At 41.1% G+C, this 245,628-nt stretch overlaps 10 protein-coding genes and 1 long non-coding RNA gene across 35 annotated transcripts; 5 read left to right on the top strand and 6 right to left on the bottom strand.

Moving 5' to 3' along the window:
• Positions 1-6,834: 6,834 nt before the first annotated feature.
• On the bottom strand, positions 6,835-14,232 carry cntf (ciliary neurotrophic factor). The gene is made up of 3 exons (XM_038713429.1): positions 13,788-14,232; positions 11,050-11,364; positions 6,835-10,949 (listed from the first exon to the last, which is right to left on the bottom strand). Exons 1-3 carry the CDS (start codon positions 13,905-13,907, stop codon positions 10,776-10,778), a joined length of 609 nt encoding a protein of 202 aa, XP_038569357.1. The 5' UTR covers positions 13,908-14,232; the 3' UTR covers positions 6,835-10,775.
• Positions 14,233-16,548: 2,316 nt separating this feature from the next.
• si:ch211-113e8.11 lies at positions 16,549-18,088 on the top strand. Its single transcript, XM_038713433.1, has 3 exons — positions 16,549-16,567; positions 16,676-16,820; positions 16,977-18,088. Exons 2-3 carry the CDS (start codon positions 16,738-16,740, stop codon positions 17,650-17,652), a joined length of 759 nt encoding a protein of 252 aa, XP_038569361.1. The 5' UTR covers positions 16,549-16,567; positions 16,676-16,737; the 3' UTR covers positions 17,653-18,088.
• si:ch211-113e8.10 (E3 ubiquitin-protein ligase ZFP91) lies at positions 17,928-24,674 on the bottom strand. Of its 3 annotated transcripts, XM_038713431.1 has the most exons (13): positions 24,463-24,666; positions 23,759-24,226; positions 23,446-23,483; positions 23,141-23,257; positions 22,661-22,700; positions 22,181-22,291; positions 22,005-22,097; positions 21,689-21,874; positions 21,343-21,393; positions 21,014-21,092; positions 20,287-20,401; positions 20,068-20,167; positions 17,928-19,968 (listed from the first exon to the last, which is right to left on the bottom strand). In XM_038713431.1, exons 2-13 carry the CDS (start codon positions 24,169-24,171, stop codon positions 18,969-18,971), a joined length of 2,343 nt encoding a protein of 780 aa, XP_038569359.1. In that variant the 5' UTR covers positions 24,172-24,226; positions 24,463-24,666; the 3' UTR covers positions 17,928-18,968. The 3 variants fall into 3 exon arrangements, with proteins under 3 accessions (XP_038569359.1, XP_038569360.1, XP_038569358.1); XM_038713432.1 differs by having other exon boundaries at positions 22,661-22,697; positions 23,759-24,674; XM_038713430.1 differs by having other exon boundaries at positions 23,759-24,665.
• Positions 24,675-26,704: 2,030 nt separating this feature from the next.
• Positions 26,705-63,550, bottom strand: rbm47 (RNA binding motif protein 47). Of its 11 annotated transcripts, none has more exons than XM_038713441.1 (8): positions 63,244-63,550; positions 59,925-60,096; positions 33,886-34,744; positions 33,467-33,794; positions 32,962-32,985; positions 32,037-32,246; positions 30,299-30,489; positions 26,705-30,046 (listed from the first exon to the last, which is right to left on the bottom strand). In XM_038713441.1, exons 3-8 carry the CDS (start codon positions 34,711-34,713, stop codon positions 29,801-29,803), a joined length of 1,827 nt encoding a protein of 608 aa, XP_038569369.1. In that variant the 5' UTR covers positions 34,714-34,744; positions 59,925-60,096; positions 63,244-63,550; the 3' UTR covers positions 26,705-29,800. The 11 variants fall into 11 exon arrangements, with proteins under 11 accessions (XP_038569369.1, XP_038569370.1, XP_038569371.1 ...); XM_038713442.1 differs by lacking the exon at positions 63,244-63,550 and adding an exon at positions 60,703-60,874; XM_038713443.1 differs by lacking the exon at positions 59,925-60,096.
• A 5,866-nt stretch (positions 63,551-69,416) lies between these two features.
• LOC119899215 (putative methyltransferase NSUN7) lies at positions 69,417-91,240 on the top strand. The gene is made up of 12 exons (XM_038713704.1): positions 69,417-69,459; positions 71,105-71,287; positions 72,839-72,897; positions 75,158-75,294; positions 75,744-75,896; positions 76,629-76,812; positions 77,272-77,482; positions 77,643-77,786; positions 83,229-83,330; positions 83,578-83,695; positions 87,197-87,317; positions 90,087-91,240. Exons 1-12 carry the CDS (start codon positions 69,417-69,419, stop codon positions 90,954-90,956), a joined length of 2,325 nt encoding a protein of 774 aa, XP_038569632.1. The 3' UTR covers positions 90,957-91,240.
• Positions 79,238-82,500, top strand: LOC119899055. Its single transcript, XR_005443698.1, has 3 exons — positions 79,238-79,362; positions 80,531-80,624; positions 82,091-82,500. It is a non-coding gene; the product is annotated as an uncharacterized LOC119899055 (long non-coding RNA).
• A 599-nt stretch (positions 91,241-91,839) lies between the features above and the next one.
• Positions 91,840-146,371, bottom strand: apbb2b (amyloid beta (A4) precursor protein-binding, family B, member 2b). Of its 9 annotated transcripts, XM_038713448.1 has the most exons (20): positions 146,226-146,371; positions 125,255-125,361; positions 123,947-124,013; positions 122,494-122,550; positions 118,926-119,999; positions 112,105-112,349; positions 111,400-111,531; positions 110,745-110,804; positions 109,914-109,964; positions 108,792-108,877; positions 108,275-108,335; positions 105,347-105,493; positions 104,655-104,782; positions 101,832-101,837; positions 100,892-101,006; positions 99,499-99,586; positions 98,556-98,639; positions 98,299-98,414; positions 97,162-97,341; positions 91,840-95,524 (listed from the first exon to the last, which is right to left on the bottom strand). In XM_038713448.1, the coding sequence occupies exons 5-20, from the start codon at positions 119,977-119,979 to the stop codon at positions 95,354-95,356; spliced, it is 2,724 nt and encodes a 907-aa protein (XP_038569376.1). In that variant the 5' UTR covers positions 119,980-119,999; positions 122,494-122,550; positions 123,947-124,013; positions 125,255-125,361; positions 146,226-146,371; the 3' UTR covers positions 91,840-95,353. The 9 variants fall into 9 exon arrangements, with proteins under 9 accessions (XP_038569376.1, XP_038569373.1, XP_038569377.1 ...); XM_038713445.1 differs by lacking the exon at positions 122,494-122,550; XM_038713449.1 differs by lacking the exon at positions 122,494-122,550 and having other exon boundaries at positions 98,556-98,636; positions 146,226-146,370.
• A 4,875-nt stretch (positions 146,372-151,246) lies between these two features.
• On the top strand, positions 151,247-168,347 carry haspin (histone H3 associated protein kinase). Its single transcript, XM_038713454.1, is given in 17 exon segments — positions 151,247-151,693; positions 155,037-155,204; positions 155,329-155,481; positions 156,406-156,495; positions 156,670-158,737; positions 161,536-161,680; positions 161,848-161,990; positions 162,220-162,342; positions 162,344-162,403; positions 163,077-163,162; positions 163,329-163,391; positions 163,483-163,574; positions 163,789-163,868; positions 164,473-164,561; positions 165,206-165,348; positions 165,451-165,553; positions 167,962-168,347. Coding segments are annotated over 17 exon segments (3,969 nt in total). The 5' UTR covers positions 151,247-151,532; the 3' UTR covers positions 168,164-168,347.
• Positions 168,348-169,869: 1,522 nt separating this feature from the next.
• fam184b (family with sequence similarity 184 member B) lies at positions 169,870-194,935 on the bottom strand. Of its 2 annotated transcripts, XM_038713455.1 has the most exons (18): positions 194,326-194,935; positions 187,443-187,631; positions 183,473-184,150; positions 182,715-182,850; positions 182,097-182,248; positions 181,181-181,714; positions 180,128-180,235; positions 179,702-180,000; positions 178,715-178,859; positions 177,155-177,274; positions 176,779-176,911; positions 176,350-176,480; positions 175,906-176,021; positions 174,378-174,734; positions 174,137-174,251; positions 172,616-172,723; positions 170,976-171,373; positions 169,870-169,991 (listed from the first exon to the last, which is right to left on the bottom strand). In XM_038713455.1, the coding sequence occupies exons 1-18, from the start codon at positions 194,473-194,475 to the stop codon at positions 169,919-169,921; spliced, it is 3,942 nt and encodes a 1,313-aa protein (XP_038569383.1). In that variant the 5' UTR covers positions 194,476-194,935; the 3' UTR covers positions 169,870-169,918. The 2 variants fall into 2 exon arrangements, with proteins under 2 accessions (XP_038569383.1, XP_038569385.1); XM_038713457.1 differs by lacking the exon at positions 172,616-172,723.
• A 6,418-nt stretch (positions 194,936-201,353) lies between these two features.
• Positions 201,354-211,968, top strand: ncapg (non-SMC condensin I complex, subunit G). The gene is made up of 22 exons (XM_038713462.1): positions 201,354-201,419; positions 201,731-201,843; positions 202,901-203,152; positions 203,339-203,567; positions 203,766-203,911; positions 204,068-204,152; positions 204,406-204,598; positions 204,695-204,844; positions 205,668-205,808; positions 206,374-206,497; positions 206,831-206,920; positions 207,714-207,902; positions 207,987-208,097; positions 208,839-208,958; positions 209,171-209,401; positions 209,504-209,685; positions 209,851-210,016; positions 210,291-210,458; positions 210,802-210,925; positions 211,208-211,255; positions 211,371-211,440; positions 211,555-211,968. The coding sequence occupies exons 2-22, from the start codon at positions 201,736-201,738 to the stop codon at positions 211,679-211,681; spliced, it is 3,054 nt and encodes a 1,017-aa protein (XP_038569390.1). The 5' UTR covers positions 201,354-201,419; positions 201,731-201,735; the 3' UTR covers positions 211,682-211,968.
• Positions 211,969-212,242: 274 nt separating this feature from the next.
• Positions 212,243-238,928, bottom strand: lcorl (ligand dependent nuclear receptor corepressor-like). Of its 4 annotated transcripts, XM_038713458.1 has the most exons (9): positions 238,775-238,928; positions 237,761-237,826; positions 233,840-233,928; positions 231,900-232,026; positions 230,212-230,436; positions 229,460-229,570; positions 229,002-229,083; positions 214,857-220,324; positions 212,243-214,749 (listed from the first exon to the last, which is right to left on the bottom strand). In XM_038713458.1, the coding sequence occupies exons 1-9, from the start codon at positions 238,866-238,868 to the stop codon at positions 214,742-214,744; spliced, it is 6,270 nt and encodes a 2,089-aa protein (XP_038569386.1). In that variant the 5' UTR covers positions 238,869-238,928; the 3' UTR covers positions 212,243-214,741. The 4 variants fall into 4 exon arrangements, with proteins under 4 accessions (XP_038569386.1, XP_038569387.1, XP_038569388.1 ...); XM_038713459.1 differs by lacking the exon at positions 229,460-229,570; XM_038713460.1 differs by lacking the exons at positions 212,243-214,749; positions 214,857-220,324 and adding an exon at positions 225,104-226,396.
• Positions 238,929-245,628: the final 6,700 nt, after the last annotated feature.

Below are 245,628 nucleotides of genomic sequence, written 5' to 3' on the forward strand. Positions count from 1 at the left end.
GGAAGAAGTGTTCAGATTCTTTATTTAAGTAAAAGTACCAATACCACACTGTAAATATACTCCATTGTTAGTAAACATCCCACATTGAAAATGTTACTTAAAAGTACAAAAGTATTATCAGGAAAATGTATTTAAAGTATCAAAAGATATACAGTATATCTAATGATATACTATATATACACATACATAATATTAGTGTATTATTAATATTTTTAATAAATATAATTTAATTAAGAAAACATTTAGTATTATCATGGATAATTATGCATTCATTTTTAAGCAGTATTTTATTCTTGTAATTGATTGAGGTGAACCTCAAAATGATTCTGTTTACTGCAATTTAAGACAAGGAATTTGAGAATCAAAAGTTTCACACTAGGGCTGGGTAATGGGTATCGTGAAAATGTTCAATACCAAGATTTTATACGGCAGCTGAGTTTTGGTCCCAAAATGATGCTATTTTCAGTACCTTCATTTTCTTACAAACACATTTCATTATTTATTACAATATGCCAAACCTCTCACTACATCTTTGCTTGAAAAGTTATGATTTAGATAAGGATAGATCTTAAAAAGTAAAGAAGACTACGAATCTGACACTTAATAGTTTTCGATACTCGATGCTATATATATGGACACATTCTGTTCTCAGAAAGTATTAAAGTCTGATAGAAATCTTTATTTGACACCAGAAGCGTGTTTTAAGTTGCCTTACATAACCATTACATTTTGAAGGCACAGTTTTCGCTATTAAATCTGGAACATTATTAGGTCTTGAAACAACCACTCAAGACTCCATTCAACCTAGTCAGGTAAACAGAATGCAATTAGATGCTCCCCCAAACTCCCCAATGTAATAACCATCTACTAAAATATACATAAAATGATACATGACTATACAACCTACACCTATTTCTTGTCCTATATATATTCAGAAATAGTTTTGGTGGACAATAATAGAGAAATTTGCTGTTTTTTAGATGGTAAATCAGAAACAGAGTTAAATGACAGTCCAGCAAATACTTTCGTCCAGTCAAGAAAATTCACATTAAAGGGTTGACAAAACTGTCAAAACTCTGTGGTACAGCCTTTCTGAAATGACATCTATCACAAGCTAATTCATCCATGGCATTGTCAGACAGCTTTGTCAGGCTGTAGCTATATTGTTGTAAGGTCTTACAATAAATGAAAAACACCAAATACATGTATTTGGACTGATGCCTGTCAAATGAAATTTAATCTTTCAATTAACCTAGTAATCTCCAGACTGGTCTCCAAGCTGTTTGATCAGGGAGCGTCTCTGAATCCTCATCTGGAGAGCACCAACTGGGGAGGGTGAAAACCTGCAAATATGTCAATTATCTATAACCACTTATCCTTACAGGGTCGGGCTGGAGCCGATCCCAGCCAGAGACTTGAGTTTGCAATTGTCCACATAAGGAGGTGGTTGGCGTGAGTGGATGTTTGGTTCAAACACAAGACTTTTACTCAGGAGGCCGAGGTCCCATGTGAAAGAAAGTCAAAGTTGATTTATTTGAAGTTTTTTAAATAACGTTACATAGGGGATTTATATCACTTGACTTACATAATGTATTTACTTTAACACAAAAAATCAGCTAAGCCACAATCTTTTCCTAAACCCAACCAAGTAGTTTTATTGCCTAAACCTAACCTAAATACTACTGTGTTAAACATCATGTGACTTACGTAACATATATAAGGTCCGGTAAGCCTATCACTGGACTGGTACTTTCTAACTGTTGTATATGTTGTTTTAGAACTAATGACAATAGACCTACTTTGTTGTTTGGGTCTGAGGATGTGTTGAGTCTAACTGTTATTGAAAAATAGCATTTATACTTTTTTGTATTCCATTTTGAAACATACAAATAATACTGTAGCCACAAATACCAGTCCATCGACTCTGGCTCTCTACCAAACATATTTGGGCCCCCAGTGGAAAATGATATTTTAATGTTGGGCCTTGTAGACTATCAAAGCAACAGGGGTTATTTCAGGTTTTCTGTGTTCCAGAAATGAAAGTCCCATTAATTTTGTGCATATATAATCGTAGGTGACTGGCAGCTGGAGCACTTCCAAGCCTTGGATGGACATGAAACTCTCATGAATCATCAGTAGAAAAGATGAGCAACTGTGCTCCTTTAAAGAAAGTCAAAGGTACAAGCTAGAAGGAAGCATGTCTGTAAGAAACACAATCACTAACACTTAAAACTCTGAAAATTATGCTTTGTGGAAACCTGGGAATACATTCAGCAGTTAAAATCAGGTCATTTTTGATTCTGTGTCACTTTCGGATGAATCCAGCAGATATGATGTTATGTTTTCTTCCCAATTGTAAAATCAAAGCAAAGAATTTTCTACAGCTCTATGGCCCCCTCTTCTTAGCAAAGGCTATTCATGGCTATTGTAGTATTCAGTTGTACTGATGTACTGTATCTAACCGATGGAAATGTTTGGCTTTGTTTCTGATTATTCAGACATTCAACTTAATTTTAGATTTTTCAAACTTGAAATAATAAAACTCATGTCCATAACATAAACCTATAGCATGCTCCTTTATCTATAGGAGACTCAAGTGTTTCTGTAATGAAGAACATTGAGGATATCAATAAAATAACTTCATTGTAAATTTACAGTGGTATACTTCCAGAAGCAAGTTTCTGCACTATCAGAAATATATTGTAGCTATAAGGACAAATAAAAAATCCCAATGAAAATGACACAAATGTACTCTCTTATAATCAGTACCATCATGTGGGAAGCAGACTGATACTGTTTCTTGTTCTGTGCCATGTGCTATAGGCTATTAAATCGGACAAACTAACTACTGACAATGGTTGCCAAAATTAAGTCAAATAAACGTACCAGATGATTGACAGATAAATGATCAAAGAAGATTTGCATCTTACAAACAGAACAGTTTAGTGTTGCAATGATGACCCTGATGTCTTAAGGGTTATTTTGGCTTGGACTTGAGACTTTTATTTAGAAGTGAGTCTGCATTACAAACTGGATGTGTGGAGTTTGAAAGATATTAAGGAGGTAGACGGAGCTCCTGAGTTGAGCTATTAAAATTGTACCATCCACTATATTTGAAGCTTGACGTAAACATATGTTTCCGAGCAACATCATCAGTGAGACACGCACAAGGAGGGTAGAAAACAAACCAGAATTTTTGTCTGATTATGAAATGAACATGATGTGAAAATTTTGTGCCTTAAACCACATGAATAACAAAAGTAATGGGTGGAAAACGTTCATTGTGCCAGGAAAGATACCCACCATTTACTGCATGATTAGCCATTAGCTCCAGTGACAGCCCTGGATATTATATGTTGCTAGTACTGGAAGGTGGTGGACCGTTTGAGGACAGGTGAGGAAGAAAGGCCTGTTTTAATGTAAGACAGCTCACACCGTTTTGTGCGATCATTTGTCAGGCTCTGTGATCAATGCTTTGGTGATGAGTCTGAAATGTATGCGACTTGGTGACAGCAGTGGAAACTGATGGAAAGGAAAAGGCATCATGTTCAATCAAACAGGTGCGCAGTCTTGTTTCATGATCTTATGTGGCTGATAAATAATACTTAATTAAATCTTGTACTGACATGAGTTTCTTGTGAGTAAAGACTTTACACACAGCAGGCATATGAGTTTTTGTACTAATGTAACAGATCTGCACTGGTTGCACCAGCAAGTTCTCACCTAAGTTAGGGTGTAAAGCCGACCCTGAAGGCTTAGTAACTATACTAGTTAGTTTAGGTAATTAAATCAGCTACTAAAATTGGTTGCACCATGATTACTTGGGGCAGTTAAAGTCATAACTAAGGCAAGTGGCCAATCAACGATCAAGAGTTTCCATCATAATGTTAACCATGCGCATTAGTTTTCTGGGTGGCATGAGCCACAGGTATCGTAGCACATGATAATAAGCTAGATTGATAGTGAAATACCATGTTAATAAATTAGGTCTCTATTGGATCACTGTCTTGCAAAATGGCATGCAATCAATGAAAAATAATGCTGTGGGGCAGAATAACTGACATGCATTTTATGATCTACACCTACCCTGCGGCATGTGTAAGTATTTAGTTGTTACTTCAAGATATGTTGTAACTTATATATCCATTGTGCAACCGCTTTAATTTCAGTAATAAATTACAACTTTTTGAACTTGCATACAGCTGGTGCAACAGGCCACTGGCATATATCTAGTGTCTGGTATAGTTTACATTGTGCCTGTGCTCTAACTTGAGTCAAATGGCAGGAATTTCATATACGCTAACATATGCTAACATTACTTGTGCGAGGGAGGTTGCTTTGCTTTTAACCCTTCTTGGCTTTGCCCGTTGATGTTTAGTGACAGTTCATTTGTCACTACCAGTAGAGCTAACTTTGTGTTGTCTGTGTTAGCGTTATCACTGCTACTAGCTTCTCCTGCGTACAAATCTTTGGTTGTTGTAAATGGGAAACATGTCTATACTAGAGTTAAAGTATCTCGGCCTATGTTATTTTCATTCTTTTTCATTCTTGTTTAATCTGTCACATGTGAGTCCCCCCAACTTTATAGAAGTGCTTTTTGACAATTAACGCCTGATTTTATTAAACTTTGTTCTTTTGCAAGGTTTTGAGAGAAACATTATTTTATCTGGAGTAGTAGGCTCCAGCTTTGATTGTAGCCTAGTTTGACCTAATCAATGGATAATATCTGATCCCTCCATACCTGTCAATTACAGCATACTACAGGTCGCAGACGGGCTACTCGTACCAAGCTAACATCAGCCAAATTGTTCTTTTGTTTTTTAACAAATATATATAATTCAAACAAACAAGAACATTTAAACCATACAGGATTTCAGCTGTGTCTCCACTGCAGCTGTTAACCAGCACTGAGCACCGCTGAGAAAAACGGCCTTTGGCTGAACCTAACTGCCGACCCCTGCTGTAGGCTTGCTGCATATTTTTCACCAGGCTTACTACAAAACTTCTTATAAACAACATTTAAATGAAACTCTATATTTACCGATAATGATGTAGATCTGAACTGCTGGTAATGTGTCACCACTTGACGAATAGTAAAGTAGAGGTCGGGATGCACACAATTATCAAGACGCTGAGAAATGATGCTCAGTTGAGATACGACAGATGAAGAAGGATGTGAGAGAAAATATATGGAGATCTAGGAGCTGCTGAATGGGTTCGGTTTAATTGTAATTCTGCTCTCTTTGCGTGTACGCACTATCATGAACACTTCATCACCCGCACCAATACCCCCAATATGTGTGTGTGTGTGTGTGTGTGTGTGTGTCTATTTGTGTGTGTAACACACAAATAGACACACACACACTTGCACTCATAGTCACACACAGCTACACAATCTTTACTGAAGACAAACATCCACATGCACGTGCAAGCAGTGCACATGTACAGCAACACACAATTATACAGTCCTCACAAACTACACACACACACACACACACAGTTCCAATAAAGGACACACACCCTCTTCCACAGCACACACTCAGTAACAGACACACACACACACACTGCATTCATTTCCCTTTCATTCAGCACAGGCACATATTGTGCTGCTGTAACACACACACACACACACACACACACACACACACACACACATACACACACCATTTGCAGAGCTTGCTCCTAGCTCTCCCTGCACACACACACCCCTCCCCCTCTATCTCTGTCAGACACACACATCACACACAAGCATACACACACATACAGTCACACAAACACACACAAGTACACGCGCATTCCCTCCTACGCAGGCGCGCTCACACACACACGCATACACACTCGCACACACATTCCCTCTTTCCTTTCACACACACACACACACACACATCTCCCTTGTACACCCTTCCCCCACTCTCTCACACACAGATACACACACGTACATGTCCTCTCTCTCTTCCTTGCTTGCTCATTCACTCGCTCTCACACACATACGCACAAATAAATACACACACTCCCTCTCTTGCTCTGCTTCTCTCACACACACACACACAGTAACACACACACACACAGGAACACACACGCCTGCGTATTCACAGGCACACATATACACACATTCTGTCTCCTGCTTGCTCACCCCTCCCTCTCTCTGTCTCTCTCTCTGTCTGTCTGTCTCTCTCTCTCACACACACACACATACACACAACACACTCTTCCCTGCCCTCTCTCCCCTTCTCTTTTTTCATCTCTCTGTCTCTCTCAGACACACATACACCCACATGCACACATGAATTTTCAAGCACACAGAGACAGACACACACCCATTTTCTCTCTCTTTCTTTCTCTCCCTGTAACACACATGCATATTTTCTCTCTTGCTCGCTGCACACACTTTCTCTCCTTCTCACACACACACACACACACACACACACACACACCTCCCCCCTCTTCCACAGGCATCCTGGCTGCCACTCCTTCCCTAACAACCACATACACAAACGAAAAGATGCACACACACATGCACATATACATAAACACGTATAAACAAACATGCATAAACACACACATGCACACACACCCTTTTAAAACACACACCCCACCCCTTTCGCTCAAACACACATCCTGTCTTTTCTTACAGTTAAACATAAACACACAATCTCACTGCTAATATTCACACTCAAAATGTAAAATAAACCACATTTTATCTCACATCATTTTTTCTTGCACCAAAAATAAATAAATAAAAAGCATCCTCCTGTCTTTCAAACACTCTATTGATCACCAACACTTGGGAGCCAATCTGTTTTTAAGTCACACAGATACAAGAGACAACTCATATTATAGCCAAGATCAATTTATTTCAACCCACTCACACACCCTCTGAAATACAGTCAACAATAAATAAAGTTTTTACATCATACCAAAGTTTCAGACAAACATAAAAGACTGTACATTCTTTTGGTGTCATATTCACAATGCATTCACCAGTGCTCTCGCTTATATATTTTGTAAGCTGATTAATGATAAGTAATCATTTTGACCTTAAATGAAAACAATAACAGCATTTAAACTATGAAGTTAGAGTTTAAAATGTATGTCCTGGTTGCCATATTGGCCCTGTATTATATTCAATACGTCACTATAAAATGAAACTGATGGGAGGGCTTTAGTGCTGGTCTGTTTTGTTTACATTGTTTTAAGGCACTTTTAGACATAAAATACTGCGTAAATATTCTAGGTGGCTCAAGTTTGAATAAAAGCGGTAACATTGCCAGTAAAAGCAAAGTCAGGATTACAGTGTTCTTACATACGAAAATTTCAAATATATAGTGGGCAAACCAATCATCAATCAAAGTGAATGCGCTTTGATCATGCAGGACATTTTGAAACAGCAGATTTGAGACACTTCTGCAAGCTACATTTGTAAAAAATGATATTTGAGAACTTCTTTCCATACTGATAAAAAAAAAAAAATGACATTGTACAATACTCGTAAGTTACAGCATTGTAGAGCTGAAATGATTAGTTGATTCATCTGTCTGCAGAAAATTAATTTAAAAAATATTAATTTTATGATCAACTGCTTGTTTAAGTCTTTTTTTCAGCAAAACTGCCTAAAATTCACTTGCTCCAGGTTCTAAAAATAAATATTTACTATATTTTTAGTCTTCAATGATAGTAAACTGAATGTGTCAACTTTCTCTGGGATTTTACCATTTTCTGAGATTTTATTAAATCAATTAAAAACCTAATTAAATAATTGGTTATAAACGGTCTTGAAAATATTCGTTACTTGCAGCCTTATATATTTCCAATATTGCAAAAAAGATGCCAACTATCAGGCACTGCTCTATCCATTTAGAGATACTTCTTCATAACGGAGCCCTACAGTGTGTTTGAAAGTTGAAAAGCCAGCCCTTGAACAGAGAGAACAATGTGACAGATTCCATGTCAGAGAGGGGCTTTACTTGAAAAGCTCAAGAGAAGATGGTTTTCATTCCAAAAGACAGATTTAATTTGAGACACCAACGAGATCTTTGGACTACAGTGATGTAGTGTAATACAAAACAAATTTGTCAGCCGAAAGATTAAATCTAGCTTTGGTGTCTGGTGTCTTGCGTTAACATTTTATCGAGGGACAAGTGTATCCGGCAAGACAATCATTGCACCGATAAAGCCACATTTGCAGGATGGGGATTATTGCCGCTTGACTATAAACTATAAAAGATAAACAATAATGACAATTCATCAGTACATCCAAACATTTGGTTGACCATCAGGGATAACATGGGGTCAATCATACAGTCTTTACAATGTGAAAATCCAGCCACTGTTGTGACAACTCTAATGAGTGTGGCAGTTTCCTACAGTATGACTGCTGCTTATATAGACAGATGCGGTGGTAACATAATCCTCTCTTTCTGCTTCGAGCCATTTGTCTACAGCTTGCTCTCTCTGCCCAGAGGTCAAAAGTGAGAGCACCTAGTGGTGTAACAAACGACACTCATAAAGAACACACACAGTAAAAGTTAGGAAAATCAATCAATCAATCAATCAATAGCACATATGCAAAAAAAACATTTTGTTTGCCAGGAATGTAACCACGGTGCTGTACTTCCTGGAGTCTGCAGGAGGAGGACAGTCTAAAAATGACTGTATGAGTCTTGTGTAGGTCAATCCGTGACTGACAAATGATATGTGTGGCAAAAACAGAAGAACGGAGGGCTATAATATGAAGCCATTGAAACCTGTAACTACTCAGTTGTGCAGGCAATGAGGCTGCATTCAGACCAACAATAGCACTGCGTCAAAGATATGCAGCCTCATTCACTTCAGTGAGACCAATGCATTGGCCCAGTGGTCCCAGTATTGGTGGAATACTTTTTAACAAGTACAGCGTAATTCTAGTATTTACCTTGCAATGGTCAAGTCAGAGAATAAAATAATTGCCACCATGATAACTTTCCATAGTAAAATGCTCCCACATACAGTTTTGTTTTGAACAGTGTTATTCAAAATTCCTGGTTCAAGCTTTTCCTGTAGCAACATACTTGCATTTTTTAACCCAATGTTATTCTTTGTCTACAGCCAACAGAGCCAGAAAAGCCTTTTGAAAAAATAAATAAAATTTTATTAGATGTATGCGCTGTCCAGTTCATCATCCTGAAGATGTAAATACTACAAAGGTTTACTTGCTTTTTCCATAAAAGACCTCTTGCTATATTTTTTACTCCCATCACGTCCCTTTCTGCTAGTTATCATGGATCTTATTGGTTATCTAGGCAAGACTTCTATATGTAGGATTTAATCCCATTTGTAGTCTCTTCTCTTTTTCTTAGCCTGAAGCTTAATGCATCATTAAGACATTCTGGGTCTAACTGTGATGCTACTTTAATTATTAATGCAGCCCAGGTTAGACTCATTGAGTTAAACGTTGAGGGAAATTTTTGATTATTTTCTCTGTTCTGATCACTGATCACAACAAGTTAACCTATCGACTATATGTTGATTATTGCAGTGCAAGCTGCAACTGCCCAGTGGAAAGATAATGGATCACTTCACAGACAAAAATCCTTACTTTCAGCTGACTGAATTCAGGCCCTGTCAAAATGGGATATATTTTGACCATTGTAATGTAGAACATTGGTTTTGTTCCCCTCTTGCTGGGCTTTTTAACATGACCTGGTAATAAATAAATAAAATCAAAATCTTTAAAACTTTATCATTTAAATTAAATGAAGTACAAAAAATAGTTTTATGTTATTTTAAACAATCAAACAATTAAAATTAAATCAACATCAAATTTTCTTTCATCACATAAGTTTGTAGATTTCTTCTAATTAAACTGTACTTTCACTACAGTCCCTGCTTATGTGCCCATTTTTATGCCCACTTGTTGCTTCCTAAACCCTGTGACATGATTTTACATGATTTCATTGCTACTAAAGTGCCCTAAAAACATAATAAAACTATAAGAACAGGATAATTTAACATAAGCATTACTGAGGAAAACCAAGAAAGGACTATATGTAATGGCACTGTGTAAACACTAGAGGGTGCTGTTACACAGATTTCTTTTTCTGTTCACACACCGACCATCCCCAGATGAGAATCTATGTGGAATGATTTACAGCCACCTTGTTCAAAAGTACACACATCAGAGCTACAGACTGGTGATGGCATGAATTCAAATGTTCTCATTTCCATCAGAATGTGTCCCTTGCTGACTGCTTACTCCACCAGCTGCAGGGGATCCTTGCAGTATATCTTAATAATAACTTCAGCTGTGTCAAAAGGAGTGCAAAACCGTGAATGTGAGTTTGATGTTAGCAAGTGAGAAAAGTAGCTACATGTCCATTTGCATTTTGAGTTGGACTTAATCATGTTATGTTTCCTCAATGCCAAAATGTGAAAGAAAGAAAGAGAAAGAAAGAAAGAAAGAAAGAAAGAAAGAAACTGCTATATTTTAATTCAGAATCTAGATGCATTTTTGGATGTCATCTTACAATGGTAAACAATAAATAAAGTTGTATTAGACTAACATACTTAAAATAATCTTCCAACAAATGTTATTAGCTATTATAAACATAGTTATTGTCTCTTGGTACCTCTCTGTCAAAGGCTTTAAGTCTGTTCATGTAAAAGGAGTCTTCAAGCCCAATAATAACCCACCCATTCATCTCCCTGTCTCAGTAGGGATCTGTCTTTATCAGTGGGCTATTTCTCTCCATACATGTCAGCGCACACACACGCACACACACACTTCTCACGTTTCTATCTCATCTCCGAGCGCTCCTCATGCTCCTGACTCGCGTGTTCCTCGTTCGCTCCTTGGCAACCACCGAGGGCATGGCTTGCAAGGTGGTGATGGCTGTCTTGGTCCAGTAGTCCACCTCTTTGAAGATCCGGTATACCCAAAGCTTCAGCTCAAACAGAATGGTCGGATCGTCTAACTGCCAATGAGAAGGGGAGAGATCACCAAGCTCTGCCTTAATTTCAGTCCAGCACTTTCACCATCATCAGAACACCTCTGTCGACCTCATCAGCACCTACCTCCAAACCCTCCGAGCTGGGAGTCAGGACTGCCGTACCGTCAACAGCTTTGAGGAGTTCTCCAGTGTTGATTAAGAGAAGCGACAGCCTGTCCTTCACCATCTTCCTCTGGGTCTCATACTCACCCTTTTTCCCATCGCCCAGCTCCTCTTCCTCTTTGGCGATGGCTCGGTCCAGCAAGCTGCGGCACTGTAGCAGAGCAGAGTGGAGACGCCAGAGCTTGTCCCTGGTGTCCAGCTGGGAGGAAGGAGGAGGGACGGACACCAGACGGCCGTCAGCCACCGCAACATCAGCAGTGAAATTCTCCTTCTTTCTCTTGAGGGGGAAAAGAGAAAAAACAAAGAGGGTGGAAATTAAGAACACAAGTGAGATTTGGGAGGGTGTTAATGAAAAGGACAAGGAGGAGCAGTTGCGAAGTGAAGTGCATAAGTTGAAGATTGAGAAATGCTTACTATCAAGTACTAACCACACTGATGTCACTGTTGACAGCAATTTATGAAGATCATTGTCTGAGAGGCATCGGGGATTTTCTCCTAATGTGATAGGAATTTGTTCAGGCTCATTCACACTGCTTCAAAGAATAAAATATACGCAACAGAGGACAAGGTCTTCTAGGACAAAGTCTTCAATAAGAATGTGTGTTCCCATGTCCAGTTGAGGATGTATTAAGTCAACATATGAAAGGTTAAAATGAGCCAGTTAAAATAACACCAAAGCACCACAGAAGCGGGAGGAGTACTTTTGTAGGTGCAACACATGCAATACCTGACTATATAAAAGACTATGGTGTGACCCGACTTTCTAGTGGAAGTCAACATCTGAAACTCAAAATCCTTAACACATACTGTATGCTGAAATTAAGGAAATAGTTAAACATTTTAAGCTAATATTGTATATCACTTTACTGCAGAGTTAGATTGATATCTCTGATATGTCTGCACGACGTAGCTACAGTCAGACTGAAAACGGGGAAACAGCTAGCCTGGCTAACCACAAATTGTTGTTTTTACACTTTTTGTAGGATTAAATAAAGGTGATATAACATTTTGATTAGTGAGCTTTAGAGGTGCTAGTAGGGGGAACCCGCTAGCCTGGCTCTGTCCTGATATAGTAAAATCTGCCTGTTTCCGCTCTTTATGCTAAGCTAAGCTAACCAGCTGCTGGTGGTGACATCGTATTTACCATACACAGCTAACAGTGGTATTAATCTTCTCATTCAACTCTTAGCAAGGAAAACGAATAGGCCCATTTCCCAAAACTATTCTTTAACATTGATATAAAATCAATAGGCCTACAGTATATCTATGTCTGATAAACAGCACCTCTGAACTCTTAGAGCTACATTATGACATATCTGACGTGATGTTGACGGGACACTTTACTGGCATGATTGTATCTGGCATCAGTTTCAGTACTTCGGTGAGTTGTGAATCCCAGAGGCCTCCTTGTGACATTATACTGAGGCGTTAATGTTGAACCCTGCATGCAAGTTAGAACCAGAGTGACAGAGTGGCCTAATGTGACCTGTATGCTCTGAGAGTCAAGGGAAGGAAGTTAATGTTTACTGCTCAGCCTGCAGAGGAAATGTGATTCAGGCAGTTATGGATACCCCGGGAAGCGATACTGTAGCCAGAAGCAATATTCTCATGGATCATTGTGAATAATGATAACGTGGTAAGCTCTGAAAATGATTTACGAGGTATCAAATGGATGTTGCAAATGAATGTTTTCCCACCCAATGAATAGGCAAGGGACAGCCCGCCTGGAAAAAATAATACTCTGCCTAAAAAACATTCAATCTGCATTGGATTCATTTGAGACCAATGTGCCAGAGACTAAACTAAATCCTATATCAGAGACAATCCCCCCTTCCAAGGAGAGAAAACATGTACATATGCATATATCTCTGTATGACAGGCTATGACATATCTAATCACTTCATGGTGTGATCAATGGAATATCTCCAAAACAAAACCATATGCCCACAAAGTCAGTGATGAGTGCACATACAAAAAAGTTTCAAGAGAGAAGAAAATTGCAGAAGACATGAAGGTTAGAGGAAGGAACGGTCAAATCCTGGGGAGTGAAGTGGATGAAGTTATATGCCGCTCCCTTGCTCCTGGCAAGACACATGAAAGCAAGGAAGGATGGGGCGGTGAACTGGCAGGAAACCAAGAACATTTAATAGCCGGTAGCTCTCACACCTATAGGCAAAGAGACTTGTGGAAAAGAGACAAGGCTTCATGCCCAGGCATTGATGACATTGTGCCAGGAAAAAACGCCCACTTCTGTCATTCCAAGCCCCCACCCCACACACACTGCATTCCTACCCCCTGCTGTCTTAGACATAATTTATTTCTCTTTCACACACACACACACACACATAAGCACACACTCCTCCCTCTTATCTTGCTTTTGCATGCATCCCTTTCATCGTTCAATTCTTATCCTCTCTTTCTCCCACTCTCTCTCTCACAAGAAAACACACACTTTGCCCACGTACTTCTTTCAAGCACACACACAGTGACATGCACACAAAGTTACAGACATGCTTGTACATAGGACACCCATGACACACGCACTCAGGAGGGAGGGAAAAAAATCTATTAATTTTCCATTTAACCTTGGCCTATTTCTCACTCTCCTTTATCCACACACAGTCTTTAGCTCGGGACTATGCGGGACTGTGATCTGCTGGCAGGTTGCACCCAGTGGGAAACAGTAGCTCCTTTACTCACATAAAGTTCCAGCAAGACAGAACACTCATGGTGAAGCTGCTCCGCTATAGCAGCAGCTCGGGCCGCGGTGGTCCTGCCCAGATCCGAGCCGGTCATGCCTCTAGTCCGCCTGTCTGCCATTGGACCTCCAGCTGCCTCTGCCGGGAAAACACGCTCGCAGTTGGAGCAGTAGAGCAACAGACTGTCCCCACTAATATATGCCCGTGTGCGCCTGCCTCATCCCGACAACACCGCGGTTCATGGTTCACTGCCCTTCCGCTCCCCTTTGCTGAAACTCAGTCGGCGTGAACTGGAGCCAGAGACGGCTTCTCCTCTCTTCGGTTTTCGGTAAAACGAGTTTCCCAGTTTGTCGGACCTTGTCTGCTTACTGTTACTTACGTTACAGAGTTTGTTGCCAACTCTCCGCCCTTTCCCCCGGGAACCTGATGCCAGACAAGAGGAATTTAAGGGGACATGCTGGGGCGGAGAGTGAAGGAGGGGAGGAGAGGGGGAGGAGGGAAGAGCTCATCAACTTATTCATGGGGAGCTGATCTGACTTACTGGTAGTGACAAAGATGTAAGCAGGATGTTGTCTGGACTATTTCAATCTGCTTCGGTAGGTGCATGATAAAAGTAGGCTATACAAAAGATCACAGCAAAATCACAAATAAACTATAGGCTACTATAAGTGGCTGCCTAAGTACTGTTTTGAGGTAGGCTACTTAACTTTACTTGATTAGACCAGTATTTCTGCTTTATGCTACTAAATGTGATCAGTTTATAAAATTTGACCATAACCTCCCTTATAAAGCACTTTGAATTAGTTTCACACTAATGAACTGCTTAGGCCTAGATTAATGCATGCATTTATAATTATGATCCAATAATATGATAATACAACATTAAATGACTTATTTTGATACTGTAAGTAATATTTTAAATGCAGGACTTTTACATCTAATGTAGTTTTTTTAATACTGTGGTATTTCTATAAAACCATACCATACTGTTAACAATCTGAAAGTACCAATACAATGGATATAATGGTGATTTGAACCATGTATTTGCTTCATCAAAATAACTCTCAGTATGGCACAATACAGCAAAGAAAAGAAGCCTTATATGGAGTATAAATAACTGCATATGTTGGACACCCTCATAGTAGACATTTTTACTTGTCATAGTGGAAAAACAACAGGTGTAACCAATGACAGGAATGTTAGTGATGGGTTTGTTACATTTAGACTGCCAGTAAGCCACGTTAGTAAGCCAGCATGCCCTCTAACAGAAGAAAGGAAGCAAGAAGTTATTCAAAACATTTACAAACATAATACTAAAAACTATTCCACAATGCCTTACAAACATATAAAATGTATAGATTGTGCTGATTTCAGTAGCCTATTTGAACAAATGCTAAAAGTAATGTGTAAATGTGTAATGTGTTAAATTAACAACCTCTGACAATATATCACATCCAGTGGTGGATGAAGTTTTTAGATCCTTTTCTTAAGTACTAATACCACACAGTAAAGTAAACTTTCTGTATTGAAAATGTTACTTAAGTAAAAATATGTAAGTATGATCAGGGAAATGTACTTAAAGTCTTGAAAGTAAAAGTGTTCAAAGCAGTAAAATGTTCCTGTGACTGTTATTGTACTATTATATATTCTATCATGAGCTAATTATTCCCCATGTGTTCATTTAAAAGCAGGATTTTACTAGTTTTTGAGGTGGAACTCGTTGTGAGGTATTTTGTATTGGACTGCAACTACTAATTATTTTCATTCTGGAGTCATCTGCTAATTATTTTCTCCATTAATCGATTGTAAAATTTCTGAAAATAGTGAGACATTACATTTATATATGTGTATATATATATATATATATATATATATATATATCCAAAGTGACTTACAATTGTTATATATGTGAGGGGTCGCAGACCTCTGGAGCAACTAGAGGTTAAATGTCTTACTTGGGGACACATTTGTGGATGGGTCTCTCACACACGTGTGCATTATCCATTATTAACACCCTTATAATAATCAGAAGACATTTTTATTGAATGGGCCAAATATCCCAATTTGGACCTCTGTAGTTTACCCACCCTAGGATGAGGAGCAGTAAAGGGGTTCAGGGACTTGCTAATGCTGCACCAACAGTAATGCGCCCAACCCACGACCCTGAGATTAAGAGTCTCATGCTCTACTAACTGAGCTAGCCAGGCCGCACTGCGTGAGCAATGCTGTCACAGTTACGCAGAGCCCAAAGTGACACCTTCATAATGCTTATTTTGTTTGTTTAATTCAAATAATCAAAAAGAAAAGCAGCAAATGTTCATATTTGTGAAGCTGGAACGATAAAATGTTTTTGTATGAAAAATTACTTTTTCTAGATCAAAATAGTTGCACTGATTAATTTCTGTGAACCGACTACTAGTTTCAGCCTACGTGTATAAGCTGGTGGGTAGTTTTATTTATAACAAAACATCATATTTGATACACTCTGCATGTTTTGTGTGTAAAAAGCTTAATTTTTAAGGTAACACAAAGTAGGCGACAATATTTCACTTTGAGAAGTACCTCAAATATGTACTTACGCACAGTACTTGAGTAAATGTACTGTCCACCACTGATCACATCCCTATACGTGCAAAATATACTTAATGTTGGTTGCGTAGCGGTCACGGATCAGTGTTTGTGGGTGGGTAATGATTTAAAGGTGTAATACCCCGCCTGTGCTGCAGGTGTCAGTGCAGGCGCCTCTAATGTAAACACAGAGCAGCGGCTAAATGACACCAGGTAATTGTTACTGGAAACCTGGACGTTTCATTTAGAGAGGAAATGGGAATGATTTAATATTTCCTGCTGTACTATGTTAATACTTTCAACTGTTTACTTGCTATCAAGGAACAGCGCGCTTTAATTTGGAGACCAAGCCTACCAGCCAGCTAGCTTAGCTTCAGGTGAACATGAACTCTCTGGTTGGATACGGGGTGTCCTCGGAGTCCGACAGCGATGGAGATGTAGAGGACGTCAACGACGACAGTGTTGGGTGTGTATTCATTTAAAAAAAAATGCATATATCACAAAACAGGTTTAGATTTTCAGATCATTGCAAATAATACTAACTTAGCGTACATAGGCTGTGTTAACGTCTCTCGTGTAACTCTTATTCTCCGTCTCTCTCTGCCCCTTTTCTTCCTTGAAGTTCTGCTAATGAGATAGGTGATGAAGCATCAGCTGTCACAAGGACCCGGAACTTTTTGCTAGCGCCTGGCTCTGGTTCAAGTGAATCAGAAGCAGAGGAAGAGGACCCAGATCCGTCTCCCTCACCGTTACAACCCCAAGCATCTTCTGCAGCCTGTCACACCACCCTGCCTGCTCCATCCCTGGGCTCCCTCGCCTCCAATAAACTACCTCCTCCTTCTCTGAATACCTGCTCTGACAGCGGCGTGTTTGCCAACCCCTTCAAGGCTCAGGCAGACCAGAAGCTCAGCGCCTTGCAGAAACACGTCCCCCTCACAATGCAGGCCAAACCCTCCCAGATAGGAGGCAAAAGGATATGCGTGTCATACAGGAAAGACGGAAGGTGCAGGTTTGGGATCAAGTGCAAGTTTGCTCATGACAGTGACCTCCAGACCCCGGTCACTCCCACTGACTGCCATCCACCTGCGAGTGAGGAAACACCTGCGTCAGATAAAGCCGAGTGCCACGCAGGTGGCTCAGGATCCCAGAACCTCCAGCAGGAGACAAAAGAGGAAGAATCAGGAGGGCAGAAAGCAAAGAAGAGGAGGGTTGGACTGAGTAACACCTTGATTCCTCCTAAACGAGCAATGAAGCAGTATGCCATGCATAGGGACAGAGATCGGATCAATATGTCCTGATGGATGTTTCAGGAGCTGTTACACTGCGTCATAAAGCAATAATAGTGATAACATATGTTCTCTCAGCGTGTGTGTATGTTGTAGAAATTGTGTACTGTACATCAGTAGGATCAATTAATAACTCAGGCATACTTTACATTACATCCGGCAGCCTCTGCCACCTGACTGAACCACCAACCTCACTACTAACGGTTGATCAACTTAAGGACAGCTGCCCCAGTTGAAGACATTTGTCCCCCCCCCTGTTGTCAGACTCTCAGTGAATAGACTTTGGATAAATGTTGAGACATTTATTTACATCATAGAAATGAACAGTTTTTGTGTTTGCTCTACCACACATCCTAAATCACAAATCAGAGAGGTGCAGATTTAGTATTGACATATGCTCCAAGGTTTCTACATACCTTTGCTTATTAAATTACATTACACTTCAAAAGTTATTGACACACTTTGAGTTTGTCTTATTCAGGGACTGTGCTTGCCGTTACGTTATGGGTGCAATGTCAAATGTCACTATTTGGCTGACTATAATGACCGAGGACTTCAGTGAGTAGTACATACATTATAAGGGTTATTATTCCTTTCCAAGTCTACCACCAGCCAGGCTAAACAAACATCTGCACAGATGTCATTGAAACGAATAATGACACTGCCAACATCACTAAAACGTGCATATTTTGTGACTTCTTACAGGCCTGTGAAACATCTTCTTTGTCCATGCTTTCCATGTTTTGAAATGTGTCTCTTTAAGAGCTTAGATCTTTTTCTGTTAAGTTTTTCTTTTAACCCTACCTAATAAAGACTTTACAGTAGATCTGGACAATAAATGAAAAAATAGCTGCCTGTTTATTTAAACAGAATTTACTCACTCCACACTTATTTTGGAGGCTGTTTATAGCTTTCTAATGTGGCTTTGTGTTAATCCACAATATAAATAGAGTTAATTTGTTCCAGTAGGAACACTGATGCCACACCAATAGGCATTTGATGTGCTGTATTTTACAAAGAGGTATGCTATATTATTGCATAATCGCAACAGCATTGCAACATAACCTCAGCATCATATACACACACACACACACACACTCTCACATAAAAGGCTAGTTAAGTTTACATGACTTATGTACAAAGGCAACAACTTACACATACAGACACATACATGGTTTCCCTGATACAGATATTCTAAAAAGCTACCAAATATGACTATGAGTGAACAGTACGTAATATATTGGTGATCCTACATTTACCTCAAATATTGTTATACAGTATATCAGGTCACTGCTCACATAATCGGTTTAGTGTGCACTCTCCTTGTTCTACATGAGGGCCTGCTGCACATGTCTCCCACTGCTGTCTGACAGAACGTCCCCGTGTCCTGTCTGCTCCCAGACTACACCATCTGCCCCTACAGCTTCTGCCTGCTGAAGAGAGCTGACTGAAGGAGAGGAAGACGAGAGCACCGCATTGTCCACAATAAAGCTGCCCCCGTTGGTGGAGGCTGTATCCTGGGACTGGGGATGAGGTGCGGACAGGAGGGGAGGGCTTGGGCCGGCTGTCTGCAGGGTCTGGAGCTGCTGAGAAGTGGCTAGAATGGGGATCTGCTGATTGTGGGTCTGCGACTGGCTGACCGGCTGGAAGGTCATTTGAAGAATTTGTGTCTGCCCCTGGCTCTGCTGCTGAGAGGTATATGACTGAAGGGGCTGGGGTTGATGCTGGGTCACCACTGAGCTGGAATGGAGGGTGAGTTGCTGGATTTGGGGCTGCTGTGGCTGCTGAGCGGCCTGCACAAACTGGACGGGCATCTGGAGCTGGAGGTGAGTCTGATGCTGGTTGTCAGCCGGTGAAGGGGGGTCAATGGGCGATAGGGCAATCGTCACTGGCACCTGCATGGTATGGAGGCTCTGGTCTTGTCCCAGTAACACCACCTGGTGACTCACTTGTTGGGTCATGTGACCCATCTGGGACACCTGAACCACTTGCTGCCCAACTTGCCCTTCCTGGCTCAGCTGGTCCATCTGCCTATCCTGCCCTACTTGGCTCACATCCAGGCTGGTGACCTCTGCTTGCATGGGGTTTCTTGGCAGCTCCAGCAGGGAGGCGGGAGTTGTGATGAGGGCGCCGGCGTTGGCTGCCAGCGCCTCAGCAATAAGCACCTCAGGGTGACTCTTGGCCTTATGGGCCACCACACAGTCCTTCTTCTCAAACTTCTTGCCACAAATGGAGCAGGAGAACTGATAGGTGGCATCAGCATCGTGCTTCTTCATGTGCCAGTTGAGAGACGCCTTCTGGCGACATGTGAAGCCGCAGATTTCACACCTGTAGGGTAAAAAATGGATAGAAAATGCTTTCAAGTGTTGCCAGAAAATGTTGTGTCCAAGTGAAGAGAATGAAAATTGTGAACAGAGAAGTACTAACTGTAGGGGCTTCTCTCCCGTGTGAATCATGCGGTGTACAGCGAGGTTGTGGGAGCTCTTGAAGGCACGAGCACAGAACTCACAGATGTAGTCCCTCTGGTCTAGAATCACACAACACTCAACATATAGATGTGTTCTCCATACACTTTATCAAATATAACAAGAAATAGTCACACAGATCGAAGCTAATGTATGCCGCATGTATATACACTATGTGTACCTGTGTGGTGCTTTGCATGACGCAGCAGCTGCTTCTGTAGTCGGAAAAGTCTTCCACAAGACGGATGAGGACATACGTACTTCTTCTTGAGTAAGTGTTGGTACTTTATATGGTGCTGGGGTGCAAAACAAAGAAAACATTTAGAAACAGATCATCACTAACAGGAGAACGGAGGGGCTAGCAGAATGAAAACTGAACTTAAATAAAAAAAGTTCATGTTGCTGCTCTGATGTTTTCGTTTGAGGCTGTAACAGTATGACTTCGATGACAGCTTGTACAGTCAAATTGTCAAAGAAAAAGTATATTATGTTTTATCACAATTATGCTTATATCCCCTGATATGGATATTAAGCCATATTAAACATCTGCCAGAAAAATACTTGGACCCCTTTTAGTGCAAAAACTATTTGTTGATTAATTAATAAGTGATCAACAAAAGTCCAGCAATTTGAAGACGCCACCTAGGAACCTTTGATGGACATTTGTCACTATATTCTGGCATTTTGTGGACTGCAATATAATTTAATAAAAAAAAAAAAAAATTAAATTGACAGATTATTCTATAATGATTGTTAGTAGAAGCTCTTTTGTAGTGTATATGTTTGAAAATTAAGTGGTCCACAGCAAAGTTTGGAATAGATCCCCAGTGATTACATTTGAATGGCAGTAGCTCAGAGTGACGGATGTAAATAACCCTCAGTATGACTGTGTAGCTGCTGAGGCAGACCTGTAGGTAGCGAGGATGAGCCAGGACTGTCCCACAGCCTTCCATTTCACAGCGCACATACTGCACCGGGGGCTTCTTCCTGTGTGGGTGAAGCATGCATGTACACACACACACACACACACACACACACACACACACACACACAGCAAATGTTAAATGGATCTCAAAGTCCTCATTTATAGCCCACATACCCGAATGTGCTGCTCATTATGTGAATTACCAATCACTACCATATCCTTTATTACTGGACATAATTGTGACAAGATAATTTTCATAAAATCATATTATAAAGTTCAGATTATGATGGCCTAAAAAACAGACATCTTCACCTTCTCTTTGGCAGCCGAGGGGTTTTATCATCTTTTTTCCGCCGGCCTCTCCTAACACAGAGGAAAAGAGAAAAGAAATAAACCAAACTGAGTTGCAATGGAAAAATCTTGTTATATTATTGTATTGAACACAAAGTCGTTTAGAAAAGGAGTTTGCTCCCATTACATTCAGACAGAAACTGAATAATACAGTCACAGGAGAACAACTGCTTAGTGTTTCACATGCAGAGTTTAAAATGAGTAAATGAGTAAGTACAATTGTAGCTAATTAGACATATGTGTCTATTGTTACACTGACTGGCACGCTTCAGTCAAAAACTGATTTTAAAAAACTGGCACTACTTACTTCCTGGGTCCATCTGGGTCCTCCACTATTTCTTCTTCTAGCTTTACTTCCTCTTCCACACTCTCCAAGTTGTCCAAACCTTCTATCTTTATCTCAGCAACCTCTTTCTCTTTTTTAGGTACCCTCTCTTTCTCTTTCTTCTCCTTCTGTCTTGGAGCAGCTCTGCGCTTTGGTTTAGGGACATCCCTGAGAGAAAGAAAAAAAAAAAAGAGAGACATATTAAAACAAAACAAAAATATGTTGCCGATTTCTAAATATGTCAGACACACAGCGCGCGCACACACACACACACACACACACACACACACACACACACCTTTCCGCCTTCGGGTTGTAGCTCTGGTCATTTAGGTCATCTCTAAAAGGAACATCTTCATCACTGCTGAGGCCCTCCTCCTCCTCCGCACCACTGAAAGCGAAACAACAAATCACTGAAACAGAATTCCCCACTTTCTGTACTGGGTCAAGTGACTGCGCTTGAGGTAAGTGTACCTCTGACTCTGTGGCTGGTAGCCGAGGTTGTTTGGGTCATCGTGAAATGGAACGTCGTCATCATCCACGACTGGTTCAGCAACATCCTTTATGTTGTCCTCTTTCTTTTTACTGAGACAGCATAAAAACACAGCAGTCATCAAAACACAGCGCTCTCACTCAGTCACATACTGTCACTATATACACACACACACACACACAAGTAAGGCAGTACGCGCAAAAAGCCATGGGCTCAGTGGGCCATAAATAGCAGAACAAGATCTATGCTTATGATGTATGATATGTTATGAAGCCTCTGTTGTTAAAGCTAAAACACGTCTGATGCTTTTTAAATAAATTTTAAAATGATATTCCATGACATCACAGTTAAAGCAAGTAAATCCCAGAGTGTGTCAAAGATCAGCTGTTGATAACAGCCTACAATACCTTTAATCTTTAACTTAAGGAAACCCTTAATAAAGGGGCCAAACTTATACTTACATTTCACACTTCTCTTTATTGTTTTCCTCTCCTTTCACTGCTGCGCGACAAACACAGAATGAAAGACACCATGAGTTCGAGAAAGGAAGCAAAAGCACTCTTAGCCAATAGAGCCATACAATTTCTATATATGCACACATTTGTTTAAATGATGCCAAATAGGAAAAGGCATGAAAGCGTAAAACACAAAAACATTTATATTGTAGTCTACTAGGTTCGCTCTAAGTGAGTTATTGGAAGTAGAGGGAAGAAACCACCCAGATTTTTAACTCAAAAGGCAGCACTGATCCCATTAGTTACACTACAATCACAAGCATCCCATGTCAACTGAACAAGATGTCACTGAAGGTTTTCCACAGAATGAATAATATCCTGAAGAACAATGGTGGGCATGGTGCTTCTGTGTGCTGCGCTTTTTAATTTGGGAATTACAGGCCAACATGCTAAATCATTGTGGCTTAGTGTCAACAGGTTGCTCACCAGCTGGATTCTCCATTCCAGGTTCGGTTTTACACACAGGCTTGGAAGAGCCACGGGCAGCCCTGCCAGATGGGGGCTTGGCACGAGTCTGGGCTGGGGGGCGTCTGGAGGGAAGAGCTGGAACGATGGAGCAGAAGCATGCCATCAAATACGCCATTAAGTGTGGTACAGGCATATGCAGACTCAAGCTAGCGCTCTTTGAAATACACATTGCACATATATAGATTCCGATTTAACTTAAATGTTAGCAAGATAGATATCAAACAGGGTATCAAAGAGGTTGTTCCCAACACTTCTCTGATTACCTTGAGCATCTGTGGCAGTTTTCTTTGGGTTCTCTGAGCTGCAGGAAGGAGGGGAAAACACAAGCCATCATTCGTGATATCTCTCAAACGAAAATGCATTTCGAAGTTGTAATAATATGACAATATCTTTACAGCCAGGTAAGTTTTACTCCACCCTCCCCATGCAGAGCTGTAGAAAGGGGGACGAGCTATGCTGAAGGCGTGCTTTTGACAGGAACTGACCCCACCGACATGAACACACAAATTAAAAGTCTAACGTTAGACAAGCTCATTATAAACAAATGTGGCGGGGACTGTTCAATTCAAAACTTACTCTGTGCCTTGAAGGCTGTCACCTGCGACCCCCCCTCCAGCGTCAGCCAAACCCGCAGATTCAGAATTTTTCTTCCGCCTCGAGTTGGACACCTTCCTCCGCTTGGTCGCACCGGTGTCCGGGCTCGGTTCGTCGTCTTCGTCGTCGCTCTTGGTGTCCTTCAGCCAGGCCGGTACTGCCCTCGTCGACCTGTCTCTTAAAACCCTCCCAGAGCTCTGCGGGCTCGACGCTGCTCCGTTGACGTCTGTTGATGAAGCGGAGACGCCGGACCTCGGGCGGCCCGCTCCCCGCTCTCTGAGACCCCTCCGCGGTGTAACGGTCGTACCGGTGGCCGCGGTCTCCTCTGCGGCCTGGTCCTCCGCCGGCTCGTCACCTTTATTTACACCCGTTGTTCGGTCGCAGGCCGGTTCCATCACCGTGAAGACACTTCAGGCTACCTCAAATTCCGCTTAAAGTCAAGCAGGTTTACTTGCAATTTGAGGAAAAACGGACATCTAGTTAAAAGACGTTTTGATTGCAAGCGGCCTTTATCCAACAGTGGGACATTTTCTGTGACTGCGGTGGGTTCGTCGCAAATTAAATGCATGCATTTATTGATTAGAAATTGAAAACTTTTCTTAATTATCTATTCAGCAATAAACCGACATAATTTTAAAGAAGCAGACACTATTTTTGCGTTCTTAAAGCTATAGTAGTAAACCTACTTATTCAGCCGGGCCTGGAGCACAACCATTTTGTGCGCTTTGTTGCGTCTCCTTTAAGCCAAATATAAACTGAGTTTACGTTCAGGGGCGGCAACGCATTTTAGCAACTGTAAGAAATATCTGGATTTCCCTCCCGGCCTGATGTAGATAGAGTAGGCCTAGCCGCAGTGTTTATAAATCTGCAAATACGGCAGCAGCTGAGAGCAGGAGCTCCGCGTGCACACACATGGCAGCCGAGGCATCATGGGAACTGTATTGAAAGTTAGATAAAGGATTGATCATAGTTCCGTCTTTTTTTTGTCGCGCATTTATAGATTTAGGATAAACAAATTGGAATATTAAACCTGTGGAGAATAAGCAAAGGAATTTATATTTCTGAAATGCAATAACAGTAAAAATACAATATTAATATCGATTATGTGAAAATGTCATGCATGCAGAAACCTACACTGCTACACACATTAACACGCATGAAACCATTATTTTATCTATTTTATTCCGTTTCTGAAATATTTTTTGTGTTCTGTGCTGAATAAATTAATAAATGACTATTATTTTACTTTAGACCTTATGGTAAAATTCTTCATATAATGAGTTCATATTTTAACCCCAACAATTACTAAAAGTGATTGGTTTCCTCCAATATTGCATTTGTGACTCGGGAGCTAACATGGCTGCCAGTGAAAACTTGCACTGTCTGGTCTGGGCTGTACAGCTCTGCTGCAGGCTGTTCTGATGAAGTGCATTTACCACCAGATGGCAATATTGTCTAAAATGTCTTCTCTGACAGCTAAAGTCTCTTTCACTTGGTTTAATATTCTTCTCTGGCCATCAAGTGATAAAGTAGGTTAGAGTATGTTGGTGGCAACTAAACTCACTTTTGCCACTCCTTTGGCAGATTGTATAAAGGTTTTAATTAACATACACTGATTATGAACACAGAGCTGCCATGGATGGTCAACATGGGGTTGTAATTAGCAGGGGAGGGCAAAACCAAAGAACCTTGAGGCACTTTGTGATATTGGGCTATATAAATTAAATTTACTTGACTATTCAGATCCTTCGATAACAGTCAAAAGTGAAAATTCTCATTAAAAGTAAAGGTCCTGCATTTCAAGTATTACCCTAGTACATGTACAAAAGTTTTATCAGCAAGATGTACTTAAAGTATCAAAAATGAAAGTACTTCTAATGCTGAAAACTGACCCCTGTGAGTGTTTCACTCTTACATTTTGGATTCTTATTACTGATGAATTCATGTATAATTGGCATGAACTTATAACATGATGCATCGGTACAGTGTTTTTTCATGTTTGTAACTTAATCTGCAAAGTGACTAGTACTAACTATAAAGTACAATATTTCCCTTTGAATTGTAGTTGAGTAAAAGTACAAAGTAGAATAAAATGGAAATACTCAAGTAGAGTGCAAGTACCGCACATTTGTACTGAGAAAATGCATCATGCTACTTCTGGATACATTTTCATTGCCACTGACTGAGTGATTTGTACATCACATGCATGTTAAAACAAAACAGTCACCAACGGTAAATGGCAAATGTTTATTGTGTGGATTCTGTTAATGAACAAAGTGATCCCTGCACTCATGTAGGCCGACACGCTCTAAGAAGAGTGAAGGATTTCTACCTTAAGACAGGTCGATTTCTTGCTATCTATCCTACTGATGCTACTATTTAAACTGAGTTAGGTAAGCAGGTTGTTTTTTCTGTAGCCTGTCACCACATTTTCATGGTAAAATGGTTGGCTGAAAGGTGGTGACACTGTATCCATGCACCTGTGATTGCCCTCCTTCACATGGTGTACTGCATGAAGAAGGCTATTTATGTTCTTAAAAGCCTCCCTGAACTCCTTGCTGGGGTACAACATGTTTCTAGAGTAAAGTTGACCCACCACAGAGAAGTTTATGAAACATTCTCCAAACACTGTGCTCGCTCTCGCTCTCTCTCTCTCTCTCTCTCTCTCTCTCTCTTTCTCTCTCTCTCTCCACCACTACATGTTGCTTAATAGTAGCTGATGTATGAGGTCAGGGATGGGTTTCCATTCACAGGGGTCAGAGTCAAAGTCCTCTGCCTGGACCTTTCAATAAACTTCTGGCCCTTTAAGCAATTTATGCAGTTATGTGGTTTAATCTAAAACTAAAGCTCGCCGACTTGGTTTAGACAGTTAGTGTGTTTCAGCAAAGGGGAATATGCAGACAAACAAAAACGAATGACAGCACTGCGTCCTTTTGAAAATGCTTTATTTGTCTACTTTATCACTATAAATATAACAATACCGAACAACCTTTTTTTAAACAAACCTTCAGATAGAAAACAGTCTGCATATGTCTACAAAGTTATAGCAAAGGGCACATTTTGGCAATAAGGCACACACTAGGAAGAGTTTAAATGGTAACACCTATGTTAAACTAGGCATGCGTAGCTCCACACCACTGACACAAGCCGCAGGAGGCGTTCATCCAACTGCTGTAATGTGGTTAAAATGCAGGCAATAGAAAGTAAAGTAGGTGTTTTGAGCGGGAGGCCGAACCAAAGTGACAAAGTTTTCTGCCGTCTAACAAATGAAGTTTGGACGGCTGTTGATTCCTGATTAGACCTTCAACAGTTTTGCCAAAACTGACATTTGGGGTTGCAACACCAACAGCTCAAAGTGCTAATGGGTTGTAAACACACACAACGTTCCAGTTTGGTCTTTGTTGTTGAAACTGATTTAAAAAATGTAGTTGAACGAGAAGGCCTTTGTGTTCCCACTCATAACACCAAATCCAGTTCAAAATAGCAAGCAAAATATTACACATAACAAAAACAATAACCTTGCATTTTTAAAAACTAGTGGACACTTAAGCAATAAAATAAAACCCAGATTATTACTACTTTTGTTACTCTGACTTTTTATCCCTAAACAAGGTGTAAATAATGAAAAGAAATATGTTTTAGAATATATTATACCTTTTCTTCTCACTTCATAGACAACACACGTAATGCATATATTAAATATATCCTGACTTATTGTCATCACACAAGAAAATAAAAAGCAGTTATCAGCAGTTTGTTTTCCAGTTACAGAGGGGAGAGGGGAAGCAAAACATGTAGATGATGGAATGAGATGAGACTTAAAGAAATATATCTTGTTAGCTGTGGATAATCAATGTTTTCATTTAACTTCTTGGACCAAAAACTTTAACGAAGTCATGATCTTGTTCACAATCTCAAAATCCAGGCTAAGTCAAACTTAGCGTGTTGTTTTATGTGTAAAACTTGTCTGAGTAGTTGAAGGAAAATGAGCAAATAAAATCCCCTTTAAACGCTGAGAGGAAGAAAAAGTGGATTGGAAAATTCCATACTACTGGTTTACAAATACAAATGTTTTGCACGCTCTCATATAAAGATGGCTGTTGTGGAGTGTGACTTCATGATGGTCTTGCATCCGTTATGTTTGTGTGTTGTAGTACATACATGCATGGCTACTTTTATATTTGAGCATGAGGTATTGCTCCAGTTATTCCCAGTCCAATATTACAGTATACCGAGTTTAAAAAGTGCCTACTAAACATTCAACAGGGTTATTTTATGTTTTATGCTTTATCCACACTCATACAGACACTTGCCCAGTTCACACATTTATTCATCTCAGTTATTTAATATCTCTTCATCTGAAAGTCGCATTCTCTTGCCTTTTATAAATACATTTTAAGTGCACCTCGGTCAAGCACAGTTTAGAGGACGAGAAATAAAGAGGAGACAGACATACGGAGTGTTACTGCAGGCGCATTCAAAGAAGACACTACAGAAGAAAGGTTGCCTTGTCACATCTGACTGCATAGACTGAAACCTACTTGTCTTACCACAATATAGTAATACCACAAATTTGGCTTATTGGAAATATGAATGGACAAAACTCCAGTGCTACGCACAGATGTGAGTCTTTCCTCTTTGTGCCAACCACATGGGCTTTGCTTTGTTATGAAAGGCACAGTGAAAAGCATAGGATAACACATAATACAGTCTGCAGATGTAAGGCACTGTAGTCAGGCACAGAGAATCCTTCTAATATCATGAGACTGGAGTGTTTGTAGCCTTATATTTTTTGGTTAGCATTGGCAAATGCAAGAGCACTTTAAGTGACAGAGTGCTCCAGTCCATATAGAAAAATGTCTCTCATTTCTGTCCATATTTGTTCACCTTTCAAGAGTCAAAAAAACCAAAAACATAATAAAGACATACATAAATGATAAGGAAAAAACAATTAACATCTATTCAGTCTTTGTCCCCTGTCAGAGCAGTTTATGAAGATGGAAAACATCTCCACATACATGATGTCACTGTCTATCATGCTTATAGATAAAACCATGTTGAACATCATTGAAAAAGCTTTCCAGTTTTCTTTGTCTGTTTTTTGTTCCCCTAGGAATCTCACAATATTATTTAGCTGGCAACGCGTCTTCAAACAAACCAAGATATGTGTTTCCAAAAGCAAAAGAGGAGACCTAAAAACAAGCAAACTAATTATAGGCAAATGAACAAAACACATAGAACCTTCATTTTAAAATACCAAAACACAAATAAAAAGTACCAAACAGGCATGTTTGATGCATACACATTCAACCAGCGTGGACGGACAGCATCAGCTACAGCATGTAGAATTGACTAAAATACTATATATTAATGGAGAAAAATTCTAAAAAAACATTAGTAAATTCAAAAACAGTTTTCTTCAGTGGTATCCTCTCTTGTCAGTAGTTCCTGTTTCTTTCAATTAACCTTTCTTTCTTTTTACCCCCAAGTTTTTACAGTTTAAAAATATTTTAGACATAGTGTAAAGGTCTTTCTTTCCTGCTTTAGAGAATAGATCCCACCCTAATAATAAGAGAAACCTACACAGAATAAAAATTTAAATATGTATTCTCTCTTCATAAATACTTGAATGTACCTTCAGTGTTTCTGTTGCCATAGCAACAAGGTGGCAGGGGTCAGAGACACAGACGGAGAGACGGGAGTTAGTTTTATGAGTTATGCTTGTTGTTGGGGGGGGGTGTTGCCACCGCATACAGGTAGTTTCAGTAAGTGGACTGTACTTAATGTGTGAAATTTTCTGCAGAAAACAGTGATGCTGCATAATTAGGCCCGTCATATGGGTGCCTTGGGTCCAGGATATACTGAGGCCAGTGTAGTTTCACTGTCTGTTTTCTAAATATTTGCTTCAAACAAACATTCCTTTACAGCTTTTGGATGTTCAAGTGATGTTTCTGTATGTGCGATGTTCGTCCAGTCACAGGCAGGGTAACTTTGTTGTTGTTTCATGTGGTCTGACCCTCCACATCAGTATGTCTGGTAGACATCGTGGATGGGCAGCTGGAAGGCTGTGGCGGGGAAGGCCTGCGGCATTGCATAGCCTGTGTATCCCCCATATGCTGCAGCCACTGCATTCTTCTGCAGAGCAGCCAGAGCTGCTGTGTTGGCAGTGTAGTTTGTGATGGGGACGTACCCAGCTCCATACAGGCCACCGGCTGCTTGGATACGCTGTACGTTGTGGGCCATGGCATAGACAGGAGTGATTGGACGGCCCTGGGAAATGCAGGAAAAATAGAAGATTTCTAAAGTTCTCAATGACCAACTCATATTCTCTAATAGTACAAATATGTTATATGTGTCATATAATATAAAAACCACAGCTAGGCAGGTTTTTTACATTAAACTCAGTAACATGAACATTTATGTTATTGTAGGTGAAAACAACATGTCATGAGATGAAGCATGAATCAAATTCAAACATTTTTATGTCTGTGATGAGACACACAACAGTGTCACAATGCACACCTGAAAAGGTGGAGGGGTAGAGACCGCAGGTAGGACAGCGGCAGCAGCCGTAGCGTTGGTGTGTTCAGGGTGTTGCATGGCCAGAGGGTTGATAAGGTGCTCCACCGTGTGCACCTTCCCCTCCTCCATCAGCTTGGCTGCAGGAGCCGTGCTGAACACTGGGTACTGCCCACCCAGAGTCGGCAATGCCACTACACATAAAGAGACACAAGGATGAGAGCTCGGATAACAGAGTGGACCAATGCAGACAACAACACCATCGCAAGAGATACAGGAAAACAGTAGCAGGAGACAAGCACATACATGCACCCATGCTCAACCAGGCATACTTAGATCTGATGGTAATATATGAAAGGAGTGATGCATGCTAAAGCAATGAGGGATAAATAAGACAAGAAGAAAAGAAGGAAACATTTTTGCAAGAATGTAATTGTGTAATTATATATTACACAAATTGGGGTGTGATTCGGATTATGATGGTGCTCAACTATGGATTAACCTCAATGTTCCAACACACACACACACACACACACACACAAACACACACAAACAGCGAACACAACATCAGTCATTGTTTCAGATGGACAAAAATGCTTTCTGGTGGTGATCCTGCAATTCCACGCAGACCGGGACTAAGGCCGAGCTTCAGATTGGGGTCAAATCATTCCAGAATAAACATCCAGTCCACTTTACAAAATGGACCAATTACATGACATTAACAAAAACAACAAATAGCACAATGTATAATTTATGATGGAAAGCTATCTGGTAGGTTTAGTAACTTTTGATTTTAGTAATAAACTTGAAGATTAAAGAATAATACTAGTGTGCTTTTTTTTTTACTAGTTGAAGTTTCTACCTTTCAGCCACTTTACAACTTTACTGTCACGGTCTTATTTGCTGAGACAGCAGCTAATTTTACACAGTCAATTTTTACAAAATGAAACAAAAAAGAGTACATGTCCAAATCCATTCACATACAGCATGCATTGCAAAATCATGACGATCTTGATCACGTAGACTAAATTTATCCAGCAGTAGATGGTGTACAACCCTACATAACACACTGGTATTATCCTTTAAGTAATCACAATAGAAAAGCCATGATAGAAAAGAGATAATAATCTTTAGTTAAGTAAAACAAAAACACAATATACTGTCAGGATTTGGAGTGGACATGTAAAAGGAGATTGTGGAAGCAGTGGTCCCCACATAACTATGGCCATGTTCAGATAGACAACAGCACTGCATGAAAAAAATATGGCTTCCTCATTTAGTTTAATGAAACCACTGTATTGGGGGTGCCAAAAAACGCACCGCCCCTCCCCCATCTGGTAAAAAAAGTCATCTTTGGCCTCAACACAATGTCTTCTGGCAAAGCACAGAATTGGCCAGTAGAATATGTTTTAGGCATACAGCCACTTGTGTTCTCACAGTGCTGTTCTTGGTCTGAACACCCGGTAAGACACATTTCTGATATGAGGGAAAAAGGAAAGAAAGAGGAACAAAACAGCAGTTACTTTCTGGTCATGCTAGAAAGGACAGATATTTAGCGCCATTATTATTTACTGTTAAGAGAAGGGAAGTCCTTTTGCGCCTGACCATCCAGCAACAACCATAATCTTGATTTACAAAATGTTCCTCAAACCATGCAGAGAGACAGAAAATTATGAGCTGGAAGTTATAATTAAAGGTTTTTGAGATGGGCAAGGATATGGGATATATCTATCTCACTGACTTGTGCCAGGTTTGATGCCAACGGGGTTGACAGAGGCAGCGAGCTCCAGAGTGGGCATCAGCTCATAGGGCTTTTCGGGCTGCTTGGCTTTGCCCTCATGGTAGCGGCTGTAGATGCCACGACCCGCAGAGTAACCCCCCAGGTATGACCCCCGTGGTCCAGGGGTACGGTTACCTGCAGCAGCACGACCACGACCTCGCACAGTACCTGCTTAAAATACAATTAAAGTAATATAATGACAGGGGTTGTGATTAAAGCTGATGATACACAGGGCAACTTTTTGAGCAATGTTGCTGGGCAATCTTGCTGGTGGCAAGTCTGACTATGTTTTGAACGGATAGCGGTGGCGGAGTGATGGAGGAAGGGGATTATGGTAGTAATCTTTACTCGTTACCATTGACAGCAACATTGCCCAGCACCACTGCTCTAAAAGTTGGTCCGTCTATCATCAGCTTTAGGACTTGGGCAGCAGGGGCAACTTGCACTGAAAGTTTTTGTTGGGCAACATGTAAAGCAGTATTTTATGATGGGTTTTCTCTTAAGATATACGGACTGGGGTAGCAAGAAGGGTAATTTATATCTAATTTAAGGCAAAACTCTGCTCATGAAGTGCAGTTGCTACTGGACATTTCTCAGCAATATCTATTTGAGTTCAGGGTTTGTTCTTTTAGTTATTTGGGTCCTGTTCGGTGTTTTTTCCTGATCACTTTTCTCACTCTTAAATTAGATGCAATGTGCAAGTTCACGACACTGTCATATTGTATTCCTAGACGACCTTAGCACTGTTGTGATCTCTGCAATAACCCAGCATGAAATGGGAGGTGACAGCACAGAAGGAAAAGGATGGTGTTAGAAAATTGTCACATGGCAAGAAAGCTCATTGTTCATTGAAGGAATAAGTAGGAATAAGGATGTGAGAGATTACCATTGTTCTGTATCATTGGGGATCCTTTGGAGAGAAAACCAAAACACAATGATTGTTGAAAGTCAAATAGATTTTCCTGCTACCACCCAAAGACCATATATAATCAATCATCAAAGGTAATGGGATTAGCATTCATTGGTCCAACACCTTGTTGGGTCTTTTAACAACGAGTATCTGATTTTAAGCCACAAACCTTAATTAAGTTAAAGATTTAAATACTTTTGTCAAATGAAATTGCATCATCATCAAAGATTAAATCATTATTCTCTTAGTCATCACGACCATTTAAAAATCATAGCTTCCTATTTTGATGGGGTGTGTTTGTCATTGTTTCAACAATAGCAATAACATCTTTAGGATGTCATTATGAGATCTTTAGCAGTGCATTGGCCCAAAGAGTTTCTGCTGCCACCAACTTTTACAAAAACAGCTGGCTTACAGAGAAACACTGTGGCTTTTGCAACTGATTATTACTGGTACAAAAGCAGAAAGAATTAATTCTAACCTTTGACAAAGTATTCCCTGTTGGGTCCAATGAGGGTGTTGTAGGGATAACCATAGTAGGCCAATGTGTAGGGATCGCACTGGTAAACGTAGCTCTGCGGAGTAGCCTCTGGAGTGGCAGAAGATCCCTTGGAGGCCTTCTGGCGTGAGTACTGCTCTTTATCAACTGGCTTGGCAAGTGTCACCTCAATGCAGGACCCTTCCACCTCTGTGCCGTTGAGGTGGTCCATGGCTAAGACGGCATCGTCCCGGGAGGTAAAATGGACGAAGGCGTAGTCACGAATTTTCTTCACACGTTCAACAGATCCAGGATTCCACTGGCTGAACACCTGATTTACAGAAAATGGGCAACTGGTTAAGAATGGTAGGCTGTAAAACCTCTTAATGTAAGGTATATTTTAACCCATTAAAGAGTCTCACCTGTCTGATCGTCTCCTCACTGGTCTCCATCATAAGATTCCTGACGTAGAGGATCTTCACTGTCTCCATAACGTCTTCGTCCACATCAATCTCTGGCTCAGCCCAGTCCACTGCGATTTGGTGGCCCCAAAGCTGAATGCGTCCAGGCATCAACTTCCTGCGAGCCATGGCAGCTGCACGGTGCGACTCATACTCTACAAAGGCAAAGCCTCGGTTCTTCATCTTGTCTGCAGCACTGGCATAAACTATGACGTCAAGTACCCCTTCCGTCACCTTGGAGACCTCCTCCAGGATCTCCTCACGCTTTTTGGTCTTGGGGATGCCACCAATGAAAAGACGGCAGTTGTCCACAGAGGAGCAGACCCCCAACAGCCGCCCGGGCCGCACTTCATAGTTGTTGAGCTCCCGTACAGCCCGCTTGGCTTCATGTTTCTCTGTGTACATTACAAATGCGTACCCTCGGTTCTTCCCGTCAAAGTCCATCATCAGACGCATCTCATAGATGCGTCCTACGGACTCAAACACTGGGACCAGCTCATCCTCATAAACATCCCGGGGGATCTTGCCCACAAAGATTTCACATCCCCGTGGTGGAGATGCACCATTCCAACCAGGAGGAGGGCCATATTTACGCTGACCGTTTTCCTGGACCATAGTGTAGCCAGTGCGCTCCATCAGGGTCACCAGTGCAGCCTCATTGGGAGCACCTGCAACTCCCTCAGGGATGTTGATCTGTCCATGAAGAGAGTGGTGGGAGGCACCAGAGGGTTTGGAGGGGGTAGCGTTATTGCTCATGGTCGAGGAGGAAGCAGGATCTTCGGCTGTCATACTGACAAAACCATCCAATCCGATGTGGGGCCTGAGGAGGGCAAAGGCAGATCAAATTACAATAAATTGTCTCAACCCAAGAGAAAACAGAAAACACAAGAAGTAAAAAAAAAATAAGACAAACAGAGTACTGCTCATTTAAAATGTGTCTGACCAACATTAACTCATAATATGCCTGCTTGTTGAAACAAACTGAATATCAATTTGCAGGCACAATCACATGCAAGATTACCTGACAAACACACATTATGCACATTATGTGACTTGGACAGAATGGTGAAAATATAGCATCTATAAATCTCCAGGGCGCCTTCCTCTATCAGTGGTTTTACAACCTTGTTTTGTTGAGTTGCTCAGAACCCTTGCTGACCTCTGACCCCTATCAGAGATCATCAGAGAATGAAGGGCTGTAAACCTAAAACCTCCAGCTCAAGGTTCACCGAGTACGATCACATGCTCATTATGTGTGTGTCAGAGGCAAGTTAGATAAGTTGAAGTTAAGCTAAATAAGGAATTTTGTGTTACATATGACCCCACTGACTAAAAGCAAACAAAAAGTCTATTTTACACATGAACCTGTTGCGCACACACACTCACCACAAGAGGGTGTTGGACTTTAACCCTCTTTATCATGAATCTTATACAGTGTGTGTGGGTGCAGCTTTTTCTGTGTGTGTTTCTATGTGTGCACTTCATTAAGGGCTGCAGCCCTATAAAAGGAACAGAGAACAATCCGAAATCGGCTTCCCAAGCATAAACCTCTTACTCTGTTATTTTCTAACACTGCCAGCATTCAGAACGGAAAAATCCAAAGCATTTTAAATCCCCAAATCTCCACACTGTGTACAACACTAACACAACCAATCGCTACAAAGCAAAACACTTTTTGTCAGACTATGTCATGTAAGCAAATAGGCCAAATAAAAAACAACCTCTTGCTAGTTAGGCACGCAGTGTGTGTGTGTGTGTGTGTGTGTGTGTGTGTTTATGTGTGTCACAAGATTGCCTGGACTCTGATGGAGATAGGTGAGGTAGTCAACAAAGGTAAAACACTACTAAGCCAAGCAACCATGGTAACGCACACACTCATTTGACTTGACCCAATATCCCACTCTCACATACACACACACACACACACACTCACACACACACCTGTTGACTTGTTAATTCGCCCATGGCTGGAGGGCTTTGAATTACGTGAAAACTAGCTCACACCTCGTCCACAGATAAACGAAAATGATGCAAATGTAAGCTTGATAGCATAAAAGGAGAGATTGTATTCAAATAATTTTAAAAAATGCATAGCGAACATATGCAAATTTAACTCGGTAGCTTAATGTCTTGAGAAGACATTAAGCTCAAAACAAGAGTTAAGAGGAAAACAAAATTCCAAGAGCAGGGAAAGACATGATGTTTCCTCCTTCTATCTTTAGTCAGTAGTTGGCTTACTGCATGTTGACTGTTGCTGATTGGTCAAGATCACATTGGAATATATAAAAACATCCATTTTGACAAAGCTATGTGGGCATCCAATACGTAGAGACGCTTTCTGATTCTTCTCAGTGTGGATGCAGTTCTATTTATTGCACAAGAAAAATCAAAAACATCACTCAAGGTTTTCCCAGTAGCCTTCTACATTAACACAACCTTTTTGCTACTTATTTCTGTCGCTTTTCCTCTGCTTTCACAGCTCGACATGCCCTCCCTATGTTCCTATTATTGTGTGAAGTGCTAACATGACTCCATTTCTTATCAGCCTTATCTTGCCAGGCTGATGACAAAGGGAGGACAATATTCACTTTGGGAGTTCTGCTCTCTGATAAAAAGAAGCTATATGAAACTGTGAGGGCAACACTCTGTATAACATACTGAAGTGAATTTAGGACTATTTTTTAAATTAACTCAAACTGGACATTTTGTGTGTGTCACAAATCTGATATATTCAGTTTTACAAGATAAACTACATCCTGCTTTTCACCACTTGGAGATATTCTTAACTTCCTCAGTGCTGAATACTATTGTGTGTGTGTGGGGGGGGGGGGGTTTCTTAGAAGGGACTCAGGAAATCACAGCACTCGGTAAAGCAAAACTCAGATGATCTGTTATAATCTGTCTTCCTTTGCATAACATTACAAAAATGAGAATAGCGAGTCTGTATGTGGGATCTTTTAACATCGAAGTGAATCTGAAAAAGTGTTTCAGCAGAACAATAAAGATAACAGGAATTATAGAAGTATGGAAGTAATTCAACATAAAAGAGGAAACAGAGACAATTATTTAAAGAGAAAAAATATATAATTTGCTTGAAAATGTGCAGCTTTTAGAAAACGTCATATGTATGTAAGCGAGTGTGTGTTTGCGTGTGTGTGTGTGAGAGAGAGAGAGGTAGAGAGCAACAGGTAGATGATTAACCTTGATGAACACAAATCACAGCCTTTACTTACAGAGGGCATAAAGATTTACAGATATCGCCTCAGTTCATTTTTAGAAAGAACACAAAGTTATGACAATCTAAGCATGATTGTTCTATCCTGATTTTACATCTCTTTGTTGCAGCGCAACTAGCAGCTATTAGGTAAAACATTATCTACACGGACATTCAGAGAACACAGAGTTCCCCTGGTCAAAGGTTACGAACCCAAGTAGCACAGGAGGGAGGAGCTGGCTGGCCTGCACACTGCAAAGGAAGTTAAAGAGCAACGTTTTGATTGGCTAACACTGCCAACCTGCTGTTAAAGTGTTCCAGTTATTGCGATGGAGATTGCCTATTACATTGTGTTTATGATTGATAGAAGCACCTGATTCTGTATGTATTAACAGAATGTTATTGGCACCTGAATTGTTTTATAAGCAGACAAAAAGGGCTTTTGCGGGCTTCCTCCGGATTATATCATAAACACAGGTTGATGACTGCTGGCAAATTCCATCTTTGTCCTCAAATTGGCAAACGAGGCACAGCATTATTAAAGATTAGTTCCTCAGAGCTAGAAAGAGGAAGGAGATTTCATTCTTTATGTCACTGACCTGTCATCAACGCTGCAATCATGTGTTCCTCTCGGGAGCATTTGCAGATCTTATTCAGAAGTTTGTAAATCAACAAGCCTCTCAATGTATTGCAGATTATGGAGTAAAGAAAACCTTTGGAAAAGTGTGTCTTCAACAGTAAGGAACAATTTGTCTTAGTTTGCTAAGCGTGTGACACTGATCCAGTGGACTGAAGAAAGCAGGCCTAAGGACGCCGTCATCTTAACTGTACGCACACACACACACACACACACACTTGGATACATGGAGGCGACTGGCTCATAGCATCTTCCCAGCACCCCCTAACAACAGTGTCACAAGACAGCAGAAGAGGATCATTTTAACACCAGCGCTTACAAACACTCCAATCCTGCTGTGTTAACATGTAACACACCCAATAGATAACATTACAGCAGCTGAAGCATGCAAATACTATTCAAGTATCCCTTCAAATATGAGACAAATCCATAGACGTAACTACTTTACACTGTCTGCACTCACAAAAAGTTTTCATTCAAGGTTGAAGAATCCATATAAAACCAAAGACAACCAGAGAGAGAGAGAGGGAAGTGAGACTGAAACAAAGCAGCAATCTTGAGAAGGATATGTGAGCAGATGGGATGTTGGTGGAAAGAGAGAAGAGGAAGCAAAGAGTGGTCAGACGGGAGGATAGCTACCCCTGTTGCTTCACAGCGCTCCGCTGCTTGGCCGCCTGCTCTGGGAGTGTTAGTCCACCTCCATTAGAGACAGGTACAGCAGGGCACTGAGCACAGAGGCCAGCCTCCTCTACACACCCACACCCACCCACCCACCCACACACACACACACACCCACCCACACACACACACACACACACACACATACACTCACACATTGAACCAAAGCAGCAAGAGGGTGGTGCTAAAACAGGAACTTTGTGTGTGTATGTGTCCGTGGGCAGATCCCACAGACACAAGAATTTTAGTAGGATGTTTTTCATGTGTGAAATACACAAACCTACACATAAATACCGGTGGTGGAAAGTAATTAATTACATTTATTTTGCTACTTTATACTTAGTCCATTACAGTTATCTGACAGCTGTAGTTACTAGTTTCTTTTAAGATCTTACATTTCAGAAATATAATAAGATTATTTGCTCCAGCCCAAACAAGTGTTTTGCAACCTTCTTTGGCTTATGCGTCCTTACTAAAAAAGCAGTGTGTGCGTTTCAGAAGTATAGCAGTTGTTAGCATTTACACCAAAAAGCTCTTTCCCTCCAAATGTCTCACGTGGTTTCATTTTAATAATTGATTTAAGCTCAAAGAGGTAAAACTCTCTTTCACAAGAAAAACAAAAATGAGAGGTCTAAAAAGTCCAGAAATGTCAATAAACATTTTTGTAGCAGATTTATGTTGTTTTTTTTTCTTCCCTATAATCATCTCACGACCCCTCAGATTTATTAGGTTGGAAACCACTGGATGTAAATACCTATAAAAAAAGTTAAAACTAGTCTCACCTCAACTACAACAGTAACGTTGTTATGTCACTATTAACAATCTAATAATGCTATTTATAATAATATATCAGTCACAGGGGCCATTTCTTTTCTGTATAACGAATACTTTGACTTTTGATACTTTAATATAATTTTGCTAATAATACTTTTACAATAATATAGTGGCGTTTACAGGATCTGAACACTTCTTCCATAACTGATAAATCAACACACCACGGTAGCTGTTGCACAAACCTACAAATCTTCACTCTAATAGTAACTAATAAAGACGGCGATGTTAGCGAGGAGAGAGGGGGCTGATGGGAAAAGTAGTTGTTATGGTGTTTTAAGGGTTTTTTGCTTAGAGGTGCAGAAATTGCAACACAAAAAGACAGGAAATGTTCAGACTGGGGTTTGAATACTTCCTCATGTTTTTGTCTTACTCTGAGAGGACATTTGGAAATTCTGACTGGGAGTTACCACTAGAGTGCTTTATGTCATGTCAGCACAGGACTACAACTGTGTGTAAGTGTGTCTGTGTGTGTGTGTGTGTGTGTGTGTGTGTGTGTATTTGGGAATGTGCATGTGTTTTTCTGTACATAACAACGGTGAACATGTTCCTAGCACAGCTTAACTTAAGCAAACAACACACACCTTCCTGGGCAGTCAAGTGAGCAGATAGGGAAAACAGCCTGATGAGAGAACGTCACTCGTTTAGAAAGTTTCTGCCTAAAAACTCCCCTCAGTGCTCTGAAAAGAGCAAAGAAAAGAGGGAGTAAGGGACAGAGAGCGCAGATGGGGTGAGAGGGAGAGAGAGATGAAAGTCACAGTGTGTGGTCAACAGTGCGCTGAGTTTCAGCTGCAATTGAAACCAGTCCCACTCCTCAACGACTGATTAAACAGGCAACATAAAGTCTTTTTAGCAAGACTGGAGAATGATGGATAGATAACAAAGCACAAATGGTAGAGAGCTGTATGTGAAGTGTTGGACCTTTAATTTGATTGCATAATCGACTAGAAACTGTCAGATTAGCATGACATTGGAATGAGTGAACTGAATATAAAATATAGCAAAAAGGTGTGTCCTTGAGAGAGCGTGTATAAAAATAGTGGTATTCTGCGTAATCATTTGAAAGAAGTTTGTTGAGGGACAGGATCACAGATCAGTAACATCGGGGCCTTCCTCTAAGCTAAGGGGGTCAATCTAAATCAAAGATTAACTGTCAGTCATTAGTGGGAGCCAATCAGGGCAAGTCTCAGAGGGATCAGGTGTTCTGGTGACCGCACAGCCGGACCATCAGTCCATCAGGTCAAAGATTAATCGTTGAGCCCCACAGGAAGAGTCGCGAGATGGAGGAGAAACATTTACTGTCTCTCGCCCCGTAATCATTGTGCAGGTTCACGGAAACATTTACTAAGTTAAAATTTTGTTGTTAGGGACTATTTAACAGATGCAGATTATTACACATTTGGTGAATTTCTGGCAGCAGGACAGTATATTTGCGACAGATCAAAATAAACTACAGTGCCCATGTTCACTGTTACAAAGGAACATGTCACTTAGGAGTAATAAGGTATATTACACTTGCTAGTTTAATTAATTGTTTGTTTTGGTATTTTAATGGCATCTGTTGACAGTGGGAAAATTTAGAATATTACCCACTTTAAACTGATGTAAAGTACACAGGGATAGTGTTTGTTACATACGTTGGTGCTCATGGGGGATTTTTGTTCATGATGACAGAATGGAAATCATACTTCACTGACTTTATATTTAAAAATATAACCCTGCCACTGACATTGGCTTAAAGCTGGAACACAGTGCTAAATCATAAGTAATCACACTGAAGAGTGCTTATAAGACGTTGTTGGTAATCTGTGATAAGATGGTTCTCTGTAAAGGCCACAAACACATACATACACACTGGAATCTGCCACATAGGCAAAAACTGTGAATAAGCAGGAATAAAGTCAGCATAAAGCACTGCTGGTAATCAGTCTCTCGGCCAGAGAGCCTGTATGAACACCATTTATTATTATCCATATAAGTAAATGAGTAGCATGTCACAAGACCAGAGGTCCTGCTGTTTATTTCTGTAGAGCAATTTGACCTGTAGGAGTACACCGCAGTGTTTAGTCCCACACTGTGCTTTCCTGGAAACCGTTCCTCTCAGACAAGTGCAGAAACTGACAAACTGCGTTTAAAAAAAAGGTTCCTGCTGTGTTTTTTGTGATCTCCAACTGCCTAATTGTTTCAGTTATTTTATGGTGTCCAAAAAAATACATCAAAGATTCATATCCTTAAAAATGTGACGCAGGGAATATTAGAAAGCAGATCATGTTTACAGATTATAGCCTTAACACATATGACTAAGAAAATGTAGTCCCTGTGTATCTTGCACACATGCATGAGTCGGCTGCAGTAAACAACCACAACCGAGTAAAACAATGAACCTGACAGAAGAGAAGTGAGAACTGTGGCTGACCCTTCAGGACACATGATGTCCTCATACTGTGGTTCACACAGATCAACTGTCAGCATGCTGACTAGAACAGGATGAAGCATTAAGTCACACTGAGGGAAGCGCCGTTATCATGGTGTCTTACGATATCTGTTTTCTGTCCCTTCACATTGTTTTTCAGGGGCTGTTGTCTTTAAATGAAGTGTCACAGCACACTGAGTACCAGATATCACCAAGACAAAGTCCTGTACAGTTGTGGTACTTAGCAAGAAACATTAGGGCTGCAGCTAACTGCAACTAACATTATTAATCAATCTGCAGATTATCTTCTCTATTCATTGATGAATCATTTGCTGTGTAAAAAGAGTGAAAATGTAAAATCACAATGTCCCAGACCCCACAGAGACATCATAATCTTTTCAACTGCTTTCAACACACATCAGCTGACAGTTCCACTGCTTTTAACTAAAGTTCATCTACTTTCAGTGATACACTCCCGGCTCAATTTATCCCACTTTCACAATTTCAGTTTTTTTCTGGACTTTCACTTCAACTGACACTTCAACTTCACTCAACACTTAAAATGGCTACAATCAGTATTATAATAACAGCACTAATGTATCAAATGTTGATGTGAAAAAAGGGGGTTGAATTATCACCTGAATCTGCAGCTCGTCTCAGCTATACGATACTTTTCAGTGAGTTTCAGTTCGTTGTTTTGTTGTCCAGCCCTGGTTCACTCACACCGCTTAGCATAGTGCAGAGTGCAGAGTGCATAGTGCATAGTGTCGTTTCTCAGTGATTGGTAGAGACCAAAAACAGAACTAAAAGAGAGTTCTGTAAAGAATATTGAATGAACAGAAGCCTAATGAATGATAATGTTGCTCTGTAACTGCTGGATGGTTGTATATCGACTGGCTAAAATATTTTACAGGTTAAAATTAACACTTAAACTTTACTCAGAGCTTACATTTAAACTGAAACTTTAGTGTCTTTCAGCACTTCCATTCCACTGTCATTTAAACCTCTTCCACTAATTGTATTACATCTGCCACTTCAACTTCTTTCAGTTTTTCAGCTATGTCAATTGTTTTTAACTGCCCATTTTCATCTGCAACACTTAAAATGTCTCATGAAAATGTAGTCTCTTCTGAGTGATTATCAAAACTGTTGTGGAGTAGTTTTCTGTTGACTGACTAATCAATAGACCCCTTTTTTCCCCTACATAATTACAATATCATCTGCACCACATTTTCCCATATCTAAGCCCCTTCATTTTCATCTCTGCCTCCGTTCTCTGTTGCTTCCTAACTTTTCTTCCCCCTTTTCTCCCCTCTCATCCATGTACCTGTCACCCTCATTCCTCTGGTTCACTCAAGCTTAAAGAAGAGCAACAGGGAGGGGGAAGGAGAAACGGGGAAGGTGTGGAGAGAGTGGCAGACTAAGAAGGAGAAGGGGGAAGAAATGTAGAAAAGAGTAGGGAGAGAGGAAAAGACGGACAGATGGAGAGGAGATAGAAAGACTAACTAACAGAGAGAAGGGAACCAAATGTTCAGGCCTCCCTCCCTCAGAGCTAAAAAGCCCTTTAAAGTGAAACTGGCCTGAAGAATTTCAGGTCAGACGGAGTGCGTAAGTGACCGCCTTCAGCCCACCCCAAATTCACCACGGAGGGATGATTCCAGTTCACTTACTCTGAGAGCCCCCCTGCCTTCAGGACCTTCACATTTGTCCACTCAAAACATCACAGTTTTACTCAAACACTGACTTTAAGCAACAACAACCTGCACCTTCATATTTCCTTTAAACTCCCATAACAGCATCAGCATTGATAACGACTGACTCAACCTTTAATTCATTATCAGCCATGCACTAATTATAGAAGGGCTTTGAATTCAGTCTTACTATGAAGCACAACAGGATAGAAAGGTCAATTGCAGCCGAATGTTGCCACATATGTCCCCTCACACAGCTACATAGTCATTACTAATCATAAGAGCTGTTTTAGCTTTACCGCTAGCTGAAAGGGGCTTTGCTTCCTTAGGCAAACACATTCCTCAGGGTAATCAGCTAGCCCATTCAAGGCCATAGAAGACATTGTTTCAGACAATTACTACTGACGTTGACTGTGTCACACACTCGTGATAAAGGCTTTAGTGGGCCCCTATGTGTGTGTGTGTGTGTGTGTGTGTGTGTGTGTATAAGGAGAAACCAGCAAAATTTAAAGCTGAAGAATAGGTGATATTTGACACACTGAACAACAGTGTAAGCATGTAACTTTTGTTCCTTTTGTCTTTTTTCCCCGCATCTCTCACATCTGTACAAAAGAGCTTACATTCATGCCCACTTTGATAACCAAACAATGGCCCTCCCTGTTGACAAACACAGTTAAGAAATTGTGTGTCAGACGCCTGCAATGACACACTTACAGAAACATGCAACTGAAATAACATTTCTGTCAACACAAAGAAAAAAGTGAACTGAACCATAAAAAATGTGAATATTAAGTCATTTTTTTCACTGCCTCTTTAGACTTGAATGCAATTTAAATGAATTAAACATAGCACCACATCAACGGATTTTCTGTCCACGTCTCTGTCACACACAAACACGCACACACACAACAAACAGCTCACCTTACCAGGGTAAAAGTCCACATATTATATGACGAAGAACCCGGAAGTCTATGGCTGATAATACCAGCCTCTCATTGTAGTCACTGAAGCATTTTTTATCCCCCACCCTTAACACACACACACACACACACACACACACACACACACACACACACATACATACATGCACACATACTGTATTGTGCCACTCCACTGGTTCCACTGGTTTCATTGTAAGGACATTTGAATCTCCATTCCAGTCACTGGTTGGTTAAGGAGCCTTTGTTGTTTTCAATCATTTTGGCTCTGATAAAGCGGTGAAACAGGGAAGTCTAGTTAACTGTAATTAATACTACTACTAAGCAGAATGCCAGAAGAGAGAAACCAGGCAACAACACAAACTCCAACTTACTCAAAAAGGTCTCCATCAGTAGACCGTAAAGTTTGGTCAAAGAGAGTTTCATAACATCAGACAAATGTACATCTAAACATTTTTACATGGAGGGCCGAGGCACACTAGGAAGAGTTAAGGTCATCTGTCTTGAAGAAACCCGACAGTTTCATAACTTCCAACAATTCCCCACAAGCTAGAGAATAAGATCTTTTAAGGCTGCCCGATCAAGATTGGGGTCAAAAGCCATTTGTTGAATGCAGAGACACACCAACAACAAGGAGTGACGACATGTTTTTTAAATAGGCTTAAACAAGATATGTTTTCAGTGCAGAGACCTTCAAAAAGACAGACACACACTTGAGGGTCGACGTTAACACCATACCTGTATCCCGAACTGAGAAGCCCAGATATCAACAAGCTCGCCAAGAAGATGCAGCCGGTGTGTTCACTTTGCACATTCACACTTGTCTAAAGCTCACTCTCTGTCTGTCCATTCAGTCTCCTTTAAAGGTGACAGGCTGCAGCAGTAAGAGTCTCCTGCCTACCTGTGTCTGGGTGTTTGAGTGTGGAGGTAAGCAAAGGTGGTTTGGTGTTTACTCAGACCTGGAAGCGAGAGGTGGGGCCACAGTACAGGTAACCCCCCACCTTTTTTCTTCCTCCTTCAATCCCTCTCTCTCTCAGCTGATAAGGAATAAGACAAAAGGTAAGGGCTAAAAGGGCAGAGGGTGTGACGAAAGGTGACAACAATCAGGGAAAAGTCATGAGCTAGTGTTTAAGTCTGCAGATGTATTTACAGACACACTCTGTGCATTTGGGCTCACTTCTCACTATTAAATAAAATGGACCCGCACAGAAAAATCCAACCTGACTAAAAATTTAAACACTGAATAATAATTTTGAAGAGGCTTGGAATTCACTGTTTTTCAGTGCTTTCAGCCAAATGCTAACTTCAGCAATGCTAACATGCTCACAATTACAATGCTAACATGCTGATGTTTATCAGGTATAACGTTTACAATGTTCACGTTCACTCATGGTGGCGCAAGAGGAAAAGTCACTAAAATCATCCAAGGCACTAGTGTGGCTTAGAATATTCCCTTGCCCATTAACAAGTGGCAACATTTGACCCCAAATCAAACAAGTATAGCTAACAAAAAAAAGATTACCAAAGGGCAAGGTTGATCAGAGTTACACTATCCGTCACTTCAGCTGTCAGAATTTGCACTTACCCAGAGAACCACCATGTTTCATCACACCAAATATTTACTTTTTTGTATATCTTCAGGCATATTAGTAAAAAAAGAATGTGTAGGTCAATGTAGACTCAAAATAATCCAAACAGCGCCTAGAAAGACACTGCAAATCACTTTTAATTTAATTTAAGTCATCTCTGCCTGAAGCACTTTAGGATAAACATGCTGAAGGGTGAATTTGACAGGCTTTTTGTGATCACTTAGGATTTTTCAGCTGGTTTAAAAGCCCCAGTGGTTGAAAATCATAGCATTCTATCAGCATGATAGCCAAAAGTTTCTTTGATTTAAATCTGAAGTTTGCTTCCACGATCTAGTCTGGGGCAAATGTCCATTAGACATGTATGGTTTTGCCACAGTTTCTGACCAATCCAGGTGACCTGAAGCCAAAATGAATATGGCAATTAGTTTCAGCTGACAAGTGCTAATAAGCATTTGTTCTTTCAGATTGCATTTTAAGGATTTTTTTGTAGTTTTTAAACCTGGGCCCTGTCTTCACATATTTTGGTGTAAAAATGACCAGCAGGTATAAAATGTTTTGGAATCCATGCAGCAGATTGCTTCAGCCGGCAGCCACAAACCAGCTACAGTGACTGCAACGTATTCCTACCGGGAAATTGCACCCGGCATTGCCTACAACAACTTGCCTCTCACAAGATTTCAGAGCGAGAACTGTCCTTGAGCGAGACTTCAGTTTCCTGTTAAAAACAAAGGGTGTCACCGGGAGTCATGTAATTTCGATGGGAACAATTGCCCCGAAGGAATACGTAGCAGCCACCGCAAGCGGTTCACGGCTGCCGGCTGAAGCCATCTTCTGCATGGATTCCTAAATTTTTTGTACCTACTTGTCATTTCCACCCCAAAATATGTGAAAATAGGGCCCAGGTTAAAAAATATTGAGATTATCCTTTAAGTGTGAATTGAAAGTGACTTTGCTGGCAACACTGATAAACACAATGGAGATAAAGTGAATACAAAAAATGACTAAAGCTATCACATTCCAGTCATATTTGCCACAAACACAGATGTTTAGAAAGAATAGGAAGGAGAGCACGTTGACAATGTGTGGAAGTGTACATAACCTTAAACAGCCCTTAAAGAGAACGGGGCTTATATTCTCTTATCGTACGGGGTGTCGTTCCACTCCAGCACAAGTGCGTGTACATGTGTGTATTTGTGTATGTGTGTGTTATTGCCATTGTACAAGTGACACATTAACCAATGACTCTGTTAATGAAGGACATGTAATCACTGATTCTCGCCTTTCTGCCAGCACACACACACACACACACACACACACACACACACACACACACACACTGGATATGTAGATAGCCAGTTCAAAGTTTACAGACGGAGAAATCTAGTCTCTCCTAAACAGCGTGTAATAAGGTTGGAGTGAAGGCCGTGCACCCATAAACCTATTTTGAACGTGGGGGAGAGCAGGAGTCAAAGACCAAGATGACTTTATTACCGGCACACTGTATCACACAAACACACTCTCTCACGCACACATGTAGAAAATCAAGTGAAGACAAGTTTGTTTGCGTAGCCCACACAATGTTTCTCAAGCTTGCATCGTTCCTCACCTAGTTCAAGGAAAAAACCCTTCTCAAAAAACACATTGACACATGATAAAACTTGGTTTCAAACACACTATAATGTAATTGTAAGCAGCTAAATAGGACATTTTAAGCATTTATTAATACTGTATTTGTCAACAAGTATAACTTGTCCGATGAAGACATTTATGCACTAAACACTGTTTTACTATATTGTCATTATCTTGCACACTGTATTGTATATAGACACATACATATACTGTATGTATACATACATATACATAACCACCCACTTCATGTACATAAAGTAATCTTGTAATTTACCCATTCAAAATGAATTCCTTTGCACTATTTGGATTTGTTTACAATTTCCTGAACACTTGACTTGTAAAACATTGTATGCGTATATACAGTAGACAGTATATACAGTATATTTAAATAACTAATCACCTTATATTTAAGTGTTGTATGTAATAGTAACAGTTCTATATCTAGTTTTACCTGTCTTTGTTCAGCTGTAAATTGTGTGTAACATTGAGAGCAACCAGCAAAACCAGAGTCAAATTCCTGATTCTGATTACCTGCATCAAAAGACACGTCAATCAACTTACAACTATGTGTGTAACAATTTTTTTAATTTATATATGCTGCTTATAAATGCTAGAGAGGGATCCCTTTTGTCAGACTGACCTCTGAATGTGTATGTGGGAAGACAAGTACAAAAAATACAAAGAGAAAGTTGTAACAGTAGAACTTAAAAAAACAAATCCAACAATGGTATTATAATAATACGAACAATACTTCTGTGGTAAAGTCACAAGTCATGCACTGAAGACAGCAGGACACAATGAAGATGGCCATCAGCTTGGTGTGCACAGAGACAGAAAGAGAGACATGCGGGAACTGGCCCAACAGGTCTGATAAGAACCCATGCACAACAGTAAGAAGCTGTACACAAACAGCTTTACAACGGTCAGTGAGACAGATGGCGGGGGGGGAGTCTGAAGAAGAGTCTGCTGTGTTTGTGTCTACTGTCTTGTTGCCAACCAAAGTGATGGTGTGTTTGGACTACTGGTAATAAAGCTACAAGTCATTTTCAATGGAAGCCGAAGACATAAAGGTACAAACTTGTTGCTGTGTGATGGGCATGAAGTGCTCCAAATCGAAATTCAGCTGGCATCAACTTTTTTTAGCGCTCCAAGGGGGAAGCCTCAACCAATCCTATGTTTTCTTTTAACCATTTCTGGTCCCTTTCTCTGTCCACACAATTCCTGTTCCCTTCTGTCTAAAAAATGGAATAAAAAATGTTTTCTTGCCTTTAGCCACTTCCCATTGAAGCCAACCCTTGTTTTTACCACGGCAGCTATTACGGGAGTACCAGTTGTGTAACGCACAATTTATAACACAACATTCTCACACACAATAGCTAGCCGTGGTACTGTGTTCTTTAGCTAAGTTAGCTAGTATGCTAGCTTTCTGTGTATTGTGCAAGCAGCAACCTCCGGGGCTGAAAAGTGAAGCCAACATGAAAGTGTCAAAAACTGCAGTTCCTCAAATGGCCACTTGAGACTGGCTCCAAAAGGCTCCATGTTAAAATGCCCAACTTTAAATATGATGTGCGAAATATTGTTTTAATGTTCCCGGACACACACAAGCCCATGAAAACATAGCTATGTCGCTGAGCAACACTTGTATAATGTAGCTAGACATGTGTGGCTGTTTTTTGGGGGGGGGTTTATTTATTTTTATTTACCAGGGACAATGCACATTATTGCGTTTTACATGTCAATTTAAATGTACCAAAGTTAGCCAATAAGCAAATTAGTGCCCAATTTCATTAGTAGCCTACAGTGCTTCTACAAGTACTGCAAGAGAACTACAATCCAATATAATATATATTACATTACATAAGTGACAGAAGTATGTAAAAACAAATTAGTGTCCAATATTTTGTAGCTTTGTCGCTCATAGTGTGACCATAACATGAGAGTAACATTTTTGGGTCATACTCAACACACACACTAACATCCAGGTAATCAATATCATATCTCTGTGCAGGTTAGATGTACACAAAGAGATTACAGTACAGTAAATTGCAACAACAAAGGTTTTATTAACAGATATTTTTGTATACTTGACTTATCAATTGAATTTTCAGTTTAATAAAGTTTTATTTATTTTTAAGTCATGTATTTTTTTAAATAAATTGTAATGTTCAAAACAAACTGTTATCTTAAATTTTTTTCTTCATCTACAAAATTAACATTAATACTTCAACAGACATGTCTTCCTCACACAATATTCGTTTATATTATGTGTTTGTGTAAGAAATAGGACTGGGCACGTTATCGCGTTAACACGTTAATCAATTAACGACAACAACAATTATTGTATCGCACGTTTTTTTTGACTGTATGTGTATCCTGAGCTGTTGGTCACTGGCTCTGCAGACTACGCTGGATGCAGTGTGGGGGAGAATAAGACAGAAGCTGCTCTATTGAGAGTAACCATGGCAACAGCTTCTGTGCGCTACACAGCTGTACCTAGCCTATTTCACTTAAGTTAAAATTATAGGCTACATAACTTTACCTGATAGGCCTACATCTAGTTTTGGGGATGCTCTGCCATGCGAATTCCCTCCTGTTGATGTCCTATTTAGTAAACAGCAACAGATTCTGGAAACTCATAAACAGCGGGGATCAGTCTCTCTTCCAATTATTTGTGCTGCGTGTCGCAAACAAAAAGTTCAAGACAATTCAATTTCGGCAGCGGGCGGGCGTGTGCGTGAGACCAGCACCACTGAGATAGTGTCACGGGAACGCACCCGCTTGTCCCTACACCTTTTGCTCGACCACTTCACCTTGCTACTGAACATAGACCGTTTCTGCTGCTCCCTGATAAAAGAAAAATGTTTCTGCTGATACCTGTTCAGACAAAAACCCCAAGAAAACTGGACTCTGATGGTAACTTGTTTTAACAAGCTAGATAAAAGGTAATGCCCTGGCAGTGGCAAATAGCTTTGGTTTAATATTTGATTTGATTAGATTAATGTTTAAGTTGAGATTTACAAGAAATATTTTATTGCTACTGTGTTAAGGGAACACTGCTGGTAAAAAGCACCTTATTTGTTTAAAGTGTGTGCAAACGACATGTTATTGCACTTTTGTGTACATAGCAGTACATTTAAATTAAAAGTGCGCAATACACTACTTTAGAAGTCATTATTCAAATTTGCCCATAACAATGTGATTAATCGCAATTAAAAATTTTAATCGTTGCCCAGCACTAGTAAGAAAATAATACAGTAGCATCCACTCGCACTTGCGTGTCCACATACTGGAGCACATAAACACACACATTTGTGGTATATTGTGTGGTAGTTTCCATTTGGTATCAGTAGCTTTTCAAACTGATAATTCTGTTTAAAGAGGTAGTATTATGCTCTTTTTCAGGTTCAAAATCTTAATTAGGTGTTGTACCAGAACAGATTTACATGGTTTAATTTTCAAAAAACACCATATTTTTCTCATACTGCACATTGCTGCAGCTCCTCTTTTCACCCTATGTGTTGTACTCTCCGCTCTTGAGCTACAGAGTGATGCATCTTACTTGTACAAAATCTTTGTTGGGAGTTGCACATGCGCAGTTCCCAGGTAAGGACTACTAGCCAATCAGAAGCAGAGAAGGTCGGGTCGTAAGAAACAAGGTAGTGTGATTCAAATAAAAGCCGCTTCAGACTGCGACCGTAACCTAGCAGATGGTGTAAGTTATTACCAGTCCACAACCACACAACATCATTGTTCCACATCTTACCATTAGGACTAAATGTTGAACTGTTGATCTATGCTGCCTTGCCGAAAAATGCTACCATAGCGCAAATCGATAGACTCAACTCTACTCGGCCCTGCTCCGTTTTCCATTGCAGGTAATACCCATAGACTGTATATAAAAAGTAGATAGTACCCAGAGATAGTATGTAGCTTGTCGTCATAGCGACGGCACACACAACTGCCGCAACATAATGTTCAATGCGACACACACACCAGCGATCCAAACAGCTTTCTCTTTTTTAAGTTAAACCGTTTCAACCTTCCTCAGAATGTAAAGACAGATAAGCGGTATGAAAACCTTCCAGCTGTGTTTTCCTCTGCCGTTGTTGCTGCAGCGGTCTGTGTGACGGCGGGAGCAGAGGGCTCTGTGAGCGGGCGGCTGGCCGGCCTCACACGCTCCTCCCGCGGGTTGGCACAGGCTTCCCCCGCAGCCACTTCTCACTCCTCAACTGCGAAAATATTCAAGCACATTTTTGTTCCGCCATCCCTTCTCGTAAAACTGTCAATATTCAAAATCTACACAGCTGATTTCTCACCTCAAAGCTCCTCAGAAGTGGATTTAGTGATGAAATTCCATACGAAAACTGTAAAATATAAAACTTTCTGTTGCTGGCCTCTGTCTGGTGCACGCAATGATGATGCAGTGAATAGTGAATATTCTCTCTGACCAATCAGCAGTGTTTTCACGTTACATTTTAGTATCCCTCAGCTTACTTGGAACCTCGAGGGAGGTGAGGTGATACGAAAAAAAGTACAGGTACAGGTAAAGGTACAACATTTCTACAATGGAAAACCAAACAAAGGCAAGTGGAGCCAAAGGGCCTCCGCTCAGACTAACTTGGTTTGAAAAAAGATATATAACTCAATAAAGGAGAGGGGGAAAGCCAAAAAGCATAATACCACCTCTTTAAAAGATTATTAGGATCTGGGTCATTGAAATTTACTGCCTTAACTGTATGTGTTATGTTCTACAAGGTGGCCTTCATCAGCACTACATTTTTAGTACATGTGAGATTTAAGCATTGAGTCAAAAATTATCCCATCACAATCGCAAACAAATTTCAACACAGATGTCTGCAGACAAATTGAATTTAGCAATGACACTGCTCAGAGGTACTGTTCTGTACTGTATATCTGGTGACCATCTTTACTGCTAATGGAAACGTAAACCTTACACAAATATAAACGACCTGAGATGAGATAACAGAGTCACCCCGCAGGGCGTGTGAGGCAAATAAATGCAGGGTTGTTGTTTTAAGGTCTTGTAAAGTTTATGATTTAAGTTTAACTGTAAACAAAAGTAAACGATGGGCACATTTCTTTTTACAAAACAAAAATTTAAACTAAGCCTGCTAATGTTACTGAATTGAATGGTATTTAAATCTAACACTCACAATTCAATAAAAATTAATTGAAGACATATAATTAATAATACTGTACTCCATCGATCAGAGTAGGGTAAAGGGTAGGGTGTTGAAAGTTGAAATGTAAACTTATCTAAACAGTTTCTACTGACACTCAATCAAAGTCCCAACAGAGGGAGCAAACACAAACTCTCAGGTCACAGTGTATGTGTGTGTGTGTGTGTGTGTGTGTGTGTGTGAAGGGACAGACGGATGTAAGCTGACCAATGTTGAGAGCTAAAATGCTGGTAGCACAGCATTTTAGCTCTCAACATTGGTCAGCTAAAAGTCCTCAGACAGCAAGACAACAACAGTTGTGCCGACAGGGTAAAATCTGTTCTGCTGTAAGGTTCACCTCTCATCCTGTATTGCCAACCAATCCTACTTATGATTAACAAAAATGACTCAGCACAAAAAGAGAGCCTTCCTGCCCCCCCCCCCCCACACACACACACACAGAGCTGACATTAAAGTCCTACTTATTTTTTTCTTCCATCCTGATGAAAGAAGTTTCCCCTTTTGCCTAGAATTTGGTCAGCTGACACTGTAGTGATGTGGCCTGTCACTAACCAATGGCAGAGCAGGGGCATTGTGTGTTTAGGTGCTACAACCACAGCCAAGGTCAAGGAGACAAGGGAGGACAGAGAGGGAAAGAAGGCGACATGAAGAAAAGAAGGTAGGAAACTAAATTACAATAGAAGGAGAAACAGAGTCATGCACAATGAAACCACTTATTATCTGACCAGTAACCATTGTAACGTCAACATGGGTGACTGTCCTCTCTCCTAACACTCGGACACAACACTAACTATCATGTGACAGAGTGTAACCAGCATGCAGTTGAAATAATAGAACTGGATAGAACACAATATGCTTATATCTGAGATGACTACTATAAAAAGATTTTTAGCGTATGGGTGTTGTTTTTGTGGCATCTGGTTGTGTAGAGACGCCACTAGATCAAGTTTACAGAGAAGTCCATTAAAACAAACTCAACATTCCAGACAGAAAGCAAACCCACTGTTAAATTCACACTTCAGCCACAGTATGTAAATGACTTATCTGGCAGTGAAAACAAAGGTGAACGCTCAAATTATCGCTCAAATTGTCTTAGTGTCCATTCAAATCCAACTATAACTGCAGTAGATTTTACCTTCTGTACTGCACACATGCAGCTTTACAAAACAGTGGGCATTTGATATGAACATTTCAGATGTGTTCCTCTTTGTTTTGCCTCTAAATTATTTGACAAATTATATGGTTCACATTCACCAAATAAAGCTGCTGAGTGAAATGTTAAAGAAACAAATAGATGTACGACGACCACAACTACATAAATAAGAACCTGGTTGTAACAAAAAAAGGATTTTCTATTAAAATCTGGTCTAAAGGTGTCAGTATACTTTCAATGAGGTGCTTGTCGGATCAAGTAACAGCATCTGAAAACGCCTCCCCGCACCCTCTTTCCGTCAAAATTGACAATCCAGCAACAGTAGAGTGCAACACCATGAATGCCTTTGTGGAGAGGCTGTACAAAAGTGTGCATCATTATCTCATTTTGTACAATTTATTGTGTCTCACTCCTTTTTGTGGTGGCGGGCGTTTCGTCCCACTGTGCAGACATTCGAGGCAGCAATGAATACTTTTTTAAAATATATTAATCCACCCAGTGTCACCAACTACTTGTGCAACAGCCTACACCAAGTCTAAACATTCCTATTAAATCCTTAAAGGATATAAACAAATCTTGCATCCTACACATGTTGTTTCCTTGTCCTACTGTAAACATATGAATAGTCCAATGAGAGCTCCTGACTGCCCTTTTTCATTTGCAAGTAGCATCTCATTAAATGGCAGGAAAATCAAGGATCATAAAGTTTTGACTAGTGATTGCAACTGGAATGCCAGCTTCATCAATACCCATGTACATATCTGTTCTAATTGTACAGACATTTCACTTTTCCTACGTTTCCTGGAAAAACAAACCATTCTCTAGCACACACACACACACACACACACACACACCAGAGAAGGGAAAGTAAAACAGGCAGATAAGAGCTGAAAAGCTGGAGGAATTCAGCGTCGGCCAACTCCAGCTAACGCCTTCTAAACACAGATCCGTGAACACACAATGGCTAAACTGCTAAAGAGTTTCACCCACACCAACCCGAAACAGGTGTTTTATGACAGGGAGGAAAAAGAAGTCATCTGTGGTGGGAAAAAGCATGAAACTAAAACGCTGCATGTAATTGACCTGTTCACCTGATCTTGCACTGAACGATGGGCTGAACCTACCCATGAGACAAAAAGAAGGGAGAAAAGGGGAGAGTGAGAACATTAAGGAGCGAGGGAGGATGTATGAAGGACAGACGACAGAAAGTGTGAGGGGTGAGTCTGATTGTCTGCACATGCGTGTGTGTCTGTGTGTGTCTGTGTGTGTGTGGCCTTAGTATGGTTACTCTGGGTCAGTTTTGTGAATGGGAGAATCAGTCTAGGCCCATGGAACATTCCATTCTGGTTTTGCGTGTGTGTGTGTGTTTTCATGTGAGTGTTCACATGTGTATTTGGGGTTGGATATTTTCATGAGATGCAGTGTAGCACCTGTAGTTCTGTCCCCCAAAACTACTCACTTCCACACACAAACACACACCCCTCAGCACCACTTGAATTTGCTTGCCTTCCCTGACACGCACACACACACACACCTTGCTTCTTGGCCTGCTGTCCAGACAACTAGTCCATTGTGTGTAGCACCAGGTATGCAGAGAAGAGCCTGTTTGAGAACAAGCAACTGGATGCTCTGTGCTAAAGGATAGATTCACATATTTTCAAGTTTATTTAGAACAATACCAGAATGCAAATGTACATTTTAATAACTATTTTAATGTACATTAAATGTACATTAAAATAATTATTAGTCGCTGTAATTGTTCCTCTTGTCCATACCAGCCATGAAGAAGAAATTCCAATGAAAGTGTCCTGGTTCTACACCGTGGGTTTTGTTCCCCATCACTCACACTGGTATTACATTAGGAAGGCATCTCATCATGGACAATTACAGCAATACATAATTTGTTTAATGTACACACAGTCTGGGCATGTAAGTATTGTTTAAAGTCTTGAAAAAGCCTGTCCTTTAATATACCTATGTCCTCACTCGAACTAGGAGTGAAATGAAGAAAAATAACTGCATTAGCGTATGAGCAGGTTGAAGGACAGAGGAGGGAAAGAGGGAGGCGAGCGGGATCGGAGGAGAGGACGGAGGGTTCAGCAGTGCCTCCACATGGGGGTGGGGGGGGGGCTTGGGGGGTTGGGAGAGGTTACAGAGGGGTGAAAAGGTTGAAAGGCGGAGGCGGGGGTGTAAGGAAAAGGGGGGAGTCGGGGGAGTGTTGATCCAGCCTTTCACAGTGAGTGGATGGCACCTGTTTACACACTCAACAGTGTGCATCGTTCCTGCCACGTTCTCAGAAAGAAGGATAGTTGCACAATGTCTCATCTCATCGGCTTGCTCTCATTACAAACAAAGGTAGTTTTGGTTTTGAAATCTCTGTTCGAATGGGACTTGAAATTTGATAAGAATGACATTTAATACTCCCCCTCTTACTCTGGAACTACTTTCAACTAAAGAAATAGTCCCTATGGCAACGGTTTACAGTGAGGTCTGTCCAACCCTGTCTCCAAGAAATTACATTAATACAGTAATAATTTCTTTTCCCAATTACACCACATCTGCGTCCAACATGGCAGTCATAGGCAGGCACTCGGGTGGATGGATGTGTGTAAAAGGTTAGATTTAGGCAACAGGCTAATAAAAAGACTGTGGTTTTTGGATTCATGTCGGTAACATAAAAACGTGTGCTTCAAGAGATTTTAGACTTTTGCAGTATTGTCAATTCAACATAAACATTTTTGCTGTTAATTAACAGTGTTTTCTCATGTCGATTAAAAAAAATAATCCTGGCGGAAATATGCTTCCTTCAAAACGTATTTGCTGTTAGCTTGATATAAAGGTAATTTCTAGGAGACAGGGTTGGATCTATGGGCAATGATTCTGGGAAGAGATGTTTCATTTTTCAACAAAATTATTTTCAGTCCCAACTGTATTGTGGTGGAGGTAAACAATCTCAAGATATCTCAAAACCTGGACAAATTGGAGGCTGTCCTTAACAGAAAACCGCATTGGTCATCTTTTCAAAAATGACATATCAATTGAGGACCTCTTGTGGTCTTGTGGTGTGTCAATAATGACTGTTGTCTGTCAGGAGCAAAGGCAGAGCTAGCGTGACGTCATTATACCGATTAAGGAAGGAGGTTGGTGTTGGTGGTTTGGTCAATAAAGCGTGTGACTTTGACATGACCGAGTCTTTGAGACCGTTTTACTGCCAACAGTTGCCTAAACTTGACCAAGCTTTTAACATAAAGGCGGAAGATCAGACAACAATAATATGAATCAGTCTCATCATTTTTAACAATTATTGAGGACTTGCTAACAAATTAAACCAAAATGGCACGACAGCTTGAGGTTGTTCTGATGGGTCAACAAAACGTAGCACTTAAACAAGGGAGGGCACTGTTTGGTTCCTACCAACAGTCAATGCTGGTTTCTTTTAACGGAGAACATGGTCATTCCCTAACATTAACAAAGCAGTCATTTGAACCCAAACCATGATTTTTTCCTTAACCTAGCCAAACCATTTTTGTACCTGAACCTAACCAAACTTTAACAATAACATTGTTAGATGATTAAACAGATTTATTATTCCTAAAGAAATTTGTAAAAAAAATTTGGAAGACGCAATATAAATAACGCTGTCGTTGTAGATAGAGACGTACCATCAAAAATGGTTGTATATGTCGTTTAGGAGGGCATTTTTGACATTTAATAAGAAGGACTTGTTGATAGAGAGTTTTTGTAGTTAGGGGAGCCAACAATTTATCTTGAGGAGATAAAGGAAAGCTGACTGTTGTTACCGGACCTAATAAACACCCTGACTCTCTTTATGCTGTTCCTTTTTTCTACATTACATTGTTTATCTTTGCCATCTGAGGAAGAGCTCCAAACTAGTACCTGCTGGTCCAAGACTTTTAGTGTTCATTCTGCCTTTTAGTGCTTGCATTTAAATATCTTTCACTTTTCTCCAGTGAACGGCTCCTTTATTTCCTCCTCTCCTGTATGTGTTACCCTAATTTCTACCTGTTTCAGCTTCCCCCTCGTCTCGCTGCCGATCAGAAGGGAGCTAATGGGAGGGGGGAATGAGGGGAAGAATGTGGTCATTGTGCTTTCCAGGTATGCGTGTTTGTAACAAACAGAAGGAGAGAGGGGCGAGAGGGAGAGAGCGGGTGATCAGATCTTGTTACAGGTGTTTCATAAACAACACAATAGTGCTACAGGTTCCCCTCTCACTCTCTCTCTCTCTCTCTCTCTATCAGCTGCATTTGTCTCTTTACGCTGCAGCTTTACATTTCTGCTTCAGTGTTGGTGGATTAGGCTTATGGCTTTGTCACACAGACACACACACACACACACACACACACACACAAATGAATCTGTGCTTCCCTCTCATGAGCATGAGATGATCATGTGACAGTCATGTGACACGACCATTTACTGTGTGTGGACAATTCATGCCGTTTAAGCTGTTTCTCTTCCTTTAGCTTGAGGTTTTCTGAATAATAATTTGTCGTCAGCTTCCTGCTTTTAAAAAAATCAGCTTAACTTTTGTCAGGTTGAAAAACAAAAGAGATCTTTTATTTTTCTTTCTGTCGCCCTCTGTTTCTCCAATGTTGATTGACTTGCTGAAAGTAGAGCGGGCCCAAACACGATACCACTAAGGTCACGCTAGCAGTCAATGTCTAGTTATAAATTCCTGTCTTGGATAACTATTTGTCCCTTTTTGCAATTGTGGAATGTGATACAGTGGGCTGAGAGCTATGGCTGAGAGATGAGTATCATTCTGAAAAAATGGTTCACCCCTTGAAACCTCTTGCACAATCAGCAATGAAACCAAAGCCACTGTCAAACACACATGCGTATGTCGATTTGAACAGTTATCATCATATACTAAACATTTGTCACTAAACATTTAACTGGGATACTCTGAGGCAGTTGGAAGAAGAAACTGAGTGTCACCACTTCATCAGGTTTGACCAGCACTTTGACACACTCACACCTTTACCACACCTTAAAACTCGTGGAAGTATTTACAGTATTCACAAGGAAGCCGGCCACCTTTTTGCAATGGAGGACACACGTCACACACACACATCCGCATACTTACTGAGGAGTGTGTTACAGTTGTCACACTGCACGTCCCTGTCCTCCATCTCCATGTGATTGTCAGGAAACAGTAAGTTATTGAGAGTAACAGTAAGTGAAACTATAACTTTTGTCTCACGTTACAGCTATATAGAGCATAATTTTACATAAAATTAAGTCCTCTCCAGATTACATTACTACAGCTTATTTTGTATTTTTGAAATTTAAAAAATACTGTTAGCTTTAAAAAAGTTTGGCTCCTAATTTTTTTTTTTTGTGGAAAATTGCAAATTGGTTTAAATAATATAATATTTTAAAACTGTAAAATTTTTTAGAAAGAGAACACTTATCCACAATATAATGAGTCTGTAGAGACACACATGAGCACCTTCAAAACATCAGCGGTCGCCAAACAGTTGAAGAAATGACACTTCTATCTAATAATCTGGTAGATATTGTAAAGTAGTGTCTGGGCTGACTGTCAGAGGACTGGACACGGACACAAATACTGTAAATGCACACAAATGCGCTCACACGTACATGCTCACAAAACTAAATCTCGTTTGCACAACAGGATACCCAAGGCTAACTTGCACCCCGCTCAACCAGTTTCTAAAAAACACATGCACGCACACACGCGCATACACACAATGACTCGATAGCAAATGATCAAACACACACACATCACCATACAAATAAACATTGAGTCCCTGTCCCATAACCTTGTAGTGAAGGTTATAGCTGTCAGCTGGGTCAGTGTGAACACTGGACCAGCTGTAGAAATGTCCTTCCAGATACCCACTGTGCGCGTGTGTGTGTTCTTAGTCCTCCAGGTGAGAAAACACTTTACTTAAAGCAGAACTGTCAAAAGTTTAAGATTAAAATGAGAAACAGACAGAAAGGAGAGACAAAAAGTAACACATGACGGGTTCCTGGCCAACCTGTAGGATGATGGGATGTGTAGTCACTGTGTCGCTGTAGGTTCTTGTGCCGCCGTTCAAAAGCAAGGATCCAGCTTGTCACTTTCTCATCTTCCCTTTCTCTTCCTCTCCTCCTTTGTGCTGCCTGTCAGGTTCTCTGCTGCCTCTTGTTCGCTGTCAAGACGCCTCCTGCCTTCAATGACAGGTCCCCCAAAGCACAATCAGAAGTTATTGCAGACGCATCTAGCGCATACACTGCACACACACTGAGAGACACAGAGGACAAGTCAGAGTTTCTGTTCTCCTTTTGGTGTTTTTTGGATTCTGACTCAGATCCTCTCTGTTTGTCCTCTCCTCTGCCCCAGTCACGACAGCGCTTGTAGACGCAACAGCAGGAGACGATAGAAGAGAGAGGAGGGGCGGCGGGTAAAATTGTGTGTGTGTGGGGAGGGGGGGGGCACACAAGGTCTCGTAGCGGAGGCGAGAGGAGAGTGAGGGAGCGCTGAAGGTGGCGCAGATGAAGAAAAGAGCTAGAGAGAGAAAGGGGGAGGGAAGGAGAGATGGAGGCAGGAATGGCAGTGGTAATTAGTGAGTCTGTACCTGACTCTCACTGACATAAGCCCCACATTCCTCAGAAGCGAGGAGGGGGAGAGAGGCGAGGGAGGGAGGGAGGGAGAGAAAAAGAAAGGAAAAAGTTGTGAATGCACACACACCAGCGCACTAATGATCCCAGGCAACACATCAGAGAATACCCTCTCCACCCGACAACAAACAATAACCTGTCTTCCTTAAAGCACACCATAGCTGACGCGTCGCTCCAGTCAAGGCTGCATGAAGCTGAGGGAAGCGGCTTCTGATGGAGCTTTCACCGTCCGACACCTAAACCCTCCAAAGACCTCCTCGCAAGTGTTTAGTCTCCTCTTCCGTCTCTTTTCATTTCAGAAAATCTCTCTCTCTCTCTTCCCGTCTCTCTCTCTCTCTCTTGCATGTGTATGGTGTACACACTACCTGCTCCTGAAACTCACCAAACCAGAATCTGACTGCCCAAACCCCCAACACACCTCCCTCCCTCCCTCCTATCATTCCGGATAGGAAATGCTATCCTCCAGTTGCCCTAGCCAATCTGTGTTTTTCTATGTGTGTGCGTGTGTTTTGTGTGCGCGCAAACAGCCAGACCTGAATCATTTCAGCTACAGCAGCATTCCTCTAAAGGAGTTTCCTGCACACCTTGTTCATACCCTCACACCGCATGACCAATCACGTCCACCGCATGCTTATTACCGATGATCAAACACAGGCAAGCTTTTTGCCCCTTTCACAAATGTAAACACCCCTGATGTCACGATGACACGCTGTCTTTACGCTAAAAGTGTTCACTCCTTGACGTATGCAGATCCCTCTGTAATTACAACTTTCAATAATAACAACTCACTCGCTTAGATTTTTTGTGTTTAACTGTCAGCATGTAGATGACACACTGCCGGAGGGGAAATCTGAAACGTTCAATGTCTAATATAAACAGTTTCTCACTTTTGATATTGAGGTTGCTGCTCTGAACCTGAAGTGAAGGTATAACAGTGAAGATTTAGGGGTGTGATGGTAGGCTACACCGTTGTGTACCTTGGTTTTGGGGTCACAGTTTGGTACAGCAGGGAAAACAAAAAAAACATTCAAAAGTGGGTCATAAATTAAATAAAAATAATTCTTACTGTAACAGTTAAGGCACTCAAATTAAGACATATTGCCATTAAGAAATAATAAATACCCCAGATGTCAGTGATTATGAATTAGGTGTAGGCTGTATTTAAAATATTTTCACAACTTTACCTTACTATCAGACATCCCTTTCTGACAGGGGAACTGAATCTATGTTCTCTGCAAAGCCACCTGACTCCTTTGACAGAAACAATAGCTTAACCTCGCAGAACACGGGAGTTGCTGGTCTCCCACTGCCTCAGTCAGTTATCACGTTAGTTCGAACTAACCCTTTAAAACACCTATGTCACACAACAACATAAACACACTAACCAATCGAGCCAGTGGTAGAACAGCAAGTCCTAACGTAATGGTTTCTGGTCACAATGCAGGCAGCACAGGGGCAGGGAGAGGCATACTAAAAGCAGTGGTCAGACAGGAACATCATGCTCTGGAGATACAGACAATCAGGTGAGAAATTGGAATCTGAGACTAAACAGCTTGATCACATAAGTTTTAACCTAGGCCTTTGTGTCCACTGTAAATAATACTAGTAGTAACAGCAGATTATCCAAATTAAAACGATCATCAGGGTCAGTCATTATTCTTCTGGGAGAATCTGGTCACAGTGCAGTTGTCTAATTGGTATGTTTAAAGTCAGCAAACAGTACGCATGTGACCAAAAACAAATGGTGTGGCGGCCACTATCTCAGAGAAATCACACACTATTCTTTTAAATGTGAATTCAAATGGTCAATGTAGTCGTCAAAAGTAGCGTATACATTCTCAATGTGCGAATTTACATAGGCTATATAAAAATCATTGAATTGTGGGAAATGCATTTTCAAAAACAAATCTGGGGTAAGGCTCTAATTTGTGCACATTGTAGTAAAATTAGATCGGTATTGAAATATCATATCAGTCAATAAGGTCTCTCCTGGAATACTGTGTTGAAAAATGATGCTGTGGAGCTGATAAACTGCAGTTTTTCCATTCTAGGCTAATTCTGTGACATTTTAGACGTTAACGTTACACTTGGGCATGTGTAGCCTACACAGAGTTACTGCAATAGCTTTTATTTTTGTAATACAACTTAGCAATAATTTACCTTGTAACTAGGCTAAGTCTGGACTTCCAGCTGGTACAACAGGTTGCAGAGGTCTCTTATTTTTCTTTGCCATGTGGAGGCAGCGAAACTGCAGGAACTTGTCTAACCAGGCTAAAGCCTACAGCTGATTGATATGACAGCAACTGGTGCACTGCCAAAACTTTCCGAGAAAAAAACTCACGCTCTAGAACTTCCGTGTGCACGTGACAGTATTAGACTATTTTGACAGTAGCCTAATTGTTTGGGTCACATGACGTCCCGAACCGAGGGAGTCGCCTACCAAACCTAACGGTGCTACCTCCTGTAGCAAACTTCAGGACGGATGCACGTAGGCCTACAGTTACACCGCTAATCCTGGATCCCCTGGTGTCTCTTATTCTCCTCCTCCATATTTCTTTCCCTCTTTCTCTCCCCACCCACTATTTATTATTCCTCACTTCTGACAATGTCATATACTTGTTTGATCATGTACAGCAGTTTCAACCCTTCAGATCTCCAGCATTCACCATTCATTCAACATTGTGTGTGTTTGCCTACCTGAATTCCTTGCACTTCCTTCTTCCTGATATCAGGTCCTGGTGAGTATGTTGTCTTCAGTTGTCAATGGGACACAGACAGTGAGAGAGGTAATAATCTTCTGTAGGCTCCTGCATTGGCAATATAGGTTTCTGCTCTGCCAATATAGGTGATTTGATTTGATCTGAAAGAGAGAGACAGAGAGAGAGAGCTGTACTGTAGTCAGCCAAACTGACACACAGAAGAGAGAAGTGAGGAAGCTGGATTTCTGTTTAGAGTAACAACACACACACTAACAGTAACACACCAGCATACATTCAGATAAAGTCTCCGCACATACTGCACACACAGTAGGGAACTTGCGAGTTTGTGTGTGTGTGTAGGAAACTGAGATTGAGTCAGACGTGCTCACACAGAGAAATAACGTTTCAACACAGCAGCTCAGCTCTGGCTGGGAGGAGGCCAAGGCCGTTGGACGTGTTGCTCAATACATTTCACTTTAATGCTTACTTAACAGAACGCACAAGCCCTGAATAACGTGTGCAGAAGCATTTATAGTTAAGTTTTAATATCTGTACATGTTAGAGGGAGGCCGCCCAGTTCACAGCTGACCTTCTAGTAATCTAAACACATCATGGAAAATCTTTCACACGTAACTTTTCTTACTTTATTTTCACAGGTGGAAGCAGTATAGTTGTTTATTTGCGTCATCATTATTAGATTATGGGGTAACAGTGTGTAGGCCAGTCATTTTCAGTCACCCCCCCGAAGCAAAAGAATTTACATGTGCGGAACATCAATATCCAGTGTTTTACTATATTTTATCTTATTTACAACTCACATTTACTCATTGTTACTGCTGACAGTTATCAAAGATAGACCGACGTGCTCCTGGTATTCAATAATTTTCTTAGTGGTATGAAAATGCACGTGCGGAGACTTGCTTAGGTTTAATCCATCACAGTGAATATCAGAGTTTCTTTTAAGTTAAGTTATTGTTGCATGTTTATACAGTGCAGCCTTTTGAAAGTCCTCTGCACTAAGTTCTAAAAAAAACACTGACACTACGATAAGTTTGACACGAGACATCTGATGCACTGGTTCAACAGAAACATTTAACAGTAACGTAAGATTTTTCTTGACTATGTGTTTAGTTCTGGTTCAGTGTAATACAGGCCTACAGTAACTGTGTGGGCTAAGTCACATATCAGCGCTTGTTTGTACTGAAAACCTTTAAACAAACCACCAACAGGATGTTTTTGTATGTCATACTTCATTGGACGTGTGTTAAAAATACTACAGCTTGCATGTAGTTTTTAACATAATAGACACATAAAAGTTGGAGCAAGACTACATTTCATCTACATAGTGTTTGTGTGCAGTCAGTAATGAAGTCACGCTTTTTTTGTACTGTTTCCTGTTGAAACAACTGGTTGTGTCATGATGATTAATGAAGGGAGGGATCATTCACAAACCAAGGGGATATCAGTTGTAGAGATAAAGGTAATTGTATTTTCTGGGAAGGGACAGGATTGTTAAAACATCTATGATTGTTTTATTGACTAGAGTTTCTATACACACGTCCTGGCTCAGTATGAGGTCGCCAAAAAGCAACAAATTTTTCATTTGTTCATTTATGAGTACACACATCATCAAAAGTAATTAAATTAGCTTACATACAACAATAAATAAATGGGAACATCCTATGTGTTCATCAGAAACAAAACCAAGCTAACGGATAATTCTGGTTTATTACACCTCAAAACCTACTTTTGTAGTTAAGACCAATCAACTTCTTTTGATTATGATTGTACTCACCAAAGTCACTGCATACATCTGGAAACATGGCACCTTATCTAAACCGCTTTATTTGTTTGATGTTGACTGCAGAGGAAAACTGCTGCAATTACGGTAGGTCAAAGTTTAACCGCAAAGTCCATCTGTAACCTGTGATGCATGTTTCCGACGGACAGTGTGGGTAATACATTTTTCATTGTTTGTTGCCCTGCCAGACTCCTTTTTAGTGATGTTGCGATTGGCCAAGATCTCTGGCAATTACTTTGGTGGGTATAAAGCCATTAAAGGAATAGTTGGACAAGAGCTAGCTCCGTTTAAAGGTGAACATACTTGTCTACCAGCACCTCTAAAGCTAACTAATTAACACTTTGCAGCTTGTTTGTTTAAAAAACTGAAGGATGTGCCAAACTAGTTCATGGTCTGGTGCAGTAACATCGGTTCACAACAAGACTCCAGATGTTGGGTGATATCTCTTCAGCAAAAAAGCAAATAATGTATTTCCCAAAATATTAAACTATTCCTTTGATAGTTTAATTTAGTCCATAATTTATGTAACTAATTAAAAAAGGGCCCAATTGTAATAAACTGCAACTATGCACTAATGATAGCTTCATGCACGTTTAATTTACATATAAACACAGAGACCTGCAGACGTGCATATGCAGTCTTTTCATAGCGTGTAAACAAAAGCAAAGTCTTCCCACAATAAGCAGCTCAGACCCTGCCCTGGTTGCTACACAATGGACAGAGAGACCTGAGACACAGACAGCAGAGATTCCCAGGAAAACACTCCACTGCTGCTCCGAAGGGCTGACACAAAGACACACAAAGAGACAGGGCCGTGTTTCTATTCACCTGGAACAAGTGGGCCCAATCGAGCCATCACACGCTGCGAGGAAAAGCTGAGAAAGGAGGCAAACTTGGGTCATGTTACTTTTGTATCTGCTGGCAAACTGGATTTATGATGTCAGATTGTATCAAGTGTGTGCTTGTGCGGGCTTGTAATCGATGTTTGTGGCCTTGCTGTGGGTCTTGTTGTTTTTAATCCGCTAGACTGTGTCATTTACTTTTCTCTCTCTCTCTCTCTCTCTCCCTGTCTCTCAAGATCATTTATACACTTGGCTGTGATGTAGCGACAACGTCGTCCTTGTCAAGTTCTGACCTTGCACTTGTACACAAAAGCAGCATTCTCCACTTTGCTACAATAGTTAAAGCCTAGCCTTATGTAGGAGAGTGTGTTTCATGTTTTTGTCCCGTATGTCCATGGTTTTAGTGTTCAGGTTACAGTTGGGTTAAGGTTAGGGTAAAGAGCTAGGGAATGCATTATGTCAATATGCATATATGAAATGTGTGTGTGTGTGTGTGTGCGTCTGTGCATGCGTGTGTGTAAGAGAGAGACAGAGATGTGGGTCTAATAGATTCTAATTGGGTCTTGATGAGTGAGAGATATCAAACCTAACCTGATGAGCTCCACTCCACTAAGTCTCTCTCTCACACACACAACGACATCAAAGACACTGTGTGGCTAAAAGTATGAGGACACCCCTGTCCATGTACAGGCTATTTTCCAAGGTTTGGCCTGTAGGCTTAGTTGTTTTTTGCCTTTTTTGTTAACAATGTTGTAGACAGTTGAGTTTTTATTGATTTTAAAGAAAGGGTTTGGTACATGACAACAAGTGCAAACTATAACAATAAATGGCATGGGGTAGAAAATAAAGAATTTCAAGAAGTTCAGTGAATAAAAATATAAAAGAGAGAGAGACCCAGTCCACACTAAAATAAAAAAGTAACCTGTCACATTCAGATGACGTTCTTAGCTTGAAATATAAACAGACACTATTCACAGGTATTTTCTTTTTAGATGGTCCCAGGAGGAAGTCCCATCTTCCAAACCTCGTTTTATTCCCCTGAGCATTAACTCACAGGATGCTATCTCTACCACCACATTCTCCCCAGTCCTTTAAAACTGGACATTTCGATATTTGGGCCCATAAAGAAAAGAACTTGACTGTCCTGCACAGAGCCTTGACCCCAACAACAACATCTTACACCTTTCAGATGAACTGGAACACCAACTGTGAGCCGGACGTTATTGCCCAACCTCAGTAATGGTGGCCAAAAGGGAGCAAATCTCAGAGAAGACAGAAGACCCAGAGCTGTATAGCTTAAGCTGTTTGGCAGCTTATTAATGCAGATGGATTTGCAATGAGCTGTTCAGTAATGTTTGGGTGTCCATATACTTTTGCTCACATAGTGCAGGATACCTGGCCATTTTTTTGCAGTAGATCAACTCAAGGTCACTCAAGTAGACAACACACACACACGTACGTAAAAAAAAAAAAAAAAATGTAAATACTGAATGTGACTGAGTGGTGTTAGTTTGTGAAGGTAAATTGATTAAAGAGAGAAGAGAAACTCCTTCCAGCACTGCACAGCTTCCCGTAAAGATTAGACCTTTATTGAGAAAATTCCAGGTCGGCTTATGGCCGCACGACCCGCCGTCTCCAACTGGGCCGATTATTGAATACGCCATTACACACACACACACACACACACAGCAAGTGGAGCCCTGTTGTGAGGCGACATTGATGACGCGTGTTGGATGGGATAATCTCTCCAGCTGTACTCTCACCCGTGGAGAAGTGAGGCTCATTTGGCCCCAGAAAGCTCACTGAGGTTTTTCCACACACACTGATAAACTCCCCCCTCCCCCTGCCTTTTTTCTGGCAAGTTCTGAAGTGTACCAAGTAAGCTACAAAAAATACCCAAAAACCTTTGTGTTATCCTTCATGGTCCATTGCTTCTGGGTTCAGCTCTGCTTGTGTGGGTGCAGAGGTTAGTCTGCACCCTGTTCATGCAGTGGAGAGACTGATATGAAAAGTCAGGTTGATATATTCTTAATGGTCAAGCACTCAGATCAAAAACACAAACCAGAAAGTGGCTTTGAAATGGGTCACACAAACTACAGGAATAAGGCTGCACTGCATCTCCGGCATAACCCAATAAAATGTCTCCCTCTGCTGGTCTGATGCAGACATTACATCATTTTGATTTACAGTATACTGTATATTTAAAGGAAGATCCCCAGTGAATTCTCAAGACAGTCATTATTTATACAGAGTATTAGCAACTGTTTCTAAAAGCTAGAAATCAGCTTGATTTCTTAACAACAAATACATTCAATGGTAATTACCTTTCAATGTTGGAAAATAAAATACAGTTAGTTGAGCTAACCATGTCACAACGTGTCAAAAAGTGTGTTTTCATGATGCATAAACTGCCAACGCATTGACTGACACACAGTGCTGACAGCCAAACAGTCATAGTGCAGAATGGATAAAGATACATGTAACATACTGCATGTCCAAGTGTTTTGTAGAAAGTGTTTAGATTTAGCATTAGGTTGATTAAGGTTTTTTTCATGGCTAAATGGGAAAAACCTTTATTCAGAGGGGAAACTATATAGCGCAAGAGGTCACAAATAACAACTTATTTGGCCTTTTTTGTTGCAGAGAGAGTCGTTTTGTTTAAACTAAGGATGCACAACCCGTTTTTAAACTTTCTTTTAGAGTTTGCGTTCAAAGAGATGTAAAGGGTATGCAAAATTGGAATCTGAAAAGTAACTAGTAACTAAAGCTGTCAGGGAAATGTAGTGGAGTAGAAGTATAAAGTTGCATAGAATGGTAATACTCAAGTAAAGTACAAGTACCTCGAATTCATACTTTGTTACTGGAGTAAATGTACTTAGGTACATTCTTGCTGTGTGAAGCGCTGCAGTGTCCAGCAGGGGGCAGTCTCAGTCTGATGCGCCGGCCTGATGCCTCCCAGTTGTCATTCATGACAAGAAGGCGCAGTGTGAATAAAGTTTACAACAAGTCCAACTGGTCAGACATGGTACTGTGTACTGGCATCACATGCTATTTGACGTATATGACAACACATTACTCCAACATACACATATACTCACATACACGCGTAGCTTTTCTTTAACTGCCTCTCAGAGCAGGTGCTAAGTTTGATCCTTTTGTGTTTTTCCTCATAAATGGATCCAAACATGAAAGAGCAAGTCTTTACAGGAGGTCTTGCACTGATGATACATGATGGTGATGTCTAAATGTTAAAAGTTGTCTTATACAGAGTATATTATGTATTTTACTGTCACAGAGGGGAAAGGCCTTCTTCATTATCATATTGTTGCCATGGTGTTTCAAACTCAGGATAGGAGGCGGCAAGCTCCAGAACAGAACCAGGCGTGACAAAGAGGTAGTGAGTATGCACCAGCTCACTGGGACACTATATATGGCACCCAAGGCAGAGCAGGAGACGACCTTTAGAGCAGAAAATACCCATTTGTGGTTGATAGTTAATAGTCGCTCAGGCTGCATTTCTCTGAGACGATGAGCTGCGTTGCTCCCGCGAGGAGGATTCTGAATGACAAAGGTAAGATCTGCTATGCAATTTTAAACAGCCCATCATCGTCTATGCAGATTACACTAAGCTGCTGTAGCCTTTTTGTCCTGTCCACCTCTTCTAAAGTGGACTTTCTCCTGCGGAGGACAGGAAACTGCTTCACACTCATTAAATCACTGCTGTTTGATATTCATTAATTTATTCCATTTGCCCTGATGGCCTTATTGGACACGTTGCGCATTTCTGGTCCAGTCAGACTTTGTGCTTAAACATTGATGAGCGCTGTAAAAGCCGATTACACTGTCTGTGTTTCTCTCTATTAATCCAGTTTAATTAGAGGCTAGTGGTCCCTGCACCTTTGGGTGTTAATCCTTATGTGCCAATTCTCCTTGTCAAGTCAAGAGATGTCATCCGAACACGTGTGTGTTCGGATGTGTGTGTGTGTGTGTGTGTGTGTGTGTGTGTGTGTGTGTGTGTGTGTGTGTGTGTGTGTGTGTGTGTGTGTGTGTGTGTGTGTGTGTGTGTGTGTGTGTGTGTGTGTGTGTGTGTGAAGCAGTTGCATAGAGATGACTTAAGCAGGTCAGTGAGAGGTGGACCTTTGTCCAGGGTCGGACAGCAGCCCATTATTTATTCATGCTGATGTATCTGACCTGCCGCCTAATTGCACCAGGAGGAGCCCAATTACCCACCGCGTCCTACTCACATTTACAGAAACTGGAAGATGGATCACATGTCAGCCATGACTAACACTACACGTCTTATTTACATTTGCACAGCTCAGGTTCAACTCTATAAACAAACAATGTTTGTGTCTGTTTAGATGCTAGTTGGGTGAACAGGCAGGAGTGTGAAAGAGAAAGAGACATAAATGTGAGCGATATGCTGAAAATTGTTCACAGAAGGGTTGGACAAGTGTTTGATTTTGTTGCTGTGATCATGGCAGACAAAGGCAAGGTCTCTATGCTGCTGTTGTGTTTGTTTTATTTGTGTGTGTGTGTGTGTGTGTGTGTGTAATCGGAGCTACACACACTTTTCCCCTCTCTTACAGTGGGCTCCAGCGAGGATGTGAATACGAGCTCTGTGACGGAGGAAATCCTCAGTTCACATCAAGAGCACAGCCAATAGACCAACATGGAGCCCGCCTCATTCCTAGCTCCTCTTCCTCCTCTTCATTTATCATTACCTTCACAAGATGAAATGCAACTCTCAATCAATATTTTATCTCCTACTGAGGATATTTAATCACATTCATAAGTATTCAACCCTCTTTTCTGGTACAGTGTTCTTAATATTCAAACTACATCAAGCAACTATTAAGAGAAGTGTGGCTGTACACTGATCAAACATGCTGAGTGATGGTAAAAGCAGCTCTTTATTCCTGGACAATGTGAAGGCTTTTATTGTGAAAAGACAAGGCTCTCAAATATACTTATGTGGCGTCAGGTTGGGGCCACCTATAGCTGAGCTGTACGCACCAGTTGAAGCCAAAACAAAAAAAACACCCATTCAAAATGTGAAACTGAGTTCAGGATAAAATGTAAGCTGTGAAAAACACAAATGACCAATCTCTAAACCTTTTACTGTTTTCGTTCGCCTCTCTCCAATTGTCAAAAAACAATCTGCTTTAACATTCCCATAAACTTCAATAATTTTCCATCAATCCCTCTTCCGGCAGACTCCCCTCCATCAGATCAGACCTACTTGCAAGCAGCAGCCATTTTCCAGCAGCTGCAAACAGAGAAGACAGTCACGCAACAACGTCTGCATTATGGGAAGAAGACAGACGCACCACTACCAAAGAGCGGAGACAAAACCACAGAGAGACAGGCCTACCAGCTCGCCTTCAACACACTCAAATGTATGGATTACTGAAGTTTCTCATATGGTTTTCCGCAGTTGTGGAAACTCTTAGCGTACCTTTAAACAAGCCGAGATTTAAGTGGAACCACAAACCCTGCCTGGTGAGGACGGACTGATGGTTAAACATAAAGTCAGGGAGAAATTAATTTGATCTACTGCAACGTCTGCACCTCACCTTCCTCTTATAAGGAGGCCTTATCTCTGTAATGAATAGCAGTGAAGCTGCAGCGTGTTTCAACTCCAATATTCACTTTTGAATAGCAGCTTCAACTGTAGCCTGTAGATTAAATAATATATAGTCATACATTTCATTTCTCCATGTGACTGCAAATTACTTGAGCCGAAGTTACAGCAGATGTCTGTATGGGAGGTGATAAGGGAGTGCATGCCATGGACACACACACACACACACACACACGTACACACTCATACAGTGAGCACACACTGTTTTACATTCAGTATTTCACCGCACATGTGGGGGGTGGCTAGTATCTAGCTATGAAAATAGTTTCGCTTTTCTTTGTCCAGGTGTGGAGACATTGCTCTCTGAGATGTCTGCCTCTTCCTCAGTACGATGTACTTGAATGGACTTGTAGGTCTGTGTTTGCTGAAAGCAGTGGGAAAAAATCATATTTAAGGCTGTACTGATATATATTAGTGATGAGCCCACAGAGAATGATTATTTTACTCTGCTGTTACCCCCAGCTTTATGGAGCATTTTGACATCTTTCATCTCAATGTATTGGTTTTATGACCTGCAAATTTACTGTATTGGTTCACCGCTCTCACCAACCTTATTTCCAGCAGCAGCAGGCAGCTGTTTTCAGCAAAAAAAAAAGCTCTGATAAATACACTGTACACAACCAGCAAATGGTTTACAGACAAAGTAAAGTAAAGTAAACACAGTGGAGCAATTAGCAGCGGAAGCAAAACTGGTGGAGACCAAAAACAGAGGTAAAACAGAGCGAATATTGGCCCTAAATAAGTCAGATGATCAGAAACATGACTCCAAATGAGTGATAATGTTGCTACGTGTCTGGTAGTTGTGAAAATAAGCAACTGCTTGCATGCATATTCGCCATAACAACTTTATGAGATAACGTTATGTCAGTGTTGTGTGTTCTACTGCCCCAAAGTGCCCATAAAAAGTCAAAAAATGCTGTTTTAAAAGATTCAGCAGCAGCATCTCTTGACAGAAACAGTGTGTCCTTGTTTCCCCAAACAATCGTCAGACTTTGCTGTAAACAGGTTTTCACTGGATCTAATTTCTACTTAGAAATAGTGCCTATGAATACGGGTGAAGGTCTATGGATTATCTGGAGTAAGAAAAACACGTTAAAAAAAGAATAAATTATGCCATCCAAACTTTTAAGAAACAAGAACCACGAATAAAATTGCATTTTACTTTGATTCTACTGGTGTGGATGCAGAAATCTCAGAGATGTCTAATTTGGTTTAACCGAGGCTTTACATTTTCTCTTCATTAGCTTTAGAGTGTCTTGTATGAAATCCAGCTGATGTTTTGATACTGACATTGTTTTTATCCTAGACCGAGATTTACTGGAGGACATCATTACGGACAGCTGCTTCCACACTTCTCAGCATATTGTGAGTCCCACCAGGTTTGACATGAGCGTTCACAAACTCAAAACTGATTAAAAACACTTCAGCACTCAACTCACCAATGGTTAAACTGTCTAGGAGTTTTCTGTCTTCAAAAAAAGAATCTTGCCTCCCCTCTGTCCATATGAACGTACTCCATCAGAGTATGGTATAATCGTGGTGATGGGGAGGGGGATGCAGTTAAAGCCCATTTGTATTCAGATGTGTACCTAGACTGGCTGGTTATAGGTGGCAAATGATGCACATAGGAGAGAGGCAGGCACACTCTCCAACTGGGAGACTGTAAATGGCACTATAAAACACTGTGAAATGGCACATACATGGACAAAGAAACACGCCTATGCATGTGAATGTGTGTGCGTGCGTGCGTGCGTGCGTGCGCGTGTGCGTGTGTGTGTGTATGTGTGTAAAGGATGACTTTAAGGAGGGATGGGTGAAACAGAGAATAGTCTGACAAGTCATTAGGTTGCAAGTAGGACTATAAAAGCTGCCACACAGCTCTTTGTAATTCCACACACCTCTTTACTGCATATTCAACCTCCTGCGCACACAAAGGATAGTGTGTACGTGGCTATAAAACATAGAAAGGGAAGTGTGAGAAAACAATCTGCTTATCATTAGTTTTCCAAAAGGCAGTTATGTTATAATCAATACTTTGGATGGCGTGACTCATATGTAATGTAAAAGCTTGAAGTGACAAACCCATAGATGCAGCAGCCATCTAAAAGCACACTGTGCCACACTACCTGCTCAGCACAGCACACAGACACAGTTAGCGACGAGCTGGTGAACTTACAGTAGAGAATTTAGCCGTTACAGAGCCGGATATTTCCCTCGGGAGTTGGTAGAGACCAAAAACTGAGCTAGAAGAGAGTGAAAATTGGACTTACATTCATCAAGTGGATGGAAACACACCTCCTAATGAATGCTGTTCCATATCTCCTGGACATAAATAAGCAACTGTTTGCTGACACATTCGCCATATCAACTTAGAAAGGTGATGAATTGTCCGGGTTCACAGTGTGTTTCTGCTGCCTCCAAGTGGCTGAAGATATTAATGCAGGTTTTAGATGAAATGGGCGGTGACAGTATCACTGAAGTCGATTATAATCGACATTTTTCACGGCAGACATTGGCTGCAGTCGAAAATTCAAAAAAATATTGCTCTTCCTTGACCTCGATGGAAAACTCAAGACAACCGCAGTGCTGAGAGAATCCGACTGCACTTGGGGCCTACTCCAGGCTTTAAAAACCATTGTCTACAACACATGGAAGATAAGTACAGGGACAAAAAAGTAAGGTTTCCTGTCCAGCACAGAATCTTAAGGAAGGATGTTTTCAGTGTACCCTATACATAGGGTACATTTAACCATCAATTACTCTAGGAAGTAACAAAGAAATAGATGGTCGTTAAAAATAAAAACAAAACAAAAAGGATTGAAATGTTGAAATGAATAATATAATGGGGAAGGCAATCTAAAACAAAAATAAATAAATAAATAAAAATAAGGAATTAAACAAGAGGCCAGAGTAAATTATATTCAGAAGTAAGTAGCCTATATAGAGTTTCCTGGTATGGGCGCTTCGACCTTAAAATTTTTAAGTAGAGAAAATAAATCTTTTTAGTGCATTCCACCACATTTATGTGTATAGTATTTTGTTATGATGATGATATTGTAAACTACAAATTCAGTATGCTTGTTTTTCAAGACTCTAACTGGATGGATTTGATCTATTTCCCTTTATGGTTTTGGAGCTTATCATGCAAGGAATTCTATACTTTAATGGATCACGTGTCAAGCATAAAATAGGTGGTCTGTTGTTCCTACATTTGGGTGGGTCTGCCGTGGTGAAACTACAATGCTGGGTCGCTTTAAATGTTGCTGCTGGAATTGTGGGATGGCATTATCTTCTTTCCTTTCTGAAAGGATGGTCTACTGTACCCTGTGCTAAAGCTGAAAAGAAAGCACCTTTCCTTAGCTTTTAGAGAACTCAACCGGCTCTAATCATGGTTGCCACTTCCGGGTCATTTCAGTCAGTTAGGAACCTTCCTAAGCAAAAAAGACTATTCGGCCACAGTCATTGCTTACTGGGACACTTGCTAAATTTGTTTCACCTTGGCTTTACCTGATAACAAAGTCAAAGACAAGTCAAAATGTCTGCAGTGAAAAAGGTCTGATGAAACAATGATTATGACTATGATATACACAATAATGATGATGGTGATGATGATGTTGTTTTGCAGTCTGGCGACTTGTTGCCTTTGGCGATGGTGATGCTGTTTGACTTCCAAGACCGAAGGTTTTTGTTGCGCGAACGTTCAACAAAGGAAGGGGAGGAGCCTCTGCAGGAAGTCAGGGACCTGGAGGGCAGTCTGCAGAGGTGCGAGTGGGTGCGGCTGTCAAGTCTCAATGTCATGCATTCAAAAGTTTATTTCTAATGCAACTTTGAAATTGTTTCACAAGCTGTATGTTCTCAAATCAGGTAAAGTTAAATCTGGACTGGAAATCACCAAAACAGAAGGTTGAAGACATGTAAATGTGACATGAAGTATGTTCATGATAAATCCGGCTAGGGGTGGGTGGGGTCCAAAACCAGGGTCCACTCTAGTTAAGGAGTCAGACAGCTTTGTGAGGACCAAATTGCTGGATCCCAGAAGTTTAAAGGGCTGTTTGAAGGTTAAGACTACGAATAATAGGGTTAGAATTGGGTTAAGGTTAGGCATGTAGTTGTGATGGTTAGGGTTAGGGGCTAGGGAATGCATTATGTCAATGAGATGTCCACACGGGGTCAGAGGAACAAACGTGTCTGCATGTGTTTGTTTATAACAGGTGTAAGACCAAGCTGGCAGCATCTCTTGCTCGCTGCAGAGTGAAACAGAATCTGCAGAGCGTCTCCTGTTTTCTGTCTGACCCCGTCAGGATGAAACAGCACAGAGCAAAACGTCTACCACTTTACGCATGGGTCAATACTCTCAAGACCAGGTACGCACTCAGGAAGAGGGCCATGTCAGGCCAGGCAGTCATTGGTTTATTTCACATTTGTTTGCAAATTTATTCTGCTCTCGTTTTCTATTTGCCTTCAATTTTGCAGAGCTCAAATATTGTGAAATATTATTCTTTATTCTAAAGGTCTATAATTATTGTGGTTACACACTCCAAAAGATGCTGCCTGAGGAAGAGCACCATTCTTGAAACAGGCTGTACTCCAGGGCAGCTGCCAGTCCAAACCTTTTTGTGTTTTTTGTGCCTTCATTTAACAACATGTTGAGCAAAAATTTTTCTACATTCAGCGGTTCCCTTTTCTTCTTCTTTGTGGCACACTCCGGACACCACACATATAATCTATTATCTAGTCTATCTGGGTGTAAACCAGCAGGGGTTATGGATTATCTTGTGCATGGGAGCACATGATGTCAGTATAAACAATAGTGTTAAACTTTAACAAAGTGTCTGGGGGGTTGCAGTATGAGGTTTATAATGAGTGAAGTTCACTGGGGCCTATCCGAAAGGTTCAGCATTCTTACAGCTTGAGGGTAAGAAGTGCTCCTGTGGTTGTTGATGTAAAGCTAAATGCTGCCGCACCCTTGGAGTAAACACTCACTTGGTTTGATCACTGATGCATTTGAGTTCCAATATTTGTTGTAAGTATCCTCTTCTGCATGTGGGGGAGGACAGTGTTGATGTTTAATCTAATCTCTCCCCTCTCCTCTGTAGTGTTGAGGAAGTGTGTGAAGCGTTACAAAGCGCTGGCTTGTGTGAAGTGGAGAACATGAAGGACCTTGGGGGGTCGACGTTCTGCAGAGACCCTCTCTGTCCAGACACACTCGTCTTCTCCCAACAGCAACATGCTCTGCTCCAGCACAGCAGCCTCTCAGTTACACAAGCACTTTACATACAGGTACACATGAATTTGTGTGTGTAGTGAAGTGTGTAATTGAGCTAAATGTAGGTAAAATTCACTAATGAGAAACATGCTTTCCTCTCTCAGGGGCATGCTTTTCAAGATAAGTTTAGAAGACAGGTACAAGACTGACTGGTGGGAAAAGTACTGTCCAAATTATGTAGAATTACTAGTACATTACTAATTCTTTACATACTTAAGCAGAAGTGCAAGTGCTGGTTTATAAAGCTCAGATTAGATCATTTTCAGTGGGGAAAATATATATCAAACAATAAACTACACCAACAAAGCAAATAAAGATACTCTTCTAATCTTTGCTGGCCAGCCATTCATCATAAATTGCTCCAATGTCCTGGTTCCTCTACTTACGGAGCATCACACAACAAGCTTTTAAGAATATGAAAAAGTTTAAATAACGTGTGTGCACATTTGCATGTGTGTCTCTTTGAAGGACAGGAGTGTGTGTGTGTGGCAGTGAGCGTGTTACGCCCCCTGCTGTTTGAAAATGCCGACGTGCTGGTGGTGGGGTCTTTCTCAGCAGTGACTGTGGCGCACATAGCTGTCGTGGCCGCTGCTCGCTCCGGCCGAGTGCTGGTGTGTGGTGCTGATCACACACCTTTACACATAGAAGAGATACAAGAACTACTCACACAAATGGACATCAAAAGTGAGTGATAAAAGGTCCAAAAGGGACAAAAGCTCTGTTGCTTGACAAAGGATAACGTTTACGCAAGTGTGTTATGCGTATTATGTGTATTATACATTTTTGGAGCCTTGAAGGAACATTTCCATTTCAATCGACTTTCTTGAATTCATGTCCTATGTAGATGTGCGAGTCCTGACAGAAGCGTTCTGTGGTCTGGATGAGAGGAACGCCGCTGTCCATCGTTTAAAGGCCATCATGGTGCTGCCTCAGTGTTCATCCTCTGCCCTCAGTGACCCTGTGCCCACCATCCACAGTGAATATGGAGGTACGTAACATCAGGGAGGAAGAGATGGAACAATGTCCACCATGAGCCGGCAATAAACCCTCATAGACTTGACATGACGTGATGAATTTGTAGTTAATTACTTCCCAAAAGATTTATGGAAAGTCTGCAGAGAAAAGGCTTAAAAGTACACGTGAGAGCCCTCCAGCACAGTGTGGCACAGTCATGTATGGAAGATTTAAAATGCCCAAATTAAAACAAATCAAACAAAGAAATCAAATGAAATACAATATACATGTGTATTTCCTTTTAATGTATGCAATTATTGTGGTATTATTAAGTATGTGATTTTAAGGAATAGACTGTGCTGCAGGAAGCTGTACACTTAAAGAGATCTTCTTGGCGCGTTTCTCTGTAACGAGCTATCTTTCTTTCCTCCTCCATTAAGACACATATCTTTGGCGTGAGAGACCCAGGTTCCCTGAGCAAGACACTTAACCCCTAGTTGCTCCAGAGGCGTGCGGGCTCTGATATATACACAGGTGCTGGTCATATAAGTAGAATCTCATCAAAAAGTTGATTTATTTCAGTAATTCCATTCAAAAAGTGAAACTTGGATATTATATTCATTCATTACACACAGACTGATATATTTCAAATGTTTTTTTCATTTAATTGTGATGATTAAAACTGACAACTAATGAAAATCCCAAATTCAGTATCTCTGAAAATTAGAATATTACTTAAGACCAATACAAAAAAAGGATTTTTAGAAATGTTGGCCAACTGAAAAGTATGAACATGAAAAGTATGAGCATGTACAGCATTCAATACTTAGTTGGGGCTCCTTTTGCCTGAATTACTGCAGCAATGCAGCGTGGCATGGAGTTGATCAGTCTGTGGCACTGCTCAGGTGTTATGAGAGCCCAGGTTGCTCTGATAGTGGCCTTCAGCTCTTCTACATTGTTGGGTCTGGCGTATCGCATCTTCCTCTTCACAATACCCCATAGATTTTCTATAGGGTTAAGGTCAGGCGAGTTTGCTGGCCAATTAAGAACAGGGATACCATGGTCCTTAAACCAGGTACTGGTAGCTTTGGCACTGTGTGCAGGTGCCAAGTCCTGTTGGAAAATGAAATTTGCATCTTGGTCAGCAGCAGTAAGCATGAAGTGCTCTAAAACTTCCTGGTAGACGGCTGCGTTGACCTTGGACCTCAGAAAACACAGTGGACCAACACCAGCAGATGACATGGCACCCCAAACCATCACTGACTGTGGAAACTTTATACTGGACTTCAAGCAACGTGGATTCTGTGCTTCTCCTCTCTTCCTCCAGACTCTGGGACCTTGATTTCCAAAGGAAATGCAACCACTCAGTAGTTTTATTTATGCAATTGCCACATGTTTCAGCCTGATTTCCAGAAGTATGATTTTTAAAACATATTTTTTAACATTAAAATATATTTTTCAAAAGATAATAAGAAAAGAACACAGAAGAGAAGAATATCGGTCAGCTCCCTGCAGAAGTTAAATGTGAAAAGAGCTAAAGAGGCGTGACTGGCAAGTTACAAGCAGGAGAGGACAGACGCAGAGACTGCCAGCAAAAATCGTCTTTCTTGGTAAGTTTATTATTGTTAGCGAGACAACACAATTGTGTAAGTTAGCTAAAGTTGAGCTCATTCTGGGTTTGGAAATATTTTACTTGGTGGATAGCTCTGGTGTGCATTAGCTAATGCTAGCACGTGGATTAATATATTTGTTAGCTAACGTTAGTTAGCATGTTAATAGCTTCATAATCGAGACAGCAACTTTCGTCTGCCTTAAACAGTGTTGGGAGTAACGTGTTACAAAAGAAACGAAATTACTTACAGTAATGTATTGCTTTTTGCTGAACGGCAGTTTTTAATTTTACTAAAATTTCGGGAACAATCAACAATCTCAGTAACCTGTTGCTGGAATTTGATGCATGAGATTTTAACAAGGCAGGCCTGTGCATGTGTGTGGATGAGCCCTCAATTCTGCTTTTGCACTGTTAAAATGACCAGTGAAGTCTTTATCAGAGTAATAAATGCAGCTAATGTGTTGCTGTCTGTGTGCTTAAGAATAGGTTCACATTTTTATTGTCTACCTTAATACTCACATGTCCATGTTTACAGTAAGTTATTGGTCACTAATCATTATTCCTGCCCATATAGTCTGTAAAGACGTCACCACAGTTGTCATTTTTGTATAAATTCATTCTAAAGTTTAGCTGAAGTTACTATGAATCATCAGCTAAGCATCTGCGTTAGACTATTCAAAAGTGGATATCTTCTAAAGGTACACTGTTTTTTTTAGAGATTTCACTTCACTGCAACCATGGAGGGGTAATTATTACAGTGACCAATAACTCAGTTATAACAGCAATGTTAAAGTGTACACGGGTATGTGAGAATTGCTTGAAATAATGTTTTTAATGCCTGACCACATGATATAATCGCTTGTGATGTTATGTAAAATACTGCTCAACTTTCCATTTGTATGGTCATAGATCCTGTATTCAACTTTTAAAGTTGAACCTACCCTTTGCCAACTTTAACCAAGTTCATGCTAAACCCAGAGTTGGAATTTGCTGCCTTAGCTCAAATAAAAAAAAAATTAAATAAAGAATAATAATAAAGATTTGCTATAAGTATAGAATTACAGTGTTTAGAATGAAACGCAAATGAAGAACTAAACTAGGTGGAAGTACTGGCCTAACTGAATATTTATGATATCTCATTTGCAACTGCATTTCTTTTATTTTAGAGCTTCCTGGGATCATTGCCTCACTCAGATGGCTCAGAGGCTACGAAAATCTCAAAGGACCAGCTGGACCCTCACAAGCTCAATGTGCTCATAGGTATGTCTGGCTCCTGCACGCGATCACTGGTCTTGCTCTCAATACATGTCAGCAGGGTCAGACTTTCTTGTGAAAAAATATTTTTATTTAAAATATTGTTATACATTAAGTAATTGTCTACTTTTGTACTTCACAAATTGACTGCTGTGTTAATGTGAAATGACATGTAGACAGAACAGTTGTTAAGCAAGTCTGTATGTTTGTGTTATTTGTTGTACCTGTTTAATAACATTTTATCTTATACAGCTCCTTGGCTGAATGCATCGTAGTGTTTATGTAATGTTTTGATTATGTTGTAATGGAAAAACTGTGCATTTACTGGGACGGGTCCCTTGTGGAAAATCATTTCACCACCTCAGTGTTTCCCACACATAAGCTTTACTTGGGCGGGCCGCCCAGGTAGATTAACAGCCGCCCAAGCAAATTTGGCAACCCATTTTAATTGCAGTGCTGCACAGCACATATTCGCTCCCCTCACTCGGTCACTCCCACTGCACACTTTAAAAAATTTATTAGCGAGCATGTAAGGAGACTTGCCAATAAGGATAGCTATGTTAACTTTAGAATGGGCCTACAGCTATCGAAGATAGCACTCTATTCATAACTGGTATTCAATAGGTGCGTTCGAGATGACTGCGGCTGACTTTCGCCAATTTGATAGGCTAGTCTAATGTGAGATGCAGGCGACTGCGGGGGCGGGGTATAAAAACAGCACCGTCAGACATAATCTGCCTCCGGTAGACTGCGTGAGTTTAATGTGAGCTTAGAACAATGATCAGGCAAAAGGTGGTTGCAACTTTGTGCAGCCAGAGAAACCGCGTGCACCAGACTCGGCGCCTGCCACTGCCTTGCTCCCGCAAGGTAATGTTATGTAATGGTGATGTTTTGCAGTGCCAGGTTTTGGGACGAATTCTGCCTGCCTGCCGAGAATTAGATGATGTGTGGTAACGCCCTTTTATGCTGAGAAAAGAGGTGGACTCAAATCTCGGCAGGTATATTAGCCTACATCATCTGTTCTGCCAAATTATACATCCACCTGTATAGGACCTTTTAAGACTCTTTGCTGTGCTCATTGATCAACTTCGGTTATCACCACATATTTATTGCTAAATCTCAAGGAATGCTGCTTCGACTAACTGTAGCTAATAAAATATCAACAGCTCTAAACGTTCATGAAACATTTTGAATCATTTACCCCACAAAGAAAATTATAGTGTTTAAAAGCAGTATTTGGAAGTGCATGCAGTTCTCGGCAGGCAAGCGAAATTCAGCATATCGCCTGCTAAAGCCGCCCCCTCCCCCGCCACATTTACGCTGTCATTCTGTCAGCATCAGAACAGTTAGACATGATGTCATATTGTGTTTCAGCAACTTTAAACAAAATAAAAAATCTGACAATGGTTGTTAATTAATTAGAGGTAATATTGCTTTGATATAGACAAAATATTTCCTTTTCCCTTCCACAGATGCTGTGTGATAAAGCAATTTCGAAATCCCATAGTGAAAATGCAACGAATCCTAATCAAAGATACCCATCCTCCGCTCCAAGGATAAGGATTGTGACATTTTTGGCTCCACCATTTGTACTGTGTGCTTGTGACGGAGTACCTTCACTACAGTTGAGTAAGCGCTTGGACTGCCATACCAGCGAGCCTGGCTTTTTGGCATTGCTGTCGAAGTTGCATGTTTGGAACTCTGTAGATCTGTGTTTGAATCTGGGTAGGATGACTGCTCTCACATTTGGCCGCATATGGTGTCAGAAGTGGGATGGCTTGCCGTGAGGTCATCTGAGCCGTGCCCAGAGTCCGAACCGTATGAAGGGCCCTGGGTAACATTAATGATGAGATGTGTATAGTGTACTTTTCAGTAATACTGATCATATGTCATCATTTTACTGATTTTATTTTAATTTGAAGGTATTTTTGTCAATATGTGATACATGCTGCTGTACCTTTTAATGTACAATTTATATTTGTAATGTACACAAAATTAAAGTTTTTTCCTTCCCTTCGCCTCTCTATTAATGTGCTTGGACACTAGCCAGCCTCTTTAGCAATGACCTTTTGTGTCTTGCCCTCCTTGTGCAAGGTGTCAATGGTCGTCTTTTGGACAGCTGTCAAGTCTTCCCCATGATTGTGTAGCCTACAGAACTAGACTGAGAGACCATTTAAAGGCCTTTGCAGGTGTTTTGAGTTAATTAGCTGATTAGAGTGTGGCACCAGGTGTCTTCAATATTGAACCTTTTCACCATATTCTAATTTTCTGAGATACTGATTTTGGGGTTTTCATTAGTTGTCAGTTATAATCATCAAAATTAAAAGGAATGAACACTTGAAATATATCAGTCTGTGTGGAATGAATGAATATAATATCCAAGTTTCACTTTTTGAATGGAATTACTGAAATAAATCAACTTTTTGATGATATTCTAATTATATGACCAGCACCTGTATATATAGCAGCAAGTCGCTTTGGAGAAAAGCTAAATGAATAAATGTAAATGTAAGAAGATCTCTCTCAGGGCTGGAACTAGTATTGATGGTAATATGAAGTGGTAGTTTCTTTCCATTATATTTCCCAAATATGATTTTTTTCTGTTGACAGACTGGGATCTGCTGCCAGACTTGTCCTACGGTTCTGTATCCCAGAGCAAAATACACACAATGGCCACCCAGCAGGCACGACTACTAGCACACACTCTCTCCTGTAAGTATTTATTCATAGCACACACAGACACATATTTTTCAAGCCACTCTCCAAGCAACAAAAGACAATACATTCAACATTTCAGTGAACAGAGTCATACATTTGTTATGTCAGGTCAGGGGAGATCATACACAAACACAAGAACTTTGTCTGTATTACAATTCCTTCTGTGCCTACTGTTGATAAGATGCCAGTGTTAAAAGGACAGAATAGAGGATTATTCTTTGCACATTGTATTCTCTCCTAGTCCCAAAGGTTCAGACAGTGGTCTACTGCACACGCTCAGTGTATCCTGAGGAAAACGAACAGCTGGTGAAAAGTGTGTTAGGGAAAACACACAGTCACCCCAAACTGCTGCCCTTCAGGTACACACACACACACACACACACACACACACACACACACAGACGCACACAAACATCTGCTCTCTCTTTGTGCAGGTATTTGATATTGCAATCAGATTTTTCATTACTCGTCCACTGGCTCAAATGTTATGAGGAAACCGACTGAAATTAGTCACGTAGCGTACTGTTTCTACTACAGATCATACATAAAGCAATAAGTGTGCATTTAAAGGAAAACAGGAAGCTGAAGAAATTTAGACCCAGTTTTTGCCTTCCCTACCCAACCAGCCTGTGTGAGAGCGGCAGGTGACTGTCAGCTCACAGTGATGGCACCTGCTTTAAAGTTTACATCAACTGGACATTTACTTTGAAGCTGAGTAATTGTGCTCTGACTGTCACTGTGATTCAGTCAGATTATTGTATTCATGTCCATCCATCAAGGTGATTACTTTCAGTGAGATCAAACAAGATGTCAGCTTATAAAACCAACCCGCATGGCTTTAATCTAAATAAGATGACTAAGAATCTACAGCCCTGCTAGCAACTCTGTAAGGTTGTTCCTGAAGGCACAGTGGTGCTTTAAACTAAATGCTAACTTCCACATGCTCACAATGACAATGCTAACATGCTGAAGTTAAGCAAGTATAATTTTTTGCCATCTTCACAATCTTAGTGTGGCATGCTAACGTTTGCTAATTAGCACAAAATACAGCTGAGGCTGAGAATGTCATTAGTTTTGCAGGTATTTGGTCATTTTTCACATTTTCAAGTTACCTTTTATTGTGGCCAGCCTACGGTGACACCTGCGCAATACCAATGCTGTCTGATCAGCATCTTGATATGCCACACCTGTGAGGTGGATGGATTATCTCAGCAAAGGAGAAGTGCTCACTGACACAGATTTTTACAGATTTGTGAACAATATTTGACAGAAATAGGCCTTTTGTGTACATGGAGAAAGTCTTAGATCTTTGAGTTCAGCTCATGATGAATGGGGGCAAAAACAAAAGTGTTGCCTTTATAATTTTGTTAGTATAATAAAGGTCTGTCCTACGGCATTTATTAATTTATTAAGTGAACATGAGAAAAACTGTAAAATTCCCCAAATCTATCTCTTTAACCAAATCATACACATTTAGACTATTCTATATCCATCCATCCATCCATCAATCATCAACCCCTTATCCTTAACCATAACCCCTTAATATTTATTTACTGAGCCTCCCGTGAAACTGTTTGGAACCCCCCCCCCCGGGGAGGCCTGCCTCTGGGGACATTGAGTGTCTACAAAATGTCATGGCAATCCATGTAACAGTTAACAGCAGTTTAGCAAGTTGCTCTCGCACTCTTATGATGCTGGACGACATAATTTGCTGTGCATCATGCAATACATATAATGTAAATCTTAAAGAGTATAAGTAATTATGACAAGGCATCTCATATCTCCGCATATACGCTATATACTGTATGCACAGTGTGGGAGAGAGAGAGAGGTTACAGTCACCAGGCTGATGACAGTATAAAGGATCAGCAGCGGAAACCGTGGGGACAGTGGTTAATCCTACAGTTGGGGTGAATCAGGTGGATAAGATTTCTATTTCACGCTCGCTGCTCCACACAACTCACAATTTTCTACCATCCACCCACTTAACAAAATCCAAATGTTATATTTGGTTTAATAGAAATACAATAATAAAAAAATAATCTTTTATTAACTTACCAATGTGCGATGAGATGACCAGCAGCTGTTTCACATCTGTGTTTACAGTACTAGAATTCAATGAAGTTCAAAAACACCACTGCTTGCATCAGAACAGGTGGCACAGGTGCACAGTAACTAACATACATGCTAATCTTCTAAACTGCCACCAAATTGCTTCCCTTGTATATAACAAGTTTGCGATCCATCAAAACTAAGAAATATAAGAAAAGTAATTTCTTCATTCTTGAGTGTGACAGCCATTTTTTTAAACATCAGGGAAGGAAGAATGGGACAGGGAGGAACTAAAACAAACATTGTGTGTCTTTAAACAGAGTAAACTGTTCAGTTACCTTTATGAATAATTATGTGCGTCATTGACGCTTTATTTCCTGATATTTTTGCCTTCTTCAAAGTTGTATGGTTTAAGTACAGCGGTGAGCCCATCTACTCATTAACAATATGTCGACAAAAACCGCTATCATATGCTTTAATTGTAGCAAAGAAACTTATTTTACAGTTCTGGAAGAAATCGGAGGCCCCTTCTGTTAAAATATGGTTGGAAGAAATGGTTAAGAAATGGTTGCACCTGTGAAAAGAGATAAGATTTGTCTTATAAAACAGAATGGGACACTTTAATAAAACCTGGGATCCCCTTCTCCAGTACCTTGAAAGAGTAGGTTGAGTTGATCTTGACTACTAATTATTGCCTCAACAATATTACACTGCAGGAAGTCCTGGGACAGGGTGCAGAGTGACGATGTGTGTTTGTATTGTTTTTTTTTTGTTTGTTTGTTTTTTGTGATTGTTTCCTAATTTCAATCTGAGGACGTCTGTATTCATTTGTATAGTTTCTCAATAAAAAATAATTATTAACATTTAAAAGAAAACACTTTGGTGACAAAACATTGTTTTTGCTTATCTTCTCACCTTGGTGCAGTGATGTAGAAGTGTACACTGTCACATCACTGCTGTTGGTTCTGTTCAGAGGTGCAGCTGATGGGAAGCTTTCAACCAGAGAGGGCAGGCCAATCCTGCTTTTCAGGCTAGTGTTACTTCACTGCAACTGTTTAAAATTATAATATTTTAAGCTCATCAAACTCATTAGAATAATCCCACAAGTACAAATTCTGGACCTCTGGAAATAATAATGCTCTGGGTTGCTTTTTTAAATGGTCACCCCACTTAAAATGGCAGCAAGTGCACTCTCAACAAATGTGCCTTGCTTCCAAAAAGAGCTTTTCATTGAGAATTGTAATGCGAATGAAGGTCGTATCAGAACATCCTCTCCATATTTTAACAGAATTTAGAGAGCGTTTGGTCCGCTGAGAATTGTTAACCAACGTTTGCCAACATATACAGTATAATGCTGAGGACACTCACACCAGATGTACAATATACAGGAATCAGCAGTGACAGCTGGCAGTGCAGGGGTGCGTAAACATGCTTTTCCTGAGCCTAGAGATAAACTGATGGACCAACTCGCCCCTCCCACTTACACCAAGAGTCAGTAGTTGTGTATAAATACTATTGCACTGAAGTTGACCCTGAACTTCTAACATTATTGTGCCTACAATTTAAGTAAAAACTGTTTATTTGTAGAAGAACTGTGCATCAGTTTATTAGTTTAGTTACAAAAGTTCTCACCAGCTGCCTTTGGTTGTCAAAGGAATTTATTGTACCCTATTATTATTTCCTGAAATTGCCAATTCCTTTGTGCGATACTGCCATTTGTTTACAGTAATACTTCTCTGAATTAATGTGGCAGTCATGAATTATTGTCAGCAACAACTTTTACACAAGCCGCTCTGCTGCTCTCTCAGGGTGAACGGTCCGATTTTCCCAGACAACCCCCAGGCAGGAGACACGACTGACTCCAAGTTCTTCAGGCTGGAAACATCTGAGTTCACCAACGGCTGCTTCATTGCGCGGCTTTCCCGACAGGTGAGAGAGGAAGGAGGGAAATGTGTAAGACGTGGAGGCTGAAAGGAAAAAAAAAAAAAAGAGTGAAATGTAGGGGGTGAGGTTGTGTTTAGAATGTTGAGAGGGAACAGCGATTTTGTGGTGTGTGTGTTTGTGTGTGTGTGTGTGTGTGTGTGTGTGTGTGTGTGTGTGATTGCTTTGCAACGAGACCTTCCAGTAGTGCTGAGGCTGCAATCTTTTACTGTCTGTCTGCTGGGAGGTCGGTCGGCTCTGCTTGTCTGCACACACACACACACACACACACGCGCGCTCCCTGAAACACTGCAGCATTATTCCAATGCTCCATAAAAAAAAGAGACGAGTTAAAGATGAAATACACTTGAGCCCCTGAAATATTTCGGTATTTTACAGCAAAGATGAATGGATAATATCCTGTTGAATTTTTCCATCCCCCCTTCCAGTCTTGTTGCATCACCTCGTTGCTACATCTATTTGCCCCCTCCTCGTTCTTTGCCGTTGCTCCACTCATAAAACGAAGAAAAATACAACACAAGGGAATGAGATGCTGCTCTCCTTTGATCCCCTGCAGCTCGAAAAAATGGTGCAGGGAGGGAACTGTGCCTGTATGTGTGTTAATATCAATACACACACATATATACACACACAGGGGGCAGGTCTTGCCCACCTGTCCGGTGGCAGTGCAATAATTTTAAATCTAATGATCATCATGTCTAATTAAATTGACATTTTACTCTTACGGTGAGCCAAATCACATCAGAGCTGCGGCTGCAGATGTAGTTACAGTGACAATTCTGGGGAGGTTAACTGCCGCTCTCCAACCCAGTCAAACTGCGCTAGAGAGGATCATTAAAAGGCATCTGAAATAGACAACATGGCAGGATAGAGAAACAAAGAGAAAGAGAAGGGGCATAGCAACAGGAAGCCTCCTCGAAATCAAAAAAATCTTATCTGTAAACAGATCTGACAGGCTGCCATCTTTCATGCCTCTAGTATATTGTAATCTTCACCCTTTCCATTAAATGACTCATAATGCTGTTACAGTAAAAAAAAAAAAAAAGAGAAACAAAGTTTGTACTGCTAGCACAGCGATGCTTTGTGCTAAATGCTGTCAGCTACATGCTGATGTTTAGTGGGTATCTCTGTTTAGTGTGTTAGCATGCTAATATTTGCTCATACCGCTGAGGCTGATGGGATAAAGGCATTAACCAATGCAATGTTTTGAGCAGTGAGCTGAACATCATTCAACTTCCATTAGAGAAGAGATGTTGTATGGAGATTGAGACAGAGAGAGGGAAGAGGAAAGCTTAGAGGAGATTTAAAGGGATTTCTACTGTTTAAATGTCACAACAGATTAAGACGTATGCACACATAGAGAAAGAAGTTTGGTGTTGAAGAACCTACTGGCCACATCTTGTTTTCTGACTCAGTTCATCTTATTAATCACACTGAGCACCCTGTAAAACATAGACATATTATGAGTACTCTCTTCACTTCTATTTATTATGCAGCAACATGGCTTTGAATGGCAGTGTTGGTCTGATGGTTAGTGCCCCATTTCAGCCTGAAATATCCAGTATGATAAATATGACCATGGGTATGCCCGCTTTTCAGCCACAGCCAACAAATTATAAGCGGCGTTACTTAATAGGGATGGAAAACTTTGGTCCACCAAGCATGTTGTCTTTTATTTTTTTTGTTTATTGCTTTGCTGATGCCACACACTGAATTCAGCAACTATTTGATGGATTGGGATGAAATCTTCTACAGGCATTTATGGACCCCAGAGGATGAAGCCTACAGATTTTGGTGATCCCCTGAATTTTCCTCTTGCTCCACCATGAGGCTGACATTTGTTGATTTCAGTGAAATGTCTTGACAAGTATTGAATGGATTGTCATGTACCGAAGCTCTAAGAGGCCATACATACATACATACATACATTTTATTTACTCTGTTTTCCCATGATAAAGAGTTAATTTAATTTGTTTTCTCGAGATCTCAAATTATTCATGTCATTATCTCGAAATAAAAAATGTTGTTTTCCTGAGTTAATAGGATAATTTTCTTTAGATTTTGAGATTAGGAAACTGTGTTTTCCCAAGATAATGGCATAAATAACTCAAGAAAACAAACTTGTTATCACAAGAAAACGGAGTAAATACTACTTATGAATGTATGGCTACAGGCATTCACGTGTTCCTCTGAATGAATTGTAGTCACATTGCTTCTCTTTACGATCATCTAGTGTTATTTATGACCAAATACCTGTAAAATGACTGATATACCTTTCAGCTTCAGCTGTACTCTCCATCTAGTGCTAATTAGCAAACGTTACCATGCCAACACGCTAAGCTATGATGGTGAAAATGGTAAACCTTACACATGCTAAGCATTAGCTTGTTACCATGCTGACAATGCAGTTAGCATTGCCTAAGTAGGCTATGGCCTCACAGAGCTGCTAGCGTGGTTGTAAAGTCTTGTTTTCTCACATAGAAAGAGGAGAAGAAAAGATAAGTAGGTTGTGACAGTAACTATTGTGTTGCCTTTCAAATGATTTCCTACACTCTGCTCCGCTGGGATTTAAAAGCCATCAAAACCCCTGCGATCTCTCCTCTCTTCCTCTGCAGGTTAGTTTAATAACTGTGGATCATTTCTACAGCCTCAGTGTTTTGTTGTATAGATCTCCGTGGTGCGATGTTACTCTAGAGGCCTGTAATTTTAATGTGTTGTTTCTTCACATCAAATCTTAAACTGGCCTTGCTTTTTTAGGCAGATCCCACCAAGGTGGAAACAGTCCAGGATGTGCTGGCAAGGGCAGCAGCAAAGGGCCTCCTGGGTGGAATAATTCCTGAACAATCAAAACCTGGTAAAAAGGGAAAGAGCAGGAAGAATCGCGTAGCTTCAGCCAGCAGCGAACCTTCATCCACCCCAGACCAAGCGAGGCAGGCAAGAATCGACTCTTCAGAACAGGAAGAGAAGAAAGGTGAATGTAGTGAGGAGGAAAAAGATGAGGTACAGGAGGAAGATTTGGGGGGTAAGGGAGGAAAGAAGAGGAGAGGGCTTAAAGGGAGTAAGCGAAAGGTCAAACGACAAACCAACTGGACCACAGTCTCAAAGCATAACCCTGAAAGCCACAAGAAACCAACAAAGAGTAAAGTCAAACAACCGCATCACAAGAGGCGTCTGACAAAAAGTAAACTGCGAAGAATACCTCGTCTCACACTGTCATTAATGTCCTCTGCAAAACCCTCCAACTACTTGTCACCAATCACAGCCCTTGCGCACAAGATAAGTGACAATCCAGCAATTAAATCTCAGCAGACTGTCTCTAGCACCCCTTCCCCTGCCCGTCCTGCTCCACCCACTCCCCATGCAGCCTCCAAGCAGGTGCAGAGACAAAACACAGAGCCTGAGAGAGCAGGGAAAACACACAAGGATGCAGCTCAACCACAAAGCCTGTTTAAGGCCAGGGGAAAGGTGGTCAGACCTAAAACAGAGGTGGAGACACAGATCATGTCAAAGCATGCAGATTTTGTCCTGCCACCCATTTCCTTCCCATCCTCCAGCTCCCCAAGCAGCAGGAATGGCAGTTCTCCATCTCAGCGTCTGTCACGGGCCTCCCCCTCTCAGCTCACCTAAATATGTGCATCTTCCACCTCCGTCTCTCTGCCTGGATTATAGAAATGTGGAGATCATGCTCACTGATGTGGTAAATTAAACTACTAGCATGTTCTGACACTACAGATCATAAAGGACCCCCAAGTACATTATTTAAAAAAAAAAATTCTTTTTAAATGTAATTATTGTATTAAATGTATTCTTAGAGAAGCATGTTTTACTTATTTGACTGTGTACTAGATTGTATTTCGTTTTTTTTCCCGTCATAAGATGGCAGCTTAATAGAAATAAACATGTGAAAGATCCCACGGCACAGGGTATGACTTCGTCATACAACACACATAAACACTGCTGAAGTGATTAGTCAGTTAATCGATCAGTCAATCAAAATGAACCTGAATTATGGTTCTTAGTAAGAAAATGCCAAATTGAACTGAACTGAAAAGGGGTTAGGGTTTTGTATTTTATTTTTAGCCCAAAGTAGGGTCACCTAAATTGATGGGGGGAGCAGTGGAGGGTCTTTTATTTCATACTCCCCTTGTGAGACATACTGGGAGATTAAAGGCTCAGGAAACCTTTACATGTTTTGTGTTAATTAGCCGATTAGAGCTCTTCTCAGGTCGACGTTTCTGTATTATTAATCAGTTATTCTAAAAATCTAATAGTTTTGAGATATTGGCATTTCAATTTCCATGAGCTGTAAGCCATAAGCAACTACATTAAAACCAAAAACTGAATTGAATTGCACCTGTATACATACTTATATTATCCATTATCTTAAAATCTTTGTACTATTCTGTCCATCTGAGAAGGATAGAAATCACTCTTGGACAGACTGAAACCTGTGAAGAGGGCTCATAGGCATAAAAACTTTGCACACACACAGATGCACAAAAGCCGGCTGTTCTATTTTATAATGCTGTTTATTCTCACAATTGGTTACATTGATAAAGTGTACAAATCGGTGAGCAGCAAACGCAAGCCGACACATCCATCTGTGGGAAATGGGTGTGTTTGTTGTTCATGTGTGTGAGCTTGACAGAGATGCTGGGAGTCCTGTTACCACCATCCTCCTCCTCCTCTTCAATCCTGTTAACTGTTCAGACCAACAGTGGACTCCCAGCTCTCAGTGCACTGTACAAGGTGAGGATATATTCCTTTGTCTACCTGTTCCTACAAAGCGGCGCTTGTTGTAGCATTGTGAGTTAACCAGGGACTGAGATAATGACAGAGAGTCAAGTGACTTTACTTGCCCCAACTAATAAAATCAGTATATACCTTTATAAAATAGAATAAATAAAATAAAAATATTTCTGTTCAGTACATACAGTCGTTCTTTCAACCATCCAAGGGCATGCAAGGCTTTTTATGACTTTCTGTTTTTCGAGATCAAAAGAATGCATAGATAATCACTTAGTTATATTCAGTATCAACTTAATTGACAACTGTGAACATTTCCAATCACCTCTCCTTGTTTCATTATTTGCTCTCGTAATTTTTTTTCTTATCTACAACAATGTATATCACTATTTTACACTTTGGCCATTTGGTGAGTTCTCAAAAAAAGGCATTTCATTACAAGAAAATAACAGAAAACTACAGACATTCAAAATGAAAAGGTAGCTTATAACAATGATTAATGCCAAATCTTACATTACATGGATATTATGTACACATAGATTTTGTCATCTCATTCACATTTCAACATCCTTGTGACAAAAGAAGGTGATGTGGCCGAATCTTCTCATCAGAATCTCAATTACACTCCTGGTTCCTTCAACCTGTGTGTCAACTGCGGAGTTCAGACGCTAGAAGCAAGATACGGAAACAACGAGCCAGATGCACCTACAGCTGTAACAATTTCACTGTCCGCTAAGCCCCGCCTCCCCTTTAGCTATTCTTCACTCACGCCACACATGAGGTCTGCAGATCTGTAAGTCGTTAGTAATTATGGTTCTTTGATTTCATGTAGAAATAAACGAAAGCAGCTTCTCACTGTCATTCTAACCGGCGACAGTCGATTTTGGCTAATTAAGCTAACGTTAGCTCCATGAGTCCCGTCTCTGGCTGACTTTAGATTATGGTATATGCACTTGATGGCTACATACAAAATGTGTTGCTAAAATACTGAAGCTAAAGCTACATGTTAGCCTCCTCACCGGTTGATGATCCATATAGAAGACTTGTACATTCTTGTAATGTAGAGCTAGTTAGCCCTAGCACTAGTAAATAACTATAAAAGAAAATAATTTCAGACTGTTATTTCATTTTATTTTATTATAACCCTCTTTGCCTGCTTAAAGTACATACTTTGACAAGCAAGACCGATTTTAGATTATACTTAAGTGTTAATATTTTCAAACATGAACATTCAACATTTCAAAAAACGAGATCTTCAAGGTTTTAGGAAGAGGGTTGGCTGGAGTTGCTTGAGTGAAACATCCTCAAATCCAATAAAGACCAGGACAAAGCTGCTAAAGTTACCCTTAACTCTGATATAGTAGCATCCATACTATAGAGAGAACTGAGCTGTTTTCACTTTTTTTTTTTTTTTTTATTAACATAAACTGCAAGCTAGTTAGCCGGACATGCTAACATTAGCGTCTTATGTTAAAGCAGAAAAACACATAGCTGTGTTACTGTTTGGGAAAGGCTATTAAAAAAAATAAAAAATAAAAGATACAACCCTTCCTACCATCCCTGCACAAGCTTTAACATGTGGAGCAATTTAAGAGCTTGACAGGGTGGCCCATGCATAGTTACGGTTCAAAAACTCTGATTAGACAATCGCTGTCCAGTGGAGGAGGGTTTAGCAAAGGAGGTTCAGTATTAATCTGCTGTCCTACATCAAGAAAAGTGCCAGGGGGTAAAATGTGTTTATGATTTTTGTCGTAATAAAGGACTTTGTTAGTTATTACCATACATCCAAGCTTGTCTTGTCAGATATGCGATAATAAGGAGCTAGCAGTGTAGAATTGAGATTTGTGTGAGAAAAACTACAGAAAACCGACGAGTGATCTCGTGGTACTGGACAAACAGCAAGGAAGTAGGAAATGAAAAAAACAAAGAAGATGCATTCAAGTGAACAGAACCCTGGAGACAGAGAGATAGCAGCCCAGGACAGTCCTGTTGGGTTGAGTCAACATATCTCAGTTGGCTTTCCTCTCAAAAAACAGCTGAGGGTGGAGGTGAAACCCACCACTCTCCTTCTCACCTCCTCACAGTTCAGATCTCAGCTGTGGACAAATCGCCACATTCCTCCAGTCTTCTCCTCTGCATGATTCCTCTAGCCTTTCTTTAGTTAGTGGACATGAAGTTTCTGGGGACTGATGTTGAGGTGGGATTTAAAGGAATAACCTGTCAAATCTTCTCCAGCATGTGTATCAAAGAGCAGCAGCATGCTGATGTCTCCTGTGTTTGGAGCAGCAGTGTCTACCAATCCCTGCATGTCTTCCTCCGTCACGCTATCATTTTCTGAAGGATGACAAAAAAATAAAGACAACAACAGGAAGTATATGAAGGGGTTTTTTTTGGGTGAAAGGTCACCACTCGTCGATGCCCAAGCTGATTCTTGCACATTTGACGAGAAACAAAGAAATAAGAAAAAGAAAAGTGGCTTCGGATTTCTTGCCCCTTCAGTCTCTGAAACCAGCAGCAGTGTATTGATATTGTCTAGAATGGTTCACTTTTCTATAAAAAGTACATGCAGGATCAGTTGAGCAGGTGTGAGAGTGGGTGGACTGACAAATCTATTTATCTATCTATCTATATCTGAAAATCAGACACGATGGCTTTCATGACTCCTTCCTTCCATCCACCTCACGTTACAGTCTACTGAGGACAATGACAAAGAAGGACGGGGGGGTGGGGGGACTAACAGGACAACCAGGTGAATGACTGGAGGGTGTGGTCAGGTGTGCAAGGTCATGCTGGCAGCACGGGCACAGACACAAATACAATTAGAGCATGGAGAGATAAGCGGTTTGGGCAGCAAAGAGCTTGCTTATCACACGTGCTGTGCTTGAAGGAGCATTTCCTACTTCTTCAGTTGTTTGTTTTTTTTGCTCTCTTCTCCTCACTCCTTCTCTGCGCTGAGGGGGGTAAGAGTTACTTCTATGTACACTATCACGTTTACGATCACCCTTCTGGTGTTTCTCTGTTCCTTCTTCATGTCAGATAAGAGTCTTTATACATCTTAGTTATTTTTAAAAGGAAACGGATTCGAGTTGTTTCTCGAGCTGATGAACTCTTGAGGTGAAATTCCAATTTTACTCCAGAAAAGCGAAGGAACTGTGACAGGGTTTCCCAAACCCTGGGGCTTTGCTGTGTTTTCATGGTTACTTGGTGACGGGTTTTGGCGGCGATGCGACCATGGTGACTGGGGGTTGTGGCAGGGAGTCGGTAGAGCTTAACCACATTTACTGCTGCAACTCAGTGACGGGTCTCTTCTGTTTGAGGGTGTCGATGAGAGACAGGACGCCCCTCTTTACGCTGGTCGAGACCCGACGGGACACAGAGTCACCGGGGGGTGACGAGGCGCAGGCCTTCTGGGAGGGGGGTCGAGCCACCAAACACTTCTGATACCGCAGCTGACAGAGAGAGAGAGGGAGAAAGAAAGAAAAAGAAAGAGTCATATTGTAAATAATAGAGAGTTACAGCTGCTGAGTATACGACTAGGTGTGTGTGTGAGAGAAAGAGACGGGAAAGCTCGATTGGTGCAGGCTGCTAGCTGTGATCAATAGTAATGACTGATTATTCTTGACACCGTGAATCAGTTTTAGTGTGTGTGTGTGTGTGTGTGTGTGTGTGTGTGTGTGTGTGTGTGCACGCGTGTTTGAGTCCGTATATCCAAAGTTCTGATGTGTGATCAATATCCCGGCCAGCAGTCGACTAATCTTGTGACTCACACACAGCAGAGAGGAAGATGAGTAACCTCCACTAAATGGGCTGCATTAGAGCAGAAACACCACAGAGGGCATTCTGGGTTGCGATTATGGACATCATAATGATAACGTAAAAACACTGTAAAGGTGTTACAGGTTTATTACAGTGGTTTGTAATTCAATATACATGTGTCCTCTTTGGAAACTCAACAGTTTAATGCAATGTTAAACACCTCAAACAGGAAATCTTTACTGGATGACTTGCAAGGGCGTTCTCTTTCAGAGACAACTGATGCTCAACACACACTATATTTTCACTTTAGGTGGTTTTTCTTGGTGTGAATGCATGTTGTACACCAACAGTGCTTTGACAGAGGGTCCCATTGTAACCTGAATAGAGCTGATAGGTTTGACAGTAAAACACTAAAATATAGGCAAGGACATTTACTTTCACAAAGAGAGCGTCTAAATGTCTTTGCCTGTCTGAATTTTAAGGGGTGCGATGACCTTAGTTTAAATAAATGTCCTAAATGAAGCACTACTTCAGTTTAGCTGAAGAAAAATGTTGCCTAACGCAATGTTTTCCTTCACAGAATTAATGTACATTATTTTAACCTGTTTTAAGTACTTTCAAATCCCCTACACACCAAAGTGATCACTAGTAGAGACCCGCACGAGACTGTTTACTTGATCCCGCTCCCGCCTGCTCCCCCGGATTTCGTGACCATTACCGCCCGCAACACGTGGATCCACTCCCGCCCGCAACCGCAAACATTGTGACATGCAGAGTTAAAAAAAGGACACAAATTGCATTCATTTTGTCAGTAACAGCTCAGAAATTTTTCAAATTTCAGACTTGCCTTGCTTTGGTCTTGTATTGTATAAGCCCGTGTGACGGAAGCCAGCGAGGCTGTGCAGTGTGTAAATGGGGTTTAGACTCCGCGTCAGTGTGTCCGCCTCCCATACCCAAAGTAGCCGGTTCGAGTCAGGCCCGTGCAGTATGTTTTCAGAAGCAGCCGCATACACTTACTGTTATCTTCTTTTCAGCTTCATTTGTTGACTCCAGCGCTACTGCAGGACCCGCAGTATATTTTTTAACCGCCCGCTCCCGCGTGATTTCTGTTCCCAATCCCAATGCAGCTCTCTAATCACTAGCATTTACTGTTATAATTTCCCAGAATTGAAGTACTGTACAACTACAGACTACACAACTAGAATTTGAAATTTCAGCACGCATCTATGTGCACTGTGGGAGATTCCTTAATTTCTTGACTAACCTAATCAGAGTTAGCTTGGTGTAATTTAAGCCGTGTTGTCAGTTGTGGTGTTGCTCGGTGACTCACCATACAAGCTGCCTGTACAGCCTCCGACACGTTCCCAGCGTTGGGCTCACACCAGAAGACGTGACAGTCAAAACGATGGCCGCCGGCATCCATGACAAAGGCAAACGTGTGCACGTCACGTCCCACACCCATGAAAGACAGGAAACGAACACGACACTCCACCAACACTTCCTCTTCATCCTGGTCAGAAACATCAGAAACTATGTTTTTTAGGATTTAACTATCCTTCCTTCAACAGGGAAGAAAATTAATCACAAAAATTTAAGGAATTTAGAACTTGTAGGCATTCAAATAGTTACACATGTTCATACAGCAGAGCAGCTTAGTAAAACTGCAGCCCCCTATCAAACAGGTCCACTGGAGCTGCTGGGCTTTAAGTGCCTTGATGTTACAGCTTATTTAAATGAGGAGAAAAAAAAGTAAATTCAATGTCTTCTGCATGCTCGAATGTTAGCAGGGTTGCGGCCTCTAAGCTGCAATTTCTTCTCATTGCTCTGGGCAGCTGCTTGCTACCTTTCTGGATGACAATGTCAATAAAGTCTGTTCAATCCACAAGTGATGTGTTTTCCACCATTTAAGTGCAAGTAACAATTAAACTTTTAACTGTGGTGATTGCTGAAGGAAATAAATGGCAGGCTCGACACAATGTTCTGCACCAGACAAAATAAAGAAGCATCTGTTTGAGGCAAGTAAAGCCAAACGTGAAACACACTGTTCGTTCAAAGATGACTCAAACTCACTGGCCATGTGTCCATATTTTGTTTGGATAACACTGGTGTTGGCCACTCTGCCTTAGCTGACGAAAAATAACGTTACTCCTATAATAAAGTCATAGTCTGTACTTTTCTCCAGCCCTTTATCTGTGAAATCTATTCAATCCAATCGAATCTATGTCATTTGCGCTAGTGGCTACAGCCATCTTGTGTCCTACTACCTTTGAGTGCAAGCATGTAGAGAATCTTGTAGTGTCAAGAGAATTGTAGTTATTTACTTTGCCTATGAGGCAAGTTGCATCTATAAATCCCATAACGCCAAACCTCTCAGGCTGGCACCACTTTGTCCTGTGTTTGATTTATTATATTTCAAACCAGGGGAGGTTGGGGGCAGACGTTCAGCAGGGGCAGATGTGTGTTTGACCTTTTCCTTGCTGATAGTGACAGTAGCATCGGCCACATTGAGGGCAACCGGAGTCCAGTCCTCTCTGTTGGAAGAACCGATCAGACTGTCTATAGCTCCGTTCAGTATGTCCATGCCTGGAGCAGAGGATGTTAAAAAAAAACAAACATATAAAAAATAAAAATCATACCTGAAGATACACCATCAGCATCAACATTAACGCCAACCATGTTCTTTGCATTTTATTATTATTCGTTCAATAATTATTATTGTTATACCTATTGGTCTAGCCACAGGCAACATCCCAAGGTAGAGCACTTGAAACTTCTGAACCAGCTCTTTCTTTGGTGTGGGGAACTCTGCTAGGGAGAAGCCACACACACATTTAACAGGTGCTCACATGAATAAATATTTAACTACACATAAACAGCTAACAATGCACATTTACAGAGGGATTTGGATCCTGACCACTAACTCCTTTTATATATAAATGTCACAATTTGATGATGATTTTATGAAAGGTTTTAACAAGGCTGCTGACTGAATAATGTGATGTCGGGTCATTCCGGTCCTTGAGTGTGTTTAATTTAACAAAGTTTAAAAGATGCTGATGACAGAATAATTTACTCCCTTCTGGAATAATTTTTCAAAAGCAGAATTGAAGAATATCTCCAAGTTAAAGCACTTTCATATCTATTTGTTAATTACTGGGTGTTATATTTGTATAATAAGACACTGTTTTGGACACAGTGGAATATAATCCTACATTCTCACACTGCACCTCCTGTTTGAAAAGCAGATGTCAGGTTTCTTTATTTTGAGCAGACAGACACTGCAGATGTTTTATCTGACGAGCTGTCAGTAGCAAGCCGACTGTTGCTGCGTCTTGTTCAATCACATTTGTGTGTGAAGATACTCTAAGTGACAGCAAACTGTTTCTTTCTCTGACAAAGTGACTGAGAGCTGAAAACTGACAGCAGTAGCTTGTTGTTATCATGATTACGACTGGGTGAGAGTCCAAGTTAAAAATACGTGAGTCCTTTTATAAGGAAACAGCTATTTGTTATACATACACACACACACACACACACGAGTTTAAATGCATGCAGTGTGCCACGGAAGTGATGTCTGCTATGCGCCTCTTGATGCCTACTATCTCTCTCTTTCTCTCTCACACACACACACACACACTGAGGGAGGTACTGTATGTATGACTCCTACCTTGTAAAGGGAGATCTAATCCTGCCTGCATCCTGTCCTGGAGAGAGCCTCCTGCCATCGCTTTGGCATTCTTTCGCTCTGTCATTATCTGGAGGGGAGCGAGAGCAGAAACAGAAGTATGAGGAAATGCAGAGTGAAGGCAGACCAGAATTTGTATACCGCGACAGAGACATAGGGGAGGAGGGTGAAGAGACAAAGAGGAGAATGTGTGAAAGTGAAAGAGGATGGGGGGGGGAGATGAAAGAGTCAACACGAAAGAGCTCAGGAAAACCTGGAGCAGTTTCACCCCTGATACTGTCATTCTGTCTACCCGTGTCTCCTGGGGAGCGAGCGAGCGAGCGAGTGAGCGCGCACGCATGCACACACGCACAAATACACAATCAGACTGCCAAAATCATTCATATACACACACACTGTCACACACATGATACACCACACATAAACATCTTACAGGTCCTTAATCAGAGAGTTTGTCACAACAATTCTGCATACCAGCAACCCCTGCTGTGGCCAATTCTCTCTTTCCTTATGTATCCTTTTTTGTGTGAAAGCCTGTATTAAACAGACTCTTTGTTCTGTAATATAGGTTGACTGAAATATTTGGGACACTTAGTATCAGCATGAAGGATGACAACAAGGACAAAGGGCTCCATCTCCACCTTTCTCTTTCAGGAAAACACTTTGTTCCAGTCAATGGTCATAACAATGTAACAGACATTAAAAAAAAACAACAACTTTAAAATGCTACATAGAATCAACTTCAAATCCAAATTATGAGTCTACATAAACAAATAAAGAATTGAAATATCTTTTCCAAAATTGAATTAAAGTTCTAAAGCTATAAATGTGTTTTATTTGGACAACAGAAAGCCCATTAATTCCAAGTCAGTTCAGTAAATAACGCAAACACAATAAAAACATGGTTTGAATGCGGTTCTTCTAAATATGTATTCATCCAAAGGAAACTCACTGATAACTGTGTTTTGGGTGAATAAAAATTTGTTGGGCCTGAATATAGATGAGTTTAATCTTGTTTTTAGACTTTTTGAGGACTGCAGATACTTAAAATGTGTGCCTAGATTGTGCCGTACTAAATATGATTAAAAAACTCAAGCACTCTTGAGGGTGGGCTTTTTAATGCATTGAGTGAATGTATTGTCCGGTGCCACAGCTATCTGTGCTTGAGTAAATGCTACGAATAAATGTGTTGTTTTGGCTTTTGGAAGTGGGTGCCACAGCACGGTATTTTTCTAGTCCCCTAGCATTCCCTTTTGAGTGGTAGGGGAAAAACTCTTCCAAAGAGTTGGAGCTTCATCTGAGCCTATTTGCCAAACTGGGCTTTGTGTCTCTGGGTCCCCTCAAACCGCCCCCCGCTCCTGCCTGAAGCACTTACCCGGGAGCAGATTTCATGCAGGCTGGTGGCGATGGCTTTGGCTGGTGTGTCACAGCGGAACACATGACATTTCAGGATCCTAGTGTTTTTATCCCGCGCCACATATGCAAAGTCCCTGTGAGAGAGGAAAACACACAGGGTCAATGAAGACAGATAAAAGGAGAAAAACACCAGGAAGATGAAGATGAGAGGAGCGACTAGTTTTGGAGACAAGAAAGATTTTGAGGCTTACAGCTCTTGAAGACAAATGAGATGAACTGACCTTAATCGGTCTGATGAATACAGGACACACACACACACACACACACACACACACGCACACACAGGTCAATGGACCCCAGAGATCAATAGAGCAGTGTGATGCAAAGGGAGTTAAATGAGTGACATCAGGGAAGAACTTTCCCCTGGGCCCACTGGAGCCGAAAGTCAACTGAATAGCATGGATGAAAAGAAGAAGGAAAGTAGAAGGAGGGAGAGAGGAATGAAGACGTATGAGATGAAATATAGCCGCACCAAATTAAACCCAGTAGCACACACACGCACGTTGATTTACGTCATTCAGAAATGCTCATAAAACCAAGCTAAATAACTTCCTACCAGCTGTCTGCTTCAATATGGTATGCAATAGCAAACACAGGCCTGAGGGTTAACAAGATTTCTGAGCCCAGCCCCTCAGGGGAAACTCTCCACAAAAGACTCCTATTTGTGTGTGTGTCAGTATATGTGTGTGCGTGCTTTAAAAAAATGTCTGGAGACAGAGAAGGACAGAGGAGGTCACCTTCAATTCCTACATCTTTGAGTGTGTGCGCAAACAACACTCCAGTACATCAAGAGCCACAAAAAATGAGACGCTGAGGAAATTAAACAATAAGGAATAACAGAGATGATGGAGAGATACTGCGGGAGGGTCGGTGAGGATGAAAGGAAGGAATGTGTTTACCTCTCTCTGTGTCCAAGGAAGCAAGGGAGGAAAGGAGAACAGTTAGTGGAAGAAGAAAGAAATAAAATCCATTGTATCAACCTTCTACTGAGGGACAAGAGGTGGCAAACACACCAAGTTAAATACTCAGTTTTCTCATTTTCTTTGCTTGACAAAACTACTTCCCACAAAACCGCTTCAAGAACAGTGCAGAAAATACGTGTGTGTCTGAGAGACAGAGAGTGAGCATGTTGGTTGAAGGGGTGTAGCAAAGGTCAAAGCAGCAATTCAGGTCATTTTTACGAATAATTAACCTTGAGGTAAAATACAAAAAATTGACAGACACTGAATCAGGAAGGAAAAGAGAGGGGGCAGGAACAGCAGGACATGGAGATGTTCTGGATGGGCCCAGTTAGCTTTAATAGGCTGCTCATGGTTTGTGTTTCCTAAAAAAAGATTAAAGGAAATAGGCTGGGAGTTTCTGTGAAAGCCACATAAAATAGTTACAAAGAGGGAGAGCTAGAAGAGTAAAGATTATAATGAGAGGAAAGGTGAAATACTGGGAGAGGAAATTGGAAGTGAACAGCAACAATGTACATGATAAAGATAAAAATGGGGGCAGAATAAAACACCCAATTGATGAGAGAAGATAAAAGTCAAAGGAAAGAGAGGGAGAGGGGGAAAAAGGAGTGATATGTCATTTTGAATATAATCTTGTCATCATGCCGACGCCACTGAAAATGTCAAGGTTGCTGTGGGAATACGTAATCTCTATGGTTATAATGAGTTTCATGGCACACGGGGAGAGAGGGAGGCACCGGAGTAGAATTCCTATACCGACACAACCACTTCAGTCCATCACAAGGGTGTAAGTGTGTATGAGTGTGTGTGACAGGAAGGGAGAGCAGGGAAACCCCTGCTCCAACCAGAATTTGATTTCCATAGTATATCTCGGCCAACAGCACAACAACCTATAAGAAAATAATATTAAAAAAAACTAAATGTAAAATGGGCAAAGATATGCAGCAGATGACCACAAACAGCTACTGGTATTTTTGCATGAGTGAATTTAGGATGCACATTTTTTCTACTAAGAATTTTGCGCTTATGTCTTGGTCTTGAACTGCTTCACATTTTATTGTTTTTCCTTTACCACATTCAGATATCATGAGTCCTTCATCACATAATCTATCTGCAATTAGCACTGTTTACCGTTCAACCACCCACCCACAAGCAAACCCCAACACATGCACCCACATCCGATTTTTACACTCCAAAACTCAAACAAATTGTGCTGTGCACACCTCACACTGACTGTAAAAAAGAAATCAACCTACAAACTACCTGCTCAGCAACATCTCCTACAGACTGAGGCCTGATCATTCATACCTGTAGCATATCTTTCTTTTTTTGCTACTTTAGAATAAAAAAAATAAAACAGCAGAAGTGATGTTCCAAAAGTAAGAGGTATATAAAAACATACTCACGGCTGTTTTTCTATCTTTGCAGGTGATCCTGTGTACGGGAGCGTCGTTAGACACTCACACCATCTATTCCTGGTGATGCTGCAGGCATGCACACACTCCTCAACCTGTCTGCTCCACACCCAGTGAGCACTAACCATACCTCCCCCTCTGGCAGCTTCATCCCCCTCTCTCCCTCTCTCCTGCCAAAACCCTCTCTCCTCCTCCCTCTAACCATCTCCTCTCCTCCTCCTCCCTCTGCTGCAGCCGAGGTTTTCCCACTGCTCTGACTCTCCTGCTATATGTAGATGTGGTCGGTATAAATAAAGGCTTGTGAAAACATACGTTTGTTTAATCTGGCAAGGTGATCTTAAGTTATAAATATACTGTAATATACACCGCTGCATGTATGTGTGTGTGTGTGTGTGTGTGTGTGTGTGTGTGTGCGTGATGAGAGACAAGATAGATCCCTGAGGCAACATAATTTTGTATTTCTGCATATGCCAAGAGCTCTTAGCTTTGCCTCTATCCCTGAGTGCACTCATGCTTATGTGTGTGTGTGCGCGCTAGAATTATATGTGCCAGCTCGAATTATACAGCAGCTACCGACCTCTCCAGTCACCCGGCTGTGCCTGATAACCTACATTGGCGCTACGCTTGTGCATTCAGAAGCAGTGCAGAGCGCCCTCTACTGGTTGCGCGGCATCACTACCACACTGTGTTTGTTTAAAGTTTCATTTCAGCCTTCACATGAGCAGCAACTGGTTGTGAAGCACATTTGCTTTTACTTACTCTTACAACTTCAGGAATATCAACCTGGGAGCGGTGAAGCTGTGTATGAATTTGTCTTTTCGTGAAGCCCACCGTGCTCAGCTGAGGTGAACGCGAGGGACGGATAGTCAGGTGGGGATTTGCGGTGATAGAGAATAAAGGCCATTCTCCCTCTCACCCTCTCCTTTGTACTGATGAATTAATCATTCATTAGCATCCCTTCATCATCAATCATTAACTCCTGTCTCCTGCCTGTCACCACACCACCCCTCTGCTGCCCTCAATTGTTACCCTGACCTTTTACTGAGTGTGTGTGTGATGCATCATTGACTTCAATTACACTTGTGACTAACCTATCAATTAATTTAAAAACTTAAGTAACAAAAGAGTGAGTCAATAGTTCGTGGTCCAGATGACTGGTTAACAACACTGGAATCTCAGAATATTTACACTGCAGAAATGTTAAAGAGGATCTGGAGCGCGGTCTGAGAAATATCACGACATGACATCTTACACACTCACCATTACACATTAATCATGAAGACAAGCAAGAAGGGTTTAATCATTAAAAGAAAAAGAAAAAAGCAATGTGGTTGCCACAATGACTAACCTGCCGTTGTCCCGGCCAACGCCCCAGACGCGGATACTTGCGATTGGCTGAGAATGAAGCACGCTGCGATCCATGGGGTCGACCAGGTTCAACATATTATTCTCCAGCACCAGGTACATGTCCTTCCCCTGAGCAAAAACACACGCGCGCACACACAAATTCTTCAGATCTCATCACAAAAACATGCAATCCTTATTTCCTGAAGCTCAAAAAGTAGTCCTTTAAAAGGTCAAGGGATTTCTTTCACATGCCTATAAAGTGTTTTTGCTTGTGTGTGCACGTATGGTGTATAAGCACGTGCGTCCGTGTGCGTCTCTAAATAAATTATTAAACCTTACAAAGGGGTGGTGGGAGATGAAAGGTTATTGAAAGAGATTGAAAGATGAAGCTCTCTCTCCCTCTGTCGCTTCACATTAAACACAACCACCGCAGAGAGAGGGAAAACTAAACATTGCTCCACTTTCCTCCATTCATTCTCCCCCTCCTCCCTCCATCTTTTGACAAACATCTCAGAAGACTGTTGCCCTGGCTAACTTCTGTTGCTCTTTTCTTTGCTCCGCCCTTACCTTTTATTTAATCTTACTGGCTTTCTACGAGCACTCCTCCTCTCCAAATCCTTTATGTCCAACAGCTACAAACTTTTTTACCCACAACAAAGTGCACATACAGTTTGACTATGCTCTCTTCCTCACCTCTCCCCAGATACCAACTGTGTCTCGGATGTCATTCTTGCAGTAGGATAGCTGTCGGATGCAGTTGTTAACAGCAACACTGCTCTTTCCAGGAGCCAAGTCCTCCTCAGCCATCTCCACCCATCCCAGAGAGCGCACTGCAAAACACTGGAAGACACACCAAGTGTTACATACAGCACAGTACTTACAGACACATCCTGTTTTTGTTTCAGACTCTAATAAGGTTTTATTTTATGAGTGACTTTAAATGATGATACAATCATGTTTAAAAGCTTTGGGTTTTGGGAACTGGCACCAACAAAGATTTAAATTTAGATAACCAGGTGAGGACAACAGGACAACACAGCTTGTTGGTAGATAAGGAGAGACCAGGGGGAAAAAGAGACCTATCCGTCTGTCATCATCAAGTATTCATTTGATTTCAGCAGTCCATTCCAAAGCACTCTGCAGACCACAGGGATCCATGATGAAAGAGGTCAGAGAGGGAAAAACAGACAGTGACAGACGTGAGTCACTATCATGCTAACCAGTGGCATCGTAGTCTGCTGTGGGAAAAACTTGGACTCAAGTATACATGCATGTATGCAAGTATGAAGTTTGTCTTGTGAGTAGTAGTAGTACAGAGCGCTGTTTAAAAGGATTGTGCTATGAAAAACACACACAAACACACTGAGCTCAAGTATTTTACAGGAGGAAATTCAGTTAAATGATGTCTTCAATGTGACGATGAATAGACTGCAGACTTGAAGCTGAGTGCAGCTGACAAGTGACTGACAAGGCACACACACACACACACACACTATTCGGGTTGGAGGAAAAATCCATTCTTAAATGGATTTTCTAAATGTTAACTGATAACCAAATGTTGACAAAACGCAAAAGGCAGAATTTGGAAGTGCAGAAGTGCAGCGCCCTTATGTGGCGTGCACATAACAGACCAGTGTTCCCCCTATATTCGGTGCACTGCAGCTGCTGAATGAATGAGCGCTACAAAAATTTCACGCAATCATTTAAAATCAGTGCACAACTTATGACTTTCACTTGCACACTGTGTGAGTACTAAATGCTTGACTAGCAAAGAAGATCTACGTGACAGGTACTCTTATAAGAGCAGTGTAAGTTAGATATTTTAAGGAACAGTGATGTGTGTGTAGATGTAGATGCGAGTGTGTGGCAGAAAGTGATGGTGAAAGCTTGCAGAGGAGACGCAAGGATGGCGAGAAGCTGAGGTTAGTCAAGCAAATTAGGGATGCAAAGTAGTCCTTTAAAACTAATGAGGAGAGGTTTCTTTTGGACTTTAATGTGCAAATGAAATATTTGGTAATTATCCAAAAATCCTGTATAGAAAAAAAGATTCATGCCCTCTGAATCGTAATCCATTCGAAATCGTGAGGTGCCTAGAGATTCCCACCCCTACACTATATACAAGGATTCACACACATGTGCAGACATGCATACCCACACAAAACTCCCACAGTGCCTCTCTCCATGCTGCCAGGAGTCTGGTGAAAGTTGCGTCACAGCTACAGACCAGCAGGTGGTAGCAGCTACATTACACATAAACTGTGTGCTGTGTCACACCCAACATATAGTTTAAAAAATGTTTCTTTATAGTGACTGCTAGATTTTTATACACATATTTTACAGGTTTGGTTTAGCAGAATGGCAGCTGTGCGTGCCCTGCAGTTATCTGGTCAGATTTCCACACTTTGATAGATAGAAATTGCTTTTAAGTGAAGTCTTGTTTGCATTCAACTACTTTAATGGATAGAAAGGGACTGTCCCAACCTTGATACTGTAGTCGGCTATATGCTTCAAGTGTGTGTGTGTGTGTGTGTGTGTGTGTGTGTGTGTGTGTGTGTGTGTGTGTGTGCACGCGCCTGAGTGTGCTACCGGACCTGGGTCTGTGTTAGTGTCTGGTATTCATCAGAATTTCACTGTTGCTAAGGACTGTGAATTTCTGCCAGACAAACAGACAGAGGGGAACAGACGCTAGACAGCCAAATCAGCACCACGTCATCAAGCTGAATGTTGGCTTTCAACTCTCATCTGCAATGCTTCAGATCTAGTCAGCCAACCATGGAAAGCCACACACACACCTTGGTATGTATTTTAGCTTTCCTGCAATCTGCTGCAGTTTGTGACAGAATGCAATGACTATGTATCAGATCAGATAAATAATTCATCCATTCTTCGATTTAATTAGTGGGATACTAAATTCATTTATACCTTTTCGCTGACATTTGCTGTCTCACAACAACAACAACAACAACAACAGTATCAACCGGACAAGCATTCTACTGAGTAACAGGTTTTCCTGAGCTTAACGCCTTCATTAAGAACTTTAAGTGTCTCATTTGAATCTGAGCTTATGAGGCCTGGGTAATTAATGTAATGCACCAATGTGCAGCACTGAACTGTACTTCTCGGTCTCACCACTTGGAGGCAGTATTGCTTAGATCTCTCTTCACTGAGCCCAGAGCACAGACAGCCAAACATAAACACCACCAGTAAACAAACAGGCAAAGGAGGATAAACAGAATAAAACATACACAGAACATCAATCTCTTATATTCTAAGAGATTGTTTTTAAGTGTTTAAGGATTATATAATACATAAATAAGTCTGGAGTAAGTAAATTTAGATTCTACAAATGATAAAATGTCAGCCTCTTAAAGTTTACATAAAGGCAACACAAAGATGTCACCATGTAAAAGGCTGCTTTTTTGACACATAAAACAAATTCTAAAATTAACTTTTAAACCCTTTAGAAATTTAAAAAGGCATCTTTTCTAAACAGATACATTGCAATAGCTGCAGAACAAAGTGAATAAAGACAATCTGTCTCGTGTCTACGACAGATTATGAAGATAGACGTGCATCATTCAGGCTTTGACCTGAAGTCAAGTTTAGGAAAAGGCTCCTGACCTTTGCTTCTGGGTCACTGTTACTACCGCTGGACTCTGTTTCTTCCACTGCTGGACGGTTTCTGGAAAAAAAAAAATGCAGGATGTAGTTATATGATTAGCAGTGTGCCATTATTACCATTGTAACCATTAGCTGTTTTACTAACAAGGTTCCCATACAGCGTGTGAAGGCTCCAGGCAGTCATTACACTAATAGAGAACATGGAGGCATTTCCTGAATGGAATAGCTAACTTCCTGCTTGTTCTGACCTGATTTAAGTCTAACACTGATTAAACACAAGATTAGAGAAACTAACTAGACAAAACTAGATACGTAGTTGAATAGCAAGACAAAGAAGGAAGAAGCAAAATATGTTTGACTACTAACAGCAACTTGGGTGGCTTGCAGAGATTCATGCACAGAGCTAGTTAGATTTTTGTGTGCTTGTGTGTGCTTGTGTGGTGTGTGTGTGTGTGTGTGTGTGTGTGTGTGTGTGTGTGTGTGTGTGTGTGTGTGTGTGTCTGTACAGGTATTTCACCTCAGTTTGAGTGATGCGTAGCGAAGCGTAGCACCCTCAAACTCCTTCAGACTGGGGTCAGGGTTCACTGTGGCTGCCTGCAGGTCCTGTTGCACAAAGGTGACATCATCAGAGTGTGCAAAATGACACCAAAATAAAGCACACATCTTTGGCCAAAAGGCAGCCACCTTAAAGCCCCTGTCACACATGTAACCTGTAATATTGTCTGGTAAAAATGGGTTTCACAGGTCTCCTGTATGAACAAAAACTCTATGATCCCACAGGACATATCAATTCCAGCCTAGTTGTCTCAAATACTAGGTTTTATTTTTAGGTACTTTATATTTGTGATCCAAAAATATTCTGATAACCTTTTATTAATGCAAGAGGATATCAAATTCACATTTTTCTAATAACAGCGTCAATGCACTAACTGTTTGCCTTTAAGGTATAGTTTTCTGACAACATTGCTTGTGGGTGCGGTTCCATTTGCCATTAATTTTCCGATATTGGAACGTCCTGTCAAACTCCGGAGTCTTTTTTTATGATTTAATTGCTTACTCTGTGTAAGACCAATACAGTACATCCCAAAATAATAACATGCTTTTCCTGGGGGATGACTGCCGTAACATTCACAGGTTACAGGGCATGTGAGAGAAGGGCTAATAGGACACAAACCTGGCAGAAAGCTAATGTAAATGTTTTGACCCCACACAGTATATGCCAGCATGCATCCAAGTGTGGGCGGAATGGTCTTGCTGGATAGAGAAATGCCGTTGGTGTGTTATGTGTAATGGGGCATGCTGCATCAAGGAGAGAGATAACATGTAGTATGAACACACACTCGTGTGTGCAAACAGATCTGTAGGAGAAGTTATCAGCACGATGGGAAGATGAGGATATTTTAGCCACATCCTGTAAAGAAAGAAACAACCTGTTGTGTTGCTGCAGCCAAAAAACAGATTTTTCACATATCAGGCATGTCTAAATGCTGTGGTTGCTGCAGTTACATGTATGTTGAAGCATCAGCCACACATGCTTTTGCCCAGGCAGTGAATTTCTAGCAAATAATGCATAAAATGAACACAAGAGTTGGTGAGGATAGACCAAGAACAAGACTCACTGGCGTTGGATTATACTTGCCTTCCACACTTCACTATCAATTTTTCCGCCAAAATCACTCCACACCTGTTTCTATATACAGCATTAAAACACATACACACAGTGGGGAGCAAGGGAAGAAAGACAGAATAAGGCTGTTAGCTAACTAGCTCACTCACTCCACACCGAGTGCCTGTTGCAATAAGGAGCGACGTAGCAAAACATTTCTTATATGAAAAGCTGTCAGTCAAGACTTTCAAATGTTTCTTGCTCCTATTGAACATTCACCTCCCTACTGAGAATCGACTGATTCTTGATTAGTAGAATATGAACAATACAGGCATACAATACAGTCAGTGTTTATTTGGACAGTGACACTTTTTCTGTTGATTTCCATCTTTACAACAGCAACAGACAACAAAATTCAATTACCAATCCAATTGTGTGCCACATGAGTACCACTATAACCAAGAAAAAAGAGGTACCAGTAAAGACAAATAAACACTAACAACTCAATAAGAAAAGCATACTAGAATAGACAAGTCTTTTATTGAGCTTGTCTCCTGTGTGCACAGGGAACCTCTTGAACCTCGTGGCCATAGTTTTATTAATCAAATGCGCTGGAATACAGAGCCAAACAGTTACTGACTGCATCGTTTGTGATATGAGCAGACAGAATATACAGTAATACACGCACATACAGATGCTGTAGGTACACTTTTTATCCATCTGTGTCACATAACACACACACACACACACACACTTACATTCAGAAAGAAAGATACTGTACACAACTTAAGGCTATAGAGCCAAAAGAGAAAAAGAAGAGAGGTGGGTGAGGAAAGGAACAGAACATGGGTAGTAGTATCCTACCTTGTCCTCATCTTCATGATGATCTTGATCAGGCATCCCCTGCAGAGATGTGGAACGAGGCTAAGGAGAGAAAGAGAAGGAGACACAGAGAGATGAAGTTTTCCAAAATGACTAAAATTTCCAGAGTGAGAAATCAAGAGTTACCCCACCATGTTTGTCTATCTGCCATTTTGGGCTTTTGCATCACCGGCTAATACTCGAGTAGTGTGCAGGTCAGTCGCTCCAGATAGATGTGCCAGAGTGAGATTCTGGCACATCTATCTGTCAACATCAGTCCATTCTCACTGGATCAATATTTTATCTACACCAGGCTCCCTCTTTATTGTCTCCTTTCTTCTCTCCGTTTCCCTCCATCATTCTGCATGATTGACTGACTGATTGTTTGGTAGTCCTACTCAGTGTCCTTGTACTCCTGTATTCTGGTGCTAGACTGGATTATTGAGGGCCCGTTCTCAGTCTCACTCTCTTTGACCGGCTGTCTTGTTGCATATTTTTGCCAATTTTGCACTGATCTCAATCAGAAACACACAAAAACCAATACATAATCCGTCAAATACAATGTCCAATCTAAAGTTAATTATATATATATTTTTTTTAAATGTACAGAATACCACAGACAGTAAGTATAATGAAACAGGAAAAAGTAGGTTTTTACAAAGTAGCAGCTGTTGACAAATCCACATGTGGTGATGGCGGGCTCAAGAGTAGAGAGAGGCTCCACTGAGCTGTCGGAGGTGGTGCTGCCTGAACGAGTTGACGCCCTGAAGAAGATCTCTGCCTGGCACGACTATACACACACACACACACACACACACACACACACACTCTCTTGAGAAACTTCTTTAATACATCCTCATTGGTGCATACTGTTGATTCTTCACATATATTAGGGCTATTCAGGGATTAAGGAAATGGCTAAGTTCACTTGTTAAGACTAATACATGCTTTTAAATTTGCATTATTATCATCATCTGGTACATAGTTTGGTCCCAAAGTAGGGAAATGTCTTCTGAAGGTGTAACACATTGAGTGGGCACCTGGTCATAAAAAACAGATTTTATGTAAAGAGTTACAAAGACATTATCTAGACAAAATCTAGGATTTTCATTTTCAACCAAATTGCACTGCAGTCATAAGACAATATTGTACAGCATGTTTGCTTTAATCGAAGTTTGACTTTATTATATTTCCCATTGTTCCTCATCATCTCTTTGCACTGTGGATGGTTTGTCTTCAGACTGTACTCCACAATCACAATTTGAGCCTGACCACGGCCAGAAACACTAACAAACTGTACAGCAAAAACAAAAAGTGAGACTTAAGGGGTGTGTGTGTGTCAGTTTGTTGTTCTGTCTCTCACCTCATGGTCAGGAGTAGGTGAGGGGCTGAGTGAGCCCAGAGAGTGTTTACGTGGTGTGGAGGCTGTGTGGTCACCCAGGACCTGGGACTCTGTCTGTCCAGGCGGTGCTGGTCGGGTGGCAGGCCTCTCCCACTGGGTGGTGCCTGTAGGAATGTGCCAGTAGTAGATACCAGCCATATCTGTGATCTTCTTCCATCCTGGAGGCAGGTCAGGGTCTGTCTGGAATGACTGCTCACTCCAGATATCTGGTGGAATAACACACACACACACACACACACACATGGATTGTTTATTGATATCTATAAGGGAAGAAAGTGTACATTTCTTAACTGACAGACCTCTTATGTTCATTATAAAGGCATATATCAACGCACCTCTGTGGCTGCACACAAATGTAGACTAGTTATTGTGCTCCCATATGATCAAATCTGTGGAAAGACATCTCTGTGCCTCTGTGGAAAGGGAAGTTAATCCTCCCACACTCATGTACTGAACGATATCAACAGCTGACTGGGATTACCAGCATCTGCAGCAGCTGTCATTTAACAGCTGTGTCTTTCCACAGACAACAACTGAGTAACTTATAAAGCACTATTGTTGCCTATGCCTTGTAAGTTATACAATTTAAAATACAACATATCACACAGGCAAATAACAGCTCCCAAATGTACACAAAAACACACACAGGCACAAGCATTTCTCTCACATTTAGAACAGTTAAAGAGATGCAGTCCTGATGACCAAGCCCAGAACAGAAGGTTTTATTCAACATGACACAAATGAGGACTTATTATTCTCTGGCCATAATAATTGCATTAGCTTATTATATTCACTGATCCCGTATCAAACAAATGTGCTCTCTCATTTCCATGGGTGTATGATCCATTATGGGTTCTTTAATTTACTGTTTTTAATCAGATCATAAATCAGAAGTTAAGCATGTTATGTTGCAATGTTATAATATAGAAATGAAGGATTACCAGCTGTCTGTAACGATGCCACAAGCCTCACATATTAATGGTGGATTTGATGGCACATATGCTTACATGAGCACAAAAAAACCCCATCCCTGTCACAAAAACAAAGAATGCTTTCTATGCTGAATGAGACTTCTCTGGATGACCACTAACACTGAAATCAAAACATTATACATGGAGATTATTTCAGGAGGCAACGACCCGAGCCAGGCAAAAATATGGGACCACATCATTTGTACCATTTCTGTTTCAAGATCAATATGTACCTCACTTATGAATTAGACTCTTCTGTTTCCTGCGTTCTTATGGTTTCTGTACATTACACAATTAATTACACATTGGCAGTGAAGGCATTCGTGTTGAATTTAAACTGCGTGACTCAGTTTGGCAAAGAGAAGCTTAAATTTCAGCAGCGTGGGTGATATGTTTGGCCCTGATTTTATGTACCAATTTAGACCTACTGGCTCATTACGTATGGATTCACATTTTAATTTCCCTTTCCTAACAGAACACAGCAGCAGCATATAGAGCAGATTACTGTTAACTATCATTTATTTGACAGTGGTACATGTAGAGGAAATACAGCAGCTACCTTGAAAACACAAACAGACACACAGAATCATGTGGAGATGGAAATGGTTTCTTTTCTCACTCTTGTACTAAATGCCATCTCATCTGAAGTTTGCAGTTTCAAGCAGTCAAGCCAGCTGAAGCACACAAACACATGCGCACACCTATTGAAGGCATCTTTGTGTGTGTGAATATGATGTAGTGGCAGAGGTAGTAAAGATGATCTGAAACTGCTAGGTGGTGTAGCAACTCATAAAGGTGATGTAAGCTCTGAGGGACTGGTCAGCGGGTGCTGGGTGTATTTGCGCGAATTTGTGTGTGTGTGTGTGTGTGTGTGTGTGTGTGTGTGTGTGTGTGTGTGTGTGTGTGTGTGTGTGAGTGACAAAGAGTTGTCGAACTGCTGACGATGCTGATGAAACACAGCCCGTGGGCCTGTCGCCACGAAAGCAGGCCATATGTCATCATGACGACTGGGTCGGTCCAGATGGAGATGGAATTTAGTCAGACGCACACAAAGACATGCAGAGGTAAGTTGTCAAGACTTATTTTATTAATCTATTAAAAGGAACAGAAATCACTCACTAAACAAAATGCACACATGTGTTCTTGGCACAAGCGGACATCCCTTGAGACATAAGTCTGTGCTTTTGAGCAAGGAAGCAGTGTCTTCTGGGAGTTGCAGTCTTTTATGAGCAAAGAAAATAGGTCAGAGCCAAGAAAATTACAACAGAGAGAACACGAGTGTCTGCTATAGGGGGGTATGAGATGAACAGACTACTGGATGTAGATTAAAGCATTTACGAGAGAGAGAGAGAGAGAGAGAGAGAGAGAGAGAGAGAGAGAGAGAGAGAGAGAGAGAGAGAGAGAGAGAGAGAGAGAGAGAGAGAGAGAGAGAGAGAGAGAGAGAGAGAGAGAGAGAGAGAGAGAGAGAGAGAGAGAGAGAGAGAGAGAGAGAGAGAGAGAGAGAGAGAAGCGTCACCCACTGCAAGCACTGTGGCAAGTGTGGAACTGGTTGCAAGAATAAGCTTAAGCATGCTAATATTGGGGCTAGCTGTCGCTGCAGCTCATGGAAATGCCACAGAGGAGCAACATAGCACTTAGCCCTTGATAGCCTCGGTTAGCATGCAGCTTGCTAGAGCAGAGTTAAGCCGAGGGGGAGGGGAGAGCAGCTTCTGGAGCAAAATACATACACATGTTCTCTATGGCAAACGACACCATAAATACATACATACCACCATAAACAGACCGACACATTCATTCACAAAACCATAGATTCCTATAGCAGATACTTAGAGAATGATACCATTACAGAGACAAACTTCATCCCTGTGTTGGAAGAGACACGCACATATAACCATGCTTGCGCACACACACACAGACAGACACACACACACCGCGTTCAAGCTCTAACCACATAGTGTAGTTCCCAGCCGACTCCGACAGATGCACCTACCCTCATAATTGACAATGACAATGGCCAGCATGTAGTCTTTGCCCAGCATCATAGTTAGCTAGCTGCCTCTCATACAGCAAAACCCAGTGCTGTAACCACAGAGAGAACCCCAGACAGAGAGAGAGAGAAAGAGAGAGAGAGAGAGAGAGAGAGAGAGAGAAAGAGAGAGAGAGAGAGAGAGGGAGGAGGGGGGACACTGCAAGAGAGGGGGTGAGGAGAAAGAGAAAGAGGAGAGAGAGAAAGAGAGAGAGGGGGGGACATGGAGACACACTGAGGCAGAGAGGCAGGGAGAACATGATGTGAAAACAGAGGAACAGAAAAAGGGGAGAAAAGAGTGAATGAGGGGGGAGTGTAAGCGAGAAAACAGAGAGACAGAGAGAGAGAGACAGAGCGAAAGAGAGGAAACGTTAGAGAGAGAGTGAGAGATGGAGGTTGTGATTCCCCTGCAGCTGAGCTACATTTGCTGTTGTTGTCTCTCCTTCCCCTATCTGGAGCATCGACAACATCAACAGCTTAGATAAGCCTGCCCTCCCTTTCCTGTCCTTAAACAAACACACACAGACACAGACACACACACACACACACGGGCACATGGAAAGAAACTCAAACTCTGGCACCCTCAACCTCATCAAATGTCTATGTTTCACTTTCTCCCTCCTTTTTCCACCTTCTCTTAAGCCTCTCTTGGTTGTCCTGGCAACCCCCAGCTCATCTTTCATTCAGTATCATATCCAGTGGAGGTGTGAGGAGGAGGAGGAGGAGGAGGAGGAGGAGGAGAGAGGGAGGGAGATTTACAATAATGCTGCGTTCCATTTATCTCGGAAGTTGGAGCTGGGAAGGACATTACGCCCGATCTGAGCGCGTTCCAGTTACAAGTCGGAAAACCTTTCGCGGCCAGCCTTTGTGTACAACTAGCTATGTTAGCTGTTGTTACCTACATCGATTGATAAAAACGCATTTCGCGGTATTTACGCATTCTAAACACAGTAGCAACATGTCCACAGACAGCAGTTGGACAGTACTTTGTGTACAAAAATTTATGAGACAGTATAAACTACAGCTTTCACTAACTGTTGATACACGGAGCAGCCATCTTGGACCATGCAGGAAATCCAACTTAAGGGGGTGTTCCAGTTGGACTTCCCAGTACAACTGGAACACAACCATTTAGGCTGATGAAGGGAAAAAGAAAACTAGCCATAAGCAGGATCTCAAAAGATCATTGAGTAAGTGGGTGACAGAGAGAAAGAGAGAAAAAGCAGCTTAACATGTGATACCAAAATATAAAACTGGACAACATATGTTGCTATACTGCACTCATCCACATTCAACTCATGTTTCCTTGCGAGTGTTACAATAGATGTTGCTGTGTGAGAATGCGACCTCTTTAAATGACCTTCCTCAATTCAACGCGTGTGCATGTGTGTGTGTTTTGGCTCCTCTGTGTGAAAGCAGTGTCATATCGGCCCTCCAACCCGCAACACCCACCGAGGAATCTGACACACACCTGGGAAAACAACACGGCTTTGTCAATATGAGAGAGAGACAGAGAGAGAGACAGACAGACAGACAGAGAGACAGCACTACGGACGACTATGTGCAAGATATCGATTAATTCAACATGAATGATGCCCATCATGCTAATTATCAACTCTTCAGTGAACCCTCGGAGGACAATACGTCTTACCTAGAGACTATAGTACTGTTAATGTCTACTTTTTGTCCCTCTTCCAGCACTCATCAATACACACACATTGATCTACACAAAACATATGCCGTCCCATGAAAGAATTGTCACTTTGGAATGACATTTTAGACAAATACATGCAAGAGGAAATCAGGACAAAAGAATAACTGGAGAGAAAATTCTAAGCAGCAGCAACAGTGTAACACACCAATGTTCAGGAGGACAAGCCGTTGGTAATCATACTTGTAGAGAAATGAAATGCACAGATGCTCAGAGCCTTCAATTCGAAAGGGGCTATGAGTCATAAGAGAGCTAGAAGAGAAGCATTCTGGGAGAGCTAGAAAAAAAGCAGCAGCGAGGCTGAACAGCCCAGAGCACTGCAGCTCTCACAGACTGGAGAGGATGTTTACAGCTGAGCTTGTGTCAAAGGTCGGGGGCTGTTGCTGTAGAGGAGATGGATGTGTTTCATATGTCTTACAACAAAGCACAAGTTTTAAGGGCCCAATTAAACCAAACATCCAGGTCTTTACATAATGCTGACAAAGAAATCCAATGACTTTAACAGGCCTTTTGCAGAGTTAGGCAACAAGCAACTTTAAGAAAGTAGACACCCACAACAATGGTGATGACTCAAAAGAATTCCTAATTACTGTACAATAATGCTGAAACAATTATTTGATAAAAAGATAAAGCTGACAGCTAATCAACAGCTATTTTGGAGATCAATTAACTATTTATAACATTCTCTCATCTTGGGCTTTAGGAAGATGTGATTGCAATTTTTTTGTCTTTGTTAATGACATTTTATAGATTAATTACTTCATCGAGGAAATAATCTGCAGTTTAAAAGGTGCAATAAGCGATTCTGGAGAACATCATGACAAAAATCATGATATGGAACAAATAATGTAATTAATGTTAGCTCAGTTTTGGGTTAGCATACTGTTGTTACAGTTGCTGCTGCAGAGCTAACATGATGCTTACATGCAGAGAGGACGAGACGGCCCCAGATCCAGCACACCAGCTGCAGATGGTGATATTTACAACTCTCCTGCTACTATAGCTAACATCACAACAACAGCATGTCATTTAGCGTTACCTGACACAGAAATCATGGCTGGAATAGCGCTGTGTGGCTCGGTGTGGGCCACATTGTTTGTTTCCAATTTACAGAGCCTGAGTACCCACATTGGATCTTTGCAGCGAGGAGAAATTGACAAAAAGGCATATTTTGCATAAGAATTGCTTACTCCACCTTCATTTCATAATGAAAACAAGAAAACAACATGTTTTCAGCCCTATTTTACATCTATACAACTAGGTATAGGGGTCATTTGCTGACTGTCTACACATATTGCATGCTCATCAAGATGGGCTGGGAAACATATACAAACTGACTTTTAACATGTAACCCTGAACAAACTGAACAACTAAGATTCTCAGTCTGCATGTTGCACCAATGGGTCGAAGTGGGATAAAAACTGAAGCTCTTCTGATGGCACACACAGCTATGAAAAGGCTCAGCTGTAATACTGGGAGTCCATGTGTATATGTGTATGTCCAAACTGCTTCCCGCATTTAATATCTGCAGAGCACAAATGTTCATATTCTCAGAAAAAGAATGATGAAAACTAGGAGTAGGAAGGCACAGTGCAGAAGATTATAGGGAGCTAAAGCACCTCCTCTCTCTTAGCTCTAGAGGAAACATCAAAGACGCAGAGAAAGAGAGAGATAATGGCAGTTACAGATTTTATATTAACCCATGATTAGCCTGCAAGCCCTGTTCACACACACACACACACACACACACACACAGAACACAGCTTTAAACAGGACGATGCTGATCTGGCTTGCTAACCAACCACCCATGAGGTTACAAGGGCACTTCCGGTCCCAGAGGCATTCTGGGAGATTTACTGGAGACTGGAGTGTTTGTTATTCTGCTCCAGCAATGTCTAAGTGTCTGGGCACACATACACTGTCACCATAAATGGAAACATGTCATCAGGAGGGAGGGCGGTGAAACCACTACATAGCACGCAGGAGAAAAAACAAAACACTCTAGCGTAGCTGACACACATGTCAACTATGCCAAAGTAATAAACTTTTCTTGTGTGTGTGTTAATGTGTGTACCTGTTTCCTCTGGGGAGTTGCTCTCCTGGGACAGTGTTGTCCAACTCAACTCTTCGTCACTGGGGTTCAGATTCTGGATGCGGTTCAAAGCACAGTCTGTCTTCGCGCCAGTCCTTCTGTCCTTCTTCGTCTCTGGAGAGGAGGAGGAAGAGGAGGAGCAGGAGGCCACAGAGAGCAACGGCATGTCCTCTGGGCTGGCTTGCCTGGGTGGAGAGGGTGGAGGAGGCACTGGAGAGTCCTTCCCTGATTTGAGGAGCTTGAAGTTGGCGTGGAGGTCAGAGATGAGCTCCAGGTCTGAGGAAACTTTACGGTTCTTCACGGGAGACTCACTTTGTATCATCAGTAAAGGCTTCTTCTCCTCGTCTTCCTGCTCCTCCACTACCACCTCATCTCCATCTTCCTCAAGCTTCATCTTTGACATAATTTCCTTCTCAGAAAGAATACTGATGTCGTCACTCTCCTCTGCCTCATTGTTCAAATCAAAGCCCACATCGGTTGTGTTGCCGTTCAGTTTGAGCTCCACAGTCGTGTTAATGCTAAAGTCTATCTCTGATTCGGTTTTCTGCTCGGGCTCTGCATCAGTGTTAGAGTCTGGGTGCAGTTCAACATCCAGCTTAATAACATCTTCCTCTCTGTCATTATTGGTGAGAGTGTGACTGTCATGTTCCTCAGCTGTGTTGACACTGTAGTCATCTGCTGTAGTTTCTGAATTACACTCCAGGTCCGTCGGGCCAGAGCCGGTGGTGTTTTTGTTGTGATCCTGACCAGCTTTACGGAGCTGGTTGACTCCGTTCTTGGCTAGTTTAGGATTGTTGGGGGTTGAAGACTGTGATGGGGATGAAGATGGTGATGAAGAAGGCGGCAGAGCTTCTCCGAGACCCATGGCAGCCTGGATACTGGTAAGTGCATACTTTTTGCGACACTTGGGAGGCGTGGCAGAGCCCTGTTTGATGACATCGCTGCTGAGAAGCTGGTTGTGTGAGGAGCGTAGGCTGAGTGAGTTGGGAGGCGTGGCAGTGGGGCCATTATGATTGGTCACATCGACTGACATCATCGTGGCACAAGACAGTTCACCTGGAAAAGGAAGAGAGGGGGATCAGGAGGTGAAGGAATTGAAATCCACACACACACATTAACATGTAATATGCATAATTAGCTTAGATAAAGATGGCTACCTTACTACTGCTGTTTGCATTATCACAGTTATTCTTACGTTGTAATGCAGAAGACTGGTCTAAACTGGACTACATACTGACATGAGTATGCAAATACTCATGGTTGCATGAGGAAAATTACAGAACAGATCAAATAATGATACAGCCTGGGGTTGTATTTCCTTTGGTTTTGTTTGCACTATCAAAGAAAAGTAATTAATCATACCAGTGCTTTAAACTGAGGTCACCTCGGGTCTAGTGAATGCATTACAACATCATTAAAGGTCTGGTGATATTCTGTGGTTTTCTTATTGTCTCCAATTCCCCAAAACAAGAACAACAATGAATTTATCCTACTAACAAGTATTGTCTGTGTAGCGTGAAACAGTATTATATAGTTTTCCTCCATGTCACAGAGCGCCACAGCTAAAATTTAATGAAAACATATAAATGAGATATGCTGTAATTAAAATCTAGTTTATTTTGAGTTAAATAAATCTAGTTTACTTGAGTCACTTACACAGCCATTGTTAGGTTGCACAAACTGCTCAAAATTATGGATAACACTTCACATCACCTGCACAAACTACTTGGACAACAAAGTCTCAGTCTGAGACTGTTTCAGCTCCGCTACAAGAAGTCATTAATGCCCACTGCAATTAAAATATACAATGACTCTCCTCTGGGCAGGAAGAGACTTGTTTTTTCTGACTCTACATATGTAGAGAGACATATCTTAAAGCCTTCTTTTATTCTATTTATTTATTTACGCAAGGATCCTGTTCGTGGACTTCGGCTTGGCGTTCAACACCATCATCCCGGACATCCTCAGCACCAAACTCACCCAGCTCACTGTGCCAGCCTCCACCTGTCAGTGGATCACAGACTTCCTGACTGTCAGGTGAGGCTGGGGAACATCACATCCAGCACCCGGACTATCAGCACTGGCGCCCCCCAGGGGTGTGTGCTCTCCCCACTGCTTTTCTCCCTCTACACCAACGACTGCACCTCAGGAGACCCATCTGTCAAACTCTTGAAGTTCGCTGACAACACAACGGTCATCGGCCTCATCCGGGACGGTGATGAGTCGGCCTACAGATGGGAGGTTGATCAGCTGGCTCTCTGGTGCGGTCAGAACAACCTGGAGCTTAACACGCTCAAAACTGTGGAGATGACCGTGGACTTCAGGAGGAGCCCCCCCACTCTGCCCCCCATCACCATACTCAACAGCCCTGTGTCTGCTGTGGAATCCTTCAGGTTTCTGGGTTTCACTATATCACAGGACCTGAAGTGGGAGCCCAACACTGACACCATTATCAAGAAGGCCCAGCAGAGGATGTACTTCCTGCGCCAGCTCAGGAAGCTCAACCTGCCTAAGGAGCTGCTGATCCAGTTCTACACAGCCATCATCCAGTCTGTTCTCTGCGCCTCGATCACTGTCTGGTTTGGATCTGCCACCAAAAAGGACAGGGACAGACTACAACGGACAGTCAGGACTGTAGAAAAGATCATCCAACCTGCCCTCCATTCAGGACTTATACATTTCCAGAGTCAGGAAACGGGCAGGAAACATCACTGCAGATCCATCTCACCCCGGACACAATCTGCTTCTCCCCTCTTGTAGGCGCTACAGAGCACTGTACGCCAAAACCAACAGACACAGAAGCAGTTTCTTCCCACAAGCCATCACGCTGATAAACAGCTGATTTGAACAATTCCTGTGCAAAAACCCAGTAACTCTGTCTCTAATCAGCACCTGTTTACTGGTTTCTACTTATTATTTATTTATTCACCATTCTCTATTTCAGTGCTGTTCATACTATGTCATATTGTATATACTGTACACTCACCTAAAGGATTATTAGGAACACCTGTTCAATTTCTCATTAATGCAATTATCTAATCAACCAATCACATGGCAGTTGCTTCAATGCATTTAGGGGTGTGGTCCTGGTCAAGACAAGCTCCTGAACTCCAAACTGAATGTCAGAATGGGAAAGAAAGTTTTTTTTAATTTTGAGCGTGGCATGGTTGTTGGTTGTTGGTGAAAGACGGGCCGGTCACAATCTGCTCAGTTACTGGGATTTTTACGCACAACCATTTCTAGGGTTTACAAAGAATGGTGTGAAAAGGATGACAAAATGACAAAGGAAAACATCCAGTATGCGGCAGTCCTGTGGGCGAAAATGCCTTGTTGATGCTAGAGGTCAGAGGAGAATGGGCCGACTGATTCAAACTGATAGAAGAACAACTTTGACTGAAATAACCACTTGTTATAACCGAGGTATGCAGCAAAGCATTTGTGAAGCCACAACACGCACAACCTTGAGGCGGATGGGCTACAACAGCAGAAGACCCCACCGGGTACCACTCATCTCCACTACAAATAGGAAAAAGAGGCTACAATTTCTCACCAAAATTGGACAGTTGAAGACTGGAAAAATGTTGCCTGGTCTGATGAGTCTCGATTTCTGTTGAGACATTCAGATGGTAGAGTCAGAATTTGGCGTAAACAGAATGAGAACATGGATCCATCATGCCTTGTTACCACTGTGCAGGCTGGTGGTGGTGGTGTAATGGTGTGGGGGATGTTTTCTTGGCACACTTTAGGCCCCTTAGTGCCAATTGGGCATCGTTTAAATGCTGCGGCCTACCTGAGCATTGTTATGGCCACCATGTACCCATCCCCTGATGGCTACTTCCAGCAGGATAATGCACCATGTCACAAAGCTCGAATCATTTCAAATTGGTTTCTTGAACATGACAATGAGTTCACTGTACTAAAATGGCCCCCACAGTCACCAGATCTCAACCCAACAGAGCATCTTTGGGATGTGGTGGAACGGGAGCTTCGTGCCCTGGATGTGCATCCCACGAATCTCCATCAACTGCAAGATGCTATCCTATCAATATGGGCCAACATTTCTAAAGAATGCTTTCAGCACCTTGTTGAATCAATGCCACGTAGAATTAAGGCAGTTCTGAAGGCGAAAGGGGGTCAAACACAGTATTAGTATGGTGTTCCTAATAATCCTTTAGGTGAGTGTATACCAATACACCTACCTCAGGTCATAGGTCTTATTTATTTTTTCCAGCATCCTTTGCACTATGCTCCATCACACTGTGTACATGTATGTGTACCTGTATATCATATCCACCTTCAACATTTACATAATGAGAATAATAGTTTACTCTTGCATCATTTGCACTCTGATCACTGCTCTATTTGTCAATATGTCTATATTGTTTTGTTCATAGTGTATATGTTAGTGTTGTCTATACTGTAGTTTGTGTCTGATTTTATTTTATTATTATTTTATTATTATGTTATGGTATTTTTGTACAAGTAAGCACATCGTGAGCAATGTACAATCCTGAGTCGAATTCCTCGTATGTGTACACATACCTGGCAATAAAGCGGATTCTGATTTATGGTATCTAGTAGATTAGCAGTTTGTATGAATACTCTCTCTCTCTCACACACACACACACACACACAGTTCTGGTGCTGTAAATACCTGCTAGCACACCAAATACAAAGCTGAAAATAGTACCAAACAAATACACTATTTAATCCTGTTTGTGTAACGTTTGCTAAAAACTACAATGCCCAGCTCTTTTAGGAAAACCACAGATAGGGCTGGGAAGCTAGAATGTATTGAGAGAAGGACTAACATGGGTTTGGTTTTGGCCTTTTCGTAGGATTTGTTGCCAAGGCTTGTCGTTTACATTCTTGAAAGATATTACTGTGGATTGCTGGCTTTAAAAACTACTAGCCATGAAGAGCTGTGAGCATGAAGGTTTTCATTCCAACAGTGTTCCAACACAAACACAGCATGTGCGTAAGCATGTGTGTGTGTGTTATACCTGACAGGAGGTCAGTCACAGACTGGCGCTGGTCACAGTTCAGGGTTCAGTAGACTCAGCTGCAGATCTGAACACCACAGAGGGAAAAAAAAACAGTAAAAGACTGATCAACAAAAGAATGCGAAGAATCCTGAGTTCTTCTTGGGTTGCCCTCAGAGACCACATTAACCTATAAGGAACCTACCTACAGCGGGTTTCTATGGACAAGGGCCCCCAACACCATATGAAATCATCCAAAACACAGAAGAGACAATGTGACTCATATACAGAGAAGGAAGGAATCAAACTTCTGTTTGTTTGGTGAACAATTGTTCTTTGTGTTATGCATACCGACTGTACCTCATGATCATGATCATGATCCCCTAGATGTATAGGGGATAGTGTTTTCTTTTATGCCAATCAAAATCTAAGGTGGAGTTTTCACCACACTGAAGCTCAAGTGGGACTGAACAGGTGAAGGGACCACAGCACAAAGAAACATGGATATGATACAAGAACAAAAAGGCTCCAATGTGGCTTACATTTAGATATGCAGGTAAAACCCTGCTTAAATTGCTTTGAAGCTTTCACAGAAGGTGAATTTGAGTTATATCAGAGACGTTATTATAGAGGAGACATGCCACTTTAAGAATCCTCTATACAACTCCATAGGGAAAGCCCGTAACGCCAAAGGTGGCGGCTAATCATCTTCTTTTAATAGCCGAGGCGGAAAAACATATTTCAGCCAATCGTGTGGTTCCACTGACGTAAGGGGTCTGCTGCGCATGCGTCACTACATACACAGTACAAGTATAACTTGTCGGGAAAAATTCTTTTTAAACCTTATTTTGAGGCAAAGTTGTCAAACTATTTCAGTGATTTTTATCAGATTTTATTGCTGATTCTGGTCAGGTAGTTTTTATGTTCCGGTGACCAGTAATTCATTATAGGATAGGAGCCTGGTCTTGTTAGTCTGAAATAGCTGCCTGGAGGTGTTGCCAAGATGGCTGCCGAGTGGCATGACTTGCCTATAAGGACTTTGGTTATATTCACAGGGGTTAGCTTAGCATATCTTAACATCCTAGCAAAGCTTACCTGTTTTTTTTTAAAAAGTAAAAACATCTTCTACAGTTACATAAATACCATACTGTTACCATGTCTGAATATCATCCCATCACCAATAACAATGGTTGTAAATAAAGAAAGTATCACCGGGCCTATATTTTCAGTTATGACAGGAAGAACAACAATTTCCAAAAGCATAGAGGGTTTACAAGAGTCTATTTTATGTTAAAAATATACCAAGCTCCTTTTACAGTTGCTACTTACCAGACAACTAAGGATTGTGGGAAATTACAGGATGGAGCGCGTCCATACTGGTAGTCAGTGGCTCTCTCTTCATCCAGTAACGAGGGCCTCAGTGAAGCAGCAGCGTCCTAAGAGAGAGACAAACATAAAACAGGATTTTTATATATATAAAAAAGAAAGAAAGAAAAAAAGAGAGAGAGAGAGAGAGAGAGAGAGAGAGAGAGAGAGAGAGAGAGAGAGAGAGAGAGAGAGAGAGAGAGAGAGAGAGAGAGAGAGAGAGAGAGAGAGAGAGAGAGAGAGAGAGAGAGAGAGAGAGAGAGAGAGAGGACTGCAGGACACCAGAGGGACAAATAATAAAGACACATCTATTATTCACAACCTCGATCAAACATGAATACACAAGGTGCGCGTGTGTGTGTGAACCTAAGGCTCATTTTGTACAGAGCTCATATTTCTTTCTTTGGTGCAGTCTTGCCAACCCCTCGCTGACTGGAACCATCATAAACTTAATGCCACAGGAGACTTGTAAACTCCCCCTACACTGCTTTCCAACAACCAACACACACATACATTACTGCATGATGCAGTCAAGACTTGTGGGCCGTTCTCATCAACACACAACTTTGATGAGCAGAGGAGCATAAGATAGTAAGCATAGTTAGACTGGACAATAAAAATCCACTTATCCCTGGCTGAGGGGCTGGAAAAACACCAGGAATGACTAAGAGGAATAAAATTGCAACAAATGAAAGAAATATAATCCCATCACATGGATCTTTTAGCTCAACTGACAGCTGACACTGACCATGGCAAAGGTATAATAGCAAATGATTGGTAATTAATCAACCTAATTTAAAGATTTAATTAATTAGAGTTACAATGACACAACCCCCTGCACCAAGTATCAGCTGCAGGGGTAAAGGCAAAAGTGTGCTGATGGTTGCAAGAACATTCTGACATTTAATCTTTTATGTACATACAAAAAGAACCAGGGTTTAGTAATCAGGTAAATCTTCAAATTTGCAATGGCAGCCAATGTGAGTGCCCCAGACACTGACACTTGCTGATCAGCGTAGTGTTTTAACTGCAGTCGTTTGGAGTTATTTTTAAGGAAAATGTACACTACATTAACTCCTTGCATTTGTCTGCATAATGACTGAATTCATTGTCCGTTTAGTCGGCAAGGGGCTTCCTATTCTCTTTATCCCCTGCCTCTGTTGTTCCTTTAATGACCTCTAAGCTTTGAACATATTTCTTCTTTCACTCTTAAATGAAATAATTCTATGAAAAGATAAGTCAGCACACACATAACATTTGACTTTAGCAGACGTGTTTTACACATTAATCTGAGAGCTTAATATACATGAAGGCCTTGCAGCAGGTGTGGTGTGTGTTGTGCTTTGCATGAAAAAGAAGGAGAAGAGGTCAGCTATGGATTTTTGAGTGGACAATATCTTATGCGCAAAGAAAAACATTCAAGTTCTTAATCCATCAAGCTAAAAGCTTTGTGTGAGCTGTTGCTTTCCTGACTGTCTGAGGGAGAGTTAGTTATTTGTTCTTTGTCACTGTCTTTGTCAATAAAAAGGGAACAATAAGACTGCTATGTAATTAGCCTAGATGTATATTTTTGGCATTTTGCATGCTTGGCACAAAGTGGAATGCATTTTCCAACAAATTAATTAATCTGCAACATCATTTCATAACTAAACAGAGCAAATTCAGTATAAGCCGTTGACAATCACTGACAAAGCAAGCCACTGAAAGCAATGATAGCAGGTCAGAAACTTAAAAAACACTTCCAAGCCCATGGGCTAACTGCAGGCCATGTGCATGTGTCATGCGGTCAAGATGAAACAACACGAACACTGTTTTTCTTCCTAACTTGCAAAAACGTACACTTAAGATACAATAAATAACAATAAATCCCCAGGCTTACATAACATTTATATTTTTACAGGTTTATGTAACTACTCAAAGTTATGAATACTGCATACTTCTTCGAATGCTGAATCACTTGACTGGTGCTGGTAAATCTGTCCAGTATACTGAAGAACCCTCAATGTGCCACATACACCGGTCTTACACAGAGTCGATACTGTTTACTGACATAACAGATGAACCACATCTGGATACTCTGGCACCACAAGGTGTTATACTGACTGTGGTAAAAAGGTAAACCATCTGAAAAGCAGCTGTATAATTTTGACCTCAAACCAGCTGTGTGTACTGTAATGTCTTTTCTCTGATGGTTTAGGCAGTGGCTACAAGAAAGACATCATGTTAGAAGCTTTCAGTCTTTAGGAATTGCTGATGTTGTGAAAAAGGCACAAGCTGGTCTGTGGGAGTCACTGAGTGTAAGCACAACTGAGAGAAACGCATACAAAAAATAGAAGACATAAAACCCTAGAGAGCTTGAGCATAAAAACTGCCAAGGACAGAGACAGGAAAAGAGGGATGTATAAAAGTGAATCATAAAATAGCAATAAAAATTACATTGTGGGATTAAAATTACAAGGTATGCTTGTTTCCTTGAATCTTGCTGAAACAAGTCTGCATACCTGGGAACGTGTGTATTTGTGTGTGCAACAAAGTATTTGCATGAAGGGGCGTCTACACTAAAATCGTATGAATCATTTCTAATGAAATGTTGCTGCTGGCCTGGTAGCTACCCTGCAACTGTCTCAAAGCTGCTACCACAAGAGTCATTGCAATTTGTCCTTAATGTTACAAAGAGAAACAAATTTAGTATATATTTTTATATTTAGTACATCAGTGGACAGTAACTTATTTTGGCTCTGTAATCCAACACATTGGGTTGAATGTGAAATGTTAACTACGAGTCCCCCAACGTTCCCAAACATACAGATAAAGCTAATAAGAAGTTTTTGGGGGGCAGACATTAACACGCAGGGTTTTTCCTGGCTCAGAATGGGCCTTTGGGGGGGTGATTTTGCACGACTGTAAGAATGGCCGGTACACGCACAGTAAAAGCAATGAGTCACCTTATGAATGAAATATATGTATTTTCTCGTAATTTCTCACCATTTGATAAACAATATATATCCACAACCTGGGGGAGGTATAAAAGTAAAGTATAATGTTAGTATAATAATATATTTACACGTTACACTTGATTTGGATAACTTGCTTACAAATGGTGGTTAAGGTTTGATTAGTGCTAATGTTAGTATATTCATTATAATTTCAGATCATAGTAGGCTATAGGCTACTATAGTTTACCATTAGTAGCCTAATATTAATTCCAGTTGGACAAAACAGTAGTTTAATTTTTGAGGGAGAAATATAAGTCATCTCTCCCAGTAGCACAAGTTTTGTAGGGGAGCGTTCATGCGTGGATGAGAGGAGAGGCGACTGCTGGAAGTCAAGACATCGTATTTAAGTTTATGTTCTGCTTGCTCAACAGTTGTTTGATAAATGGCTATAAAAACACATTGGGAGAATATTTGAAACGCTTTTTCTCCAATTCTGATCATTTTGGTGCTGGTGATTTTCCTTTAGTGCTCACTAAAACCTCTTTTGGGGGACGCCAAAAGTGTCTCTATGCAGGAAAAACCTTGACATGAAGTGACTCGTCAAGTCAGTCACCTAACCTCAATTTAGCTGTGCATGTATTTGTTTCACTTGCTGAATAGCAAAGTGAAACAAACATGCAGTAAGTGACGATGGCTGCATTACTAAGAACAAGGTGTCTGCTGCTGGCAGACATCGACTGCCATTATTTTAGGACATTATCTAAGTTTAGCGCCAGGTATACAGCATTGCGGTCCTCTAAATCAGTGGTTCCCAAAGTGGGTGCTGCAGCCTTAATTGCTGTATTAAAAAAGTTTAATATTCAGATATACAGCAGCTACTGACATGACAATTCATGGTTGACAGTTGGCATAGTAACACAACTCGCTTTCCAGCTCTGGAGTTTTTCAAGATCTCAGCAGTTTGAAAAATAATGACCATCAGAGCGAGCGATGGAAAGATTTGACGGGGTAAACAGAGCTCAAAGAAATGCGGATATAGCTCAGCCCTCAACACAGTCTGACACAACTGAATATGAGCCCAACAATAAAACTAAATTCAGACTCAACACTATTCAGACAGGTTTCAGCTGCTTGTGGAAGACATTTGTGCATCATTGTCCTATAAAGGCATTCACTTTGGTATCGTGTGTTAACCAACATGATATATATGTGATCTTCTGAAGACAAGAAACCGCCCGACAGTGGAGTCAGACCTGCAGGCTGTGCTCTTTCTCACCACATCAACAGCAAGCTCACACGTCCCAATCTTAAATATAAGCTCATTTTAATTTTAAAGACATATGTTTAACATATCACATGTAATTATATTCATTGTTTATTTTAAGTTAAATATTTAGTTGTAAATCTGCAAAGCACCAGTTGGCTTTTATTCTGAGGGCCATTATTACTTACCATTATTATTTATCTTAATATGGATATAATTTAATATGATGTTAAAACTGCTAATTATTTGTGTACATATGCATGTTATAAAAGGGGGTTGGGTGGCTCGGGTTGCCATGACAAACAATTTTCTTCAAAGAAGTGCTGTGATCCAAAAACATTTGGAAACCACTGCTCTAAAAAAATGGGGGACTATGTCTAAAAAGGGGTACATTTCCTATCTTATTAATTTAATGTGCTTAATATTAACACCCAAAAGTTAAAGCTTAAAAATAATTATTAGCACTGCACTCGAACTTACAAGCAAAATCGATGCAGCAGAACCAGAGATATTATCTTTTATATACCACTCATTCTTCTTCCTTGTCAAAACCTGCCACCTACATTACCCACAATGCAACTCAAGCGGCAAAAGTTCAGTATGGATTTGTGTGTGTTCTGCTAGTATCGGTTAACACAGCCTCGGCCCACTGGCCTCAAGCACAGATGAGGAGCGAGCCACAGAGAGACTGGTAACCTCACTTCTTTCATAACAACATACATTCAGAATTTTTTCATTTTCGAACTTATTGACTTCAGCCCCACAAAACTCTATGTACAATTTTTTTTTAACATAAAATAACATGAAATAGTACTCCCAAAGACCTGTAAACACACTTTGATGTCTAAAATCAGTGGAGTTCCCCATTAAAGTCACCGCTTTAACCTCAGAGTGCAAGCCCAGTGTGCTGGCATTGAGCCAAAACAACAAAAATGTGTCACTGTCCAAACACTAACTACAGACTGCCTGAAGCTGCCATATCATTTCTTTTGCCTACAGACAGATGTAAAATGAAAAACATAACGTTTTTACACTTGGGCGGAGCTACAGTTTAACAGTGAGTATGCACTGAGACTAAAACTTTCAATCCAGCTACATCTGGATATGGCTTCAAACTGGATGTGATGACAATGACTGTGGTGCCTGTTTTGGGCCTCAGGTCTTGAAGGGCTCCCTGCAGTCCTCTGCTGCGGGTGAGGGGGTCTGGGCATAATTATAGGGCTCCCTCTGTGGGTAGGGCATCACTGGCACTGACAACACAGAGACAAACACGAGGAGTGAATATGAGGGAGAGCCTTCCTCATGGACTTGCTTCTAAACAGTTAAAGGCACGGGCAAGACCTACTATGTTGAAGACACACTTAGAGCAACACATATGCAGAGAGACAAAAACAGACATGGGGGGGTGGGGGGGTAATAAGATCTAACATGTGTCACAGCATAACAATGACCTTTGACTTCTGACCCAGGGGCCGACCCACAGAGTGCATGCTGTTGTATGTGTGTGTGTGTTTTGTTAGTGAGTGTGCAAGTGTCATAGCTATGTTGGGGGGTCTGGCTCCAAGAAGAATGAAGGGAGCAGCTGCAAACGCTCCACCTCCCTCTCGGTTTCCTTTTCTTTTTACGTGTGTGCCGTGTGTAACCGACCAGACTCTGGACTGAGCGAGGCAGAGAGGGATTGCTTTTAAATTCATATGCCAAGTGGACGCCTGCCAACAGTTTGAAAGGCCTCGCATCCCTCCTTCCTGCCCTTCCCTCTCAAGGTTTCTCACCATTCCAGTTCCTCTGCTAATCCCACTTGACTTTTACCTATTTCCTTTATCCCATGTCCTCTCCTCTTCCTCTCCAAGCCTCCACGACATTCATCTTCTACCTCTCACTCCCTCCGTCTTTCCTTTGTGTAGAAGAGAATTGCTGTCTTTTCTCATTAAAAGTGAAGAAGGTCTGTAAACTCTCATAAAACCACCCATTTCTCTCTACAACTCTGATTTACTGCCACTCTTCCCCTCCTCTTCTAGTACCAGCCCCCCCACCTGTGAGAAAGGGCATCTATTACCAAAAAAGACTGACAAGAAAGCAAAACAGCAAGAGGCCTGGCTATCAAAAACAAAATGGATGGATTCCTATCAACAAGGCAAGGCATGCAGAATAGAAAATGCAATTGGGTGTTTTTCTAACTTTTGGACTAGGACGTGAACGTGTAAGCCAGCTACAATAGCAGGCAATCTTCCCAGATCTTTCTTGGCTTTATTTTCATTGGCTGCAGAGTAGGTGGGATCCTCATTTAGCTGCAAACGACTTCCACTACAAGCTGTGAAGTTAGCAACAGTGCTAACAAAGACATACACTACCATAGCTGGACAGCTCCTCACACATTCCACCTACTGAGTCAAACTTAACCTTTTGTACTAGACACCTTAATATATAATCTAGACTAATGCACTTTTGAGAGACTAAAACGTTTTTCCAAAATTCTGCTGCTGACCAAAGTATAAATCTAAAGCTCTAAAAGTCTTAGGACCAGCCTGCATTGCAGACTCTCTGTTGTTATATGTGCCTGTTTGTCCGCTCAGATCCCTGACTGCAGGTTTGTTAATTGATCAGAGCCACAGTCATGAGAAATGTGGTGATGCAGCATTTTCAATTATGCTTCTAAAAAGTGAAATAAAGATCTTAAAATATATTAGAGATTAAAGAAAAACATGGCTATTTTTGCTTAAAGCTTTCACTTAGATGTTCAACTGGTTCTGTGTACCTCCATTTATTCTGTCTACTTATTATATAACAATTACTGATGTCATTTTGTGCCTGTTTTTGCTCAACGATGTTTTTGTATCGTTGTTTCCCTTTCCTGCTTTATGTACATAGAGCTCCATTCATTCTTTCGAAGGTTCTCTTACATAGGGTATGTTTATCACGGTCATTCATAGTAATGTCATATTAAAACTGAGACATAGCTAAATATTTTTCAGCTACTAGCAAATTCATGATGAATAAAAGCGGCTATAGTCAGTGAAAAAAAACCACAAAGACAGACATCAATCAGTCCTCCACAAAGCTAACAGACGGCTGGTCCAGTCTGGTGCACCACAGATTGGAGTATATATTTCTCCAAGTTCAGTATGTATGTATGTGCGTGCGTGCGTACTATAACAAGGGAAGAAGCCAGGAAGAAAACAATAGCTATCTACAGAATCTGGTTCAAGCATAGTGGAAGGGTAGTAAAGCAAGTGGGTGTGTGCATCCTTGTATTGTCAATAACGGGAAATAACAGAGACAAAGTAACACTTTGACTGAGACTGCAGCCCAAACAAACAATCTTGTATACAGACAAACAAACACACACGCGCACACTCTTAGCGAATGCCCGCAGAAAGAGCTCTGTGCTCCCACGGCCATACATTGTCCTTGCAGCAGCAGTAGTGTATAATGAGTATGAAGGACAGACAGAAATAGCTTCACTATAATTCCACTTGTAAAGTCAGAGTTTAAAGTATACTCCAACACTTACAGTGTCTCCCTGGTTGTGTGTGTGTGAATTTGTGAGTGTTTCAATGTACTGTATCTGTATATATACAGCTAAAGGTATAATTTTCCGCTGGCTTGGTTTCCTTTTTTGAGTGGCAAAAATGACCACAAAAGAGAGGAAAGAAGTGAGGAATGTTCAGGGTGTGCCAAAGAATCTCAGGCATGCCTTTTTTTGGGTGGGTGGGTCAGGGCGACTGGGGGCAAAAAACCTGTAATTGGTCAACAAAAGGAGCAGTCAAGACACATACACACCTCAAGAATTAGGGTGAATGATGACCATTTGTGATCGCATGTGTGTACACGTTCTACTCGGTGACCCGGGGTAAATGACAGACAAACAAAAAGGTGAGAATGAGTTTACATATATACTGCATATACTTAAATCTAATGTGTCACTTATGACAGAGAACATATTCACATATACTTTTTTATGTGCAGCAATCTCAACAATTCCCTGATTTTGACACAGGACATTACAGAGTAAGAGGCAGAGCAGCAAGCGCATGCAATGATTTTTCCTGATGAATTAACTACAGCTAACGTAGCCAAAATACCAGTGAGGGTGACAGGGGTTGCAGGGTTTTGTAACCGACTCAGAGTCCTCAACCCACACACATTCACAGGCTTTGAAATCCTGTGACGTGGAAAAGAAAAATTTCAAAAACAGAAGAAGAATTTTCTGGATTTAGGAAACATGGGAGCGAGTGTGCTGTAACCCCTCCCATGCTCCCAGATAGCCCCCCCTCCCTTCCTCCCAGCTTCACTCAGCCGCTCTTTTCCTGTGGGTGAGGGGAGGTCGAGGGAGGGAGAAAGAGTACACCACGAATACGCCGACACCAAGCAAAACACACTGAGAGGAGGGAAGTCCCATTTGCTTGCTCCCTGTACGGAACACTCATGAGGCAGGCAGCGCGACTTCGCCGTAATGAGACCACAGTTCTTTCCTGGACGCGATGTTGAAGGCACCAAGCAGTGCCAGCAGTCAGAGTACAGAGAACAACAAGTAGGGCCACGTCTGTACAGTATTTTAATTCCTCACGTGCTTGTGATTCCTGCTTTTTCTATTCAATACATTATTTTTTATAAATACTCAGGGCCTCCGTTTTGTTTCAGTACAGTTCAACAAACCCTGCAGAGCAGCCAACCCGCACTAAACTCCTCACTCTCATGTTTTCCCTGTAAGAGTCACAGCTTAATGCCATGATCATCATCTGTGATGTGAAAATATCAGAATTCCTGAGAAACATACTGTCAGCAGCAAGAGGATTTAATAACTGAGCTATGACCAGGACTTTCTGTCAGCCTAAGGTCAATCACACTACTAGATAGAAGAAGAGGAGGTTGTACCAGCATCTGGTTCAAAAGCAGTTTGGCCAACTTAGCTAACAATCAATAGCGCAGCTGACGGCACTGAAGCAGAGCTGCCTTCTCTTTTTTAGCAAACCTTACTATTCCTTATAGAAAACTATACTATAGAAAAGTGTTATTTAGGTTGCGCTTAGGTCACTGTTACATTGATGTATATTTGGAACAACTCAATAATATACAAAAGGTTATACTTACAGATAACTGCCCCGTAGCTGATTGTTTATGGTAAATGCTACAAGGTTTAACTGGTAGACTCCACTGGGCACTGGGACGACGTGATTACATTCAAAGTCAATGCAAAGTCACGGGGGGGGGTGCGATTTCCTGCTGGCTGGTAATGCGCAGCGCGTGAAAATGCGGGAAATTGTATACATGAGACGCTGTGTGCCTATTATTTACATTTATTCATTTAGCTGACGCTTACAACTGCTATACTTGCCAGAGGTCGCACGCCTGTGGAGCAACTAGGGGTTGAGTGTCTTGCTCAGGGACACAGTGGTGGAGGTCTCACTGTGGGAATCGAACCCAGGTCTCCCACACTAAAGGCAAGCATCTTATCTATACGCCATCGCCACCCACTATCAGGCTTTTGGGGACAACAGAGTGGAGGGACATAATTGCTTTTATTACATTAACTTTTTTGGGATGAAAACGATTTATTTTCAGTCACGCTTCTCAGCAGCGAGCTATCGTGTTTCCGCCCCTCCCCCTGTTGTTATTGTAGATGCCAGAGCTCTGTGGAACTACTTCGTATTTATACAAAAACTGGACAAAACAGGACATTGCTTGGAGAAAAGTAAGCAAGGAACTACCTGGTAAGTTTAAAAATGAGTATCTGTTACTTGATTCCAGCTGTCGGTTTACTTTACTATGAAAGATGATAGCATCGTGATGGACTCAAACTCCATTTGGAAAATATGCATTTTAAAAGTTGTAAGCTAGTCATCTTGCTGACAGGCCTGCCAAAGCATGACTTAATATTTCTTACATCTGCATCATGATGTAGTTATTTCAGCAACAGTTCGATCCGTTTATTCCAACTAAATCACAGCAAAATGTTTATTTTGGGTTCATACAGCTGTAGTAATGGAGTTGTGTTTATTCGCGTTGTCCTGTCGTGTGTGAACACTCGTGCAAGTAGTCCAGTGGTCAAAGTTACGTGATAAACACGATGGGCATTTAAAACTTGCGTTGTGTGTGAAATCGGCATTACAATTTGTAAAGTGGCATTGTCAATAATATACATAGCAGTTAAAAATAGTAACTCATTCAAATTGCAAATAGCCCATCCCAAAACACACTTTCATACACACACCTCATGCTTTTTTTACTGAATACCCAAACATCTCCTGATCAGCATTTGAGAGGGGTAAAGAAATTGTTATCCATATTTTGTATATGCTTAGGGCTATATTGTTATAATTAGACTGCAAGCTCCGATCATTTTCTCTCATCAACAGAGATAGCTCTCTTAACTCAATTCATGGTGATTCTGCCTCTCCTCTGCTGGACTGCAAGCATTACAGCTCTCTTTTGTCTTCTTCTGTAGCGATGGAAGCCATCCACATATATTAAAAGCCCTTCTCCCTTCCTCAGTGAAACCACACAGACAGGCAGGCGCAGAAATAGTGGAGAGACTGTGTACCCTATATATAGCTGAGATGTGACAGGACATCCGAAAGGACAAGGAAGTCTAGACACAAACGACTCAGCTCTTACTCAGGCTGTCTGTGTGTGTTCAACATGGCCTTGTTATCTCACATTTCATTAGAAAGCCTGTGGCAAGCTGTTCCACGATAATGTCACAAAATTGTATTGATATCAAAGTCTAGTCTGATCTGACTGGCTGGAAGTTTTAACTTCTTAGCCAAAAAAACTGAGAATGTCAAAGAGGATTAGACGGTAAGAAGAAGTGACAGTCACAAAATGAGAAAGGAGGGGGGGAAAGTGTACCGACGTAAGAAGAGATATCAGGAGAGAAAACAAATCAGAGAGAGAGAGTGACTCATCAGAACAGGAATGTCCCATCTCTGCCAAAGGAACCACAGACACCACTGCAATGATCGCTCCGTCTCCAATACTTTAAATCATCCCCTCCCTCTCGTCGTCTCTTCCTATCACACAATGGCTGTCTCTTTCTCCCCCCCGTCTCCTGTCCTACCAATGGGAGTTGTTGTTTCCCCAACATTAGCAGAGCATTCTTCTCTGACAGGACATTGGTTTTGGACGGGGATGATACAGCTAGCTGACCACGGCTGGTGGACCAGCACTGCATCGCCAGTGTTTGGAGCAAACACACACAGAGGCCAAGACTGCCTCTCCTCTTGTTTTGCCAAGTCAGTGCAAAGCCAAGAGGCAAATTCCACTGAGAGCACTGTGCGGTTTATCAAAGTTATACTGTTCAATTAATTTCACTTCAACTCTTTGAAACCCTAATAAAACTTATTTTTATGTTAATACTGTTTTATGAATCACAGCAAAAGAATTAAGACAAGTTTGGCACTACATCACGTCCTTACCACAGATGTTAACTTATTATTATTCCCACCACAGGATATGATGTAAACACAAAGACCTTTTCTGGCAGGGAACCCGGATCACCACAATGACTGCGATCATGATTCAACGTTCCTACCACCTGTCATCCTGTGCATTCATCAGACAGAAATGAGTTTCATGCAGTTCACACGCTCTGACCCACACAAGGTTAATTGTTACAACAGAGGGAAGAGTGGGGAAGTTGGTAGCCTGTAAATGTTATATTGAGCAAGGCTTGATGCAGTGTTTAATAGAGGAGGTGGACCACCGAAAGAAAAAAAGGCCACCTCTGCTAACACAAATAAATATACTAATACACTTTTTGAAATAAACTATCTCACACAGCAAATGCCAAATATGTCCTGTCTATTGTTTAGGCTGTCATCTACTAACTAAATTGATAACAAGATGAGATGCGTCAGGATATGGGTAGTTTACCACCTCTGATGAACAATTTCCTGGAGGAAACTAGTGGTGGGGAGAAAAAAAACGATTCTGAATCAATACAGAAATGTCAAAAATCGCTTTTCTAAATGTTAATTGAGTCTCGATGAGTCTACGTCCACTTCTTTTACAGTCTATAGTTCCCCCCCATTCGACACACTGCAGCTGCTGAATGACTGACTGCCCCTACTAAAATTTCACATGATCATTAATATCAATGCGCAACTAATGATTTTTACTCGCACAGTGTGCGAGAACGCTTACACTTGGCTAGCTTCCTCATCTCATACGGTAAAATTGAGTGGAACAGAGGAAAAGATTAGCAGTAAGTTTCAGTAAAAGTACAGTTTAGGTCACAGTTTGTCCATTAATTAAAGTATTTCTATTGTACTTATACCAACTGCTGGAAAAGTGAAGGTAGTTAGCGCAGTCTGGAAACTGAGCAGGAAAGCTAACAGTACATTTTTTGGCTGCTAGCTCAGGTTTGTTTTTTGCGTATTCATCCACATACTGTGCACAAAAGAACGAACCAAGCACCATTTCTCACAGTCCTTGGTGCTCAAAACAAGATCACAATAATCAACTTACAAGACAAGACACAAAGCACCACAACCAAGTAACTACACTAGATGAGAAAAAAGAGCAGCTCTATTAAGGCGAGACAAGGCAGGCAAAAATAATTTTTTATCAAGCACTGGTCAATATTGAGCTTTTTTGCTACTTTGCTTACTTACATGTCTTCTTTCCAGACTAGTGGTGGGGGAAAGTCAGAAATATATAGGGCTGAAACAATTAATCTATTACATCGATAAATAAAATGCATTGACACATTCTTTGCATCAATGCTTCATTGAATCCATTTAACTATACAGCACAGTGTTTTAGCAGGGACATTTATTACTGTCCCACATCGCACTTACGCTGTGAACACGATGTGATTATAATGGAGCTGTTTGCAAAGTGGAGGAACAGAGAGAAAACTGCAGAGGTGTGGACTCTCGCCCCTCCCTAAAAGGTGTGTTCAGTGTTGCTTTACCTGATCGGTGCTTGTAAAACGTCATAGCGATTTATAGTTTTCTCACCGCTGTTTCTGTCACTGCATCTCCCGACAAAACACCATGGTTTTATTTCAGCGTTCTGTAACGTAACTTCGTCAACTCGAATAGTTCACCTGCTCTGCTCCCCTCCTTGTACACACACACACACACACACACACACACAGCCCCCTCAGTGACCCATCCGTCACCCGAAGCTGTGAACTTGGGGGAAACTGTGCTGCTGTCGTCCTCTTGTACACTAGATGCTGCTTAGAGTTAATAATTTTGGATTATTGTTTCTTATTTCATGGGCTATTTGGGATTTTTGAGTAATGCATATATAGTAGCCAAGTTTTTAAAAAGAAAGTATTACATTTCAATAATTAATGTTTCCTAAGGCAATGAGTAATCCTGTTAAATAATTGTGATCTCAATATTGACCAAAATAATTAGCAGCCCTACATGAACATTTCATTTAATTCATGAAATTTATTGTGTGAAACTACACCTCTGCCTTCTTTCTGTACAGGCTAATGCTTCATTCAATACATTGTTTTATTTTTAACTTGAAAAAACTTTTGAAATGGTTTTAAATTTGGTGAAGAGCGCATTATGACTTGTTTAGGACTAGAAACTCAAAGTTTAAGACTTGAGACTTGACTCAGACTTGTAAAACGATGACTTGGTCCCACCTCTGGAAAATAGCGAGGGACAAAGAAGAAAGTGTCCAAAGTATGGGATTATTTCAAGCTAAAGAAAACAACAACTCTGTAACGTTAGCGTCTGTCCACCGTAAAACAAAACTTATGCCTGGAAACACCGGAGCATCTGAAGAGGAGGCGCGTAACGTTGTTGATCTGTGGATGATGAAGACTTGTCTAGGTAAGCTAGTTAGCGAGCTAGCTTCACGTTAAAACCGTGTTACTTCACGTTATGAGCTGTAACGTTTTCTATACAGTTTCCCTTGATCAATTTAAATTGACTGATTGTTATGTTGATTGTTGATGTGCCCCGACTTTACAATCATAAACGATGCATTGCTCATGGCGACGTTCCCAGCTGGAGAACGTGTTGCTGCCGAGTGCACAAAATTAGACAACACCGGACAATTTCATACTTTCTAAAGAAGAGAAAACAGTTCTCCTGTATGCGTGAGACGGCGGGTAATCGGCCCCAAACTCCCTTTAAAAAAATCACGTTGTTTTGTGAGTTGTTGAGTTAGGGGAAAATGTATAAACGTTGTGAAATGATGTCTACTACAAAATCGTTATTGAACCCTCTGTAAATTCGGCAAACGTAATGCATGACGTTTTTTCTTTCTATGTATATGGTGTCAGTTTGTCCCAGTGTTTTGCAGTACTGGCGTGTAAACTGCTCCATCACTAAACAGCAGATCAGTTGCTCAGATCAGGACTTGATTTCAGTGGAACTTTCTTTTGCTGCAGCAGAAACGTTCATTAAAAGATTTATTTTTGAAAGCAGTATTTATTTTATTGTCGTGACAGTTAATTAGCACATGCCTAAAACAATCTCAAGTTTAATTTAAAAGCTGATAGCTAAATAAGACGCATTGTGTAATTTTGCGATTCATAATCCCAATAGTCGATTATTCGTTTCAATAATCGATAGATTAATCGACTATCAAAATAGTCATTAGTGTCCAATCTCCAAAGATAGCCTGCTGTCGTAGCATGTGCTGTCGTTTATAAAGATGTTAAACTGAGAAAAGCAGCAAATCCTCACGATGGAAGAGGAGGAACTAGTGAATGCTTCCACTTGAAAATTGACTGAAACAATGAATAATAATAATAATAATAATAATAGAATAATAGTTTAAGCTCTAAACATATGACTACGACTCAAAGAGTAACTCACTCTAGCACAAGCCTATCAACATTCACTGCCTATGATAACGATGGCGTCACCATACAGCCCATTTTGCACTTAGATTTATTGCAACGCAGTCACCCACAATACATCACAAGATCTGTGGAAAAAGTCAAATCAAAGATGAATTCATTGCAAAATAAATGTATTAACTGCAATACAAAAAGCGGTCAGTTTTAAACAACTGACATCAAACAAATAGATAGAGGGTGCATATAGACTAAGCCTTTCGAACACACATAAAACAGCATGTGCGCATATGCTGCCATAAAGTGGCAGAGAGGTTGACCTGGCAGATCAGCTTGTGAGTTTAAATGTATGCACCAAAGAAAGTTGCAATCTGTATTAGTGCCAGGGTATCGATAATGTATTGCAAGAGACCATAATGCAATGCAATACTGTATTAATTATTTGTCCCACCTCAATTCAAGCACTAATATTTACTTTTGAATTGAGCTTTATGTTAAGTTGTATTTAAAAAAAGCTTTAACAGCTCTTTTGTCGTCAGTCACATATCATAGGCCTTAAATGCTGTACAACACCAATGCAAACCCAGTCTAATATATTCTGGCACAAATCATTGTCCTTTATCAGTGGAAAATGCTAAAACATTATATGACAAGTCTCTAATCCTCGACAGCATTGCAGTGATTGCATGAGAGATGTTTTGAATAGCATATTGCATGCTTTGTAATTATCAGTGTGCTGCATATATTTCACTTGGCATGCCCTGCTACCACAGTCCATGGCTTCTTGCTCCTGCATATTCCTTGTGCACTGGAGTTGTTAAGAGTTGAACATCTGCCTATCAACTCAAGTGTTCCTGATGAATGCAGCAAGGATGCAAGATAAGAGAAGTGAAGTACAGACTACCAAGCCTGCGCAGATCCTTGTTTTGAGACAGCGCAGCAGAAATCCTTGAACTCACTGTAGTCGACCAGTTAACAAAGGCTCCGGCCTTTACAGCCGCTTGCATCACATTCTGGCTTTTAAAGTGTACGCCGATGTGTTTGAAAGTCAGAAACAGTATGAGGGGAAGGTCTCAGAGAGAGAGAGAGAGAGAGAGAGAGAGAGAGAGAGAGAGAGAGAGAGAGAGAGAGAGAGAGAGAGAGAGAGAGAGAGAGAGAGAGAGAGAGAGAGAGAGAGAGAGAGAGAGAGAGAGAGAGAGAGAGAGAGAGAGAGAGAGAGAGAGACCTTATGCAGCTGAACTGGAAGTAATGGGGGTATACGTGTGAAAGTGCAGCAATATGGAAAAGACAACATCAGAAACGGAAACATATAAACAAAAGAGAAAATTGTTTATGTGTGCACCAAGTGTATAAACCTGCGTCTATGTGTGGAGTTCCATTTAAAAGTGGAAAGCCTGTCCATCCTGGCCTGCTTCCACAGGTAATTAGTAGGCAGAATAACACACATACTGACGATCCAATCACAAGGCGGACTTGACAGCAAGAAGACAGCCGATCAGTGAGGACTGCCAGGAGCTGACACATTACACGGCAGCGATCACACACACACACACACACAAAGAAAGAAAACAAAGACGCCAAGTTAAACTTTACAGAAGAAAGAAAGCGATGAGGATCAAGTATGTGGGTGAAAAACTGTCAAAAAGGGAGGGAAAGAATGAGACAGACCGAGGGATAGATGGAAAGAGAGAAAGGGGGCCCTATCATTCAGTTTCACACCCTACACGATGAACAGGGCCTCTGTACTCCTTTTCTGTTCAAACACACCTCACGGCTGTCTGCTCCCTGCAACAACAATGCGCATGAACACACACACACACACACACACACACACACACACACAGCTGCCTGCCTGACAGTGGGCATAATAACCCTATTGAGAGGCATCGATAGGGGGCTGAAAGAGAAAGTGAAGAGAATGAGATTGAGAAAAAGATTGACAACACACACACACACACACACACACACACACACACAAAGCCTCTCCGACCACCACCACCACACATAAATATACACACAAACAAACTGCAGGCTGGTTATCTTGCCAACTGGGCAGCCTGGGATGAATCTACTCTGCTGTCCTTAATTCATCATTCATCTGTCCAATCTGGTCAGACTCACACTCACACACAAATATGCTCATGCCCCACACACACACACACACACACACCCCCACACTAGTTTGGTCAAGGGCAGTCCAGTGGTATTGTTTCACAGGGGAAGCAGGGTGGCGATAACGGATCTCTGTGCTCTTTATCTGATTGCTCACACACACACACACAGAAACACACATGAGTCACACAAGCATGTACCCACTTGCACACTTTCACCATCCTTTCTCGTCAGCTGTTGAGCGTGACCTCGACTACACACAGACTAACAGGTTGGTGCTGCAAGGCAAGAAAGTCCCAACACCAACACACACACATACATAAATTTATAGTCTGGCCAGCATAATTACATCCAATCTGTAGAGACCCAAACCGCTGCTCCTGAGGGTAAGTGATCTACTCCTCAAAGTGGATGGTTGTTCCATCTCTCCATCCCAAGAAGTCCGCAACTTTGGTGTCATATTGGACTCCACCCTTTCCTTCCAGTCAGATGTCAAACTCACTACCAAATCTGCTTTCTACCACCTCAAAAACATCTCCAGACTTCGACCATCACTCTCAGACTCTGTGGCAGAGTCTCTCATCCATGCTTCATCACCTCCCGCCTGGACTACTGTAATGGTGTCCTGTATGGGGTACATAGCAAGGTCCTGGACAGGCTACAATATGTCCAGAACTCGGCTGCCAGGGTTCTCACACACACTAGGTCATGGCAGCACATCACCCCAATCCTCACTCAGCTTCACTGGCTCCCGGTCAAATTCCGCATCACCTACAAAATTCTACTCCTCACCTATAAATCTCTCCATGCCACTGCCCCCCGTACCTACTGGACCTTCTCCACCCCTACTCCTCCTCACGGAACCTGCGGTTCACCGACAAGGGCCTGCTCTCTGTCCCCCACACCAGACTGCAGACTTTTGGGGACAGAGCCTTCAGCATCGCAGCCCCCACCCTCTGGAACTCCATCCCCACAGAGATCCGAAATGCTCCTTCCTAAAAATCCACCTCTTCACAAAGGCATTCAACCCTGAATGACTTTTTGTTGCTCTGTCTCTACAATTATGTGTAAAGCGTCCTTGGGTCTCGTGAAAGGCACTATATAAATATAAGTTATTATTATTATTATGTAGTGCACTTTGGGGCTAGCTGAGATATCGCAGGGTATTTTGGGGTGTCTGACATGCTCACAGATTCACAAGGTGACAGCTTACATTACTGAATTGCTATTTCTGTCCTTGTACATGTGCACTGTGTGTGCAGTACGGTTAAATGCGTATGAGCCTACTTTATTTTCCCCTCTGACAGAGGTGATGGAAGCCTCCTCAACAGAAGAGGGGCCATCTTGAAACTGAGGCACTTTCATAAAACCACAGCGAAACAAACACAAGCACACTAGAACAGCCTGCAGTGCTTGGCCCAAAACTCGGCCACTAAATGTCCAAGTCACTTTTTCCATACTCAGCAACTCCTGATGTTGTATAGAAATGCTACAAGAGGGAGGGAGAGTAAAGAGGGAAAGAGTAATGAAGTGAAAAGAGAGGAGAGGGGCAGAATATAAACCAACTTAACAGCCCAAGAGCCCTAAGCAATTAGCAATGACATCATGTATACACACACACACACACACACACACACACACAGCTGACCGGGCCCAGGTCTGGATGAAGAGCAGGCCAGCAGGGGCAAGGAGGCTGGAAGGATAGAGAGGGGAGGGAGGCAAGGCAGGCAGGCAGGAGGAGAGAGGATGACAGTGCACCATTTCAACTCTGGTGGCAGTCTGTGTTTCACAGTCTTTCATTCTTGTAGATTGCACTAATAACTTCATCAAACCAATGCCGCAGCGTCAACCTTATAAAATCTCCACAACCACGGCCTAAAACAGGATTTCAGATTCAAAACATGCCAATCATTCCACGTTTTCCTCGTTGCGCCTTCCGACAAGGCCGCTTCGTAACACGCCTGCTGAATGTGCACACAAGGAAGCACATGCATCCATGCAAATGTGATGCAAAACAAAACGCACAGGAGCCGGTGTCACCAGGAGGGACAGGCAGGGAGACATGGAGAGAGAGAAACCCCGGAGGTGAAATCCAAAAACAGCAGACCGGTCCCTTTGGTACTTCATGTTATTGTAAACAACTCAAGTGTTCCTTCTCCCTCCACAGACACATAATATTCTGGGCTGGTTCACACCTGGTTAAACTTAACTACACAACAACGAAGCCAGTCTTTATGGAACTAAAATCAGCACTCACCTGAAGTAAACGGGTTTGAAAGGAAAAGTCTACAATCATTACTTTCCTTTCTATCACAATCATTGGCATATCTGAACTCTGTTGTTGCCTTCCTTCCTCGAAGAAAATAAAACAAGAAGGTTTTTCACATGATTCTCAGGATTTCTTAAATCACACAACATAAACAAGCTATTAAGTGGCTCCATGATCTTATAAAACAAACAGGCGTATTATCTTTAGGGGCTGGCAGAAACGACCAGAGCAAGGCTGGAAACGATTAGCTAGCCAAGTCCAGCCAGCCCCGTGCACCAATACAAGCCTGAGCCTCAACCCCCAGGGGCCAGCATTGCTTACAGCTCCAGACTATTCCACGTAATGTGCACAAGTCAAGAGAATACCCTCCTTTATGCTTGTTTGTTTCACAATGAACCTCTTTATTACTTAAATTGTAGCACAGCGCAGAGACCTCCACGGGACAAGACACAGGACAGGGCCATGAGTCAGGAGCTGGAGTGTCTCTGAACGGGAACCAAAGGCTAGGATAAAGTGCCAGGCTTATAGTGCAATTAGTCAACCGATTGATCAAGTGACAGAAAATTTGGATAATAGATTAACTGTTTATGAATTGATAAAAATAGACAGACAGTTCTAGCTTCTCACATTCAAAGGGTGTTTGATGCTTTTCACTAGATATAACTGAACATTTAAGTATTTTTGGGTTTTGGTCAGGCAAAACATCCAATTTAACTAGTTTCTGTCTTGAGATACTCACTATTATTAATGGAAAACATAAATAAATAAATAATAGAAAAAATAGTAGTTGCAGCCCAACAGGCTTCACCAATGTATTCAGATTGGTGGGTCTAACTTAAATACAATATTTAACTTGGTGAGCACAAATAGCTGAAGTAAACTTCAACTCACTGGTGGAGAAAGAGTGGAAGGTTAATCTGAGTTTTGAGAAATGTAGACATCATGTCATGAATTGACATCTCAAAAGCATTGTAAGACGCATAGATCTACTTAACCAACAGTTAAGAGGCTAACGTTAAATGAACGCTTTCCTTTATGTCTAATGGTTGGTCTGATGAATGGCCGACTGGTGGGCAGTTTACCACTTACCTGCCGCACAAGTTTAAGAGTCGTGAGGTTTATGAAATGTTACTTTACAGGTCTGTTTTATCCACATTGAAGCGTTTTCCACCATTAAATCCCAGACACAGCAGTCGAGCTGTAACGTTAGTAGGTAACGTAACGTTAGCTAACCAAAGCGGTTGCGACAACGTTCCAGTAACGCTTGTTTTCATAAACGGACACCACGAGAGGAGCCGTTCAACGGCCACCAAGAGCAGAACTAAATATCTGACAATAAACTCAAAGGGGACACACGCTGGGTCCCGTAAATATGCCGCCGCAGCTTCACAGTCTCCTCTCCCCCACCTTCCCGACTTGTTTGCAACACAGCGGGGCCCTCGGATGCCAAAGCAATGCGTCGCTCAATAGAATATGGAAAGTTACTCACGTCTCCGCTCAATTCAAGGCTGAGGAAGACTGCGACAGCCGCGGCTCCTCGCATTCAAGCGATTATTCTCGGCTTGCCACACCACATCACTCACCTCTTCTCTGGCGTGTTCTCGTCCTCCTCGCTGCGCTCCTGTCTTATTTTTCTCCTCCCCTCCGCTTTCTCTCGGCTTGTCCCTTTCCCCCCTCCCTCCGCTGCCGCTGTTCTCCGACAGGGGGAACCGGGGGACGCTGCTCCGGAAGCAAACGCTCCTCTGTCATTTTTTGTTAACACTCCCATTACTGCCTTATGGCCTTATTCCATTACCATACAGTCAGTCTACCTACTGTATCCTACAGTGGTGCTACAGATAACTGCCTTAAATTCGGTGGTAGACTAATGTTACAGCTAACAAAAAAAGGTAATTTTTTTTAAAAATGCCCCCCTTCCCCCCTCCTGATAAATTGACAATTATTAAACATAGTCAAGACGAAGATAAAGATAGAAAATGTTATTGTTCCTTATGCAGGCCAGATAGGTAGGATAGGTAGGAACAGGATACAGATATATAGGAAAGCTTATAAATCGTAGATATGTTAGAATGGCAATACCCTAGACCTGTGGGTATAATACAGTATTATGTGCACAATCAGTAGTGCTGTTTCCTGATATTCCAGATCAAAGTGACAGAAGATATAGGTATATTTGAAATATATATAGTTATATATATATCAAATATACCTATATATATATACAGTGAGGAAAATAAGTATTTGAACACCCTGCTATTTTGTAAGTTCTCCCACTTAGAAATCATGGAGGGGTCTGAAATTGTCATCGTAGGTGCATGTCCACTGTTAGAGACATAATCTAAAAAAAACAAACAGAAATCACAATGTATGATTTTTTTAACTATTTATTTGTATGATACAGCTGCAAATAAGTATTTGAACACCTGTCTATCAGCTAGAATTCTGACTCTCAAATACCTGTTAATCTGCCTTCAAAATGTCCACCTCCACTCCATTTATTATCCTAAATTAGATGCACCTGTTTGAGGTCGTTAGCTGCATAAAGACACCTGTCCACCCCATACAATCAGTAAGAATCCAACTACTAACATGGCCGAGACCAAAGAGCTGTCCAAAGACACTAGAGACAAAATTGTACACCTCCACAAGGCTGGAAAGGGCTACGGGGAAATTGCCAAGCAGCTTGGTGAAAAAAGGTCCACTGTTGGAGCAATCATTAGAAAATGGAAGAAGCTAAACATGACTGTCAATTTCCCTCGGACTGGGGCTCCATGCAAGATCTCACCTCGTGGGGTCTCAATGATCCTAAGAAAGGTGAGAAATCAGCCCAGAACGAGCTGGTCAATGAGCTGAAAAGAGCTGGGACCACCGTTTCCAAGGTTACTATTGGTAATACACTAAGACGTCATGGTTTGAAATCACACATGGCACGGAAGGTTCCCCTGCTAAAACCAGCACATGTCAAGGCCCGTCTTCAGTTTGCCAATGACCATTTGGATGATCCAGAGGAGTCATGGGAGAAAGTCATGTGGTCAGATGAGACCAAAATAGAAGTTTTTGGTCATAATTCCACTAACTGTGTTTGGAGGAAGAAGAATGATGAGTACCATCCCAAGAACACCATCCCTACTGTGAAGCATGGGGGTGGTAGCATCATGCTTTGGGGGTGTGTTTCTGCACATGGGACAGGGCGACTGCACTGTATTAAGGAGAGGATGACCGGGGCCATGTATTGCGAGATTTTGGGGAACAACCTCCTTCCCTCAGTTAGAGCATTGAAGATGGGTCGAGGCTGGGTCTCCCAACATGACAATGACCCGAAGCACACAGCCAGGATAACCAAGGAGTGGCTCTGTAAGAAGCATATCAAGGTTCTGGCATGGCCAGCCAGTCTCCAGACCTAAACCCAATAGAGAATCTTTGGAGGGAGCTCAAACTCCGTGTTTCTCAGCGACAGCCCAGAAACCTGACTGATCTAGAGAAGATCTGTGTGGAGGAGTGGGCCAAAATCCCTCCTGCAGTGTGTGCAAACCTGGTGAAAAACTACAGGAAACGTTTGACCTCTGTAATTGCAAACAAAGGCTACTGTACAAAATATTAACATTGATTTTCTCAGGTGTTCAAATACTTATTTGCAGCTGTATCATACAAATAAATAGTTAAAAAATCATACATTGTGATTTCTGTTTTTTTTGTGTTTGTTTTTTTTTTTTTTAGATTATGTCTCTCACAGTGGACATGCACCTACGATGACAATTTCAGACCCCTCCATGATTTCTAAGTGGGGGAACTTGCAAAATAGCAGGGTGTTCAAATACTTATTTTCCTGTGTGTGTGTGTGTGTGTGTGTATATATATATATATATATATATATATATATATATATATATAATATATATATATATATATATATATATATAAATAATATAATATAATATAATATATATATATATATACACACACACTAGTTTTATTTATGAATAATAAATAGAATCAAGCATAATTTGAAAATAATATAAACATTATGTGCACAAATTACTATAAATATGAAATAAACACAAAATAACATAATAGCTAAAGGCTGGGCTGATGGTGACAGGTTTTATAGTAGCAGCCAGACTTATTTTGAGTGACTAGAAGAGCCCACATGGACCAGAGATTACAGAATGGGCTAAATTTATGGCAGAGATAGCTGCTAGTGCAGAACACCCCCAGCAAAAATAGCCAAGCATGGCTATATTTTGACTACAGCACAGATACAAACTCTTAGAGAGGATGCAGGGAATTAGTGAATAGAATAGTGATATTATGTGTGTGTGTGTATACATAGGTATGTTTATATAAGTAAATGTGTGTATTTAATGAATATAGGGGTTCCTTTACTGCTGCCTTTAATGTTGTTTTTCTCTATGTTTTGGTTTTTATTTCGTTTTCAAATGTGAGTCCTAGGCCTAATGCAGAAATGCAGTACGCCTATATATGCTATTACAACGTGTAGTAATTACTTAGTAATAAGTTACTTATTAGCTGTCATAAGACAATGTATAAGAGGAATACTGTTGCTGTATTTTGTAGTTTTGGTTTTAATGAAATGTGGTTCACAATAACTAAATTACTTCAAAAGTCAGGAACAATCAAAAGTAGTCAGGTGGCAGAAGGCTCGTTTATAAAAACATCAAACTTTCAACATGATAATATCATTACTACCCGCTCAAAACCCTAAAGTGCTGCCATGAAATAACAAAATATCAGCCTACAGATAAATATTAGTAGTTTGTAATTATTGTTATGACCCAATTTTTGACCTAATAATAATAATAATAATAATAATAATAATAATAATGTTAGGAGCATACTGAGTTACTGCCTTGGTGTATTGGTAATACATTTATGGGTAGTAAAGCAACATCCACATTTGATTTCTCTAGTATTCCTCTAGGCCACTACAAACTGAACAACAAAAACACACCACATGTTTCACACACATAACAGCATTTGGTTAAGTTCAGTATTGCAGGTATTGAAATTGCTACTGACAAGAAACAACTAAAAGAGCATTTAGTCTGAAATGAGCATATCTATTGTTTGGAGAAATTTACTGATTAGATTCACTGTGTAAGCACAGCAATAACTAAAAAGGGAGAGGAAAACAACTCGCCTAAAGGAGTTTCTTTATCTCTCTTATTAAGGGGGAAAAAGTGCATTTGTCCTGAAAACCAAGTTACATCAAATATCATCAGGCCACAGTCAGCACGCTTTAATGGTGAATAGCATTTCATTATTGCCCATTCTGGGAGTGCATGAGATTAGTAATTGAATTATCTTCAAGGAACCTTCAAGTCTCTGCAAGATAATTTTTGTAGCATACAGAAATTAATGGGAAGCAAATGGTGCCTGAAAGGTAGTTCAGCAATTAAACACACCTTTGCTTTGAAATATAATTAGCAGAATTGTACACATGATTTGTAATTAATGGTCTAAAAGTGCAAAACAAAAAGAAAGTAGTTACTGTTTAAAGTAAAATTTAAGATTTTTTAAAATAGTCCAGTTTGGACAGCAGGCAAAGAGGTCTGAGAAGACACAAGTAGCCACCATATGCATAAAAACACATCACAGATTTTTTAGTATTTTTTATTTCTATTTATTTAAGCTTTATTTAACCAGACGATCTCATTGACATTTAAAATCTGTTTTTCAAGAGAAACCTGGCCAAAACTGCAGCATATTGACAGAGCACAGCTACAGATACGGACACGGACACGAATCACACACAACAATCACACAACATCGAAAGGACATTCAAGAAAGACTCTTAGGGTACTAACAGTTTATCAGAGAATTTGGTACAGATGTTTGTGGTCCTGATGAATCCTGGTGTCTTTGGTGACGTCCTGACCTTTCCTCTAGTCAAAATTTAAATACCTCTAAAACTAATTGGTCGTGTTCCACATCTGATGCAAATACAGTTGCCCACTGATTATGACAAAGAGATTACAGTGGTCCAGTGTCATCAACATCCTGTTCATTCCAAAAATGAATTTCCCAATAATGTTTTATTTAAATGTCTAAAATTAATATGGCAACATAAACATTTAAAAAAATATCACAAATATGTGAGTGCAGTTTAGTATGCAGACTCAAACAAGACAGGGTATTGTAATAAAATGATGACATCTAGTGGTTACACATATTTAATTTCACTTTATGGTCATGCTGTACTGTACTCTAGGCCAGAAGATGGCATTCACATCTTTGCCCATATAAATGGGTTCACTTTGAGCCAATTTTAGTTCATATTGCAGTGAAATAAACAAAACCATTGCACAAGACAAAATAAAACAACACATCCACATGTAGAATTATCCTAATGAGTTAATCCTTATAAAGATATTATAGTTTTATATATATATATATATATATATATATACTTGAATATTACAACTTCATAAACACGTACTTGACATGTGTTTACATACACACATGTATGTAAACACAATACATGTAGGACATGCTTTCTTCCTCTCTGTCCTCCTGCTCTATTATTACTCCAATCCGCCAGGTGGCGCTGTGCTGACAGTATCACCGGTTGTTGACCAATCATCGGTGTCTAGCAGTTTGAACAAGAAGCGGGTCCAGTGGACTCTCATTCATGCGCTATCAATCGTGGAAATGGAATAAAACTGCTTTTTAGATCGGTCACTGTTAATACGTTGTAAGGGCGTTTTTATATTCACAGTAAACAGTTAAGTTAGCAAAAGCTCGAGCTGTCTGGCTATCTTGGCTAACCTTCACTGACGTTGGTCTCATCTGGGTTAGAAACGTTAAATGCTTTTGAACAGTCCTTGGCGGTCCTTGGCTTATTGGCGCGGTTATAGCTGTAATTTCTAAACATGAAGCCATTAAAGCCGTTATTTCTGAAGACGTACGGTAAGCAGAAGCGAAAAGTGTCCGCCTGGATCTCACCTGACAACCGCAAGAAGGCCTTCGACAGCACACCCTCCACAGACAACGACACCTCCGTCTTTGAACCCGCAAAAACTACGAGGATAAGGTATGTTCAAGTCGACGGGCGAGAAGAAACCATTATTACTTATGCTAGGTTTTCAGGGAACTTGCGCCAAGTTTATCATTAAGTGAACGGTTTGCTTTTACGTATATTTGCCAATATACGTTATATTCAGTAAGTTAACGTAACATAAAAAGGGAACTAACGTAACATGAACACTTGCATACACTGAGAGCTCGCTCTCACTCTCTCTCTCTCTCTCTCTCTCACACACACACTCACACTCACACACACACACACACACACACAAAGAGACACCGATTAATCAGATTGTTTGATTATTATCTCTATTGGTATAGAGAACCTAAGTCCCTCCCCTTCCGGTGAACCACCATAGAGGGTGTATTACTGGACAAAGCCACCGCGCAGATTTGAATGGAGAACAGTGAGAAATACATAATTACACAGACCACAAACCCAAAAAGTCGCATATGTGACTGAAATCTTTATTTCGAACATGCAAGAGAAAGTATATATAAAAAAAAAAAATGATGTTGATGTCAACAATGTTTAAAAACAGCAAACAAAGTACCCTTCTTTCCTGTGTTAACATACTTATATCGTGTGCGAAAAGGAGTAGGAAGCAGTAAAACTTATGTACTCCTTCCCCTTTAATTCTTACATTTCTTCAATTTACAATATTTATTATTATGTTGTTTTATAAATCTATCCAATAATTTTTTTCTATATACACAATATTAAAGTGACCATTGACAAGTATTTATTTATCTAACCTCGATTATGTACTTATTCAAACAGCAAAAAATACAACAACAATAAAACTAAACAACAGACAAAAGACAAAAAAAGAAACACAAACAAAGTAGCACTCCTACTTTTACTACAGTGCTTCTCGATACCTCCTGAAAATAATTTCTTTGTACATTTTTTTGAAAAGGAATATGTTTGGGCATTGCTTTAGGTTCTCATTTAGTTTGTTCCATAATTTAACTCCGCAAATTGATAAACATAATCTTTTCCTTGTTGTTCTAAATCTATTAGTCTTAAAATTTCCCCTTCCCCTTAAATCGTACCCTCCCTCCCTCTCAGAGAACATCTTTTGTATATTCCCAAGCAGTAGGCTATTTCTTGCTTTGAACACGAATACTGCAGTTTGATATTCAATTGGATCATGGTATTTTAGCAATTTAGACTGTAGAAATAATGAATTTGTATGATCCCGAAATCCAACGTTGTGAATAATTCTCATGGCTCTTTTTTGTATTATGACTTGTGGCTGTAGTGACTGTTGATCAGTACTTCCCCAAACCTCTACACAGTAATTCAAATAAGGTAACAATAGTGAGCAGTACAAGATGTGAAATGATTTAAGATCCAGAATGTGCTTGGCTCTTGCTAGGACTGCAACACTTCTGGACAGTTTGGTTTTGATGTGTTTTATGTGAGGCTTCTTTGATCACTCCAAGGAATTTATTTTCATGTACTCTTTCTATGTTAACACCCTCTATCTGTATCTGTGCTTGATTGTTTGACTTACAGTTTCCAAATACCATGAATGTAGTTTTACTCAAATTTATTGATAACCTGTTTATGTCAAACCATTCTTTTATTTTCTTGAATTAAAGTGATTGATTCCAAGAGTTGCTGTAAGCTGTCCCCTGAACCAAATATGTTTGTATCATCTGCAAATAATACAAAATTCAATACTTCAGATACTTTACAAATGTCATTGATGGTTAATAAAAATAACTTTGGTTCCAACACTGACCCTTGGGGGACACCACAAGCCATGCCCAGACACTGAGACGCATAATCTCCCATCTTCATAAATTGTCTCTCAGATAACTACTTACCCAGTTTAGAACTACCCCCCTCATCCCGATTCGTTCCAGTTTACTGATTAATATTTCATGATTTATTGTGTCAAATGATTTTTTTAGATCAATGAATACCCCAACTGCATATTTCTTTTTGTCTGTGGAGTTTTTGATTTCTTCAATGAGTTCTGTTAGTGCTAGTGATGTTGATCTATTTTTTCTAAATCCATATTGGCTGTCAGTGAGAAATTTATTTTTATCGATGAATTGCTCTAATCTGTTAAATAATTTTTCTAAAAGTTTTGAAAATGGCAGTGTGGCAGTAGAGAGACAGGCCTGTAATTTGTGAAGTGGTGTTTATTTCCAGTTTTGTATAGAGGAATGACTTTTGCTATTTTAATTTTTGTTGGAAATTGACCGGTTAGAAATGATAAATTGCAGATGTTCATTAGTGGTTTGGCGAGCCCCCCTATTACTTTTTGTATAATTTTTATATCTATTCCATCGTGATCAGTGGATGGTTTGTTTTTGCATTCTTTAACAATATCTATTATTTCTTTTTCATCTACTGCTATCAGAAATATTGAACTGGGATTTCTTTCTATTAGATTATTATATCTACTTTGTATTGTTTGTGGAACCGGGATTTGTTCAGCTAAGTTTGGTCCCACGTTTGCAAAAAATTTATTGAAGTCATTAATCACATCCTCCATGTTATTAATATTTTTATCATTATCAATGAAGTAATGGGGATAAGTAGCCTGTCTAGTATTATTTTTAATAATATTATTTAAAATGTTCCACATACCTTTAATATTTTATTATTATCTAATAATTTTGTGTAGTATTCTTTCTTACAAGTTCTCATAATATTAGTGAACTTATTCTTATATTTATTTTCAGTCTCTATAGTTCTGTGTTTTATAAATTCTCTGTAAAGTGTATTTTTCTTTTTATAGGCGTTTTGTAATCCCTTGGAAATCCACGGTCTATCATTTTGTTTTTGTTTTCTGCTATATCTTTTAATTGGACAATTTGTATCATGTAATAATTTAAATATTCTTAGAAATTCTTCATATGCTTTGTCAACATCTTTTTCATTATCTATAAACTCCCAGTCTTTTGCTAGCAGATCAACTTTTAATGCCTCCATTGTTTCTTCTGTCCTGACCCTTTTGGAAATTGGTTTATTACCATGTCTGTTTAGAGTGTAGTTGTAAAAATTGGTAGGTGGTCAGTGATATCATTTATTAGTAATCCACTCACTGTATTGTTATGTATGATATTTGTAAATCTTTCAATGAGCGAAGCTAACATTAATGAACGTCAAAGAACTTTGTGTGTAGATGTGATGAATGGGGCGGAAGCAGAAGCGAGTGGCTTTGTCTCTACATAGATCAGCTAACATAGCACAGCTAACATAGTAGGTACTGTACAGTATGTCTAAACTGCAGTAAGGTGTGTATTGTTAAAAACTTTTCTTGATCTACTTGGTCTTATGTTCAATATCATACTGCTCCTAACTTGTTCATCTGTTTTTCATGTCGTAGAGAGAGTAAGACTAGCGTGGCTAGTCGTAGAGCGGCGCGTCCTGCCAAGAAAAAGGCCATGCTCTTTCTGACTGAGAAGAGTTTTGATGAGGAGAATATCCCCCCTCCTTCCTGTCCTCAGCCAGCTGGAACCAGCTCTGTGAACAGATATGCAGCCGTCAATTTTGAGTAATGTCATTAAATATCCTAGAAGTGTGTGTGTTTTTTGTTTTTGTTTTGTTTTTTCAGCATTTAATGTCTTTAAGTAATTTTTCCCTGACCTACATTCTGACCTATATTCTTAATGTCACAGAGAGAAGCAGACTAGTGTTGCTTGTCGTAGAGCGCCACGTCCTGCCAAGAAAAAGGCCGTGCTAAGTGTGACAGAGACCAGCAGTGATGAAGAGAACATCAGTAGCCCCTCTCTTCCCCGTCCTCAGCCCACTCTGCAGAGCAAGAGAACCAGGTCTGTGCACAAACAAGCATGAGCACAACACATTATGAAAAAGTAAAGGGATGTCAGCGTGTGCAGAGTTTTGAGGGATTTATTATATGTTATGTGATATTCGTTATCACTACAGTGTCTGAAAGCAAGACATTTGACATTACTGGTGGCAATAACAGAGGACTTAAGAGTTGCAGCAGACCCACCACTTAGTATGGATGTGTTATTTGAGATCTCAGGGCCAGGACTGCTTTTTTTTTTTTATATATATATAAATAACAAATTATAAAAGACAAATACCCATCAGTTCCCAGGGCCCACAAACAAGGTGTTCAAGTTTATTGTATTTGATCGGCAATCCACACAAACAATAAAATTTTATGACGTGCTACAGAGAAAAGCATAAGATCTTCACTTTAGAGAAACTGAAACCAGGTTTAGTACAAGTTGTCAGTAATAGAGTAATTTTCTCACGCTTGACTTTTTGATATATTGATGAATTGTGTCACACTACACACTGCTCTGATTTGAACTTTGTTCCCAGATTGGAGCCTCTCGGGCAGCCCTTCCTCTTATGTCTGTCCACCTCTGCCACCTCTCTCTGTAGGATTGGCAGACCAATAGTCTTACTGTGGTCCTAATCCCAACCATAACCCTTCAAGTGTTTGATTTGTAGAGATTGATGGTGGCAGTATACAGCCTTTAAAATGTTGTTTTTGGAAATGATAAATTTGGCATGGTTATGTATCATGATATATTGTTTATAATATTGAACGATCACCCATCCCTTGTCGTTTATCATGTAAATCTGTTGTGAATTGTTGTGACTTCTCCTGTCTGTACTTTTAAAACTGCGCTTTTTAATGTATATCTGTGTGCTCCCTAATTTAGTTTTCTGTATGTTAATGAGTTTCTGAAATGATGTTTGTCTCTGCGCGTCAACAGGAAAAGCCGGCATGCATCTGTGCCAGGAGTCTTGATGAGGCAGAATTGCCAGCAGCTTCCAAAGACCAGCGGAAGTGAGGAAGACTCTAAGTAAGCATTCAGGCTCTCAGTCTGTTGATCCCCTCAATAATTAGCTGAAGAGTGCTTTCAGACCAACTTTGGCTCTGCATGAGAAAAACGCATTGACAGTTTGAACACAAGCTAAATGTCTTCAGTAAATGCTGTAACCATTAGCTTTCTTCCTTCTCTTCTTCTTTTTCTCAGTGTTCATCTTCCTTCTGCAGGCCGCTTTGTAACCCGCCGCAGATGTACTGTACCAACCAAACCCAAACTCCCTAAAGCAACATACAATCCACTCAACTCTTCAGATGATTTTGCTTCTGGAGCCCTTGGTTCCAGTAGGAATTTTCGGCCTTCTAGGAAGAGGAGGGTCCCCCCAGCATTTGTGGTTTCAAGTGCAGAGAACTCGATGAACGCTGCAGGGACTGCCAGCTATACCACCAACCCCTTCCGGGAGATTTCCCTCAATGAGTTGGCAGACCACAGCCTCGGACCCTGCCCCAGGAAACCCATTTTTTGTTCTACACCCTCAGCAGACTCCTTCAGAAAACGGCCCCACCTTCAAGCCGTATCTATCAATAATCAGTCTTGCACCCCTCCGTCCATGTCAGTTAGCTCTATAGGTGTCTTAAGCACATTCCAAGAAGACTTGGATTCACCGGGTCAGCCCACCTCCCCACGACTTTCTGCACCACCCATTGGGCTTTGTTCTGAGGAGAAGCCGCAGTCCAGCCTTGGTGAGCAAGAACCATCTGGTGATTTATTTATGGAGCCCAAGCGCACTAACAAGAGACGTCGCTGTAATGAGGAAGCCGAAAGTCACAGTGAAGACATAAAAAACAAGAATGTCGGGGAATTGCCAAGTCTAAATCTACTCTGTACAAATGAGAGTGATAGCAGCAGTTGTTTTGTGTCAGCAGCAGGAGGGTTAGAGTGGCTGATAGAGGCTCTGAAGGAGAAATGTTTGACCGAGCGCTGCACAGTGCAGCTCGAAAGATTGGACAACCTCACTGTGACTCAGCTATGCAGTCAAACAACCTACTCCTCCTGTTTGGGATCTTCAGGCTCAGTCTACAGCTGGCAAACAAATGGACATCCACGGTCTGTGGACATTGGCCAGACAATTGACATTTCACAGTCTTCAGAACCATCATTTAATCTTCAATTATCTGTTACTAACAATAACACCAGGGATTATTTACAGTCTCCTGAACATGCAGCTTCAGTGACTGACAGTCAAAGCACTAACAATTCACCATCAGTTGACTGTAAGCAGTCAGCTGAACACTCATCCACAATGGAATCCATGGAGCAGTCGGCGTCAGTCATTTATGTTGAGTCTAGCTTCCACACAGACAGCAGTTCTGAGTGCATCATGGGCACACAATTTCCAGCCAACAGCCCTGTGCAAGCACTGTTTACTGAAGAGGATGCTGTAGCAGTAAAGGACACATGTCTTACTAAGAAATGCACCGTTCGGCTCAAATACTGTGCTTTGTCACAACTGACTGTTCGGCAGCTAAAAGGGGTCATGCAGCACAAAGAGATGGGTTTGACTTGTGATGAGACATCCGCTAATCCAGATGCAAACAAGTCTGAAAATGGCCGTGCACATAACATTGACGACCCAGAAGATCTCACACATACTGGAGAAATCACTGAGAGAATGATGGCGTCAATAAACAGCAGTGCGAAAGCCCAGACACCATCAGAAACAGAAGAAAAGGCAGCGGTGCTGAAGAAGAAATGTCTAGCTGACAAACTCATTGTTGAGATGAAGAGAGTTACTTTATCACAACTGAAAGAAATTTTGCAGCGCAAAGACCCAAAACCTAAATCACCCACAGTTGTGTCGGACTCAGTCCGTGAGGACCAGACACAAAATAACCACCAATCTGAGGGCGACACTAATCACTGTAATGAAGACACTTACGCCATGAAAATCAGGATGAAAAAAAGAGGCTCAACTAGTTCTGAAGTAAAGATCACTTCAGACAAAGAAGAAGTTGTAAAGGACTCTTGCAACATTCCCCAAAAAAGAAAAAGAAAGCCCTCCCTAGCTCTTAAAGAAAAGAAGAGGAGGAGCACGTCCGCGGACCGACCTGGGACGACAAGGAAGGCGTGTGTGAGCGGTCTGAGTGTGAATCGCTGGAAAAACAAAGGCAACGCCAGCATGCACGTGTTCAGAGCCAGGACTGCACAGACAGGCGGCAACAAGGCCGTGGACTGCAGCATCGATGAGCTGATCTCCACACAACACCAAAAGCCAAGGGTGAGAACAGCATGCACACAAACACAGCACAGTCCTGCTGGAAGATTAGGTCTATCTATTGAGTACTGTAGTTAATGGTTAGCAGTTATCAGACAAAATTAGCAAAGTGAAGACTTTTAATAGCTGCGTTTAAGTTCTCTCCTAAGTTAGGGTGTAAATTTGACTCTGGAGGCTTAGTAACTACGAGTTAGTTTGTAACTAAATCAGCTACTAAAATTGGTTGCACCGCGATTACTTGGGGCAGAACATAACAAATTTGGACGTAAAGTCATAACTAAAGCAAGTGGCCAATCAAAGATAAGCGTTTCATCCTCATGGTTATTGCATTAGCTTTCTGGCAGGCATGAGCGACTTGGCATCGTAGCACATCATAGTAAGCTAGATTGCTATTCAAATGTTATATAAATATATTAGGACTCTCTGGATTATTGTGTTGCAATTAATGAAACATTATGATGTGACATTATGATGACTTTTATGATTTACACCTACCCTGAGGCATGTGTAACTAATTAGTTACGTAGTGTTGCATTGTAATTGATCTCTGTGGTGCAACTGCTTTTATTTTAGTAATGCACTTCTTGGTAATAATTTACATTATAACCTGACTACGTTTGAACCTACACACAGCTGGTACAACAGGCTGCTGGTAAAGTGGACAATTAGCATCACTATAAAAGAAATTATCACCAAATGGGAATGTTTCTTTCTGTGACGTTCTTCACGTTGTCACAAGAAAACATTTAAACATCACCTTATTTGTCAAATATTCATTATTATCTGAAACCATCTTGGCGTCTATCCATTCTGCCAGGGAATACCAGTGATTGTACATATCTGCATTTAACGTGATGCCGCACTGAGGTCAGAATTTGTCTGTGCAAATGGGGACAAAAGATTCATGATGCCTCTCTAATATACAGCAGATTTTTGTGAGGTTCAAAGCATGGACAAATGACATTTCAGAAAATACCACAGCAATCGGGATACTTTCCTGATAAGGTCCTGGGGTCTCCTTTATAAATGGTGCGTATGTACAAAACAGGAAACGTGCGTACACCACTTCCGAAGCTAAGGTTGTGATCTATAAAAAACAAACTTGACGGGAGAATGTGCGGTCCTGTAAGTAAACTCTGAACCATGTGTAGGCACAGGAGGAGAAATGAGAAACGGCTACGCACATGGCAGAAGGACGAAACGGTTTGAAATGAGTAGGCCTACTATTGTGTAAAATAAATTGAAATATCACCTCTGAGTATTGCAGGCTTAAAGCCTTTCTGAATAAACAAACACCCGTTTGACTTTCCCTGAAGTGCGCAAAAAACACAATTTAAGATCATTTGCAGCACACAAAAAGATCCAGATTTAGGATAATAAACACAAACCGATATCTATTTCTGCAAAAGAACGCCTCAAATATGTTGTACAGTTCAGTCAGGAATCATTAATTAATACTTGCATGCAGTGCAATTTATTCTCATAAATAAGGTGAACAGGAGGAAAAATTACATTTAAATTGATGCCGTTTTCAGTGCGTCAGTCAAGCAAATAGGAGAGCATAGTTTCATATTGCCTATTATCAGATGTTCGTTGCCTTTTTGAGCCTAATGCTGTGCGCCAGAATGTGGATGTGATGTGCTGCTTGTAAAAACACATAATGGAAATATAACATTATTTTTATGTCATTTACAACAAGTCATATTTCTTTTAACTCATGGGCAGCCTCTTAAGTGAGTGGACTGTTTGTGTAGCCTAAATAAATGTTTAAACACAAGTGGAGTGTATTTGGTTTAATCTCTTTTCAAAGGAGGGGAATCCAAATTAGTACCGGGGTGCATGTGTGTGTGTCTCCCTGCAGCCAGCGACGTCACTACTCAAGAGGGATGCCCCTTCCTGCAGATCGGTTATAAAGGGGTGGAGCTCCGGTTTGAAGGGTTGGCCATGGAGCTCCCTCACATACGCCACATTTCAAGTTGATTGTGATTTATAAAGGGAACTTGCTTACAACTGTGCGTACGAACAGTTTTATAAGTCTGAATATTTTTTGGCGTACGCCATTTTTGGCTTTTGGGCGCACATACACTTTTAGTGAGGATTCTATGTATAGTTTTATAAATGAGACCCCTGCTTACGCCACTGAAAGTTTTTGTTAATAAAAACAACCTTTAAAACATTACCCATGACCAGGTTATTTTCTTACACGCAGTTTCTGAATAAAAAGTGTTATCAGTAAAGTCTATGGATTGTCCTCACTAACAATGTGTAAAAGTAAGAGTGTGGGACCTACCTAACCCTATCAACACCAGGTAAATCTCTCTGTATACTGGAGTTGTTGAATCAGGTGTCTATGGCCACATTCCCACGCTGTGTTTTATGCCAGCCAGGAATAATTGTTTTTTTAGAGCTGAAGGAGGAAGCAATTTTAGAGACCGCAGCAACCCAGTATGGCAGAGCCTAAAAAAGCATGCATCAACTGTGTTTTACTTTATGTGGTGTAGTTACTCTCACCGTCAGAAGGGGGAGACAGAAGTTCAGCACTGCAGGTTTAACTGGGACAGTGTCTTGAAGTGCACTTTGTTAGGTTTTTAAAGGTAAAATTTTTTTTAATTGCTGTGAATGCCACAAACAAAATTGTATTCCATCCAATGGACAGGCGGCTAATATGTCAAAACCTGAGCAAATAAAACCCCAAATTATCTGCATGGCTAAGTATCACAAAAGGTTAGAGAGAGAATGTTTTGTGTGTTATGTTTTTGGATTTTTCTTTAAATGTGTGTATTGTTTTCGCTTCTGCGCAGGAGCTGATGGGAACTGCAATGAATTTCTCCACCCCGGTGAAAGCGAGTCTGCTCAACCTGTCATCTCTGTTGGCTGACTTCACACCTACCACACAAACCTGGAGCCGACTCAAAGCTGCCCTCTCTGTTCACCGCAAGGGAATGGGTAACACACGAGCGCACCACTAAATTGTAGTTTCTCCCTCAGTTATTTGGGACTATTAACATTTTTGTATTTAATTTACAGCTGGCACTTCAATGATTGTGTACTTCTGATCTTTCCTTCCTTTAATTTTTGTTCCTTGTGTCCTGTCCCTTGTTCCCTCTGTTTAGTGCTGTTCACTCCGAGGAGTTCATGTGCAGGCTCTCCGAGAAGAGCGGCGCTAGCTGATGTCAGCCAGGATCTCTTTGCCACACCCTTTCGGACCCCGCTCCCCAAACGCCTCCGGTCACAGCTGCTGAGTTTCAGTTCTCCGGTAAGAGTGCACATATGCAACCATGACAGTCATGAGAGCACACATCCTGTCAAGTGGCTTATGAAAAGTTCATGTTGAGTCACAGAGTAACGTACAAACACTGATGCAGTGAAGCATAAGATGCTTTTCAAGTTTGTACCACACGCTCTGTGTTTGACTGAATAGGTTATTACACTTGATACGAATCTCCTGTCTGTCTTTATGTGTTACCTCCTCCCTCCTGCCTCAGTGTGAGGATGCAGATCTGTCGGATGCAGAGAAGGTGTATGCCGAGTGTGGCCAGCAGCGTCCTCTGCCGTGGGAGGAGTGTATACTTCCTCAGCGAATGAAACAGTGTGTGAAGATCGGGGAGGGGGACCTTCGGTGAGGTCTTCTCCACCACCAATGCCTCAGGAGACACTGTTGCACTCAAGGTATGTGAGTATGTTTAAAAAAAAAAAGAAAACAAAAGTGTGCATTAGTTTGTGTGATTTGCATTGTGTTGCCTAAGATCTAACAATGTGATATAAACCATTTTGCATCTTAAGTGTTGATACAATGCCGTTGATACAATTTTAAGTTTATTTTCAAAGAGGGGTGTGACTTCCCTGTTGGTAAGAAATTCAGAATTTGTCACTAAATATTCTAAACTCTCAAGGTTTTTTTTTTATATATCTTTGGGAGCAAAGGGACATGGGTCAGATTGAACCTGGGCCGCTGCGATAAGGACACAGCCTTTGTACATAGGGATGCAAGTGGTGGACTAACCGCCACCCCTTTGACTGTATTCCATGTCCGTCTTTACTGAATGAAACTTGCTTATTTTGGTCACATAACAAGCAGTTGTAGTTAACAACATGTGACAACACCTGAGCATACTGTATGTAATTTGCTGAAGAAGGCTGTGGGGAAACGGTCAATAGCTCTAGGGGGGAGAAAGCCAGTGAGTATACCTTGAATTTAAAATGTTTGATCACATATTTGTTTCCTAGGTAAAGAGTTAATCTCCATACTCTGGGGTGTAATGTTAATTTGCTCAAACACAGGAACCAAACAGTTGCGCTGTGTGTGTGTGTTGCATTAAAATAGTGGTTCTTGTCTTGACAGATCATTCCACTAGAGGGCAGTGAGAAGGTGAATGGAGAGGACCAGAAGACCTTTGGAGAGATCCTCCATGAGATTATTATTTCAAAGTAAGTAGTACATAAATCACACGACTCTCCTTGCTGGGATACTACAATACAGTCTCAGTATAACATGTGCATTAAAGACATCATGACAACAAAGTTGTAAATCAAATGTGAGTGTGTTGACTTGTGGCCAGCGCTAACTAAACAGCATCATTTGTTTTTGTGTCAGGGAGCTGAGCAGCCTGAAAGAGAAGCAGCAGAACCAGACTCATGGATTTATTGGTCTCAATGAGTAAGCACTGTCTGTGGTCTTTTGTCTTTTTGCCTCTTAGCGTCTGTTTGTAGTTTTGAGTGCTAATGTGACTTGACGTGTTCCCTCGTAGCCTCCACTGCGTTCAAGGCTGCTACCCTCCAGATTTCATGAAAGCCTGGGACACCTTCGACCAGCAGAAAGGCTCTGAGAATGACAGACCAGGTCAGTGAGAGCAAAGCCTGTTCACATTTGTTTAATTTTCACATTTAATATGCATTCACTAATGAAGAGAATTGCAGCACAACGTGGCTTCCAGGTTGCAGTGGCTGATGGAAAATGGCCTTTACCAGGTCGACTCCCTTCTACAGGGGAAAATCTATGTCTAGGACCATGTTTTTGTCTGTTTCATTGGGTCCCTCTTTTTCTCTTTGTTTAGATTTCTTTAAAAAGGATCAGTTGTTCATAATCCTGGAGTTTGAGTTTGGAGGCATTGACTTAGAGAACAGCAATGGAACGGTAAGCACACCGCGTCAGTGTGTAGAGTGATGGCCACTCAATACTTTCCCTCTGCCGTACAGTGCTCTGCAGCAATGCTGAGCGTTTATCAGTCCTGACAGCTCAAAATATCTCTCTGCCTCTTTCTCTCTGAAAAAGCTGAAGCTAGCACACGGAGATAGAGCTTCAGCTTGGGTTATATGTTTACAATTACAAGTGCAGTTTTATTTCATTTGGTCTGAAATTCCTTTTAATAAATTGCAGTCTGCTCTTTCATTTCTTGCCAGTTTCACTACTGCAGAGTTTCGAGTGCTCTGGTCTCAAACAGAAGTATTACTCTCTACTCCCATCACACCAGCTTTAGCTCATTACATTTGCACATGACACTAGCTGTAAAAACGTGCTCAAACATTAATAAAGAGACTGCATGCAGAAAAATAGTAGTCATTATAACTTAATGTCAGTTAGGCCTTAAATATGAATGCTGGAGCTGAGCATCTGTAAATGCAGTGTATTCATTGGTAAAATAAGTCTTTGTATATATTAGCCTATACACTGACTGTTTTATTGTTGTGCAAGAGTACAAATGCAGTCCTTAACCTCAAGACTTTATTGTGTTGTCAAGCTGGCGTCTTTAGGGGTGGCGAAGAGCATCCTTCATCAGGTTACTGCTGCCATGGCTGTTGCTGAGCAGCAGCTACATTTTGAACACAGGTACACTCACTCGCACGCACACAGACACACTCTCTCTCACAATTTATAGTAGCTGTGATTGTCTGCGTGGATCAGGGCTCAGGACAGGATGCAATGTATATAAAGTCTAACATGTCAGCGAAAAGAGAGAGTGTCCATCACAGTTTCCCTGAGGCCAAGATGAGGTCTTCAAACGTTACAACCATAAAAGACAATGAAAGCTTGCAATTACTCACATTTGAGAAACCGGAACCTGAGAATTTGGGCTTTTTTTTTTTTTTTCTTAAAAAAATAACTTCATCCATCAATAACGAACGATAATGAATAATTTTCTGTTGATCGACTAATTTATTGAAGGCTCTCGGCTCTAGTTGCTATAAAGTTCATAATGGCCATCTGTGGATTTCTGTTTTCAGAGCTTATGTTAACTAAATAAATAAAATAATATAAAAATAGGATGTTGGAAGCGTCCTATGACCACAAATACTTTTGTGTAGTTATTTAGTATCAGCTTGAACTTTACTGCCACATCAGGTATTAAATGTGGCGTTGCAGTGTTGCACCAACTGAGTGACGCAGTTGGGTGTGTATGTGGTGTCAGTGTGATGGATGATTTGTCGGTGTCTTGTAACAGCAACTTTATCCCCCCGTGCTGTTTACTGCAGGGACCTCCACTGGGGCAATGTGCTGGTCAAAACAACCAAGCAAAAGACGGGGAGCTTCCTCCTGAACGGAGCAGTCCACTCTCTGGAAACTAAAGGGGTGCTGGTCCGCATCATTGACTACTCTCTCTCCAGACTAGAAATCGGTCAGCTATTCTTTGAACCCCTTGTCATATTTGGTGCACAGAATATTTAGCCCCAGTAAAATCATGAACAGTAACGACAAGCACGTGTTTTCTTCCCTCCAGATGATCTGACAGTGTCCTGCGATATCTCGAAGGATGAGGAGCTTTTCATGGGCCAGGGGGATTACCAGTTTGATATCTACAGAATGATGAGACAGGAAAATGGGTCAGTGTCATTTATGTGTCTATGTAACTGGTGTTTCTCTGTGCGGTAAAGGTGTCACATGGAGCACCTATAAAAAGAACTATATCCTGTAATGGATAGGATAAAAGTGACAGCATAGGACGACTTATTGATTTGACATGGATGAATCAATGTCAATTAGAAATCCAAGTCAGCAGATAAGTTAGAAATACCAAAGGCAGGAGCATTTATGTTTATTGAACATTTATGATTGTGGTATCTTGTGGATAATCCTGCTCATTTAAAATATTAAACTGCAAGGAAGATTTATTTATCATTTTACAACACAGGGTTGTATATTGAAATCAAGTTGTAGTTCACTTAATGCTGCTTACAAAAACAAACGTTATATATAAAATTATATACAGTATCTGGGTGAATAATAAAACAAGTCATATAAATAAAACAATTTTACATGGTGGAGTGCTGAGGATGAATTAAGGGGTCTAACACGCGAAGTCCACTGAGTCCGCCTGTGTGGCGTTATGGCTAGGGCTGAAACGATTCATCGATTAAATCGATTAATAAAATGCTTTGACACAAATTTTTTGCATCAATGCTTCGTTTAATCCATTTATCTATACAGCACAGTGTTTTGCAGGGACATTTATTACTGTTGCGCTTACGCTGCGAACAAGACATGATTATGATGGAGCTGTTTGCAAAGTGGAGGAAGAGAGAGAAAATAGCAAGAGACAAAGAAAGTGTCCAAAGTATGGGATTATTTCAAGCTAAAGAAAACAACAACTCTGTAATGTTACCGTCCATCCACCGTAAAACGAAACTAATGTCGCCTCGGCAACAGAACGACGGCAGCTGACCAGAAAGAAGCCGGTGTTCTGCCAGCGGACCACAGACAAGGCAACAGCAACTTCAGCATTTAACTGAAATCATGATTGATTGCTGAGTTGAAGGCTAACCAAAGTAAGCCGCAGTCCTCAGCTGAAAATGTGCACACGTGCGTTTGTTGTTCTCCTTTTTGGGCCATGAGTTGTAACCTCACAGTCATGAGTTAACTGGGTGTCGGGGAGCTGCACCTTTTAACTCACCTCCAGCTCTCTCTGTAGCTCAGACAATCCCTGCTACCTGCGCGTGCTAATCCATCCTTTCAGCCAGATTCTTTGTCTTTATAACTGTTATCTTTATAATAACAAACAACAGCTGTTTCGTGTGCAGGATCGCTCATTTCCCGTTTCACATTTCATGTGTGTTTTCTTGACTAAACGTGGTTTGGAGACCAGCGTCGGGTGACACAGCTGCAGTCAGCTCGTGTAGTGTGTGACACCCTGTCACATGTAGTGTGAATGCCACAACGACTTTAAGATCCCCGTCACATGACAGCAAGTTGTGTAGTGTGAACCGCATGGCCATCGGCCGACGCTGAAAGTCGTGTAGTCTGCACGAGCCTGTTGTATAACTTGTATTGCACTCGGGTGATGTTTGTGTTTGTAAAGCAGCTGTCTGGTTTTTGGTCTGATGTTTGCTGTATGACACACTATGAATTTCCGAAAGGCTTAATAAATATCTATAACCTGTAAACGTGCACAGCTGATCCTGTTACGGGGGGGCAGGGGCGCCACTGTCGCCAAGCAAAAGTACTCCCTAAACGACGCATCGATGAATCGTTCAGCAGCTTCGAATACTCAACGTTAGCTGCAGCCCTAGTTATGGCTGCACCGCGGCTCCCGGAGCTAATTGCGGCCATTCTAGTCATTGTGAGTCCACCAGACACGGCCGCAGCGAGTCCCAAAAGCGGCGCTCCGCTCCACAGACAGTACACAGCAGGTAGCCTATGGTTTTTTTTTGACTGAAATCGAGTCAGACACAGAACGGCATAGAGAATCCGTTCACTCTTCAAAATAAAATACCCCGTGCAGATCTTCCGATCGTTAAAATAGGCAAAAGATTTACCTTTTAACTACATAGCCTACTTGATCATATTAGACGCACAAAAAGCAAGCCCTAAATACCAAATCAACAATATCTAAACATTCAGATTCTGAAATGCTCCCCGTGGGATATGCAGCCATGCAGATAACGGACCAAAAAAGTGGTTGCAGAGAGCCGTTGCCGGTAACGTTAGGCATAGTAGAAGCACAAAAATGATAAATTAAAAACAACCCACAATGTGGTCTGCTCCTGAAATGCATCTGAGAGCTTCTAGTGGAAGTTGACGCTGGGCGGAGGATGGAACCAAACTGTAAGCAGCAGCAAGGAGACACAGCCAGACTCAGTGGACTTTCTGGATAAGAGATGAAGCTGCTCTGAAGTCTGATGGTACGACTGCAGATACTTTATCTGTTGTGAGGCGCCAGCAGGGTGAACAGGCTGTGGCTGGGTACTGGGTACATCTCAGGGTTAATGCCAAGCTGCTTTTTCTTTCCTGACAGAAACAACTGGAGTAGCTACCACCCCCATACCAACGTGCTGTGGCTCCACTACCTGTGCTCCAAGCTGCTGTCCATGAAGTACCGGGGCTCAGGAGGGAGGGGCGCCAAGTACATGCGAGAGGAGCTGACTCGTTTCCATGACAACGTCCTACAGTACAGCTCTGCCACTGAGGCGCTGCAAAACTGCCCCATGTTTCAGTAGCATGTGAGCACTGAACACACTCAGACTGTTTTAGTATGAAGGTCTTCTTTAGTCATCAGTCTGCCCGACATCCTTTCTTGACCTCTGACAATTTAAGACAGTTATTGATCTCTTGGTCACTTAATGTACAGTGTTTTCAGATGTCGTTTGAAAAGATTATTAAAAAGACTATTTTAAAATAGTGTCTTTAAAATTTCCTAATGAAGCTTACTTATGTCTGTCCTTGCATTGGCTACATATTTGTATAACTGATTAGGTCCAACAACAGTCTCTTAATTGATTTTATCACAAAATGCGCTTTCTCAAAATGTATCAATATTGTGATATAAAAATGACTGTACTTTAATGTGAAGCGTTTTTAGAGGTATTTCTCAACAAAAGAAAAGTAAAATTTAAAAAAATTATTTTCTGTCAGCAGGAGTACTTGTTTAGGATATGTGTACACACCGGAAAGCGTTACTACTATTGGTGTTGCATGGAGACCATGATGCATGGAGACCATGATGTTACTGAATCGCCTTAACATGGGGACCTTTTGCACTTACTTGGCGTTTTGGTGCACTGAAATTATCTTATATCCATTTTCCTTTTCTCTGTCTTTTTATCTGGCCAGTAACAGAAAACAAAAGTTGTTTAAATAGGTTCACCCTGCGGTTATAGTATAATTATTAAATTATCTTGCGTCCTCCACATAGTATATTAGGTCTGGGACACAGGATGTCTCTTACTTATATCTTCAACTGCAGTAAGCCCACTTATCTGCCACTTACCATTATTGAGCAAAACCCAACTTGACTCAATTATTAATGACTCAGTATCATCTGTATTGAAGAGAAAAGAATAATTTATCTGATGTTTAAAGTGAATAAAATAGCCTGCCCAGCCTGCTTAACGTTACTGGAGTTCCACAACTACTGAAGAGATTCGATCTTTGATGTAAAAGCAGGCAGTGGACCAAACCACTGTGAGGCAAAGGAGGGTTGTTTGTGTTGATTTACTACATACACAATTATTTTAAGTTTTTCTAATTTCATTATTTACAACCTTCAGATGGGGTCGTCCCGAGAAGTCAGAATATTTCTTTGGAAAGTCATTCAATGTTAAAGAAAATTTACAAAGCATTATAAAATTATATATTCTGTAATTTGTAACACCAGTGTACAAAGAAGCGCTTAACAAAAAGAAAATATTTTATTCAATTTGTTCTTTAAGATTATCATACATTTTTGCATTGAAACAAGCTTCATTTTGGTATGGTGAGTCGCGTGTGTCCATTTTGTCGAGGATCTTGATTGAATACGTCGAATGCTTCCATACTCGAAGAGACACTTGGTTGTTGATTTTTAAGAAATGTACATTTGCCTGGTATAACCGTGTGATGAGATCAGAGCAAAGGTTGCATTTAAAAAAAGGAAGACCACGTTAAATAAAAAATAAATGAATAAAAAGATATGGACACATTCCAAACTATACAAACAAGATCCGGCAGGCCTATGTTCTGAGAAGAGGTCAGGCATGTGTTTGAGAAGCACTTTTTGGTTGAGCTTTGAGGCAATGTTTGAGATGGCCTTGCTGGTGATGAGCCCATATGTCTGTTGATGTGGTTATGTTTGTTTTTGTGTGTGTGTGTGTTTGTGTTAGTAGGAAGCAAACGGATGTGTATAAGAAGCAATGAACTGTATATGAGGAAATGTACTTGCAGCTGCTGTGCGTGTTTTTGTGTGTGTGTGTGTGTGTGTTTGTTTGTGTGTGTGCTCAGAAGGAGAAGTATTTGGTGAACCACTCCTGTTTTAGCCCCTCGGTCCCCCTCTGCTCCAGATATGGGCCCCTAAAAAACAGAAGAAACACATGTAGACTTCATAAAAATCAGAATTAGTATATCATTATGCTGAGGTTCAGAGCATTGTGCTTATTTTTAAAACTGAGGGGAAAACGCACACCAACCACTCAAATGCACTGATTTCAATTTTTGACATTCGATTTGATCACAAGGAAGACACCACAGTCTGAGGCCGGGGTGTTCCCGGTCTGTAGTGGTCAAAACAGGTCAAAAGTTGTCCAATGGGCAGCCAAGGCTCATTGATGCATGTGAGAAGTGAAGGCGGGGCCATGTGGTCCAGTCCAACAGACGAGCTACTGTACAGCAGGTCAAATTGTTTAAAAAAAAAAAAGTTGATGCTGGTTCTGATACAAAGGTGTCACAACACACAGTGGAGTCCATAAAGTGGATTCCTCGACAGATCAGAGCTGACTGAAAGGGAGACTTACTGTATGTTATGAGCAGCAGGAGGTCATTATGTGTGATTGGTCTGTAAATACGGATATACTGATACAGTATGTACACACGCCCGGTCATGAAAGATGATGATCCTTCCCAGTCAGTATCACATACATGGATTAAGTGTTGAAAAAACAGCCTGTATAGTTTTTTGGGGTGACTTTCTCCTTTCTCGCTGTATTTTTCATACAGCGACTTTAAAAAAGATATTTAGAAATAATTTTCCTTTCTTAATTTGACCTTTTGTTATTGAATTGTGTAGATAAACTACTTTTTGTGGTTTCTTTTTCTGACTTGAATGTAAGATTGTTTTCTCCTTTAACTGTATTTTCCTGGTTTGTGCTTGTGGACTTCTTGATTATGTGGACATGTTGTTAGTTTCAGGTGACTGGTGTCTTATTCTGAAGGCAGTTGCTGAAATGCTAAACTCTTCATGAGTTGAAATAAATGAATCTGAGTTGTGAGTGGGCTGCTTTCCCATTCCCTTCCTTTTAGATTTGTTGCATCTCAGCCAAGAAATTAAAAGGTTCATACCTGATTGACTGGGCCTGCAGGTGCACGTGTGGCTCCTGGCAGGAGGGCGACACGTAGCGGATGCCCATCTGTGGCGAGGGGCAGACGGGGAGCGGGGCGGTGGGTGCTGGGGTGGGAGGGATGCAGGAGGTCCGGGATCTGGTGGAGCGAGGGGCGGAGGGGGAGGACTGTTGGCTGAGGGAGAGGGACGTGTGCTTGTGCGGAAGAGAGGAGGTGGAGTAGTGGGGGGAGGTCTGAGGGTGGGAGGTGGACTGGTGGGGGAGGGTCGAGGAAGAGTGCTGATGGGTGGAGGATGAGGAGGAAGACGATGAGGAGGAGTGGGGTAGGAAGAGGCTCCTGTCGTAAGTACCGGTGCTGGGGATGCTGGTGACACGAGTTGGAGACTCGACGTGTTTCCTCTGTTGGTAAAAACCAGCATAGTTCATATGTTAGTGTTACAAAATGAATCTGTGCATTCAAGTTTTGTCCGTTTAGTTTAATGATGGCATAAATCAAAATCAATATGATGAAATAACTGTTATTTTTCCACTTAGATTAAGACTCCGAGGCGTATTTATTCAAAATATAAGGCTGCTGATGGATATTTTTCTTTTTCCATTGTTGCCCAAAACGATTAAAAGCACATCAGTAAGTTGCACTGGTTGACATGTTCCTTCATTATGATGAACACGTTTGTTCTGCGTCAGTCTCGCATATACTGTCCTGTTTCCGTAAACTACAGCACAAAATGCATATTAACTCGCAGCTGAAAATAGTCCCAAACAAATGCACCATTTACTCCTGTTTGAGCAACGTTTTCTAAAATCTGAGGTGCCCCGCTGTTTAAAGAAATTAATTAAAAAATGAACTAAATATCGGTGACCTGTCTTAAATCACCAGCCTTGTTCTTTAACGTTTTCTGTGCTATGTGATATACCTGCCTGGGTGTTACAGTGGAAGAAGACGGCCTGCTCAATGCCAAAAATACTTTACATCATGATCAGTCTCCCACTGTATGCTGTAAAGTGTTTGTACTGACCTTTATGGAGAACAGTAGCCGTGGTTCAGCTTGAATTCATGAGAAGTTATCAAAAGGTTCAAGGAAACTTCTAAAACCATGTTTTTTTGTACAACTTTAAATCACGCTTATTTGGAAGCAAAGTTTTTAGGCATATACTGTAACAACAGTCTCAGTACTTATTAATGCTTAGATTTACCAGCCCAGATGGTCTGTGATCACTCGTCCATAACTGACACCAAAATGACTGAATGTAGGCATGTTAATGAACACTGGATCCTGCGCTTAGTTGCAGCCTCAGACTATGATCATATAGGCTCATATAAAATCTGCAGATTTTATATCTACATATGAAAACCAATAAACTTCAAGTTACTTTCAATGTCCAACGTCAAATATATGCTTCAAGATCACATCCTTAAACTTATTTTATCTTGTAGGAACCACATTTTTTATTCTCCATACAATCTGCACTGGCCAAACTGAATGTAATTAAAAGCAGCGTGACACACGGAGGGGTCTCTACGACAGACCGGGGATCTGACGAGTGAGAAGTTGGCTCCAGCCCACTGAGCACTTCTGGCTGGAAGGAGGCTTGTTTTGATGAATACATTATGTGCATGAGCAGAACAGACAAACTCACCCTCATGGTTGGCGTGACGCTCCCGGGGCGGGACTTGCTGTCACGAAGCCTGAGGGTGCCGTTGTCCCCGGCAACAGGAGGGTGAAGCTGCAGCTGATGCCTCTCTTCCTGGAGGGAAGGAGGACGAGGAAGGACTTTCATTGGCCTTATTCACAGTTGGTGTTGTTGCTGTTGTATCAGCGTTGTGTCTGGAGGGTGTACGTGTTTGCTGAGCTGCCTCATGCCACACAGATGGCAGACACGGCACTCTGGCTGAGGACACTACTAATTTTTATTTTACTCCTACGCATATATGATGATTAATAAAGATACTGTTATGAATGGAGTGTTCATTGCATTTTTTGAAAAATGCTTTTTAAAGCAACACATTTTACATTAACTCTTGGTCACAACTTAGTTATTCGGGCCCCAAGAATGTCTCAAAATCAGCCTGTCAGCTCATTTTGCACCCTGATAGCAGTTTTTCCTAATTTGAACATGGAGTAGCTTGTATTGCCGATTTAGTACAGTTCTAAATCTTTGTTCAACCTACTAGCTCATTTGTGAGTTTTTGACCATATCACTCTGATCTGAAGTAGCTCCATGATTGATTTTTTTTTTTTTTTTTTTTTGCCTTCATTGGATTGAAATGGTTAAAATACAGACCGTATACATGGGGGAGAGAGAGAAGTTCCAACAACAAACAACAAAACTCCCTGGAGGGAATCAACCCGAGACACTGCAGTACCGTGGTATGCATCCTAACCACCATGGACACGGCCATCAGGACACCCCATCCTAGAGGTGTTCAGATTAAAGGCTCTGGTCGATATGGTCGAAAGCTGCACAAGCGAGTAAGTGGACCTTGAGCGGAGATTGTTCTTCTTTCCAAAGTCGAGCATGAACTGTTAAGCTCAAATATCATGAATGGCCTGTGAGGGCATGGTCAGAATCATTTAGTCCATGATTGAAAGGAGATGGTCTGCGTTTTGTTTTTCTCATCGACAACAAATCCAATAAAAGTAAGTGCTTTGGTCCCTCTACCCCAGTCTGTCTGTGGCATTCAGCACCAAGCCCATTTGTTCCAACTGAATATGTGAATCTTTAACAACAGGTCACAAATATATTTCTTTTATTTTTAAAACACTACATAATTTCTAAAAACAGCTGGGCACTGTAGTTTTTAGCAAACATACTGTAGCTAAAACAAGAGTAAATAGTACATTTGTAAAGGACTATTTGTAACCACAGATTTGGTGCTCTAGTGAGTATTTTCAGCAGTAGGACCACATATGCAGGATTGACTCAAAATAAACTACAGTACCCAATTTCATGTAGGAACGTTGTGTGGCTCACAGATGTGTTTTTAATAGTTTTTGGACAACAAGAGAGGTCTCTGTGTGCCTCTATGGCACAGAGGAATAAGATATGTCAGACTTTGACTAAACAAACAATCAGTTGGTCTTTTTCGGGATTTGTTGACAAGATGAATAAAGCAACTTCTGAAGCAATCAGACGAGCAGTGTATGTGTGCGCTCTCACCACTAATCGTTTAATGAGCTGGTCTCTCTCAGACAGTCTCTCCTGAAGTCTCCCCAACTGCTGATCGTCACATCGAGGTTCCCTCCTCCTGCACCGCTCTTCCCGCTCGCGCAGCCTGCAGTTAAATCATATACACAAACATACGCCTTTTCTCTCATACCTGTCCAGATTTTCGTCAGCGTTTCGGGCAGACTATATTCATTTTAAACTGCTGTATATCCAAGTCTTTTCCTCTACTCACTCATTCTCCAAGGCTACTATGCGAGCCTGCAGGTGTGTCTGGGCGATGCTGTATTCAGACACCAAACTCTGCATCTCCCTCTTGTGCTCCCTCCGGATCTCCTCCACCTCCTCCCTTCTCTTCTCTTCCTCCCGTTCCTTCTTCTTCTCCTCGTCCACCTCCTCTTCCTTTACATCCTCCTCTTTCCTCTCCTCCCAGTGCTTCTGTGACTCCTCCAGTTTCTCCATCTCTACCCTCAGTTTCTCCACTTCCTCCTTCAGACGTTGTGCTTCTTCTTCCAGCTGGGCGTCTTTTTTCTTCTGCAATTCTGTACTTTCCTCTTCTTTCTCTTCAGCTTCAGGATTCTCCCGCACTGACCTTGGGAGGGGCAGTAGATACAACAGAAGAATGGAATTAATGGCTATAATACATTGCAAACAGTAACTGTTGGCATTTGGTCTACTAAGCAAGACATCAGGGATCCGGAAAATGGCTGAATCTTCACTGACGCAAATTTACACTACTGTGTAGGATCTACTGTAGTGGCTCTAGTTTCATATATACCAATAAGTAATAAAGCTAAAAAAGAAGTGCATATATTTGTTTCATCTACAGTATATATATGTATACACTATTTATTATAAACCTGTAACCTAGATTTGTACAACCTTTTAGACATATTTTACCAGATAAAAAACACTTTCTTCAGTCGAATATTATCCTACATCTTTAGTCAATACATTAGTATATAGTAGGCAGGGATAACAATTAAACTAAATCAAATTTCACACAGTTTTTCGAAGTGTGTTGTCTTCTTTTTCCTCTTCTGTCTTTATGGAATAGTTCACAATTTTGGGATATTTGCTTTTTGTGTGTAGTTAGATGAGAAGTAAGTTGTACACTAAATATGAAGCTACAGCCAGGAGACAGTTAACAGTAACTCTTAGTTAGCACCTCTGAAGCTCACTAATTAACACATTTATCACATATTTACTGCGGTTATGTATAGGGCCCAGCCATAATGTGTAAATTAGCGAGCTTCAGAGGTGCCGGTAGGTGTATTTTGTTAAATTTTTACAGAGCCAGGCTAGACGTTTCCCTCTATTTCCAGTCTTTGGGCTAAGCTAAGCTAACCGGCTGCTGGTTGTAGTTTCATATTTACCATACAGGCAGTAGAGTGGTACTGATCTTCTCATCTAACTCTCACCAAAAAGGGAATAAGAGTATTTCCAAAATGTCAACCTATTCCTTTAACTGATTTCAATTGGGTATGGATTAACTGAGTAATAAATCAACAGACAATTAATTAGCAACTACTTTTATGCTTTCCTTTGTCATATATGATATATACCGAATCTTTGGTTTTGGACTGTTGACTGGATGAAATAAATGTGGCTATGGGACACTGATGATTTTTCAATATTTTCTGACATTTACTTGAGAAAATGTGTCAGCAGAATAACCGATGATGAAAATAATCATTAGCTGCAGCCCTGAAGGATATCAATAATGTTGAAATAACTACACATGGGCCCACGTCTTGCATTACCTTTCCTTTAATTGCTTCTTCAGTGCTGCATTTTCTCTCTGCAGCTCCAGCATGGCACATCGACTCTCATCCAGCTGTCGTTCAAACACCTGATACTGGTTCTGCTGCTTCAGATCCTTCACACACACAAGCATGCATACAGTAGATACACATTAATCAATATCTGCATTCAGAGTTCAGTTTTTAAAATAGTTTAAAATAGACACATATATGCTGTGTTGACTTAATAACCATTAATGATATCAGTTATCAGATATAAAATGGCTGTGATTTGCTTATGTGTACACATATGTGTATATGTGTTTGCTTGTGTGTGTCAAAGAGTGATTATGTAAGTAAAAGACAAGTACAGACGAAGAGGCTGGTAGGTGTGTGTGTTTGTGTGTGTCTGCTTGTTCACACTCATCCCAGTGGGATTTATGTGTGTGTGTGTGTGTGTTTTACCTGTTGCAGAGCCATCATCTGTGTGTGTGCCTGTAGTTGAGCCTGTAGATCTTCTATCTGCTGCATGTGTCGCTGGGTCATCTGTCGGCTCCACTCTGTGTGCTGCTGGGTCAATTCTGCACGCTGCTTATCTGATATCACACACATACACACACGACCACGTACAAAAAACAAAATCAATTTGGCCCACTGTTACAGGTACCCTTCTGCTGTTGCCATGGTGAAGTGTAACCATGGCAATCGCAACTTCACTGTTGAATTTATAATCTCAATGTGTATATCTGTGTGTGTGTGTGTGTGTGTGTGCACGCGCACTTGCTCATTTGTCCATGCTGCTGTGTACGTCTTATACAGAATGTGTTACCGTCTGCGTGTGCTTATGCTAATGCTCATGCCTGAATGTGGTACATGTGTACATGTGTGCGATACCTAGCTCCAGGTGGTGCATTGTCTGTAGCCTGTTCCTTTCAGACAGCACATCTTCTTTCGCCTGTCTCTCTAATGCCTGCAGAGCCATGGCGTGACTGTGTCTCTCCTCAGCTGAAGACTGAGTTTGGGGCTCCTCCAACACATTAACACACATATATTCACAACCTTTTACAACAGCTGCACAAACCTGTCTTCACACTACATGTATAGGCTACTGTACTTAACTGTGTATATGTTCCACAGATAAATGCTCACACTTATAGAGTAACATTACGCTGCCTCCTCACAGCAGCGCTTTCATCAGTGCTGCTTAATTATTCATCACAGAGAAAAGCTATGAAAGAGAGTACATATGATTTTTTGAAAATGTTTGTACCTGCAGCAACTCCCTCAGTTTCTTGTTTATCTCCTTGGTGTCTTGGACCTCTTTCCTCAGCCTGTCAATTTCGGTGTTGCCATGACAGTCATCTCCCTGGCCCGCCTTCTTTTTCGCTGCCTGCATCGATGAGAAATCGCAAACACAAAGATATTATGTGCCCTTTGCACCATAAAAAGTAATCCTGAGATGATGAATTTGCAACAGACGTTGAATTAAATGGAGATGCCGCTTTTGTTTAAGAATTTGCAGACACACACAGCTTTCTTAAAATAAACAAATAAAACACAGGCTTCATTGTGCTGTCAAAAACAGGCTTACTGGACTAATTAAAAGAGTATTCCAGCAATTTTGTATTGCACTTACATAAAGTTGGGGATGAAATATACAGATTTTAAGTCTCAGTGTGGCTTCTAAAACACTGGATCCCACATAATAATAAAGTATGCAGTTACACCCTTCCTGCCTGGTAAACACCTTCATCTTTCAAGCACCACATTTGTAACGCAGGCTTTCTGTTAAGATGAATAGCCTCCAAGCCAAAACTGAGACACCCACGTGACGTCATCAGGGATATTTTCTCAAAGCTTCCTCAGAGCCACAGAGGTTATTTACATATACAGCTGTTTTCGTAGGCAGAGAAGTACTTATCATGACTAGTAAGCTGACCTTAAAGGTGGAGTAGGTGATTCTAATCCAAAATACATATTTTTGTCAAATTCAGTGAATATTTCCTCAAGGTCCATTAGCTGTCAGTTCTGTGTGTGCGCTGAACAAGAAGTTTGTACACAGCCCTGGCTCTGTAAACAGGAAAGTGGTTCGCACTGAGCCACGGAGCACTATTCCAGCCATGATGTGTGTGTCAGGTTACGTTAAATGACTTGCCCACGGACATTCAGCCTACTTTCTAGTTCACCAAGAGATGCTGTTGTTGTGATGTTAGCTATAGTAGCAGGAGAGTTGTGAATATTGCTGTCTGCAAATGGTGTGCTGGCTCTGGGACCGTCTTGTCCTCTCTGCATGTAAGCTTCATGTTAGCTCTGCAGCAGCAACTGTAACAACAGTATGCTAACCCAAAACTGAGCTAACGTTAATGACTTGCTGTGTCGTTGTTCGCTCCGTATCATGATTTTTGTCATGGGGTTGGATTCGTCCAGAATCGCTTACTGCACCTTTGTGTGAACGTGTGAAGTCAGACATAACCTTATAACCCAAATGAAATGTGATAAACTAAATGTCATTTGCGCCAAATATTTGTTTTTTTTTCCAGTTTCTGAAATGTGAGGATTTTCTCCATTATATATGACAGTAATCTGAATATGTTTGAGTAGTTAAGTCCATTAAGCTGGATACCATTTTTCACTTGGTGAAGTGACTTTTGATGCTTTTCGATAGTCTAGATCAACTCTACAGCTCCATCTCTTTTTTTAGAAACTCAAGAAAAATATGAACAATACACTAAATGGCAATTCAGTCTGATGAGAATTAGACGCCTATAGTGAAAATCAGTGTGGCTGACTGACTACAGACGATTACTGGCAGTTTGTGAAGGAGTCTCACCTGCTCCTCGCTCAGTTCCCTCTGCAGCTCAGATATCTGGGTCTGCAGCTCCTGCTCTCTGTTCTGCCATCTCTGTTCACTCTCAGCAACAGCAGCATTCATCTCTATCCTGAACTCAGCTCTGAGGCGATCCTCACACTCTGCCCTGGAGGCATGCAGCAGAACAAAAAGTGAGGCAGAGTGAACCTACATGCTAAATGTACTATTTCTGTCTTCTTGTACACTCTTCTGGGTAATAGTGTTACAGTGTCTTGTTTGCTTGTGCTTCTAACAGGATGGTAACCTGATTATTTCTCACTTTTCTTAATAACTTTTCATAAATGTCCATATCAGCGCAAACCTGTGTCAATTCCCTGGTTGTCTTTCTGGAGCAGAAACCTGTATACTTTTAGCTAACAGATTTTGTAAATGTGTGCCTTTGCAAGGAAAAGACCCCAGAACAGAAAAGTGTTGAGGGGTACTATTGTTAGACTCATTATTGTTCTCTATTCAACGATAAAAATGTCATTGAAAACTGCATGTAAACTGGTATTTAAGAGTAATTTAACACACTTTAAATAAAAGTAATCTGCTGTCTTTGGTATGTGTATATACAGTAATCATAGTCAGTATATGATGAAAAAGAAGTTGCTAGATATGTAGAATCACTAGATGAAACAGGACAGGCTAATATGGTTGTCTGAAAACCATTACAGCTAATGTTTATTTGGATTGTGATATTGATTCCTGATATTGTTTGTAGCATCGTGTATAATTTTTTAATGCTGCAGTTAATTCCTTGTCATGTTTTGTTCTGGTAAAACACATTACATGTCAATAAAGCTCATTTGAATGAAACTGAATTGAACTTGAGAGGGGAAAAGTTGCCACAGCTCAACTCAACTTTGTTCTACACCAGTGAACTTTTAACAGGAGGGCAGGAGGCGATATCAAGACTTTGTCACGTAAGCCTAAGCAGTTCTGGCAGGTCGGTGTTTATTCTGCTACCTGATCCGGTCCTCTGTATGCCGCTGGCTCTGATCTAAAAGGCTCCTCTCAGTGTTCAGTCGGCTCTGTTCCAGGACTTTCTCCTCAAGTCGGTGTTTGTCAGCTCTCAGGGACGCGACCTCTCTCTGCTGCCTGTCCCGCTGCCTATCCGCCTCCTCCTGCATCCGAGCCAGCCGACTCCGAGTGTGATGAAGCTCTTCCTCCAGACGAGAGCACTGTGGTCCACATGAGTGTGCAGCTTCAGGTGCCACCTTTTCTTTCTTGTCTTGCCGCTGGATGGCTGACTCCAGCCTACAGATCTGGGAGCGCAGAAACTTTTCACTTTCACTTCACATAGTCTTAAAACTGATAATAGAAATAGTTTTATCTGATATGTTTTATATACATTTTAAATACACACTCAACTAGTGTCATGTCACCTCTCACCTCATTGGTAGTATCTCTCAGTTTTGTCCTCAGCTCCTCTATTTCCTTCTCCAGCCCGCTGCGTAGCTCCTCCCCGGTTCTCCTCTCTTCTTCCAAATGTGCACACACCTTCCAATTAAATGAATCCTCATCAAAACCATTATAACATTAACAATTTATCTTCTTTTTAGCACTGTAACCCAACCATGCTATCATCTCCTTATTCAATCCTAATGAATAATTAGTCACCATTGTGCACATTATAAGAAGGCTCAAAGGGCAGGCAATTATGTGATAAAAATCTCTTTATATTTCTACATTTACACTGGGTTCAAAAAAATATTCATTACACATGCTCTTTAAGACAAGTGATTCCTAACCAGGGGGTGGGGACCCCTCAAGAGGTCGCGAGATGATTAACAGGACAGCAGATGAGGCAAAAAAAACATTTATGCTGCATGAAATTGTTTCAGAATTGCTAGATCTCGGCTTGAGAATCCTGATTTCTGTGTATGCTTAACAGAGTTTTCTTCAAGAGCACATGTGCACCACACAGGCTCAAAACTGGGAAATTATTAATGTTGCAGCTGTGTGACAGGATAAAGGGAAAATTGTTTCTCATGGCGGTTCGTCCTTGAATCCAAAATAATTAAATCCAAAGTCTGAAAGTGAAACTAAGATAAATAAGCCTATATGAGTTGGCAGCTACAGCTGAGCCGAAGGCAATTTTTAAAATTCAGATTTAAGTGCACGTTATGGGGAAAAACTGTGTCCTCTTTCACTACAGAGCCTGGCCTCTTACTGCGCTGTCAGGGAAGGAAAAGGGGAAAAACTATCCAAGCTTTAGTTTTTAAATATGATAGTGATTATTAAATGCATGTTTTAGAGTTGCCAAGTTAAGATCATGCATGTAAAAGCATTCTCCCAGTCAATCAATCATCAGTGCTTGACGTGTGGAAAATGGTCATGAGTGGGTAGTACTTCACTGATCTGTGGCTCAAAATTACTATATTTAGTAGCAGTTACTAGTGAAATAAAAAAAAACGCCCCCCTGGTGTGCAGAAAGATGCTAACCTCTTGGTTGGTCTTCTTCTCTGAGCTCAGAGCTTCCTGGACGCTGTGAAGTTCGGCTGCATGCCTCCTCATCACCTCCTCTATTGCCTTCCGCACTTGCTCCTTCAACCGTTTCCTGTCCTCCTCAGCCTTCTCCACCAATCTCTTCTTCTCCTCTTCCAGCTTCTGCTGCACGTTGGCTCTCTCCGCCTCGACCTGTTCAATGCTCTTGTCCAACTGCGAGCGAACACGAACCCTCTCGACCTCCAGTTCCTTCCGCAGCCGGTCCACCTCTTCCTCCTTTTCTCTCCTCAGACGTTCTCTGATCTCTTCCAGCGCTCCCTTCTCCTCCTCTCTGTCTCTGCGCAGTCTGTTTCTGTCTTTCTCCAACTGATCCTTTTCTTTTTCTCTTTCCTTCTGTAAGGTTTCTCTCTCTTTTTCTATCTCCTTCTGCAGTTTGTCCCTCTCATCGTCCGCATGTTTTTGGATGCGACGCAGCTCCTCTGTCTGGGCTCTCACCATCTCAGAGCGCAAACTGGACAGTGCCTCAGCGTGCTGTGAACACACACAACAAACACTCAGTGGCCACTTTATTAGATACATATGCAACAATAATACAATTCAATGCAACGACTCAGCCATAAACTCTACCTCTAGAAAGTTTATAATGTTCTTGTTGTTGGTGACATCGGAAATGTGTAAATTCAGTTATATGTTTTAGCACTGAGGTCATAGTAAAAGCTGGTGTTGTACTGGACTACGTTATAAATGCAGTTCAGTACCACTTACAGGCATCATAAAAGTAGACTTTATGGCAAAAAGGTTTTACTGGATTGCACTGGATTGCACAGGTGTACCTAATAAAGTGGACATTGAAAGTAATACTTAACATATATGCCCATGTAACTGCACTTTATTTACTTTGTGTGTGTTTTACCTGGCGTATCTGCCGGGCGTGGTCGCTGTTTCGGCCGCTGCTCTGTAGCTCCAGCTCTCGGTTCTTGCTCTGCAGACGGCTCACCTGGTTCCTCAGTTCCTCCACTTCAGTACACACACACACCTCACAGCTGCCGCGGTTCAGCAGCTCCTCTGGTACACGCAGACGCAAAGAGAACACACCAAAATAGTGAACACAAGCACACACACACACACACACACACACACAAACATGCTTGAGCGTTTATTGATTGATTATGCATAATAGAAGCAGAATAGACTAAAACAGCAGACCAATACTGAATGAGGAAGGACCTAAAACAAAAATCATTCTCATGCAATAAATAAAATTCAGGGCGTCTTTTGCTGACTAGGTATGATGACATTTTGATGAAACTGTTTGCCTTCATGGAGGATGAACAATGTGCCTTTGTTGCATTTTCTGTATACATTATAATGGCGTGAGGCGAAAGCTTAATTAACGCTGAGTCAGAATGAATAATGGTAATGCACTGAGCTCAGCCGATTTTCACCGATGAGTGAGCTTTCTCCAGCAGACAGGTGAGAAGAAAGGTGGACAGGCGGACACAGACGGTGAGAGGCAGACTGAACCAACTACCTGCTCTGCTCTGCAGCTCGTCTTCCTGGAGCAGCAGCCTCTCTTTGGCGACCGTGAGCTCCTCCTCCGCCCGCTTAGCCACACCCTCGGCCTCTGACACACGCCTCCGATCCAGCTCTAGCTCCTCCTCCAGGTCCTGTAGGGAGGCACCAGGGTCGTGAGGAAAGTTTGCCGCAAGGGCCAAGTAAGGAGGGCAATGCAGAGGAGTATTGTGGGTTGATAAAGAGCACAGGGGGAATAGGAAAGAGAGAAAAAAAGATGAGGAGGAAAGGAGGAAAGAACACAAGTCAGAGAGACAGTGAGGGCAAAAGAAAAACAAAGGGATGAAATGTGGTAAGTCAGGGAGCTATCTTGCCCAGCTGTGCGCCTTTAATGGCCTGCTGTGAAGGCTTATGTCAGCTCTCTGCCAGCTCTCGTAGGGCTTCTTAATGCTCATCCACAAGGTGGTAATAGAGCTGGTGCAGCGAATCTATCCTGCTCAAACTACTCATTAGCAGATAGTTGGCAGTGGGAATAGCACTCAGGGAGGGCAGCCTGTGGTTAGACAAGCAAGGACCCCCACCCCTCTCTCGCTCCTCTCTCTCTGCTTCCACCTCGCTCCCTCTTTTCCCATCAACACAATCATTAGCTGGGTGCATCAGAGACAGGAAGCTGCAACATTTCAATTTCCTTTCGCCTCCCGTTTCACAGCATCCAGAGTCCAGTTGTAGTCTGAGTGGAAATATTATGGGTGAGTGTGCATGCGTGTGTGCGTGTACCTGTATTCGCTCTTGCAGTTTGACGGTGTTTCTCTTGCTCTCAGCCAACCTCTCCAGGTGACTTTCCACCTCAGCTTCAGCCCTCTTCACTCTTTCTCGTAGAGCGCTGTGCATTCCTTTCTTCTCCTCCTCTTCTCTTTCTTCCCACCTCCGCCGCTCCTCCCTCCACTCTGCCTCCATCATCCTCCTCATTTCCTCTTTCTCCTCGTTGAGGTCGTTCATATTTTGCTTCCACCGCTCTGTCTCCTCTTTCACTGCTCGCCCCCTCTCCTCCTCTGCTCGATCCCTCTCCTCCTTCAATGCCTTTACCTCCTCTAATAGTGCTTTTACTCTTTCCGAGTCCTGTCGCTCCTGTGTTTGTTTCTCCTCCTCCTCCCCTTTCTTTTTCACATCTTCTTCTCTCTGTCTCTGCTCCTCTTTGCTCTGCCTCTCCGCGTCAGATGCTTTCCGTAGCTCCTCACACTTGGCATCCAGCTCCTGGATCTGCTCCCTGGTCTTCTCCAATTCTTTGCTCAACCGCAGGCTCTCCTCCTGGGCATCGCTCATCTGGGCTTTGGCCTCTTGGAGCTCTTCCTCTGCAGCCTGCAGCCTCTCCTCAAACTCTTTTCTCAGCTCCGCCTCAGTTTCACGCTCCCTCTCCCCCGCCTGGAGGCGGAAGCACTCAAAGTCTGCCTGCACCTGGATGCAAAGAGGATAACATGTTTAAAGCTGCACTTATATGGAAATTCACTGTCCACTGGTTATACGTCTTTAGTTGTCGAGAAGACACCGAGAAGAAACCTTTCAGACTCTTTGCTCCATGCTAACATTATAACATCCTGCATTTCATGTGCTTTTTGTGGTGGCACATTCATACTACATATATCCTGTGCCATTTCATCTCAGAGGTGTGTGGTTGTGGTGAGATCACTGGAGTTATCAGTGTGGATAGTGTGTAAACAAAACATTTGAAAAGGGCAAAAAAAGCCATAAAGACCAATTAGATACATTGTTGTGGCATTCAGTGCTCAGTGTGCAAAACATCATTACCAGCCTGCACTGTTGAGATCCAGCAGGTTGGATAAATAGCTTTTTCCAAATACTAAACCTTCATTCAGCTTCTCACAAAAACTAACCAGGATTCATAAGCAAGTAAACCAGCAATGAATTTTAATTGGACGTGTACCAATTCAACAATGTCTCTATTGGATCTTTAGTTAGTAAGACTTTCTTTTTCTAGTACTGTCTTTGGAAACTTCTTGGAAATTATAACAAAATTATATTGTTACGAGACGTATATTAATATATTAATCCAGACTGAATGGTGGTTAAACTTTTGACTCAAACAATGTTTGAGGGGTGTTGATATATGATTTTAACAGATCTACTATGAAAAAACTTCCTACTTACTTTCTGTAAACACAGCATTAGACCAGACTGTTCTACTCCTCAGTCTAGTTTTAATCTGTTTGTATTCTCATAATATTTGCATCAGTGGCAGTTCTAGACCAATTTTATTAAGGGGGCCAGGCTGGGGCCAGATGTTTTGTCAGAGGGGCCCATTCAATCCGGGACAAAAGAGACAAAGGCAATGTTCAAGCTTTCTAAATGTCTTGTTTAGTATGTAATTTAATGTTTTAGTAACTTAGTTATTTGTTTCAATAACAGGATCTTCTCAGTAATTTAGTTATAGTTTTATTAAATTAAAGTATACAAAAAAACCCATTCCTGTTAACTTTAGCTCATGCTACAGTATATTCTTTGATGCAACACTTCCCAGTTTGTATTTTGTATCCCACTATAACTTTTGTTAGGAAACAACAAACTTCTCCATATTCACCCTGTTATTAGTCCTGATGTGAATATACACAAAATTAAATACTTGATAGTAGGCCATTATCTGTGCTTTATAAAGGGGGATACATATTTAGGCAGACTGAGTGTCCAGCCTGGTAGGACCAGTAGGCTACTGTTATCGTTTTTTATGTATGAAAAGTTCTGTTTAAATGCAATGCATTATTAAATTGCAATCTCCAAAGGCTACCAATGCAATGGAAACATGGATTACACGGACAAAATATTGTCTACACTGCTGCATACAGTTTAATTTCATTGCAAGGAAGATATATTACTATGATCAATGCAGACCAGGACTATTCAATTACAGATTCGATTGGGCCAGATTTTAAAACCAGGACACAGAGATGGCCCGGACATTTTCTCACGAGTTGGGATCATTAGGATTTATTGACACACTTGTATTGGTAATCCTTATTGGTTCAGTTCTTTATCGATGCTCTTATCGGTCCTATTTATTACTAAATAATTGCATATTTTATTTTAAAAAATAATTTAACATTTTTTATTAACTAAATGTTGTTTCTAGAGCAGCGACATGATTTACAACAGCAAAGTCACTAATAGCTCACTGGAAACAAATCTAACATGTCAGTAAAATAAAATCCTATTCCTCACATCAACATACTGAGTGAAGTTTAGAAAGAATGAACAGCTCAGTTCCTCCTGTCGTCCTCCTCCCTCTGCTGCTGCTGGTAGGGCGGAGGGCTGGTCTGTTTCCACCAACTGAGTTTATAATGTGTCATATTTTAATGTAAGTGGCAAACTAAGCTGAACAGTTACTAAAGACAGAGAGCTTTCACTTTAGCTTGTTTGTAACAATAAGCTATTATCTGAACTAGCGCTGTGCTTGTGTAGCCTAAAACCAAAACACAGCTGCAGTGGATGAGTGACTGGGCAGATTAAAACATCGTGTTTTGCATGTTTACGCTTATTAAACAGGTTTGTTGGTAAAGAATTGGCTAAGTCTTTATTGCACCACATACATACACTAACCAGCGTAGTTGTCGTCCACGTCCGCTGATCAGCCGGCTGACTTCGATCCGTATGTGTGTGCGCGCGCGCGTGTGGAGGCGCTCTGCAGACACAGAGGAGCGGGAGAGGCTGCAGGTCGGACAGTTATGTTGAGCCTTGACTGGCGGTGATCAGTACAGCGCATGTGAAACTCAACCATGATGATAAGGAAATGATATAGCTCATTCTTTTGGGACTTCCATTCACTATACATGTAGTTTATGTTTGTTGTTATATCTATTAGATTATGTGCTGGGCCACATGGAGGTTGCCTGGGCGGATGTGGCCAGCGGCCGCCAATTCTTTGAGGCTGCTGTATATACTTTTCGTTCAGCGGGGGGCCATAGGGGGGTCCAAGGTCTGTGTTACAGGGGCACTTGCCCCTATTGCCCCCCCCCCCAAACCGCCACAGGTGGCACTACAGCGATACTCTGGTCCAATTCCCATCATGTATTCCTCCTACTAACAATGTATTCATCTTGTTATAGCCCATTTCCCAGACAGCACCGCACTGACATTGTGCTTATACATCTTATGCTTATACATTTGGCCACACACTCAGGGTGTGCCTGCACCCGCTTTCACAAAAACAGTGCCTATAGGGTGAAGTTGTTAAAATGCTTTTGTGTAGATGTGATTGATGGTAGGTTTACTGTTTACACCCGTGTGAGAACATGCTCCTGAACCGTCAGCAAAAAAAATCTCCCAGAGCTAAAACAGGAAAACCTATCATGACAAACAAACCAGACAGACGAGCATGGCTACATATTTCAAAATAAAAGTTTATGGTCCATATACTTTTTTTTATCTCTTTAGTTGTTAAAATGCATCCTTTTTCGAAAGAGCTTGCAAGAAATCTGTGTGTTATTTATGATTCCTGTTGATGTTTTATTATAGTGCACAGCATGTAAATTAGGCATGAGGTCTTGGGTGAAGTAACAGGCTACCTGAACGAGGTTGATTGTTGTAGGTCACATGAGGGGCAGGTCTGATTTGCTGGTCCCGCTGGGAGTTTACACATTAATTTACAGCAATACAACATGCCCTTGAATGAGGTCAGTTTTATCTCATGATCAGGAGGGAAAGAATGCACACATAACACACACACAAACACACGCACCTGGGCTCCAACTCTCTGCTGCTCATCCAGAGACTCCTGCAGCTCCAGGAGGCGTGTCCTCAGCGCTGACCCCTCCCCTTCATGACATGTCTCCATCAGGATGCGGTGCAGCTCCTCGTGATGAGCATGGCTCAAGGCCTGCAGGGCCACCTCCTGCTCCTCATTCTTCATGTTCAGAGAATAAATCACCTGGAGAGTGTCAGGTACAGGCAAGGAGAGATTTGACGATAGTTCAGATTTCTGCCTTAATGATGCAAATTTTGTAAAAACAATAAAACAAAACAAGTATTTTAGAAATGTATCTTGTTCGTCATCTAATTTTTAAGAACTGGTGCTTTGCTTTTTCTTTGCAGCTGAACAAGAACTGATCACCACCAATCCACTTGACAGACACTTAAATTATGGTCATATCTCATACTGACATGCCTTCAGTCTGTGTGTTAATTACTCTTGTTCATCATTGTGGTTTGTATTTTCTTTAATCTGTCAAGTCTCTGGTGGCCTTTTTTCATGTATATCTTTATTTTTACAGAAGCTGAAAGGGTTTAGAGTTTTCTTGTCCCTTGGGTCAAGAAATTGAGGAAAAAGTGTTCGTCTAGCGTTTTTTTCCTGTTTTTGCTAACTGCAGAATAATTTAAAGCTGAAACAGCCAGTTATTGTTCAATTTAAGCTGATGTTGAAAGATTTCATTGCAGACTCAGTAATAGATTTTTTCCCTCCGATAAGAAAATAATAAAATTGGCATATAAGCCTCCTTTTTTGATTTATAAGCACATACTGAGTATAAAACAGTTTATGCTGGTTTATATTTTGATTTTAGTTACTGTTTTTTCTGTTTTCTTTTCTTCTATGTGGCTCAACACAGTGTTGCTTTCTTGACCAAAGTCTTCTTCGGGGAAAAAAAAAACATTCAATTTCATTTGAGCTGACCTGGTTACAGTTTACATCCTCAAGGATTCAGCTGATTCACCTAGTGGGGTTGTTTCCTCTATATTCACAAACAGCAGGAAAACTGATACTCGTCACAGACATTATGGAACCAATATTTTGAGCTGGCAGCTTTATGATGACAAATGTCAAACTGACGTGGAAACAATAATGCCCAAACAATAACGCTAAACAGCAACACTGACAACACTGAGTGTATCAACTGTAAACAAAGTCCTGTGAGTTAATATAGTCCAGTCATTGCGGCTTCATGCAGTGATTCTCATGCCTGCCAGCATGTGTGGCGTCTCTCCCCCTCTTCCCAATATAGACTGTGACTAACACCTGAAATATGGCCTGTTTCGCCCCACTATTCACGTTACCCTCTACGCCATGTCTACAGTGTCATCATCTGCTCCTACTGACTCTGATGTCTCACTTACCCACTTGCAGAGGCTTGCGTGCGTGCGTGTGTGTGTGTGTGCGCGCGCATGTGCATGGGTGTATGTAGGGGACACACAGGCTCATATTTTATCCAGACGCCTCTCTGTCTACAGCACACAGATGGACATTCCCTCTGTGTGTGTGTGTGTGTGTGTGTGAATGCCACCACCTCTCTCTTGCACACACACACATTTACATGGTCTCAATATTGTCATTCTCCATTAGTCTGTGATGTATTTCTTATAATTCAGCTATGGATATCGATGGTGAATGAGGCATCTTCCCAAATTCTAGTCACAAACCTTCCTCAGTCAAACACTTGGGACGGTTTCTAACTCTATTCAATCGCGTCATAGTGCACTTTAGCTCATGAACTATAACTCATGACTCAGAGGAACGAAGGTGACTCTGAAACGAGGGCAGGCTCTGAGGAGACTGTATGTGCGTGCTGTTCTTGGCTGTCCTCATTGGCCAGTTTGAAAACGAGAGCAAGGAGGAAAATATAGCAGGAGGGAGAGAGAGAGCACAACATGGCAAGGGGTCTCCAGAAGTTGTTAAGATCTTAACCAGTGGTTCCTACACCTGGAGGTCGGGACTCCCTAAGGGGTCTCAAGATACGCTACATGGCCAAAATGTGAACACCCAAACATTTCACCAATATGTGATGTGTTGAACATCTCATTCTAAAACCATGTGCCATTAATATTGCTGCTATAACAGCTTCCACTCTTATGGGAAGGCTTTCCATAAGAGCATCTGTGCTCCTCACTGCAACTGCGACTACAACGCCTGGCTTGTATTCACTGTTCTAGCTCATCCCAAAGACTAGTCAAGTTATTCTACATTGGCATTTTGAAAGATGAAAGGTCCGTCCCAAAACTGTTGTCACAAGTTGGAAACTTTATTGTCTTAAATATAATTTCATGCTATAGCATTAAGATTCCCCTTAAAGGTTCAGTGTGTAATATTTCTGACCATCTATCGACAGAAATGCAATATAACATCCATAACTCTTTTCTTCGATGCAAATAAGTTTTGCATCGGAGTAATATTTTCCACCATTAGATGGTGGATGAGAATATAAGATATAATATTGACATGAATCTACATGTTGTTCAGTTAGCTCAGTTGGTAAGGCGTAGGACTTGTAATCCAAAGGTAGAGTGAGTTTTTAAATTTTTTTTTTTTCCTCTTCAACAAATGGATTCTGCAGCGAATGTTTTTCACATTACAGCATGTGCTGCACTGTTTTTGTTTCAGTGTTTGATCCACATCCATCCACCTATGGACGCTTTTGCAATTCCCCAGTATCTCCAGGCAGAGGACATTTAGGGGAATAACGTTTTCTGACGGCTCTTTCAGAGGTGTGTCAAGCAGGCAGCAGACTCTTTTGTTGTTCAGAATATTTCAAAATAAAAGCTCAGTTCAACTCTAAATAGAGAATTGCAGTAAACAAGTTTCTCGCGCTTTTATTTTGTAGGCAAAACCACTAAAGAGGAAGTGATTATGTGAGTTACTTTTGCTGTCATGACTGAGGTCTATTTCAGCACCGCTATCAAAGTATTTATTTATTTTTATTTTTTGTCGCGAGTTCTGGCGAGGGTCCATAATGACAGACAGAATTAATGCATTTCCCCAGTCAATGTTTGTATAAACCTTCAGTCTTATGTGGTTTATATTTTCCCTGTTATCTGTCACTGGCCATATAGTTTTACTAAATAATTAAGTAAATATAATTTCTTAATAAGAAGAGACACCTTTTGTGCCGTTTCAGCCACAGTAGCTATCCTACGCTCTTTGAAAGGGTAAGGGGCAGTGATAGACTCGACAGTTGGTTGCAATTCACAACCCTCACCACTAGATACCACTAAATCTTACAAACTGATTCTTGAATTTTACGCAGTAAGTAAACCAAGTGTGCAAACATACTTTTGACCATATGGTGTAAATCTAAGGGGACACTAGTTGACTTGAAAGATAGAAATCAATTTAAAAAATCATAAAATTAAGTTTATTTTTCAAATTTTTCTCTAATTCTTGCTTCTTTTTCTAAAGTGTTCTAAGGTTTTACATTTTTACACCTCATTCAAATGACAAAATCTGAGAAGATAAAATGATTACTTCCTGACAAGTAGTCAAAGAGGTTGAGAACCACTTGTCTCAGACATGTCATTATTTTGGCGTCACTTTATGTATAAATGAAACATTTTCTATCTTTATCTAAATACAATCACATCTTTACACTGCTACACTTAATTGGTAACTGTGAAAAGAATTCCTACAGAGACAAACCTTTTTTTAATTCCTTGAAAAAGATTTTACTATTTTTGTCAAGGGAGTCTTGTAGTTTTAATGAAAATGATATAGCAAATTTTTCTGGTTTAATAGGATCTTACTCTAAAAAGTCTTTATCTTTAAGGATCCTTTCCATAATGTGGCATAAAACAAGCACTTTAGCGGAAGTACTTTGAATAAAGGATAATGGTGTAGCTCTGTTTCACTGCTGCTGACTGCAGCATGCTCGCTCAATACTGGACCAATTTCAAAAAATGTTGTCCCAGTTAGCAACAAAAACCCCACAACACTAAACAAAAATAGGGTCTGGGTTGAAAAATACTTAAGTTAATCTTCAAAGGGATGATATATATGATACTGAAAAAATAATAAAATAACACATTCTTACTATTATGCATGACATAATAAGCTCTTGTTCAACAGCCTCATTTGGTTTAGTTATGCCCATTAGCCTAGGTTATGGTAGCTAATGTTAGCTTAAGTTAGCAAATTTTACAGCTATTGTTGTATAACTGACATGACAAGTCAGTTGACTGACTTTATGAGTATGCTCTTACTGTTGCACTAGGTTTTTGCATTTACCATTATCTTGTAACAGCCAATGTGTTAGCTTAGCAAAAGTTAAATGGGCTTACTTTAAGGTTAGCATAAACCACATGCTGAAGTTAGCTTCGATTCACAGCATCTTATACAACATTTAAGCGACAAGCAGCTGATTTTAGGTTTTAAAACCCACATTCAGAATTGTGGAACCTTTATTTAAAAATTCCAGTGTAATAAGTTAGTGTCGCACTTCAATTCATCTTTTTGGGGGTAAAGTCTGAAGATGCTTGGCATGGCAGCTCGATAAGAGAGTGGTGAGAGCCTCTTGCTACTTTAAAGCCTGTCTCGAGATCCCCATATTGATTCTGCCAGTCGATAATGTTTTTCATGTTGCCTCACAAGCCAGTGTCCGTGCTTATTGACAATAACTTCATAGTCAGCAAAGCATGGAATTAATATTCTGTCTACAGTGTAAAGAAGAGCCGGGACGAGGCTCTTGGAACAGGAGTGAGATGTAGAGTGAATGGTTGGTGCACAGAGGAGAGGTTAGGCAAAGAGACAAGCAAGCATGCACACACACTTTCTCTTACATCAGCCCCCGTCCCACACGCGCACACACACAGGCACGCACACACATCCTCCACACATTTCAAAGAGGGTACGGGGTGTGCTGGATTACAAAGCAGGGAACATTGTGACAGTGTAAGCTGGATAAGTACAGGAAATCACATAGACAGAATTAGAGCTGCCAATCAAAAGTGTGGGTGTGAATGAGCACACACACACTTTAATATGCTACTGTTGATCAGTAAAGACAATACTTTATTCTCTGTGTTCCTGTGGGTGTGTGCATGTCTGTTCAAGCACAAGCTTATGTGAATATTCACAACAGCTGGGCCGGTCAGCTCTCGCTTTCCTTCCCATTGGCTTGTTCCACCATGTAAACACACTCCGACGTGCTACTGGTTTATATTAAGCAGCATCCATTCAACCAGGACAGACCACTCTCTGGCAGGAGGGGAGGGAGGTCGCTGAGGAGGGAAGGGGGAAGGGATCTGTGTGTAGGGAGCTAAGTGTGGATGGGTAAGTGGAGGAGCGAAGGCGGACGTGAGGAGGTGTGTTAAGTACAAGTGCGTGGCTGTGTGTGTGTGTTAGTGCCAGCCTCCATTTTAACAGAGAGCAGGGGTTATTAAATATATAAGGTTACCACAGCTGACCCATTTCCTGCTTCCTCTCCCACCCCAAAACACTCAAATAAACCATGTGTCACATGCCCAACATCCCGAAGCTCAGAGAAAATGCTTACACCAAATATCGGATTTGATGATTCTTATATTTCACCGGCGCTCCGGGTTTCAGATTTATTCAGTGGTCATCAAAGAGCTAAACACAGGCTGGCAGGGCTTGCATAAAGTTTCAAGAGAGAAAAAACAAGTCCCTTCTATTAGGATGGAAGGAGCGGAGGGGCATGAGAGGTAGACGGACTAGGCTGGCAAATTTCCCTAACAAGCACAGACACAAGTGCTGACCTCTCATCTGTGTCATCTTTGTGTGTGAGTGTGTGTGTGTCTATGAAGAAGAAGCTTCCTGAACAGCGCACACACAAAGACAACTGCAGCATGTATTGCATTGCACACATGTGTTCCTGGGCACACACTCACACACTTACAGGTTACACAGTGGTGAACCCACAAGGGAAGATGGGAACTGCACAGCCATCATTAATTGTCATAGCTCAACAAGCAAGTGATGGGTCATGCCCTGCCACTGGAAGCATTACTGTGCACCAGAGAGGAGAATCCCCTTAAAGCACTGCTTACTGTATGAGCCAGAGCAGCTACTGCTGCAGCTGTCAAGCAAGTGTGCATGCATAGGGAGGAAGATACACAGCTTGATATGATTGTGCTAATAAAGATATACTTATTTATAATCATCACAAGATTTTAGTGATTGATAATCAATGAATGCATTTGAATGCAATCACAAATATCAACCATTTACTGGTTACAGCTTCTTCAGTTTGGTGTTTATGTTTTATATCGCTGTTAATTGATATCTTTTTTGTCTCTTGTCAGACAAAGAAACATAATTTGGGCTCTGGTACTGGTGCAACCTTTGCTATGAGATGTGCAATTCTTCTGTCTTTTCTTTTCTTCTTCTTTGTTTTTTTTTTTTTTTTTTTTACATTTAGCCTAACCGTCTGAACTGTAAATCGATTAATTGAATCACATCGCTCTTCATTGTTGCCCCATGGTTTGGCTCTCAAAGATCTCCTGCTGGTTACTGTGTCCGACACGAAGACGAAAGAACCTCAAGTTTTCCAATCACCATCCCAAGAAATAATGATGATAGTGTCCATCTATAATGTTGTTTAATCAATTTGAGTTTGCAATGTCGTATATATTAGCTACTGCAACATTTTCTGTCTACTCTACTTCTCTCAGGGGATTGAATCTCCTAAGGATCAATTTTATATTTCAGCATAAAGCATTTCTATTTTACTGCGATAGGCTGTTGTTGGTGTCCCTCATCTATCACAGGATAATACCCCGCTCAACCTGTGATTATGTTTCAGTGCGATGGCAGTGAGGCAGCCATCAGATCATCCAGTCAGCCTGGCAGATGACAGCGCGCCCCGCTGCGCGCCTCTCCCGGTGCCACCGGCAGGTCTTACCTTGGTGAGCTGTGCGATCTTCTTGCACATCTTGCTGTGCATCTGGTAATCGTACAGTTCCTGCTCGATGTTCGGAAACTCTGCCGCAGTCCCGTTAACGGCTGAGCCCGGCCCGGGGGGCTGTGTAGCCTTACCGGCGCCTGAAGCCATAACGAACCCACTCCCAAGGGAACTTCCCAGACCGGAGGATTGTCAGAAATTATCCTGCCGCCTCTCAGATGAAAATTCCCACTCAAATCGTGTCAACTTTCTACTCGTGCATCTCATTCCTCTGTCGGTAGACCCCCTCGCGTGAACAGCAGCTCGAGCAATTCGCTGGAAAACATTTGGTAGTAGATCGGCGGGGCTCTCCTCGTGCGTTCCGGTTGTTGCCCCCCTCTCCCGCTTTCCGCCCGGTGATCGGGGAGGTCACACGCTGGAAGTCCATCGGGGACGCGCTCGCGCCAACCTACCCGTCCCTGCTGTCAACAGATTTTTTTTTGCTTAGGGCTCGATGAGGATGGCATATAGTCCAACCACCTGTCTCGCGGCAGGGGCGGAGAGGGGCGTGTGTATCCTATGGAACATTACCGGAGACAGCTCGAGAAGCGCACTGCTGCAGTGCTGCCCCGCCCCTACCGGCGCTGCTGTATCAATGCCGATCACCGTGTGTGGAGGGGAGGAGGAGGGTGGGGGGTCTCTGGGGGTCTAGTCGTGTGATTTTACTCCATCAGTTAGTCAGATACCGTAAACGGAATATAGAGTGGGCTAAACAGTAGGCCTAAAATTTGATGCTTAATATTTATTTTAGCCTAAAGGAACCGTAATGTTATTGGAAAAGTAGGGGAGACATTTTGTAGCCTATATTAGGACTACTATTTATAACTACGCCCACTAGCATTGACACATTTGTAAAACTGCTCTTTATGCATAGACTATCCATTATTTTTTTTCCTGAAATAGTCCTACTGTACAGTTTAAAGAGCACAAGTGGACACAAGAAGGCCATGGATAAAATGAATAGAAAGGCGATAAAACTTGCTCTCATCTATAGCCTATGTCAGTCCTTGCTTTTCTAATGTCTCTCATCTTGCTCTTTTGTGCTGCTCAACTGTTTTTATTTATTTATTTATTTTATAAAATATACTTACTTTAATTATCTATTTACTTATATTATCCTGATCTCTGTTTTTCAGTTTGTTTGTTTTTACATTGCGTGCTGCTATGTTCGAGTGTGCTATGGTATCATTTCCACCATTGTAGATTTTTCATTTTCTTTTGGATGTATAGGCTACCCATTCCCTAAATTGTTTCTATAATTTGTACTTTTTCAGTAAAGGAAAAAAACAAAACAAAAAAAAACCAAGTAGACACAGTTGACTAACATTTGTAACCTTAAAGGCAGCTGACTCTAGCAATTTAGTATTTTCATAAAGTTGGGGACAAATTCAAAGCAGGAGAGGCCGAGCATTATGGTGTGTTCCATTTAGCTCCAAAGTCGGAGCTGGGAATGTCGTCACCCGAGTTGGCCGCGTTCCAGTAGCCAACAAAAACAAATTCAGGTCAGAAAACCAAGATTAATGCCTCGAGCCATTGCTAGCAATACCAGTTGATAACAACGCATATTTTTCACATACAAACACAATAGCAACATGTCTACAGATATAAGTTGGACAGGACCGTGTGCGTTTGATTTAATGTGTGATAGGCTTGAGTATGTTAGGCCTACTACTTTCACTGCTGATGATTCCAGGAACAGCCATCTTGGATTTTGAGGTCGGGGTGGGTGAGGTTCTCCCCCAACTTTCTGAGACGGAAATCTGACTTCAGGGGGCGTTCCTGTTGAAATATCTGACTATGTTATGTTAAATGGAACGCCCCATTACCCATGTTGGTCCCTAGCTCCAAAATACCAAATCCAAAAATGCCAAAGTCCAAGACCTTGCAACCTTTCTGTTGGAGACAAATTGTTAGTGTCCTTCAAGATCAAGCTGAGATAAAGAATAAGCCTTATGATATGATCAGGGTTATTCTCTCAGACTTGACTAAGATCCTCCAGAGCCAAAGACGACCTACTATTTTCACCAGCTGAATATTACTCCTCATGGTGTGTAAAAAAGTGCCGCTTTAAATATGTCACACACATAGGATCAAATTAACCTGTTAGGAGGCCACTCGGGAAGATATTAGCTGCTGGGTCCCTATAACTCCATTAACCACCAACCATGTGTTGTGTATTGTGTGCCCTTTCTCGTCCAAGTAAGTACACAGCAGGGAATACTAGAGACCCAGCACTTCTGTGCTATAACGTCTGGGCCCAGATGTAAATTAGTTTAGGGTAATTTCATCAAAACACAACTTTATTTATTGTGTCCAAAGATTTCTGAAACTCAGCACACAGTCAAGTACGCTGTGAGGAGATATTAAAACTAGGCAGGATTTGAACTTCTCTCTAGCTCTCTTTTTTTTTCTTTATTCTTCCATCAGTTTTCATATATTCAACCGAGTACAAGACCATGAATGCCTTGGAGGAGAGACTGTCCGAAAGTGTGTGCTGTGATACCCATTTGTACGATTCATTGCATTTGAGACTACTCTTGGAGAAAGATTGGGGAGGCAGAGGGATGCAGCCAGGAGGAGGCAGGATGGCAGGCTTATTCACCCTTTGAGTGTGGCCACTTGGAACAGCTATAACAGTTTTGTCTTTAGACGTGGTCTGATGGCACATTTTATGACCTACTTTGTGTGAAGCATTCTGAGGCCACAGGATTAGATAACAATGCAGAATCAGCCTTAGTGTGTTTTCTTAATTGGGGCATGTGTCCAAATAAATGTGCAATTAATCAAATGATCACAAACCAATTGGCACATAGTGATCTTGCAAGTTCGAGGGCCCCTGGGACATTTGTCTGCTTTGCCCAGATTGTAATCCAACCTTGGTATTGGACTGTGCTTTCTAAATGAGCACAAGGTAATGAGAAATGGTAGTTTGATGATTGAATGTGTAGGAAGTTTTACACTGGGCTGTATCTCTCTGGAAAGCATTTGGATGTCTTAAGATCATTGCATGTGCCCGTAGATTTACAGAAGCACTACCAGGACGTTTTTTCCACATCTTTTTGGCTGATGAAATAGCAGGTGTATGGACTAATGGGAACTTTTATCCCCTGCATCCACCAGCATAAATATTTAATATGATAATACACCTCTCAGATAATCCTACGCCCACATGCACACAGGTCTTAAGCAGAAGCCTGACAGAGTACCCTGTATATTAAATTGATTTCCAGAGATAGTTGGCTGTTGTTGTTGCCATAAATGAGGGGTACCGTCCTCCTGTGGAGAAGTTTATTCCTGCTCTTCCCACGGACGAGCTGTCTGCCGTGACCCCTCCACAGCTGCCGGGCAGCTGCCGCCTTGGACATCACAACAGAAACAGAGGGGTTGCACCACAGACTGTATAAAAGAAGACAGGTTGATGACTGCTCATTTCTTTCATCAATCCACATGATCACCTGGTTCTTGTTTTTAAATGACAAACCACAAAAATCCCACCAAGCCCAGTATATTCAATGTGAGTGTTGCAAACTAAATGTTAATATGTGGTCTCACACAGTCTGTAGTCTGAGTGCCTTCACATAGACCAGGGACTGTTTCACCCCAGAATCCTTCCTCATAGGCAAACCTCCTGTGTATTTTGACATCTTTCATATTCTATGATATTTCATATTTTTCTGAGTCATTTCCTTACAATATTGACTACCCACAGAGTTTGTCAAATAGCTTTATTTTGTGCTCAAAGTTGCCTAGTTGCTAAAACAGGGTGGTGACATAAGACTATAGTGATTCCATAAGTCATAAGTCCCTCTCCAGGCTTGTGAGACTGTCACGTCTCGTTAAAAAAACTGTCACGTCTGCTTAAGTCAGAGCATCAAACCGATAAACATCGTTGTGAGCTACCTAACCAATTTATCATAAATTTTACTTAGTACTTAGGTATATCTCTTTGTGTATGTGTGTCTGTCTGTCTTATGGTGGGTTTGTCTTTCTAGTTAAGTTAGCTAGCCTAGTTATTGCAGTAAGTTAGCTAACAGAGGGTCTTCATTTTAATTTTTTTCTCTTGGTTTAGTGTGCTGTTTATTTTCATAATGGCTGTGTGTGTGCAGTGTTTGTAATCAGTGGTTGGACGTCTTGGGTTGGAGGACAGATGACAAAAAATGCGCCGCACTTTCACCTGCCACAGTCGTCTATACAATCTGCAACATGCGTTTTAATTACGAGCGTTTCACCGATGCAACGGAGGAAATGGTGTCAGAAGTCTGAAGCTGAGGAGCGATTCAGCGTTGCTGAAAAGGTTAATTGTGCACTGTGAAATATTTCAAATGATGAATTCACACTAGCAAACTAACGTTAGTTGACAAAGTAAAAACGTTAATTAATTAACATGATGTGTTCATCATGTCTGTGTGAGTGAGTATTACATCCTAATAATTACTTAATTTGTTAATTAATTTCAATTCATGAGGCAGGTTTGAATCCAGCCATGTTCTTCTCGTTGTGGAGTTTGCATGTTCTTCCTGTGTTCATGTGTGTTTCAGTGCATGATGTAATATTTCTAAATGTGTACTGAGTTTTGTAGATTAGTAATTAGTTTTATAAAGGGAGCACTCATGGCTTTGGCCAAGCTGGAGGCAAAGAAGTGACAAGAGCGCCTGCACAATCACAGGTTGTAGCTATTCTGATGATGAAATCTTATATACTGTATGGTCAATTTTCAATAATGAGCATTGGCAAGTGTGTGGCTTCTCTGCTTGTTTTTGTCAACTAGCTCATTAGTATGGGGCTCCTGAGAGCTCAATGCACTGAAACTCAAGGAAGGAATCAATAAGGAAGGAAGGAAGGAATCAAGGAAGGACGGAAGGAATCAAGGTAGGAAGAAAGGAAGTATTCAAATAAGGAATCGGGGAAGGAAGGAAGGAATCAAGGAAGTAATCAAAGAATGGAGGAAGGAAGGAAGGAAGTAATCAAGGAAGTAATCTAGGATTCAGTGAAGGAAGGAATGAAGGAAGGAAGCTATCAAGGAATCAAGGAAGGAAGGAGGGGGAGGAGCGAATAAAGGAAAGTAGTAATCAAGTAATGAAGGAAGGAAGCTATCAAGGAATGAATGAAGGAAGTAAACTAGGAATGAAGGAAGGAATGAAGGAAGGAAGCTATCAAGAAATCAAGGTAGGAATCAAGGAAGGGGGGAAGAAAGTAATCAAGGAATCAAGAAAGGAATCACAGAAGGAAGGAACAAAAGAATCAAGGAATGAAGGAGGGAATAAAGGAAGAAATCAAGGAAGGAATAAAGGAAGGATAGAATCAAGGAACCAAGCAAGGAATCAAGAAAGAAATGAAAGAAGGTAGGAATCAAGAAAGGAATAAAAGAAGGTAGGAATCAAGAAAGGAATAAAAGAATGAGGGAATCAAGGAAGGAAGGTGAAAAGGAATAAAGGAAGGAATGGAGGAATTAAGGAAGGAAGGACTCAAGGGATGAAGGAAAGAAGGAAGGAATCAAGGAATCACAGAAGGAATCAAGCAAGGAAGGAATAAAAGAAGGGAGGAATCAAGGAATGAAGGAAGGAAAGAAGGAAGGATGCAAGGAATCAAGGGCTGTTTTACTGGACTGCAGTAGTTTCAGCTTGTACCTTATTAAGAGAAACTAATATTTACTGTACATGGATATTCTGTGCAATCACAAACCAATGGCACTTTTTAGTCACACGGTGGCAGTGTTGCCTCAACACTTCACAACACACCACAATACAAGAAAAATGTGGTCTTACAAATGTCCTATATGTTGTACAAATGTACAACTTGTGAAATGCATGATCTTCCTTTTTCTACAGGTTTCTCTCGGTAGTTCTGCATTTTAACCACGATCGCAGCTGAGAGGTTACTGTGATGGTGTGTTATATTTTATAAACATGTTTTTACTTTCCCCAGCATATGCCCTCATGGAGTCCACTGCACCTGACCCGCTTTGCAGATCAGCCAAAAGATCCTCATGGATGGATGAGGCAGTCGGCCTTTATCGGTTAACGGTTTAACACAGGACAAAAAAATGTGAAACCAGCACAGAAGTCTTGGTTCACGGTTTTCAGGTTAAGATCTTTATTAATGAAAGCAAAAGCCAGATCACTCCTACAATTAATGTTATCCTTGGTCAAAAACATAGTCTACTCAGTCACATTTGTCTGTTTGTAAGAAATCTAGAAACATCTCTGAAACAGAGATTTAGATGAAATCTGGTAAACAACCAGCCAACGCTTGAGGTGTGACTTGTTGTTCTCAACATTGCAAGATAGTATTTTGTTTTGTCACTGTACTCAGTTAAAATAATGGTCTGTGTGTACTTTCATGTGGAGCTAGTAGATGTTAATTAAAATATTTTCTATTAATATAATTGAGAATTGTACAGCTTTGGTTTGCTCTTGAGTCTTTTCTAGTTTAAAATGGGCCAGTTTTTTCAATTTGACCATATACATATGGTACATCCACATAAATATTTTAGAAAGTTCCAATCTTGTGTTTGTTTTATTGTTAATTGCAATTTATAAATATCAGAATACATTAATAGTTTTGTAAAGCAGATGAAAATATCATTAATGTCAGTGTGATAGTAGTGGTGATGTACATAGACATTGTTCTGTTGTCATGTGCAGTGCGTGATAGGACAATGGAACCATCGACTGTATGACTGATAACAGCTGATTCTCGTACATTAGTTTCTATCATGGTTAAGTATTACTCTACTTTCTTTACTAAGAAATTTTTTTGGTTACAAATACTAACGCGATTAACCACCTATCAGAATAGTAGATTATTTTCTGTTGATCGACAAATGAATTAATCAATTCATTGTTATGTTTCAGCTTTACTACTTTTGTATAGTCCATTGTTGAGCCTCACCGATAGAGCCGCCTGCCAGGCTAAACTAGGGGCACACAAAAATAGACATTTGTACGTCATAACACAGGAAGCAAGAGAACGCATTTCAGTTCTCGCGAGAACAAAACACGATAATTGAATTTGAAAACAGGCGGCACTGTTGCGAGAAGAAAAGTAAAGAAAAGGTAAATTTCTAAAACTTATAATACGTTTATTTTGTCAGTATAATACAATGTTTGCTTTAATATTCTGATAAATGGTAGTGTAAAGTATCTCTAGGGGAACTTTGTCCAGGACGATATAGCTAGGTTACGTTGTTTTCCTGCTCTACTTTCAGTGGGAGTTGTATCGAGGTGGGGTTTTCTCCACTAGAAACTAGCAGGCTGCTGCTGCCCTTAGCATTTAGCTGTTAGTAAAAACGTTCCTGTAAGTGTAAGATAGAAAGCTTATACGGCGGTTTCAGTAATTCTGTCTTTTAAATTGGTTTTCTGTGAAGGAAAGATGACTTCGGACAATGAAATAGACATTAAAGAGGCGTTTCAGCGCGCTCAGAAGGGCCACAATAACAAGGCGAAGCTGGTGGCAAGCCTGAAGAGTCGCTACAGCAAGGTAAGCTCTGCGTATGTGAATCTGTGAATCTTATTTCTTGCCATTAGACACACCACACATAGTCATAGTTTAAATCCAGGACCGTGTTTTGATCACAAGGGTAGGGGAAACAAGTATTGTTATTTTGTTTAACCTTCCCCCTAAGTTGGTTCTAGTAAAGGATGAAGGACAAATCTTTATTATGATAAAATCACTGAATGAAATGATAAAAAAAGGAAAATGCAAGTAGGGCTGGGCGATATGGCCAAAAATGTTATCACGATAAAAATTATAAATATCATTCAATATCGATAATTATCAGGAAAATGTCAAGTTTGAAGGCAGATTTTTGCTCCTGAGTGAAAGTTGAAGAAACCAGATGATAAATTGTGGTTTAAAACTATTTATAGTCAGAACATGACAAACGCTTGATGCCAAACACTGAATCTCTTACTAAATCTGAGGTAGGACATTCAAAATAATTATGACAAATATATATTTTCAACAAATATGCATGAGTAATTAAATAATATATTTTGCTCAGTCCCTTTTCCCTGAACAAAATAAATATCTTGATAGACAAATGCTAATGTGTTAATTTGGTTGTGATTCAAATGAATTCAATCAAACATTTATTGAATATTTATTGAACAGTTGTTATATTGTGATAATTATTGTCATTGTTTAGTTTCCCTTAATGCAAGTTTAGTTTAAACAGGGCAATTCCAGATGCTTTCCTTTAAGACACGGTAAAAAACAAAACGCAAGGCAATATGAATAGACACAAATACGATTTAAAATAAATCAGAAGAACTTTAAAGTTGCAACAGACCTTATGTGTTCTGGAGTTTTATTGCAAATATGTGGAACATAGAAAGTGCACCATGCTTCTTTGTTTTTGTTTTGACCCTGGGGACAGCAAGCAACCCTTTCCCAGACCACCTGACAGGCCTGAAATTGATATTGTAGAAACTGATGACTTGATTTTACATATTCCCGTGTATACTGTCTTATTTTAAACCTAAGCCTTTGTTTCCTCTGGTTTGCGTCACCTGTTGTTGATGACATCCTCCACCAGCTAGAGGACAAGACACTGTTCCATGAGGAGTTTGTCCACTACCTGAAGTACGCCATGATTGTCTACAAGCGTGAACCTTCAGTCGAAAACGTCATTGAGTTTGTCGCCAGGTTCGCCACGAGTTTCCAGTCTCCACCTAAAACAGAGGAGGAGGAGGAGGAGCAGCAGCAGCAGGAGGAGAATCAGGAGGAAGAAGACGAAGATGAGGATGATCATCCATTTCTAAGTTTCATCTTCAACTTCCTGTTGGAGGTATAAACATCACAAGAGTGTATGCATGAAAAGTTACAATGACACTTTTTGTTCCATCTGTGCTAAATGATGATCAACTTTGTGACGTAAATGTTTGTCTTCCTCCGTCCTTGTCTATCCTATGTCTCACTCCTCTTTTCCCACTTCTTCTCCCAAACTGTTTGGACTGCTTTCCTTCCTTCGCAGTCTCACAAAGCCAGTAGCCATGCGGTGCGTTTCCGTGTGTGCCAGCTGATCAACAAGTTGCTGGGCAGTATGGCAGAGAATGCCCAGATAGACGACGACCTCTTTGATCACATCCACCAAGCCATGCTGGTCCGTGTTACCGACAAGTTCCCCAATGTGAGGATTCAGGCTGCTTTGGCCATGACGCGCCTGCAACAGCCAAAAGATCCTGACTGTCCAACTATCAACGGTTTGTGTTTTTTTTCTCTAACAATGCTTCCATCTGTTTAGAATAATATGTTTATCATTACTCACCTGTACATACTCTCCTCCCAGTACATTTCTTTGAAACAACTCCTTGATAACCACATTTGAGATATCATTGTTTAAAGGTGTGTTTATGTTAGTAAACTTATGTTTTTGTGTCTAATTTCTTTCCATTGTTCAGCCTACATGTTAATTCTGGAAAATGATACTAATCCTGAGGTGCGACGAGCCGTTCTTTCCTGCATTGCAATGTCCCCCCGCACCCTCCCCAAAGTACTCAAACGCACCCGGGACATCAAAGAGAACGTCCGCAAGCTAGCTTACCAGGTAACCACAAATGTAGTCAAATGATCTGTTACAAGTATATGTGCGCATGTGCCAAGTACATCAGCAGGTAAAAACAACATAAAGTTGTCGTCTTGATCTGACTTAACACTTGTTCTTGTAAAACGTAAAGACTAACAATATAATTTTCTGTGCAAGGTTCTGGCTGACAAGGTTCATATAAAAGCTTTGACCATCGCACAGAGAGTTAGTATACTGCAGCAGGGTCTCCATGATTCCTCAGGTAATGTTGATTTCTGTGTGTGTATTACATCAACACTGTACTGTACTTTGAATGAGGTACTTTGTCCTGGCAGCATTTCAAAACAGAAAGAGATATAAAAAGTCACATCTGAGAAGCTGGAACCAGTGTTTGAAAAGTGACAATGAATCAGTTATAAAAATATTTGCTAATAAACTTTCTGTCAATCAACTGCTCGTTCAGCTCTAAATTCCAGTGTGCCCAGTTAATATGTCTGACTGTCTGTGTGTTGTAGAGGCGGTGAGGGAGGTGGTTTGCTGCCGTCTGCTGCCGGCCTGGCTGCTCCGCCTGGACGGTAACATCATAGAGCTGCTCCACAGGCTGGATGTAGAGAACTGTGCCCAAACTGCTCTGGACACACTGAAAGCCATCTTCAAAGGCACACCCACTGAAGAACTGCTGCAGAACAGAGCTCAGCTCGACAACAGGTACCCTTCACACTCTGTCACTCTGTCTGTCTGGCTCACACATGCGTTGTCATCAATAAAATGTCTGAGGTTGGAAATAATTTGTGTTTTCAACAGGAAGCTGATCCCAGTGGACTCTCTGACCTGTGAGAATGTGCTTTACTGGAGAGCTCTGTGTGAGTTCATCAAGACTAAAGGGGACGATGGTGACGAAATTCTAGAGCAAGTGTTACCAGACGCTGCCACTTATGCAGACTACCTCTATGGGTGAGAGGAGAGACAGACTTCACTGCATTACATTTATAGTTTTCTTGGTGTCAGCTGTATAGTTTACCCCGTTGCAGAATAACTTATGGACCAGACAACTGATCACTATACAACACTATAGTGTGGCATTTATATAAAAAAGACTTTCCCTGCAAAAAATGTAAAACTATTTCTGTTTACACTCAAAATTCTAGACTGCTCTTATTACACAGTAACACCTTTTGAGTTTGTTGCATCAGCCTGCCATTAATATTTTATTCCTATATATCTAGATTTGCTTTTGATGGCTACACCCCCAGGTTAGCTTTCACCAAACCGTTTACTGCATACTGAATATATTCGAAATGTTTTGTTAATAATCTCATATTGACTTCACAATCTTTAAGCATAAATCACAGACTGCCGTCCACACTCATTCATACTTTTAAGTCCCAGGACTCAAATATCTTTCTTTCTATGCATAAATTTTGGAGCGTTTTGCTGTTTTATCACCTGCCTAATGCATCTAATGCTGTATTGTGTAAGTAAATTTGCAACTGAGTGGCTTGCTTAACATTTATCTGCTCATAAAATACACTTATTTATCAATTAATTGTAGCTTTGTAAGAATCTTTCAGTGGCTAACTGATAGCTGATGTGGCTGTGTGTATTTGTGCCATGTAGGTTGGTCAGTGTTTAGCTTCCTACAGTGTTGCAGTATTGCATGTAATATGATTGCGTAATTTATTCTCAGTTGTACCTCTGTGATGCTGGTACGAGAGGACAATGCATTATTTAATCTGACTGTTCTGTGAGAGCTATTGTTGACTCTGACTTTTTGTAGCTATCTGAAGGCAGTGCCGGTGCTGTCAGAGGAACAGAGGGCTGACTTTAACCAGCTGGAGCTGGTCATGACCAAGGAGTTCATCTCCCAACAGCTCATCCAACTCATCGGATGTCTGGACACCAACGAGGAGGGCGGCAGGTAAGATGAGGAACATCATCAGAGTCGTGTTGGTGAAATGATCAAGAGATGGTTGAGAAAAATGGAGTGGAAGGGAAAGATGCAACAAATTCACCTTAACGAACATGTTGACATCAACTGAAGATGTAATGGGAGGGGGAGAGAGAGAAGGACTAGCACTACTGGAGAAAAGGAAGATGTAGTCATTCTCTTTTAGGACATGGCAAGATTTATCCAGATAACAAGAAATAAATCCAAAGTTGTTTTTAAACACGTCAAAGCATTTTGCTCCTTAATTGTGTTGGCTCACTTTTCCTGGTTAGTTACACTACGCGTCAGGGTACGGCTGCATGTAACGATTATTTAAATGCTCAATTAGTCTGCCAATTATTTTCTCAATTAAATGATTTATCACGTGTGTAAAACATCAAATAGTGTAAAATGCCCGTTACAATTTCCCACAGCCGAATGTGACATCTTCAATTTATAATCATACATGACAAAGAAATGCCAGTTTTGTGTCCAGTTTGCCAAATCAAATTATCATCGGTTTGTTGAGGTGTTTTTTATGTTTGATGTTATGTAGGAAGCGTGTTTTGGCCATCCTGCAGGAGATGTTGGCTCTTCCACAGACTCCCTCCTCCCTGGTCTCTCTCCTCACTGAGAAACTCCTCACCCTCATTCCTGATGACCACAGACGCATTCAGACTGTAAGTTTTACACCTTGAACTCTCCATTAACTACTGTGAATTCAGTGTTCATTTAATCCACACTGTGATTCTTTTCCACGCGTATATCATGCATGTACCAGTGCCCTCCATAAATTAATTTGACAGACCAATTAGGCAGAAATTAAAATTTAAAAGCTGAAATTATTTATCAACGTTTCCAGATGGACTCAAAATGATTGTGGTGATGGATGCGTGAATTAAACTGTCCTCTGCTACTAAAGTTCTTTTGTTTTGAGACATCACGCCGCTGAGTGGTGGGACAATTGCACTGGATAGACGGATGTCTAAATGAGCTGGCTTTGTGTTACACAGGTGGCAGAAATAATCTCGGATGTGAGGGAGCCCATCATGGAGGCCAGTCAGCCAGTGGATGAGAATGAGAGCCGTCGGCAGCAGGTCCAGGTGGGGAAACACTGCGCCAACCAAAAGCACCCAAAGCAATTAAATTCAGTAATCCCTTCCAATTGCCCTGCTGTTTTTGGGGATGCATGAAAACACCACATACTGGCACATTACTAGTTTTTATTTGGTAGAAAAGTGTATATTATTACAAGGCTACAGAGAGATTGATTGCTACAAAAGTTTTACATATTCTATATATTCTAACTAACAACCTATCTTAAGTCGTCTCTGGTCTTTGGTCTATTTATGTTCCCTCTCTGTCTATTTTTTGATGGTTTGTGTTGTGAGGCAAAGCATGTTTTCAGTGGAGTGGAAGGTGCACATCTTGTTTGCCAATCTGTTATTTGCCTGGTGTATCCAGTTCCAGTACTTTTCCTTTGATTTATCAGCTCCATCACACATCTTTTCCTTTCTTTAACCTCAGTGAAAGTCATCGGTTACCTAGAAACACAAATATGCAGCGAGGGATTGCTCACAACTTTTGGTTGTTCTTTTCAGCAAGCACTGAAAGTACATATCTTTGAAGTCAAACGGCTGCCAAGGAAGTCAATCCTAGCTCAGGTGTTTAGCTTCCATCTGGTCCACACACACAAACACACCTCCCTTTTTCCAGTGAGTAACGTAACCTCTAGAGGGTTAGATCCTGTCCCAGAGGCTCAGCTGTTGTTGTTGTTTTTCCTGTTAACGGAGGTGCAGTTACCCGTCTCAACGCTCAAGAATCCTCTGGAGTGTATTTCACCTAAGGAATGACTCTCCTCTTTCCTTTACGGACCTCACACCTCCTCCCCTCCAGCTAGCAGAGGTGAAGGTGCGTATCTTGGAGGCTAAAGAAACCCTGGAGGACTGTATCACTGCCCAGGAGTTCAGCCGCGCTGCAGAGCTGAAGGACTCCATCACAGAGCTCGAGAACCGCAGGAACTGCATCATCCAGGAAATCGCAGAGAGCAGCCAACCGGCCGACAAGGAGACCCGCACTGAGAAGGTACATAACCACACAGGAAGCGCCATCTCCATGTCTTTACATGTCATTCAGTATAATATATTTTTTTGTTTTCTGTGTTTTCAGAATGACCCGGAGACTCTTCTGAGGTGTCTAACGATGTGTGCAGAACTGCTGAAGCAGATGAGCATCAAGACGCGAATTGGTCCAACCATAAGTGCCTTAATGTCCTCACTGGTATTAACCCACACTGCACACATCATCATATATTTATGTTATTGTAGATGTACAGATGTATTTTCCCATCAGGTCCAAATGGATATTTTTGAAATGAGAAGTTTGACAACCAAGGCGCCTGCCAAGGACTTTTCAGTAGTTTCATTAATGCCAGTGAACGCAGTGTGTAAATCTGTTGCACATCTCTTTTTTATTAAAGTCTGTGTTGTCCGCTCTAATCTGACAGCATACATTTTCAGTACCACACAACCTAAAAGTTGAAATATGACAATAGGTCAAATCATTAAAATTTACAGAAGCTTGTCTTTTAACCTTCACTGAAACAAAGAATAGATAGATATAATGTGTTCCAGACTATGTGCATAATTAATCTTATAGAAGACATGGGGGCAGATTATGACAAAATCTGTACCCTTTTTCTCCTTTCTGTGTAAAATGATCCAATTTTCCAAAGTTGTTGCACCTGCATTTCAACTTTGTACCACCTTGTCTGTCAGGCACCAACCTTTTTCTATAAAGTTGCTGGAGGAGAATCCTTCACAGATGGCCCTCTGATGGTTCATAACTTTGAAAACTCTTATTGCATTGATAGTAATTTCTATTGATGATTTCGGTAGCCTCTTTTACCATCTGATGAAACCTTAGAATCATCTGTGATTATTTGCTTATTGTTTGTTTATGTCAGACATCTGTGAGGTTATGGAGTTTAGTAGAGTCATTATTTTTCTCCATCTCTGCCAGATCCTGCCCAGTATAGCAAATGCTCACCCTGCCGTCCGTAATATGGCCGTGGTGTGTCTGGGAACATGCACTCTGCACAGCAAGGAGCTGGCCAAAACTCACATGGTCCTGCTGCTACAGGTAATTTGTACACGTGTTTTGTCTACCTAAAATTCAAATACATTTATAAACATCTCAGTTGCTGGCGTTCAAGTTTTCTGCTGCTGAGACTTGTGCTGCTCCAATACATGATTTTATATGTAGTTTTGGTTCACTGACCCAAAAACACAGACATGAATCACCTGCTACAAGTACTAAAGTAGTCGTATTTGTGCGTATGTGTGTGTTTTTAGATTGCCCAGCTGGATGAGGTAAAGATCCGTATCAGTGCCCTGCGGGCCGTTATCGATCTGCTGCTGCTGTTTGGCTTCCAGCTGCTCTCTGAAGCAGGTGCGACTCAGCCCCTCTCCCAGTCACCAGACAGACACGAGGAGGACGCACCAGTGACTGAGGAGAAGGGAAATACTCCAGAGGACACTGCACAGAGCATACTTGTGATGCTTTCAGAGTTCCTGGACAGTGAGGTGAGGGGTTGAGGGTGATACACAAGTATCTATGTAGTTGGGTGTAAATTTATTTTATTTTATTTTAATTAAATAATCTGTGCGTGTGTTCAACATTTTCAGGTGTCTGACCTGCGTACAGAGACGGCGGAGGGCTTGGCCAAATTAATGTACACCGGTCGTATCTCCAGTGCCAAGATGCTCTCCCGTTTAGTGCTGCTGTGGTACAATCCCGTCACTGAGGACGACACCCGACTAAGGCACTGCCTCGGTGTCTTCTTCCAGCTCTACGCCCGCGAGAGCAGGTCACACATGCACACATACTCAAGCAAACAATAAGAGCTACGTGTTAATTTAATTTATTACAACTGTGTTTCCCCATCATCCTATAATTAGTATTGTTATTGCCTGGGTGAAGTTATTAGTTACACAATAGAAACTAATATGGAGCGTATCTTTGTGTGTATTAGGGCCCATCAGGAGGTCGTGGAGGAGAGTTTCCTGCCGACTGTTCGGACTCTGATGAACGCCCCAGCCACCTCTCCACTCGCTGAGGTGGACGTCAACAATGTGGTTGAGCTGCTCGTGGAGCTGACCCGTCCGAGTGCACTTATTAAGCCATCAGCTAACACAGAGGTAAGAAACATCCACTGAGACTACCGTGAACTAACAACACCCTCAGTGATCAATCTGTGAAAAATCTTTATTAGTGTTTGTGTTTTTATTAGCGCTCTGAGCTTTTCATCATCTTTCTCCTCAAAGATGAAGTCTGCAAATTGTTCTCTAGAATGCATCAGTTCATGTTAGAGCTTTAATTCACAAATGATTGAATAGACTATTTAGAAAACGCTTAATGAGACACAATAAATAGAATCTGCGTGGAAACTGTACGTCTTGCATGTTTCTTTAGGAGGTGTGTGTCCATGACTACTTGGCGGTGCGTACTTGTGGAGAGATGCTGAAGGACCCCACGGCCCCTGAGGTGCGTCTCTATGCCAAGACTCTAAGCAACCTGGAGCTCAGCAGAGATGAGACCGTCAGGAAAGACCTGCAGACACTGTTGCAGCAGCTTGTACAGGTAAGACACAACAACACTTAAAACTCAGCTCATGATGTTAAACAGGTTATATGTTTACTATGTTGACCGTTAGCTTAGCGTATTTATTGTAACATTTGCTACACAGCTGAGTACAGCTGTACAGTACAGCTGAGGCTGATAGAAATTAGTATTTGGTCATAAAGCAAAATATTGCACAATCTAAAATTGGATTCTGATGATGGTGGAAATCTGAAGTGGATCATCAAAGTCAGTACATCCCATGAAACGCATTACTAGTGTGGCTAAGAACAAACAGCCACTCATACTGTTTGATGTATCTGCCTCTTGAAAGACTTAATGTTTCATTTCATCTTTTCTTCAGGTGGTGAAGGATCGTGTCTGTCTCCGTGCTCTGGAGAAAATGATTTTTCAGCTGGTGGACTCAAAAGAACAGGCCGAGCTTCTCAGTGCCAGCGCCCTGCAACCACTGGATGTCAATGCAGATGGTACACATGCGCGCACACACATGCGCGTCTGTACAAAAGAACACCTGACTTCCCCCTGAGCATCTGAAACAAATGTTACCCTCTCACTGCCCGTCTAACTGGATTTACACAAAACACGTTTGTAACAACTCAGCCTGCTAAAGGATTATGTCTAATCACCATTGCTAAGTGGATTCCAAATGCTTCACTTCACCCTATTTTGTGTCTGTCAAGACAAGAAAACATCTAGCAGAGAGAGGAACTGCAAAAAATATGAAATTTCTGTCTGCCTTTTTTCCACAGAGGCTGCAACAGATGATCCATCAAAATCTGCCAAGAGAGCCAAAAGAGGTAATGCAGGTTCTGTATACTCATCTTAAACCGCAGTTGTTCATAGTGCCACTATATTTTTAGAGATCTTCCTGAGTCAGCACCGTGATTGTAACCTGAGTGTTTGTGTACACAGGTCAGAGGAGAGTCTGCACAGCCAAAGGGGGAAAAAAGCCGAGCAGGAGGGCAGAGTCATCGGAGGAGAGGTGAAGTTTTGTCAGCACATACTGGTTTCCCTTTACATGTGTATAGCTATGTGCATGGTTTGATACCATAACTATATTTCTCACATTGTCATTTTTTTTTTTTTTTGACTACAGTGATGGAGAAAATGTGCCAGAGTCCGTTCCTGTGGTGCGTCCCTCGCGGAGGGCCAAGACTGCAGCTCTAGAGAAAACGAAGCTGGACCTCAACACCCTCATCAACCAGGAGGCCAATGTGTCGTAGAAGTCAGGTTATAAGCAGTTAATGCAAAAATGGACATTAAAATTGGTTATTCTATAACGTGTTCAACTGCTCCAATATAATTCGCAAATACTTTTAATGTGGAACTCTTTACTTTTCTTTTAACATGTAGTAAAATTTACACCAGTAAATGTGACTGAACCTGGTACATCTGAGCCCTTACAATGGGGTCCCCTCTTTCTATGTAGTTATATTTACCCGTTTCTGTTTTGTCGGTTTCCCAGTTTCAAGTTTTATCATTTTAACTATTAAAAGTGGAATATGCCACAGCTTGTCCTTGTTTCATTATCACAAAACCAGACAAGTGGTCCCCGGCCATAGCAATTTATATTTTATTCTACCAATTTGATACTTTCAGATTAATCTTAGCCAACTTCAAATCGGGAACCAGATAGTTGTAGTTTCAATGAAAAATCCAAATGTTAGTAGATAATCTTTCTGCTATAGGTATATAGCAGGATCTCGCTTGCTCAAAACTGGAAATTGTATGGGTCGTATTTTTTTTACATTTCACTGTGTACTATAAATCACATTACTCGCTGGTTCTTTCAAAAGACTCTTTATTGTTCCAATCACAGACACCTTTGTTGCATCTGTAATGGACAGTATAAAAACACATGATAAAGAAAATATACAACAGATGTTTAGCACCAGGTTCTTCAACAGGGGGCTGATGGTTATTTATCACAAGACTGAGCCACCACCATCATGTTGAAACAGCAACCATAGTGACATACATACAAGGGGATGTCAGATACACAATACACACTACAAGTTTTGACCTACAGCCAGACATCTTGGATCTTTAGAGGGCAGGAAAACATGATATTGATCCGAGATTAGTGTTTACTGATCATCTGTCTGGCCTTGTCTATCACACTGTTGACAAGCAAAAGAGCAGTAGGCCTAGTTAAGCCCCAGCGGAGGTAGCAGTCTCTTGCTGCAACTTGCGGGAAAAACAAACCTTAACAGCAACACATTTCCCACCTGCATTTAAACAGTAAATAATGCTAGTACATTTGATAAAATTAATGCTATATTAATTATGGATTTGTTTTTTTCTGCTTCACTGAGGAGAACAAAGCAGGTGGGAAAAATCAATCTGACAGTTTGTATAGAAATATCCTTTAAGATGGAAACAGCTGAACTAACATCCCAGGCCATTGGTACTTGTGTACATCCATTCGTCTGTCAGCAATAAAATAATTACTACATACTGATATATCATCTGGGTTTGTATTGCACCAAATATATTCTCTAGTTTTACAGTAGGGTTTGGTAGTGGGACATGGGATGTGCAAAATATGGGGGAGGAATCTGTAGTGGGATTTATAATCTCAGATGGAATAGTGCAAGAAGTAGATCTGACACCAATTTACAGCATATGCTTTGGGTGAAAAGAAAACGACAGACACATAAAGATAACTGAATTAAAATAAGACAGATCCCACAAACTAACAAATGAATCAGAATCTACTTTCTACCACTGCATAATGCCATTTTCTCATCAGTTCACATATACCTCTACATTTTGTGGGGTGTCTGGGACTGAATATTTAGTAATTTAGAACATTTGTACTAATTGCAGTTTGGTGCCAAGACATGCAAATATTTGAAAAATACTGTATAAGAAATAATGAAAAACATATTTGGTTTTAGGTCAGGCTGATGGTCAATTACTATAGTTCAATACACAATTTATAAGTTTGGGCCCACACAGACAGTGGTTGGGGTAAAGATGGGGCTTGGTTGAAACGAAAGGTCCCTTCATTTGAACCACTTCTTTGGGTGACTGACTTGCAAACAGTGACTGAAGCATTAGAGCTGTCCCTATGGTCTTTTTGTTTTTCACATTTGAAGCTTCTACTGAGGTTCTTGAATGAAGCTTCGAATGTCTGGCATCATGTGTTATTTCGTCATCACACTAATAAGAAAAAGTGAGCGGCATTAGCGCGTGAAAAGCAGTGAATCAGAGAAATGAAAAGTTACTTTGTGATTGCTTCACGGTAGTTACGTTGTAACGCACAAATAAACACTGCCACAACTCTGTAAAATCCTGTATGAAAAGAGCCATATTGCCAGATTTTGTGTGAATGCATGCAGGTGAAGCCATGCTTCATCCTGTCCACTGTACGTGTGTGTAGCTCAGCCCCACCCTCGGTCAGACAGTCACACAACACAGACCTAACAGAACAGAGAGAGACGGCGACAGCTGTGTAACCTGGTCGCTACGTTTTTATAGTCCCGACCTCACACACTGCATGCTGCCGATTGAATTGAGATGGGGGGGGGGGGACCAAAACTGCTCAGCATTCAAATGTTGATTTAGAATTTGAATGTCAAGATTAAGAGAAAAGCTTCTGTACAGCCCTATGAAGCATCAAAGAAAAATATTGCAAACGGCTGGATCAAAATTAAATTTAAATATACTTCTATCGAATATAAAATACAAAAAAAATTAAATTAGTAATTATCAACTGAAACAGTGCCAAGATAAGGGTGACTATAAATAAAAATAATTTGGGGAGTGGGGGATTTACAGCTGTACATTTTTATGGTGGAGGCAATGACTTAAAATATTAAAAATTGTTAAAGGTTTCACGTTAAAATTTATAGGACAAGGTCACTGTGTGAAAGAAGTGGTGGCCTTGATAATGAGGTATGTCCCTGGAGAGATGGCACGGTCTTTATGCAGTCAAGCTTTGTCTTTCCTTCCAATACAGCCACCCTGACAGGGCTCACTGTATAAGCACTTGTCTCATTAAAACTCTGATGTAATGATTTGATCTACTATACATGTTCAGAAAAGACAAAGGCAAGTTGACAATAAAAAAAAAATTAAAAAAAACAACATTCTGTACAAACATATCCATGGATAAAAATAGTGCAACATCAAGCTTTTGTTAAGTTAGACTGCTACATAATTGCTGAGTGTGAGACTAAACCATAGTGGGATGGTCAGTCTACATGGTCAGCTCAATGTCCAAAGGCACCATGTTAAACCACAGTCCCTTTCCGTTAGGAGGAGGCCTCATGCTTTGTTTAGTTTTCTGTCAGAAAAGAAAAAGAGCACAAGGTGACTTTGTGATGATATCCAACTGAAGCTTGATAAAAGTATGTCTTTAGTGATATTCAACAAAAGAAGTAAGGTATTTACCAAACACAAAGTCGCACCATCTCGGCCCGGTTAGGCCCCTCATTCGCGATTGTCTCAACATCTTCGTTGGTGGTGGTTGCGGTGGTTCAGTAGACACAACCCCAGGACTTTTGTATTTGCCTTTCTGCCTCCCCACTGGCATCTCGCCCTGCTCCTGGACTGCTTTAGGTGCAGAACCTGCTATCTCTCTTGAGGCAGTCCTGTTCACACTCCTTTTTCTTTCAGTTTTCACAGCTTTACCAACTCCTACTAGTTCTCTCTCCTTTCCAGCAAAGAGGTATGCTGAAGGTGACCCATCATCCAGTGTCACAGTACAGGAGTCCCATTCTTCCTCAGTTGATTCATTGTCTGGAGAGTTGATCTTCCTCAGAAACACCCGGCATTCCTTCAGTGTCTCAGGACTCCAGGCTTTAGAGCAGAGGTTCTGCTCTTTGGCTACATCCACAGGCTCCCGAGTTTGATCAACAGAACTGGTGGCAGAACTGTTCTCCAAACACTCAGATAACTGATCTTTTGCTGATCTGCGTAATGCTTTAACTTTTGGTTGTAGTCCAGTCACTACATATCCATTTGAACAACTTGTAGTTACTTTTATGTTTTTTTTAGTCCTCTGCCTCTTTTGCCCCCTCTTCCTTTCTTCCCGGGTTAGGAACCTTGTCCTTGCTCTACATAAAGTGGCCTGGTATTCACCAAATGCTCTGCTTCTCCTCCATTGGTCTCCCTGACTGAGCATGGCTGTTGCAAATCTGGGAGTGAAAAGTCGTCGCCTAATATTATGTGTTGATAAATGTGCCATGTTCTTCTTCTTCAACCGTCTTTGAGCCTGCTGATGTTGCAGAGGACTTTTTGGCACAGTTTTGGCAAATTTCTTGATGTGTTTGCGGAGTCGCTCTGCCTGAGGACTGTGGCAAACACTTTTTTGATTGGCAGAACGAGGGAAGTGCAGAAGTTCATAAGGATTACGGGAGCTTGCCTTCTTGACAATAGCCAGAGACTGTGTCTCTGTGGTCTGCATAAACCAGGAACAGAGCTGTTGCATGCTACAAGAACTTGGTTTGTTAGGAGGACAGTCAAACAGTGTTCGAACAACAGAGGAATGTTTTGACTTCCTGTTAAATGAACTGTTGCCTTTGCCTAGTTTAGAATTAAAGGCAATTTCTTTTGCTTGGTTCTCCACTGTGTCTGAAACCCAGGTGTCAGAGATGAGTCGTATTCGCCTGGCAAACTCTTGGTTCATAGTATTTTCCTCAGCTGATGCTGCCCACCACCTTAGGGTCTCTTTTGGGCTAAAGATTGAGTCTACAGACACCCCCGCCACTCTGCTTAGGTCCTGAGAGATGTTCTTCCTCTCTTGTCCATTGAGCTTTCGTTTCTCTCCTGAAGTTTCTGCACTATTCTGTTGCTCCCTCTGTTTCCTTTCATTGCTAGCCTTGTTAAGCAGAAGTTGTTTAGACCGCCGTAGCAGAGCATTACTGTGGCTGTATGATCTGGAGGTGGAGGTGGCAACGGCATGCAGAAAGTGGATTGAAGGCTTTCTCACTCTCATTGAGTGACGCACTCCAACATGCTGATTTGGCAAACTGTCTTGACTTTCATGCTTTGTTTCTGTCCCTTCCTCTGTGCCACTGCTTTTGCTTGTTGACTGACGAGTGATTGTCAAGGGCTCTTTGGCAGACTTGAATTCTGGTAGAAGTACTTTCTTATGAATTTGTGTTTCAGGAGACTGCAGAGTCTCCTTATTTATCTGAATTTTACGTTGCCTAGGTGATACTGTGGTTACTGTAACTGAGATTCCAGAGATTTTAACTTTTGCAGGTCTGCCTGGTTTCCTTGAGGGCACAGAATCATCCTGCTTCTGACATTTGATGTTACTGCTAGATTGAGGAGCTGACTCTTTCACGGGGCTGACAAAATGTAGTTCCTCTGACAATTCTGTTGAGGGTGTTTTGATACTACCTGAGCTGCTTCTAGAGTTGTGCATTAAGAAGCCAAAGTCACTTTTTAGGCCCACTGCTTGCCAAGCATCATGGAATTCTGTTTGCAACTGGTCAAAGCCCTCAGACACCGTTCGTTTGTTTCTCCTTGAACGGCCATACACCACTGTTATTTTCAGATTCTTGTTTACATTCTCCTCAACGTCAGATGGTAATATAGATTTTCCATTTTCCATTTTCGCCCCCATTTCTAAATCCACAGCCTTCTGCTTGCGTGGTCGACCAATTGGCCTCTTCACTTTTTGCTCCAGCTGTGGTCCCAGCTTCTTTGGTCGACCCGGACGCCTTTTTGGAGGACTGCTTTCATGGAAAGATAGCAAGTCACCTGGTGATCTCTGACTCTCAGTTCCAACTACACGTTTAGTAGGCGTACCTTCGCCTGATCTTCTACAACTCATTTTAGGTGATGAAGAAGCTGACTTTGGGGAAGAGGCAGACTTGGGTCTTGAGGAGGCCGACTTGGCTGGTGAAGAAGCAGACTTGGCTGGTGAAGAAGCAGACTTGGCTGGTGAAGAAGCAGACTTGGGTCTTGAGGAGGCCGACCTGGCTGGTGAAGAAGCAGACTTGGTTGGTGAAGAAGCAGACTTGGGTCTTGAGGAGGCTGACCTGGCTGGTGAAGAAGCAGACTTGGCTGGTGAAGAAGCAGACCTGGGTCTTGAGACGCCAGACTTGGCTGGTGAAGACAACGACTTGGGTGGTGAGGAAGAAGACTTGGATGGTGAAGAAGATGACTTGGATGGTGAAGAAGCAGCTCTTGCAGGTGAGGTAGCAGACTTTAGTGGTGACGAATTATATTTAACTTGTGAATTAGCTGGCTCAGTGCTCTGGCTTTTGAGTTTCTGAAGTGTCCCTGACCATGACGACTCTTCACATGGGTCAAAGGGTTCCTCTGCATGGCCACTCGAACCAAAGCCTGCGGATTTGAGACTATATTTGACTCCTTCCTTATCCTTTACTGGTGATACAAACATGAGCTTAATTGGACTAGTGTACTGGATTTGGGAGTTGGGGGGGCTCTCAACACAGGTAGCAGACTTAATGGTGACGTCTGTATTTGATGGGTTTTTGAGAGTTCTTGAAATTGTCTGCGAGTCATGTAGTCTTTTTGGAGAGGATCGTAGCCTTCCAAAAAGTTTGGCAGCACATTCGGTGCCATCTGTTCTTTTATTTGAGCTAGCTTTTGTAGGACTCTTCTCTTTGGCAGCCACAGTTTGTGGAATGACCTGGTTTGGGGAAAGACCTTTTGACTCTTTGTTAGATGGTTCACATTGTCCTCTATGTTTTGATTCAAACGCAAGCTTCCATGTAGGCTCAGGTGAGGACAGAGGGGCTTCCCTTCTTGATTCAAGTTGGGTGTCCTTAGAATCTGGATCTTTGGATAAGGCATCCAGGGTGCTAGTTGTCAAAGCCTTGTCCTTTCGTGTTTTCTGGTTAAAAATGCTATCAGAGAAACATGCAACAAAGAACATCTTCCTGGGCTCTGTGACATAGGAGGAGAACCGCTGTGGACGCACTATATTTCTCCTGGATTTCCTTGCCTCCTTGGATTGGTGTGACTGACATTTCTGCCTCCCTCTAATATGGCAATCTTTACCTTTGCTTAGTATATTGTCACTATCAGAGCTTTGACCTGATGGGGCTTCTTCATGGCTCCTATCACTTCCAGCGCCGCCACTACCCATACCATCTTCTTTAAAGGTTGCTGAGGTTGCAGTCACAGTCGTCATCTGTGTTTGTACACAGTCACCGATTGCGCCTTGTTCTCCATACTTGCTCTGCAGGTCAGGGGTGTTGGTCACTTCAGTGCCTGAGAGAGTAGGATCTTTCTCCTCACTGGATATTTCCCTTTCTTTCTCCTCTGTTTTAATGTTCTGAACTTCGTCTGTTACTATAACTGTTTGTATATCTTCTTTCACTTCATCCCTGCCATTTTCTACAGTGAGAATGTTCAGTGGTCCCTCCCTAAGTCTGTGATTCTCTACAGGTTCGACACCCACCGCCATTTCTTTTTTAGACTCCTCTTTAATTAGGTTTGAATCTGATGAAGTGTGTGATGCAGTGAGATTTCCATTATTCAATCTTGCTCTCTTTGCTAGCGGCACCTTTCTCCTATTGTAGGACTGGTCAAACATGGCAAGCTCTCGTTTAATCTGTAAAGTATGCCTTCTGGTTGAAGCATCATCGGCGGGTGTTGCCATAGCAGTAAGGACTTCTTGGCGACGACGGGAACGGGTATTGGGTGACTTGGGTTCTTTGCTATCATGGCGATTGAACAGCTCACTGAGATTGTAGTCACTAGCACTACCTGTGTGAAGCACTGTGGTGATGATTTCAGTCAGATGGGCATCAGCATGAAACTGTAGGTTCTGACTGGTTGAGGGAGACTGTGGCCACTCCTTTTCAGAGAAATTAATGGCTGTGGAAACCAGAGGTGGATCCTTCTCTATAGGTCTAATTGTCTCCAGTTTCTCACTGAAGCGATTCACAACGTCCTGGAGTAAAGTCCCACTCGGGTTCTGCTCAGACTGACTTCTTCTTGGTGTTCGACTCTCTTGTTCCTCCTCTGTAGCTGTATCAGGATCTGCTTCCTGGGGGCTTGCATTCACAAAACAATCTTTAACCATTAGGTCAGCTTCCTCCTCTTGTCTATGGTGAAGGAGGGAGGGTGGCTTTTCGTCAGTTTTACCAATGTCTGCGGGGATAGGGGACAGAGGGGGAGGAGAGGGGCTCTGCTCTCTCTTCAGGACAGGACAAGGAGGATCCCCATCTCCAACGCCCTTTTCTATTGTGTTCCTGACCTGCGTCAGACAAGCATGGTTTGAGTAACAGGGACAAGAGTGGGGGTTGTGTTGGTTACAGCAGATCGATGAGGAAGGGCATAAACTAGAGGAGGGAGTGCAAAGTGAAGGGGATTTAGGTAACGAAGGGGAGGATGCAAATGAACACACTATTTTGTTGATTCGACCTACAGCCAGGCTTTGGCAGGAAATGCAGTGTAGCCTCTTGGGGCAAAGAACAGTGTAGGTTCCCATCCTGCACATTTGCACACAGCTGTAGCTTGAGCCCAGAGGAGTTTCACTTTTACAGTCAGTTAAAGGGAAGTGATGGATTCTACAACTGGACTTGCAGTCTCCTGGATGATATATTGTGCTGCCGTGACGTTGATGATCACAATCAGTTAAGGGGTAGTATGGGCTGCTGTTATGGGCTTTACATTCACTAAATGGGACTGCATTAGGGATAACATTATCCTTTGGGTTTACACTACAGTGACAGCAGTGAGATTCAGTTTGACCTAAAGGTCTGTGATTAAGGAACAACAGCAATTCTTCCTGGTGTGCCAGCTTCAGGATCTGGTAGAGTAAGGAACGGTGTGATAGGCAGAGTGAGCCGAGAACCACATCCAAAACAGACCTCTGACGACACTTAGTCCCTCGCTGTCCCAGATCTTCCAATTGTTTCGATAATAAATTGCTAGAGGCAAAAATAAAAAGACTGGAGTTAGGATGTTTTAATCATAAGGAGAGCCCAGTTTCAAATGACTCACATTAACAGTAGAACCAAAAATACATTGTGGCAGACAGCAATTCACACCACTTCAAATTTCTCCCTGCACAGCCATAGCAAACAGTGTACTTACCCTTATATCAATTCATTTTATGTCTTTATTAGTGCTGGAGTATTATAGTCGTTTGTAGCCTGCAGCATGTGCCAACTGCAGTCTACTACATTTACTATCATCAGAATAACATTGTTATTCTTTCTAAAAGAATAAGTTCACAGATGAATTTACCCTAGGATGGATTCAAAAAGTTTTCTTCTGATAGTTAGCCTCTCTGTTCATGAAATGATAGTATGGACTCTAAATGAAATCCACTTTTACATAATACAAACAAGTGATCAAGATTTCGAAACACACAAATTGTGATTGCCTTTTGCTGAATTTTGGGGTTGACCGAGCAAGTTCATTACCATGCCTCTGTCAAACCAGCATGAAAAAGCAGTTCTTTGAAAACAGTATTGTTAAATTGTTCTACTACTACTGGTAATAATCTGCCAGACCCTGAAATCAACCATATGTTAGTAAATTTATGACAGGCAACTGATTAGAGAACTGTTTTATTAATGGGTTGCTGAAGGCAAACGATAACATTCTGCTAAAAGCAGAAGGAACGATTGTAGAAACGCTTAAACGAAAAGGTGCTTTTCAACAGAACTTTACCAAAAACAGTTAAAAAAACCAACAAAACAAAAACTCAAATCATCTAACAGTTAAATCAGGTCCTGTGAGTGATTTATTTTACTATAAAAGCAAGTCATTCATTTTAATTACATTAAAAAAAAGTGTCTGATAGTAGATAATATTGACGAACAATTACTGTGTGTCCAGACCTGCTCAACTGGCCTATTTGCAGTGTTACAATCTGTAGTGTTACTGAGTTTGATTTATTATTTTTAAATCACTTAAATAATTTAATTTTTAACATAAGCACTGAACAACCACTATAGTAAGGGGGTGTCATTTGAAGATTAAAAAAATGATATAGGCTAACATTTAAAAGCGATCATGCAGTTGTAGCAATATACATTTCACATTGCATCAAAGTGCCGCAATACAAATCAAGAACTACAACAATCAAACTAGTAAAATCACAGTTCTGAAGCACAATCAATAAATAAGTATGCAGCAACAACACAAAACAGGTTTCTACAATAAAAATGCTTCTTGTAAATCATAGTGCAAGATTTGATTTATGCATAAATAGTAGGGGTGGGAATCTCTCGGCGCCTCACGATTCCATTACGATTCAGAGGGCTGCGATGCGATTATGAAACGATTATCGATGCATCTCGATGCATAATTTTTTTTCTAGGATCTCTGGATAATTACTAAGCATTTAATTTGAGCTTTAAAATCTAAAAGAAACTCTCCTAATTAGCTTAAAAGGATTAGTTTGCATTCCTAATTCATTTCATTAACCTCATCTCCATGGTCCCTCATTTCTATGACAACCAGTTGTCAAACTCCTCTGAAAACTGAAATATAACTTAGGATGTACAGTATGTGTACAAGAGCTGTTCACCAGTTTAGTCTAAGCTTGTACCTGATACTCTCAACCCTTGACAAGTAGTTAAGTTAGTAATGACATACAGCTGAGCTAATTAATATTCGTTACTAATTTAACTAATGTTACATAACAGCCAAAAAACGTGGTGTACAGGGGAGATGTTAGCTAGTGCTAACCGACTTTTATTAACGGACACACTGTGACCTACACTACACGTTTACTACCAGACAAATGTACTGCAAGTATTTTTCTCCACTAATGGTGCGTTCCATTTGACATGGGAAGTTGGAATTTCAGAGTTCAAAGTCAGAAATTTCAGAGGGAACACCCCCTTAAGTCAAATTTCCGACTTGGAAAGGCTTACCAATGGCTAACCTGGCTAGTTGTAAACAATGGCTAGCCGAGCGAGGTCTTCCAACTTGTAACTGGAACGCCATCAACTCGGGTGTGACGTCATTCCCAGCTCCGACCTCTGAGGTAAATGGAACGCAGCATTAAGTAGAGTGGTTATTCATTCAGCAGCGGTGGTGCTCCGAATACAGGGGAATGCTGGTCTCTCCTGTTATGTGCGTGCCACAGAGGGTCCGGGCGCAGCACTTCCGCTAGTTCCACCTTTTGTGTTCCATTGACATTACGTTATCAATTAACATTTAATAATCAATTTTTTTTACATTTGTTAATCGAGTCTGAATCTTCCACGTCCGCATCGCGATGCATCTAACAATCAATTTTTCTCCGACCCCTAATAAATAGCAGATTTCTGTTAAGTCGTTTCAAAGATTTGCCAGTTCAGTCCAAAATAAAAAAGAAACAAACAAACAAACAAACAAGCCCCGGTGTGTTCCCAATATATACTGCAAGTAAACTTATATAATGAAATAAGTATCCTTTTCTTCAAGAGGCTTGTTTAGAAACTGGCCCTTTGATATATACTTCCCAGAGTAGATACATCATGCTGCACTATGCTGTGGGCCCAGACACGGGCACTGTGTACTGTTATGAGTGGAGACATTCAGAAGCAGGAGTATTTCTATAGATGCCACAGTTAACAAGGTTGAAATGCCAAACAATCTAGCCAAAAATCTTAAAAAATAATTATATAGCCCTACAATTAGACAAAAAATTACAATTAACACATACAAAGACAACCAACAAGGACAAATACTTGCACCAGGAATCTGCTTCCTGTTGCAAGCTAGGAACATGGCAGATCTCCTGTAAATGCCAGAGGGCAGAATTTAAGCCATTAAAGAAATTATTTCACACTCCGCCAAACAGCTGACTGACTGTATAATAATTTACTTGAAGAAGTGTAACTGTTCTTGATGGCAATACGTTTGCCCATCGGCGTTGTTCCTTGAGAGGCAAACAGCTCCTAAACTAATAAGAGGCTCATACCCCAGCAGATTCAGTATCATAACACAGAGGCCTTGATGTGAAACGTGACACTGGGCTATAGGCAGATAACGTTCAGAGGTATATGTGGCAACGAGGTTCGAGAGAGAAAGAGACAGGCAGGCTGACATCACAGCAAAACAAATCCAAGCAGCTTTGTGTGTGTAACCCTGAACTGCTGCTTTGGTAATAGCACTGTTAATGGAAATAGGCCCATCTCAGAGGCAGACACAACATTTAGCCTTTCCCCCGGACACAGACAAAGAAGCCTCTACGCCTTGCACTAAATCAAGCCATTGTCACACCGCCGACTTTTCACGGAAAATGACTGTAAACTCCAGTAACCTATTCAATCAACCATCAATAACATTTAACCCTATGAAGAAACTAAATTCCAACCCCTCATTTAGACACACACTACATTGCATGTCACCTCACAATCAGATTACTTGACTTAAGCTTTGTTGTAGCTGTTCTTTGTGCCGGGGAAACAGTCCAGTCCAGTAAAGTTTTAAGCAGCAGTCATGTATGAGGTTTACAGTAATACAGCTACAGTAGAATTAGTAAATATTTGTGATAATAAAAGAACATATTTCACAAACAGTACACATACACAATAACACAGATTTCCCAAGCTTATCAGTGCACATTTCAAAACATGCTGCACACAGTTGCATTCCAACTACACTCAATACAATGTTCAGACTAGCTTGCACAAATACAGAGGAAAACTATGTGGACACAAAATGGCTTTCTTAAGATAATCTCTTTAACAAAAACTCATAATGCAGACGTGGCCACCACAGCAGTTAGTACTTTACAATCTCTGTAGGTGTCTACCAATAGCAATGAGTTTTTTTATCTGTTATAATGGCTCTAAGTCACTTCAGTAGCCTAGGTAAAATACCCAGAAAGAGATAGAAAGCTGCAAATGACAATCATCAATGCCCCATTAACAAGGAGCTTTAAGAATTGAATCAAACCTGAATAACCTAACAGCTAGCAAATGTGAGAGTCATACTTTATTTCTTAGCTCAAAGAGCCTCACAACTGTGTTTCTCAAACTTGATCCTGGGCAATCTGGTGGAAAACAACCTTTAAAGAAAAACCAAATAATAATAATAAAAAAAAAATTATATATATATATATATATATATATATATATATATATATATATATATATATATATATATATATATATATATATATATATATATATATATATATATATATATCTATCAGAACTTCCTGAAGGTCTTTAAGGTTAATGCTGGTGTTATTTTATCCTGTTATTACTGACAAATCCCTATAACGAGACCAAAACCCAACTGATCTACTATATATTTAAAAGTATTGTCTTTATAGCCACTGAAAACAGTGTATACCTCTGTGCCTTATAACTCCATTATTATAGAAAAATGTGTGGGTATATATTCTAACGCACAACTGTAAAACAGGGACACAGGAGAATAAGATCAATCCAAAAGGTAATGGACTGAAGCAGCAAAGTTTCAGTCATGAGACAAAAACGACACTTCTGTAATACATTTTGTGCAGACAGTGTGCTCATTTGCCACTAAGCATTTCAATATACCAGCCTTTGACCATGAAGACAATACATGTTAGCAGGATAAAAATTCCTTTTTAGTTGTGGTCTTTCCATGGGATTTGTAGATAACAGTAAACAGATAATATAATGCAAGCCATATCCTTTAAGATCTTTTAGCTTTGTTTGTTGAGCAGCCCCTGTGAACAAAAGCTGCAATGAGCACCGCCACCTTGTGAAAAATACTGTCTCATAGCTGTTTTAATCAAAGCCCAGGATGAAGCTAGAGAAATACAGCTAAAAGTATCACCATCATATTACAGACACATAGTTAAAAGACCTGAATATCGATATCCATATATTTTGTAAAGGCATGTGTTGTGTTTTAACAAATGTCTCCAGAAAACATTTATCTTGTAAGAGGTGATGTGTTCAAGTGTTGAGGAGATCTAGAGGCTTTTCGTGGTCTAGAACTTCTTAGCGTCAGCAGCTGAGGCAAGAGTCCCTGAGTTAGTGGAACCGGCCATGGTACCAGAACCAGACGAGTTGGAATTGGATGAACAAAAGTTGGCAGATTTCTTCTTGGGCGGATTCTTCAGTGTTCCAGTGCGCTCTTTGACTTTGTATTCTAGTGTGCTATGGGGCACCCCATAAACGCCCTGGGCCTTGGAAACGCTCATGCGACCTGCCATCACCATAGTGATGGCCTCTTCCAGCAGGTCGTGGTCGTACTGGCGGTATCTCCCGCGTTTCTTTCTCGGTTGCTTGTCTTTATCCCGGCCACCTGCCCCCTCTTCTGAATCATCCAGAGAGGACCCACGTGGTCCCAGGCGATGAGGTGACTGGTTGGTAATGCTCGGACAGCCATATGGTAAGAAAGGAGGTCTGAGTTTGAAGAGAGATGAAGGTCTAACAGTAGTTGTCGATGAGATGGCAGTACCCTCTGTCGATGAGGTACGTTGGTGTAAGTTTTCAGCCACGCTGCAGTTCTCAGCTGGGACTGACCTGTTATGGTCAGACACGGAACGGACCTGAGGAATACGCAGGGGCGTGGCTGGCTCCAGACTGGGAGTGGGACTTGTTGGGGGCTGGAGAGCATCCCTGAGCTGGGGAAAAGAGTGGGAGGGGTTTTTCTGTAGACCACTTGGCTGATAAAAGCTAAGAGAGGATGAAGAGAAACTCAAGTCTCCATTCTCCTCTGCAGCTTCTCCAATTTCCGCCCGCTCTGCCCACGCCGCCACCTTCTGCAGCACAAGACGGGCCTCACCGCCCAACATGGATGACATCACACTGTATGTCGTCACATCATCCCTGAAATCTCTGCTTCCTGGTGCAAGTTGATGTAGCATCCCCAGCTGTCCCTCAGCCCAGCTGTCCAGACCTTGCCTCAGCGTGTGAAGGGGTATTCCATAGAGCATTGCGGCACGCTGCGCCTGCAGCCTCCCTGAACGTATATCCTTCAAGGCCTTGGACAGCAACCCCTCAGACAACTCCAAGCTCCTCTCAATGTACTCCTCCTTCTGCCTGCGCTGCCTCCTAGGGATGGGAGGACCAAACAGCAGGGTCAGGATGGAGGTGATGGAGGGGGTTTGATTTTGGCATAGGGAACAGGGGGGGTGCAGAGCGAGGGGTCCACTCCTTTATGCCTTGTGTTGGTAACATCACTGCGACTGTTATGTTTCATGCCTGTCTGATGCTGTGTGTCTCTCTCTCTCTCACACACACACACACACACACACACACACTCTGTGTGTGGCAAAGCCTCTTCACGTCCAGGTGGGACAGTCTGTGAATGGCTGGGGTTACTTTGGCGCTCACACACAATCCCTGTAGTTTTGTGATATCCTTCAGTGAGACATGCTTGAAGGTTGAATAATCAAACTCATCATAACTGGATCAGTAAAAAAGGAAGTGCAATCGTTGTGAGGTACTGCAATGTTCTCCTCATTGTACAATCCTGAGCTGTTGGCAAATGTTACAATACGGTGCCATTGCTGTGACGTTACCGCTCAAGAGATAAAAGAGTCAACCCCGTAGATCCAAAGCACCAAACACAAGCTAGCTCTTCATAATGACTTACAATGAACTGACTCAAAGCACTGCCAAACAAAGGCATATGCATATCACCCAGGCCAGAGAGGTGTTAATTAGTTAAATCAAACAGCACTAGTAAAAATTACAGTAATAACAAAGTATTGACGCTAACCTTCGAATCTTAGGCATGCCATACTCCTAAAAGGAAATGAAGTCGACAATAGTGCTGAACTCAGCTAGAAATGGGGACTTTCTCACATGCAAAGTAATGTTCAGTCATAGTGGGTTTGGACAAAAATGTCTAGGTTGTGTAAATGTATTATTGTATTTAAGAAGAACCCCCAATTTTAATTAACAGTAATGAGATACAGTGAATATAAGTCTACACAGCCCTGTTAAAATGCCAGGTTCTTGTGATGTAAAATAATGAGACCAAGTTAAATCATGTCAGAACTTTTTCCACCTTTAATGTGACCTATAACATGAACAATTCATTTGAAAAACATACTGAAATTTTAAGAGGGGGGAAAATGAAAAATAAAAACCTTACAATAACCTGGTTGCATAAGTGTCCATACCCTCTTATAACTGGGGATGTGGCTGTGTTCAGAATTAACCAGTCACATTCAAACTCATGTTAACTAGAATTCTTTACACAACTGCAATCATTTAAAGTATCTTCAACCAAGTCCAGTTGCCCTTGATTTTAACCTTCGTTGGATAACTATGACCTGGATGACTGAGAATCTTCATAGACATCTTGCAATCATTTAAAGTGACTCTGATTAATCAAAAATAAATTTCATCTGTTCTAGTAGGATTTTCCTGACATTTTCGAAGTTGCATCTCAGAGTAAAAGCCATGGTCCACAGAGAGCTTCCAAAGCATCAGAGAGATCTCATTGTTGAAAGACATAAGTCAGGAGACGGGTACAAAAGAATTTCCAAAGCATTTGATATACCATGGAACACAGTCAAGACAGTCATCATCAAGTGGAGAAAATATGGCACAACTGTGACTTTACCAAGAACTGGACGTCCCTCCAAAATTGATGAAAAGACGAAAAGAAAACTGGTCAGGGAGGCTTCCAAGAGGCCTACAGCAACATTAAAGGAACTACAGGAATTTCTGGCAAGTACTGGCTGTGTGGTACATGTGACAACTATCTCCTGTATTCTTCATATGAATGGGCTATGGGGTAGGGTGGCAAGACGGAAGACTTTTCTTTCAAAGAAAAACATCCAAGCCTGGCTGAAGTTTACAAAAGCACATGTGAAAATGTGTTATGGTCTGATGAAACCAAGGCTGTTTGGCCATAATTCCAAAAGGTATGTTTGGCGCAAAAACAACACTGCACATCACCCAAGGAACACCATACCCACAGTGAAGCATGGTGGTGGCAGCTTCATGCTTTGGGGCCGTTTTCCTTCAGCTGGAACCGGTGACTTAGTCAAGCTGGAGGGAATTATGAACAGTTCCAAATACCAGCCAATTTTGGCACAAAACCTTCAGGTGTCCGTTAGAAAGTTGAAGATGAAAAGGAAGTTCACCTTTCAGCACAACAACGACCCAAAGCACACATCCAAATCCACAAAAGCATGGCTTCACCAGAAGAAAATTAATGTTTTGGAATGGCCCAGCCAGAGCCCAGACCTGAAACCAATTGAACATCTGTGGGGTGATCTGAAGAGGGCTGTGCACAGGTGGGCAAATATTGCCACGTCAACATGTTGCAAACCAATAGACTCCTACCCAAAAAGAAGAGTGATGTAATAAAATCAAAAGGTGCTTCAACAAAGTATGAGTTTAAGGATGTGCACACTTATGCAACCAGGTTATCGTAAGGTTTTTATTTTTCATTTTTCCCCCTCGATAATTTTAGTTTGTTTTTCTATTGAATTGTTCACGTTAAAGGTCACATTAAAGGTGGAAAAAGTTCTGACATGATTTATCTTATCTTCGTCTCATTCATCACAAAAACCTGGCATTTTAACAGCGGTGTGTAGTTTTTTATATCCACAGTAGATCTTCTGTGTGGATTTTGCCACACGGCTGAATACCACTGCAATTTATGGAGAGGCAATCCAAAAATAAAAAACTCCCTTACCCTGAGGCTTTGTGATGTGATGAGGATGTTGATGAAGTTACTGAGCAGTTAGAGTTCCTGTTGGAGAGGTCAAGCACGCCATCTGTTACAAAAAGAATGAACATACACTGGTTAGGGTTTGAGTTAGAGTACTTTGGAACCTTCAGTCGGTGTCAATGTTACACCGTACTCAAGGTTCGACATAAGCGATGGCCCAATGCCCAGTAAAAATTTATCTTGGGTAAGTTGATAGGCTAGTCACTGGCCCATTCAGGCCAGTTCACTGTCAATATCGCTGCCTGCGTCCTACGCTGTCTACAAAGGCAACACTGCTGGATGTCTTAAAGTTCCCCGTGTCCTCCGGCTTCTCTGCCTCAACTCTCTGTGATTTACAGAGTTTGCTAATGAACAGTTATTTGTTGCTAAAGTAACCACTAACCACGACCAACAAGCTACATTTTTCTATTTAGCTCAGTCACCTCTACTCGAGCATTGGAGGTTTTCAGGCCAGGAAGATGGGGCGGGGAGCGGCGCTGGTGTAGGTACCAGATGTGCTCGGGTGGTCAGATCTGCTCGGGGCCCTGCGCCTGCTGGTAACGTCACATAACGTGATTGGCTTTACGTTTGTTTGATGACGTGGCAGATTGTGATTGGCTGTATGTCGCCAATCAATATCTGCAACAAGTCCCTCCCTATCTTTGTGTTTTTAAATATGCAGAAGCAAACAGCCCATCAAATAAAAAAATTAATACAGAAATAATTAAAATGTTATAAGAAGAAAATGAATCAGTTCTTTGTTGTTTGAATGAATCATTAAGCTACATTGTGTATATGTGTATATATATATGTAATAAAGTAAATCGTGTTATTTTCCCCCTTTTTCCCCCTGGGCCAGTAAAAAATATGTAAGGGCCCAGTAAAACTGTGATCTACCGGCCCAGAGGGCCAATGGGGGAAAAATTTTACGTTGGACACTGTATAGTCTTAAAACGTTGGAAGCTGTAAACATTAAAACTGATGATACATGGAGCAACTTTTAGAGCAACGGTGCTGGGCAATGTTGCCGTCAATGGTAATGAGTAAAGATTACTACCTTAATTCCCTTCTTCCACTGCTCCGTTGAAAACATAGTCAGACTTGGCACCAGCTACATTGCTCAAAAAGTTGCCCCGTGTATCATCAGTTTTATTTATTGGCTTTGAATTCACACTTTGCTCGATGCTTTGCCTACCTGGTTCACATTCACTCTCTTTCTCCTCCTCGGTTCGGCTCACTGTGAGGTCCAGAGGGGCATCTGACGTTTCTGACAACGGTGATGAGGTCCTTGTTATAACAACATTTGTACTGGTGTGGAGTAGGCACTTGGTTGCGTACTCCATGGCAAACTGATGTATCATCATCTTCATCAGTTCCTGGGCTACCAGTGGGATGTTGGAATCACAGCCCAGGGGCACATCTAATGAAGACGACACAGGTGAAGATAAAAGTTAGAAAAATTTGACGTGTGACAAAATAAGCATGATTTCCATTTTTCTAAGATAAGGAAAGAGGAAATTTTGGGGTATTTTTGGTCCTCCCACACAGGTTTTTCTGACATCTTGCAATAAATCTTTTTGTTAAAATTGCCAGGTAGGGGTGGCAATTATACGGTCAGACAATATAAATTTGTAAACTGGTAGAGATTGTGCCATACCATGTATTAGGCCACAGTGGGCAACAGTATAATTTAATAATCAAGATGTGTTTATGGCACTGGTAGATTGTTCTATGATTTTTGTATAGATGTGATGGTGTGCATTCCTGTCTGTTCCTTTCATACCATAACAGTTCCTCAATTAGTTTTCCAGAACTTATTATGTAATCACACTATATATATATATATCTCATTACTGATAACAATATAACAAATGTTTAATGTTTGTTTAATTCATTTCGAATCACGAACAAATTAGCACTTCATTTTTCGGTAAAGATATTTATTTTGTTGAGGAAAAGGGACTGATAAAAGATACGTAATTTTATTTACTTAATTTTACTCATGCATATTTGTTGATAAAAGATTTTATCAATTTTTATCAGATTTGTGACCCACTGTTTGGCAATTGTTTGTCATGTTCTGACCATAAAGAATAGTTAAAAACCACAATAACCATCTGGTCAGCCAAATATCAGCCTTTAAACTTGAAAAAATAATGATTTGACATTTATAATGATAATTATTGATATCAAATGATATGAGATGTTTTATCGTGATAACATTTTTGGCCGTATCACCCAGCTCTAACTGTGAAATAAAAATTAAATGTACCATGATACATTACTACTTTGTAAACTGCAAGGCTGAGTTGCGAATATGGAAATGAGTCATTAAACTGATCTAAGTCACTGACTTATTTACTTTCACATTCGTAACTCATATCAAACTAAACAGTACATTCTGGGGAACCCTCTGACTTCATGACATGTAGAGGTCCTCCAACCACAGACCCTCTAGATAAACCGTTGACAAATCAAGGTTTGGATTACCAGGAGGAACAGGACATTGAGTGTGAAAATATAATCAAATGTAATATTTAAACAAATAAAATTCAATTCACCTCCATTGTATTAGTGTGGCAGCTGCAACATCAGCAAAACTGGGACTGTATTTGATTTAGCCATGAATACACTCTCAATCTGAAACAGCTACAGAAGTGCTGGTGGAAAGCAAAAATACCAAAGCAATCTGTAGCTTTTCAAAGCAGACAAATCAAATCAAACCAGTCCTGTGTTGTTACGTTTACTGCCAATTCTTCGGTTTACATACATAAAAACTAAATAACTACAAGGCGACTACAAGCTAATAGCTGTGCGCCTCAGGCTCTTTAGTGTATCATAAGTTGACATGTTTGTGCCACGCTCCACAGACCCATGACTCACCTTTCTTATGAAACACAGCTTGGAGGAACCTGTGCGCTGATTGGCTGCTCTCAGAGATGGTTGGAGCTTGACAGGGAGAGTAATCAGAGGGGGAGGAGAGGGGCGATGTGGCTGCAGGTACTTGATCCTATAAGAAAAAAAGAGAAACATTACCTCTCTGACTGTTTTACTACCATTTATAAAGCCTATCCTATACAATTATATATCTTATAGGGGTGTTGATTCCAAAATTGCCAAAATTCTGAAAACATGACGGTACTCGTTGTTCTACAGTACATCAGGTACCCAAGTTCACAGTTTTGATCAATTCAAAATCACCAAAGATGACGATGCAGTTGATAGTGCAAAGAACTAAATGTCTGTCCAGTGCGCCTGTGCCTTAAGGCGGAGTTAGAGACCTTCATAAAAGTGCAATACGATCCATTTCAATCATCGGTTTTGTTTTTCAACATAGAAATCTCAAACCACCGCCAATATAAATAGTGGCCACCTTTAAACATTTCACATATGTGAGTTTGTAAAAAATTAAGATAATTAATTAATTAAGCAAGCACACAGCAAGGTTGCAATTTCCATAGCTTGCTCATGAATATACTGAAACCAAATCACCTCTCATTTTTTCTTGGACATCCACTCACACCTTTTACAGCTGTTAGTTGTTTTTTGTTAAAAATGTTTTATTAAAAGGAGTGTATGTTGAAGTTAATGGGATTTATTGTTTTGTTTTCGACCATGGTATGAAATACTGTACCGAGAATCGTGAACTTTCGATGGTATCGACAACTAAATTCCTGGTATCATGACATCCCTAATCTTATAACAAACAATATCATTATTACAACTGTCAAGAGCCAAAGATTACTTAAAGGTACAATGACAAGAACTGAGACTACTCTACACCTTTTGAATTACTCCAAAAACATTTAGAGCAGCATATCACACATGAGGTCATAACTGTTGTTAGGTAGGACTCAGTCCCCGCCACATATCTGGCATCCAGCGGAGCGCTGATGCTGTCAAAAAGAAAATAAGTCAATTTACAGTGATATGAAGACACAGGCAACTGTTGTGTCCCAAGTGCAGATGAAACCGCTGGTGGCTGCTCCTGTGCTCCCTCAGTGACCCTGGCAAAAGGCTAATCTTCTCGTGAAACTTAATAACAGTTAAAAAAATAAATAAATAAAAAAGGGCTAATAATAAAGGTTGCAGGCTAACGTCACCATGTTTTTCATGTATTTCTTGAATTTAACGATTTAAAGACTTGCATTAGGATCCCTTCGTTACATCAAGCCTTTACATTATGCTAAATAATGAGACATTATCTAGCGTTACATCGGCTACAGCCTTTCTACTAACGAGTGTCATCAAACACATGAACACACCTGTTGACATTTGTTTTGTTTTGTAAAAGCAGTTAAAAGAGTAACCATGTGGATTAACCATGTGGATTAACCGAGTTAGCAAACACTACCTGGTGGAAAAGTAAAAGTTAGGACAGCTTAACAGTTATCCTAAAGTTAGGAGAGTTTATGTAAGATTTTACGAAGTTAGGATGCTTCTGTAATATACTTTTCTAATCTAAAGTTAGGAAAGGAATATTAACTTAGGAACTTTTAATCTGTAATGGCCTTTTTCCTAAATCAGTTCCTAGCCCTTATTATCATGGTAACCAAGCAGTTCGGATAGGATCTGCCGGTTAGAAAGTTTCTGTAACACGGCCGCAGAACTCTACAGTACGGAGGTGATATTTATACTGAACTATACTATCAATCTATTGTCTGTTGAGGCACAAGTGGTTTTACAACACAGTATATGCCAGGGCTAGCTGGCTAGCATGCTAACTTTAGTAGATATATACACAGACATCACAGACAGAACATCAGAACTGTTACTTCTTCTTGTTGTTAGTTAGTTCATTTTTTGACTAGGACAATTCTTACACTGAGTTTGTCTAGGGGAAGGCTGCAGAATGAACACTGAGAGCAGCTTGCTTCTGGAGACCAGTCATCCACTTCTTCAGGTTCACAGTCTGAAAAACACAATATCACATTACCAGGCATTAATAAGGGTTAATTAGGGTACATCAAGGACCAAACAGCCACATGGTCACAAGTTTGACGAAAGGCAGAATTGGGTTCCAAACATCACTATCAACCACAATAAATCACAATTTAAGCCAAAAAATACTTTGTACGCTGCTGACATGATCTATTTTGTCATTGTCCAACCCTAATTATATGACAACATATAAAGCCAGACGATAGATATGTACTGAGATCTTTGCTTCAGTATATACACTATATTGCTAAAAGTTTTGTGTCGCCTACCTAAACATGCATATGAAGGTTAATGAAATCCCATTCTCAATCCGTAGGGTTTAATATGGAGTTGGCCCACCCATTGCCGCTAGAACGGCTTCAACTCTTCTAGGAAGGCTTTCCACAAGATTTAGGAGTGTGTTCATGGGAATTTTTGACCATTCTTCTAGAAGCACATTTGTGAGGTCAGACACAGATGTTGGACAAGAAGGCCAGGCTCGCTGTCTCCACTCTAATTTATCCCAAAGGTGTTCTGTCGGGTTGAGGTCAGGACTCTGTGCAGCCCAGTCCAAGTTCTCCACACCAAACCCGTCAATGTCAAACTCATCAATGTCTTTATGGACTTTGCTTTGTGCACTTGTGCGCAGTCATGTTGGAACAGGAAGGGGCCATCCCCAAACTGTTTCCACAAAGTTGGGAGCATGAAATTGTCCAAAATGTCTTCGTATGCTGAAACATTAACAGTTCCTTTCACTGGAACTAAGAGGCCAAGCCCAACCCCTGGAAGACAACCCTCCACCATAATCCCCCCTTCACCAAACTTTACACTTGGCACAATGCAGTCAGGCACGTACTGTTCTTCTGGCAACCGCCAAACCCAGACTCATCCATCGGATTGACAGACAGAAGCGTTATTCAACACTCCAGGGAACTAGTGTCCAGTGGTGGCATGCTTTACACCACTGCATCCGACGCTTTGCATTGCACTTGATAATATAAGGTTTGGATGCAGCTGCTCACCATGGAAACCCATTCCATGAAGCTCTCTACACACTATTTGAGCTAATCTGAAGGCCACACGACGTTTGGCGGTCTGTAGCTATTGACTCTGCAGAAAGTTAGTGACATCTGCGCGCTGTGTGTCTCAGCTGACCTCGCTCTGTGATTTTATGTGGCCTACCACTTCGAGGCTGAGTTTATATTGTTTGAACACCTGAATTCACTGATTCAGAGAGGCCTAAAACTTCTGGCAATATAGTGTATATCTATATGTAACTATATCTATCTTGATAGGGGCATGAAAATATATATACAATAAAAGATTTTATACTGGCCACATCTAGCTGCCGTCAATAAATGCTGTTACAACCACACAATTGCTGATATTAAAAATGACTAGATCAGTACTCTTAAAATTGGACAATCACAAAATACAAAAGCAAGGTCACTGAAACAGTATTTTCACCGGGCAATTTATAATGGCTGCCAGGTCTCTTACACACATCATGTTCCTGTGTAGCCTCATTCAAACTCCAGATGGCACTGCTGACTGCACTGACAGTAGTGTCAAGCTGGCTGTGTCCTTTGGCTGCTATTGCAAGTGCTAGTGGTCTATGACAGCATGCTGCAAGCTAATAAAGATAGTACTGCTATCAATGGTAAAGAGTGCAGGTGTATATTTAGGGTCCCTGTCAGATGTAACAGGTCAATTTCCAATGATACACTAGATTTCAAAGCTGACTTGACAGGATTTCATTTAGCTGTAATTAAATTTTAATATTTTCAAATTTTATCTTACAATTAATTTGCATTATCTGTATCTGAATTAGGGTACTTATTTTGACTTAACGTTTACTGCCATACAATGGGCAGTGATGTACTCACTGTGCCTTGTTTCTAGGGTCACTTTCATCCATCTACACACAGCATTTTAATCAATGCCATATAGGAGTATGCCCTTGCAAATTAAATACCTTAATGTTTAATTTATCAGTGTAAACCAGGAGCAATTAGGGTACAATGTGCTAATGTTGTTTCTTCTTGCTTTAGGTTGACTGCTCCTTTAAGTCCAATAACATGCTGCCTTCTTAAATGAGTAAGCAAGGTTAGTGGTGCTCCTGGTATATTTTATGATATAGCTGCATATTATTCATGCTGCAAATGTTTCTTCCAAACTTTGGATGTCTGAGTGACTAGCAGCACACTGCACATAGTGGAGTCTGATAAATAAGAAATGACTCACTTTTAAAATGACTATAAATTAGTAGTTGTATAAAGAAAAAATATTTACATTTTGTAGTTGTGAGTCCAACTTAAAAAAATAACATGGGTTAATATTATATGCCTGAAACAGAAAACTGAACTGAAACTGAATGAGCACACAAATATTGAATACATGCTTACAGTGATGCAATCCCAAATACACAAACATTTATCTATCATTTTCTATTTCAGAGCTGTTTATACTGTCATTTTGTCTATTGTATATATTGTATACTAGGGCTGACTCGACTGTCAATCTCACAGTCTAAGTTTTACAGTGTAAGTTAAATGAACAGACTGCAGCTTCTCAAGATTAAAGCGGAGCTACACTGCATCTGTTGCACTATTGTCTCAATCTGTCTATATTGTTTATTTATAGTAGGGCTGAAATGATTCATCGATTAATAAAATGCATCAACGCAAATTCTTTGCATCGATGCTTCGTTTAATCCATTTAACGATACAGCACACTGTTACGCACGGACATTTATTACTGTCGCACATCGTGCTTACGCTGTGAACACGACGTGATTATAACGGAGCTGTTTGCAAAGTGGAGGAAGAGAGAGAAAACAGCGAGGGACAAAAAATAAAGTGTCCAAAATATGGGATTATTTCAAGCTAAAGAAAACAACAACTCTGTAATGTTACCGTCCCTCCACCGTAAAACGAAACAGCACGACGACACCTGATCAAAACACACCCGGTGTTCTCACAGTGGACGACAGACATGGTAACAGTAACAGCAACTTTAGCATTTAACTGAAATCATGATTGATTGTTGAGTTGAAGGCTAACCAAAGTAAGCTTCAGTCCTCAGCTGAAAATGTGCACACGTGCGTTTGTTGTTCTCCTTTTTGGGCCGTGAGTTGTAACCTCACAGTCATGAGTTAACTGGGTGTCGGGGAGCTGCACCTTTTAACTCACCTCCAGCTCTCTCTGCCGCCGCCGCCAAGCAAAAGTACTTCTTAAACAACGCATTGAATCATGTGAAATAGAATCATTGAAATAATCTATAGAAGCTTCTAATACTAAAATCATCCTTAGCTGCAGCCCTAATAGTGTGTATATGTGTTCTCTATGTGTTCCCTGTGTGTGATTTTATTATTGTTGTATTGTAAGCACATCGTGAGCAATGTACAATCCTGAGTCAAATTCCTCATATGTGTACACATAACTGGCAAATAAAGCTGATTCTAATACACTATACTGCTGCGATAAATACCCATTAGAGAACCAAATGTGTATTAATCCATGGCTGAAAATACTACAACCCTTTACTCCGGTCTGAGTAACATTTTCTAAAAACATCAGGGGCCGACTGCTGGGGAAACTTTATTAGCCGTTAAACAACAAAAAACTAAATATTTGAGACACAATTTTACAGATTTGAATCATAGGAACAAATGTGCCTTAGTGCTACAGACAGGGTTGAGAAGACTGATGTACTGCTGGTTTTGGTCATTTCATGTTTTTTTGTTGAAAATAAATATAAAATATGCCTATGATTACACAAAGTGATCAAGATAATTTTTTTAATGTACCAACACAAAAACCCACCATCAAATAAATGGAGGTCGCTCAGCAGCATCGGGCCATAGATTCCCTCCAGAATGCTTTCAAACCCTGTGAGAGAAAAATAAACAGAAACAATAGTCAGAAATGAACTGACTGAGGTATGCATTCTTGAAGTACTTGACATTTGGGTGTTTTTTATGCTTGTACTAAACTAAACCCGTTTGACGGCAACCACACACGTTCAGCTAAAGCCAGTTGTCAACCTAAACCAGACACCAAACACCTACAAAGCTTTATAGAGATTCAGAGATCACATGGTAAACAACGCAAACAATAAATGTGAATAACCGTAACATCATTTCAATTTTTACTTTGTTTTGAGTATCCTGAAGTTGCTGTCACTGTGATTAAACGTTAATGTTATAACGTTAAACAACGAGAAATTCAGGTAACTCCGGGTGAGCTAGCCTATGGTTACCGGTTTCTGCAGCATAAAAAACCCTGCTCAAAATAGCAAACGGTAACGGGAAACGGTTACCCAAGACCACTGCAGTGTATGCTTTTCTCATATTGCACTGACATTAGCTGCCCTAAAGTAGCAACAATCCCCTCCACCAAATAACACCACCGTTCATGTTAGCATAGCTTGTTAGCATTGCATTAGCATAGCCAACATATATGCCAATAAACAAATCTAGCAAACGTTGTAACTATCAATTAGCTAACTTACACATTATACGGTACGCCTTACTAATACATGTACGATATCATCTCAGTCATATAAAAATACGTGAAAGAGCTAGCACCGGCGAGTAGCAAGCTAGCCCAGAGGGACAAAGAAAAGAGCCAACTCGAGAGGCTAGCCAGCTGGTAAATATTAGCCTGCCAGCTTAACTTAACCGCCTATGGTGCCAGACTACTAGCTTAGCTATTACTTAGCTAGCATTTGCTAGCCATCTTGCAGCTCGGGTACTGTTAGCGATGCCTCAGCCGCCGGGCGAAACCTCTTTCAAGCTTTTTTTAAAAACAAATTATGAAAACTGTACAGGATCATACCAACGCAGTGAATCAATTTGTGTCGCCAAGAATCAAGTTCCCGCCGAAACCCTCTCTTTTCTGCCGTGCATTTGGAGCACTGCACGGTCGCCATTCTGTGTCCTTCCCCCCTCTCTCTCTCTCTCTGTCTCACTCTCTCTCTCTCTCTCACTCTCTTCTGTCTGTCTGTCTTTCTGTCTGAACGGCAACAAGCAGATGCAGACGGTTCAAGACTGCAGCATACCGATAGGGTAGAGAGAGGCTTTGGAGGAATGTGTCATTTGTGCCCTGAATTCGGTCTCACAGCTTTATTACAATATAAAAACCTTCAAAAATATTTTTCTCGGTGTACGCAATAGGTAAACGGAGATAGATGCAACAGTCTTATAAGGCTCTCATAGCCTAATGCCATTGACCTTGATGAATTAGATTACCGCTCCTGCTGGATACTTACGGGAGCTGCATTTGTTGAGTGGTAAAACAATACGTCTTTATGTTCCCACTTTCTCAGCAACGGCAGTGGTATACAGTCGCCTATATCATGTGGGCATGTGGGTAGAGGGTCACATGAACACATAAGCTGCTCATAAATGCCCATATATGTTCATGTGTAGGCTAAACACCCCCATTGGCTGCTATATTATTTACACTGCATATGTGACTGGATGACTGTGTGAATACCTTTTTTGTTGAAATATTATTTGTGGAAGTGTATTTCATAATGACCTTGATGAAAGCCATAGGCATTGTGTTGCAAATGATCGGCTTCATGGTTTTTGATGCAGCTAAAGTGAAACAGATGGACTGAATCATGGTTCAGTGAACTCCCTCAAGTTCTGCTTTGTGGGTGCAGTCATTTCATAAATCCAAAACAAAGTTTGGGGCTTTAAAATAAGATTTAAAGAAGATGAGAGGCGAAACGTATTTTCTTGTAACAGAGTATGTTTACACAGTTGTATTGCTACTTTTTTGTAAAGTAAAATATGTGTTGGGCCCACTTCTTCCACCACTGTGTATTATAGTCCTGTTTGTAATGGGTTGGCCTCCCTGCAAGGGTTAAATGTTACACTGGAGGGACAAATTAGACTTTAAATAATGCATCAGTTTAATCAGACCTCATGTTTCCCTGGGCTGTACAGAATAAAGTTTTTATATATAAATGCAACCCACCAACGATAAACAGGGTTGGAAAACATCTGGGGCACTGATGCAGAATAAAGCCAAACTTGACTATTATCATACCTAAATCATACCTTTAATCTAAATCACTTCTCAACAGATACTGGCAGTCTAAATGTCAGCTCCCCCCTATGGACAACCACACGAGGGCAGCAGAGATCTTCAGGTTTTTCAGAATGCATCAATTCGGCCCGATGTGCATGAAGATGTTATGATGACCACAGGGTCATACATGAAGTAACCCCATTCGCCAAAACCTTATGAATACAATTTCATTGTTTTAATCCAGTCAACTAGGCAGCCAAAGCCCCAGACCTTTCATTGTGTGTCAATTTGTCAGTAAAACTTGTAATCAAATGCAGATTTGATGGGATAATGCACCATCAAATCACATTATATCATCTTGAATAATGGACTTAAATGTGCATCTCGGGGTCCTTTCTTGAAAAGGGGCCAAAATATAGCTTTGTAAAAAAAAAAATTTTATTATTCGTTTACTTCAGTTGACAGTGTGTTTAAATGGCACATTACCAAATACAGTTGTGTTTAATTAAATTACACAAATTGACACACAGGAAAGGTGGGGCCAGTTTACTGGCTGATCTCTGGGGCTCTAGGCAAAATATAATTAGGATGCCATGTGTAGTCTCCCGTCTGCACTAATGCACAGGGAGTGGGCAGAACATGGTTTCATCAGCACCCTCCCCCCCCTCCTCCAAGCTCATTTTTGAGCCAGGGCTCCCTGGCCGGTTAATCTGCCTTCGCATTCAGTAATCCAGAAAATCAGAAAGGTATGAGAACCACCAACAGAAAATGGGTTCACAGAGAGTGTGTCATTGATTGAGCGAAGGACAGAGACAGGGAGGCCGAACAGAGAACATGTGAAATAGAGTTATAAAGACCTCTGGAGGGGTGTGGAGCAGAGGGTGATGTGATTGAATGAGGAGGCAGCAAGTGTCACATGCCCAGGTGGAATTTGTTGTCACGGTGACTTCGAGCATTGTTGCCGTGGAGATGGTGATGAAAGACAGCGGTCTGGGCCGGAGCGTGACCAACAACATACAGGCCAATGTGCCCTGGGGACAGAGACGATTATACGTACAGGGTCACCACAATGCTGTGTGTGTGTGCGTACTTTGTTCTCATGTAGGCCTAAGTATGTGCATGTGAGTGTGTGTTTGAATGCACATGTGTTCGAGTAGTGTGACACTGCAGTCTACCTCTAGTGTGACACATATGTATTTAGTGATCGTGAAATGAGCGGCAGCTTAGCACCGAGGTGGTGGTCCCTCTGCTGCCTCTGCAGCATCCCAGAAGAACCTTTAACACCTCAGCAACCAACATATCTCATTACTCATACTCATTACTATAACACCACACAGTCCTGACAGATGTTAGGGCCACTCAGAGGTGTATGTGTGTGTGTGTCTGTGTGTGTGTGTTTTTGTGTGTTTGTGCATACGTGTACCCCTGAGCATGACTCTATAAGAGAAAACCTGGATCTTATTATGTAGTTCAGAAGAGTGGCACAGTAGCTACACATTTTAATTTCCTTCAGTTTCACTGCCTCAACAAGTCCAAACACAACAGCTAGAAATAGCCGGCATGAAGAAATCAAAAGAACTCATTACACCCAAGAATTAAGATAACCATTGGAAAGATGAGGACATCCATCTTATTTGGTCTAACTCATTCCTTCTTTCCACTTTTTCCCCCAACTCTGAATCCGTCACGCATCATCCCTTCAGTTTCTCTCTGTTCCCTGAAGAGGGCAGTGTGGACGATGCTTGCTGAGAGGTTTTCAGTCATTTAAATTTACAGGTGCATTCCATGAGCCCATAGGGTATTTAAAAAAGATGATTAGAACCAGCTCTCCATATGCCATAAAAGAAACACCTCACATATTTAATATAAACAGGATTTAGCTGGTATTAGTAGGGTTTTATTGTTCACACTAACAATTAAAGCGGCTCGGCATGCTGACTCGGTATGAACTTGCTCTCCTCGTCCTGTGTGCCCTCGAACTGACAGTGACGCATGTTTCCCGTTGTTTTTTCTCGTTCCATTTCGTCCTAAATTTGAGATGTCTTGCTGAGTTTACAACATTGTAAGTAGAGGGGTAGAAACCTCAGTCTTTTGCACACTTATGTATGTGGTGTTGAATCCCCCCCCCCCCGAGTCTCTGATGGATTTTATTTAACTACTCTGTGCTGTGCACAAACCAGTAGGGATCATGTTTAATTAGATGTGGCAAGATAAATTAGACAAACACTCCAACAAGGCATTATGTCTAAAAAGCTAGGCATTAAGCTGGGGCATGGCTGTTTTTAGGGTGGTGATTTGTGACAGTTGATGGATTGAGTATGCTATTTGTGCTAATACTTGGATCCAATGTGTTTAATCATTTGTACATCGAATGAATCAAAATGAGCCTTTTACAGAGGTGAAACCACAGTCACACCAGATTGGGAAAGTCCTGGGTCTCACTGAGATTTTGGCAATAACCTCCCGTATAATCTCTGACATGGTACACTTTGAAGGAGGCCCTTCAAATGGTATTTCCAAAAATCACTTATTTAACCCACTTTGAGAGGCTTGGTGTTGTTTTTATGAAAATGTATGAAGTGGAGAGTAATATGAACGCAAAGAAAATAAATATGGAAATGATTACCTAGGTGTTTTTTGAGCGTGTGCGCTGGAGAGTTTGCGCATGTACAGTTTATACGCACGAGTGTGTGAGGTTAGAGTCCTGGGGATCAGTATTATGCTTGGAGCATGGCCATTGTGATTACTACAGAGGTGCAGTATTCTTGTCCCTACAGAATCCAGTGTGAACCCTCACTCTGGCTTCCCATGTACAAACACGCGGTTACACTCGCTGTTGTGCAAGCGAATGCATAAAGACATCTGTTTAGAATTCCTGACTTTAAGTAAGAGATGGTTCACTGTATAAGATGGTAAGATTTATTTTTGATAGAGACTTTCTTCCTTTATAAAAGTCTGCAAATACGTTCTGGCCTGCCCAACAGATATATCCTATCCTACTGTCAGTTCTTTTAAATCAAGACTTTTCTTTTCTTACCAATGCCTTTCATTAAATCAAATGTAAGGCTGTAGATCAATATTGTACACTGCACTGTGACTTTTACTGTCCTGTTTTACCCTGTTTTTTATATCCTATTTAACTCTTTCAAAAATCTAAATTTTTACATTATATTTTAATGTGTTTTTTTCAGTTTCCCTATGTTGCTTTTATGTTTTATGTAAAGCACTCTGAATTGGCTTGTTGTTGAAATGTGCTATACAAATAAACATACATTTTCATTAGAGTGATAAGGTGCAAAATTGAAGGAATACAATGTTAATGTAAATACGAAGGAAGGGCAGTAAAAGGAGAAAAGGAGAGTTTAATCAGAGCGGGAGTGAGTGTGTGTTTGTGTGTGTGTGGAGCAGTGCAAGGAAACACCAAGCTTCTGCTGATTTGAAGAAGTCTTTCATTACTTCTGCTCTGTCCAGCTGGTTCCAACTGAACCCCCGCTCTGTCTGAGCTGTCTGTTTTTTTGGGCAGTTCTTTTGGTAAGACGGGGCTCAGTGAGATGTGTGTTATTCTGGAGGTAAAAGGTAAAAAGGGGCTCGAGGGTCTTTTGTAGCAGAGGAGCACTAAGGAGGATTATCGTTAATTCTGCACACAATAATGCACTTGACTTTGATGACAAATGCTCATATACGCACACAGGCACACACACACACACACACACACACACACACTTACCATTTGGAGAGAGTGAAGGTGCATTGCGGAGGGGGGCTGGAAGGTGGAGGGTCATTTTAAGTGGAGGTGCCCAGACTTCACCCCAGGGATGATGGGGGGAGGGAGGGAGGTGAGGGAGGGATGAGAGGAAATAGCCAAACTAAAAACACATGTGAGGTCAAGTGTACTCCTTCATGTAGCATCTAATGGAGGAAAATGCCAAGAGAGAAACATTTTGCTGTGAGACTTATCAGTCATCTTCTTTACTTGCTTGTACATAATGTCTGTCTGCCTGTCTTTCTGTTCTAATGTATGGCCTGAGAGCTTTGTCCTAAAGGACAAAGATAGGAGATAGAAGCTCTGTAACGTCAGGCTCAACCAGTGAAATATACAGCCTTATATCTCCATTAATTTATTAGATCAGGGTTTAAAACTGAAGAAGATTGTGTCTTTGATGAAGTTATACAGTGATGGAAGATGAAAAACACCTACACATGTTGTAATGTGACAAATGTAAATTTGACCTGACAAAGATCCAACTGGAATCGTAACGTTGTCTATTTAAAGTCCATCCATCCATCCATCATCAACTGCTTATCGCAGGGGGGCTGGAGACAATCCCAGTGTACATCGGGCGAAAGGCGGGGCACACCCTGGAGAGGTCGCCAGTCTATCGCAGGCCACACATAGATAAACAACCACTCACACTCACATCCACACCTAAGGACAATTTTGGAGACACCAATTCACCTAGTCCGCATGTCTTTGGACAGTGGGAGGAAGGTGGAGCACCCGGAGAGAACCCACGCAGACACGGGGAGAACCCATGACCTTCTTGCTGTAAGGCGACAGTGCTAACCACTGCAACACCGTGCGCCCCTCTATTTAAAGTCAGTGTTTTTTATAATAACAAATGATTATGTGAAAACAATGTGACAATGTGAAAGGGGTTGCTCGTAGTGATGAACCTACAAAGAATTATCACCTGAATCTGCAGTGCCCCTTGGCTTTAAAGCGTCATTTTTGGCCACAGCAGACAGCTAGACTCTTAGCTAACGAGTTCATCATATAAATCTAAAAGGTGATGATATGTCATTGCTGTGTGATACAACTTGTTTCTGCTGGCCCCAAGTGGCCCAAAAAACCCAAATTATTGCAGGTATAAATTTACTCATGGTTTGAAGTCAAGTGTGCAGTCATCTGTCTTTTATCGATGCTGATTTTCATTATCCTCTCACCTACATGTGACATGACTTTTTTGGGATTAGAAGGAGAATATAACTACGCTCCCTCTAATCCTAAATGAATGAACTCTGTCCCATCTGATTTAGGATCTGAGAACACTCTGGACTCCTTTAAGAAGCAGCTAAAGACCCATCTGTTCAGCCTTGTGAAGCTCTGTGTCATGTTAACTCTAGCATGGTGCTATGTAAACTTTCTTACTTACCATAAATCATAAAAACGCACAATTTATTCTCTATTGTCTTTGGCAGAATAAAAGAGACTGCATTTTGAGATGTCTGAAAAGACCCCCATGCTTATCTCTAGGAAAAACTAAGACTATGTTTCACTGTGGAGAAAAACACCACCTCCCTTATAATTCCAGTATTTTCAGGCAAGTGTGATATTTATTTATTGATAGTGAAATGAAATAGTAGGTTTGATATTTGAAGCTGTCACTGCTCACAGACCGCTCATAAATCCAGACAGCTGTCTTCCTGCATGTGTGTGTGTGTGTGTGTGTGTGTGTATATGTGTGTGTGTGCTGTATGTAATGCAGTTATGAATCTTCTGAGGGGCTCATGTTTCTGATAAGAGCTGTGACTCGCTGATAAGAAGCAAACACCAGACAGCAGTGGGGTTGTCTCTCTCTCTCCGTTTGTCCACTAGCTTGTATGCATATCAGCCTGCCTACCTGGCTTTAGAAAGATAAAAGGAGAGTTGG

The sequence above is a fragment of the Micropterus salmoides genome, unplaced genomic scaffold, assembly GCF_014851395.1.
Source record: "Micropterus salmoides isolate LMB-PRFRI ecotype aquatic unplaced genomic scaffold, ASM1485139v1 Ms_hic_scaffold_12, whole genome shotgun sequence".
NCBI classification, from domain to species: Eukaryota; Metazoa; Chordata; class Actinopteri; order Centrarchiformes; family Centrarchidae; genus Micropterus; species Micropterus salmoides.

What these genes read in the sequence shown, in the direction of transcription:
- ncapg (XM_038713462.1), top strand. Translation starts at nt 201,736, where the DNA reads ATGACTTCGGACAATGAAATAGACATTAAAGAGGCGTTTCAGCGCGCT. An exon ending in GGGTCTCCATGATTCCTCAG is followed by an intron (nt 204,153 to 204,405) that starts GTAATGTTGATT and finishes TGTGTGTTGTAG; the next exon opens with AGGCGGTGAGGGAGGTGGTT. An exon ending in ACTGGATGTCAATGCAGATG is followed by an intron (nt 210,926 to 211,207) that starts GTACACATGCGC and finishes TTTTTTCCACAG; the next exon opens with AGGCTGCAACAGATGATCCA.
- apbb2b (XM_038713445.1), bottom strand. Translation starts at nt 119,979, where the DNA reads ATGATGTCAGTCGATGTGACCAATCATAATGGCCCCACTGCCACGCCT. An exon ending in CAACTCCCCAGAGGAAACAG is followed by an intron (nt 112,350 to 118,925) that starts GTACACACATTA and finishes TTATTCCACCAG; the next exon opens with ATATCTGGAGTGAGCAGTCA. An exon ending in CACCTACTCCTGACCATGAG is followed by an intron (nt 111,532 to 112,104) that starts GTGAGAGACAGA and finishes GTGTGTGTATAG; the next exon opens with TCGTGCCAGGCAGAGATCTT.
- LOC119899215 (XM_038713704.1), top strand. Translation starts at nt 69,417, where the DNA reads ATGAGCTGCGTTGCTCCCGCGAGGAGGATTCTGAATGACAAAG. An exon ending in CATCCACAGTGAATATGGAG is followed by an intron (nt 77,787 to 83,228) that starts GTACGTAACATC and finishes TTCTGTTGACAG; the next exon opens with ACTGGGATCTGCTGCCAGAC. An exon ending in CCCAAACTGCTGCCCTTCAG is followed by an intron (nt 83,696 to 87,196) that starts GTACACACACAC and finishes CTGCTCTCTCAG; the next exon opens with GGTGAACGGTCCGATTTTCC.
- rbm47 (XM_038713440.1), bottom strand. Translation starts at nt 37,778, where the DNA reads ATGCTCCCGAGAGGAACACATGATTGCAGCGTTGATGACAG. An exon ending in CAGGGAATACTTTGTCAAAG is followed by an intron (nt 32,986 to 33,466) that starts GTTAGAATTAAT and finishes TTCTCTCCAAAG; the next exon opens with GATCCCCAATGATACAGAAC. An exon ending in TGGCATCAAACCTGGCACAA is followed by an intron (nt 30,490 to 32,036) that starts GTCAGTGAGATA and finishes CTTTATGTGTAG; the next exon opens with TGGCATTGCCGACTCTGGGT.
- fam184b (XM_038713455.1), bottom strand. Translation starts at nt 194,475, where the DNA reads ATGGCTTCAGGCGCCGGTAAGGCTACACAGCCCCCCGGGCCGGGCTCA. An exon ending in AGATGATGGCTCTGCAACAG is followed by an intron (nt 176,022 to 176,349) that starts GTAAAACACACA and finishes GTGTGTGTGAAG; the next exon opens with GATCTGAAGCAGCAGAACCA. An exon ending in AGCTCATTAAACGATTAGTG is followed by an intron (nt 172,724 to 174,136) that starts GTGAGAGCGCAC and finishes CCTTCCCTCCAG; the next exon opens with GAAGAGAGGCATCAGCTGCA.
- si:ch211-113e8.11 (XM_038713433.1), top strand. Translation starts at nt 16,738, where the DNA reads ATGAACTCTCTGGTTGGATACGGGGTGTCCTCGGAGTCCGACAGCGAT. An exon ending in GTCAACGACGACAGTGTTGG is followed by an intron (nt 16,821 to 16,976) that starts GTGTGTATTCAT and finishes TCTTCCTTGAAG; the next exon opens with TTCTGCTAATGAGATAGGTG.
- lcorl (XM_038713458.1), bottom strand. Translation starts at nt 238,868, where the DNA reads ATGGCGACCGTGCAGTGCTCCAAATGCACGGCAGAAAAGAGAGGGTTT. An exon ending in TTCCCCTAGACAAACTCAGT is followed by an intron (nt 232,027 to 233,839) that starts GTAAGAATTGTC and finishes TTTTTCTTATAG; the next exon opens with GATCAAGTACCTGCAGCCAC. An exon ending in TCACATCACAAAGCCTCAGG is followed by an intron (nt 220,325 to 229,001) that starts GTAAGGGAGTTT and finishes TTTTGCCTCTAG; the next exon opens with CAATTTATTATCGAAACAAT.
- cntf (XM_038713429.1), bottom strand. Translation starts at nt 13,907, where the DNA reads ATGGCAGACAGGCGGACTAGAGGCATGACCGGCTCGGATCTGGGCAGG. An exon ending in CTGTCTTGCTGGAACTTTAT is followed by an intron (nt 11,365 to 13,787) that starts GTGAGTAAAGGA and finishes TTCCCCCTCAAG; the next exon opens with AGAAAGAAGGAGAATTTCAC. An exon ending in CCAGCTCGGAGGGTTTGGAG is followed by an intron (nt 10,950 to 11,049) that starts GTAGGTGCTGAT and finishes TCTCATTGGCAG; the next exon opens with TTAGACGATCCGACCATTCT.
- si:ch211-113e8.10 (XM_038713431.1), bottom strand. Translation starts at nt 24,171, where the DNA reads ATGGAACCGGCCTGCGACCGAACAACGGGTGTAAATAAAGGTGACGAG. An exon ending in GACAGCCTTCAAGGCACAGA is followed by an intron (nt 23,484 to 23,758) that starts GTAAGTTTTGAA and finishes TCCTTCCTGCAG; the next exon opens with CTCAGAGAACCCAAAGAAAA. An exon ending in TACCAGCCACAGAGTCAGAG is followed by an intron (nt 22,098 to 22,180) that starts GTACACTTACCT and finishes TTTCGCTTTCAG; the next exon opens with TGGTGCGGAGGAGGAGGAGG.